The sequence below is a fragment of the Bombus bifarius genome, unplaced genomic scaffold, assembly GCF_011952205.1.
Source record: "Bombus bifarius isolate JDL3187 unplaced genomic scaffold, Bbif_JDL3187 scf7180000008166, whole genome shotgun sequence".
Taxonomy (NCBI): Eukaryota; Metazoa; Arthropoda; class Insecta; order Hymenoptera; family Apidae; genus Bombus; species Bombus bifarius.
The window spans coordinates 735,163-992,644 of record NW_022884488.1 but is presented as its reverse complement, the minus strand read 5'-3'; the positions used below and the strand labels follow the sequence as shown (position 1 = coordinate 992,644).

The 257,482-nt window shown below is 37.0% G+C and overlaps 2 protein-coding genes and 1 long non-coding RNA gene across 6 annotated transcripts; 2 read left to right on the top strand and 1 right to left on the bottom strand.

Moving 5' to 3' along the window:
• Positions 1-22,484: 22,484 nt before the first annotated feature.
• On the bottom strand, positions 22,485-138,925 carry LOC117209163 (protein Tob1-like). Of its 2 annotated transcripts, XM_033450853.1 has the most exons (5): positions 138,384-138,925; positions 110,873-110,921; positions 76,588-76,745; positions 29,479-30,420; positions 23,032-29,223 (listed from the first exon to the last, which is right to left on the bottom strand). In XM_033450853.1, exons 4-5 carry the CDS (start codon positions 30,207-30,209, stop codon positions 28,593-28,595), a joined length of 1,362 nt encoding a protein of 453 aa, XP_033306744.1. In that variant the 5' UTR covers positions 30,210-30,420; positions 76,588-76,745; positions 110,873-110,921; positions 138,384-138,925; the 3' UTR covers positions 23,032-28,592. The 2 variants fall into 2 exon arrangements, with proteins under 2 accessions (XP_033306743.1, XP_033306744.1); XM_033450852.1 differs by lacking the exons at positions 110,873-110,921; positions 138,384-138,925 and having other exon boundaries at positions 22,485-29,223; positions 76,588-77,327.
• On the top strand, positions 58,844-68,690 carry LOC117209164. Of its 2 annotated transcripts, none has more exons than XR_004487858.1 (2): positions 58,844-59,232; positions 68,222-68,690. XR_004487858.1 is itself a non-coding variant. In XM_033450854.1 (2 exons), exons 1-2 carry the CDS (start codon positions 59,756-59,758, stop codon positions 68,607-68,609), a joined length of 408 nt encoding a protein of 135 aa, XP_033306745.1. In that variant the 5' UTR covers positions 59,591-59,755; the 3' UTR covers positions 68,610-68,690. The 2 variants fall into 2 exon arrangements, 1 of the variants encoding a protein (XP_033306745.1); XM_033450854.1 differs by lacking the exon at positions 58,844-59,232 and adding an exon at positions 59,591-59,775.
• Positions 138,926-139,060: 135 nt separating the features above from the next.
• On the top strand, positions 139,061-256,487 carry LOC117209165. 2 transcript variants are annotated; one of them, XR_004487860.1, is made up of 3 exons: positions 139,061-140,056; positions 255,212-255,544; positions 256,076-256,487. It is a non-coding gene; the product is annotated as an uncharacterized LOC117209165 (long non-coding RNA). The 2 variants fall into 2 exon arrangements; XR_004487859.1 differs by lacking the exon at positions 139,061-140,056 and adding an exon at positions 167,637-168,255.
• The last annotated feature ends 995 nt before the right edge of the window (positions 256,488-257,482 follow it).

Sequence of the window (257,482 nt, the reverse complement as noted above, 5' to 3'; positions counted from 1 at the left end):
GATGGAAGATATTGAATCAAAATTGCATCTGTCTCGAGGTTGGAGGTGCCTTGTTGTTTGTCCTATTTTCACGTTCACGTTCACGAACTTGTCACGACACAATCATAACGTTATCGATGATCGTTGACAATGGTACCAGCCGTAGAACTATATTTTAGTTCCAATGTTTCGCGTCCAGCGGCACTTATGGTATCCTAGACGAGCGAATAGTCGCTAAATTACACACCATGTGGATCGAGTACCTTATGCGCGTTCCTTATGTGGCTTTGAACGCAGCCATCCACGTCGAAAGAAGTTATGCACGTGTGGACACTGAATGCACATGTGCAGCCAGTGCCTTTAAATTGTTGCAAGACTTTTTGTACAGACCACCTGCACGTACAATGTACATTTTGAAAGAGGATGCGTTGATTGAATGTCTTACATTTTCGAAACTGAGATTGCTATGAAATCAGACCGATATGGATAACAGACATTATTCAAAACGTTTTAGTTTTACAATAATGCTCTTCTTCCAAAATATCAGGCAATGGCAAAATAATATTTTTCTTTAAAATATCATAGATGTAAAATTACAAAGATATTTAATTATAGTTTTTAAATCTAGATCCACCATATTTAAAGGTACAATAGTGTTTAACTTTGGAAGAAACGCAGCAACTTTATTTAACCAATATTTTTTATACGTACTTATGTATACTTTTATGTCAACATCAAAGTTAATGTTAGGCGAAGTAAAAGAACAGAGATCTCTTAGTATCTCAGTATCTAAACAAAATTAATTTTAACTATTTGGATGCGTTCTTTTAATTAGTAAAGTAACTTGTACTAGATTGGAATATCGAACCCTAGGAGCGTAAAATTAATGCGTATTGCATATCAAATTAAGTGTGTTACGCCATATGACACTATTGATTACTCCAGAAGTCCACATGTCGAATACCATAACCTCACCATCTCTAGCCTATTCGAAGGTTTACATTGTTTAGGTATCTATATAAGAACTTGTTACTTTATTCATAGCGTGGAGTATTTTTGACATATTAAATCGTGTGCTAAATAAAAATTCGACGATTTTATTATTTATCTTGGTTGGGTTTTGTGATGAAATTTCCTGCGTTGCGGCTGAATGAGAAATTAGGTCGCTAAGTAGAAATGAATGACATCGAAGCAGACTAGAAGGTCACGTGGGCTGCTCCATTTCAGTCTTGCAACATAATCACGCACACGTTTCGAGCCTAAACATACACGAGTTGTTTAATAGTCTCACGATGGCGCAAGACACGTGTTAGATACGTAACGCAGATTAGACCAAAGATTTTTGTTAATTATTTTTGCCTTTACAATCGTTGTCTCTTAGAAATCTTTACAACTGAAGCATTTAAGCACAGTTTCATATTCGATCTTTTTGAAGCAATCCTACGTCTTCTTTTATCATTTTAAACTTTATTCTTTGTGATAGACCAGTTTAGAGTCGTTTGTTTAAATTATAAAATTGATTTCCTTATTAAGTGTTACATAAATACTGTAGAATCTAATACTTTTCCAATAAAATATCGAAATATTTCTTCGTTCTTTTTTTTTTGAAATAAACGGAATTTTGTCATTATAAACTTTGCGTTAGTCTTTAACAAACGTTAGAGTTCGAAGGAATTAAGATCGGATTTTGTACAGAAATATTATACGCGTGATTATCACTCTATAATTATAAACTTTTTGTTTGACGATAAATCGTGTCGCCAAGTGTCCTTTACTTTGACTGCGTTGTTCACGGTGACGCTATACACGGCTGACTTAGATTTTTTTAATCAAAGACACTGGTATCTGTAACGCTGTTAATTATTCAGTGCGCGAAAGTTAGGTCACCGGGTGTTTATCGATTAGATTTTTAACTAGCTCGCTCGTCGTATACACGTCAAGTTTCTAATCGCGCTCTAACGTATCTCGTCCATCGCGTTATAGGGATTATGGTTTCCTCTTTAGTCTCTTTAGGATCTATCTACTGAAGTAAATACATATTTTCCTGTAAATATTGGAATGACCGCTTCTCCGTTAAAAGTGGCTTTTATGTGAGTTTTAAAAACAGCTATATATGTGAAATATTGAAATTTTCTATATATTTTGCAAAGACGAAACTGTCTTTCTTATGCTTAAAGTAATTGGAGAGTGTTCGTAGAAAACAATGAAAATACAAAAATTGAAAGATTCTGATTTTTCATTGTAAAATGTTTTATCTATAAAATACTATTATTTCGTAATACGTTGTGGTGTTATAAAATATGTTGATATATTGCAATGTGTATGTGCGTGTATTGGTTGTATGTATGAACGTTTATACATATGTACGATATATTTAGTAGATATCAATAATCTCCTTTGTAACAGCTGCGAGTCTGAAATACAAATAAACATTCTATTCTCTATTTTAATCTATAATACCTCATAGTTAGTTTATTTAGTATAAAACAATAAATTATTTGCCAGAAGATTTCTTCCTTTCACAATAATAGTATCCTTGCATGTTAAATAACGATCGTAGGAATTAATCTTCCTTTGATTTCGACAGGAATATCTTAAACGTGAAAATTTAGTCGGCGCATTTAAATTTATCCATTTGCGTTCTGATCGTTTCAAATAACAGCTTGGTATCTTAAACGACGAGTAGAAATGCAGAAGACCGTGTACAGGAAAGGAAACGAAAATTGCTTCACGTCGACCCACGGTCCCATGTCGAAAATGTTAGAAAGGAAGGAATTTTTAACCTTGCTTAAAAAGTATTGCCACACCTAGCGTATTCTCCAAACTTGATTCCAACTAATTTTTACCTGTTTCGTTCTCTACAACTTGGTTCACATGGCCACGTACTTCAATACAATCGAAGATGCAGAAAACATGTACAACGTGAATTCATTGAATTCAAATCGCCATAATATCCCTTTTCACGATTGAATTCGACATTCCATACAATTGTAGAAAATATTGGACGCTGTTTTAACAATCAAGTACGACGTATCGTGCGATTTATAAATAAAACGAATTTCGTCTCGTTTAGATCCATAGATAAAATTGAACTTTGTTTTAGTTTACTTTACAGGAGGCATTTTTTCAATTCATTGTACAAATTATCATCAGTCATTATAATAAGCGAGTGTTTGATTCCAAGAGATATACTTGCGTCAAACATGTGTTTGACTACTATGCAAATTATACAAATTTCTTCATCGACATTTCGCACGTACACATATTTACCCGTATTTTTATAAGCAAAAATTATTATAAAAATTAACGCAGATATCTGACAGAATGAGAAAAAAAGTGGAACGCCAAAGTCTTGCCTATGAAGGACCTTGAAGAGAAGGTTGTAAAACCACTATCATCCTGTTCAGGCAACAAAACATTGTCGAGGTATTATATATATATATGTATAGTTAGTTATAGGAACTTGGAATTCAATGATCTACGTTCCATATGGATATTGAATTAGACTGACTCACGACTGGAACGCAGACGTCCCATAAGAGATTGAAGTTCCAACACACTGATTTGATCGTGATGATGTTGCAGACGAGGCATTGACACGCATTGGGTTGTTCGAACAATTTGACCCTGACCATATCACGATGGAAACGCCTCTATAAATCTGATCTATCAAAGTTGTTAGTGCGACTAAACTCCATGGTATTGTGTCTACCCTACTTTTGTATTCTCGTACGAATCAATTATAAATATACTTTCAGTGGTTTGGGTCAATTATGTGATTCGACCATTTAATAAGATGAAGATTTTATAAGAATTGGTTTTGTTTCTCGATTGTGGTTCGTTTAGTTGGCATCTAACTTATGTAACATGTGACACCATGTATATATACTACCAGTCATAAGTATTAGGACATCTACTGCTATTCACTATACATCAAATTTTCTAACTAATCTACTATCAATCAGTCATTTTAGTCGCAACATAACATGCCGTGTAATCTGAAATGTTATATCGTTTCCAGTTAAATGTAACCAGTATACTTTAGCACTTATGGCTGACAAATTATTCATCTTGCACTGCAACAAATTTTCCGCTGCTAGATGAGATCTACGAAAGATAATTTAACAAATATTATAATTGCAACGATTTTTGAAGCCAACGATACGAGCCGACCTCTAATTATTTAAAAATGAGAGAAGAACAAAGTTCTTTAAGAGCCATTCGTCATTCACCAATTCAAACACACCTGATACTAAAAAACTAAAATTAAAACTTCCATTTTGCCTTGCAATCCTTTCACCAGGAAACCTCTCAATTACAAAGAACAAAATTCAATACAATCCATACTAGATATCATTTCCTAATGAAAATTAAAGATTTGTAAAAAAAAAGAAAAACAGAAATTACCAAAAACCCAGTTACGTACTTTGAAACCGTAGTGTAACGACTTTCTACGATTCTTTCCACTAGTTTCATTCAAATTCCGTTCCTTTGTCCTCCAAAAGCCTCAAGACAGAGCAAAATGACGTGAACCAACCCCTACAACTACCATATCCTTGATTCCGAACCGTAGATCCGAAATAACGAGTAATTATCCAGTGACCATGATTCGACACCGGATGACAAACGGACGTTGAAATTGCGATCGAAGGCGTTCCTTGACGCCAGTTCGATCGAAATCGAGATCAACCGCGTTTGAAACGCGCGTTCCTCGATTCGGGAAACGTTGACCGCTCGTTCACCGCGATTACGTCACCGTCGATCGTATCCAGCCGAGGCTGAATGGAAACGGGGCGTCACTCGATCGATGATCCATCGATCAACGTCACGCTTTGACACGGATCTACCGTGACTGACCGACACGACACGAAGCGTTCGTTTGTTGGCTAGCCTTAACCGTTGCCTGTGGTACAATGCTCGGTACTTTACTCGGTAAGATGGTGTAGCTGCGCTGTTCGAGACCGCTCGATTAATTAGGCACCCTCGAGTGACACGCCGTTGCCTCGCCGTTTAATTAATCGATCACGAATGTCCTGGACCCTCGTGGATCGGCAACTGCGACCCTTAGAGAATTGGGGAACGATGGCGACTGCTGGGGGAAAAATTAGATTGAAGGTGTCTGGAGATTGGTTTGGTAGCTTGGAGAAGTTATTATGGCAATGGACGTAGAAATATTTGGAAATTGCTTGGGAAATGGTGGAACAGCATAACCGCAATACGATATATCGAACAGAAACATCTTTAATTAATAATTTTAGGTTTTAAACTTTCAGGATGATTAGACGGGCACATCTATCAGATGATCATATCTGAGAGTCCTTAGGTTTCGATCGTGTTCTGATTAGCGCGCTTCGTTTCAACGTTTCGTGAACGTTGCAGTTCATTTGTTCAAGACAGAGCCGAAGAGAATGATGATCGATAAGTGCCAAATTAATTGAAATTCTAACAAGACACCATACATTGTATACTTTGTCGTTGATGATCGTTTTATTGAAAAGCTGTCATCTGAAAAGGAACAGGATGAGATATAATTAATGAGAGATATGAATATGAGATATGAGATATGATAAGGAGAGATGAGAAATAAGTAATAACAAACTTATTCCATACGATATTTGCATTGTGATATCTTACCTCAATTTATTTCGTGTTACCGTTATCAATTCACAATCTGAGCAATATGTTTTTACATACTATATAGATATATATATTAAGGCTATCCTTTACAAAATAGCGTTTGAATTTTTGCATTCCACTTCAGTTTCAAGTTATCATCGTTCGAAGTCACGAAGCTCCAAGCTTCGACTTTCGGGACATTGTCAGTTCATCTACATTTTTTACGACTTTCCCATCGCATTTGCCAAAAGTGATTGCACTCTTATGATACCTTAGAATCTATTAAACCTATATTGTAGTATCGTGGACGAAAGGCCTAAGAGATATTGGGTGAACCATAAACAATATGTCGTCGGTCCTTCAATTGAATAGTTTCGTAGAAAAGGCCTACGTGACCCTGGCGAAGAGCAGATGCGGAACACGTGTGTGGTGGGCCTCAGAAAAGACAAAGGGATGCTAAGGGAGAAAGACGAATTAACAGTCAGTGTCAGTGGAGAAGCCAGAAAGTGCGAATCGAGAAGTCGGAAAGTGCGAGTTGCGTTGTCGAGATAGTGTTGGATTCGTGATGACGAGAGTTGCAAATTAATTATTGAGTTGTCTAAATTATAGTACGTTATTGTGATTAGTTCACGTTAAACAGCCATCGTTTCCTGTTTAATCAACATCTGTAAAATCCATTCATTGTAAATAAATTAATCATAATAGTTTACGATACTACATTATCATCGTTCGAAGTCACGAAGCTCCAAACTTCGCCTTTCGGGACACTACATCTACATTTTTTACGACTTTCCCATCACACACATTTGCCAATGATACCTTAGAATCTATTGAATCTATAGAATATAAGAATATAGGAATCTATAGATATAGAATTAGATCTGTGGGAGTATGACGCCATATAAAAATTTTAGTTGCCTGAAGGAGCACAAGAATTTGGTACTTTTCGATCGACCTTCTCCCATCAAGACGAGAAATGAACAATTTAATTGAAATTTCGCGACACCCAAAGTATCACAAGTATGTTATCTTCAATTACCACTGTTATTATGAATTCGCCACTACAACACTTTCTCACTATTGCAAAGTGGCTCGATCCGAACGAAATTCGATTATCCTCCGCATGCAAAGAAAGCTGCTCCAAATCAGCTTTTCTCCATGATAATTACAATGTGATTCGTCCTCGAAGCAAATCGAGTTAGCGTCTCTGCCGAGACATGCGAATCACCGCCACTCGTAGATTTTCTGACACTCGATAATGCGATCGGTAATTATAACACACCCGGTAAACCTGGTCACGGTCGACACAGCTTCTAATCGAATTATCTTCGTTCCAGCTTGGAAATCGATCGTAATATATATATATCGCTTCCTCAACTATTTTCTGTCGAGCTGACATTGAGCCGTGAGCAACGGATGGAAGAGCGTTCTCGATTTCCTTCGGACGTAGCTGTACACTACATTCCTATTCTATTGCGAGGCGTTTCCTTCCCCGAAGGAAATGAATAGGCGGATTTGTTATTCATGACGTGTCGTTGATCTTGTTGGCACGGTATTTAGAATTCCAGCTATTTCTTGAGATCAGTATTGGTAATAATAGGTTTATCATATTACTTAATTTTATGAGCAAACGAGGAAGTTTGGAACTGTCTTGTGAAGCTTCTTGTTCTGTATGTAATATGTATTAGGTCAATGCATATGAAATGTCGCTTTCTTCTAACAAAATTTTAATTGAACATAGATTTTACAAAGTGACATACGTGTAACTGAATCTTCACAGTTTCACATAATAAATAATTTTTATATCATCTTTCTAATTCATGTAGGTTCTCTAGAACATGATACGTTTAATCAAAGTAATTTCCACATTATTCGATCTAGTAAATTCTGCCAATGACAGAATAGTTTTATTATTTCAGGTGAATAAGAATTATCGGTTTTAAAATAAAACATTTTTGTTAGATTCTTTTAAAATAATCTACACGTTCTAAGAGTTAAACGTTTGTTGGAATGAAACTGTTACAGTCTCTTTTAAAAATATTTAACATACGTATTTAGAAAGTTTAGTTTCACGCACGTAGCTGCATGTTGTTTGTACCAAGCCTTTCAAATTTTGTCAAGATCGTGCACGATTCAATTGTCGCTTCTTCGATTGTCGATTTTTCTAACAAACGGGCAAGAAGATAAAAAGTGAGCCATTAAAACGGCTCACGTTGAGCCAGTTTCGTGTCTGTTGATCGACACTTCAACGACCTCGCTCTCAATGCATCACCGCGTGATGCACATGCACTTCAGTCTCCTGGCAATTGCATGATCATTTCCCATTGGTCGTTGCGGCGTACTCGATTTATGGTGCACTATTATTCCCGTTGATCGTTTCTATCGACGACCTGTTCTTTTATTTTTACACTACATTACTCTGACATTTCTCTCACAAAAATAACACTCTCGCTTTTTGCTACACACCGAAGATTATTCATAGACGTCATTCTCAAAATATTCGTCGAATTTTTCAAAACGACTCTTCTGTTTTATAGATTATAAATAGAACGAACTCGAAGTCTCAAGTTATTCAAAATTGTTCGATGTTCCTTTAGAAGTTCATACGTGGTGAATTTTTAAGGCAAGTATGGTAAATCGATATAGTTGATGCAAATATCGAGCACGTGTGGCCTACGTCTCGCGTTCGCTTTTCGAAATCGTTAATCCACCGGTCGAAAACGATCGAAGGGGCTGTAAAGCGAGACGCTGCACCTAATATCATTTTACGACATCTACGTGCCACTGATTTCTGTAACGTTTCGCAACATAGTGTTTATGAAGTAGGTAAATTTGTGATTGCAGCTAACGTCTACAGTTGGTGGCGAAAGTATTCCTATACTTACCGTAAAAAACTTTGACAAACTCTTTTGTACGTATCGTACGAAGTATTTTGATATTTCATTAGCATCATAATGAAACGCGACTGCCATGATTACATATATTAAACATGTATTGAACTCAAATCTAAAAATATATATAGAAGTTGCAACATGTTTGCTGCAAACTTGTATTCAGTCAAACGCTAATATACCTGCAGTGTGAATGCCACCTTAAAGGTAGCGCCGCTGAATACCGAGACTTATTGATATTGTGTGATAATTAGCTGTTTAGATATTCTTGTAATCTCTGCAAAAAATTATATCGATGGTCTACTGCATAAATACTGCATGTCTACTCTTAGCGTTCAAAAAAAGAACAGTTTTAAAAATTAGAAAGTAATTTAAAATGAAGTTTGACTTTAAGTCACAACTAAAGTGTGAGTGTCACCTTAAAGGTAGCGCCGCTGAATACCGAGACTTATTGATATTGTGTGATAATTAGCTGTTTGGATATTCTTGTAATTTCTGCAAAATATTATATCGATGGTCCACTGCATAAATACTGTATGTCTACTCTTAGCGTTCAAAAAAAGAATAGTTTTAAAAATTAGAAAGTAATTTAAAATGAAGCTTGACTTTAAATCACAATTAAAGTGTGAGTGTCACCTTAAAGGTAGCGCTGCTGAATACCGAGACTTATTGATATTGTGTGATAATTAGCTGTTTAGATATTCTTGTAATCTCTGCAAAAAATTATATCGATGGTCTACTGCATAAATACTGCATGTCTACTCTTAGCATTCAAAGAAAGAACAGTTTTAAAATTTAAAAGACAATTTAAAATGAAGCTTGACTTTAAGTCACAATTAAAGTGTGAGTGTCACCTTAAAGGTAGCGCCACTGAATACCGAGACTTATTGATATTGTGTGATAATTAGCTGTTTAGATATTCTTGTAATCTCTGCAAAAAATTGTATCGATGGTTCACTGCATAAATACTGTATGTCTACTCTTAGCGTTCAAAAAAAGAATAGTTTTAAAAATTACAAAGTATTTTAAAATGAAGCTTGACTTTAAGTCACAATTAAAGTGTGAGTGTCACCTTAAAGGTAGCGCCGCTGAATACCGAGATTTACTGATATTGTGTGATAATTAGCTGTTTGGATATTCTTGTAATCTCTGCAAAAAATTATATCGATAGTTCACTGCATAAATACTGCATGTCTACGCTTAGCGTTCAAAAAAAGAATAGTTTTAAAATTTAAAAGACAATTTAAAATGAAGCTTGACTTTAAGTTATAATTACATTTGAAATAAATCTTATAATGAAACTTTGTGTATTGTACTTATATTTGCTGTTGTATTTATCGATGCTGTTATAAAATTGATTGTGAACTGTGCATTGATCCCTTTAAGGATGGATTCAGATGGATCATAGTCCTTAAAAATATCTTACACCAGATACGACAAACATTTCTGACAAGTTTAGATTTATTTAATTAAATTTAGATTGAATGCGATTTTTATACGACATAAAGAAATAGTCAACAACTGTTTGTTACATACGAAAGCATAAATTTCACAAAGAGTGAATATACAGTATTTGTATAGTAAGCCATCGATATATTCGTTCCGAATATCCTGCGGCTTCTATGTACATTTTCAGAATCGTTTCAAATCTTATAAATACGATCATGATGATCGGATGTCATCACAACGTTAACGAAATTTTGAAATGTTTCGCCTGACACACGTAAGATATTCGTAAAAGGCATTGACAAGCGTACGAATACTTGCGAACTATCAACCACCCATCTGACCCAGAAAAATTATTTGAATTGAACTATGACAGAGATCCTTGAGAAGCTTTCTAAAGATCGAAGAAAGGAAAAAATGCGCTAAAGAAGACAATCTTAAAGATTATCCTCGGCGTACCAAACTTTGAGGGCATCCGCAAACCGGTCACAAGAATCCAATTGCGACGGAATCGGATTTACGTAACGCGGCGATCACGCGAAACCATATACGCGACCATCGACGAGTAGCAGCGTTCGCTCGTTCGAATCTGGTCGGTTCTCCAATTTCAAGGCCGTGCGTACGCGTTACATAAAAGAGTTTACGCGATGCAGAGGCCGCAGAATCTCGGAGGACGCGAATTGTTCGAGAATCGCGATACTCGATCCGACGAGGCGAGGCTGTCATTTGCGTTACGAACAGGCGGCAACTCGAGGACCATTTGGAAAGCTTACAAACTTACAGATTAACATTATCGCAGATCGATATTAGCTTAACTTAGTTTATGTTACGTGTTGATTAATATTAATATAATAATAGTGATATGTCATTTTTGTACTAATTCTATTTCACGATTTGCTTTATAATCGTTGAAGATACAGGATGCGAAACAGAAAAATCACTTAGGTGTATATATAGTTATTCAAGGCAATCATTGAAATATTTAAAATAAAGAAGCAATTACACACGGTGGCGGGTAAAAGAAAGTTTATAAAATAAGAAGTATAAAAGGGCATGATTTTACAAAATGCATTTATATCTAACGATTTTGAAAATATACCGCCTACTTGTGTGTTAACTGTGAACTTTCAATTCACACAGTTACATCGTATTTCATTTAATATGCGTTAATATACCGAGGTTGATCAAGGAATTATACAACAACTGGCTGTGCTTCATAAAATATGTTTCCTTAATTTATAATTTTCAAACTATCAGAGTGCGGCGAATTTATCTTTCTCCTTCTCAACTGACAATTTAATGTATATATTGAATATTTAATGTATATATTGTAGCTCGAATATTTGACTAGTCGTATTGCACGCTTTATCTGGTCGCGAAATTTTCAAATCGCTCTCGTAAATCGATGACTGTATCGCTGGTACACGACACTGCTTATTATCGCTATCGGTGCTGTTATGCACGTCGATATGTTGCTTAATTTACGGCAGACCGTATTCGTATCTTGTAGAACGCTGAATAATTTCTACGGTTTCTTTGTATTTTTACCTTTCGGTAGTGAGCTTTTATAGTTTTGCGACAAATACAGATTCGCGAAATCCGAAATATTTCAAGAGAATTGCAGGGAATGATGTCGATGTCATGCAGGATATAGTAAGAAATTTATCTGCTGTTATTATATAACAGCGCTTTATAAGACAGTTAATTATAAAGAAGGGTGGCATATAGAGACTAACGTACACGAAATCAAAACTTGGTAAGATTGTAAGACGAAAAAGTTGTCACGAACAGGCTGGAAAATTGAAACTTAATTAAAACTTCCAACGAAAATATTCGGACACTAGCATAACTTTGACTCCTATGTTATATATCTGAAATAAATATAGATAAAATAACAAAGATGTTTCGCAGTATATTGAAATATAGTATTAGGTCGTCCGAAAAGTTTCTTTCGTTTTATAAGGAAATAATGAATGCACAACATTTTCCGTTTTATATTATTTTATCGAATTACGTATGATCCATTTTGTTCTATCAAACTAAAGATCACAATCGACAGATTAGGTTTCATGTTGGTATAAAGATGCGTTGTTGTAAAAGACGGATCTGTAGAAGAAAGACACTTTTCGGACAACCTAATATGTAGATGTCAAGAAATATATAACTGTTGATTTAAAGCAAACCGTCGTTTAACATGAAAAGAAATATTGTTTTTTATATCGATGGATTTATACTGATCTTTATACATCAAAAAATTTAGAATAGTAACTTTTTTGCTAAAAGTTTAATATTTTGTCCGATGCCTCTTTTGTTCCGTAACACGTTTTACTGTTCGTCATCTTTTTACTGTCGTTTTTCTATTGTTATCTTTTACTAATTTTACGGTTCAATTCCTAAACAGTAGTCTACGTTTCTAGTTATGCAAACAACTCATTGTTTCAGTTCGATGAATTAAATTTATAACGTATCGGAGTATTCTCGCAAATTCCAAATTCATTTTTCTTCGGTTCTATCCTTTTATTGTCAGTCCGAATATTTGCAAAACACGAAGATTCACTATATTACGTTTCTTTTAATGTTTAAACATCGGTTCGTTTTCAGTCAAAAGTTTCTTACTTTCTGACATCTAAGTACTATACTTCAGTATACTAGAAAACATCTTTGCTATTTTATCTGTATTTACTTCAGATATAGAAGATAGAAGTCAAAGTTATGCTAGCTTGCGAATATTTTCGAGACCGACCGTATACGTATTTCCTAAATAAAGCTCGTAATATTAACATTTATTTTCGACCTCCATTCGAATACACCTCCGTGATGCCAAAGAGACGTTAAATACGCTTCAGCAAGCATAACGTCACTGAATTAACAAATAAAACGAAACGTCCATTTTCATAAAATACCAGACAATCTAAATAATTTTCCTCTTGTTACCCATTTAATAAATAATTCAACAGGAAGGCAAAGTAACGAAGATAAATCATTCTCTCGCATTGAAAAAGAGTAAAAACCAAAACAAAACGGAATCGCTGCCATTAATAAACCATAGCGAGGTATCGAAGTGAAAAGGAAAAAAGAAAGGCATATCGATCGACCAGCGAAATCGAACGCGTTTCATCTCGATACGGTGGAAAATAAATATTTTTTCCTGCCCGTTTCCACGCGTTTCGTATGAAATTCCACCTTTCACAGCCAGACAGCAACGAGTAAACAGCGAACGGAAAATATTTCGACGAACGTACATATATCACGGTCGAACAGTCGTGTTCTAACGAAATATCATTTTGCAAACGTATCACACGGCGATCTCCGCTGAATTAATGCGACAAGTATGCCAGCTCGCGACCGTACGATATCGCATCGCGAGAATTTCAAAACGAATGCAAATAAATTTCTCGATACGTTTTCCGCTGGCTCTGATCGAAACGCCAACGATTCGTTCGTCGGATAATCGTCGTGTTCGCAATTTTCTCCATCGTGAAAAGCAAAGTTTCTAGGACGACATCGAGAGACTGCGATGAATTTAAGGCTTGGAAAACGTAGGAGGCAGTTCGAGGAGGAGTTCCAAAATCATAGCAATCTTATCGAAGTGTAGAACAGATGGTAGATGCAACGTTGAGGTCCTAGTTTCCGTCTCATTTTTAAGGGCTGTTGCAGGTTTGGTTTCTTATTTAGATTTTGATCGAGGCCATTTTAAAATTAATGATTTTATCACTTAACTACTTCCCTCCTCGAATCGATAAATTTCAATATCGATATAAAAATGATAGCTGTGTCTTAATTAGTATGTGATTGTCTTAATCAAAGTTTTAAGGGAGGATTAAGACAGTAACCGTCTATCGATTAGAACGAGCCAAAGAATTTAACTTATATATGAACACTTGGAGAATTTGAAGTTTACAATTTAAATTTCGATTGTAAATTTGGAACTTTTATGAAAGTTTCAAGCTCCAAAGGTTTTGAATTTGAGCCCGAAATTAGCTTCAGTTTTGCATTTAAACACTATCTCGACTCTCTTGAAGTTACTCGAATCGAACATAAATGAATTATTTATTTTCGATCGTCCACTACAATCATCCCAAGCAATTGGATTATATTTAAATTAACCATTCTGACTCCAAATATCGTATTCGTCCGATTCTATCAGTGAATTAGCATTTTTCTACTAACTGAAAATAAAAAAAACATCGCTCATCTTTTTATTCAGCAGCTTTTTTATTGTTTTAATTATAAAGAAGTAACAAAGAATAATAATTTCATGATATTACCATACTTTCTCTCTCTTCGTCGTTCGCGCTCGCACACTCTCCCTTACACGCTCTCTCTACGAGCTCTCTCTCGCTCTCTCCCTTTCATTCTTCCACGCTTTCTCTCTCTCGCTGTCTCTATGTATTTATATCAATATTATTTTAATAGATATACTCATTCACGTATTGAATATCGTGGCAAATATATAGATAAAGGTTTCATCTAACGTTCACACGTCGTGGATTAGCGACCGTGCAACAGAGACGCGTCTCTGTCTCCTCCCTTTCATTTCCAATCGTCAAACCCGCAACTCCAAGGACTTCACTTTGCGCAAAATTTCTCTGACCTTCGATCCTTAACACGTTTGGCTATGCGCCAGGTCAACGTGTATTTTTAAGTTATACGAGCAAATGAGAATAAAAATGAATTATCTAGTGGAATAATCATGAACAAATGCATAAAAATCCACAGTCCACCAATGTAGTTCACGTGTTGTAATATTAAAACAAAGGAATTTTCAAACAGTGGAATTGATCAGTTGTTATAAATGTCTCGTATCTCGTAACATTACCGCGGGCCAGTAATGAACGTTTCGATAAACATTTTACACTTTTCTTTTGCTTAGCAGTCTCCTTTTAAACAATTCATTTTTCTCATCTCTCTTTCCAACCGAAAATAGATAAACAGAAAAAAACAACTATTGTTAAGGAAATACGGGGAAGGCAGACAACCGGAAGTCCGTTGATTCGCGGGTTTAAGATTGATGGTCGCGTGTCGAAGGAGGCGCTGCACGGAAGTGTCCGTCCCAGTCAAGAAATTTCCTCTTGACTCGTCGCGACACTTCGAACGGACCTAATGACTGGATATTCGTCGCGACTTAACCATACATCGATTCGCGGAGACGAGTCGCTGGGTCTCGAAGGAAACCGGAAATCGGACCGGAGAACAGGATCTGCTCGGTCGTTTCTTCAAGGTTCGATTCATTTTTTCCTATCATTTTTCTTTGTCTCTCCGACAAGCATTTTCTATTCAACTCTTGAATTTAATTTCGTTATTCGGTTATTAATTCAAGAATTCGTTTCATTCCTCCCTTGCCCATTCGATAGAAATACGAAAATAGTTTCTTAACCTTAAACGTTGCGAAAATTTCGTCAGTTTTGTTTGGTTATTTCTTTTTTTTGCTAGGGAACTCCTTTGTTCTCCTCCTTCTTTTTCAAGGAAGATGCTTTTGGACTGTTCATTTGCAACGATTCGGAACATGTTGATGGAGATGGACGAAACTCGCAACGAGATAACAAAAGAATTTTCCCAAACTTCCTCTAAACTTTCAAGGTCCGCAAGGCTTTCGTGTCGCTTGGATCGCTAAGTAGTTGGAGGATACTGATACTGTGTCGAGGTGTGTATAAAATTTCTATAAAAGTCGAGGAAAACTAGTCTAAATCGGCAAATCTATTCTGCGTTGTTGTATCAAAATCAATATCAACGAATAAAGTCCTTCCAACTGGTATTTAAAGCGTCCTCGTATATTTCACGATCCTCTCGTCGAATCGGATACTAAAATCGTATAGATCTTGCCATTGAAAATTCCTAGCTTCTTCTTTTCACCCATTCCCTGCTATTTACATTGATCGTAAAACGAAATTAAATTCGACGAGAATTAATTCATCAATTCGGTTCCATTCGATGAGAAGCAAACCTCACCGAAATTTGGTTATTTTCTCTTTTTTCTTTTAAAAAAATATAAGAAGAACTTTAAATTTCTGCTACCATATAGAATCGACACCTGCAATTTTCAAGCTCGGTTTTAGAGAAACAAACGCGTTCTGCAAGACGTACGATGATAAAACACGTGCCTCGGTTTCCCCAGAACAGAGGACGAGGCTACGTTTACGTAAATCCATCGAACGCATTATCTTCTCCAAAAGTGTCGATCAAAACTAGAAGACACTACCAACGAATTGGCTTCGGTCAATCGTTCGATGATCATTTGCGTACGTTCCCGTGGTTTTGCTTTGTTCTAGAAAGCTCGTAATGCTTCAACTAATTATCTCAAAATATACTTTACTAAAATCTTACATCTTTTCTCGTCTTTGTCTCTCAAGAATAGAAAACTGGCTTGGTTTTTTTTCTTCATAGAACGTAATGCTTTTATTCGAAAAACCATTGAGCTAAAGATCGATCTTAAAGCGTGTTACAGCAAAATACGATTATCTTTCGTTATCGTCATCGATTTTTCAAACGAATATTAGGAACAAACATCGACTTAATTCGCGAGAAAAAACGCACACTCGATTATCAAGCGATACGTCGACTCGAAGCACGTCGTTGTCATAGATCGTTTTGAACACGTGACTGACCGGAAGCACTGTCGAAATCCCCTGGCTCGTTCCGGTTTCCGACGACAATCGTGCGCGTTCGCTCGCTCAACTAATAGAAACTCGACAACATTGAACTATATCGAGAATTATCGCCTAGACTACAAAATTCCAACAACTAATTGGGCGCCTCCTATCGAAGAAACTAATGTGTACTAATACCAGGCGCCCTCCCCTTGACCTCACCGACGCCATCCTGGATCTTCTCCCTTTGATCGTTTTTTTTTTTTATATAATAAAGAGATCTGCCACGAAACTGCCCCCTCTCGGTCGGGTTAATTGTCTATTTATTCCTGGGCAGAGTACCAATTGTTTCTGTCGTCCATTCCAATCGATAATTAAAATATTGCCGACTGAACCTCTTTCTATTAAACTTTATAGAACAGTAACAAACTTTAACTTAATAATATTTTAATATTCTATCGGAGTCAATAACTGAAACGTCCTCGAGCGAATATTCTTGCATCGAATATCGTAAAATAGTGGAATATGGAATATTATGAAATCTTATTGAAAATCTAAAATAAATTTCAGCAACGTGTATCTATGGATCTAATATCAAATTTACAAGTTTCTGCACGAAGTTCACTCTTCCTAAAATTCTCATCAAAATCTGTAGTGTCGCTGTTTCACTGAGAAAAATAGATTCATAAATCAAGTCAGCAATGGTTTTTTATAACGGAACAATATCCAGCGATTCTAAAGGTTCAGAGATATTTTATTTTATTCCAAAACTAAGGTTCACCAGAGGATTGGACTCTGCCCAAAATTGGCGAGAGAGAGAGAGAGAGAGAGAGAGAGAGAGAGTCGCGGCACGAGCTGCAATTCAAATCGATTAATGGAGGTCCGAGCGACATGGGCGGGGATTCGATCCAGGAAGCGAGATTGATCGGCACCACCCTCGTCCGCCGTATTTGCACGAGAAACTATATGTAAGAAAGAACACTCTCTCGCGAAAAACGAAAAGTTTCCTCCATTACCGCATGCACGCTCGCATATACGCTCATGCAGGCAAACAATCAGGAAACGTTCTCTCTTATTCTTTCCGCCATTTCCTCTTCGCCTTATTAAACCCATTCGCTCGTTCTTGTACGCGTGAAACGAAATTTTCTTGAAACTTTTCTCGGCGGATCTCCGCAGCCAAGTACAAGGAAAGCCACTGAACGATGGAGACACGAAACAACATCGCGAAATTAACAGCGCACCTTCGATCGCTCGAATCGATAAATAATGACACACGTTGATCGATCTACATTGATCGAGGAGGGTGATCGTTTGCTTGCGAAAAGTCGCTATTTGTAATGTAATGTATAATTTTTAGCGACTTTTAAACGCGTGTGAAGCTCGATCGAAGCTTTCGTAAAAGAATCTGCGATCTAATTTCTCGTTTTTTTTTTTCTAGGATTCCATGAACATCGAGCTTGCCCGGAATCGACGGTGTATTTTTTTCTATAAAATTATAAAACATCTGGATCCGTTTTCATCATTTTTCCGCTCGTTTCTCCTCCTCGATCCTTTGTTGATTTTCTTTCGAAGCGTTCACCACCCTCGACCGGTGTTCGCGCTCCACGAATTCGTGTCTCGGCCGGAAGCGCATGTCGCTTCCGTTCGCCAAGCGGCTCTGGCGCACAATGTTCTTAATTAATAAAATGAACAGCACGCCGCTGCTTCTCTGGGCTTTACTAAATACGACTAAACTGGTTGTTGCGAGGTTTCCACTGCTGTCGCATAAGTCGCATAAGTTCTCTTTGGAAGCGATCGCGCTACGTCTTTCTCGTTTCTTTGTTATTTTCTTAAAAATGTTTCTTTCTTTCCTTTTGTTTTAAAGAAAAGAAACACGTGGCTGCGAGCCGGTGTTTCGATGGACGTGCGACAAAAGAGTGGCATTTATACGGAAACAAGGTCGACGAATGCGGCACAATATCTAAAAAATTGATAGCAGTAGAGTAGCAATAATATTAATAAGAATAATCATTTTTATATAAGAGTAATAAGAATAACGAGATAATAGTAGTAGTAATAGTAGTAATAAACAAAGCATTTGACAAGCTGCAGAATACAATACAAAGGTACAAATAATAGGGAACAAAAATCCATTATCATTATTCTCGGGACATTGGTCGTGTCACGAAATTAACATAAACAATATGTATTTTGTGAGATTGTGTGTATGTCTGTGTGTCTGTGTTCACGAACAGGCTGCATACAGGCGCATTGTATCAACGCACGCGTCTTTTACGCTTTTTCTCTTAATTTTTTAAACGAACAGCATCTTTTCTGGCGCCCCTCTCGATCAACGAAAGGACGATTTTTCCTACTTTTTTTTTTATCAACGATCGATTTAAATATCGTCAGTGTTTTATCAATGCGTCACGAGCTTTTTCGTATTCTTTCTCTCTTTTACACATACTCTCTCTCTCTCTCTCTCTCTCTCTCACGCTTTCACCGTGTTTCCTACATGACACTCTCCCATTTCGTTTACTTTCCAAACATTTCAAGCAATCACTCAGAATTGTTCTCCCCACAATTTTATTCCCTTTCCCTTTCCACCTGTTCTTCCATTCGTCCTTTCTCTCTTTCTCTTCGTACGCACAAACACTGTTCCGCTTTTTGTGTCGTATGCTTCGATATTTATATATATGTATATATATATATATAAAAATACAAAAAATAATTTACAAAATGATATTATAAGTATATTACACGCGAGTTTCATTTTTGTCTCACACTTGTCTATTTTTTGGTTTTCTCTTTCTACCTTCGTTCGCTCACGTCCCTAGATTTCAGCCGGTGTGTTACTTGTCGATAGTTCGTGTCTTCTATGCGTATGTGTACGCGTGTGTACGTGTATGTTCGTATGTGTAATGTGTACTTTCATCCCTCTCTTCTTTCCTCCTGTATTTTGTTCCGAAATTCACTAACTTTTTCTCTCTTCCTTCTGAAAGAACGGCTGGAAAACGCTCGAAAAATTTCAAGAAACGCTTCTGTCAATTCTTTCTCTCTCACTCTTCCATTTCATCCTTTTCAAACTGATGTTTAATTCAGAACAAGCAACACGCCGAAAACTCTGATTCTCTCTTCTCTCTCTCTCTCTCTCTCTCTCTCTCTCTTATATCTCGTTCCCATTTTTTTTTCTTAGATTTTTCGTTTTTTTATTTTGCTCTTTTGGTTTATCTCCTCGTTAAACAAAATATAATGTAGCAGTGTATGTATATGTATATAATATATATATGTATATATAATCGATATTTTCTCATATAAGTATGTATAATGCTCTATACATATATATTTATACTTTTATATATATGCACGTGTCCTCTATTTGTATACATATATATATCTACATATATATATGTATATATATATGTATTTTTATATTAATAACGCATTTGTGGGATTCGTAAAGAGATATAGAAAACAAATCTGTCACAACAGAATAAATTACCGTAGTTATATCAAACCACTGTATTATTAACAAAAATATATATATGTATATATATAGCAGTATGTAATATATTATTTGGAGGAGCGAAGCACGCTGGTATAATCAAATATATCATACAAAAAAAAGGACAAAAAGAAACAACAATAACAAACTATCAAAAAGAAAAAAAATAGATTAAAATAAACAGTAAGAGAACAAAAAGAAAAAAGAAGAAAGTGATTCGTGAAAAGAGTCACCTTAAAAACTAAGAATATTTGCGGACGTCGCTGATCGTTTCGCGAAATCGTTGAACGATATCATTGTTCTAACAAACGGCTTTTGTCAACGATCAGCATCGTGCGCGCGATCGATAGATCCACCATACATGGATCTTTAAATCGATGCAACGGTAAGAAAAAAAGTGTTCGTGTATATAAATATATATATATAAATACATATATACATATATTTGTATATATATGTATATATATACATATTTATAGCTTACATAATGCACACGTAGTAAAGGTAAAACGGTTTTCGTACAAAAATAAAGGAACAAAATCTAAAGCCAACAGAAAATACATCTCGATTACAATAATTCTATATATAATCAATATTAATAATAATAATAATAATAATAATAGTAATAAAAAAAGGATAAGAAGTAGTATAAAGGAAACAGCGGTAGCGGTTGAAAAAGGTACCTATATACAGATATACATATATAGGCGCACAGTGTCTCGCTGTTTGTCTCGCTTGCAGACATCCTCATGCTCACCCACTTGCACCATTTATTCTTTCTCTCTGTTTCTCTCTCTCATACACGCATACATTTTCATTCATATTCGTACGTACACGTATCATTAAATCGTCTCTCGTTCTTCCATTCGATACGAGTGATAACAAGTGTAACACGTCCATAAAAAAGTGGTAAAACGACGATACGGTGGAAAGAACATAGGCGCGCACATATGTAAACCGCCAGCGAACAGAACGAAAAGGAAAACGCGTCGCGTTACGCAAGGGGTTGAGAAACAAGGGATCTGCACCTGAACCGAGAACCGAGAAATTTTCTCGCGCGGTCCTCAGCCACCGGAAATTTCGTTTCACCGCGTTGATCTTTCGTTTCTTCGCATACTCTGGTTGTGCGGTGCTTCGAACGATCGTCGATGCACCGTTCGCGACTAAATTCATCGAAAATTCACGCGATTCGCATCCTTTTATTCGCACACGACGCATACACATGTGTATTCTATCTTTCTCTCATTTCACGCTCTCATCGGTCATTATTCTCACACTATTATCTCTTCTTTCTTCTTGTTTCTTTTTTTTTTTTTTCATTTTCTCCGGCCTCTCTGCCGCTTGTTTCATCCCTCTCTTGCTACGTACGAAACGATGAAGACTGGGGCCTGGGGTGGGGCTTCGGAGAAGGGGCATTTCGTAACAGTTACATTTAGGATGCACTTACACGAGTAACATAGTTGCTTGTTTTTTTGGTTTTTCTTTACCGTTTCGACACCGAGAGTGTGACTTGGGTGGGGTACAAAAAGGTTTCTTTCTTTCTCTCGTTCCTCGTAGATCTCTTCCTGCCCGGAGGGCGTAGCTTTAGAGTCAACATGGCGCGCCGCCCTCCGGTCCCGCAATCGAGGGCTGATCCGTCCATTTCCGGCTCTCCACGAACGTCCAAACGATATTTTCTTCTACATCGATTGAGTCTTGCTTCCTTGTTTAGCTCTCGTGTTTGATAGGTATAGGTATGTTTTCGTTACCGGGTCAGTTGCGACCCCGTGCAGAACCGGTAATCGACGGGCCAGTCCTCTTCGCCACGCTGTAATCGAGGTACAGCTCTACGCGGTATGTGTGTGTATATATAATATATATATAATATATATAATATATAATTATATGTATATAGTTTACATTCAGCAAGTAGTTAAAGTATTGAAAAATATATATGTAATTAATTACAAATCTAATGATCATCCTCTTGTTAATTCATTACTTGGTAGAATAATCGATAGGTTTTTTTTTTTTGGGTCTTTCTTTGTGTTACTCTGTGTGCATGTGTGTGTAAGAGTGGGTCTGTGTTTCTGTGTATATGCTCGTGGGTGTACATGTATGTGCGTGTGCGCGCGCGCGCGTGTGTGTGTGTGTTGCATGTTGTAGCTTCGAGTGTGTCCGATACACAAAACGCATATTTAATATTGTTTTCTTCCATTCAGCTTTTCGTTTTGCTCTACTCTCGCTGTTTTAGCATGAAACGGCTTTCTCTTTTCAACTGTGCCTGGAGATCGTACCACGTTTGCTCACTTCCGCACTGACACGCGTGTGCTAGGCGCCACTGCTGTTCACATCGTTCTCTCTCGCTGTGTGTGTTATTATTCTCCTTTTGTTACTTTTTCCTTTTTTCTCTTTTTTATATTTAGCTTTCGACAGAAAAGAAAAGCCAGAACGAATCGATGATATACCGTTTCGAGTTGCTTTGAATTTTTTTCTGTTCCACTTTTTTCTATTTTTCTCTTTTTTTTTTTTGAGTGATCCTTTTTTTTTTTTAAATTACGCGTGTCAGAGCCACGCACAATTTTCCTATTTTCTTTCTCTCCTTCTGTGTCTCCTCTAGCCAACCTTCCATCGCTTCTCCACTCTATAAATGTATGAATATATATTATATCTAATATTGCAGTGTTCGGTTATCGCTATGACATTAGTTACGTTACCACGATTACTTGTTTCTCCATTTACGGTTAAAAAGACAATATCAATCGCTATAGTTTATAGACACATGATACTTTAAAGAGACAGATTTACCGTTTGTTACGTCTCTCTCGCTCGCGCTCGCTCTCTCGCTCTCTCTCGTTACTTCATGTTATTAATTAATAGTTTACTTTTTTTTATTCTTTTTCGTTTACTTCTTGTGTGTCGTGTACCCGAGTTGCTTCGAACGGTTATTCAGCTGTGTCCTATGTGTGTACGTGTGTATGTTACGTGTCTGTGTGCGTGTGTGTATGTGTTTGTTTATGTATTTAACCTTAACCACTCGTCGTCATTATTTTTTTTCTTTTTTTTTTGTTAACGAATACATCCATTACAGATTATGGAAAACTATGCATAATTTTTTTTTTTGTTTCCTTGCTTACAAAGTGTTTCATTACAATCGTATTGTAATCGTATAATACTATATGTTTATCTTTTGTGTATCTCAATGTATGCTCTATATCAATATCCCATTCTTTTCTCTGCCCTTCTCTTCCTCCTCCCTCTCTACTCATTTTCTTTCAAATATCGCGCGTCACATTAACCGTTCCATCTCTCCATTCGTCCGCCGTTTCGATTCGATTCAGTATCTCTCTCTCTCTCTCTCTCTCTTTCTCACTCCCTTCCGATTCGTTCCTTTTTCCTTTTTTTTTTTTGGTTTTACTAGAAGAGTATACATCGTGTACGTGTGTTTGATTCTTCGCTGAGCTGAGCCTCTCGTCTCAAGCCGAGATCCGCATTTGATTCGCAACTTATTGCAACGCTTGCTTCAACGCCTTTCCTACCCTTTTAAATCCTTCTCGCCACTCCACTCTCCTTCTTTTGATCGTTGAAAAAGGATCGCGACGCCGCGAGACGCAAAGATCGACGACCTAAAAGCGCGACGAATTTGTCTCTCTGGGATCTCCTTTCTTCGGTCGAATCGAGGATATTCTCGCGGGTTTCATGGCGAACCCAATTCGTTCGATTACAAAGATTAGAAAAATAATCGGCGCGAGAAGCTCTCTGCGGTTATCTCTCCGCGTCTCGAGGCTAAATCGTCGATCAATCGATCTTCACGTTCCATCAAAGTTGTTTCTCTCCGCGGAAAACCAACGATCCACATAGTAATCGGACCTACAATTAGATCCGAATACGAAGATGACTTGCGTCTTCCGCAACGAACCAAACCTCGAAAATCGCGATTCCTCACTTCTCTTCCACCTCTTCACTCTTTCAATCGATTTCTCTCGCTCGTTCTCTCTTGCTCTCTCCAATCTCTCTCTCTTTAACAATAGCAGGTACTAGCATAGCTACCACAGTCGTACGTATCGTTAATAGTTACAATTAAGTTTAGATATTACTAAAGGGTACTGATCTCCCGCCTTATCCCCTCATGCCTCTATTCCCCGCGCTTTCTCGCCCCCTCTTTACCCTTGTTAGTTCCGCGGTTAAAAACTTGTTTTTAGCACCCCTCGCGTGGCCGGAAACCTGCCGACTCGCTCGCCGTTTCCATCTTTCGTTCGATATTTCTTCAAATCCCCAAATTTCCAATTGTTCCTAACGCGAAGCTTCAATTTAGCTTCGATCTTGTCATCGATCCTTTTTTCTACATCTTTCCTAGATCTTCTGAGCGACGTGTTACTGAGAAAGAACCACGACTCTTCGATGACACACGTTATCTATCGAAGAATTCTTTTTCTCTCGTGGGAAATCTTGCGTGATTCTCGACGTAACACGCGACTCGAGTGTTAAAGCATCGGATGAAGGTGAACGAAGACATCGATTCGTTTTCAGAGCCGGTCGATCACTACGATATTCGGTCCAAGACGGAACGACCGCGGTACAGGAAGCTGCTGCTTGGCGTCGGTCATACAAAACTGGCTATATAAAAATTCGTACGAAAGAACGACGAAAGTTACGCCTAAAAATTATGCTACTTATACACTTACACGATACAAAGTCACGCTAAGGTTTCGAAACTAGTCTAAGAGAGGACTCGGTTGGACCGAGCTGATCGACCAACGCAAACGTCATCTATCCTCCATCGTTTTATGCTGTTAAGAAAAAAAAAAAAGAGAAAAAAACAGCACACGAGCTAGTCGACAATCTCTGGCCGCGCGTATTCCGTACATTTGTCCCACGACGACAAGATTAAACACTTTGTAATACTTTTAGCACCTAGTGCCCGGCCCGCGGCTCGCGACACCTCCGCCATCGTTGCTGTCGTGCTTTTTCTACGCTGCTCGACGGACGAGAACGACCATGACCCGATCTGACAAGCGATCGAATAAGAAGAAATTATGATTCATCAGGTTAATCTCGAGCGCTGACTTTTGGGTCTGTAATTTGCGGTCTTGCGTTAAACTATTGGACATTTTTTGAAACTTCTTCGCTAGACTTGTTTTATACTGTACGATTTTAGATGTCTTATCGATCAAATGGTTTGACACTGTCCGTTTTTAAATATTTCAGATCATTTATACAAGTGGAATGATGATTTCAGAGTGCCATTAAATATGGTTTTTATTGAGTAATCAACTTATCTTCTACTGGACGTTTTTAGTTATCTCAGATGGTTTGTAAGAGTAGAAGGTCGATTAATCAACTTGTTTTATGCTGGACGCTTTCCGATATTTCAAATGGCTTGTAGAAATAGAGCAGCGATTTCGAGATATTATTTGCTTGTTTAATATGGAATAATGGATTTGCCTTATACTGTGCGTCTTTACATATCTCAGGTTGGTTTGTAGTAAGTACTTCTACTTATTCATTATGCTGTTCAGCGAGCTAAATGTATCATTAATTTTCTTTAAATCGAACAATCAATTTGCCTTCTACATTTAGATATCCAAAAACAGAATTGAAATAATTTCATACATGATCGATCTCTTAAAGATAAACGTACAAAACAGTCTAGCCATGCTTCCTCAATCGCTAGATTTTATCAACTTTTCTCGGTAAACTTATTCGTCAAACGGACAATATAGCGATTTAAAAAAGGTGCGAAATCTATGATACATCGATGAAAACAGTGACTATCCTAGAAAATTGAACTTGTCCCGTATAACGCTCATCGCAAAGAGCCCGCAAGCGTATGAACGCCGTGAGGTGTGTTCGGGGTCACGAGCACGGTCGTGGCACGGCCGTCGAGGACAGTAACAGTGGCCTTTAATAACGTAATCACCTAATTAATCTCGCGAACGCGAACCGGCTGGTTGCTCGCTGCTCCAACCCCTTCACCGTCGTGCCTTTGTTTCCCTTCCGATACGTCCTTTGTCCTCGATCTTCCAACATCGTCAAACCGGAGGCGACTAACCGGAAGTTCAAATAATCGTTTTGCCTCCGCCAGTAGGATCGATATAAGGTATATATATATATATCATATGAATCGAAGGAGAGCCAGAAGCTCGATAGCGGTGGAATTAAGAAAGTTTACGAAAGTTTACAGACGTTTGCTGATGTATCGCGAAGTTTGCTCGCGATCGGATGATGTTGTTCCGTTTCGAGAATCTCAGCGATGTCCGGTTGAACGTCATAGGTGCATAGAATGGGGAAGAGGACGTCACGTTGAAAGGAAATCGCGCCCGGAGAGATTAAACTCGGGACCGGAAGCGGTACGGTTTCATAAGCGGGGCAGCGACGCAACGCGGCCATATTCCCGTTCGTGCGAACACACCGCCACTCTCTATCTCTTTTTCCCTTTCTACCTCTTCCGCTCTCTTCTCTCTCCTTTGCTTTTTTCACTTTTTTTTCTTCTCCTACGCTCTACTGCATTTATTATAAAAATAAAATGTAAAATCGTACCGAGGACGAGTTCTCCGAACGGTATTGGAACCGCGAGCACCATCTGCGTCTCGATCGAGAAAGAATCCCACGGCAGCCGTCTTCGCGTTCTTCGTCGCATTTTAAACCGCTTCTAACAACTTTCCTCTTCGTCTTCCTTTTGTCCTCCTTCTTTTCCTCTATTTGCTCGTTCGCGTATATTTTCTATTCGATCGTTCTTCGTATCGAACAAGAGGAATAAACGGGAAATGCGTGTACGACTACGACGGGGGGTGTTCGTTCGTCGATGGTTCGACAGAGCGGATACAGGCCGTCCCTATACCGTTTCGCGACAACCCGCGAAGTGAGTGCATATTTTGAATATAATACATAGGCTCTACAGATATATTCAATATCAATTCTCCGACTATACCAGTGAAAAAATAAATTATTACACGTTGGTAATATCTGTGTGTACGTGTTGGTGAAGTCGTGCGCGATATTAAGTGTCCGCACACCCCGCCCTCCTGTGTCTTTTGCACGGACGCGTGATGCACGCGTGTGTGTATCCTGTGTCTCTGTGTAATATGTGTGTATGCGATCGTGAGTGTCGCCAGCGCGCCACCAGCCAGGCGGGGCGTTCCGTGTGGTTGAATGTAGACGTTATGTGTTGTGTAAGTGTGTAGATCGCCAGGTAAAATGTTTCGGGATTGAGTGTGCCCATTGCGTGTGAATCTGGCCCGTGTGAAATTTTACGCACGCTGTTGCACGTTTCTGTGTGTATGTGTATGTCTCTTGGCTCTTTCGCTGTCCCAGGTATGGGCGCTTGGCGCATCGTTCGACATTTTATATTTTTCTCTTTCTTCTTTTCTACCTCTCTGAAACCCCGAACAAAAATCACGAATTGGTCTCTCTGTGTGATCTATATAGAGTTACGTGTACATTCTGTTCTCGACAATTTTATTTTTCCAGCTTGTTTCAAAATGGCCCGCCCAGTAGATTAAACGAGACACACAGGGAGCAGCCATTCATCGAACGGACGCCCAGCGCCATCTCAATCGGTGTCCATGGTGTCCGTATTGTTGTTTTACAGTTACAGAATATTAGATACACGCGGTTTTCTATTACGTTAGTCGGTTGCAAAGTTCGCGTTCGCGAGTCCCATCGCTTTGAACAGTTCTTCTTCCTCTTTGTTCCTCCACCATTCCTCTCCTATGAACGTCTTGCACGCACGCATCAGCACACAGGCGCACCGAATTCGAATCCCTCTATACACGCTCTGTATAATCTCACTCTCATTCTCTCGCACGTTCTCTCTTTCCTTTCTCTCTCTCTCTCTCTCTCTCTCTCTCTCTCTCTCTCTATTTCGCACTCTCCCGCTTACGTTCTCTCGTTCTCATTATCCGTCTATCACGCGAATAGTCTCGTCGTCTTGACCCGCGCGCGCGTCGACCCGGTGCCTCTTCCTCAGTGCTGATTGCGTCCTTTCCGCCAAAGGTATCTCTTTTCTTCCGCTCCCTGTCTCCCTGCCTTAATCTACACGCTGATCATACATATACTATTGGCTGTCCATCGTACGAGAGAGTATCGCGTAAGAATCCTCTCTCGGCCATCCGGAATAGGATCGAATGAGAAAACAGGAGTCGATGAGTTTTGGATAGTTCCTCGATGAAAAATTCATCACCGTCAGAGTATCACGACGAAGATGTTTAAGAGGACCGATCTGTTAAGGATTTGGCTATGTAGAGGTAACATGGCAGCTTCCGGTTGGATGCTCCTTTTGCCAGAGAGAGACAGAGTGGGAACTATTTAGTGGGTGAGCAGGAATCTCGACGGCATCGTCCGCTGCGTGCGCGAGAAGCCCTCCAATCAGATGGTGCAAGCGAAATCGGGTTTGTGTATGTGTGTTAGGGTTACGGAACCTAGACTCTGGACGACGTCTCGACGCATGAGGGAGAGACTGGAACGTTGTCATGATGACCAGGAACGGTTACAATCGACCCGGTCTCTCAGACGATCCTCCGACTGTCCTCCTGCCTGTCCGGCGAAGCAACAGAGGAGCAGGCGCGAATCGAGTCGCGCCAGTCGCTCGGTCTTCACTCGCGCGGGGTATTAGTTAGCTACGAGGAGATGCTGGTATTGGCTGGCCGGATACGGCGCCACAGAGCCGAGGCCAAAGTTGTTCAGACCCTCGACAAGCGCTGTTTTATCCTGTTGCTGACCAGACCCATTCACGTTGCTATTCGTCGCGGCTGAGCCAACCGGGCCGAGATTGCCGGCGCTCTGCGAGTTCCCATTGCTGCCTGCAGCGTTGCTGGTTCCGTTCACGCTGCCACCGTAGAACTGGTGGCCAGCGATCGTCGTTGGATCAAGGTAAGATGACGGGAAGTTCACGCCTGTGTATAGATCAGCGGAGAGGTAACCACCGTGGCTGGACGAATCGAAGATGTTGCGGTGAGGAAATTGAGGATGATACGCGGCTGGACCGTGCTGGAAGAAATACGCGCTTGGGTCTGCGTGTTGTTGACCGGCACCAGTCACTAAGCTTCCTGGTGACAGGCTGCGACTCCGAGGAGAACTCTGCGACACTGGCAAGCCACCAGCACCAGCCTGCTGCTGCTGTTGCTGTTGTTGCTGCTGTTGTTGCTGCTGCTGTTGGTGCTGTTGGTGATGATGATGATGATGGATCTGTTGCTGCATGGCACGTTGCTTGATGTAATTCGAGAACTCGGTGGGGGACATCCTGAAATTATACGATTACACATAGTTCAGTTGTACGATCGGTAGATTGGTTACGCGAATTGTGGCTAGGGTTGCTGTCGGGATGCTGATCTTTGGATTGAACGATACACGGAGACACTGAGACTGTGACCGTGAATTCTCATCACATATGTTAAAATTGAAAGTTAAAAAGAGAGTCAAATAAAATGTCAAATTCACCTCAACATCCACAACATTCAACTCAATCCCCAAAAAGATACACCAGTAATCAACTAACCTGTTCGCCCGTTTGCTGCTGGTTTTCAGTTTGGTGCTACCAAACTTGGTCTGCGCGAATGTGGCGGTGGTGAATGTGAGCGGTGCGGTAGTTCGTGGGATGAAAGCCGGGACGGGACTAGGCGAGCCCTTGAACGAGCTGGTGATAGGCGTCGGCGAAGGTGCCGACGAGGAACCGGACCCATGACCACTTTGCTGATTATTTGACGATCCATTGCTCGCATTGCTTCCGAGCGAGCTTGGGAAGGGCGACGTGGACTTGGGGCTGAGACTGAGCCCACCCAAGGAAGTGCCTACGGCTTCGATAGGCCTGAAGCACTGAGCCTCGGGATTGAAGGTCTTGGTAACTTCTCGATCGGCCGAGCTCTCGTCGTGTGGATCTCCGGTTTCAGAGTAGAGGATCTTCACCGCGTTCATTTCGCCAATTCGATAGCTCACCTCTCCGGGATCGACCCAGATGGCCAACTCGGCTGGTAGGTTCTCCAAGATATCCTGAATAGGCACGCCGCTCTCCTTGGCTGCCCGTTCCAAAACCGGATCCACTGGGTCGCCAGTCTTCAGACATCTGAACGCTGATCCTTTGAACGGTTTCTCCGGGTACCAGTGACCCTTGAACTTGTCCTTCAGCGCCTTTTCCAGTTCCTCGCCGAAGATATTGACTCGCCGTCGCGGCAGCTTATTGTAGAGGTACGATATCACGAAGTTGAGCGCCACCTGCACCTCCATGTGCATCTTGCCCTTTGCTGGGAGAATCTTCGGGCTGTTGCTGGTACTCGCAGCCGCGGAATAGTACTCAGCACGTCCGCACGATCGGCCGTTTTGCCGCCGACGCCTCGCGACTCCTTGATGATGCGCCACTGGACGACAGCAACGTCGACAGTGGCGTTGAAGATTTAGATCTGGTGTTGGGTGATTGTTCGACGATTCTCTCGGATTCACGAGACTGTAAAGAGAAATGTTACCTTCTTTAAAAATTTTGTACGTATCGTAAGAAAAGAACTTTTATATTATTAACTTCGACTTTAAGTTTTTAAGTCTTTCAATCGATGGACACGTCGTTTTTCAACAGTGATAGTGATGTTCAAAAATATTTGATAATAATGGTTTGTAGAGAAGCTGAGACGCTAATTTGTAAAGACAGAAGTTAACACGTTCGCTACAGATAAAATATTTTTAGCAACGTATTTTAATAATTTTTAGAGTTACGAAGCAGTTGATGATACGAGATGATTTACAACAAAATTAATTAAAATCCTAATAATTTCTCCCAAGAAACAAAACATTTCGTTTCCTGTATAATAATTTAATACGTTTATCAATCTTATCAATCATATCCTAAATTCTTGAACTTGTTTCTAAACAAATATCCTAATAATTATACATCGTACTGCAATCTATCATTTGTGACAGTATCGTAAACAATTCCAAAAGCGTAACAGCCTGTAACCAGCTTCCAGGAAGAAAAAGTCACGTATAAAAATTCACGACTCACGCACAAAGGAGCTCTTTCTATCGAGCGTTCGAGTGATTTTCAATAAGTGCAAAATCAAATTAAAAGAGTGCCGGGACGAGTATCTTCGAAAGGTGGTCGCTTTTACCACGGCTGGGCCTGCGTTATCGGCTCCTTTTCACGATCGCGCATTGATACGGAACGCCGCTTCCGGTTACTCGGCCCGCTCTTTCATCCTCTCAACAGAACGTCGAACGAGAGCCAATCGTTCCCGTATTCGCATAATGCCCTTCCAGGCTCTCTGCGCCTCGCGACAAAGCCCTCTTTTATCTGAATTCTCACCCTTTCTCGCTTTATCTGCTCGGTAATTTGGAACTCGTTTACGTGCCAAGAGAATCTTAATGATTGGCTTGGATAGAGTAGAAACGTCTTTCCCGTGAGTGATTTTGAAGAATTTTAACTAGTTTGATCGAAGATGATGATAAGTTAGAAATTCGCAGATGGTGTTGCAAAGATTCAAGATATTTATGCATTTACGGGAAACTTGAAAGTGCGAAATTCACATAACGCGTATATCTAAAATGAGAAAATATGTAAAATATCTAATGCGGTAACACTAGTTCCAATACTTGCCAATTGAAACAAATCTTCACAAAATGAATTTCCAAGAGCTATCTGAGAGTAACGATACGAACACACGTACATTCCGTCAACTCAGCACCGATTCATTACCCTAAAACTTCGCTTTCGACTATCTTAGATTTCCCCTGCCAACATCTATCTACGACATTGAACGTATCCACCAAAAACCCATCCACTCGGCGAAGTTCCGTCTAGTCACAATCAGTTCCGTGTCTACATCCGACAAAAATGCTCGAGAACAGGGACACTCAGACAGCGTAACTTCCTCAAGATCCTCATTTCCGCTCGGGCTGTCAGGTTAAAAGTCGCCCGAGAAACTCGCCAAGACTCGAAGAAGAGCCAAACTGTCCCTTCGAGAGACCGATTTGAAACGCGTCCACTCTCTTGCAACTCTCGTGAACGCTCGACATCGTATCGAGAGGAATATTCAGCTTGGCCGCCCGATTACCGTGAAACGAACGCCGATAAAAAGGGTTGCCCTTACTGCCGTGGCCGAGTGGACATCTTCCACGGTAGCATCTCGTCGCAATTGCGGAAGTTGCTCTCTGAACCTGAACGGCATCGAGAGGGAAAGCCGTTCCTTTTGCTGCCTGCCCTCTTTGTCCTCCTTTTCCCTCACTTCTAGCCACTTCCTGCGTTTCTTTCCCCTCTTTCCACCCTTTGTATCCATTCCGCTCCCTTTGTTTCCCGTTATAAGTCAGTCTGTTCTTCCTTCACTCTACTCTTCACCGTTTCATCACGAGCATCGTCTAGGAGTCGCGCTCCTATTCGCTTCTTGAGAATCGCTGGACGACCATCGAGGATCTTCTACGGTATGTCTTTCGGGTCTGTCTCTAGAAACTCGATTCCGACACGCCGATGTTCCTCCTTCTTTCATGACATAAGGAAGAAAGGGAGAGAGCAAGCAGGAGTTTCTAAGGAATTCACTGGACCGGCTGCCATTTTGTTACGGTGGACGACGGAACGTTCGTAGCATTGATACTTTTACATTTTCCTTCTTTCTCTTTTTCTTTTTATCCTCTTACAGCTCTTTTCGGATTCAGAATCGTGAAACATAGGTATAGTTGGTACTTTGCTTAGAAACGGATCGTAGAATTACAGTTCTCTCTTTTTTTTTTAATTAATCGTGAAGCGGTATGTTACTCTCGTCAAAAACTGAAGCAACACATATTATTTTTATTCTGATCTTCGTACGTCTGTCAATCACCATCGAAACTTTTTCCAACGCACCGTACGCATTTCTAAACCTAAAAGCGTTTCTCAACGTTGGAAAATCGAAATTTATAAGCGTGAATTTTTATTCGCCTCGATGTATTCGCTTAGTATATTACAGTAATATTACCAGGCAGCGTTTATGTCTATAAAATGTAATTCAAGGATGAAAGGATAAACTGATTTTTTTTTACTTTGTTTTCCCCTCTCATAACAGCACCACAGAGGTACAGGGGTGAATTTTGTCCCTTCTAGCCGAAACGCAGCTGCAGACAACGCGGGACCATGGGTATTTTTTCAATTACGCGACTACAGACCGTCTTTGTGGTTAGTGCGCGGCTAGTTCGCACCCCCTGTTTGCGGTCTAAGCGTGAAAAAATACCCAGCCACCACGGGCGTTTTATCAGCGAATAAATAACCGGCGCTGTTTAAATTTTCCGCCGGAAGTCGCGAACACTCGCGTTGCGGCGAGGGGAATGAAAATGTTCAAGAGCAGACAAATTTCTTCATCTATCAAAGGCGAATTTCGCATTAACACGATATTCTATTTACAATCCCCTTTGTAGTCAACACAATTTGTTAAATTTTAGCTTTTAAAACTGTAAAAGGGAATTTCAATAATTTGATTTATATCTTTTTTCGTCGTTGTTTTCCATTTACAATGGATGGACGATGTTAAAATTTCCAGCCAAATTGTAGTCGTATTTCGGCATAAGTTATAAATATATTAATAAAATTTATTCTGCCAAGTTTTTGCAATATTATATTTTATATAATGTACTACATGCTATATATACTTGTACGGTAGATTTTTACTCGAGGAAATTTTTTGTTCTGACTGCATAATAAAATTACGGTTTGACACTACTTTTCCTTGGTAATTTCTATAATATATCGTAAACCAACATGTTTTCAAAATAATTCTATTCAAGTATGAATTTCTGCGATAAATTGATATATGTATTTAATATAATTGCTTATAAGGAATAAGAAACGTGTATGCAATTTTCAAGTCTATATTCTGCTCTATAGAGGATTAATAGCGCGTGGATCAGTATGCGGACGAATCAAAGTTGAATAGGATGTGAATGAATTGAACACATACACTTCATTCTCGTTTGGCATTGACGTTACAATTTAGGGTTTGTACAACCTTTACACACGACTACTTGCACAAATTAGCCGGCTTGATTTATGTAACTCGTTCACAATGCGCTGGACCATGTTTGTTTCCGTTCTCATGCACGTTACTTTTAATTTCCATCGATGCTTTCTTTCCATTCAACGTAACAAACAATCGTATAATTCTATCATAAATTTTTACTTTGGAACTGAAATATATAAAACATTGAAATACTGAAAAAAAAGAAGAAACAAAGGCTTCGAAATGTTTCATCAATTTTCATGTAAATGTACAATTTTTGTTTCGATACTAAAAAATTCAATATACAAAAATATTAAATACCATCCACTTCAAAACACTACATCAATTTTCCTACGCTACTATACAATATAATATCATTTTCTTTTAGTATGTATACAAACAATCAAATAATTTCATAATAAACTGACTTTTCTTCCAAAACTAAAACACCGAAAGTATACGGATATTTGAAAGACGACCGCTTTAAAGCACTACATCGATCTTTCTGATCTCCTAATTCGTTCAGCATTGACAACAAACCAAATACACAAACTTCTGTAATAATTCGTAACAGTATAATTTTTCTTCCAAAACTAAAACACCGAAAGTGCAAAAACATTCTAAAATCAGCCACTTGAAACAGCTACATCGCTCGCTACAACTCTGCGTTCTACAATTTCCAACTCTTTCACCATCAGCTAGCTCTCTTCCAGGCGAGCGCGCAACAAAATTACCAAAACCATCTCCGGCAAGTAGCCCCCATCTTTCTCGGGGCGAGTATCTTTCGAAACGCGACAGAGCTCATTCCTCAAGAGCCGTCGATACTTGCCAAGAAACGGAAGTGGAGTCTGAAACGCCTCTACCTATACACCATCTCTCCCCTCACGGAATTTCCCCTTTCGTTTCCAACCCCCACCGCGGCCGAGTCACCGTCCGAAGGGAAAATGTTTTCGTTTCAGCCAGCTCCTCTGGCAGCCAGTGGCTGGATATGTAGGTTAACCCCGCTGCACCCTTTCTGCCTCCAGTAGTACTACACGACGACAGGGTTGCCGGTGGTATTGATCCCGACCAGGGTTGCCGGAAGGTTCTCAAGTTAAAAATACACGGCCTTGCGAGTCGTGCGGCAACCAGGCGTTTTCGTGGGCTCCCTTTCGTCGTTGGATATTTTCCTCCTTCCCCAATGGAGGTACAAGGGGTGAGAGAGGGCGCGTTGAAGGTTTGGGACGATTAAGGGTAGCCGATAATTATCACGGAGGCAAGATCGCGGTGGACCAAGTTCAGCCGACCTCGAACGCTTTACGACGCGGTCTTAACAACTATCAAACAACTGCACCACAGAGTAACTACTAATTAAGAGGCAAGGCACTTGGGTCCACCTCGACTGACTGTAATTAAAAACGAATCGCGGAGACGAGCTACTGTGGACGTGTGAAATGTGACTTCTGAAAGCGACGTGGATAATTTTACAGCCACTTTTGGGAGGAATTTGTGGATAGAGAAGAGGCTCGAAGAGCGTCGATGGTCTTTATAAGGTTTAGGCGATGGTAAATGATTGTGGTTAGGTTTGGATTCGCAAACTATATTTATAACAGAAGGGATTTGTTGGTAGAGAACGGAGAAGGGAAAAATGTTATTATGTTTGAGTATGTTAGAGGGGCGTTGATGGTCTTTGTCAGAGGATTTAGGTTATAGTAAATGATTTAGGTTAGGTTTGGATTCGATCCTAGAGTTACAAATGTAGAGAATTTTCGAGACACTTTTAGAAGAGTTTTATATTTTGAGGAGAAAGAAGTCGGAAGAAAGAGATTGGCGATGTTCGCGTATGTTGGATGACGTTCATAGCTTTTGTTAGTGGGTTTACGTGGTAGTAACTGATTTGGAAGAGGTTAGGGTTTGGTCACGATACTACGAATACAAAAAATTTTCAAATCACTTCGTAATAGAAAGGCTGTACATTTAGAATACGAAGAAGGGAAAAGAGGTTATGCTGCTTGTGTATGTTTCACGGCGTTGATAGCCTCTGCTAGCGGATTTAGGTAGTAGCAAATTGTTTCTAAGAAAAGTTCGATGTACAGAAGGGTACGTAGAGTAAGCGGAACGAAATGGAACTGGGCTAGATCCAAAGTAGGTTCGAACTAGGCCTGATGCGAACACGAGAACTGCGGGAGTATGTTGAAAATAAGATGCAAGTAGGGTAGAAGTTGGCTGAAAGGCCCAAAGAGGACTCGAAGTGGGTCGCGTCGATTCGAATCGAAAGGAAGGCCGAAGTGGGCCAATGATGCCAATGATAATCAGGAAGCGTCTAAAAATTGAGAGCGAGATTTTAATTATTTCTTCCGCGCGACGAGGGTACTCGTTGAACTTTGGGACGAGTAGATCTTTTAATTCAAAGCGATCTACGAATTGCTTGAAAAGAAGAAATAGCAATCCTTAATTTCCAAGTTTGAATAGAATTATTCTTTTAAGCCTGATATTTCGAACATTTAATATCGAATAATACTAAATATTTTGTATAATATATAAGTGATTATAATTAAAATACCACAACGCGAACAAATTAGTTAATTGTCTTCCAACAAACTATCTAACAAAACAACATTAAAGTAAAAAGCATCCCTATATTTTTGGCAAAGTGAAAAGGAAAAAGTTCGTCATTTTGATGATTTTGCTCATTTTCCTCAAGTATCCTATCGTAATATTTAGACGCAAAGATGTAACTATTACATCCCCAAGAACTTACTCTCAAGAGCTCTTGACTTTGCAGAAACAATTCAAACAAAACAGGTGTCGATTATTACACGCAACCCTGTGGACGCGTTCCCCATCTGTCAACTAGCCGACTGCAGAAGCCACGTTGAAGGGTGACGTGATTCAAAGGACAGCCTTTTTTCCGGCCTTCATGAAACCTTGGGGGGTGAGAACTCCGGGGTTGGTTGCAGGTGCGCGTAAAGACCTACGAGTACGCCCTTTCCCGTCTGCTGAATGGAGGCCACGTGGCTCAAGGGGCACTGAATGTGGGCCAGAGAAGTGTTCTTCAGCGAATCAAGTCAATGGAGCACAGATCCATCCGATTTTATCATTTCTTTCCTTAGCTTGTTTCCCGTATTTTTTCTTTTTTTTTCCTTTTTTCGTTTCTCCGCTTCCTTACAACGTTATAGAGGGACGAATGCAAGAGACCAAGAAGTCTGACGATAATTATGTCACTTGATACGTCGCGCGTTGAGTGCTCGCTTCGATCGAGAGCTTGGTGGCGTCGTTTCGATGAACGACGCGTAATTGCGCATCCGTGCATGGGGGAACTGTGCTGAGCGCTCCACGTGGAGATTGCCAGCGATAGAATCGATTTTGGGAAGGCGAGGCTCCGTTTTTCGTTTTGCTTCGTTCGTTCATTTCTCCGCAGCATAACTGCTAGATATTTATAGAATGTTTTTTTCAATATATCGCTTTGAAATTGTGGTTATAATGAAATACGAGAGGTTGATTTTTGGCGATCTTTTATGCTGATGTCATTTAGTGGTTCAGAAAGAACAGTTTCGAAATACAAGGATCGTGTTAAGACCAAAAATACGAGTTCTGTAGAAATCTATTTTTGGCAATTTTCTGATTATTCTTTAATATCGAATATATATACGAGAAAATATTCAAGTTGCTATATTTGTTAAAAAACAGAACTTTACTTTCTTCATTAAAGATGTTATTCACGGAAGATACAAGTTTACAAGAAAAGTGGAAATGAAATTGTTGACATAATTTTTTTTCCATTTATTGCGAGTAATTTGATTTGTAACTTGGAGAAGGATTTAATGAATATCTTAACTGCAATTACCACGAGATACTAACGATGACAATTCTTTCGCGCATTTTTCCCACCAACGCAGAGGACACGAAAGGGAAGGTTACAAATTCCGAGGGAAAAGTATTCGTCGAATGAAGAGAGAAGTATGCAGCCGAGAAGCGGTGGAAAGTGGATTTAATTACAGCTCGACCTAAATAGGGTCAAGACACGGGTGCTCGACCCGACCTGGTCGCCCCTGCCTTCTGTAGCTCGAGTGGAAAGGTGTTTAAATTGCTTCCTCGTCAAACGAGGAAACTAACAATTCTCGTAAAAATACCACCGTAGTTAAAGGGACAACCCGTGAAAAAACTCGAATCAAATAATCAAATAATTTTTTTAACGAATAAGAAAATTGAATTTTGAAATTAGCTGATGCGAAAGTATATCAAAGATCCAGGGAAACATCAACATCCTACATTAAATTACTATCACGATTAAAAAATTATTGCAATTAGAAAATTATCGACGAAATGATATTTACCGGCATCATAAATTCTACAATAAAACTTCCTAGCTATTATAAATTCCCTTTATCAGTAAAACTACGCACCTCACAAAGTTACCAAGAATTTAGTATCACCAATGACTATGAATACTATCTACCAATCACCAATTCAGGAATCATCAAAATTCCTATCCAAATTCCCGCTAACATTCGCAATTCAATTGAACTACACATTTCGTAAAGATACCAAGGATTTAGAATCCCCGATGGAATGCTATATACTAATATCATAAGTCCTATAATAAAAATTCCCAAGAAAAATCCCAACAGCATGCACAATCCAATAAAACTACGAGTCTCATAATGTCAGCTAGAAGTTCGAATTCTTCGCTGAATTAATCCCGACTGTATTCGCCTCATCCTGTTCCTCGTATCTCTGCAACAACCCCAAAATACTCCGAAACTATCCCCCTAAAACGTGGTGTATTTCACCACGAGGCGAACAACATGACACAACAAGTTAAAATTAGGTGCTGGAAGGAGATCCGACTCCTGCCCGAGTTGCTGCACACCAGTTTACAAAGTTACAGTTTGGCCTGTCGTCTTGCTGCTCGTCTTTCGGAAAATTCAAGGCTGGCAACCTAATGACGGGATCTTCGAGGGTCGATTCATCGAGCCGAAGCTCGTTCGTGAAGGACAGTTGTTGAATAGAGAGACGACGTGGCATGTTCTCTCTCGACTGCCACTGGCAACTCTCCGATTACTCTATTCTGACAATGAATAGATGGCGGACGGGAGGAAACCGTGCGGAATCGACGTTACGTAACGACCGGTTATACAACGAATCGCTGCGCTCACGTGCGCGAACCAGCCGTCATGGCGATATTTTAAAGGTCGTCCTGACGTCGCATAAACAAATCGCATCAGGTACATGCCGGTAGGCAAATATCGATTCGCGGACTCCGCTGCCACGACGACCTTATGCCACCCTTTGACGCATCCAGACGCCTGGTCTGCGCCACCCGATTTTGCAGCGGATCGATCGATCGCCTCTCGTATCTCGCATGTTCTTGCACTTTGGAAATTCATGGAATAAGCGAACATTTTATCGCGTTTGTAGAAGAAATGTTTCATACAAATGTCCTAGTGATCGCGGTATTAGGCAAGAGAGCGATTCTGCGTGAAATAGTAAGTTGAAAATTGTTGTAGATATCACATTTCTATCTGGTAACAGGCACAGACATTTTCGATGGTGGTTTGTGTTATCATACGACACAACTAGTTCGTTTGATAGTCGCATAGGTTGATAGGCCGCTTACTTGACGCTTAACTTCCTGCTCAGTTCTAATTGTTGGGCACGTGGCTGAGATTAATTACCGTTCATTTCTTTTAATATGTTATCATTTACGTTAAAATTGTGTAACAAAATGGATTATGCTTAAACACGAACTGTTGACCTAAAAAAAGCTTAAGGTATATTTTCCAGTTTAAAATGATACTGTGTGATTGTTGTATTTTAATATAAACTGAAGAAAAGTATAGAATAAAATTGTTTCACATATAGACTGCAGATTGCTATAGGAATATTATTTAAAAAATAAAATAGCGATAGAATATTGATTTACCTACTAAGAATAAGTATTATAGAAAGCACTATACTTTGGATATTTATATATCTTTCCATATTGTACGCATTTTGTGGAATTTTATACATTCAAATTTTCTATAAATGGACAGCAATCCGCAGACTATTTATACGTCAGTTTGTTTTCGAGGAAATCGCGTTTAAAAGTTTGTATTTGGATAGGAATGAATAAATAAAATGATTGATAGGATTAATTTGTGCTACACGTAGAGAATTAATTGAATATGAAACGACAGATTCCTTTTAGTTTCCTTCTAGCTATTCCAGAATTGAAAAGACGTCACTTCGAGGAAAACAGTAACCGGACTAGAAGAAATGATGAATATAAAGTAGAAAATTAATCGAATGTGAAGCGTCAGATTACATTGTTTTTCCTATTTTCCATAAAAGACGTTACTGTGTAATAACAAACAATAATCATAATATCGTGTTTGATACGATGTCGATAGTTGGTAAGACGTTTTTAATTTTCTTGTTTTCTTATGTTAAGAGGATTTACCGATCGAGTTACCAGAGGTTTGTTCAAGGAAATGAAACCTTTCAGCAAAGCTTCGTGCAATTACGGAACCTTGACATCTATCGATAAAATCTTTTGGGATAGTAGTTACCTTTCGAAGAATACTCTAAAGCGTAGAATACTATTTTCAGAATGAAGTTTCTTGCGTTCGTCTCGCCGAGGGAAATCTTTTTTGCTGTGCAAGCGTGATTCCTTTAAAATCCTTCGACAAATTTGTACGTAGATGCGAACGTCAACTCTGTTAGTTATTCCTTCTTAATAGAAACCTGTTTCTTCGGTAACAATAATAATAGGAAGAGATAATAGTAGTAGTTTACTCTATGATTTTATGGCCACAAAGGAATCGTCAAACCAACTTTACGACCAACGGAATATTGTAGAATATGTAAAGCAATTTTTTGTACCTTCGTTTCTTTGCTACCTTAACGTGGATAATACATTTGTTATCTTTCATTTCGCAAATAATTCTGTTTCTGTTATGTTTGCTGTGAATCCAACGAAAATTGACATAATTCTGCTTCAAAAGCACGACAAAGTGAGATAATACTATAGTAAACGTAAATTCTCACACCCGTACTTACTTTGTGATTGTTTATTTCATTTCCAGTACGAATAGAATAAATTTTGAATAGAATAAATATAAATAGAATAAATAGAAGTGAATTTACTTTAGAAGCAAGGATAATATTCAAGATATTATATGTAAGATAAAATAATATTGAAGTAGTCACGAATTTTCATATTTGTTATTCTTTACGTTGCGAATAATTTCATTTCTCTTACACTTTACTATATAATACTATACTATATAATAAATAATAAATTATATATACAACACTATATAATAATACTATAATACCATATAATATAATACTATAGAATACAACGATCAAAGATATATTAAAAACGAAAATTCTTGTAAAAATGCAGCTATATCTGTACTTTCCATAATTTCCGTCTTATCCAACTAAGAGTACGCTTTGACGCATCACGATCAACATTCCTCGCGTCAACTCTGACATTAGATGAGAGACACGTGCGAAACGAGTCGCATGACGTCGTGGCGCGTCCCGACAATCTCGTTTTCAGTATTTCAGTCCACTTTTGGAAAACGAGTCGACGACTCCTTCGTCGGTTGCTGAATGCGCCACGTAATTAATAATTTCTGCGCGCGTGCCTCGACGACGCGACGCACGTGACAGCGTGTCGCGCGACCGAAAACTCGTCGACGTCCACATTTTTGCTCGTTAACGTTTACTTTATCAGCTTGTCTACGTTTATTATTACAATCACAAAGTCTTTCGATTCTGTCGCGTTAAATTGTTTTACCAATTTGGTAGTATATGTTCGAGTATGGTGAATAATATAAACTACCCAATTTGCAGAGTCGCTATACGAACCCTCTCGGAATTCATCGAAGCATTATTTACCACATTGTAGACGGATCGAGACTTGCTCAATCGTTACAATCGCGTCGCCCTTGAATTTTGATGAGTTCGAACGGAGGACGGTGAACCGAACGAAATGGAATCGATCATCGATGACGAAATCGTGGAATTATTCGCTATGGGTCTGGTTGTATTTAGTATTTATTATGGTGTAGGTGTATTTTAACTACTTTAGTACCGTTTTAATGTGAGGGATATTAAAGTGACTGGAAATTTTTCGTATACCTTAAATCGAGGACATATATAGCTTCTGGAAAAAATGTTACCTCTCAAACGAAATAATTGAACAAAATATGTATATCATATGTATATACGAAACGATCTTGTTATTGTAACATCTTAAATCAATGATATTTTTTATTATCTCTCCCTCTTCGTCTGGATGTTATGAATAAATTACTCTACAAAACGCACGCTATTAAACTGCATTTGCTGTAATTTGTAAAAGAATGCCTACTTTTACAATTAGAATCCATAAGCTACATCATGAACATTCGCATCATTGTAAAGTACAACATCAAGATTCTAAACTGTTGCTAACAGAAGAGAACTATAGCTCGATATACAATGAGAGAAAAAGGGAAAATTAGAGCTGAAGCTAAATACTTCCTATTCCTGTAACCAGAACCCATAATTTAAATTCTACTCATCATCGTCGCTCGGAGATATGACAATGCTAAATACAACATGTTTTCCATCAGCGAATAAATCACATAGATAGATAATGAAAGAGAAAGTTGCAGCCAAAGGCATACTTAATTCACAGAAAAGTTCCAACCTGCGTATCAAAAATCCATGAACAATATCTCAGTCATGAGAATCCGAACCACTGTAAAATACATACTAAACGCAAAATCTGGCCAACAGAGAAGAATATAGATATTCATATATATGTACAGAGAGAAAGCTGGAGCTTTGGAACGGCGTTTCATCTCGCGCCTCCAATTAATCGTCAGTCGAGCTTTTCAGTCGGATCGATCGCGCGTGACCGAATTATCGGTTCCAAAAGGGAGGGAAAGAGAGAGAATGAGAGACAGAGAGAGGGAGGGAGAAAGAGAGAGAAAGAGAGGCAGGCGTCACTGCGCGTCTTCGATCGGATCTGTTCGCGGAGGCGTCGCGCTCGAATCATCTCGCTGCCGTTGGCTCGCGATAAATTACCGAGACTCTCCGCTTTTCCCTCTCTTTCTCCGCGCTGCCGAGCGACCGACCGAGCGACAGATCAATACGACACAGCCTCCGCAGACACGGTCGCTGCTGCTCCAGATAACAAGAGGCGAAAGAGAGACAGAGTAAGAGAAATAAAGTCACTGAGAACGCAAGAGAGAGAGAGAGAGAGAGAGAAAGAGAAACAGAAGCTGCCCTATAAGCCTCTACTTAAATAGCGCCCTAAATCCGACAGCGAGGACGCCCTCTCGTGAGATACAGAGAGAGGCAGAGGGCGGAGAAAAGCCCTCGAAACGAAGGAACAGACCCGACCTGGGTCAATCCGTTCGACTTCGGCCTCTTCCGGAAATTACTGTGCCACCGATGCGATGGGGATTCCGTTTGCCGGATTGAATATCGACGAGCTGGAACGCGTTCCCTTTTTTCGCGAGAGCCTGGATTTTATACATAGTGTTTGCGCGGTGGAAAATGATCGCGTGGAGTTGGTGGAAAAATGGAGCTCGCTTTCTTTGGGATTGGTTGGAGTTTACAGACGATATTAGATTGCGACTGAATATAATTTCGGTCTATGGGCTTTCGAAATCTTCTCTTTTATCGTCATCTCATGCTTATCGTGCTATGTCGTTTTAATCTGAATTTAATCGAGAATTTTCTATCGCATTCTATATATGATGAACATTTTTTAATATCCAGATACATAAAGGCATCTCTGCTAGAATTCAGTGAGGTATAGATAGATCGTTTAGGATTATGTATTTCATAAGTTATAATTTAGTAATTTGGCGTTGGTCATGGATAATATTGGACATTTTCTCTTTCATGTATCATTTGAATTGTTTAATATTCGCATACATAAATCCCTGTTAGGATCCAGTGATCGTTCGAAATTAGGTATTTCGTATTACGTTGCTATTTAATAAGCTGTTGTCGGTTATTGATATAATAGTATGGGAAAGTTGATTTTCTGTTCGAGACAGAATATTGGATTAAGGTGTCTTTTTATTGGAAATACGTTATAATTTGTGCATTTATAATTCGTTTCTTCATTTGAATGATTAAGTAAGATGAATTTACTCATACAGCACACAGAGACTGGATAGCTATCTTCAACTGAGACTTTCTGGTTTAGATCAAGGAAGATCGATTTAACGTAGTGAAAAAGTTAAAAGAAACAGGGATAGCCTTTAAGTATACAATCTATCAACCCAGACCTTCCGATTTAAACAATAAACTAATCTAATCCCGGAAGATAAAAGTAAACGCATAAAAACTGTTTAAAATTGGGCAGGGAAGCAGAATTATAAATACATTTTAATAATAACTGTTTTATTAAATGGAGGCTGAAATTAAGATATCCAACGCTGTATTAGTAATCAACATCTTTTTTCATTAAAAGAATGTTAATGTTCTTAAGTAAATATAAAATAGTCATAATATTGTGACATATTCGATTAATAATGAACCTACGCTTTTTAAAAGCCAACACATATGGATTGAAACAGTCAATATTCAGTTCTAGTTTTAAGCTTAATTATAATTTCAACAATCAAGTCCTTTCATCATTGAAAGACATTAATCTTCGTAAAAAGATGTAAGAAATAGTCGATTATTACGATAACCGACAAAGAACCTATTTCTTTTACTCCGAATTCTACATATAACCTGAATTATTCAATTCCACAAAACAACCAACAAACTCAACCCAAAAAAAACTGGCAATCATAAAACATCATCCTTCACGTTTAACGACCAATCAGCGCTAAAACTGACTAAAATCTGCTGGAAAAAAAGCTTGTAGGAAAAACGAGTAAAAGGTCGAGTCCTTGAAAGATCATCGAGTCTCGTTGACGGACGCGGAAGTAAAAGCAACGACGACGCGATGGTCGCTCGATAATTTGGTCGTCTGCAGCGAACGTTTGAATCGGTGGCTGCAAACTTAATAGCTAAAAAGAGAGTATCGGTCCTTGGGCAATGCAGAGGGGAATAAAAGAGGAAAGACGAAGAAGAAAGGCAAGGCCATTATCCCTGGAAAATACGGCCGGTTGTCATCTTCAGGACTCGGCTCCAGACGATCCAAGATTCGCCTGTTATTTCGTACTGTCCGCGCTTGCACGATTTCACGGACGATCCTAGATTTTCTAAACGATCGAAAAGAAACGATGATCCAACGATCGTGAAAGAGTTGCTTTCCCTACCTATTGATCTTTCGACACGTGGTGCGTTAAACTTTTCGCCGGTCGTCTGTTTTCTCTGTTCATCGACGAAATTCGCACCGGTTTGCGCGCGTTTCTTGGTGCGGAACGATGAATCGAGGGTAATGAAAATGTTCTCGTCGGCGTGGATAAATATTGTGCCGATATTCGACAGATGAACGGGTCTATGGAGTTATTTATGGCAAGTTTGCGTTGCTGGAAAGGAATCGGCAATGAATTTATAAGAAGATGATCGATGAATTAAGAAATATTTAGAGGGCTGGTTTTCTTCTACATGATTGGTTTTGCAAAGTATTTAGAGAACTAGTTTTCCTTTTGATTTTAGTTTCGTGCTCTGATGGGGATTATAATTGGAAAATCTTTGTATCCCGAATTAGCTGATATCATTAAACTGTTGGCTTCTCAGTGGCTAAGAGAGCGTATCAATGTAACTCAATTAAAAAGAGCAACAACCTATTCGGTTCAAAGATATAAACCTTCTAGCAATAAACGCCAGATTCATAAATTTTCTGAAAAAAATCTAGCGGTACACCTATTATCTAATATCTAAGATACGATAACCAATACTTTGAAAGAAATGGTACCCTTTAGTCTTCGGTAGTTTTAGCGTTCGAAGCGCAGCTTACAAGATTCTTCGATCGGTGCCTGATATTCTCTTCTTTCCGTTCCACGAAAATCAATTGTTTCGGCTCAATGTTATCTGACAATTATCGAGCGAACGGCGCCGTTTCTCAACTACTTCCTGCAATAACCAGGAACGATAAGGTGAAGCAATTCTCCCCGGGATTTCCCAAGTGTCCTGTCTCTGCACTGTTCTCCCGATTGCGGTCGCTCTGTTCCTCGTTTCGCGGGGCACTTTCAAAGGATGATAATGCTCGCTGGCTTAATTGATAATATTTTAGGGCAGGCCTCGTCTGCTGCGATGGAAAGATCGCTTCTCGTTATGCGGATTCGCGAAATTACGGAGAATATCGGAAAAGAAGGCGTATTAACCGATTAAATGAGTTAGACGAATTAACTCGTCGCTATTGCACTTTCAATCTCTTGCACGTAATGATATCTTTATTTAAGGATCCTTCATTTTTTCATACATCGTTTTATCTTCATTCAAGATGAATCGCAGTAAAATTTCATTTATCTGAACTCATATCGAATTTAATTGGCAGGATGGGCATCGGCTAAGATTTTGTTCCAATAAATCGAATTCTATGGTAAATCATATTGACAGCTGTAAAAAACATTTATTACTTCTTTATCTGTTATTTCAATTTTGTTAACCTAATCGAGATGAATCTATCCTCGTTAAGTTTTAATTATGGAAGTTGGAGAGATGAGCCGGTTAACAAGTTAGAATTGTGAAATGAAGAGTAAATTTTCAGACATCGATCGTTATATGATTATTTATAATACTGTTCAAATAGATTTAAATTTTATTGTTAATTAAAATGAAATTTGTTAATATATGGTTGTTTAAAATTTTGTTTAATCAAGTTGAGAGATTTAGAAAAATCCTGCACTTGAAATAAAATTGTTACCAAATATGATTTATCAAATGAAAATTTAGTGAAAAATCGTTAAAATTTGAAAAAATGCTAACTGTTATAAGCTACAAATGTAGGAACTTTCTATGAGAAATTATAAACTGATTATTTTGTTTGCTTACTCTTATAATCGTTTCTCGTTTACGAGAATAGTCTCTTAAAGCGTGCAAAGTGAATAATACTTATTTACAAATAAAAACAAATAACACAACTACTATTAAAACTACAATGGGATACGATATAAAACGAGTTTTTGATAGTAGAAAAAGATTCAAAGAACATATATTCGAGAAAAGAACATATGTATACATATAAACAAAAATACATTATTGATATTAATGGGAATCCAGTTTATTTCTTTAAATTGTCACCTTAACGCAGCCTTTCTAACATTATCCTTTACACTTTATATCAATAGATACACTTTTATTGATCCGTGTTGATCATGGATGAGACAAAAACGTTTCATCTTTGTTAATTCGCAATTAGTCACCAACCGGTCTGAGAGAATGTCCGTTCACGGAATCTTGATTAAAGGCTTCCAGTCGCCGATTGACATCGCTTCGCGATCACTCAACTGAGATGTTGGATTTTTCTTTCGAGAAGCGTTCAAGGAAATATGGAAAAAAAGAGTTCTGCGAAATGTTTTCCATTTACGTTCCAGTAATTGAGAGAGGAATTTATTGGAATTTGTTTTGTGAAACCGATTAGAGAAAAAGAGGTCGGCTAGAAATAATTAATGAGTATCTTCTCGAGGCTGCAGTAAAAAGTTTTTAAACTGTTTGATCTATGTGGAAAGAGAGCAGAGAAGGAACAGAATGTTTCCATACCTGAAGGCATATAGGAAGAAAGAACATTCAGTCTAACGTTTTAATCTTCTTCCAGTTCAATTTCTTCATACTTCAAATGCTTCTGGAATACTTGGAAGATTAATTATTGGTAGACATGTACGTCAGAAAAACACTTGTTCATTATCGCATGACAGCAAGTTGCTATACAACGCATCGATAAAAAGATTACAATACAGAGTTACAACAAAGAAACGGTATTTGTGGTATAAATTCTTGCAGAATAAATATCCACTGTGCTAAAAAGTATGAAATATTTCCCGAAAGATCATTTTACTGATTCTACTTAACTTTATATAAAGGTAGAAAAATCTTTGTGAATATCTTACAAAAATGAAATATAAACAAGAGTAGAATATTCCTGAGAAATATTGTACAAAATGGAAAACAAGGGAATATTCTTCGTGAATATGTCGCAACTGATTTCGGTTTATATCTCAAACAATTGTATGCCGAATTCCGAAAGAAATCAGTAAACGAGTTGTAGCTCGACGAAATTCCCGTGAACGTGATTTTCCACGGTTCGCGAGGTGAAATCTTGTTCACGACCGTTTCTCGCGATCCTACGCCGGAACGATCGACGAAAGCGTCGAACCGCGTCGTCTTAGCGGTGGAACGGCGCGTCTCGCAGGATTTTCGAGACGAGCTCGAAAGCAAAGGTAGCTCCTTGCCAGGGAACAGAGAAATTCTTCGTTCATCCGTGCGGAAACCGCGCGTTCACGGAAATCCTATCGGTGTTTGCTCTTCCGTATCGTGGTTTCGGATACTGCCGTTGTTTCGACAATCATCTCGAACGCATGCGTATCTCCGCGGTAAACGAGTCACACCTTTCTCATCGAATTCTGTTGAAACATTTTCATTTCGTCTGATTGGAGGAAAATTAAGAAGAAGTTGATAAGTTATTTGAATTACTCGTGTTGGTTAAGACAGAAAGAGAGAGAGAGAGAGAGAGATTTTGGATGAACCGTTTTGGAACATCGTTTGAGAATTAGAAAATTCGCAGTAACATTAAAGTCATATGATTTTATTGAAGATTCAGTGATTATCGAGAGAATTATTCAAGAGACTTCCATTTTCAAACAACATTATATTTTTATATTTTTTCTATCTTCGGGAAACCTACACCCTCTGCACAGGTCTACTAAAAAAGAAAAAAAAAACAGGATTGCACTAATTTTCAGTGTCTAAAAAAGCTTTAAAATCCACCTTCAAATTACTTAAAACCTGCAACATAATTCACCTTCACCACTGGTAGACAGAACAGAGCCCTCGTCGCTTTAAACGAGCAGCGACGACCGACCGCCAAAAACAAACCAATCGAAAGAAGACAGCGAAAAAAGGAGGGGCAAAAAAAAAAAGAAAGAAAGAGAAGAGAAGAATAAAGAATAAAAGGAGAAGCGCCCAGTGTAATTTCAATTACCACGTTAAAGGGAGCCGCAGAGTTCCTCTCAAGTAGCTGACACGGACTGCATAAAAGAAAAGGCCGCCCCTAACGAGGCTTGGCCTGGACGATGAAAGCCGGTCAAAGGGTTGTTGGTGCGGGGCCGACAGTTTTCCGCGGGTTTTCCACGAAAACTGGCTGCTTTGATCGGTGTATCCAATCAAAGGAGGGAGTCCTTTTTGGATTGGCCGCGATTTCCATCGCGAAAAGCGGAAGGAAAAGGATGTGGGCGGGATGATCGATCGGAAGCCGCGCCCGCGGCACTCCAACGACCACCAGGGTCGATCGAGAAAACGAGAAAGGGCTTTTCTCTTCGCTGAAGGCTCACGGAACTTTCCCGGGACAAACTTCTGCTAGATAGACCGAGAATAGAGGCGAAAAAGTGATTTGCGGACGAAAAAAGCGACGATCCTGTTCCACGTGGGACGCTCGAGGGTTAGTCGCAAGTTTTAGAACGCCTTCGAGATAGATTCTTCGCGCACGCCACTCGGTATGCTCTCGAAACGGCTTTATTACGCTTCGGAAATCGATAACTGCCACGCTGCGTACCGAATGTACGACTCGAAATCGGCGACCTTTCGGACCTGTGCATCAGGGATTCTTAGTTAGGTTTCAAGGAATTTGCGAGAAAGGAAGCTCGATGGAATGGTGAAGAGTTAGACTATATTACGTGATAAGCAGCCCAGGATGTTTATGCAAATTTGTTGAATTAATGGAGAAATAAGGAAGAAAACTGTAACTTTGTTATTAAAGATAAGAAATATTCTCCTATACTTTTAGGTAATTCTAGAATTTAGATATAACAGTATTTACTATCGCTACTATAAATCCTCGATTTATTCTTTAGAAAACAAATTTTTTCTTCGCCACCCTCACCAGACAGGGTGTTACGAGTTATCGAAAAAATATAGGTTATCATTAAACGGAAACGAAAAGCTACGGAAAGGGCAGCCAGATTCGGATGTGGTGGATATCTCACCGATACCTAGATCCTGAGCTCGTAAATCGAGATTTGTGGCTAGCAGGACGCAATAACTCTGACACCAGGCTGCACTAACCCCGATTACTTTCGTAGAAATATTTCAGCCGAAAGTTCATTGACTGAGGCTCTAAAAAACTGTTCAGATCAGAGGAAAGAAATAACGAGGACCTTAACCTGTCACGAAATCGAAATTATTTTAATTAAGCAAACTAAGGAAATTAATTCGACTCACAGTATGCCTTCAACATTTTTATTGTTACTTATAATAACGATAATTCCTGATTTCTACAATCTCACAGATATACGAGATTTTCGATTTTCGTTTTAATTATTATATCCTTTACCTATTTGCTGCATCCATAATATAAAACAATATTAAAGAATATGAGTAATCATCAATCAGTAATCGAAAGGTTATACACATTGTCAGGTTGTTAGAAAAGGGAAATTACCAATTTAAAAATATGTAGAAAAATTAATTCCAAAAATGAATTATATATTTCCTAGGAGTGTCAGTTTTTTACTTAAGAAATTTAACGCGTTTAACGAGACGAATGTTACAAACCAAAAGCTATTTTAACATCGCTCACGAGGCTAAGAAATATATATAAACGATATTTTATTAAAGGTAGTCAGAGCTCGGAGGCTATTACCTAAAGCGTAAAAACAGAAAATCTGCCCATTACGAAAGTTCAAATGAATAATAACTATCTATTTTAAACTTTCTACTATATTTCAAGTCGATTTCCTAGAAAACATCACCGTTTCTAACTGTGTCATTCTTCTAGAGTCTGATTTTGCCAATTTCTGTTCAAAAATTTATTCTTAGCGTGGTAGAGAAGTAGTTAAAAAAATCGTTGCTAAATATTATCGCTACTTTCGCTCGCTAAACCATAGGAAATATGCGAGTCCCTCCGCGGCACGATACTCCAGAGAAATAAACCGTCGACTACGGAGTTTTAACTCTAGATAAAAATGGAATAAGAAACAAGTAATAGTCGGGGAATTAATCCCGGACTCTCCAGCCAGCCAGCACAGGGAATGGCACACGAGTCGAACGCGAACGAGAACGGGAGCGAAAAATAAAACGTTTCCAAGACACGGACCGATCGATAGCTTCTTCCCGTGCAACGAACGCAGCCCTGCATCGACGATAGTCGAAGCGAACACCGTAGCCAGCTTTTGACCTGTTCCATGTTCCTTCGCGATATACCGAACGTATTAAAATTTCCTATTGGCGAGGCGCGGCGCGGGTCTCGTTCCTTAAAAGCTTCCGCCATCCGTCTGCTATCCTCTCGTCGACGGATGGCACATACCGGCAGTTTCCTGTCATAAAAACTGTCTGATCGTACGACGAATTTTTGCAGGCTGCGTTGATGCGCCTCGAACAGACTGTTTCCTGTTTAAGTTCACCAGTTGCTGTACCATGCGACTGGATAATTTTTGACGGTTTGATTTCGAGGATTCTAATTTCGGGTAAATTGCTTCAGATTTTAACTCTTGGTTGTAACTTCAAATTTTATTATCGTTTAAAATATTTCATACGAAGTAATTTTGTAAGACGCGTGCTTCATTTATACAAACAGTGTAGCTTTAATAAAGATATTTGTTGTAAAGGTTGGTACATTAGTTTGCATTCGGATTTGGACTTTGGCCGTTCGACGTAGCTTTGAATTTGCTATTGTAAGAAAATTAGCGCATGGTAGTTTCGTAACACGCGTGCTTGATTTATACGAACGATATAATTTTAATAAAAATACCTGTTGCAAAAATTATTTCTTTCAAGACGCATTTTTAAAATCGTTTTTAGAATACTACGAATCGACATGTACATATAAGTTGTATTATATGTATATGTCACTATAAACAAACATTTCATGAACGACCCGCCTATTAATAAGCGCCTTTGATACGATAATAGAAATGAAAGGTGACTCGTCAATCTCAATTCACCCCCTCACGAATTCCCTCTTCGAGGCATCCGCGACCAAATCGAACGTTCGATTCTAAGAAGGAACGGCTCGAGTCGCGCAACCTTTTCCTAGCGTAACCACACAAGAGACGAGGCTCACCTAAAACGCGACGCGCTCACAAGACCTGTTTACGTAAGTGTGAATAAGACGTGCCGCATTCTAACGGTGATCTATTTACGTCCCTTGCTCTTCGAGATCCCAGCGCCCGCGGCTCGAACAGACCTAATTTTATATTCGGAGCAAAAACTCCGGCACCATTGCCAAGTGGAGCTCTAACAATCGCCACCACCGCGTTGCTCGCGGCCTCTTCTAATTCTTGTGTGTTAACGCCGGCTCCTCTAACCCGGATACCCGTCACTATATCGCGAATAATCGTACTAGGTTACGAGTAAAGCTTCTGTATCGTGTCGTTTAATGAAAATTTTTAGGATTACAGATGCGAACTTTTCTGACTTTTTGCAAGTGAAGTGTATTGTTAATGTGTTTGGTGATAGAAGATATTCTTTGGGCGACTGAGCTGTTTCAGTTTGAATTAGACTCGAAGTGTTGGCAAAATTATATTTGGTCGGAGTGTTCTGTTCATTCTAGAAAATAAAATGTATTCATATTTTATCGGAAACGTCATTTTTTAATTAGTAAGTTATGTTTGTCCTTGCCCAATGCATTGCGATTATGCTGATTATTTTCTTAATTTTAATTAAGAATATCTTTCTTTCCTTGGTTGCAAGCTTTTTATTCCAGTCTCCTATTTTAAATTAAAATTCACATTAATTTTATTAAGTTCATTTTACATCCAGTTACATTCATTCAGGTAAAATCGTATCAAATAGTTCTCCGTAATTTTACTACCCGTATAAATGGAAGAATGAAATTCTCTTAAATATCAGCATCAATTAAAATGTTTCGCAAGTATAATCCAAAAATAAGGTTAAAAATGTAACAGAGTAACAAGTAAGTGAACAAAATAAATAGGTATTTCAACTTTTCTATGTGTAATTTTCGAACGAAAGTTTGCACGCATATTCAAGTGGGATACTCGAGGCGATCCCGAGCGAACAATTTTAAATCGGAACATACGGAACTTTCGTGGAAAATGTCAGGACGGAAGTCGTGAAAATCGCGGGCCGACTGCGCGGAAACCGTGGAAATAACAGAATTGTCGTTTTTCTATGGCTTCTGATCGCGCTTTCGGCCTTAAGCTTCCTTTCCCTTTTGTAACAGGATCGGTGAAACAAAAGAACGAGGGTAAAGTTTGGCGGTAGAGACAGGATTAATGCCCACCGCGAGGGAAGCTTTCGAAAGCTCCGGATCCGGAATGGAAACGGCGACAACGAGCTACCGGGGATTTACTCTGTGAAAGCAGAGGGAAATGGTCGAACAACGAGCCCATCTGCTGATACAATTCCAATTGACCGTTGTTGTCTGCATAAAAACATATTTGAAACATATATGAATTTTCGCTCTTTAATATAATCTTCTAATAAATTTATATTACAAAGTATCTTTCGTGATTCAATGTTATTTCGATATCTAATTTAATCAGAAATATATCAGCGCAATTGAACATTTTTTGAAAAGGAAATTTATATTATAAATGTTCGTTCTTAAAACGAATTTAAATCATAAATTGCTTTTTGCGATCCAACGGTATTTTGATATTGGAGAAATTAATTTAATAGAAATATATTGGAAGAATTTACGTCCTACATCCTGTTACCTCGAATTTAATATATCTATCGTTAAATGAACAAGAACTCAGTAGATTTATCGGCGTTCATCGATAACGTTATCGTCATCGATAGCTCCTGCCACGGCACTTGGCAAGACACAGCGGCTGTTACGCATCCAAATGCAATTATTTATCGGCCCGTGAAAATAGAATGCTCGCGGTCGTGCTATATATAATAGGTGCACGTAGCTGACAAATACGAGCCAGTAACACGAATTCGATGTAGCAATTAATAATGACGAACGAGCATGCCGATCTCTTAGTCATCGTTCGAGTACCAGCTAATACCAACCAAGGGTCACCGTGTCGAAGCGACATAGAACTGCAATAACCGAGTAATTAACACCCGAGGAGCCAGACATCGCATAAACATTAATCACTTCGACGTGGTATTTAAAATCTCATGCGCTAATAAACTAGAGTAGAATCTTGTAACTTCTGTAACACGATAACCTAGCTTCTAAATAATGAAATCAAAATCAGGAACAAAATATTCTGTCCAATGGAAAATTGAATTAAATTATGGGAGTAAATGTTGGATACAATATTTCTTGGGAATCGATTAACTTCGAGGAAATGAATTTTCAAGACCTTTACGACCTTGCATCTTCGAAACGATTTATAACTTGACCGATAATGTAATTTTACCAAAATTCGTCTTAAGGTCAGTAAGGTCGGATGAAGTTAAAAGATATTTAGGAATTGATCACCTTTGAGAAAATAAAATTCATAAGAATATTTAAGATCTCCTATGTTTGGAATTATTTATAAATTGGTCTATTACGTAATTTTATCAAAAGATGTCTTAAAACCAATATAACCAATTTCCTATATTGTTACGGTCGATCTTATCGATCTATGCATTTAGATGTAGCCAGTTGTAAGTTTAAAGAAATCTTCTCTCGATTTCGCAATGTCCAAAGAAATGTAACGATGCTAATAAGATAGAAGTTGTGCACGTAGAAGTTTAAGCAAGAAGTTTCTTGCATGTCGCATCCTCGTGTCGTCGGTCAACACGGAAGTGAACCGAACCCTTGAATGTGCAAACATTGAGAAAAAGAGAGAAAGAGAGAGACGTGATGTACGCTATAAAACACAGAGAATTCTTGCTGGAGACGAGGTACGTGGTGCATCTCTATGTATACGTCGATTAGCCACGGCAATAAAGCATTTTCATGACGCGACACGCTGTAAAATTTATCAGGCGGGATCTTAGTCGTAATAACGTCTCTTTGGCACGCCAATTAACCAGTGCAATAAATTGCTTTTTCCCTGTTCCTGCTGGCGAATGCGCACTTTAAATTGCGAGGGAGCTTCGTGGATGACCTACATTTTTCGAATAAATTGGAAAATCCATGCTGCACCAAGAATTCAAACGTTTCATCCGACTTTTGATGGAATTTGAATTATTTAATTATGCTGCTTGTTAAACTGATATTCGACTAGATATCGTTATTGGATTAATAAGAGAGACGTTTGAAAAACATTTCTTCAAGCAGTTGGGAAGAATACGAAACTATTCATTGCAGAATAAAAAATTTGTTTTAGAATTTATAAAAGTCATAGAAATATCTAGTTGGCTAAATATTCTGTATACGATGACTAATATACAATTTCTCGCTAGTCATTCTATTTTATTTTCAAACCACCGCGTTGATAGTACAGTCTGGAATAATAAACATTTGCTAAAAATACGTTTCGAGTTATTGCCCCGTTTCTTCGTTAATGTCTATTTTCAGATGAAATATTTTGGACATTTTTAATGAGGATCGAATATATTGGTATAATATTGGGAAAATGTCATTTTCAAACGGCGCTATTTACATCTCAAAGATATCAACACTCCATGATGTCAGATATCGAGATTTCTAACTTCTGAATAATTCAATGAAATTAGAGAAACGAATTGAAAAAGAAAGAATGATCTCTTGTACTTCCATTCAGAATCGAATTTTCCATGACATGCATTCCGAGATATCAGAAACGCGCGATGTCACGACGAGAAGGATTTTATGCCGTGAGATTAATTAACAGACAGCAAGACCGAGATCTATTCCGGTCGAGGTCGACTATGTTTAGAGAATTCGAGAATGTTTACCTAATATAGAGCTAAGTAATCGTCGTGCTATCGATTGCACGAATTTTGGCCAGACTTTCTGTAAGCTCAGGCTCTTTATTCCCTCGTAATTGCGGCGCGATTTACTTGGCAATCGACTTGCTTGGCCACTGCTCAGGCTTTTAGGCGACCACAGTCGATGCAACGCACCCTCGAACGACTCCGCGAAAAATAAATCGATAACATCCTCCAATATCAATCACATTTAAAAAACTGAATTGTAAAACGAGTGAAAACTGTTATACCTCTCCTAAACTTTATAACAAGCAAAACTATAAGAAATTCCAATAGGAAGTTTCCGATAGCACTGTCCCTCGCATCAGCCATATTTACGCGCAAAAGAATTGCTGATTGATCTTAAAAAAGATTAAAAAGCTATCATAGCGTTATAATGTAAATCTTCATCTCCATTTGTCAATATTATAAAGAACTTTTAATATATAATTAAAATCGTTCTCAAGAATGCCCCGATTTCAAACATCCACTGCATCAGCACGTTTTTCCCAAAACCAAGAAATAAGGCAACATAGAACGTGAAAGAAATTGCGCGATAACGATCGTTTTCTCATAACGCAGCGTTCGAAAAGAAAAAAGAAAAAAAAAGGGGGCACTTATCGAGGTTGGATAATGTTTCCAAGTAACGCGGAATGTCACGTTGGAAAACGTCTTTCCTTGTTATCGTTGAGCGACGAATTTTTATCAAGCACGGCGCGATAACGTGCAACACTTTGCCAACGAAACTCGCTCGACACCGTAGTCTCTTCTGTAAAAACCGATCGCAAAATCGCTGCTCGCTTCGTTAATTAACGATCGTCAGATGCTGCGTGGCCGCGGTTTCAAGAGACTCGAGCACGCTCGTAAGCCGACCTTTGCAGCGTTCGCAAAAATCCTGGCAGGAATTACGCTCGAGCATATATCAGCGTGTCCAACGTGGAAAATAATTACGTGGCATGCAGCCACGTTGAACCGCGGTTGCTTCGTTCGAGGGTTACGCTTCGTGTTCGACGTTGAATGATCGATACGATCGGTTATCGCGACGTTACACACACGATGCTTGAGAATTTCTGACGAGAGAGATGAGAAACAGGATCATTTCACGAGCGTTCCAGGATCTTCGACTTGTGAAAGTGTTCACTGACAGCCTATGGTTCATATTTAAGTTTTTTACTAAGCTGCCTTAAAAAAAGACTAATAAAGAGTGCAAGTATTTCCATTTCATAGGTAACGAACATTGTTAATTAAAATTTATGACGAAGGAAAGTAACCAAGAAAATGTTTCGTCATCGATAACTGTTATTGATAATTAATGAAATGTTTCTTCATAGATAACAGCTATCGGTAGTAACATAAGATAATTTCTATCACCGATATTAATCACCAGTAACAAAAAAAATATACAGGGTGGTTGGTAACTGGTGGTACAAGCGGAAAGGGGGTGATTCTACGCGAAAAAAGAAGTCGAAAATATAGAATGAAAATTTTTTTTTCTTTTTTTAATTTCTCCATCGAAACAGTGATCTACAGTGAGATCCGTTATAACGAGACGTGATAAAGTGCACGCGTACCGAGCGAAAATTCAAAGCCGATTTTCTCGAAAACAAAGCCTCAAACGAAAAATTTTTATTCTATATTTTCGACTTCTTTTTTCGCGTAGAATCACCCCCTCTCCGCTTGTACCACCAGTTACGAACCACCCTGTATATATATTTCAGCGGTTATAATGATTGTTCGCAAACAGGATTATCGAAACTGAAATATGAATTCTCGTACAATGACAATGGGAAATTTGGATTACAAGGTAATTTTCTATTACTCGATAAGATAGTAGGAAAAAATACAACTTGTTAGATTCAAAGATATAAATAGACGATAAATCTATAAAATTCCATAAACAATCAAGGATATACTTAATATTACAACAATCGGTATTTTTGAAATACTCAATTCGACGGGAAAATTCGTATTTAATCCCACGATCAAACAAAAGAACATTTAACGTGAAACTGATTATCGAATTTTTAAATTCATCAGCATTGTTATTACGTTCTCTCGTTCTATGATCTTCAATTCTAATTGTGTTTACTACCATCATTATCTTAATAAGTATCAAATCGATACCTTTACATGTATCCACATACAATTACATAGATTTTACATACACGTGGCTTTGGAATGTCTGAAGAGAAAAACAAGAGGATTGTTTCATGAGAGATTCAAGACCTTCGACCAACGGAAGCGTGTTCGCTTATAGTCGAAGGTTCAACGATCGTCTATCGATCGAAGATCCTTGGCTTGGCGTGTTTGTTCTGCTTTGTTTGCCGGACGAGAACGCGGAATGCCTGAGACACGAGAGGTCTTCGCGTTGGCCCGTCGACGACATACGTTGGCCCGAGTTCGATAGAGTTCATCCAAGCTGACGTTTTATGTGCTCGACGTTGATATCGAGTCCCATGATCTAGGTCAGCGGGTCGGGAATCGATAGATGGGACAGAGATGAGAACGAGGCCTAAATTAGAGCTCGAGGGAGTCGATAGGGTGGACTATCGTTCCTTTGGACTTTTACAACTCCTTGTGAATTGGAAGCTACCTGTGTCTCTATATTTTTAGAGCTTTGTTTCTGTAGGCTTATCATTGTGCCATTGTATCGTCTACAGGATGGTTCATTCATGTTATAGTAATTATTGGTTCTTCTTTTGTTATATCGATAATGAGAATTTTTGTTTGTAATTTTTGCAATCCGCGAATTTTTACGTTCCAATTTCACTTTAATTTCAAGAAGAATTTCAAGTAAGAACTTCTAATTGTTCAAAATATAATACCAGTGCGATATTGAAATGAGAAATTATGACTATCGATAATTAATCTATCGTATTTTTGTCAAACTTGAACAATATATTAAGAATAGAAAAACAAGATTGCGCGTGGATCGAGAAAGGAACGCATCAAAAGTAATCTGTAATTTTTACTCTGATTTGGTTTTGGTATGGTATGTACTTTGTGTTACACAGAGTTAAGCGTAATTTGAGTTAAAGTATAATGAATCTTGACTTCAGACTTTTCATAGAATTGCTATTGAAACTGAACTTTATTCCACTAGGGACGGTATTTCCTACATAATTGATGCACCTACATACGCCTTTTCGTATGCAAATGCACTGATGCAATACGCACGTCATCCACGTGTAATTATTCGCAATAAATTATCAATTGCACAACGCGTGTCTGCAGAATACAATTTGGCACACGTATTTGTACTTTAGATGTTAGCGAAAAACAGTTGCTGCAGTTACTCAATGATCTCAGATGTTCTAAAGCGGAACTATCAGCGTGACCTAAGTGTAATAGTTTCGTGCAAGACAGTCGGGAAAAATTGTTTACACGCGTATTTCGTGAATTTTAGAGAAGATAAGGTTCGTGAGTAAGATTCGAAATTTACTATACGTTGCGTAGCAACGTGTAGTGACAGGAGATTAGCTTGAAAAATTGCACAGTGCTTACGAAACAACAGAAAGATTTGTAGTCGCTAAGGTTTTGAAATATTTCTGTTATATCAAACTTTTGACGTAGTTTTAACGAGATTTTGCGGAACAAAAAAGCTATTGAAGTTTTATGAAGATAAAAATTATTCGAAAGAAAGAGATTAGAAAAGGAAATAAATATAAAGGATAGAATTACTGAAAAGAGAAAGGAATAAAGAAATTTTTATTCAAATGATTGGAGCTTCGGGAATCAATTTTTTCCCTACATTTTCATATTTAAAAATTATATTCTCTCCAAATAGCAATCTACAGAATATAAATAAAAATTCAGGGGTTCCGTAGCGAGGTTCAAAGTTAATCTGTATGAAGCTCGATGGAAATCGTGCAGTTTTAAATATTACTGGCAGTCTGCGTGATAACGCCCAACGAGCAGAGAGGAGACAAGTTGCGACAGATGTCAATTTCCACGATGGCGTGAGTTTTGTCGATAACGACGCTAACAGGAACAACAATTATTCCGCTCCCTCGCTCCACATTTTTGTTCCCTTGTTTCAATTAATTCCTAGATGTGTATGAATTAAACACATCTGACGAACTTAATTCTCTTTAATAAAATATGAACGCGTCGCGTTTTAACAGAAACATATTAGACGTTACGTGACGTTGCTTTACTACTGTTTTAATAAAATTTTAACGTAGTTAATGTATATCTAAGTATCAATTAACAAAGTTAAAAATAATATTCAATTGTCGTATAATAAAATTAAATTTTATAAATTTCGTCAATCATTTTATCATGCATTATAAATCACTGACTATAATAATTCATACTAGAAAGCAGATGCTATCCTTATATGAGAATATCTTCGAAGTTACTTGTGGTAAAGTATACCTAACGAGCAAATTTAACATCTCTCATCCAACATCAGGTTTTATGACTTCGAGGTTTATACTATAGAAATTGCAATACTCTCCAGGATACTAAAACTTTTTCTCACGGTGATCCGTGATTGCTTCTAAAATTTTAATCCGCCTCCGTGGTGTTGAACGCGTCGCAACGCCGTAAAAGGAGAGACAAGCTGGCCAAAAAAAATTAATTATCTCGCTGTACAGTGCTTCGTTCGCACGCTGAAAATGGAGTAAATAAAATGTTACTCATAAACGAGTAACATTCTCCCTTCACTCACGGCACTAAGAAGAATGAAACAAAAATTAATATTTTAATTCCTCTGTATACATATAATCTATTCACGTTCGTAAACTCTGTTACGAACCATTACATAATCCCATAGTACAGTATCGTCCTAATATCACCATAAATTACTCTATATATCACAACGAAACGCTATTCGAAATTCATCTCCAAAGAGAAAAGAGAGAGAAGAACGATAATAAAGAGAAAAAAAACAGGCAAAGAGTACTCGAGGAAGAAGGGAGTCGTTCGATCATGGCATGTGAACTTTCGACGAAATCGCAAGAGAAGGAACACGGCATGCTCAACCGAGGGAGATAACCCCCGCGGGTTAAGGGTTGCGATTCACGATCGATGTTATCACGAAATTGGGATCGTGGATGCGCGATACCGTCTCCATGATAACGTTTCGCCGCCCCTCTTCCTCATTATGATATCAGTATGAGTTCGTCCTTCTCCGACACGGCGGATCTCGAGCTACGTAATATCGCGCGACCACGTTCATCGCGATGGAGCCGTTACATCGCGATAACCGATGCGTGCACGCGCGCAAAGTACTTCTGATAAGCGTACGCTCGACCGAATCGTTTCCATGAGCCCAACCAGATTGTGGATTACGTTCTCGCGTGGAAACACCACTGATATTTGGTAATTGAGTACTTTTTCATTTTCGGCTGGATTTCGAAAGATTATTTGATACGGATCGTGTTCCATGAGCATCGAGTCATTCTTGACTCGATTTTGTCTCGTGGCTGATACAAAGTATCCTTAATTTTGAAGGAAAATAAATTTTTGAAAATTTGTCTAACTTCGTAGAAGAGGGAAAATTCTCGTAAATTTTCTTCATTTTCTAGGCAACAGACTCGTTTGCATTTTATGAGAGGAAAAAGAGTAAAGAAAGCGAAGGTTCGTTTTCTTTCAAACATAAAAGTATTTTTTGTACTAAGGAAAATATTCCGATGGGATTCGATTTACGACTAGCTTGTAAAAAATTTGTAGATCTAGCAAAGTTGAATGATTTGAAGCTTGATGAAGATTGTTTCATATTGAAAGCTTCTTAATTGAACGAAAAAGACTCAAATATGAAAAACTTCAGAAAGACGTTCTTCGGTTAGCTAATATTAAATTTTGGAAGAGTCACAGAAAGACTTTTGGTTATTCGATATATTGGGAATTTAAAGGTTTGAACATTACTCAGAATTTCGGCCTCTCCGTTGCTACATCGCAACTAATTAATGGTCCTTTAAGTGGACCACAAATATAACACGTTGAATTTAAATTCAATGAATATATGAAACTGAATATTTACAATTATTTAATCGTAATGAGATTACACCGAATACGTTACGCGAACAGACAATGTAATTTGTCGGAGTAGACCTTAATTTTATTAATGTGAATCGTAACAAAAGCGTCAATTATGTAATAAACATCGAGTCGTTGTTAATTGTAGCATTGATTCGAATAAAGATAACAAGAAAATCGATACGTCAGTTATCGCACGAACGTAAACCAGAAAAGAAAGGAAAAATATTACGGACGTTATCAGCGTTAATAAATCGAGCAATTGTATTATATTCTCGTTTATCTACAAGCACGAGGTAGATGGAATAAAATATAGGTATTTTTATCCATTGTGTTCAGAAGAAAATAAAAGTTGATTATCGCTAATACACGATGCATTCCAATAAAATTAATCGACGATATTTCGTCGAATAGTACAGATAAGCAACGTAGTAAGAACAGAAATCTAATTTTACACGTTTCGAAAATATTATCAACAAGATATATATATATATATATATATACACATATGTATATGTGTATATACATATGTATATTATACTTGAAAAAATTATCAAACTGTTGTTAATTATTATCACATAAGATTGTCATAATCTTTTTGATAATTCTACAAGATTAATTTAACTTAAACGCAAAACTCGATAACTATGGACAGCTACTGCTCGTCGAAATTTTCTTTACTAGAAAATAAGAATTTTTATTCATCATCAAAGACTTCATTATAAAATATTCGAGTAGCAGACTTAAGAAACCTTTTCGTATAGACTCGATTAAGACGCGAGTTTTGCATAACCCGAAAGTACGAGATTCAAAGTACTAAGAATACGTTGAAACGAGAAAAACTCTAACTGATACGCATCAAATTTGTAAAACTCCAAAGTACTAGAGAAAACGACGTCAAAGAAGCTAAGAAATCACTGAATCTCCAAGCCACGACTCTCAAAGTGCATCGCATACATTCCACTTATCCTAGACGTAATCTCGGCACATTGTTCGCGTTTCATTACGGTTCCTTTACGACACTCGTTCCTTCGATCGCGACCATAAAACGACGCTTACGGAAAACAACGGATCTCGTCGCGTCGGTTTCCTGGAGTGGTGATACAGGTGCAAAAGTACGTTTCTTTCATGAAGTAGAAAATTAAATTGAAGCTGAAAATGCGGAATTGAAAATTATAAACTATTCAACTATTTAATAAGAACAAATTTTGTTTGTTTTACAATTGAGCTAACAGCTTTTAGATTTTCAGACTTTCGCTCAGACTCGATAGAAAGTCGATAAAATATCGTTTATAGCAAACAGTTATTTGGAGGGATTTCAACAAATGGATTTTTGAAGAGGTATGAAGGTACTCTGAATCATTACTGAATGAATCATAATAAAATTGTGAAAGACATATAGTCGGAAAAAGAAAAGGAATTCGAAAGCTGTAGATTTCCATACTTAGGTTTCTTCAAATTTCTCAAATATTCCTCTTAGTATAATATCATTAAATGACCATGGTCTTGATCCCATTAAATGGCTCACATTTAGAATTAGTTTTTACAGACATATATCAAAATTGTAAATTTTTCTTTCAGCAATAAAAAAGGTTGGTATAACCTTGACATGCTATCACACAAAATGGCAATTTTAGAAGTAATTTTTGTGGACACGTCGGTAGCAACGATTTCTCAAATGTGTCACTATTCTAGCAAACCGATGAAACAGACCTATTAACTTTTACGTCGTTTAACTTTAATGTCGCCTCCTATTATCTACGAGCGAATCAGACGGACGGTTCGCGGAGGATTACGTAGCGCTGCAATGATAATGCGAATCCACGAAATTCCATCAATAAATTTACCAACTGCGCAATTCGCCGTGTTTCCCGAGACCCGGTGATAATACTCTTCGCGTTTAATATCCGTCCGCTTCCCTTTTTACGACCGTTTTAATTTCATCCTCGGCAGTAACTCTCTTCTGCTCCGCGAAACGAACGACGCTCATTCAGTTCGCAAGTTGCTATCGTGACGCGTGTCCTCAGTAAAAAGATACGAACGATAAGATTCGGCTGTTCTTGATAAAGTTTTTTGGTAAACCAATTGGAGAAAAGGAAGGGAAGGGGGACTATGTATGACGAAAGCTGATCGAACTGACGAGATATTCGAACGAATTGCGAAATTTTATGAAATAGCCGATGAAAATTCGATAAAACTGTGTGTATTTTATTCTTGCGGAATTTTTAATCTGGAGATATTTGTTCAAAGTAGATGAGCAATTTTTGGAAGATTTTTGTGACTAATATTAGTGGAATTTGTAGATAGAATATAGAGATATGTGATACAGTGGATTTTTATATCACCAACTGCCAGATCTGACTACTATCTTGGCGAACTGACAAAACACTTTCCCAAAATGTCAACTGTGAGAGAGAGTACCTATACAATGTCTACTATATAAAAGACGACTACCTTTTTTCGTTGCTAAAAATACATTTGGCTAAAGAATGTTCCATATATTCTTTAACTTTATTTTACAATGTTATATTTCCTACTAATGTGTATTTTTTAAGATTTGCACAATAATATATTATATATGTGTTCCTTCATCTGAAAACGCGCAAATATCTTGAGCATTATGAGCGATACGGAAATATGTTCCAAACAAATGTCATACCAATATTTATTTTATATTGGAAAGCTGTATGAAGGCTACATTTTTAGATGAAAACTATATCTTTCACATAAACCACTATCGAGATATTAAATTTCAACTTTGATATGATCCGGCATTGGCGTCATCCAGTGTACATCACGAGAAAATTGCTTTGACAAACTTTGTGCATCATAATGGTTCTAAAAAGAGCTGATTGTGTGTATACACATTGTGTATATACTAAATACTATCCTTAAAACAGTTAGTCGCTTCTTTTCTACGTATTTACCATAAAATAATATGACTTTTTACCCTTCTTAGGAATTAATATTTCGATAGTTTATACGAAAGATACAAGTAAAGCGTTAAAGTAAAGCGTTTAAAATGTTGCAGTGTCGATTGCAAGAACACAGGAAAAGAAGATATAGTTTCTATCTAAAAATATAAACGTGACATTTATAGGGCTTTCCAAAGTCATTGTTTGATAAATTAAATATCGGTACGATATGTCCCCCTGGACATCCTACAATATTTGTTTCAAACATTTTTATTTTCGAGATATTTACATCACCAGATATTTCCCAGACAAATGGCACACGTCTTACGATATTTAATTTTGAAACCTAAAATCCCAATTTAAACAACATTTGAACGAGTATATGAAAAAAGGATGACTTGTACATTTATTAACAAAAATCTGGATCTTTAACACCAAAACAAATATCTACTCTAGAAATTATTATATGAAATTTTCAAATAATTTCCAACCAGTTCCAAAGGAAATTTTAACATTCTAGACAGTTTTTTTCGGCTTTCACTCTGTTAGGTAGACTCACAAAATATTATACTTCAAGGCAGCACACGAATTCCTAAAATAACACACGTGCTCCGCAAAAATTCATGCCAACGAAAATCTTAACGCGTTTATGTGGAACGTAAATCCGTAATTATCGAAACTTTTTTAACGATCTTCTTTGTAAGTTGTCCAAGCCCGTGACGAGGCTGTCAGGGCAGCGAAAGGCTTCGTTTTAAACTCGACGCGAAGCACCTGGCTGGTTATAGTCGATAATGCTTATGCACGACTTGCTTCAACCACTTTGAACTTGGAGGGTCGTGTAAATCGCATGGAAAACGGGCTAGTAGGTCACCCTACTTTCGTCCGTTACATTCCACGATACACGTTCAACATACCGTAGAAATTTCCTTTGTTTATCCACTTTTACTTTTACGTTTATAGCTGGCAATAGCTGGCAGTTCGATGGCGCCGCCATCGTTTCGTTCGCGTTTACACTCGATATCTGGCGACGTTGATGATTCAGGATTTAATGGTACTTGCATGACATGTGTATATGAAATTTTTATTTTTAAAACGAATACTGGGAACGGGATCTTTTTCTTTCGACATCCCTGTAAGCTTATTTTTCGGGTATCTTATCATGTATTTGCGTGGATAAACTTCGTGAAACATAAAGTTAATATGTAAGCCGAGAGAGAGAGAGGATGTTACCTGATAACGTATTATGTTGTAAATTCGAAGATCGATTACATCAGAAATTCTCACGTTCGTTAAAAACTCATTTAAATTTCATCTAAAATTCTAATTCCTCACTCGGCCAGCAAAAGATAATTAAACGTTCCGCTATAGTTAACAATACGAGCGGAAACTATGTTAATATCTACTGACGAATTAAAATCGTTTCCAATAAAAAGCTTCCATTTCGTGTGAATGTTACGTTTTATTGTTTGTATTCATAAAACAGTTAGTTTATAAGTGTTGGTTTCGAACTTCGAGATGAGTGATTGTAGAGTTCAAAAATATACTTATGAGAACTTTGACATTTGAAAAAATCGAAGCTCATAAAAGTAGTACTGGAACCTTGAAAGATTAGAAACTATACCACAGATATATCATACTATACGACATGCACTATGTTCGCTACAATTCAATACCGTAAACAGAAATCTATCTTAAGCCTCTGATTAAAGTATTTAAAAAAATATATCTGACGAATACTACTCGCGATAGTGTTTCATATGTGTAATTATCGAAGTACTTATAAACATCTAAAATCTTACTTCGTCTAGCTCTAAGATTATATAATTAAATTTCGAATTATTTAGTAGTACTTTCGTATAAGCGAACAAATTTGATATTATGAACATGAAATATAGAACCTGACAAAAAGAGGCTTCGTTGGAAAATAAGGGTATACGCAAATACTTTTTGTAGCCACTGTACTTGATCCCATTCTTAGTCAATAAACATTCGAACATGAACATTCTTACAATCTTATCGTTGTGGCATATGGTGAGACTTACCTGACCCACAAAGCTAAAAGCTCAGTACACCGATCAATCTCCATAAATGTTCCAATTCGAAATGCGACTAGCTTCCTAAATAGGCGGCTATAAACTTAATCGGACTGCATATTTACCAATATCGCTGGAAAGCGTTTCGTGTCGCATGAAATCGAAAATAAAGACGCTTGTCACGTAACCACAACGAAAATGTTCCACTGTATGTATGTATACACGACGTACATATATATATATATACATATATATATATATGCAAGACTGTTTTAAGCACGAAACGTCGCGAAGTCTCATAATTTTGATCGCACGAGCTACGGCGATAAAACAGGGCGAAATTGCCAAAGCAAACACACACAGTCGGTCGACATACGCGCGTACCACCTAGCTGAGGGTTAAAATTACGCTCTGACTACAGGTCAGGCTCGAGATTCGTTTGGCAACCCTGTCATTTTCCTCGAGAGCCCTTAACGAGTCCCGGCCCTACCTTCCTCTTCATCCCTGTCACCCTCGAAAAAAAGCAACCCCTCTTCTCGAGCCAAGGTGAAATAAAAGCTGTTACACTCGGTAACGAGCTCGGAACAAGCAATAACGTCGCATGGAAATTTATTACGGTAAACACGGGCGCATCCCGAGGCCTCGTTGCTCATCGCGATCGCGCAGTAAAACGCGTTCCAAATAATTGCCCTGCTTGCCCTTTCGTACTTCTTTGCTCCCGCTGGGAAAAGACAAGAAGTAAATTTCTCTTGAAAACTTTTTGAAACTCTTTCCATACGGATCTCCTCTTCAGAATTCATTTAGGTTTTTCTTTAAGTCTCATTACGTAGTCTTTTTATACTATTTGTACAATTAAGGAATTTATTAGATTTGGATTGAATGGAAAGCTTATATATTTTCGGAATATTAGATACAGTTGTATGACCACAGAATTGATGTATTGTAATCAATAACGTATAACCCCTGTTACTATCTGCCAATATTCTAGATTGCATAGAAAGAATTATAATAATAGCAATATAATCCTTTTCCCATTTCCAATATCCTAAATAATAAATCAACTAACGATCACAACTATTACAATATATTCTATATTAATCAACATTATGTTCCTTAAAATTTTACTTTTCTCAACTCAATACCGAAACGACAACTAACCATTATCAATTTTTTAAACAATATATAATACAATTTATCCTTGTTACAATTCTACGCATAGTAAAATCAATATAACAGCCAACGATAAATCAATAAATCCAACTAACAGTCCCCCATAGCTCGTCCTATTCACTGATTATCAACTGTCCCAAGTTTCAAGTAGAAAACTACCGCCACTGATCAGACCAAGCGTTACGCGGCACCGTGGTACTTCTGGTTCTACCGAAGCACTTCATAACGCATTAAGAGGCAGTTTTCTTCGTTTCATAATCGATTACGTAAAGCAACGACGAACAGTTATGGTTCCGTTTTTGCAGGGAATATTTCGTGTCCGTGGGAGGCTCGAGAAGAAATGGGTCGACGAAGTCCGTGGAAGCTGTCGAATCTCAGGTACGCTCGAAATCGATCGTTAAAAGCGAGCTCAGACGATTTTTGCCAACAATACGAGCGGCCTATAAAACCACAGCAGATACCTCTCTACCCCGCGTTTGGCTTCGTTATATTGGATTCTGCGAATCAATAAACCTCGCTTGCGTCACGACCATGCTGATCCTAATGCAACGAGCTTGCAACGCGTGTTTCAACGCTTCTGCACAGAACAGAGGAATCTTCGATTCGTTTGTTGATCGCACACGCTGTAACGAATGCTTTGCCTTCATTCGTTTTTCACATAGAATACTCGTGGTTTATTATTTCAGGTATTAATAATGGAAGTTGTAATTCTTCCATCATTGTGCTTCTTTCTATCAAATTTGAGTATTGCATTAAACAAAATATTTTTAAGTATATTCTGAAAAGTTTCTAAGAGTTTCTAACAGTAGGTAGAAATGCCACTCGTTAAAACGAATACAAATTAACGAGTACAAATTAAGATAATACATATCGTACTTGTTACTAAAACAAAATGTTTACTCATGTTGGGAACAAAGTAACTTTTATCGTATTATAGCTATGTTTAAAATGTATTAGTGTAGATAGCGTGACTAAGAAAGGTCAATGACGTGTTAAATAAAAATTTGCAATTTTCGACTGCTTTATGTTTTAAACTGTAAGGAATTTCTTAGGAAATGTCTTTTTTTGAGATTATTTATAATTATTCGGAAATTTTCTTATTTTACTTAACGATGAAGTTTTCTTATTAGAAGAATCGATGAGAAAGCAACGTGTAAACATAACTTTCTATTTTTAAATCACGTGTTGTTTCAGACGTTTCGTTGAATTTGTTCAGTCATTCCCGTCATAGGAATAATATTTGTTGATTTCGTGCGAAAACGTTGAAGTTTCCATGAAATAAGCAGGCGTTTGTAAAAAAATTTGAACTGTTATCCCATCGATGAAGAGTTAAACGGTGATTACCGTGGGAAAAATTAAATCTCTGCTCTTGTATGACATCAGGAAATTTCAACTGTGAACAAAGTTCACAACGAGCCACGGGCAATATTTAAGGACTGCAACCTTTCGTCGTGAGGAAGCAAAGCTGAGAAAAACGATATGTCAAACAGAGTTCACGGATGATCACTAAAAAGAGAACACTTGTTAAATGTCACTGCTTTCACCGTCAGCTTTATAATCATACTTGACGATCCGATGAATAATGACTTTCCCTCTTACCATTTTCCCTACATTACCTATAAAAAGACCATTACTCTTATTATATCACCTTAAGAATTAAAATCCTACAACTACATACAATCTCTATCATCGTGTGTCTTGGAAATTACGTACACGTGTATCTATACTTCTTTTCATCTATATTTTTACATTCTAGAAAAAGAATTTTCAGGTCTAATATCGAATAATCTCGGTGTTTCCACGCCAGAAATTTACCAGAAATCTCACAAACAACAAAGCGCTACCCATCTCAATCGAAATAAAGAGTAACATTGTACACTATAAATATTTTCCCGGGGTTAAAAATCTAAAGTTTCTAAATCTTTACGTGTATTTACTTCCACAAATTCCATTCTTCCTAAAATTCTCAGAAACTACTAACAATCACAGAATTTTTCAAACAGGCTCCAGAGATGTTTACGTAAGTACTTGCAATTTGTCATTCGTAATCCTTTCATGCAGCTAGTTTTGCCTAAAAGGAAGAGCAAAGTTACCCAAAACTGGCAGGATCTTCGAAACATATTTCCAGAGATGTTTACCTACGTCTAATTTCCTATTCAGAGTCCATTCACGTTTCGGTTTTTTTCATAAAAACGGAAACCAACGAGGCCTTCATGGACCAACCGAAAGGCGATTTATTAGCAGAACGGCGTTACGCGTTCGGAATGAAACAACGACCAACAATGGCGCGTCTCGCATTCGGCTTTCAGCGCTATTCTTGGCCAACCCGGGAGGCGATCCTGAAGTTGATGGATCGGTTGGTGACGCGCGAAAAGCGATCGTGCTTCCGCGAACTTCGTTCTCCTTCGACGTTCAAAGCAAGACGTATCGCGGCTGGAAGGGAGTGATTGCCAGAACTCTTCGTGAATTAACAAATCCAAGCTTGTAGATCAGATTAAAGGTTCGAAAAGCTCGAGATTTCTCTTTTTTCTTGCTGGAACATCGTGGAAAATCGTTTACTACTTCTTGTTTGATTTTATTAAACAGAGAATCGCAAGTTTCCAATTTTAACGCGCTGAAGAAAAGTATACCAATGAATCGAATAAATTGTAGAGAAATCTCTTTTCCTTTCTTTATTTTCATCTTAGAATTTGAGATTATTTTAGTCGTTTTCTTTGAAAATTGTTAATGAAAACGACATGACATATAAATGACTATAAATTATTCGTTTAGAATAAACTAGAGATTTAATATTACGTTATTATTCTAGTCACGATGTATTGCATACATAAATCATGTTAATTACAAACCATTAATTTTTGCCTTCCGAAATTTTTCTCATGAGATTTTCTTTCCGAGTTCCCCTTCGGCCTATGACGGATAAAAGAAATACATTGATATTGTATAATGTCGTTTTTCATATGTACAAATAGCATCGAAAAAAAAACAAAATAGGCAAGTTATAATATACAATAAGTAGGTACATTATATTATAAATGCCTACGAACACTTTATATTACATGACAGTATACTTTTCAAGTCGTATCGTTTGTTTAAATTTAGCAAAGCGAAATTAAAAAGAACAATTTGAAACAGCGCCTAATTTCTACATTATTCGCAAAATACAAATGATCTATTACATTCTATTATATCTATATACACCTAACTAACTTTACAGAAAAACACATTACAACAGAAAATAACTTTACTCGTTTCTTCTATCCATCACATTATTTTCTTAAGACTTTTTCATTACGTTCCTCGAAACAAAAAAAGGAAGAATGCAGGAATAATTATCAGACTTTCGCTTGTGGATTCAACATAGAAAATCAGTTTCCTCCTTACAGGGATCCGGGGTTTTTACATGGAGCAAAAAACGTGAGAAATTGCACCGGAGCGTGCAAATAGTAGTCGATTCTCAGCTTGGACTAAAAGCAGACGCTGATTTACAAGGCCAATAGCGTTTATCGCGTCTAGCAAAGTCTGTAAAACAAAGCGGAGGTCCGAGACCCTTTTAAGGGACGATAGACACGCTGTTTCTCACCCTATTTCGTTCAGAAGGGAATGCGAAAGAAGTGGAAGCGATGAAAATTCGACTTTTCTCTCATTCCCTGGTAAAACGTGTCTACACGCGTTGCTTGATGGCCTAGTAAAGGCCGAATGTGTCAAGAAAATTTATTTCGATCACGAGGGTGGATGAATTGTAGCGTCAGCGAGAACTCGTCTCGTTTTTCTCCCTTCTCTGCCTGTAGAATTTGTGTTCTACGTTTCCAGCTTTCTCCGCGTTCGTTTTTCCGCGAATTTCCCGATGAATATATATGTATATACGCTTGGCCTCTATAGTGCAAAAAGAGCTCGTCGAGATTGAATTCGCATTATAGTGGAGATCGGTCGAAAGCGTAAAATGCAATTTCCCTGAAAGTGCTTCATAAATGTTGCAATTTATTTCTGTTAATTGGTACGGGAATGAGAACGCGTGAATCAATGGAATAAAAGGGACTAAGGTTGAAATACTGAATCTTTAAATCTGAAACTTAACATTCCACAATTCAAGTCCTAATTCAATCGCTTCTACATTTTCTCAGAATCCTGTCATATTCAAATCTCAAAATCTTCAATATAATTATACATGTACACAATAATATATTATATACACCTATATAAACTTCTACTTCGAACACTTAATCCATCAGTCATTAAAAAAATTGTCAAAGTAATACTATTGTACATATCGCGATTAATCAGAACAAAACGCATTAATTTTCAATAATCGTTGTTTCGACACTGTGGTAATGAAGAGACGACGAATCGTCACGTAATAATTGGCAGATGACACTAATTCCGAGGACAAGCACGATTGATTTTATACTCAACTAAACTCATCTACGCTCCGTGTGCGCACCTGACCAATCTCCTTTTTTCATCATGGCGACGTTTAATCCCATCTTTTTCCGTCGTAAAGAAATATAGCTACCGGAATTTATTGCCAGTACGAATTCTCAGCCTTCAATATCGGCATATTAATTTTCGGCTGGCGCACGAGAGACGTTCGATGGCTTCGTTAATTATTAGCCGATTTTTCACCGTCTCGAGGCTAAGAGCTGCAGAAATTCATGCCGACATAACGATGTGAAGTACTGTAAGAGTTTTAGAAATATTGTGATGATCCACGCAAAATTCTCATTAGATAAATGGTTTACGCTAATTATACGTACTTAAGAATAATATGTCAAACGATCGATATTTCTTTCGACCTCGTTGTAGTCCTAGAACTTGTATGTTCTAATCTCGCTCTTCCTTCGATACATAGAAACACTTAACTTTTTAAAGAAAAACTTTATCGTAAAATTTAAAAGAGGAGATCGTGCGCGTTAACAACGATGCTTTCAGCAGCGATAAGATTGAAAGTGCAAAATTCAAGTATCATTGATGTTTTCAGAAACGAACTGCTTTTAACCTGCGAGAAAAATTATCTTTTTTACGAATTACTAAGAAAGGCACAATATACTAAAATTTTAAACCAGTTTTATCAAAGATCGATAGGTGTATTTACCGTTTAGTTGATGAATAATTTACTAGAGTACAATGTTACGTATATACAGTCAACAAGACACAAACTTGACTTTTAACCTTTAACGAAAAGTTTTTCTCGAAAGGGCGATAACAATATTCGGACGAGCTTTTGTTTTTTCGTGGATACAAACGAGAGAGAGAGAGAGAGGGGGGAGAGATAGGGACAGGGATGAGATGAGAGTTCCGGTGACCAGGTCTGACTAACATGTTTTTGCCCGGACCTCGAAAGCTTTATTTGCCGAGCGAGATTTTCCAATTAAACCGTGATTAATCCGCGCGACGAATGCTTAGGGCCGAATGTTTACGGCTCAGGGGAAATAAGTTGCTGGTATACAGAGCGTGGAAAATCGATACACACAGTGAGGGCAGGGTGTAACGGGTAGGGTTTGGGTGCAGAGGAATCGACGATAATCCGATTTCGATGGACGGCACGAGTTGGATAATTCGTTTGCCTCGTGCCACTCCAAATAGAGAAAGAGAGATAGAGAGGTAGAGAAAGAGAGATAGAGAGATAGAGAAAGAGAGGTAGAGAAATAGAAGGAGAGGAGAAAGATGAGTGTGTTCTATCTTCGTCCTTCATCCCGCTATTCTGTATTTCTACCTCTGTTATCGATGGAACTATTGAATTCCGTTTTCCTCGACTCGCGTGACTCGAATCGCGAAAAAATTCGAACTGCGTAGAGAGGAAAAGCGCTTCGCGATCGTTCGAAATGACTTTACATTCTACGAAATAGTTCGAGGATAAAATTCTTCGATCGAATGGTTTCGTCGTTGCGATTTTTATTAATTACTTCTTATTGGATCTTCCGATTATCTTAACTTGGGGATTTACTTAGTCGCGATAGTTGGGAAAATAGAGAAATTGTGTTTGTGGGAAAACTAATATACGGTCATAGGTACTGTATAAAAACATGATTCTAAAGGAGAAATATGTAATGAATGATGTTAAACGATGGATATAGTACTAGAATTACATTACATATATCTAAATGTAACATGTAAGACAGCGTTATTAAATTAAAAACAGTCATTTGTATGTGCTATATAACATCCTCAAACTGGTTGCCTCGTTTGCATAATGTATAAAACATTTCGCAGCGTATTTTACGAGCGAATAAAGGTGTTTAAGTTGGCGATTCTCTAATAATTAAACAGTGTCTCCAAGAACTAGAAATTATTTTGCAATGTTTTCCTTGCGTAAAGAAAGAAACGAAAGATCACCTATACCCAGACGATGTTGTCACTCTCACGAACTTGATATACTCAATGCTTCATTCATGGATCATTCAAAGTAATAATTTCATTATATGAGAATAATACTAATAATAATAATGAGAATTATATACATTCTAATTTACAAACTGTATTCAATGATTTAATCATTTTGAGTATCGACCTTACAAATACTATGAGTAGTAAAAATTTAGAAAACGATTATAATGTACTTATAAATAACTCGATTATTACTTTAATTACACCTTCTATTATAATAAATAACTAAAAAAGAGTCTAATAGAAACCATCACTTAAACGAAAACAAAAGCTTTCTGGTTATACGTTTTATTATAATCCAACAGGCAATTTCAATCAATTAATTCGTCAAACGCGAGTCGCTGACGCGATGCGCCATCTCGTATAGCCAGCGGCGACCTTGCTATTATTGTCACACTATTTTCATAAGCAGCTCGGGCAAATCTGACGTAAATAAATGCGTAAATACCTCTATACCGCATTTTAACCCATTAATTAATTAACGCGCCTAATCTGCTAATTTGTTTGATACACACACACACACACACGATTCCTAAGCGCGAATGGAAATCGTCATTTCCGCAGTAGGAAAAGCATGTTCCAGACAGCGTTACGACCTCAACGTAATTTGTCGTAATAGGCATGTTTGTTTGATGTAATACCAAGAGACTGAGTCACTACGATCGTTCCAGATCGCGAGCGACCTTGAAGAAAAGCGAAACGCCTCGCATCGACTGACGACGAATACAATTTCTAGATCGATGTGTCGAACCAATGTTATTATTTACCTTTTAAACGAAGCTGCATTGCAACGGACGATTCGGATTGTCGTCACAATATTCTCACACCATAACTCTACCTTTAGCGTAGAAGCACAACTTTGGTATCTACTCGAACGATAATTTCATTTGTTAATATACCAATAAACTAAATATCCTATTCTCCAATCGCATATAAATGACATTTTTAAAACGATTTTGCAGTCAGTTATAGAAGTCTATATACGTATACTTAATGAATTCTTTGTACATGTATTATTTACTGAAAGAAATTAGAAACGTATTTTGCATTAGGACCATTAAAACTCACAAGCAGTGCCTTATTAAAGTATTTGGTCACTTACAGAAATCTTTTACTAAACGTATTATGCGTCTTATATAAAACATTTTAAAATTTCAGTAGCATTATGTATAATGGAACACGTTTATTATATTAATAAAATTTGAAACAAATGGGAAATATACGTACGTATACATAGAAGAATATAATCATAGTATTTGAACGGTCAGTTATTTATTATACTAGTAAACTAAAAAATATTTACTGAGATCGCTCTTAGCACTAATTATATGCTGAAGACCGTTATGTTGCATAGTACGTTTTAAACTAAATATATATTTACAGCAAATATTTTGCAACTTTTATATACACTTCTAGATTCGTTTCAAATTTTACAAATAGAATTATGATAGTCATGTCTCATTATAGTGTTAATGAAACTTTAGAACGTTTCGTATGATGCATGTAATATATTCATCAAAATTTTCTATGTTAATATTTTTTGTGTTTCGAATATTGTCAAATGTCCTCCTTAAATGTCAAATTGATCGACTCTTTCTTACTTCTTTAATTTCATTACATAAATACACGATTAATATACAATTCTTGAGAAACAAATAGTTAATTTTCATACGTCGAGATAAATTTAAAAAGCAATGTTTGTATGTTCATCAATATGTCTTCTGAATGGCTCATGTAACATATAACAAAGTCCCTAAATCCGATTAATATAAAATATGGTACAAAAAGATTTTTAGAACTAACCTTCTAATTAAAAGAGTGTAGGCAGGCTTTTCTAAGACACTACACATCACTGTCACCTTTTTTTATTAATTTAAGAAATAAAGACTGAGACGTAGATCGTAAAACCGAAACGAAACATACATATATTTTAGTGTCATCTTAAACGGTGATTGGTCAAGGTAGTTAGTTCGATATATCGAGCTTCGTGGTGGTTGCGATAATCGAAGGATCAAAGGCGCGATTACTGCGCCACAGACGCGGCAGAAATGCTCTTGAACCGTTACGAAGTGGAATCGTGCTCCGATCGCGTGACACATTACGGAATTCGCACCGTGACGGGTTCCGCGCATAAATTATCTGACCGTGTGACGCGTGTGTACACAGAGCATGGAAAAAAGAAAAAAAGAAGCAGAGTGGCGAGCTCACGCGAGCTACGGTTCCGTTTCGCGATCATGATCAAGAAACGTCTAGAGTTGTCTCGAATGAAGAAGAGTTCGATACTCACGTGTCTTTGTTGGGTCAGCAAACACTATTCTCGTCCCTCGAATGAAGCACGAAAGTACGAAATGACGTCAGTGGAAGATCACTAGTTCCGTAATACCCTCGGAATATCCTCCTCGTTGCGTATCCACAGTCCTCTTCTCACCGTGCTCCTGAGTTCTCCTGCAAGGTACGATCACGAAATATTCCTTGCTGTCACACTGCTTTACAGATCGTGTAGCTCCAAAAGGTAGAACAAGCTGTCACTCGCGCAATCGATTCTCACTTTTGGTGAAACGATGTAACGTTGGGAAATAAGGTTATGGTACACGACCGTTTCGTATCGCTACACGGGTTACGTATAAAAGTAAAAAAAAGAAAGACGCGGAGATTATGGGAAGAAAGGAAAACGATCGGAGCAGTAACGATGTTACCGTACTGCTTCCCCTTTCTTCACTATCTTTTCTATCGATATTCGGTCGTGTTACTCGCTGCAACGACGTTCGCGGTGTGTGTCGTGTCAGTTCTCGAACGCAGCACTGAGGAAAGAACTCGTCCTTTGCGCGCGCGCGTTACTGTACACGCGTATATCTATATACATATATGTATATAGAGACAGATATAGATATTGTAGACAACACGCGTGCCCCTGTAATGTCCTTCGTTCCGTTTTCCTTTTCCTTCTTTTCTTCGATCAGAGCAGTTATCGTTCCGCGAATCCACACGAACAGTCACTCGCGAGTGCCGCTGCGAGACTGGAACGCGGGGAAACATGTGCGGCCTCTTACATACCGCTGTGGACGAAGGGGGAGTCGGGGAGGGGAGTAGGGGGAGCCACCAACGAACGAGACGAGCGGTGGGGGACGATCCCACTCCTCGAACAACGAGTGGGGTAACTGGCAAGGACGCGAGACCTCGACATGTCGCGGTCGCTCGACGTACTACTTTTTTCCTAACACTCCTGCTTGCTTTCCTCCCGATCACATTGATAAGGGAAGTTATCGGGTGCCGCTCTCTTCTCTCGAGACCTAAAATTGAATAACCGAAAAAAAGAAAGAAGGTTGTTCCATTTGGGTCGCGTTTCTGATCTGTGCAAACGTATACGAAAATCATTGCAAACGCTAAAGATAGTAAAAGAAGTAAGGTGAGAGCTTGTTCCTTTTGGAGCTGGTTAACTATATTTAGAGCCTCGTTTTCTATCCGTTGTTGAAATGTATCGAGCAAAATAGAGTAATACCTATGTATAATGTTTACTATTAGATGAAAGTGAGCTTTTTTGTTATCTACTCGTAAATATAAATCATTAGCAATTTTTAATTATCGCTACTGCCTTTCGTACTTAAACCTTTTTGTAATCTCGTCGTTATCCATGGATCTATTACACGAGCTCTAAACGAGCCTAGTTTACTTATCTGTCATTAACGATGCACGGGATCACGAAAGATTTAAGAGGTTAATGTCATTTAACCAATTTATTTTTATTAAACTGTTCGTGAAGATAAGGGACCTAAATCTTTCAAATTTCCTCATGTATATGACATATTAAATATATCGCTCGGCCAAAGAGAGATGTTCACGAAGGAACACCTCGATGTCGGAGTATCATTTAATCATGTCTAGATAGGAAGACCTTGATTCACTTACGCGTAAGCACGAACCGACAAACCGAACGTGCAGGAAGCCCGCTATCTAAAGACAATCGCGACAAATCGCAAGGTAGATTTGTATCGCAACTTCCGCGATGAGGTAAGACCGGCGAGACGTAATCGCGATTATAAAGTCGTGTCGGCCGTCGGCCATGGCTCGGGGAGGAATCCATTTTTCTCTCCGCGTAACGCAGAAGAGAAGCAGGATGATTGCGATGCAAGTTATTGTAAATCGCTCATAAGGATTGGACAATCGCTTCTCGATTCGACACGTTCGCTTGCATGGTCATTGTTGCGAGTATTTGAACATTTATTCATTTTAGTTTCACACTTTATTACAATTATCTGATGGAATCTTCGATAGCAAGTAAATGATATTTTGAATGAATTATCTTAAATCAGTATCCGTTGTTTGCGACAACTGCGTCGTCTTTTACGTATAAATGTTATTGAATTGATTAACGGTTCAAGTATATTTAAGACAAGTGGAGTCTAGATTATTTAGTTACAATATTCTGAAGATTACAATCGGTAGATCGTAATGGTATTGAGGCGATAGATATTCGATATGTGGGTCAGAGAACAATATTTTAAATCAAAGCAACAGGTTACATAATGAATAAATTCAAGAGAGTAGTGGTAGAATAGGTTACATAAGTTTGCAATAAAAATATCAAAGTTGCGTGTTAAGATAGCGAAAAAGAAAAGTGGTTTTGTGAGTTTCCAGAAACATTCATAAAACCGGTAGTTGGTAATATGTAACAGTAAAAGTAGCTATTCTCTTTCAGAAACAGGACACGCAATTTGGTTACTCCATTGAATGAATCATACTTGACTCACAAAAATGGTGACTCCCCTACAACTGAGGATATTTGACTCATTCTTCAGAATCTTCTAGAAACTCTACTCTCCATTTAAATACTATATCGCATCACTTATACCTCAAAATGTTTCACACTTCAAATTGTGACAAATTATTGCAACAAAACGATACACAAAGACTCAACAGTGAAGTTCTACGTAATCTCGAAATCTGATAATTCACCAGCGCCAAATTTGAACATTCTGCACGACAAGAAGATGTTTGCTACTCGCAGCGTGTATTTATATCAAAAGCCCAGCGTAACATTTTTAAAGAATGCCCCCTTTGTATTTGCCATTCGTGGTATAGAATAAAATGTGTCACGCATACACGAACAGGGATGATAGAAAGAGCACGCACGAGCGCACCCTTCGTACAAGGCTCGGGCACGTGGAAAGTTCAACAGGAAGGAAACATCAGAAACGCACACCACACATACACCCTTCATCTCTCCATTTCACTTTTCCTTTCACGCGTGCCTTTTAAAGGTCCCATGGAAAGCAGCACGCGCTCAGTAAATAAAGGCCAGGGCACATTGCACTGTTCGTCGACTCGTTTCTGAAGCGTTTAAGGACTCTCTACGGCTATCTGCGGCGTTATCTGCGGTTTCTACTGCTTTCTCGCCCACCCATCAGCTAGCCACCCCTTATGTCTTCCTCTTTCTTCTACCAGGCTACCCCTCAACCACCCTTTCCCAGTTCCGTGCTCCATTGAATTCGATTTAGTTTCTTCTCCGGCACTATCGATCGGTGCCGCATATTTGTTCTTTTTTCTTATCGTTCATCCCGTTTCTCTTATCAATTTTTCTTTAGAAACCCCTTCTTCCACCCGGCGTACCGCTGACTGCGAAAGGCACCCCCGCTCGATCCAGTTACACCCTCGTTTGCACATCCGTACGGTCCTAGCCCCTGTTGACTTTCCTTTTAGCCGTATTTACGGATCCCTTACTTGTTTCTCCCGCTGCTCGATATAATTTTATTTGCAACCACTCTCACCGTGTTTGCGATCCCTGCCTTGCCAAGTATCTGGTGCGAATCACCGGTATCCTCCAAATCACTCTCCTTCCACGTTTCTTCCTTCGCTACAAGATTCGTTTTATTTGCTAGCGTTTGAAAGATCGAAAAGGTGAGAACCGTATTGGGGAGACTGCTTTTTCAGTTTCAATGTCAGAGCTAGTGTAGTAAAACACGGTTTATAATTTTGGGAATGGAGGATTCCATTTGTAGCTTTTCCGACAAATAATTCGTACATAGAGGGTAAGATATTATATATGTTACATATGTAGTATTGTTAGTTATTGGGATAAGTTATACGGACGCACTTCTCAATCGAAAGCATCGCCAATATAATAATATTATTGTGGACCCGTCATTGGTATAGAGTTTGGCGATGGTTTATCAAAAGCGGTGCTCGCATAATCCATCAATTTTAGTTTAGAAAGAAAATAGTAGAGGGAAGATTTACACAAGCGATTAAAGTATCCAATTGTTAACATATCAGACATGAATTTTAGTCTATCATCATTTTCCACTTGAAACAGTGATTTCAGAACGATTGACTTTTTCCAGTCCACTTGAAAAAATATTTCCTCTTCATACATTTATCCCTAATTACTTACTTTAACCTTTGATTGAATGAATCTCTTAAACATTAATCACAAAGATCCATTGTACAGAAATGGCCAAAAAGAAGAGAGAAGAACAGAATTAGATAAGATATTATATTAAATAGATATTCTGTCTTGTATCAGTTGCATATCTATTCACAGAAACTTGAATATTTCTGCCCTGTAATCACTAACCCCTGTATTAGGACATAATTCTCACCGATTTTCTCTTGTGAGATAAACCAGTCGTTCAACCACCATCAAAATTGATCCACCATTCCCCAAGCGGACGTAGTTAAATATACGACAGCCAGGCTGTCTTTTATAGCTTCATATTTTAACCTTTCCCGGGGCATACTCCCCCTTCCCTGTGTGCCTTCCTTCCGGTTTCTACGGCAGTTCCACGCTCGGGACGCTCTCGCTCGGTTTTCCTTTCCTTTGTTGCATCAGTAAACAGGTTAGCCAATTTTTCTGACGCAGGAAGCAGGAACGTGAGAGAAGCACTGGTATAAGAATGTATAGCAGGAGGAGAGAAGGCGAGCAGTTGCTTTAGATGTGCAACGTTTTACGTACTACATGCTCTAGCGTGCACCGGCGTACAATACACATGTACGTGTCGCGCATATTGTTCGAGCAGGTTTTTCGACCGAGATTAAGAGCGAGCATGTAGCTCGCGACTCTGTCCGGCCTAAGTATGCCAAGGATTACCGGTATGAACTTTTACGTTACAGCCCGCGAACGCAATAATCCGATAATACGTGCCGCGAACAGGAAACCAACCGTACCGTCTTACGCTGATACTACCCATGGTGACAGATTAACAGGGAGCAGTCCGAAAGTCACCTCAGGACTTGGCTTCTTGGTAACGAGAAATGTATAGTGTTTCAAAAATTAGAGGCTCATTTTTTCTCAAGGAATTCCACTTTGGAACAATTTTTGGGATTATCGGGTGATTTGTCGAATTTTTGACCAACCTACTGATATTGTGGATGTAATGAAAGATATTGGATTATTTGAAATAATTTGGTATTATTCGTTAGTATACTACGGATAATTTAAGCAAATAAGGAAAAGATTCGTATATTTACTTTCTTATTATAAACTGCAACGATAGAAGCATTTTCAGCAAGGAGATATTCATACAATTTTATAAATATTCGTACGAATTTTAATTTACGTCGGTGTAGAATATACACGTTTAGCAGGATGTTTGGAGGAAAATAACTTTAACAGTTTTGAATAAAATCCCTTCGGTTTGCCAATCAGTTGTAGTAAAATGATCGAATAACGAGATTAGTTGATTACGATTGTAAATGAATTAATTGCAAATAACATACGTAATTGCATTAACATTTCCTACAGATGTAACTGCGGACCACCGGTTTGAGTAACGTATAGCATCGCGATACGATCTGAGCAAACATTAGCTGGTTGCGAGACGAGCAACGGAAAAGTTCGTTTCCTTGATGCAACCGCGTTGTGCGTGAAAGAAACGGAAATAATTCGTTCTCCGATTGCCACGATTATTTTCACCTTGAACACGTCCAGCAATTAATCTGCAAGCGTTACAAGCACTTAACTTACGATCACGTAGAAATCGATCCACTGATGAATAAATACGAACGAGATAACTATTAAGCATCATAATCAAAGTTCTCATTAAAGTATCAAGCTATAATTTATCATAATTTCTTGAGGTTTCATATAATTGTAGACCCTATCGTAGATGGGAGAATTAATAATAGGAGAATAAAAAAATTAATCCTTCGAATTATTTTCCATAGCCGCGATCTTAAAAAATGGATTAAGGTGGAATGTTAATTAAGAAATGTAATTTAATGACATAAGTTGATCGTAAAAGACGAGTCAACTACTCTCGTCACTCGTCGTAAAAAGGAGAGAAAATAATTAACGAATTAATTGACAATGTTGCTACTCGATAAAGAAGAAGGACAGAAAGAGAAACACAAAAAAGATAGAAAAAGAAGAAAAGGCAGGAAGAACAGTTGTACGCTTCCGCGTAACTAATGTTAGAGGAAATTAAGTGTTCGTAGACGTATGTAATCGTTCGCGTAAAAATTTATGCAACTTCAGTACGCCGGTAAATCGTGACTTGATTAATAGCCACCGATAACCGGGCCGATAATCGTGTTTGTCTTTTATACGAAGGCGCCAGGCTGCTAGCCAGTTTCTATTTTCCAGAGGTAAGCTTTTCGTGGTCACGGCCAACCAGCTGAAAACACTCGTATTAGTATTCGCTCGCCTGTTCGCTCGTTCGTCGTTATTTTGCGTAACAAGCTAACGTTCTTCCAGCACCGTTTTACGGCTGACCTCGTGGCACGTGTATGAACAGAATTGAACTATGTAGTGAGCTATTGCGATCGAGCCGTAAAACTTCCTACCAAGCGATACGAATTCTATTTTCCATCTTAATTTCCGTTTTCTACATACGGTTATCTGGCTTAATCGAGATTAATAGACTTATCGAAGCAGTTCATTTATTACATATTATAATTTCATTTTGTGAAATACGGTTACAGGAGAAGTCATACAGAATTTTATGATAATCCGCGGTGATGATTTGTGACCAGTTTTCTTAGCAAAGTTTTATTTGTGAGGTTTTCGAGATTCGTGAATGAAATATTTCTTGAAGAGAGATATTTATGTTCTTTCAAAGAAATCAAAAATATTGGAAAACGTTTTACAGAAGTCTCTTCATTCATTTACAATATCGTACTGGCTAAACTAATAAAAATGCGGAAATCTGGATATTATAAATAATATACATACAACAATATAATAATATATAATGTATAATATTAAAATGTATATAATTAGACAATAAAATAGATGCAAGTAATTCTGACAAACGAACTGAAATTATTTCTTCTTCGTACATTTCAGATGTATTTTTAATTTAAAACGCAGTGTATTCGTCGAATATTTAAGTCATAATATTTTGTTCCAAAATACAATAATATCAGTCTGCATAAAAACAATACACATTTTAGCAAATTGGTAAAACAAAATGCTCCTATTTATATGCTGTAACACTCCTATTTATACAGTGTACATGCTAATTTTTGTTTTATTATTCTAACATACGCAAATTTAATATTATAAATATACTTGCTTATATTATCTAATCTAATCTTTGAATAAATTTTTCCGATCTTCTCAATATTTTCAAAAAAACAGAAACGTCTTTTCTTAGTTCACATTCATTTCAAATCGATGTTACAACAATCGATATCGAGGTTCGCCGTTCGAGCTGCGATCGTTTTCGCAAAGGATAAACAATTCCTGAATATCGCGATTCGTTCCGGTGAGTCGAGGAAAAATCCACGTTCAATTCACTCTCTTTCGTTGCCGAGGAATTTGATGAAACGTACGTGTCCTTCTCAGATCTTGGCGTGCTTGCGATAAAAATACGGTTTTGTGAAAATTCGTGGCAAGAAACGACGGGAAAGACATTCCGATCGAGCGAAGTCAAATATTTGCGCGAGATGTGCGCGAGCTCAGGCGAATGCGATAACGTGAGTTCGCGCGTGCGAACATCGTATTTCCACGTGTATGCATATTCATAGTTTGCCAGGAAACGAGAATAGTGACGACCGAACCTTATTTTATAAGCAATTATTTATTTCTTTTTTTCTATTTAAAGACGTCAGTATTATACGGAAGAAATCTCAATTTACTGCATCCAACTCACATAATAATAAGCACAAATAAATTTCAATAGACTTTCCCTGTTCACAATTCTCTTTCAAGTATAATATTAACAGGATATTCCAATGTTTGTGATAATAGAAAATGTATTTAAATAGGATTTACACCAGCAAATCAATAATTTTATACCTTATATACATATATATGTATGTGCATACATAATATCACGAAAATGTTCGAAAGTTTATGCAAATTTTCTATGAATACATCGTGTGTATTATAAATATTTTGAAATTTTATTAGCTAGTTCCGAAAGCTCAATATTGTGAGTATATTTACAGATATCATAAATATTATCCAACATCTTTTTAAAAATTTCTTCTTGACGTTTCGATCAAGTTTTTGAATCTTTCTTTGATTTCATGATAAGATTAGGTCTTTTAGTGAGTGTCATTATTAAGCCTCCATGGAACAATATCTATAATACCTTGTTTGTTTCTATGTTCACGTATGATCAATATTGTTTGCCATCGCGTGAAAAAATCGATAGTGTTATTATAAAAGTAAACACCTCCACGAGGGAACGTTTCCACATGGTATTGCGGGTAAATTCTATCGAAACACAAGTGTACAACACAAACTCTAACACTGTTGATCGATACGCGTATCTTATCTGAAGAACTCGTTTCACTGTATCGATTCGAACGATCTAATTCGATTGACGTCTCTTCTATAGAATTTCCTATACATCGTTGAACAATGGCGTAATTGAAAACTGTATCTCGAATATCGTATAACTGTATCTCAGACTGACATTTTTAAATCACTTCTTTATTATTGAATATTTAGTGCTTAGATAAAAATGAAATGGTGTAGGTACGCACATCCATAACATAGTGGAAATTAAAGCCACAAGGAAATTACTCACATGAACGATTTTATTGTATTATATATGTAAATTGAAATTTTTCAAATGATAAACTGCGATTTTTTGAAATTGAAAAGGCATTTAAATTTTCCAAATGTGAAACTGAGATTCCAAGTTTAAATGAAATAGAACTAACTTTTCCAAACATAGATATGTGACTCCAAATTTCCATTCGATGGTATAAGATACGACGCTCGCGTAGCATTCCAGCAGCATGAATTTGTCGAAATGGAAACTCGAAACGACAGGAGTGCAAAAATTCTCGCGAATGCAGAATTCAGTCATTCGTCAGCCGTTCGGGCTTTTTCGCGGCGATAAGCGAAGACCGCTGGCAATAGCGCAAAGCTTTTATCAGCGACCTACACAGACCAGTCACGACCGTGAAATTGCACATCACGAACAAAGCCATAACGTGCGCGCGCTCGCGTCAAAAAGTCCACCAGTTCCGGTTTTTCCCCGTTGAAAAACAATTTCCATTTTTCCCAGTTCCTTCATGGCCCCTGATTTTATCTTATCGATTGGGAAATACTGCACTATATATGTTGTAATTGCAACTAATTACGAATTCAACGAGCAAACGCCGACAAATACCCGTGAGCTATGTGCTGCTTATTTATCGCATTGCTATATAATTAATTATGATTTAAACGCTGCGTAACAAACACATGAATTGGTCATGACACGGAACATTGGGGATCAAATATGGATGTCGGTTCATATCACGAAAATGACGTTCTAACGTTGCGCGCTATAATATTGGGACCAGATTTTGATTCGAACTTTCTATATGTTTTTTATCATTATGGTTGTGTTACCTAAGCTAAGTTAGATTTTCTGCAATATCTTTTTTAAGGAATGAATGACTATTGTTTAAAATAATCACTCGAGTAAAATATCTGTTGGTTTCCTTGATCTGTCTAATATGCTACTCTTACGATTGCAAATCATGGTATGCACGTTGGTGGATTATGCAATGTTCTAGAAAAGCGTGTATCTGCAATAATACGGTAATAAGCACTGCTTCTAATTATTAATGTGTGACTAATGTTTACTTTGTGATAAAATACATACGAAATTTTCTATCACAAATTCATAAGTCATTCTTAATACCTATGGTCAGTGATGTAATGGATGTTGATAGAAAAGGTTATGATCTTTGCTATTTACGCTGTTGATTTCATACCGAAATCGTAAGATGACAAGGTCGATTTTGGGAAATTTCATTGACAGTATCGAGCTAAATAAAAGCGTGACGTACTATGAGATACTATTGCCATACCAACAGCAACGTTATTTCTCGGTCATTCGACGAGGAATGAATCGTGACCTCATCCTCTCAAGACGAAGTAATTAGTCAATACTCTATTATTCAATTCGCTCGGGTTAATCCAAATGCGGGTTAATCGAGATGTTTACACAATGGGATTAATTAATCCTCGATGGAATTATAATTAACACGCACTACAAACACTGAGGTACTCTCGTTTAATGTCAAATTCACAGTTTAGCTTAGATGGAAAATTGACCCGACAAAATATCTACCAGAAGCTGAAAAAATACCAAGTAACGAAACGGAAGAAAAAGCCAAAGTTCATATACTGTCTTAAAAATCCATCAAAATTGCCTATTTGAACATTTTCTATATATAAAAGTTCGCATAATTCAGTATCATCTAATCTTAACTACAATCCTGAAAACAACCCACAACTTAGAAATGTCGATTCTTTCGAAATATTTCATGTACGCGAAGAGCTATATTTGAAAATCCAGTCTTAAGTACAATACTCAAAAACAAACCAAAACTAGAAACATCGATTCTTTGAAAAAAAAGAATTCATTGAAATCTCACGCGAGGAAATTTATTCAGAAATTTTCCACTGACACCGAGTCCTACGACCTTATATGATCCGACTTCAAGCGATGAAGCAGCAATTTTTCATTCGAAAGCCACCACGCGTCGCATCAAAACTAATATGACGCGGCCGACGACACGTGACCAGTCAGATTAATGATCGTACGACAGCCGGTTAACTCCGTTGCGTAATTCGGTGCGGAGCACGAGCCTACCATGCCGTGCACAGCCATTCACGAAGAAGTGGTTCTGGTTTAAGGTGGATCCGCAGCGAACCGAAGCGGTGGCAGTAGCGCGCGTATGTACGCCGGTGAACCGGTTCACTCGATTTCATTCATTTGCCGGATAATCGTTGTGTTCCTGTTTGCGGCTCAGGGACATACCGACGCACGAGTGCACGCACTCAAGGTCTCGGGTTTCGTACTCGAGAGTCGAGCTTTCGCCTACCTCGTCTCGTACTGCAGCCGCTGTTTCTACTGCTGCAGCTGGTGGCTAGTCTTTGCCATTTCTCCGTTTCTACTCGCTGTTGCTGACATGGAAAGTGATACGAGGCGTGTGAAAGTCAGACATGACGCTATGCTGTTCCGTTAGAACGCACAGATTCGAAGGAACTGAAGAAGATGTCTTTCTTCTTTTTAATACTTTCGTGATTCCATTCAACTTTATAGAAGGCATTTAAAAGTCTAGCGAGTCGATTTTGGATAAATTTTTCAATTTTAGTATGTGGGTCCTTTTGCACGATTGGCACATTGGTAGAATATTAATAATAGTATTTTATGCAATTTTCTTATTAAAATTAGAAAATTAGAACAAGTTTAGATATTATTAACTTGAGATGCATAAATAGGTTATGAATGTTTATAGTCTAATTTTAGACTGAGAATGATTAAGCAAATATATTTCTTTCTAGATACTGAAAAGAAACTGAAGTTAAATGGAATATTTCCTGAACGTAATGTATGTTTCACGCTTGATTTTATATATTTTTGCGTCTATATCTACTCTTGAACATTTTTGTATATTTACTTCGCGTGGCAACATATTTATACGTCTCAAATAAATAACAAGTTTGTTCGTATAATAATAATTGATAAACTGACTATGATAAACAGCTTCGAAACCAAGTAACAGTCCATAAGTCAGTTAATTTTCCTATTCGATTTAAAATTGTAGTATTATTTACACAGTAGAAATATATACTCTACAACTCATAATTTCTTGATTTATTAATATCAGTGCTTAACGATTTATTTAAATAAGTTGATCATTTTAGCTTTTGTGTGATTCATGTGGATTTTGATAAAATATTTGTTATGAATTAAAGATCTATTGCACATATTAGATTATTGCACATTTATGTTACCGAATATTTTTTCCGATTTTCTTGAATTTTTGAATACAATACTGAAATAGTATATATATTATAGAACATATCATAATAAGCTGTAATAATAAACTACTGAGAATGTACGTATAGGAAGCGAAAAGCCTGCTCAGTTTTCTATTTTGGAAAGTATATACGCGTTAAACTGTTTATTATTGTTTTAATGTCGTACCGACTATCTTAGTTATTAGCGATAATTACCACTTGTTACAAACTACCGTAGCACAACAGTTCAATTTAAATTTATGTAACTTCGTAATTTATGTACTTGCAATTCATTATTCGATATTCAAATATCAAATATCGATATTTAAATTATTATTTATAATGTTAATGCTTTGCACATAACATAATAAAATTAAAGAAAAATAAAACACTAATTAAAGAATAATAATTGCTTATACTCTCGTAGCCAATGAAGTTCAAAAGGAAATCAGAATTATAACAGAAATCGAAAATAACTCTATTTAGCCGATTCTACTATCATCCTCTTCAAACTGATAACTTCCTGATTCAAACGAATCTTTCCCAACATCTTTATCTACGTGTACCAATTTTTGGACGATTGTCAACATCATTTAGAAATACTCCTATTACAAATGGAAAGCTGCCTGTTATGAATGAACGTCATTTTACTTCGTATCTTGGTTCCTGATCAATTACTTTAAACGAGGCCTCGCCTGCCTTCGTCGAACTTTCCACAATCTCGATCGAATGATATGTTAAAATATTCTTTATTTTCAACGTAGTCAGTTAAAAGATTTGCCAATGGTAAGAATCCATCACACACATCTACAAAACGCAAATTCGGATCTCGATTTCCGGGTCACGAAGCTTCATAAACAAGCGATCACACGCGGCAATGTTGAAATCAGCAATCTCATTGAATACACGTCACGATCTTGAATTACGTGTCACTTTCATTAAAAGGACTACGATGTCAGGCGCAGTGTCATTTATAAGTATTTAAACAGCTGATAATTCGATAAGAAACATAATTCGATCAGAAGATCGATAACTTTTGTTATATATTCAAAATTAAGATTAAACAACGTTTCTCTACCATTAGTTTTTTACCTCTTGCCATATGTGAGATCGAAAACTCTGTTAAATTTCACTGAAATACGAAATATATTTACATAACTCCAATTCCATGTTATCTATAATGAATGACATTTCGTAAAATCTATATAAACACTTACAGTACGACTGAAAATACAGTTCTCGATCGTTCTAAAATGTCAACATTGAACGGACACACTTAAAGTCACTTAACTCAGAAATGCACTTAGCGCAGGATCAATGTTCATCCACTTATTACTTTTTTATTTATACTAATTAGTATTAATTACTGTTTTTGTCAATATCTATTAATTTTATGCTGTTCGTTTGAGATAGGATCAGAGGTTAAAATTAAATGAAAATGTTTCATTCTTGAAATGTATTTTATATCTATATCTAAAATGACTTGGAAATATCGAAGTACTTATGGGCGATAGCGTTATCCTGGGACAATAAATCGAACCTTTGAGAAAAGTCCGGTGGAACGCAACTGCACGATAGATCAACAACGTGACGCTGCCACTGCAAATTTATCGGTGTCATAATCGATATTTTTACCGTTACATAAAACGCTTCCGAGGTTGTTTTCTTCGTGACACGGCTGTCATGCGTTACATAAATCTATCGTGGAAGGCTGTTCTCGTGCGTGGACTTCCTATTTCTCCGCTTTCTACGGCTCGCGGGCTAAAACCACGCGAAAGAACGCCCTCGGGAATGCGCGTCGTCGCGACGCTCTAACGCCATACAAAAAGCAGTTCGGAGCTAAGCCAAAAGAATGAGTATGTACCTATCGAATAATGGAATGCTGGAGGATGATGTGGCTAGAAAATGTTATTTTAACCGATGAAATTAAATATAATTTAATTGTTATAATTATATTAAAATATTATTATAAATGTATAAATAATTTCAATTTTGATATTGCTCGGATATTACTCATCGGTTAATATTAGAACTACCAATCAAACTGGTCAATTCGTAATTATTCACAGAAATTTTAGGTGTAGAATTTATTTTAATGCATATGTGGCGATTTAAATTGATTTTTGTAAAGTATAATATATAGACAAGCTATTGTATTATATGTATATTATTCATGTACCTCTTATTTCAATCTCTCTTCTGTTAATTTAATTATAGCCTTCGATGATTGTAATGCTAAATTAAATTTCATCCTATCGTGGATTTAATTATTATGATTTAGTACATTCGAGAGATCTTATTGCAGGATAATGTCATTCCCAGGAAATGATACATTTTAGATACTCTGATAATTCTGATTGTAGACGGCTCATGTTTTATTTCGCTTGTAAGTCAATGTTAATTTTCTCTATTATACTTCCTTACCATTTCATTTCTTCCATTTAATTTTATTACCGTGATAGTTCTTTATGTATTGATTTCTCAATAGAACACCGCGCTACATAAAATCTATCCTGCTTTCTCTTCTCTAAATAAAAAAATCACGAATTAGTCATCGCATATGATTTCTGTGCGTAAAATTTGCAAGGAATTCTTATATCATAATCTATATTTTTTCCACCTCTTTACGTAAACGTCTTCTAAATTGTTTTCATAAAACACGAGAGCATTATGCATAATCGATGGTCGAAAAGTCGCGCTGACGTTACATGCCGCTTCAGATATTCTTTTTCTTTAACAGTTCGTTTCGTAACAAATCGTACAAGCGTGAAATGGTATTTCGTATTGTAAACATGGCATACGTCAGAGAAACGATTATTTGCTACAAGGAAACATGTCGCGACCGCTTAACATGACGAATAACGTTCTTGCACGTTAAATGCATGAGACTTCCCCTTCGTTCGTTTTCTAGCATGGTCATGAATCGCTAATCTCTTCGATATTTCGTCCTCAAACGTAGAACTCAAAAGTCCACGATGCGACTATTGTGATGCAAATGTGTTGAAAGCAGTTTGAGAAAAGTGTCATTCAAATTGAAATCTGACTTGCGAAATATTATCTTCAGATGAAAGATAAGAAATATATTTAGAAATTTCGCATTATAATCTGAATTATAATATTTTCCTTGAAAAAAGGAGACCCATAAAAACGTATCCACACAAACGATGAATAATCAATTTCTATGAATAAAAGGACCTTCGAGGCAGTGTCCGAGTTTTTAGAAACGACAGTTTCAGATTTACCTAGCCGTTTCCAAGATTTAAAATTTCCAAGCGAATCGAGTGGGTACACGAGTGAGCGTTCGTTTGCTCGACTATGATCATCATGAGACCTTCATTGCGGAACATTCATTCTTCTTTACCAATTAATCTTCTGTATTTCACTTTTAATATATGGTATTCTGTATGATATGTAATATACAGGGTGGTTGGTAACTGGTGGTACAAGCGAAAAGGGGGGTGATTCTACGCGAAAAAAGAAGTCGAAAATATAGAATAAATTTTTTTTTTAAATTTTTTCTTTTTTTAATTTTTCCATCGAGACAACGATCTACAGTGAGATCCTTTATAACGAGACATGATAAAGTGCACGCGTACCGAGCGAAAATTCAAAGTTGATTTTCTCGAAAACAAAGCCTCAAACGAAAAACTTTTATTCTATATTTTCGACTTCTTTTTTCGCATAGAATCACCCCCTTTCCTTGTACCACCAGTTACCAACCACTCTGTATATATAACTTTATTCCGTTCATTTAATGGTAATTTTAACGTGATCATTTACGTGACGTGGAACGTATTCAGGAAAGTCCTCTATCAGATAATATACTACTCGCGAAAGTCGAAACGTACTAGACCCGTTTAAATTGCAAATTTCGAATTTCCTAGAATAGGACGCGATAAGTTTATCGACGATTGCGCATGGAAAGAAACAGAAGCCAATTGGTTATTCTTCTCTTTCGTTTTTGTTGCCTCTTTCCCTCCCTTGTACGTGTCTTGTCACCACTGCCTTTACATTGCTAATTACATCACGGGAAACGGTATTTCTTTCTCATTAATATCTCCTCTACCTTCAGAGTTCCCCGGCTTTCAATGCACAGAACGACGGACGTTCTCCGGCTCGTCTCATTTCCGTATTCGTTCGTTCGTTCGACGCTCGATTCTTCGAGGTAAAATGTTTGTCGATTTCTAAAAGCTAATTGACTCCGTTCTAAAGAAAGATTAATGCGTGACAGGAGTGCGTTTTTAAACAGTTACTTCTAATCATATTGTTGAAAAGGTTTTGTCTCACGTTGACTGTTATTTTGGTTACTAGACATTTTAATTATCTATATAAACAATTGTCGATATATTTATACTACTTATAGGATGTATGAATTTATTCGCTGAATATTTCGTAAAATTTTGCTAGTTTTATAGAATCGAAAGATATTTTGTTTTTGTTTATCTGAAACACGATACATGAATTTTGATTAGAAGAAATCTGATCGATATGCAGATTCAGAATTAGCAGTTTCTAGTAATCAGCAGCTTCTTATTTTTATGATGTTTGTTCGGAAGAATTTCGAAATAGAAATTCTAATTTAATACGTAGTACCATTAATAGATTATGGATGCTTGTGTGAATTTATATTTTTATAAACGTAACCAAAGATAAAGAACCTAAAAAGCGATTTGTATACATTTTGTACATGTTTGCATCTTTAAATATTCTTTCCTACAAACACATAAACAACCACAATATAGTCGTTAGTCATTAGGCACTAAGATCAATTAGCTTTCACTCAACCAACAAATGCAACCTTGTAAACTCTAGCAACATCCTTCTTCTCCTAACATCAGTGAATTATTTCGTAATATTACGAGTATTACTGGCGGGAATATCAGACGATAATTCGAAGAAACATGCCATACCTCGCCATCAGTCCATTGAACAACATGGATGTGTTTAAAAAAGTATCGGATAGCATTCCAGGCGGGTGGACAGAAGCACATCGACAGGTATTTCTACATCGCGCGAGCAACAGTGTTGCAAAACCAGAATTCTTTCAATGTCCTCCGCTCGTTAGAGAATCGCAATTTACATAACACATGCATACCTCATGCTGTTCGACATACAGTACTGTGCAAAAGTTTTTGGCCACCGACTAAATGGAGGTATTCTCTTTTTATAAAGAAATATAAAGGTAACTGATATTACACTAAGCTTGTTGTTAGTATATTATTTCATTTCTGTCTAAGATAAGTTATGTCATATGTTGTCATTATATTTGGAGAACTTAAAACACTATTGATTATTTATCGAAATATTTCTGAAAAAGTTTGTTAGACCCTGGAGAAGTCATGAAGAAGTAACACCATAAAAAAGATATCTAAAGATTCGTTTCTGCGTAACAAACTTTTTAAAAAGATAATCGTTGCCATTATGAGATTACTAAGGTAGATGAATTTTTGCATAGCCCAAGGAAAGTCCAAGAGTTTTGCGCAGTACTGTAGCTGCATGAGCACCGCCTATGAAAGAAGACTTTTTTATTTCACGCGATCTTGAACTTCTTGAAATGTCACCAACGTGGCGCACGAAATGCGCTCACGCTGATATCGAGGCTTTCGTAACTGGCTTACAATTATCGCGGAAAATGTGCATATCATTCCCTCGGTTATTTTCACGGCCATATTTACCACCGCCGATCGGCAGTATTTACCAAGTATTCGTGTCACCGTCGACCTTGTGTGATTTCCTCTTTACCAAAGGGAACGATGAAATTAACTCTTTTCCGTGTACAAAGCTGATGGGACGAACTTTGAACGTTACCAGAAATGAAGGATTTTAATTGAAACAAAATGTACATTTATCTTAATTGTACCGTCCATGTCATCTATTATTTGAATGTTGTAGACTCAGCTACCTTTACAGATTTTTAGGAAGAGAATAAATGTAAATAATTATACAGTTTAACCTATAGATACACATGATGCTCGTAAACAAGAAAAAATCGGGTTTTCTCGATTAATTCCATTGTGTCAGTCTTCGGGGCATCCTCCATTTTACACGAGGCAAATTGCACAACTTCTTCGTCATCTCAGTCGTGTTTCATACAAGTACAATCGTACGTCACTGCTACGAAGAACTTAGAAATCACTACTCTTTTGTATTCCTTTACCGACGTGACATTAAACTCAAGAAATTATTAAATTTCCAAACGTTTGTCTATTCAGCAATAATTCGAAGATTATCCTTTAATTATTCAATCTTTGCTTTAGTTAAAATACCACGAATCAATTCGATAAATCGTATATATGACGGATCATCGTGTAAAATGCAGTCATATCAGCTGTATGACCCGCAATATCGTGTGTCTTGTCTGTTGTTTCCATCCCTAGGAATTACATAACGCGGCGATTGCGTGGCCGGGCCAAGTACAGCACAATGCTACGATGCGACGTTAAATGTAATGCCTACGTTGCAGCGTAGACGCGCGCTGCCTTGATAACAGGCCACGCATGTGCGTGACAACCGTACACTCTGCCACTGAGACGTATTTCAAGTGAGATTCAGTCTTGTCATTCATTAACCATAAGATCAGACTCGAAATTTCCTCTCAAAGTCTATTTCTAATCTTAGAAGATTCCACTGCTCGCTCAGCAATTTGCAATGGAAAAGGTCTTGACCTTTTATCGACGGACTTTTGCCGAAGGTTAAAGAAAGCTGTTTATCGGCTAGATTAGTCAGCGTGGAAATTTGTAGTCGTAAATATTCGCAGACATTTGTACGTGATTATAATTACTTTACGTTCATCTATTATTTTTTTTAAGAAAAATGAACATAAAAGTAATTTTTGTATTTTATTTGGTATATATATATTATTGTCATATATTTGAATTTCGCCAAAGCATTTAAACATGTTCAAGAAGTTTAAATTCGTTTAATTTTGGTAACTCATCGTAAAATCTTTATGTTTGTTAAACCAACGTTTTATTTCCCCTTTTTCGTATACTTTGCACTAATTGATATATTTATTGATTTTTAATTATACGAGTAATTTTTCTCTTTGTTTTATTGTTTGGAGCACAACGAGCGATGTCACTCGTTTTGCAGTTGTTTACAAAGGGACATCGGCAGATGTTGATATGTTAAGTCACGATTTCGCCTTCCTTTTTGTAATTGTGTTATATAATTTTACTCTTCGTTTTCCGGTTGCGTGACGGTTAGGTAACAATCGGCTAATACTCCGAAACGATACGAACAACATTCGACAGAAGCGAACGACAATTAATTGCGTTTCCTTGTGTCACGCAAATTGCAATGTTCGTTTCGAATCTGCTCATTAAATCTCAGGAAATTTATACGCATACGTAACAGAGTTACGACTTTACAAAAAAGCTGATAGGAATATTTTGTAACTCTTGTATATATTTTCTTTTATCTGACCGGCATTGTAGTCGATCGATAAAGTGTTACACTTCGTATCACAGAAATGTTGAAAGCAAACCATGAATGGAACACGTTTTTGGTCCACTTATAAATATCTATCGCGATATGAAGACGTTCTTTTTAATGATTTTTCGTTTTTTAAGGAAAGATTGACAAACATACCATATAATTAATATATAATATACCAATGAATTTCTAACGATAATCTATTTTATGTACTTTATTTATTTTTTAACATATTCTTTAAAGAAATGAGTATCTTAAGAAAGTCTTGTACAGTTTACTTTTAAAAAGAAAATAAATTACTCGTTGCTGGGAGGAAGGACATCCTGTTTGTCTTTTAACAAGGGTATCATTACGTAAAATTGAAACAATAAAAACATTCGACATATTTACAGATGGTCAGGGTTTCAAAATGAATAAGCTTGTATTTCTTATGCAATACGGAAGATAAAGATTCTCAAAATCAGTCCATTAAATGTATTAAACAAGAACGACCACTTTATTTCGTCGAGTTATCTCTAACAAATTAAAAGAATACATGAAATCTGAAAGCAAACTTTGTATCTATCTGTCAACGTATAACTAAATCTTGTTTCACTATTATATGCTGTGAGATTTTATAATATTCAAAGGTCAATCTGTGTCAGTACGATTCAGATAAAAGGTCAATCTCCGTTCCTGGTTTCGTGCGTTTAAGTCATGCTCGGAAGTTCAGAGGTATTCAAAATAAATCAGTCAGCGTGCAACGGAGCAGTAAACTATGCAGCAACAGTTATCGTAAACTTAAAACAATATTATACATACAGTGTCGACTACATAAATAGGGAAATACCAAACTCAATTTAATTCAGTTTACAATTCAATTAAAAATCTGCAACTCATTCTATATTCATAATACCTGAAAGTATAAAAATTATATTTTTAAACCTTGCACCATAGAAAAAAATATTATTTTCTTTTCCTGGATATTTTACAATTTGTCCATACAAGAACATTTAATAAATTCTCTATAAAAAAAATAGAAATAAGACTTTTCATAATATAATTAGTTGAATTTACACGTGTAAGCATTTGTCTGTTAAAACATTGGCCATTGTATAACACAAGATTAATTATCTGTTTCTATAAACGAAGGAAGTATTTTAGTGGTTTAACTTTTTACAATATCTGCTTTTTACATGTAAATAGCTTTCTCACTAAAGAATGCCCATATAGTAGAAAAAATATGTAAAGGAAATTTAGAGCAAAATATAGTTCCATAATGCTTTTTGCAAAGAATAATTTCTTCTCTTTCTTTTTGTTTTCCTTTTTTTTCTTCTCAATATAAGATAACTTTCACTTAGCGCGTCTTCTCACGATATGAATAAATTAAACGAGGTGATCTGTCTTCGGCAACGAGACGAAGACTATAAATTACAGAAAAGATTTCGTTAATCATGACCTATCGAGTCATCCAATCATCGAGATTGCTTAACGAAATGATGGAAGCCTAATAAGACCGGCGGTCTGGTTATGACCGAACCTCGAACATCGAGGAGAGACACGCAAATGCGTCGTGGATAAAAAGTTTCCGTTGTTCGACGAGAGAAAAAAAAAAGCGTGGACTCTAATTGAATTCGTAATCATCGTTTGCGTTTGCGTCAGTTCCGTTAACGTGACCGTGGAATTGTACGTTTGCTCGCTGTTTTGACGTGATTCCTTTCGTCACGTGCTAGCACCTGACCTCTTCGGAACCCAGGATGCTGGGTTAATGTGTTGCAAATTGAGTATAATATCCCAATTCTTCTATCACGTGAATAGCTAACGTTCCGAGAAAATCATATATTATTATTAGCCTACGGACTTTTATACATTTATAGGAGATTTGAAAATGCAAAATTGCACAGAATGTGCATGATATGAAAAAATATGTAAAATATTCAAATTATAGTGTTTTCTATAATAACTACGAGGAAAAACAATGTTCCGCCGAGGTGCTATTTTCTTAATTATATTGCCAAAAATATGAATTTGCACAAAAATCGCGTTCCAATTATTACTACTATAAAAAATAAAATCGGCATTAACTATAGTATTATTATTTCCGATGCACACAAAACTTTTTATCGAGCAAGTGATTCATTTAAGGAATGTTTTGTTGTTTTTTTTTATAAAAAAAAGCGAAATCAAGTAAAATATATCTTTGCAAACTTTTTCATCCTTAATAATATTTCGAATATTTCGATTCGATGAAATTTTCATCTTTACTTTCTTTTACAACGCTAGTTTAAAGTTTGTCGAAGGTGTGAAACGAGTGTAACAAACAGTTACACATTCGATCGAGCGGTGAACTATAGGAATGCGACTATCGATTGGCACGTAGGTTATCAGAAAGCAACCCACGCTCGAAGAAGCGTACGATCGCAGCGAAACCTATTACACTGCTATTACGTAATATCAGTTGAGATTTTGAATAATTCAGCGATACCTATGTTAGAGTCGTTCTGTTTCGTTTGATGTTCGTTATTGAAACGCATTTTGACGAGAATTTATGGTTTATACCATTAAGACGTAATAAATAACGGACGACAGAAACTTTGGTCGTGCAATCTTTCAACTTTCAATATTCGACGTTGCAGTTAATAAATATTCAAGCGATTAAGGCTTTAGACGATCTATCTAGCCAATATATTATAAATAATCTTTAGACACAATTAAGGCTTGGTTGGAAACATTCAATTATAATTCGTTATAAATCGTCGGATTTTTTAATGACTGATTATACGGACATTTTACTTAAATACGATAATTAATACACAAAAACAGAAATACGTTCTTTACAAGAAAATGAAAAAGAAATGTGTTGGGTATATTATAAAAATATTATGGAGAATCTCATTTCTTTCGTTACTATAAAATTCCTTTTAGCTTCTTTTAGAAAAAAGAAGAAAAATATACGGTCTTAACCAATACAGAAATATTACTACAAATATAAAAGCATTGAGGCACTTGTGTCCAAAGGTGTTTGGTTTAAAAGATGTCCTAACTTCAACTTTGTAAAGCTTAACGTATGAAAGATAAAGAAAGGCACAAAGAAAAAATACATGCCACTGTATAACACCCTGTACATTCCTATTATTATCTCTTCCTCCTTTTGCTACCGACACGAATAACTTTGCAACAAAGTAAACATCGTGCTGCATAAGGGACGATTATATATTTTTAGCCTTTGTAACATATTCATTCACTGATAAACGTCGTGGAAGGCGAGATTCATGGAAACAAAGGATGAGATAATCGAGATCTATCATGGTTGACACCTCAACGATGGTCATAAATATTTCGATCCTCGATTAACGATCAATCACCCAGGCTTAACGCGTTTCTTAGAACAACGAGTTTAATTGTTCCGGGGAAAAATGGACTTTATTCGATGGTAGAGGAACAAAGTGACTGACGATTCGAGACGAGCAAAGGTTCGATCGCGATTATCGTTGTTAACGGATCGGAGGAACGCGATGTTGGAACAATGGAGGCATCGTTCGGCTTGTTTCTCTGATTAACAAGGGGAAACTGTAAAATTCGACACGGTTCTGTTCAAACGAAGCCGTTCGTCTAGTTTCTAATCGATTTCTGTTCCCTGTGTTTTCCTCTTCAGCGACCACCGATTGTCGGTATAATCCTGGCAATAATCGATCGACGATTGATCGACCTTCGAGCGATGAAACATCGAGCGCGACATACTCGCGTCAATCCGAGCTCTTATTATTAGTGGGTCAGTCGGCACCAGTGAAACTGTTTTGGTCGATCAAATACGGATGACCGTTTCGTTTGCTTTGATTTTCCTACGAGCCGCTTCCAGTTTTCTAGTTCTAGACGTTTCGGCTTCTCATCAACCTGAACCGTTTCTTCGTATCTGAATACGAGCAAGTAAAACGATAGGGTTGTGATATTAATTTCTATTCGAAGAAATGACACTTTTATGGAAGTTTTCTAAAGAAGAGATTCGCAAAATTCTAGATTATAAATATCGATATATTGAACAGAATCAACCGCCAGTTTAATATTTGTAATATTAAATTACTAATAATTAATATAATTTGAATAATCAATCTTTCAAATTAGAACTGATCTTTAAAAAATCAAAATTCGTAAGACTAACAATTAGCATATCGGAAAATGAATAAACAGGTATTTTCATTAAAATAGAAATAATATTTCAATAAATAATTTATCATTTTTCTGCGTTCTGTCGGAAAATACTCGGCAATATCGAGATATATTTTTAGTCAATCTCGGTCCACATTCGATAAAGAGAATGACGAACGAGAAAGGGAATATAGGAAAAGAGAGCGGTAGATTCGATCGGTAAAATTAACTGGATATGATTTTTCGAGCCGTCAACGAGCATGGAATTGATTAGTGAATTCTTATTGAAAAGCAGTAATCGGGCTCGCTTCGTTATTATCGCGAAAAAACGATTTATTTCGCGCGCCAAATAGATTAAACTCCCGTGACTTCTCGTACCTCATAGTCATAGCCTCGTACGTTTTTCCTTGCCTATGTTTGCAAGGTTTCATCTTCCAATTGTGTGAACATTTATATTCGAATGGAAATTTTTCTTCTTGTATTCAATGTCATATCTACTGAATATTATACTCAAACTGAGAAATCGTCATTACGTAAAATAGTTTGATGGCAAGTGACAATCGTAAACGAAAAATGAAAGACAAGTTATACAATAAATTTCCAGCCTGTTGCAGTAATCTTTCTCTAAGACGAGATGTCTTGTGGTTTTCTATAGTTTCTGGAAAATATGGAGTGTCTTAGACGTTATCTAACCTGAATTATGAGATAATTTAAAATTTACGATAAACGTATTAAACATTGGTAAGATGATATACAATATTTGTCAGAAGCTTTCGGTAGAAGTGTAATTTTACTATGTCGTTGAGATAAAAATCACAAATAACGTGCAAAATAATTGAGATACTTTAACAGAATTTCTTATATTCTTTTATGTTTATAATCTTATATCTTTCTAGTATTTTATTAAATATTTCTAGTTTTATAGCGCCCAATTTATATCCCATTTATCTAATTTTTATTATCGCTTTACGAACGACACATGGCAAATAACTGAAACGGTCTTCATAATCTATTAATCCTTGACGATCTGTTAACAATAAAATAGAAACGATTATGAACGCTGGTCTTGATCGACGAGGTCAAATATCACCAGAGGATCGATCGTCGAGACGTAACTGAACACGGTGCTTTGACCCGTAACAGTGTCTATAATCAGTCTGCCTCCTAATTTCCGATTATGGAAGGGTTCAGGAACTCGTGTTTCAGTAACCTTGAAACCGAGCGTGTCCGTGGTGGGCCGACGATTATTTAACGCGACGGCATAATTATCGTCGACGTAACGACAGCGTAATTTACAAGGTTATGTTATAACCTGTCCCCTCTGCCGTTCTATCCGCGTCCTTGAATTTCTTTTTCCGGGCATCTAATAAATCGATTGCACGACTGACACTTCGATGTTTTCATTTGATTAATCCGACAATAATCATCTCCCACGATAAACTCGTCCATGAGAGTTTTCCTCGCTATCCTGAAAGATCGATGCTTTGATCGTTGGCAAGCTTCCGTTAGCTTCATTGTTGGATAAAAATAGCGATCCTGAATTGAGATCCAACAGTAGTCGAGTAAAATATGAATTGTAATAAGTTAGAAAATGACTAAATCGTAGTAATTTGTCAGTCAGATTTAAGCTTCAATGGAATGGAACATAGATTTGATAATAGAAATTCGATTTCTAATTCCATTATTGTTTATTACATATATTCTTCATCTAGGATAGACAATGTTTGTCACAGAAGTAGCTATTATGGTAGAAAATTGTCGATAAAGTTTGATTTACGTAACTCCGAAGTAACAAATATTTTTTATGAAAAGTGGTAAAGAGGAAGAAACGATAAATTTAACAACAAAAAGATACGAAACAAAGAAAAATGCCAAATTTTATATGTGCACTCTTAAGAATATTTGACCGAAAAATTAATTAGACACAGGTACTACTTTAATTCTACAGAATTGCAAAGACAAACGAAATCAATTCCGTAAATTTGTCCCTCTGTAAAACCTTCGTCGAAATACAAATTTTCAAGACCTAATTTCGTTCGTGTATACTCAATGCGTTAAAATTAGCAAATACATAAAGATTAACATGAACACAGTAACCAATTATCGTCAACAGTCCAAAGTTATCGTATCTCGTTCCTCATCCGTGAAAACCAATTCGCAACAGCACCGTCTTTTTTCTTCTCAAAAGTTCAGACAAAATTGCTTTTTCTTTTTTTAAGCGGCGTATTCTCTTTTTCCTCCGAAGTCTAGTTCGTTTAAAGCAAATTCATGCTAAAGATAAGAAGCATATTGTCCGCGTCTCGAGCGAAATATAACAGGCTGGCTCGTAAAAACTCGAGCGAACAACGCAACGATTTAGCGTCACTGGAAACGCTCAAGACCGCGAATAAACGTGCTGCGTTCAAAATATAGTAGTTTTTGGGAAAAAAAACAACATTCGACCGTTAAACGACTGCTAAGTCGTTTAAATACATATTTATGTATACACATACGTTAGATTGTATGTTATATATACACGTAGGTCACACATGTATATTGTGTATTTATATTGTATACACTATCGTATATACATCGTAAAGGCTGGGTGTCAAACAAGAGCAGAGAAAAAAGAAGGCGAACGAGAGCTCGAGAATGGCCACTGCCAAAAAGTCGATGTGGCAATCGCCGTGTTCTTTCGTAGCCGCTGCCAGCCCAGACCGCCCTGCCATCGTTTTAATTTAAGACACCCCTTCAAATGTCACGAATACACATTCCGTTCTGTACCGTCTCGACGTCGAACTGAAAACACGCGGCGTTTTCCTCTTTTTTCGACGTATCTCGGTCGATGAGTCACTTTCGGAACTTTTGGAAACAATATTATGCAAGCTACCTTGAAACAGTACGATAAATAATATTTTGGTAACGAACTGTGTTAATATGTAAGAACATGAACGTTATTGTGATTGGTTTTAATCATTAGTGATATTATGAGAAAATGTGAAATCAGACATTTCGTTGTTTTTCGTTTCTCTAGAGACGTGCATGTTATTTATAAGAGAAATAAAGCCGAAGAAGTTATAGTTTGGTAACATTTGATGGTTTCTTTCACATTCGGTATGACGTTGCTTAGACTGGTTCTAGAAAGATGCAGAGAACGATCCCGATGTTTTACAGTTTTGTTATTCTCTTTCGATGTCATACTCGAACGTGCCTCCAAAAATAAGATCTAAACACTGCCACATACTCGAGGATCAACAAGCATCTTTCTGTCCAGACAAAGCATTCGCAAGCAAAAATGCTGAAACAAAGGCTGGAAAGTTTGGCATTCCTTTCTTTAAACTTTGTCAACTTCTGTCATCTTCTGTCGGCCCCACGCAATTTTTTCGAATGCTTAAAATTAGTTTATAATTTTTTATTACACTCGACAAGATGAAAGAACATTTTTACTAGAGGAATCGCCTTTTTTTTTACCAAAGAAATACTAGAATAGAATATTAATTTTTGGAATTTATATATCAATATGCGCAAACTTATTTTTCTTCACCTACCAATTAATCCAATAATTCCAAAAATTAAACTTCAAAAAAATGTTAGCACTTTATTATTATTTTCACGCATAACAAGGAAAGCAAAGAAAGGAAGAAAGAAAAGTATCGCATTATATGTAGTTATAATATAGTTCATAGAAGTGTATAATGTTTCTTTTACTCAAAAATCTTTAATTTAAAAAACTTGCCTGCAAAAGCGTGACAGAGTTGTCGATTGATGGTATCATGGTATTTTCGGATAGCAAAGGGTTCAATCGATTCTGAAATAATCCAATAGGTCGCTAAAGAATCTAGTATGAACAGAACTAGGCGAGGGAACGCGGTTGCTCACTGTAAAGATAAACAGAGTATCAGTTTCTTGTTTACAGGGCGGACCAATAATTTTCTAAAAATAAAAGACCGTTCCACGACCAAGGCTGCGCTAACCGATTGATATATATACATACGTTCTCGCCGTTCTAATCAAGCTTCTACGAGCTTAACGAACGGAACGGAACAACGGATGTCTCTCCTCTATAATGCCAAGCCATTCAAGAAATCGACCTTGCGATCTATGCGCGAATTCCGCGCCAACCCAGTTTAATCGTATTTGCGAGTCCCCTGTTGTGATTTCAAATGGAATGGAACGATGACATCCTAATGGTCGAATTAGCCGTGTATATAATAATGAATACTGATGATTGAAACATTTTAATCTAATGAAAAACTTTCCTTTCGTGTCTTTCTTAAATTTCTACATGTAAGTCGAAATTGCCTAAGAATTGATAATCCAGCAACAGAGAAATCGATGTTTAAGAAACATGTAACAGTTGATAGCTATGATGATCATCAAAACTCTACTTTATTATAAATGTATACTTTATACTAAATTTTTTACAATGATTAAAATGAGATAAATTTCGTGGATTGAGAAATGTCCAACAATGTGAATTGTTTAAATAACAGTGACTATTTTGTAAAAATTGAAATTTATAGTCCACTGTATGTCTCAATGTATAGCAGCTTTTAGGGCAAAAAATATAAAACTCGTTCAACATTCGCATTCAACGTGTCAAAAAAATTTCACCGAGAGTCATTATTCGAAGACTGGTGAATTGTACAATGGTTGCTATGTGTTTTTTGATAGGAAACGGTAAATGGAATATATTGAATTGGAAAAATTTCAGTCGGTAACTTACTTCTTTATTATACTTGTCTCGCGTCTAGACAGATTCGATGGCGGATTTCATAAAATTTCTATATACCTCGTAAATATGGTTCATATCTATGTATGGTGCACAAACGAGGCGATATGGTCGATGTTAGTGTTGAAAGAGAAGTTCGAAGTAGCATGACACGTATACGGCGTAAAAGAGTCGGATCGATCGAGGTTGTCTGCGGCAAGAAATATCTTGTCCTTTGAAGCGGAGTTCCTGTATCTTTTTGCACTTAGGATACAAGTTTGTTTTATGTAACAGTAAAGGATTTTCTATCATTTGTTTATAATGGCAACAAAAAGGCAACGTGACAGGTATGATAGAAGAGATATTCTACAAGCTACATCTTGGAAGTTTTAAATGCTGAACGACAATATCGCGAATAATATTCCGATAATAGATGATAAATATCCCGTAAAGATCAGAAAAATCTACGATAAAGGTGACACTTTCACTTCATCCATTTATGACAACAAAGAGCAACATTTAGAAAGTCGAAAGCACAAATTTATAATAACATTATAATTTATTCACAAATACGTTTTACTTGTGTCAGAATTCATCCATCAAACATATGAAAATTCCCAACATTTCTCCTTTTCTCAAACGAAATCGAGAAACAGTACTTGTGAAACGATCAGCGATCGGCCTGCTCAACAAAGAAATACATTTTCAGAAATATCTACAGCCTGATTATAACAAATCTTCCTTGCGTAATCAGAATTCGCCAAAATTCATCGAACTTACAATAATGCCCAATATTTCTCCTCTTCTCAAACGAAATCGAGAAGCAGTAGTCGCGAGGCGACCAGAAATTGTCCTATTTAAAAAAAGGATGCGAATGTGCATAAACATATCCACAGTCTAATTATAACAAATCTTCCTTCCTTCGATCAAGATTCATCGAAATTCATCGAGTTTACAAAAATTCCCAACGTTTCTCCTTTCCTCAAACAAAATGAAGAAGCGATAGTCGCGAGACGATTAACAATCGCCCTATTCCAGGCGTCGAGCCAATTAATCGTCATTCTGCCACGGTATGCATCGAAGTCAACGAGTTGGATAGAGCGATAGAAAGAAAGAGGAGAATAGTCGGTTTCCGCGCGGACTCGTAATAATGACGAAACGAGCCGGCTGCGCAGCCACGTCGACCCACATTTATAAATAGAGAAGGCCTCGTCTCCGTCGGGGTGACGGCGCGGTGTGTGTCACCCCAGGAATACCACGCTCGACCGAGTGACCGACCGCGTCGCTGTGAATGGGCCGTCGTCTCTGCGAAACGGGAAACGACCGGTTCCTCGCGTGAAAAACCGCTCGTAAACCGTTTTCACGCGCGTACTCCTAGCAACTTGCGAACTCTCCCAAGGGTAAGTTTTACGACGTGGATAAAGACGATTAACGTCGATCATTTAGTAGCAAATGGCAACACAAGCAGAAGCAGCATGAATGCGTCTTACCGTAGCCTGTTGTTTACCGCTGGTCGTGGTCATGAATAGAGACGATGGTCATTTGAGTGGATAGCTGAGGTATAGTTTCAGAATGAGATCTGTATGGTTCTTTCGATGGAAGTTCTTAGTTAACACGTTGAATGTCACGGTGACCCACGTTACCAGATATTTTGAAGTGATTAAAAGAAGATAAATTTCGTGGACTAAAAAATTGTCCATAATGTTAATAACTCAGATAGCAATGTTAAGAAAAGGGGCGAAGATATTTATTAAAATTGCATCTTCATACGATATTTTGGAAAAATTAAACTTTATGTAGTATATTCCAACTTATTACAGCTCCTAGGGTAAAATATTTTTTTTTTTTTGATGTGTTAAGATTATTTGAAGACAATTGGGAGCGGTGATGGTCATTGATGAATAGAAGGCAAATATTTATGCGAATTCATATTTAAAATGTGTAACCTAGGTAAATAATCGTTTTATCTACTAAATATTATGACGAGGTCGATCTTATTCTCGTCGATTGCAAACTTTCTAATATTTCTTTTACAATCTTGTAAAATCGAAAAATATTTAAAATGTAAATGTAAATGTAAATGTAGATATCGACTATTACTAATTTTGTCGTGTTAAATGTCGTTCCAAAGAATTCACATAAAATTTCAGAAATTCAAAAGAAAGTCATTAAAACGTCATTCTCGGATATCAAAATGTTATTACAACCGTTGACGTAATTTGCTCTCCACGCGGAAAACGAGCTCCCGTTCAGCGGACAAGATACTTAACGCACCGTCTCGTTCACCGGACAACAAAGCTATTTATGCCACTTGCTCTGCGAATAGTCCGATTGGCCTGGCTCCAGATGGTATTTTTCACTTCCATCTAGAGGCCGCAAGAGCAAAAATTCATGAGCGTGGTGAAACATATGAAAAGTTGTATTGGTACAGGAAAATCACCGTGGTGAGTCAAACGGTGCTAATATTAGTATGATTAGTTACGTAGAGTGTCGTTCATAGGAACAGCCGTACTATATCGAGAAACAACTATTACAACTACATTAGAGCTTTAAACATAATTAAAAATGTATGTACATAAGAGTTACTAAACGTTTAGTGCAAGTATACACACACTGACGAAAGCATTCTTACACTTGCATGACACCTCTTATGAATGTACAGTGGCTTACGGAAATATTCCAATACTCGTAGAAACTGCTTACTGATACTGCATGTTGTACGAAACATTTTGAAATCTTCTTAACACAGCAACCGAGACACGGCTACGGTTTATATTGGTAATATTACATTGATAAAAATTTGAAACGAATCTGAAGATGTATATAGATGTTATTAGGTATTTATTGGAAACATATACTTTGCAAAAATCCTTGAAGTATCTGAACGATTATCTATGTTTTATTAATTATGAATTATTTACTATATTAATAAGCCAGAATATTTAGCGAGACTATCTTTAGCACAAATTGTATGTTTAAGATCAGCATTCATGCTGTACGCTAATTTTACAAGTGTATATTTCCAATGAACGCTTTGCGACTCCTACACGTATTTCCGGATTGATATAAAATTTTATTAATATAATAACGATAGTCCTGTCTTGTACAATGGAAACGAAGTTTCAAAAAATGTCGTGTATCACACATAATATATATTAGTAAAAATCGCCTATGGTAACTGTTCAAATACTTTCGCGAGTCACTGCATTATACATATGTATTGTATGAATTCTAATTCCAAGGCCTCGATGCCGGGACGAAACATCTTCGACGTGCAGGTTATGCAACAAATCGATCGTTACTGTTGCTGTAAGTATGCAATAAATTTCCTCCAAATATACAATCAACAAAGTCCATTAAAAATTATTCGTTACAGCTCGATAGAAGGTTAAAAATAAATAAAATCCACAATCGACTGAGATCGATATTTGAACGACAGCTACGCGTGTAAAGATCCGTGGCACGATCGAAGCGTGTGCATGCCGCTTTTGTTGCACGCCTAATGCCGCGCGGTGTCTAATAATGTAGCAAGGCCGTTCTTCTCGCTGTACCATGAATGCCGGCTCGTTACGACACGTTCCGTTGCTCGAAACTCGAGGAACGTCGACAGACGGCCTAACGCGTCCTCATGACGCGCCGATAAATCAGCTTCACAAGCTTTGTCAGGACGCGCGACCAAGCTGGCTCTCATTGTCTTTTATTACAAGCAGACCGAGGGAATATGAAAATTCTGAGGAACACGCGACACGGCCGAAATCGCTGTGAAACACGGCCACCGCGGAAACACGCGGAAGATGAACGTTGTTTGGCGCGCGGACACGTAATGTGCTGTGAGCTTACATTATGTGGCGCGTCGAGGTGCTTGAGGTTTGCGTATTTTGGGTTTGTCATGCTTGTGGTAGTCTTCAGGAATGAGTTGCTGTTGACATGCATTTTTATTTAAATTTGAAATCGAATTGGAATTTTCCTTGGTCTCGTTCCAAGAGTTTTGGATCTATTTTGGCACAGGCAATTTTTGGCACTTAATTTGGACATTAAAATTTTTAATGATATTAAAAGGAGTTATTAATAAACGTCTCAAGATTTGCATTGCTTGGATTTCTTGCTCTCGTAGAAGTTTTTTTTAAGGATGTTTCGTTTGATTTAATTGAATAATTGATTCAATTAACATCAAGGATGATCGATCAAAATTTTTATTTGGATTTGAAAACTTGAACTTGAAAATTTGAGAACTTCGATTTGTATGTGAATTTGAATCTTCTTTAAAATTTGAGTCAAAAAGTTTGAATTTCATTCTAATTTGAATATCAACCTTTATTTCGTATGATGGAAGTTCAGTGACGCTGCCTTGTATAAATTATTCTGAAACTAAATTTGATGATATAGATTCATTTCGTATGAATTAATATTTTGGAACGATTTGGGAATACGATACATTAACTGCATTAAACGTTTGGGAATCACATTTCGACGCCCTTCCAATTAATCATTCATCGCCATCCATTCTATGGGACAATTCTGTATGTTCAATTGTTTAATATTTAACAAACGCTAAAATTCTCATGATTCATAGAACAATTCAACGATGATTCCTACAATGTATTTGCTTATTTTTCCACACAAAATTCAAGAAACTGATGATGATTAATGGACCTGGCGTTCATTCAACGTAGTAAAGTAGTCGACTTTCATTGTTATTGTTTGTTACACTAATACGTCTTAGCGTTAATATGTACAAAGAAACAGCGTTGAAAGCCCAGACTTTACGTAAACATCGGTTAAGTATAATACTGAATGCCATTGTCGTTCGTAAGCTGGCATATTTCAAAACCGTGCAATTAACTTGACAGTGGTCCAGAAATATCACTAAACACTACCAATCCGATCACGTGAAAAATAAAACGTTGTTGCCAACAGTTTCCATACGAAACTTTCTTCATTGATTAATCGTCGACCTCCATTCGGCTGAATACCAAAAATCATCGAACTCAGAACGACATTTGCATTCCATCATTCTACGAAATGTACATAAATTCACGTTAACCTATCACCTTCGAGCAAGAATGACTCGAAATGTTACTTATGAAAGCTTAGCTATTTTATCGATTACCATGTGATTCATTGCTTTGAATTGCACTTACAGTTTTTTCACACCATTCAGAAACATGTTCTCACGTAACGTGAACATTGAGTCATATTTCTTGAATTCAAGTTGCTTTCGCATCGGAACAATTTGAATTCAAATAACTTCAACTCGTATGCACACGAAGTTCAAATAACATATTCGAATTCAAGTTACTTTTGTCATTTAATTAATTCTTAAAGGTTGCCATAGGTGAAATTTCACTTTCTACTTTGTATCTAATATTGTATAATAGCAAAACATTTAATTATATTTATTTTATTTCATTCGTCACTAAAGTAAAATAACGTAGAACTTCACACATGATAATAGTATCAATGATTTCCTTTGATGATAACTATTAAGGATTATAGTGAGTTAGCGTATAATTTTATAAAATTTCTTGACATCTTGTGTATTTTTGTCGGTAGTACCATTTACTTGATTTTACTTTTTACTCGTTCTACTTGGTTTCATTCGCTATATCCTTCAATTTTAGACTTGATGCTATGAAAAGTTTGAAAATCCTCGATGTAGGAAATTTTCATCGTCGATAGAAACTATGGAACTGAACTTCTTTGCGGTAGTCCTCGATGGGTGGCCGTCTGACGATTTATTGGTTGGTTGGTTCGTTTGATAAATTAACTTTGATGAATTACTTTCTCAGCCTTCGAATATTTACCGAACGCATTACCGATGGGATGAACGGAGGAAGGGCGTGCGTCACAGCCGGAATATTAAACTAAAGCGGCCGGAAGTGAGTCAACGTTATACGATATTACTCTACGCGATTATGATGTAACACGGGCCGAAATCGAAAATAGTTTCAGCTTTTTCTCTTCTCATAGAATTGACCCGAATGTTTCTCTTCTATGTCAGGTTCCACGATTCTTTTCCGCTTCGTTACGTTAGCGAAATGTTCCCGTGCATCGTTGGATAATTCAGCGATTTTTCAGTGTTTTGCGATTGCTTAAACGGTACGACAAATAAAGTGAAAGCAGTGTTACCTTGCGTGGTTTTGCCGTGCTCGGTCACCGCCTCGAATCGTTGTACGATCTGCAAACAGAAGAAACGGAATTTGTTAGGTCGATCGTTTTGTTCGCCGGGCAAGAACAGGTTAAGCCGTTTTCACGCAACTTTCGCGAAAATGCAAATGATGGCGATTTTTTAAAAATATATACGATCCAAGTTGATTTACCGAAATGAGTAAAAATAAGAAACACTTCTGTATAAAAAAAAAAAAAAAAAATAATGATCACAGACAGTCGATGGATAGTTCAGATAAATTGGACATTTTTTAGAACCAGGTGAGAGAAGCTTTATAAAAGTGTCGAAGAAAATTAACATTGAAATTCTTGTTCGATCGTGCTGTTCAACGATCAGGCGATTTTATTAGCATATTTAAAATAAATTTTATTGTTCCATCTTATAACGTACTGTGAGTTTCTTAAGTCTTTCTCACGAGGAAAATCACACAAGTGTTGGAGATATTACTTAATAAGATTACTCCTCTCTCAGTTCAGTACAAGAGAGACTTAGTGAAGTTGTTCAATGTAGGATTATAAATCTCACGTCTTAAATTTCATCATACGTAATACCATTATTAATATTTATCGCCTATAAAATGTTGAAAGTATGTATTTTGTATGCCTCATGTTATTACATCGCCCAAGAATTAAGATTGACAAATCAACCAAAAATTCTTAAGAATGTTCAACATTAAAAATTTTAAAACGAAATACCGTTGACCGGTTTAATGGATAGTAAAAGGAAAAGAATTCAGAATGAGCTTACAGAATAACTTACTGAATAATTATTTTTTATCGTCACATCTTTTCTGACACGTTTTCTGCTTCTTCGAGTCAATACATTTTAATAATTACGTTGCATACAAAAGCATTAAAAACATATAATTTCTAAAACCATTTCGCTGAAGCGTCTCTCGTACTACATTGTAAAAGAATTAATGTTCATAGGCTATTACTTATTTCAGTAAAAGTATCTAAACGCAAATTGAATGTTGTGACCATAATTGAAACCGATTGAAACTCTATGAAAAGAAACGTTTCGATCGTATCGGCGATTTAATATCGCTACGTTCGAAGAATACTTTCACTGGATGCCACAATAGATAGAAAAATGACAATAGCGATCGTAGAAGCGCGAAATCTCGACACGGTTACAGGCGATCGACGACTCTTGTTTTACATTAAAAGAACCGCTAACCGATTTGTAACGATGGATCGGCAAATACACTACTAATTAACGTACGCTGTCATGTAAAACGACAATAACCTTTTACAATGGTTTCTTCACTTTCACAATTCGTGTGATAACAAGCATGAACGACAAGCAAATAGTATTCTACCATGATTCATTTGGAAAGTAGAAACTGCATTAAACTATGTCGACCATAGTTGAACTTAGCAAACAAAAGTCAATGGTAAATATAATCTTAGAATTCTATTCTCTCGTTTCGCTTTATCCTTAATTTATCTTATTAATTTAATAAACATCAATTTTGTTTTAATGTTACTGTTACAGGACATACGAAAAAAGGTATAAGAATTACCGACAGTTTGAACTTTAAATCTTTTTGAGTAATATATTTAACAATATTAAGTATTATGTAAATAGGAAATAAGAATATTATAAATGTATGAAATCGTAGAAATTAAAAAGAAATTAATTACACAGGGAATAATAATTTAACAATAATTAACTGTACCCGATCATCGTATAGTCCATTGCTTCTGAACGTTATGTGACATTTGATTGAATTAACTGAAAGAAAAACGACGGATGTACATAGTGATGCTGACCGTGAACTAACGAAGCCGGGCGTTACGCGTTATTACTCAAGTTCACGGGTCAAAGTTCGAACGACTATGCGTGAGTTTCGTGTATGTCGGTCATGAATGTTTATACCTATGTCGCTTGGCCACGGAACAATTGACCCCAATATATAGGTCGCTTTCCACCAATCAGCGTATATTTCCCTCATATTACTTCCACAAATGTTGCTACATCTATAAATACGACCTATTAAGTAAACTATTTATATTGAAATTTACAGTTGATCATTCTTTTAAAGATGAATTAATTTTAATAATACCATTGTAATTAATTCACGTTTATTGTGCTTGAAATTTTTCTTAACTGTTACATATTATAAAATTCTAGATGCAAATAAAATACAAGAAAGAAAGAAATTGCTTTCGTTTAGATTGTTTTAGAGAATTGTCTTCATTATTGTGAGCTAACTCCTACGATTCTTCGATTCTCTTTAAAGAAATTGCTTTCAAACAACCGTGTTTCATTCGATTAATCCATCTACTTATTATTGCAAAGTTGTAGACATAAACTGAATACGAAAGAAATGAATAATTTCAGAATGCTCCCTAGAAGCCTGTCTCCTGTAATTAAGCATTGTAATTAATCGCCCAATCTTCGAACGTTCAAGCTCTTTCGAAAAACCATCTCAACTTGATTAACCCTCGTATCGTTCAACAAATGAAAAAGCCTCTTAAACGTAAAAGCCTAACCTATATAAATGTGAAAACTGCATTACCTCTTCCTCGAACATTCAAACCACTTCCAAAAATATATCAAACCCAGCTTAATACCTCTGCAACGCATCTCCGCTGAACAACCGTACATACATTCACCATGCTACCAAGAATATTCATCAGGAAGAACGTTGGAAGGCGAGCCACTTCCATTCGTTGTCGCGAAACCTCGCTAGACAAATGATTCAGCCAGACCGACCTGGTTCAATTTTTAAACCAGCTGAAAAAGCGATGGAGGGGGTGTAAGCGCGAAAAAATCGAGTGCAACGAATGCGTGCATCGACGTCGGGATGCGATCGCACGCGGCCGAGCATCAGAAATAGCCGGCGCGGTAATAAAAGTTCTCGGAAGACGTGCGAACTCGTCGGCTGTCACCAATTATGGAGTTGTATGAGACTCGATGCCGCGCACCGAAATATTGGAAGTAATTGCTGGGATCGTATTACGTGGAATGTAACATGCATGTGGATGTAAATCGTGGAACGAATCATGGTGGAGGATCGGCTGTTGAAAAGTATGTTTGGAGAGTTGACAAGCTTAGAATACTAGGGTGCTTTGGGGCGAAACTGAATTTGGAAGAATCCTCAGAACTTTATCATTCTGGATTTTCACCAAAACTACTCTGGAAGCAATTGTCTACTTTTGAGAAACGTGTAATGGAAATTTTAGAAAATAGAATTATAGGATATAGATGTAAGAATATGTATTAAAATTGAAATATGTATATGTGTTTTTGTATTAAAATTGCTTAAAATCTATCTGAATGATTTTTGAAAATTCCCAAAATTTGTATTTCTTTTTCCGTTTCCGTTGAAATGTTTAATAAACAGCCGGCTGTATAACTTCGTTCGTTTATTTGAAAATACTTATTGTGTAAATGTGGAAATATTATTATTTACTGGAAAATAAGTGAAATTAATTAACACACCATTGTATTTCACAGTAAGCAGTTTCACAATAAGCGTTCACGTTAAGTCATTGTGTTTCTGACTTATATAAAGAGACCTTTTATAATGTACCTATTATTCTTTTACATTGTTTCATCTTGACAAAACAATACGCGAACTACTTTATATACATTTCTCAATAATATCGCGTTTAGGCAACTTTCACAAATTATTTCACTCAGTGGGTTAACTAGAAATGAATTCTATTCCTTCTAACATCTTACGCTTTCCATCACTGCTGGGAACGTCGTAAGTAGTTTATAAATTTTACGTTCAATAAACCCAAACACGTATCAGAAATTTCATTTTCCAACGCGTACCCTGTAGGAAGCGGAGCTTTATTAAACATCGATCGCGACGTCATTACGGTAAACGCGCGTTTTCGAGGTTTATTGGAAAATCGGTGCAAAGTCTTCGCCGAAACGATCGTTTATGCCATGGAAGGCGGTCGTAACCGTTCGACGAAATCATTCGACGCACCATGACGTTCCAGAGGTCGGGATTTGAATAAGAAAAGACAGGGAAAGTCGGCTCGCGGCACGATGACACCGAGCGTTCTCCATTGTTTCCATTGTCACTCAGACTCGACACAATCGTCGCTGGACGACAACAAAACGATCGAACAATGGGCAACGAGTCCAGCCACGACTTCCAAGTGAAATTCCATCGTGGCTCTCGTACTCGTTTCGAGGAAAGAGCTGATCGGCACGATAACGAGGGATTCTCGTGAACCTGGCTGCTTTTGCATCATCGAACCAGCTTGACAATCCTCGTTTCGCAATTCAAGCTGCTTCGTAGATGAATCCATCATTCCTACGATTTCTCTTTTGATATGTTAATCCTTTTCCGGTGGAAAGTGTCTTCCTGGTCTTTCTTAGTTTGAAGAATTCGATTTTTTAATTGGCTGTTTCTGCTTCTATTAACTACTATAATCAATCGTCGGCGAATCACTTGATATTTTAGGTGGAGTTTTGTCATTCTCAGAGAAACTTGCTTTGGATCAAGTACCTTCGTTGTTCGAAGAATTTGTTTCTTTCGTTGATCGTCTACGGACTTATCAACTGTATGCTGCAGTATAATGGATTATTAGCGATTTAGTTGAAATCTCTGAACTTTATATCTCTCGAGAAAGGTTGGTTTCAATTAGATTCTTTTGTTGTTCGAAAGATTGTTTTTAATCATAATAATAGGTTATCGACGATTGTTTGTATAGTTTATGGAAAATATTGGCGAAAAATAGAAATTTATGTAAGAAAGAAACGCATGGAAATATTCAAGGAGCAGCGACAAAAATACAGGTCACGCAACGGAGGCTTCTTCGAAACTCCATTAGTCCACCTATGCGTCATCGTTCACGAGAATAAAACTGTTTACTCCAAACTAACCGCGAACCAAAATCGCCGAAATTTCTTTCTTTACGATCTTCGACACTCAATCACACGAACTACCCATACCATAGCCAAACTTGGAATGCCGCGGTATTTCCCTAAAGGAAGGGAAATTCCCAACTACTATTCCATAAAATCGCGAAAGCTGCAGCGATAGCGTAATTTTCCTAGTCCATTGAATCGTTCGAACAGCCACCACTTAAGACGCTTTGGCATTCCTTATGGACTCTCGCTAGGATCTCGAAAGTTCCAAGACAATCGGCTCGTTCGAAATACCTCGTTGTCCTCGAGAATGCCTAATTTCGAATAATAGCGTGAAGCGATTCGAAAGTTTCGAAGGGATCCGGTCGAACGACAACGAGGGAGAGAAGTCGACGTGATTTCGTCGCGATTCTTCGAAAAGGGGTGCGAAAGGGAGCGGCGGGAATCTCGGAGGGTGAGAAGAAACCGAGAGGTTGTGGTATTGATCGGTCGCCGGAAAACATTCCCTCTCGACGACCGACTTTTTTCCACGAGACGGAACAAGGAAAACAAGAAAACGGTCGGATAACGTGGCTCGATTTTTGCATGCACGCTTCACAAAAAATCCACCGAAAAAAAGAGGGTTGCTAACCTGTTAAGGGGTGCCGTGTTATCCGCTTTACGAAAGATACTGCTATAATAGAGATAACGATTTAACAGTTATAGGCGTTCCACATACGTTTATATTCTCATCGTAGCAACTACGCATTTAGAGAGTCTTTTTTTTTACTGTCCAAGCTTACATCGATCGTCTGTGTCTACTTCAAATTTTTTTCCTGTAATATTTGAAGCCAGACACGTGACGTACGAATAGGAAGTTGGAGATATACGAGCAGAAGCATTGGAAACGAATTTTAATCTTCTGATAAGAATTTTAATTTTTGTAATCTATCTTTAATCGCTTTTATAAATTCTATCATAATCCAATTATTATACACACACACACGCACACACATACACACACATATATACATTAAATAAAATTATCTAATCATTTAATTAATACGAGTCCGATTGTTCAATTTTAATCAAGATTCAGTCTGACAGTTTAATCTTTGTCATTTTTAATAACAGTCTTATCCAAGGCGTAAATTTAAATGTAAAGTTACGAGTCAATCATAAAGTTTCTTTCGAATAATATTCTTGAAAATTGCTACGCAGAAGGTTTTTCAAAGTTACGGCTGTATTTTGCATACAATGTACGCAAACTTGCATGATGTGTAACGAAGGGATGCTGTACACACCCTTGACTCGATTAAATGACCCCTAACTCGTGGAATCTGTTTAAAGCTCCGCGTTACTGTGGATTTACGATACGTCAATCTCTATTAAAAGGCGTGCACAGGGAAGAGTTAAAGTTTCCCTCTCCATGAATAATTGTATCAAGCATCGAGCTACTGGGGTATAAAAGTCTTTAATCTCGACAATGGAGATGAGACTGTGTTTGTACATCGAGTGAAACCAATTTGTGTCTCGGACGTTGACGCAAACAAATATTAGAATATCAGGAAATTTGAAAAAAGGGACGCTCTCAATTATTATGTCTTAATTTATCTTTTATTTTGTTCGTCTCTCAGCTCACTTAACTTCTTATCTGTTCTGTTCATCTGTCTTTTGAAACCACACAAACTTTGTTAATTGACAACAATCTAATGAAACTTTTAGTTCATCTTAATTCAATGTTTATCTTGTGTATGCTTCTTACCAAACTATAAAAATTGTATTATCCACAACCCTTTCTGATTGACAAGGATCATCATGAAATTGTCAGTTCGCACCTTAATTTAATCGATTTCTTTTATTTCGTTTATCTTTCCTCTCGAGTTATAATAATTCTATATTGACAATAATACGAGTTTCAGTTAGTTAAATTGGTTTTGATACATTGTATACTTTAATATATTCTTGATCAAACCTCTACCACTTTTAATCAGATTACGAAACAAACATTTGCTTTTCTTCCTAAACTTGCTAACCACATTTTCCATTTAAATGTCAAATTACAAAAGTTCTATTAACAGCCACTCCAGACCAACTAGTACAGAACTCTCGATCCATCCCCTACGTCCACCATTTCCCAAATTTCAAATCTAAACAAAGTCAATCGCTCAATCCTCAAACACCCCACACCAACACACCAATACACGCTTAATAAACCCTCGCAAACCATCAGCGAACCCCATACCAAGGTACGATCCTTTTTCCACACAAGCTACAAAGGATGCTCGTATTTAGCCTATCGGGGCAAGGGGGTTGAATTCTCTCAAGGACACGTCAGTGACGTCGTGGAAAAGGGGGAGGGGTGCTATTTTAACAGGCGACCCTGGACGATCGATCGACTCGAATTAACGACGGCGTGTCGACCGATGTGACGGAACACAGAGAAGTATTTCGTGCTGCTTCCCATCCTTGGTGATTTGGCACCGCGCGGCCACGCGAGGTCGTCGAACTCGGGGCGTGACTGACTCCGCAAGAGGGTAACTTCAACCACCATGGCGAACTTCTACTTCGCACGGCCGATTGATCGACCACCCGATGGGAGTGTGGGCCCCGTATCTCGAGGATTTATCTAGCGCGGACCCCCACTGAAATTTCCAACTTGAACTTCCCTGTTTTGCATCCAGAACGCGTGATTCCCACGATAACGTCGATCATTTTTTGTTAAGGTTTGAATTAGGCTGGTGGATAGAAAAATGGGCCTTAATGAGCGGTTTTAACGTCTTAAGCATCGCACAATGGAAGCGGTAAGTCATGCAAATGCAAGGAATGGAGATTTTGAATGGGAAGAAAAAACACATTTATATTCGTTCCGATACTTATGGCATTTGTTCCTTGAATGTTGTGGACTTGTAGCGTTAATGTAGTTTATGTAGTTTATGTACTTTATCATCTTAACTTCTTTATTTCTTCGTATTTCTCGAAAATTAACGTTTTCACATATGTGAATTTCAATACAAACTATATTTCGGTATTGGAATTAAATTTCGAGATAAATTGGGTTATATTATGATAAGATAATTAAAAAATCTCAATCTTTTTTTCGTATTTATATGTATGGAATATATAAATACACCAAAAGCGAAGAAGAGTAAAAAATAAAAATATGGGACATACAGATGTATCATACAAGTTGTTCGTGGATGATATTTCATGGCATTTCCACTTTCTTTTGTTTCGTATAGACGTAATACGCGATCCCATAAAATCAAGCAAGTCTTCTATAATCTAAGGTTACGGGTACTTTAAAATAGAACTACACGCTCGAAGTCTTTTTCCAGAAACCAGTGTCACAAGTCATTCGAGAATCTTCGCGACATAACAACACTGTGTCATTCTATTTCATACAACAGAGATCGTGAAAATGAGATCCATTTTTATCGATGTTTTCTTCATAACATTCATAAAATTATATTTTATGTCATCAAACAACATATTATTGAAATTTAAATACTGAGGCTATTTTTACGACAGAAACTTCCAAAATTCTTCTCCCAACGATAAAGGAAAATAATGGAAAAAAGAATTAAAATTCGCAAAGAGAATCAAGAAGAGATAAAGTAAATATAACATAATAGAAGATAAAAAGATAAAGTAAATATAACATAATGGAAGATAAAACGATAAAGTAAATATAAGATCGAAATCAAATAATTAAATTACCTTCGCTAATCATATCACGTACAGTCCTGTTCATAAATCGTACGCCTGCTTGTATTGAGCAAAATGATTGTTAGAGTGAACGCATGATCTTTTGGATTATTTACCGAATACTTGGTCGAATTAAAATATGCAAGTTTTTATACCATCAAATAACCTGTATTGTGAAATAAAGTCAGCACTTACGTCAAATGTGCAGGTGATTATGAAAGTGGCCTAAATCAATAATGAAAAAGAAAATGAATTTATCGCTCATTTTGCTTCGCGTCTATTTGCATTGTAATAATCTGACATCATCTTTGCAAAGCTCTTTTGTAAAAATTCAACTGATGGAGCGAATTGGTTGTTGCATCGTTCAACAGAATTCAGTTCATACATCAAACGCAATACTTTTAAATATCTCGAGACGAAAAATCTGTGACTTAGGCCACTTTCATAATCACCGGCACAAATCTCAAAATAATGGACGAAGCAACGTGAAAAGAATTTTTTATACAAATGTTTAATTCTAACAAATTTTGCACAAACTAGGCAAATGACTTATCGACGGAAGTGTATATTTTTCACTTTATTCTATGTCTTCCGTATCATTCGTCAAATTATCTGTAATCGATAAAAAAATAATTTTATTGTTCAACACTAACCTCTCTCGAAACAAAAGCTCTCGAAACTTCTCCCCTGAACAATGGAAAAAAGAAAGGAAGAATGAAAAAAGCTGAGAAGAAAAAGAAACGGCAGAAAGAAATGAAGATACTCTGAATTTCTCTCGTATCCCGAGTTTCGCTCCATTACACGCGGCTAAGGATGCATCAAAGAGAGCCGCGACGCCCTAAAAGCTGGCGGATCTCGATTTCTGACCACTCTCGAATTCTCCGGAAGCCTTTGGGGCCGCGCGGCCGGCGAGAACGCTTTCAACCCTCTCGCGCGAGCACGCGGAGCCACGCCAGCCCGGAAGGCGGTTTGTAACGTGGGCGGAAAAGCTCAGATCAATATCAAGCGCGAATTGGAACGTTACGTGGTGAAAATCGACCCGTGACCTAGTGTGGACCCGCCCGTAGGTGCCGCGCTGCCGGTGGCGCCATCCGAAACATCATTTCTTCACACAAAGCCTTACACATGTAAACACACGTACATATAAAAGCGAAATATTCGACGACCTACGTCTAGGACGTCTACGTGGAGTAATTCAACGGGTTCCCTCAACGTCTTAATTTCGTCGCAGAGTTTGTTGAAGTCTCCCATCACCAACGCTGCAATTTGGTTAATTCTCATCCAGAGTTCCTGGCACGCTTTTAATTCCCATGAAAGGGAATTCTCGTTAGCACATTCGTTACAGCTAAAATACAATTACCTATTCTTCGAACTGTAGTTTTCTTTCTTTTCTTTTCTTTTTTTTTTTTTTTATCGGAGATGCATTTATTTTAAGTGGCAGAAGAATGAAAATCTTTTACTGTTCTTTGGCGGAGAAAGAGAGAGTAATTTATTTTAGCGAAGAAGAGGGAATAGTTTATTTTATTTACGATAAATGGATGAAGTTGGCAATTAAAATGTGCTTGTAAGTTCTTTTTGCAGGAATTGTACATAAATGGAAAAAGTACGATGAAGTTGTTTGAAGATTGAAATTGAGAATAGAACTGCGTGGGTTGGCTTTAGATAGTTTGTTAGTAGAATGAGTAAGTGTCTGGTCAGACGAAGGACGATGAGCGGGATCTGTGTGAATCGAGGAAGCGCGTAACGGAAACGATTGATGTGGGCGTTAATTGCGTGGATAGCAATTATAATGAATTGGAAATAAAGGGGTTGCAGGTTTTATTGAGGAATAATATAAAGATATATGAAATTATCCTTAATCTAGAAACTATATTAAGTCTGTGAAATATAAGCGACACAGCTTTTGTTTTCTTATCCAATAGATAAGATAACAAAGATTATTGCTAGTTATGCAATACTCTCATTGTTTTCATGTTTCTTTCATGGAATTGTTTGCTAATAATTTTTGCTTTCTGAGTCTTCCTGCACAATTATTTACGGTCTAGTAATATTAGCCAATAGAATAGGTGATCAATTTTATTGCACGAATAATATTATTACAATATTATAATGTTAAGAGTATGGTGTATAGAGAAATAAGTAAATTTAACTAATTCCAAACATGGTAAATATCAAAAGTCCACAGTTTTCATGTAACAGGAATGCATTTCTTGTATTTATTGACAATATTTATTTCTAAAATCTATATTTACCATTTTATTTTCTCAATTCGTTTAAAACCCACACCTAATCAGAAGACTATAAGATATAGGGATAGAACTGTCACAATTAATCAGTCATATTTTCTCCGCGTCCTAATCAATTTTATCGTGGTTCTACCGCCCCAAATACCAACTTCCTTTCCAGAACAAAAAGGTTCATCAGGAAAGGTCGTAACAATATAGTTTCATGCGCCAGTGTGTATCGCGTAATGGGTGGCAACTTACGCTCCAGCTCCTTATTTGCACGAGGAAAGTTCCGCGTGCGCATCAAGGCAACATATGCGATGCGGAGGAAGACGTGGAGGATTACTATTAGAATAGACCTAACATTAATTCCGCGTGCGGTAGATTAGGATACTCTCTAGGTTTCCCCTTCTGTCCCTATTTTCCCTCGATTTCTCCGTTAAACACGTAGATTATTTACCTTTTCGGAGCCTTTTCTTCTCTTCTGCGTGCTTGTATCCGACGTAAAATAATTTCATTCATTTTATTTTCTCGAGCAATTATTATTCTCTTCTACAGAACAATTATCATTCTTTTCTATTATTATTATTCTCTTCTAAACTCTACTATACTGGTTCTTTGGATCTTTCTCGACCCGTTCTTCTTCATTTATTCCTCCAAAGTCTTTTAAATTTTATGCAGCATAAAATTACGTATTGTTTTCCAATTTTTGGTATGGTTGAGATTATTTGCGAAATATCAAAATAAAAATTCCTTCTGTTTGTTTAAATATGAGCCTTGAAACAAAAATATGGAAAGATTCAGAAAAGGTTGATATTAGAAGCGCCAGAGTAGTACAATGACCAATGACTAAAATTGGTCAATTAGTAATTTTCCATGGAAATTTTTATAAATTTGCCACATTTTTGGATACTTGAGTAACTCTTTTTGTAAAATATATAGACGGAAGGTTCTTTTTCTTCTTATACCGCACGTTTTCTTTATGCAACTTTTATTTTCATTTGCTGAACGCAAGTTTTATACTTCAGTTATTAGCAGTTCTAACGTTGGATATTTTTGCAAGTAACAGCATTTTTGCTAGAATCTCTTTCTAATCCTCGTAGGGCTTCGATTAATTCTATTTGGTCCGTGAAGTTGTATAGTTTTTTGCGTTGCACGAAGTTTGAATAACAATATGTGCGTTATATTAATACGTGTGGAATATTGTAACAACGATATTTGTATATTTCGTATATAACGAAGATGCTAGGTTTCCGCTTGGATCGATCGATACTGTCGTGCAACTACGATATTTAAATTTTTCATACGTATTGCTTTTGACCCCTCTGGAAATTGTAATTTGAAAGGTAGAAATGAGACACAAAGCAATATCAACGTGAATTAATGATATACGAAGACACCGTATAAGCTCATTAGCATACAGAATGTGACAGATGGGAATATCAATTGTACTTTCATTAGAACATTAATGATGCATGACCGTATCGCTTAAAGACGTATCATATTCCAATTAGGTATTCATCATGCATAAAATATTGATAGCAGTTTATCTGGAAATTATTCTCTTTGGAAAACTCTAATACCTTCGATTAAAATTTGAGCTAAGTAATAATCAATTCGAGATAGACAAAAATAAATGAAAATAGTTAATATTTGTAACCATGAGTAATAATGGAATCATTAACAATCTCCATTTGCAGAAAAATGTTTGTGGTTTACGCAATAAGAAGCTTGCAGAGCAAAGAATACACTCAAAGTGGATTATACCGGTTGCGGCCGGACAACGCGTATCAAGTTCGCTCGTTTGAAATGAAACTCGCATGGGCACACTTTCATTCGAGCGTACTCAAGGAAGACTAAACACAGCAAAAACACGTCAACTTTTTAACCAATTGTTTATACAATAGATAACAGATGTACGAAGTGCTATGGCAAAAACTAGGAACAAAACAAGGGGCCAGACTTAACGAAGATTACGGCAATGCGTGGAACTTTTTTTCATTTCATTCTTATTCTTTACGTAGTATAATAATTCTTACAGTGATAAAACCTGTGTGCTGAATCTTAATAATTTTTCGAAATTTACGTAGGAAACAGGTGTGAAATAGTGTAGAAAAAACTGGAAGAAAACAAGGCGCTCTGCGTGAATAAAGATAATTATCACTCACATAAGCGAGAGCATTGAAACAGCTACTTGTTCGTAAAAAAAGCTGTGAAATACCAGCAAAGAAAAAAAATGGAAGAAGCCAAAAAGATTTGTATGAAGATTGAAAAAAGAAAAGAATCATAAAAATAAAAAATATGCATAAAAATAAAAAATACGAGAAACGATACTCTAATTGTAAGTTTTTTGAGCAGCGTATATTCATGAAACTCTTGAAATATATTCGCAAGTCGCTATATATTCTTCAACTTCGCTTTTTGTTTTTTTGAAGTCAACGCCTCGTTCCAATTTTCACCAATCCCTTGACCGACTTTCACTCGAATGCTCGAAAAGGACGCTTTCTGCCTACAAACCACACTGCCTTATCGTCGACTACCATCGATTTCCTCATCGAGACGAAATGAAAGATGAAAATCATCGTTGCCTGGAAATCGAATGAATTTCTCAGCCACGTCTTCCGGATTCCATTGTGCTATTGAAACATTGTCATTGACGTAACTATGGCTGGGTCAAGGTTCGCAGGTTCCATTATCGATCTTACTGTATTTCTAATGAACGCTGTTCTGTCACCGTGTTCTGTCTCGCGCAGTGGCGACAAGTGTGTAATTACTAAAAATAAATGGTTTTCGACAAAACGGTGCTCCTTCGAAGCGAACTAGTTGAAATCGTTTAATTATAATTCCACTAATGAGGTAATTAAGGAAGCTCGTTTTTCATTTAATAAAACATGAAATCCAAAAATCCAATAATAACGTGACGACTCGCGAGTCAATCAATTTTTAATGAAACAATATTACATAGGAATTATTGCATAGAGCAATCGAGTTAGCTCTTTCAGATGAAAGTCTGTTACGATTATACCGAAGAATTGATCGAATGAAGCCAATTTATTTCGTGCGTTATATTTCCTCGGCAACTCTCTATATATGCTTAAGGTTATGATCGTAATACGACGAATGCCAACGATTGTATTTGAAATATTGCACGCTGAGATAAATGATTTAATTTTGCAAATTAACCATCCAGTCACGAACGATGTTGAAATCGCCTTCTATTAGACATACTCTGCTAATTTCATCAGGCCACGCCATTTGTATGTTGCAAGTTAATACAAAAAGGAATATTTCCCTCTTCTTCCTTTATTTTCATTCTTTTTCCTTGCTGCATTGAAAATCTCCTAATGATAAACCTATACAAGATATGTATTTTGTTCGCGAGCTCGTACAGAAAAATATGAAAATCGCTCGCGACTCGAGACTTAGGTAAGGCAAATCCATCCAAAACCAATTTTTACAAAACTCACGATTCCTCGCCTACCGCAAACCTTAAATTATCGAACAGCGAATGTTGGCAGACGCGGCCCTTAAAAAACCTATAAAACAGAGCGAAACGTTTGGAGTGACTCTCGATTTCTCGGTAGAACCGGTCGAGTTTCGAGAAAACGTTCTCGATGCGGCTGGAAAGGGGGCGTAACCTCTTCGAAGATTTACTTCCGACGGCAGGGTATACGCATTACCTGGATGCAATTTATTGCCAGCAAGCACACATATACGTGCAACTCCATTGAATAATAGCGCATTACCCGCGTGTTGCGGTCGTGTACACTCGCGCGCACACGGAGGCCATACTAATTCCTTGTATAAATAAAGGACTTATCTGCGACCTGCACTCGTTCTCTAGACGTTATGATATACTAACCTCATTAGCATGAGGCGCAGCGAAGAAGTATGGCTTCAATAACGGCGACGCTGCGTGAAGATCGATGATGCGGTTGAAAGCAACTCTTTGTGTATTAGATTCGTTTGAACGATCGATTGTCAGTGTTTCTGATATAAGAGACGAGTAATTTAGCTGCTTAATTGTTTGTTGACGATTAAAGCGAGTTTGATCGTAGATTTGATACTGATCTTAATGGATCTTATGGTTATTTGAAAAATATTGAAGATTAATACAATTTAGAGTAGACTGTTGTATTATTAACATCAGATTAACGTTTTTTATCTTTTGTTTTATTAATTTGTTGAGAGTTAGGTGACTATAGGTAGCTGTAAGTTTTGGGAATGGTATTCGTTGAACGTAGTTCTAGTTAATTCTTTAATGTAATTGTTGCACTTTTGTTTGAATCTAAAAATGTTGTAGAAAATAAAATATGACAGAAATACGATTTTTCTTCAAAATATTATTTCTCTCGCAAGATATTTATCTTTTAAATTAATCCGCCTTCTCGATTATCATCGTTATCTACTTTTTCTATAAGTTGCTTTATTATAAGCTGCTAAATTAAGTCTAATTTATTCTTCGATAATAACGATGATAGATAAACGATAATAGATACACTGATTCACAAATAAAAATGAGTATCAACAATCGTAATGAGTATCAACGAAAGCTTTCTTTCTCCATTTAGTAAAGGTGTTCAATTAACGTATCTTCCACCCGCTGTAATATAATGTTTGTAGATGAAACGTGTACAAGGCAAACAAGTACGTACGTGTATTAAAAATATAGCACATTATTCATTATAGATGAATGAATGAAGCTCATTAAATATTTCTACAAAGACATATGAAATTAAATTTTACACTGAGAGTAGAGATTCTAAAATCTATAGTGATCCAGCTATTTTATATACTTCTTAGTAAATAATATAAATTCTTAAAAATGTATAACGTACATTATGACCACAATTCTTCATAAACGCACAATTCATCCTTCCAATAGAAGTCATCTTGTCGATCATCGTGTCAGTTGTCTTATCCGGTTTCCAAGTTACTTGCAATATTCCCAATCCAATCCAGTCAAATACGAGTCCCGTTAAAGTGTCGAATCGACATGAAAATTCACGATCCTATGACACGTGTGTAATTAATAATCGTGTGTCATTCCAGCCTCAAATTACACCAGCTGCATCTGTCACCGTGTGTTATCGGTACCGTTACCTTTTTCCTGCTATCGCTCATTAATACCGCTATTACCGAGTTGTATCGACCTATTATCGTATATCTACTGTTCGTTCCGTTATCCCTGTGAACGCCAATTCTTTTCTTTGCTCGACTTTCGAGTTGGAAATTATCACGTACAAATAAGAGAATACAATAGTTTAGAGGTGTGATACGTTAACGGTGTAATATTACCGATATGTAAACCATTTAAAATGTAATTCGAGATTCGCGAAAAGTTCCAACGAATAACGAAGAACTATTGGGTTGGCAACTAAGTGATTGCGGATTTTGCCATTAGGTGGTAACAACAAAATCCGCAACCACTTAGTTGCCAACCCAATAGTTACCAAAACCATCATACAGCTAAAACAGCTTAGAAGTATAGCGTTTACTCTACAGTTGTGTAATTATATAAATTATCCTTTGACTTACAATTATAATTGTGTAACGAAGTGTTTCCAAATTGTCATTTACTTTGTGATTCCATAAATAAAAATGCGATTTTCGTACCCCTTTGAATCGGATGGACACAACGATAAATCATAACACATAGAATGTGTGATCCAACAGTTCAAGTTTTATTGCAAACGTTTAATCGTTAAAGAACGTGAAAGTGCACATTATGCTAATAAAGAACAGGCTTCGGAAATTTCCAAAAAATCGAATAGCGGAAAGGGAAACATGGAGCATATGGTGCACGCGACCGATGCAAAATATGTATAGGCTATAAATTCGCGCGGATATCAGTGTGATCGTGGCCAAAAATTATGGCTTGCCGGAAAACGCGATGGATGATGCCGAAACGAAAACGAAGTGCACCGGCGTGCATCGACCAATCGCTGCGGTCTTGTGTAAGTCGTGCGACCACTGATTGGAACGGGCGTGGGTGTATCGAATCGATTAGACCGGCGATCGATTATCGCGCGAACCACTCCGCGCTCGTCCCGGAAACTCTCCACTATTGCTCCACTTTCCACGTTGTCCGTGATTCCTTCCTCTCTTCTCTTCTCCCCATTTTCCCTACATTAGGTATTCCTTTTATTAGTCGGTGGTTTACTTTTGGCAATCTCTGTACCGATTATTAACTCGTAAGGGCGAAGTCTATCAGACTTCAATAACTTTTACTTTCATGGTAATTTAATAAATATCGATCGTAAAGTGTTGTGTGTATCAATATCTAATAATCTATAGATGTACGTATAATTTAATAGTGTTTAAATAATGCAATACGCTTAACATAGAATGAAATAATATAATACGTATAACATAGAATACTTCTTTATTTTTTAATCACATATTTGTGGATTTCTGAACATATTACCAATATGACGAAATGATCAGCCATACCAGTTACAGATCGACTCTAATGGGTTCGCAATCAATGAGATAAAACCTAAGTAAGATTGATACAGAACACGCAACGAAGATTTGTAGAAGTTATTTGCTACCATTATAGAAAAATAATCAATCGAGAGTTAGACATTGGCGTGCTCAATTCTTTGATTTAAAGCTGAGACCTCGTCGAAAAGATTTTAAATAAAGTAGAGAAAAAGTTCGGAAAATTCTAAACGTGTTATGTGGGATCAAAGAACGCGAAATATTATAATATAAAAATTCATCGGCTATACAACGTACATATATACAAGGTAAGATATTAATCGTTTATAATTTACGAGATCCTTCAAACGAAATAAGAATCCTGAAAGTTTCTACAGCTTCTAAATATCTTCTCGGATTAATTGCTTTTCTGTAAATATTCTAATACTTGTGAGTGTATTCATGTACTTTTGTATCTTTAAATTGCTTTTAGTGGAACAAGAGATTCAGCCAGATACCAGATAAAGTTCTTTGTTTGTGCATGGAAAGTTTACCGCCACAGAGTCTAGACAGGAAATTTTCGAGCCTTGAACAGGTGAACAATTAGCGTTCTTCGTTTTTTATAAACCTATAATACGCGCTATGTGTACATAATATTCTCTGTTATCGACTGTTAATTGGTCTTTAACCAGTTGCTTGGAAGTATTCTTTCCAATTATTCCCCGACGCGTTTGAGCAACTCATTAACATGTCTTCAGTCAACTTCAGGAATTACCTGTTTTAATACACTAACCGAGTAATTCGTTGTTACATGAGGCAGTTATGCGATCGGCGAGAATATAGCAAACAATGAACAGACGTCATATTCCAATTAAAAGAAACTTGCGTCAAGGGTATAATGAAATGACAAAATGAATTACCTTAGTAAATAATTATCAATTTTTTATCATGAAATCGAGTGTGCCAGAATAGCAGGGCGTTCGAATAACACGTGCAGCCCAGAAAAATCCAACAGCCGAAAATCAAACACGCCAAATCAAACGTGAAATAAATTCAACATTGATATCTCTGTGATAAATCACTCAACTCCAATCCGTGATTATACGTGGTAATTATCAATGCTAGCAGATATTCTCGGTAAATTTAATTACAATATTTGTACGAGTTGAAATTAACCTCGTTGAAAAGCCTCGAACAATAAAAACGATCCTAACAGCGACAATGAAAGAAATGTAATTGAAGATTTATTCGGAATAATGCAGCAGACTGATTTCTCTGATGGATACGCTCTTTGCTATTTACATACTCGTATTTTTCTTTCCTGCTTTTTCATCGAAAATATGAGATTGCACGAGTGATGGCCGGACGAATAACGGTACCGAACTCTCCGGCACGTTTGCATTATGTAACCATGTTTTAAAAGCCAGTCGAGGAGGTAATTAACCACTGTTTGCCGTGCAATTATAGGAAACGAGGTGTTTTCGATCCATTGCCGCGTACTTGAACGCGCGGAGAGCTATCGTTGTCGGACGAACGGGGAAGCATTACGAATTCATGGTGAAAAATACAGCGCACCGCGCTCTGTAATTGAGCAAACCGGAGATCAACTTTTCGAAAGATGTCAGAGACGTATTAATGGTAGCGTTATTTATTTAACGAACACAGTCCAGACAAATTGAAATGGATTATTTATTATCTTGCGAAATTATACACCAGAGGATGAAATTTTCACTTTTAAGAGTAGTTATCGCTTTTTTGTCGGTGGATTGATTTTGCTTGTTGCATAGCTGCGGTAGAATCGCGAAACTTTCAATTTATATATAGAAATTGATGCAATTGTGTTGCATAATTTGTTTGATAAAATGGTGAATATATTAGGATGGTTCATAAGCTCGTGCATTTGCTTGATATATTTCCTTCTACTATATTTTAGAGCGAATAAAGTTATTTTTTTTATATGTTAATGCTATGTCGGTCTTGGTTTCTTGGTGTCCTATATCTCGTTCGATTAATTCATTGCATTTCATCATTATTTGCTCAGAAAGGAATATGGAAAAATTAGAAAAACGTATACTTCTGTTTCACTACTGGAGGTAGAACTTCAAAGCAGTAGCGACGAAGAAAATAGTATATTTTTCCACGTATAAATCAAATAACTTTAGTCGTTCGACAAAATAATACAAAGGAATATATGTAAAAATCGTACGAGCTTATGCATCACCTTGGTACTAACCAATTTGGGAAATTATTTGCAACATCATTTTTCTCCACTCGTCAAAATAAACTTTATGAATCGAGTGAAGTGGGTGTCAAACGTGTTTGAAGACAGGTATGCGTAAATTAGGACGTTGACTGGGAAAAGAACGAGGCATTAGTTGCTACCCTGATTCACAAACGAGCGAGACGTGGGGTAAAGTGTAGTGCAGGTCACTTATGATAATACCTATTCCGGTAATGCACACCAATGTGGGCAACCTTGAAAAGATAAATTTCGCGATAAGCCCGATAATTAACGCCGCTAATGGCTATTATTATCTCAGTTCTAAGGGAAAAACGTTCGCGGAACGCGTGCAAATTTTAGGTGGAACGTGTTAATCGCAGCACCTTCGTTGCACGACTTTTACGACTGTTTCCTCAACGATAATAATATCCGAAATAACAGGATTGCGAAATTGGATCTGCCCGCGACCGTGAGAAGAGAAACGCGTGATCTGCAAAGATGTGTCTTTTCGCTTTCTCTTTTTCGTGTTATGTTCTTTATAAATATAAATACAGATGATTATTTGAATTTTGGAAATAAAATATACTAACAAAAATAGATTCTATAGTACATGTCGGCATTTATTGTTAGAGTAGTTTAGTAACGAGAAGCATGCGACTGACTTCTTCTGTGTATGAACGATGTTATTTTCTAACAATAAGTGAAATCTAATTCGTATTTAAAATATTTAGTTATTTATTTAGAATTTAGGAGACAGATTTAGTATTTAGATATTTGAAGAGCTATTTAAATTTATTTAGAAATTATTAAGGGAGACTTTATGCAATGTCAGATTGGATTTTGCAATATTTTTTTAGAGTATAAATGTTTGTTCTTATAATAATAATAATATCGCTTAAGAATATTGGAAAAGTTTCTGCTTTGTGGTATGAGATTTTTTGAAACACGCAACTGTGATTCAGTTATGCTATTGATTATAGTGTGGTTAAAAGAAGCTTTTATTTTCCTCCCTATGTTATTTTTCATTGCAACCAATTACAATTACAATTTCATCAGCACATAATCGAAATATTGTTCAACGATTTACTTGTATCTGATAACTTCTTTCGCTGTATATTTCGATAACTGATAAGGAAACGATACTGATTGATTTCCTGCTTACATCATTTTTATGTCATCTACTTTTACACATGGATTTTATCAATCTTTATAATACCTTGAAAAGAACCTCACAATCTGTCATATAGTATTTTCTAAACTGTTCTGTCCTACAACGTTAAAACTAATAAATGCTTCAATATGCACAACTTCTCAATTATCAAACCTATAAATTTTAATAAATTAATTGTCGATTCTACCAAATATTAGTATTATTCCAAATACAAATTTAATAAAAAATTCATACTTAAATGAATTAGGAATACGAACGAATACAACGTTGATTTTAGCAAACTTTTAAATATTCCCGTGCTGTACTGCAAACACAAATTGAAAATGTACAAATGAAAAAATCTTGTTAAATTAAAAATGTGAAAGATGGAGTTTAGATATATCAAAATCCCCTTAATATCACAGATCGTATATTGCAGATAGATTTATCAAAGTATGACCTCGAATCAAAGCTCGAACCGTTAATTACCTGGCAATGACGCATTTCGAGAGATAACAAGTATTATAAAATGTCAGGTAATTGCTAACACAAAGCAGTTTTTATGCAGCAACTTTCTTGTTGATTATCACACGGTTCATAATTATCACGACAGAAGAGCAACGCGTTAGATGACGCAGATGGTATTCGATTTACTGACGACCAAGTTTACGAGCAACGCAGTAATGACGCTGTGATAATGTATCAGTAATATCTGTAATATTACGTAACCTGCGCATGGTTGAAGACGCAACAAGCGCTAAAGGTGTTTTGTTGCTTTTCGACGCGTGTCATCCTTGCTCGAAGGAGAAACAGTTGCTGTACAAATGACGACTACTGTTAGCTTATCAAGAACCTCAGTAAAGAAATCATAGATCTAAAGTCTGAAGTTCTTTCCTTCTTTCGATCATTTACTATCCAATTGTATCTTCTTTATATCATTAAACAATTTTTTCAATTCGATAGGAAAATATTATGTGAAAGAATTGATGTTCATATACCTGAGATTTACGTTCCTATCTTATTGTTAAATTTCTTAATACATTAAGAATTTTGTCACTTTTCTTAGTGTATTCATTTGATAATATCTTTTACGTTAGTAAGTGTAGGTTAATAATTGTATACTATTCTTTTAATAGGTACATTAATATTTGTAATCCTTTTATTTTAATTTTGTGCTATTTTAAATGTTTGCTTGCTTGTTGAAACAAAAGTGACATTGAATCATAAAAATTCGAGTATCTTCGTCAGGATACATGTACGTGAATTAAATATAGAAGTAGCAAGTTTTATGCTAAATTTGTTTTTTGCGTTACGTTTATGGTTTTTGCATAATTTATGAATTTCCGTAATTTATTTCTACTTCCGGATAATATTTTGATATATATGTATATTTTCGTATATGGTCCAGTTAAAATTTCATGCACAACTTGTGTAATAAATCATCTCGAATGCAATGAAATCGGGAGAATGACATAGAATTTTGTTGCGTCTTTAAGTAAAGATGAGGAAAGTAACTGAAAGTGAGTTGTAACATTAAGGAAACACGAAACGCTTTGTCAGTAATTATGCTGATAATGAAAGAACCGATTTCAAAGTCATTTTGATATCACTTGTCACCTATCTACGCAATTAGCTTTGAAATTAAACACGTTTGGCCTTGCTACGCTTAAATGTCATTTCGTCGTCGATTTCTTCACAATCGCCAATTATCTAAAAATAACATGCCGAAGGCACTGATTTTCAGAAAAAGCCACAGCTAAATGCGCTCTGGAACATTTAAGAGAAGAAAACTAGGTTTCTCATTTATCACAAAATCCTCTTATCAAACAATTCGTCTGCGATTACACACAGAATCTAAAGCCTCTAAAACTCTAAAACGCTAACCCGTGTAACATGACTGGTGGATTCGTTTCAGAATCACGAGACATCGTCGCGAAAATCAAAAACGACATTTCTGTAAGCGATGCGTCGCGATGTAATTCACGGAACGTAATTGGTCGAGGCGGGTTCAAACGTTCGCGCAGCGACATTCCGTGGCTTTTGGTATGCAAAAATCAGGCAGCGAGAACCGTACAAAAGCTCGAGCTCGTGGCGATAGACAGAGAGAGAGAGAGAGAGAGAGAGAGAAAGAGAGAAAAATAAAAAAAATATAGAAGAGCAAAGAGGCTCGGCGGCGAATTGAAATCACGATGCGGCAACAACGAGCTTTCGGGCAGCGCGGCGTTTCCGCGCAAAAATCCAATGGTTGAATCGCGTAATTATCCCGAAGACGATTAACGACGACGTCGCGACGCCTCTCTTTTGTTCGAAACCCACCAACCGCCGCCAACTTTCTTCTGTTTTATTCGGTGCAGGTAATTAATTGCCAGTGGTTATTAATTAATTTCGCGGCATTGTGCGTCCGCTATGATTTACGAGATGTTTGAAACCTCTAATTGATTTTGATGGAAGTTTATTTTTTCAATTTTGGATTTTTTTCGTTGTGGAGTATTAAGAGGTAAAAATTCTTATTCAATACATTTTATACATATTTATATGAATCTTATGATATTAATATGACGATATTTATGATTATATGGGAATTTTAGATACTAAATCGCTCGCTTTGTCAGTGATATTGGATGTTAATTGACATTTATCGATAATTAATTCGACGGAGAAAGATAATTAGGTATATTAATAATTGACGAATTTTTATTGCTATATGTCCAAGTAATAGGTATCTATAAATTTATAAAAAGGTACTCAAGCACATATTTTTTGATAAATTTAATCTCTTCTGAGGATCCATAATTTTTAACTTAATTAATCTGTCTCTTACAAAATTACCATCATCGTTATCGTTATCTTGACCATTACATGTTACATAAATTATACGCACACCACATTTAAACGTATATATATATCTACTTCAATTTAATCAAATTTCATACTATCTTTTACAACTCGCATCATGATCAGAGTACTTGAAACGACCGAGCTCCTAAAACAAGGCAAGCATTTAAATGCTGCACGTGGACGTGTCAAAAATAGCGTGCCGTATTCCTGCCTTGATAACGCAATAACTCAGCGAGTAATAAACAGAAAATTACGGAAATTAAGTGGTTGCCACGGTTACTAATGCCTCGAGAAGAATTCTGCATTTTCAAGGAACAACCTTCCGCCATTTCTTCGTCCCTACGGACCAAACATCTACAGAAAAGGACAGAAAGAAATATCCAGCATTTATAATTGAAAAAATTACTGATATTACTAGAAATTCTACACCACGTACACGTTACTATTAAGGTGAAGAAAACGTTTGTTCATTACATTTTTCTTGAACATTCAAGACATTTTAACGCATTTCCCCACTTTCTACATAATTCAACTAAGATTATTTTAATTGTTAGAGCGTAAACCAGAAAACGGCGATGTATTGAATTATTTGTTAATAAGATTCCATTGATAATATTTCTTAAGAATCAGTGAGAAATAACAAATCGTCCTTTATACACTCTTGGTTTTACGTCGATCAATTATTACTTTCTTAAATCCGCATAAAATTTCTTGAACAGAGAAAGAATTACAGATTCGCTTTACTTACGCATCGTCCCTGAAGACCTCGATTCCGCCACTTGTAAAACCCAAAACAACTCACTCAAACGATATATTCACGATATATCCACTATCCTAAAAAAAACCAGCATCAGGACTACAAAAGATTCAGCCAAAGACATTCAACTTTTCGCAAACTATCAATGTCTTATTCGAAAAGAACGCTGCTGACATTTGTGGACCTTCATCTCAATACTCGTAAGAACAACCCTAACCCAAGCGTCAAGTATCAACAATTCTCATCGCTCATTGTTTCAGTTTCGAATTACGCGCTTCGTTAAGCGCGTAGCTCCGGAAACTAGCAACGGAGATAATACGCGATATGCACCGTAAAAGCATCTAGCCACAAATCCCAAAAGATGAATAATTAACACGAACGGTAGATTCAACTCTTGGACCTCTACATAGTCCTTTCACAAAAAAATCCTACGGATAAACTTCCTGGTCCTTTCACAAACGCAATCAAAGAAAACGGGTGAATACACGCGAGGCGTTTTGCAAACTTAATTGGCGGTCCTCGGCCGCAGATCCATGTCGGTAGATTGCATTCTGCTGCCGAAAGATGCAAACGTAGATCGACTTTCCTTTTCGTTTCGCAACGGGGGCTGGCTGTGCTGGCTTGGCTCGATTCGGCTATCGATTTGACCGATCGCGATATCGATTCGCAAGGATTCCGCAGACCCTACCGTTGTGAAATCGACCGCGCAGCTGCCGATATATTTAAGCGAGACTGTCTATTGGTAAACGAACCGGAATCTGGGACAGTTACAACACCTGTCGCAGCGTAGTTCACGCTGAATCGTTGTCGTTTAGCTCCTATGCCAAATTTCGCGTCGTAAACACGACCACGAAACGTTCTTAAATGAGAAGCAGGATTCTGCTTGAGTTCTGAGACACGGTCGCGTACTAATAAATGGTCGTCGAGGGATGAGATCAACGATAACACAATTAGCGTTGAAAGCCAACGAGTTTGGCTTGAATCCGGTGATGGATGATTACGATACTTAGCCGCGCGCATTGTGCTAGGTTCATCTGAGGCTCCGCTCCGTTGCCGATTGTTTCGCAAGTCGGCGGAGAAGGGTTCTACTAAGTGGGTATTTTGAAACCATTTGTTTCTGGGGTATAGGAGTTGTGATAAAGCGAATTTGTGAATAAAAAGGTTATAGTAGAAGGGATAAATAGAATTTTCTTTTTGTTTAACGTAATATAATTTAGAGAGGATTTTTAAATAGATTCAGATCCCTATGGATTTGTGAAATCCATCCACGGGCGTTCTAAAATTCATAATCAGAAGATTGTGTCAAATTGACAAACGGCCTTATCTCATCTCAGCAAACATGTCATGTAGCGTAATAGTATCAAAGTGCACGTGTGATCGAAGATATTATATTTCCTAATACACAAACTCTTAAACTATCCCTTCTGTGTTTCACGGATCGGAGATATATGTACGAAAAAGAGGAAAACACGAGCTCATGCATATATAACTGTCGTGCAACGTGATACATACGTACGTACCCCTTTTATCAATAACGTTACGTGGCATACATTGATTTAAGGCTGTACGGTTATGCTGGCACCGAGAAACGGTTTACTCGCGAACAATGTAAACTGCAGACGATACAAATTACAGCTGTCAACGAAGCCACTCGTGGAGCACAAATGACGAACCGATCTTCACGCCTACTCGACTGTAAGTCAATATTTACGAACCGTTTAATGTGAAAGGGCGAGGCGTGTACGAGGATGGGAAATCCCCCTTGCTTTTATTGCCCTCTAACGCTGAATGGTTTCGTAGATAAATAATCGTTCTCGACAGATCCCCCTAATATTTTATATGATTTTCATTAAGTACTTACTTCAATCTGCAGACAGTGGAATTTTTCTACATATTTACTACTACTGACTCATATGGAGCGTTGATTCAATTATTTCATTATTATAACGACACAACTACTGCATTTTGGTTTTTGTGTATGATCATGAAATAACATAGGGAAGTAAGCAAAGCACTGAACAGTGTGTTGCAAAAGACATTGTTATCTAAGATAAAAACATTTCTGATGGAACGAGAATACAAAGAATTCGAGTAGAATTTGAATAGCAGCGAATATGTTCGACGAAAAAGTATAGACAATTTGGAATTGTATTTTATGAGATGAAACATCAACTTCCCTTACTTCAATTCCTACTAAATGACAATGATACACTAATTTCCATTTTCACAATATGAAAACGGAATGATTTTATTGTGAATTAAATTTTTAAAATATTCCAATTGTCACATGTGTATGAAAAAGTATTCAAACATCATGTGAGCCATATGTGTTATCATATGCATAGTTCAACCTTCAACGACGCAATATATCTGTATTACTATATACAAATCGCTTTACTGAAACTATGCGAGTTATCAATTTGTATTTTGCAGTTTGATAGTATTTAGAACATGCTTTCTCCGACTTCTAATTAGATAAATTTCTCGTGATCGTCTAACGACGATGAATGAAAAAAATGGGAACCAAATAATTTATGGCTTATATGGAATAAATCGGTCAAAATACGAATAAAAAACTATTATAAATTGCATCCGAACTAGACAAAACAACATTCCATCGAAAGAAGAAATACAAGATCTTCGTTCTGATCCATGACAATGCATCCGAAACAAAAGAACAACGGAACCATGAGATCCACTATGTGTAATCAAACTCGATTCGTAGTTTATCCACTCTAATTACATTTTCACTAGGTTTTCCTCGAACAATCCCTGGTTCTGGAGCTCGAAGCGGCCTCGAACGAGCCTTTCCGATTTCACTCCGTGTTCACCCCCAATGCTTACGCAACGATCTCTTTCAACGTGTACTCGCGGGAGAAGCGTGCAACTCACGTCTTTAAAGAGGCACACTCACTCGCCACGGTTGGTTATCCTCGAACGTCCAAGCTTTACAAAAAAACAGCAGGACACCACCATAAAATTGGCTCACCAATTGGAAACCGACATTGAAGGAACAACAAACACTTTCGAACTTCCACGACGCGATACATTATACATGATCGTACACAAATCGAAAATATTTGGGCCTGACCGTCTGAAACTTTAATTTGTAACTCGATCCCTTTGATTTCTCAGCAGAGAAATCTCAAGTTGCAAGGAACTCGCCTATGCCTACCTGTCTGTGTCGTGCTAGATTCTTCCCCTGCTCCGATCGCCTAAATCAGTCAAGCACACAAACACACGTACGCACACACAGCGTGATACGTATGTATGCACGGGTATGTAGCGTGACGAGCGTACGTCGTACACGTGCGCGCGTTCGGATACACACCTGCACGTGTTACTCCTCGATGATGAAGGCCGAGGTACGGACGACTAACTGGAAGGACCGTTTGCACCTGGCCACACCGTGTATCTCTCCAGTGCGTCCCGTATCCTTTTTCACTTAAGAGCCGCGATCGCGCGTGTCCGATTAAACGCGACAAGCGATTGCCTTGGTCTTCGCACTGCTCGAACACCCGCGTCGGATTTTTCCTCCTTATATCCTTCCTTTAGGATCTTCTGTTGGTCGGTGGTCCGTGTGCGCGCAAAGGTGCGTATGCCGGTGGATGATGTGTGCACGGACTTCGTATACGTTCGCGTGTTCGTGTATGTTGCTGGGTCACCTGTGTGTATCTCTCCCTCTCTTTCTCTGCCTCTACGTATATATACACATATACGTAAGTTTTGTGTGTGTATATATATATGTATATAGGGTGCGCGCGTGTGTAGACGACGACGTGCCGCCGCGACTACAGGTCTGTCAGATCGGACGCGCGTCGACGCTGATTACGGCGAGAACGTGATACAACAAGCGAGGAACGGTAACACACAGCTCGGTGTACCAGAGGAGACTGCCGGGTCCCCCACGGTTTCGCCAAGTGCTGGCCGCTATAGTGGAAAGATATATAGCGTACTCGTAGCGTGTGTATACGCTCCGCGCTGCTGGATTCTCAACGCGGATAAGGTGGAGGGGTTGATCGTGACGGTCGGGGAGTACAACGGTTTGGTGGAAGGAGAGAGATCCATTCGAGGGGGAGGGAGAACGCGAACGAGTTAGAGCAGTGTGGAGCGAAGCACGGAGGGGTTTGGGGGGAAAGCGCACGCTCTAGGCGCTATGACGTAACTCGAGTCATCCTGGATGTACGTGCTACGGATGGAGGGGAGACGGCGGGGAAACAACGGTGGCGCTGAGAAGAAGTGGGGAGCGCACCATGGAGGGGTGAGAGTGCAAGGGCGCGGTAGTGGGAGCAGTAAACGGAAGGAGGGGAGGATGGCGGTCATTAGTGCTACTGGGACACGGAAGCGAATCCTCGCTACCCTCCCCGCCTCTCCGTGCGGCCCGTTTCGCGACCCGGCACCAGTAACCACCCACTCTTTTCTATTTTCCTCTCGGTCGCTCTGTCGGTTCTCTCACGCTCCCTGTATGTATTTTCCACGCTCGTTCTTCTCTTTCTTCCCTCTCGTGTCTCTCTCCGCTTCGTCTTCCTCCGCGCTCCGTTCCGCTCTTCCTCGCCTCTCCCTCTTTGCCGTGCGACGCCTCGCGCGTCCGTGTATTATCTATATAACGCGAGCGGCCCGGGGGTGCGCCTGCACTCTGCAGCTGCATACAACCCCCTTTTGCAGATCTCTGTGCCAACTACGAGAGAGTACATCTACGAGCACGAACACGATTAGGCCGCGCTCGCGACCTCGTCCTTGCCTGCCAGCCAAGATCGGGGCCGTTACGTTGCCTCGTGTCCGTCTGCTCGTTTCTCCTAGTTCGCTTGCTCGCTCGCTCGCTCGTTCGCCGCGCGCGGTTTCTTTGAAACGGTACGCTTCCGCGGCATGGAATGCGTTGACCCTTTCGTGGTCCACGGCTTTGTGGCCGGGCTCGCTTCGTCGACGATTCCGGCGGGTTACGCTCCACGACCAACCGCTTAACGGACGTGCGGCCTGTTGTAAGCCGATGATGCATAATGTATCGTGAGTCAATGAATTGGGCAAATTATTTCGTATATGAGATTTTTGGAAATTCTGTTTTGTGGGTCGAAATCGTTTTTATATTTTAATAGATTCAATCAATTAGAAGAAGTCATTTAACGCTTTCATACATAGTTTCGAATTTTCTTTCAATTAAATAAGTCGACGGGATCCAAGAATCCCATTAATGGATGTTGTAGTGATTTTTAGATTACATCGACTTACTTAATTGTATCATGGATCATTTAGAAGCCATAATACCAAAGCTCCATCTATTAAATCGAAATAGAAAAATTAGCGGCGGCCGATTGATACTGTGGCCGATAATCGTTCGGTAGCGAGATTTCCATAAGCAGATGCAAAGCAGTCGCGGATACTTCCGTGGGAGGCAAAGATCGATAGGAAGCCGGTCGTCGTGGGATTTAAAGGCCCGTAATTGATTTCCTGCCGGTGGTCGCTGGAATTCCAGGCTGCACGCGCCCTTTACCCTTTCAACGGTGCTCAGGGTTCAGCCTACGCGTGCCTGGGCGTGGCGAGGAATCCTTGCGGCTGAAATCCCGCGGAAGATGCCTGTCGAAGGTCAAACGACGTCCGTCCGCTCGTCTATTCTCACTGTGAAAGATAATCGCATTTCAAAGTGCGCCAATGGCAGCCGAATGAACACCCAGCAATATTGATCAGCTGAACTGGTGTACTGAACTTTGACATTTGATAGAGCCCGGCGAAAGCGGTTGCATGTACTCCGCTAGAGCGTTGGCAGTTTCGTTTTGTACGGAGATTTAGATCGTAGTGATGGAGACGCAAGGGTTGTTCTTTAACCATGCGAAGGTCGAGGTTGATCCCACTGATACATACGAAATATTGTAATAAATATTTTTGAATGACCTCGTAAAGCTTGCTGATGAAGAGCAGCTGGTGTATGATACATCTTTATGTGCTTATTTCTCAAGGCTAGGCATAATACAAGTACTATACTTCTGAGTTATGAATATAGCGGATCTTCTGTTAATTTTGTTATTAAATCGAAGTTCGTATTAAAAGTATCGACAATAATTTTCTTTGTTTCGGTAGAGTTTTGTGACAAAATATTCTAAGGCAACCGCAGTCTGAGTTAACTCCTTTGTTTACGTTCTTCGTGTCTATGGTAGATTTACTGATTCCAAAGTCTCGGATTGTAGCGTATAGTTCCACCGTTTAGAAGCCATACTAATTAAGATTATACATACAATGAATAGTAGAGGAACGTGATGACATTACGTTACAAGTACTTTTTAATATTTTATATGCATGTTTCTAATGTATTTTCCAAATGTGTCAATATGTACTCTACTTTTGATATTTTACAGATTTTTGCATTCGTGTACATCCTTGTACAATTTTATATATTTACACTTGTCATATATAAACATCCACAATATAACCGTATCCCACCAAACTGTCGCCAGCTTAAACTGCAAACTCTAAGCTCTGCCAATAACTTCGAACATTGTTCGATGGTAAACAGTGTTCTCAGTGAGATACTGTACCACGGAAGACGGCCAAGTTCCGGAATCATAAAACGTAATTGGTAATAAAGGCGGAAGCAGTTAACAACGATGGATTCTCGGTTGATCGAAGACAGAGATTTTGGCTGTTTTTGGTGATAAAGTTTCCGGATGGAATAACCGTTAAGCCGAGTCGAACTAGGGAGAAACGTGGATGGTTTTGGGTCAAGGCTGCGATACTGTCACCCTCGAACGCCTTTGTCCACCCTTCTCAAGGTGATTCCCGTCGTTCGCTGAATCAGGTTGATTCTGAGTTTCCGTCTATTGGCAGACGACGTCCAACCGTCGCCGTCTGTAATTCTATAATTAGGCTCGCGCGTTAATTAGAGAACATCGAACGAAAGTGGGCTGTCCACTTGTGCTTTAGCTCCAAGTTTACCTGCCTTTGCTGATAGGCGAAGTTTCGTTGCTCAACGGGAGAACGTTGCTTTCTACTCGTTTGATCGATCGACCAACGTAGAGTGGACTTGGTTTCTGATTTAGCGGCTTTGTCGGTAAACCAAGATGTGATGAAGATTGAGAAGGGCATTGCTTGATACTCCGTTGAATTAGCCGATGCTATCACTTTACGAAAAATTCGTCTGCTTGTGTACTTATTTTCTTCTAGATAAATTCGAGTGAAATTATTATCGATATGTTTCTTGGAAGTTCCAGATGTCAGGTTTTGAATCTATAAAAATTTATTTGTCTTTTATTTATTGGTCTTTAATATACTGCCATGAACGTTCGACATATAAACAATATTCATCAATATATATAAGTAAATGTACGACATAATTAACGCATAGAATGAAACCAAGTAATGCAAAGTAACACTACATGCAGTATGCGGCGGAATAACATGTACAAGTGGCACATGGAGTGATTCTTTCTTCTACACGAACGTGAAGCGATTATTTACGAAAAAAATGAGAAAAATATATGGGATAGAATCTTTTTATTTCCGATTTAGTTTTTGAGAAAATCGAGTTTGAAAATTTATCAAATACGCTCGAACGTGGCTAATTCTGGATTGAACAGAAGTAAATAATCGAAAATGTAGGATAAAGTTTATTCATAAGACGCTTTGTCTACGAGAAGAATAAATCTGAAATTTTTCCGATACACGTGTATTAGACAAATTTTTGACCAAATATGTTCACACTCTATTTTCTTAAAAATGAAACTTCAAACGGAAAAATTTCTTCTCACATTTTCTGTTTATTTTTACATCTAGGATAACCTCTTATCGATTGTTTACTCATATCCAGTCGGTAATTAGCCAAGTTTAAGCATACTTGACAAGTTTTTAAATTTGATTTTCTTGAAAACGAAGAATTATGCGAAGAAATTTTATTCTACAACTTCTTACTTTTTCCATAAAGGATCGCCTTATACTCTCTCGTTCATGTTATTCGGACACATCCTGTATAATTACCGAGCTGTAATAGAGTACGATGAACATATGACATACATATAGGAAGGAATTACTAGGAATTATACATAGTAGGAATCTATAGTACGAATTAAACATTATAATCATAACATCTGATATTAAAATATTAAAATTGAAAAATCCTTAGAAAATATAATTGATCAGTGTTTGTACCCAAATGAAAATCAAGATTAATTTTGTCAGAAACATTTGCATACTTTTAGTAGATATTTTTAAAACCAATGTAATTATTATTCTCTATATACTACTTTTTAAATCTACCAATTATCTTCTATTTTCAATATTTGTAACAAACACACTTTTCTGTTTTAGGTGAGAATTTACGAATTTACAAAAACATTCAACTCTTCTGGTAAAGTATACAATTTGAGATTTTCTAAGCTGTAAGTCAAACATTCGTACTTTCCTAGTCAGGAAGAAATAATTCTTAATACAATATTTCTAGGGCATCGTATTAACTTTCATTTATATATTCATAGTAATTAGAATTTCCTTCATAGGAAAATGTTATTGTTCTACCTAACACAGACTAAGATACGCTTTATATTCTTCCTTATTATGTAACATTTGAAATGGAACAAAGCTTAAATCGATTGCCAAAATCATTTTAAACTGATTCTCATTGGGAAGCATTGATGCATTGAATTTCCAAAATTTATCGAGATTTTCGAAGAGGAGTTCTGAAAATATCGTACGGTTTACGATAGTTCGCGTAGTATTTGTTACAAGCAACGCATGTCGCAGCGGCGTACGACACTTGCGTGACATCGGTGTGCATGTTCACGAATACGCGAAGAGAGCGTCGCCGATGGAACGTGCAATTTAATTGAAACACGCTCTGTTCATATGCATACGATTAACGTTGGTCGGCGTGCGTGCCTCTCGCGAGCTATTCGCGTGAATAACGGAACGACTAGAAACGGTGCGGTTAACGTGCGTGAAAATTCACGGTGTTCCTTGTACGCTGTTGATTGTTGATTGTATGCTAAACAGCCCGTTGCTTGTGATTTGCTAGACTGTTGGTTACCGCGATGGAAAAAGCTTGTCGGTTTAGAATATCATATGTGTTACGTTCTAACGCGAGTGTGAAGTAATTTAAGCGGGAATTTCTTGAACCATTCTTTTGTTGAACTTTTGTCTCGTGTGATAAATAGCAGTTGCATTCACGATCAAGTTCAATTTTTAGCATAATTTCAGAGTGAAATTGAAGTATGGATTGTTTGGTAGAATATAGCGTAGTATGTATACATAGAACTAACATTCCACTGAATAATGTATGATACTGTTTATTTTGCTGACCTTTCAATATCAGGTATCTTCACCTTTAACTTTTAACTTTTCACATCTAAACTATGCATTTTTTAAAGTAGTTTTAAGGTATTCAATTGCCCGTTATTAGAATATAAATGATAATGGATCTATGTTATTACGAATGAATGCATGAAAGTTTAATAATTTTCACCTATTTCTCATTGATACACGAAATACTGGTTTGTATAATAACGTAATACTGTTTCTATCGACTACTTCCGGATACTACTATCCAATCCTATCTTGTTGCATTTACTATGCAACTAGGAGCAGTATTTATCTAAATTCCATATTTAATTATTTGGCAGATATGCAGAATAATTCTCCCTCAAATATACAGCAGAATTTAATGATCCTTAATAATGAAACGCAACGCTATAAACTATCCGAATAAATTGACAGTAATACAATGAAAGATTATTAAATATGAGTAATACGTTTCATATTTTAAATTGTCCTATTTATTATTTTAATCTAGACAATTATAGTATTTAGTCACTGAAAAGCTGATTCAAAGAAATGTATATATTAGAAGAGACGCAGGATAAGTGGTTAAAGACGATCATATCCAGCCACTTTTGTACACTATGTGATACGTGATGACCTTCAATTATTCTGCAATTAATGGACTGATCGAAATTCCTTTTACATTTGGAGGAGCTTTTTTTTATCAATATTCTCTCTTTTTTTCTTTCATCTTCTCCAATTCTTTCATCTTGCAATAAATCCATTATATACACGACTGCTTTATTGAAACAAAATTAAAATGAAGTATGCAAATCTATATGTTCTATGTGATTAAAATTATTATAAAGAACGCTACTATAAAGAACGCTATAAGCTTAGAAAATTGAAATTAAAATTATTACAAAAGAGAATACCATTAGATTATGATGCTTCGTTTATTAATTTACTAAATATTTAAATCCCCAAATGGGGGCTGATAATGAAAAATGAGTCAAATTCTGATGAACTAACATGTACTCAACATTTTTTCAAACAGGAAAATTACTTCAAAGGAGAAACAAATAATTTGCACTATCGATGTTTCGCGAACTAGTAAGATGTCCGTTGAATATTAATCGCCTGCGAATAAACTTCTTATCACGGTCGTCGTGTATTCAATACCTGACCGCGTGTAAATCGTTCGCTCAGACGGGTCCAGGTTAATCTCGAAATTTCCTCTCAGCGAACTTGATCGATCAACGGTACGGAACACGTGTACTGGGAATTTCGGCCATGCAATTATTCTGGGGAAAAGTGCGACCTTGCGAGCAGCACCGTTCGCGATAATGCATAGTCGCTTTTCGGTTGACCCATATCCAGTTTCCATAGGTTTCGTTGAAAAGGGAGTTTCTATTACGTTAAATTTACTCAGCGGATCACGAGGAAAAAGAAAAAATCGGCCTTGTACTGTTGGCGAAGGAGCGTGGCATTTTCAACGAAGTGTCGTAGTATCAGGTTACTGGTAATTTAGAGAAGTTTCAAACTGGAAACTTTGCAGTGTATTGAGCAATAAATTTTAATAAATTTGAAGGAAATTTAGTTTAGTAAAACTTATTGTTAGTGAGCTTCGCTGCATTACTTCTTATTCTTCCCTCATCTTTCTTTACTGTTAATTCTGTTGCGTTTCTCGAATTGTTGTGTTTCAATCTTAATCTCGTGTTAACAAATGAAATGACATTTTTATATCGATAAGAATTTCATTTTCAAACTTAAGTGCATTTAATATATCTGTTGTACTTGTGCATTTAGTATGTTAATGACAATTTTATTTCTAAACAAGAAATTTTTTACTAATAGGAAAATACAGTTGAGCCGAGAAAACGAAGAACGCAACAAGGTTAAATTAACATAATGATAAAAAATTCTTCTATTGAAAATAGAAATAAATATTAAGAAAGTGAATATTTATATATTTGGGTATAAGATTGTTTGTATTGTTCATAAATAAGAATGTTTACATTTATAGTAATGTGTTTCGTTGACATAAAGAATAGATGAGAGTTAAGTAAAGTTCATGATATTGAAACAAAATATTAACTGTAGTTGGAGATACGAGCTTTACATAAGAGAGACATACAATGGGTTTTGTTCCATTAAGATAGCATATAGTCGCATAAATTCTGAGAATTAGAGTGAGAAATTGGGTTTCATTCTCGTTACGTACCAATGCTACCTCGAATGATCGTAATCCCTTTTGAAAGCTTGTGTGCATGTACATCGAAGTATCAAAGTTAGTTATATAGGTTCGTAGAACTAGGAAGGTGTAATGAGAAACTGTAGATTATAATAAAACCATCTTCTGTTGAATTAATATTTGTTTTTATTATATTGACATGTAGTTAATTGCTCCGGCATTATCTGAATTTGTTGCAATTAAACATCCCCGTAGCAAGCAAGGAAATTTGAAAATTCTTGTGGTTGCGGTAAGTCAAAGAGACATCGACGCATTGTCTGTCCTTTCTTGAAATATCTTTACACATTAAAATAACACATTAATACTAAACAGTATATTTTTTAATATCTCTTAACTTAAAAGAAGTAATATATTCTTTCAAAGTCCTCAATAATATATTTCAAAAAAATTAGACACAAGAAAATGTAAAATCCCATGCACGTGTGACATGCTCCACATAAATTCCGAAGCTATTTCTCCTGTCCAAACAGTCTCCATCGTTCCGATCATCCCATTGCTCTCCGCCTTTTCAACCCTCCAAACCAAACACTATTTCCATATTATGCCACCTCCTTTCCTCTGGTTCACAGTCGTTCACTTCTCCCCTTCGACGTTTCACGCTTGTTTCATTACCCAGTTGAAGCCAACTCATCTAAACTGAAAACCCAGAGCCCGAGATCAAATAATCGAAAGCTCCTTATCTCCTTTACCAAACGGTTCACCGTGACCAGGCGAAATTGGCGTGCACACAACCACGCGTTCAGCATCCTGGCACACGATCCCAGCAGACAGATATAAGCTGCCTCTCGAACCGCATGCTTCCGGAGCCAGCACCCATCCCTTACTGCTCGATTTCCTGACCCCTTGTTTCCCTCTGCAGTTTAGGATCCATCGGGACTCCTCTACGGGGCCACGATAAGCGTCCAGAGTTTCGAAACTCATCCCGATCACGACGAAGAGTGCACATTCGAAAGCAATCGTATTGGCGTTCGTCGATGTGCCTCCTCCTCCCTCCGGACGATTATGCGGGTCCGGCCACTAGATGGAAAATAAACGTACTCGACAAGTTCCTGCTAACTTTCAACTCTCCTCGCTGTTTCTTTCCGATTCTGCATTGTATTATTTTTTTCTTGAACATTCTTCCCTTTGAGTTGCATCGTAGTTTGAAGGAAATAGATTTAGCAGTTTGTCATTCGGATCCGTTATATTTTGAATTTTGTAAATTACGTTAATTCGTAGTTGATATTGTCGGTTTATAGATGATCGTTACACTGTGGATTATTATAATTTTATAGTGGCGGATAGAAAATAATTAAAAATCGACACGCGTTTTATCATTTTCATAACAATTGTGTATTCTGTTCGATATATTACATTTATTCGTTGCTTTTGCTTAAAATAAATCCACTTTGTAAAATTATCGTGTCTTCTCGTACTTCTCATTTTACGAACTTTCTTTTGTCTGCCACTGTTCGTGAAATGTGTAAGATACAGAAACGTTCTTGAGTTTGATCATCGTTGTAGTAGACACGTATTCGTACACATATTCGATGAACGAAACACGACAAAAAGTTTGAAGACTGCAGCGCATATATTCACAAAAATCTATTTCAGATTTGATTACATTGACGTATTGAGCTCGTTAGAACGTCAATTTATTGGAATACATAATCGATGTAACCTTAGAAGTTAGAGTTACCAAGGTTCAACAGTATTGTCTATAAGAAATTGAAAATGTGATTGATCGGTTAATTCGTCTTCGTCTATTAAAATTTGATAAATTCGCTTTGGCTAACAATCGATAATAATTTCCTATTCGTTTGCGATTTACGTTCCCTTTTTGTATACGCATGATAATCGAGGTCAAAGCGTGTGTCAGGTCCACGTTTTGAGGTATCCAGGAACAGTGCAGAGTATCCAGCTGGGATTTCCAGGACGTCGACGAGCTGAAATGCAGATCCGTCCGTTGTTGCAAAATAATTCGCTTTTCCGTGTCGGTGAAATTGAAGCTTGTTTGGAGCCAACCGAGTTTACGTTGTTAAGGTGTCATATCTTTGATGAATAGTTTGTCACGTTTATCACTAGTGAATAAAATCTGATATTTGATAAAAGAGATATGGGAATACTGTTTTTAAATAGTCGAGAGATTTTATATTGTACAAATATTTTCGAATGTGTGTTAGACTGGATTATAATTGTATTGTTTGCGGTGGTTTGAAGTATTTATAAGGTGCAAAGTTATTCTCTCTTTCTTTATTTTAAAATGTAGGTTAAAACAATTTTTATATCTGTTAATTCTGTGGAATCAACGTTCCTGTGACAATTTATTTTTCATTTACTTACGAATGAATAGAGCTTAAAATCGGACAATCATAACTTCGATGAATTGTCACGTTTGTCACGAATAGATAGAATCTAGTTGGTGATGAAATTATTTTAAAAACCAGTCTATGTTATACGACAAAGTATCTCTTTTATCTTCAAAAGTGGATTAATCTTGTGTGACATGTTCTAATTTTTTAAATTACGACCTAGTTCTCTTTCGGAAAGAAACTTCACAGCTTGTTTCCATAGAAATTAAAAAAAAAAGAGAGAGAAAAAGAGCGAGAAAACAGAAAGATTAAAAATTACAAAATAAGAGAAGTCAATAAGATCTTTCAATTTAAATTCCACGCAAGATGTCCTTCTTTCATATCGGTGAATTACGATCACCAAGAACAAAAAAGCTTTTTCAGATTATAAATCGCCAGAAAGAGTCTATTGGGCAAACACCATATCATCGAGCATAGCGAGTGGCACATGATCGTATGTTGGTCGTTGTACACGCGTACATACTAACGAGATATTTCATAACGGGAGATTAGCGGGTTCCATAGTCCCCGTGGCGGCAATTAATCCCGAGGCTACGAGCGGGTGCAGCCGCGAGCACGAACAATTTACTGTGCCCCCGAAATTAATTTCACTCGTTCGACATCGACGCTTCGTAGAAATCGCTTTGTGGCCTTTTTCCCTTCTCCGAATTGGAGATTGAAAACCACATTTTTTGCTTTTGCCATTTGAATTCGGATCCACCTTCCGTTCAATGGTACACGATATCGGCGACGCGTGCTTCTTTTAGTAGACAGGAAATAAACGTGAACGTATAAATTTCGTTCGTCTGAAATTCTGGTCAAACAGTTTTTCGTACGCGTGAATGAAACTCGAAATGAAGATTCAATTTCACTAAAGCGATTTCCATTCTCTTTGGTTTTGGCTCCTGTTCGACACTGATGGTTTTTGTCGAACGTCGGTTCTAAAATTTGTGTCAGTTCTAATATAATAGCAAAGTATTACGTCGTTCTGGTAATTTATTTCGTGGCTCATATGTATTTGTCACGTATATTATTTAACATCATATTATATATCATCATAAAATTTAGAATGAAAATATAATGTTAAATAGCTGTCTAACAAATACATAGGAACCATGTAAAAGCCAAATAATATCAACTTTATCAATTGTAATTATTCGTTTTATGAAAGATTAAATAAAAATCATATCTATATTAGTATAATTAAAATTAAGAACTTTACTAGAAGTGGATCAGTTTGACTTCTGAGTGGTTCGTAGTGAAACTTCGTAGTAAAATTGAAAAATATTAGTATGGTAATATCGTTAAAAGATAACAGAGAAAATACGATAAAAGTCACAAGGATAAAAATGTTTTAACGACAAAAATTCATGAAAATAAAAAATCAGGCTCAGTCAAAACGATATTTCATTTTCACATGCTTTTTCGCTCAATTTTAAATTAATCTCACATCAAACAGGATTAATTCGCAACAACATTTTATTCAGACTCCTGCTGGAATTCTATCGTCTATTCTTATACACCTCAGCTAGAATCGACTCGTTATTTTAATCCGTAAATGACGTCAAAACCGTCGACCATTGTTCGATACTCATTCGGAGCGAACGGCAATTTTATTCAAATTGGTGCAAATCGTTCCCGTGGAAACATGACACACGTCAGATCATAAAATGTCGCTGTGTTCGCGACCCCTTCGACTTCAACCCTTTTCCCTCCTGTCACATTTAATTATCCCGGCCATTTACGTAACCCAATTCCCCAGTAAATTATTGCAGGGCCACCTGTTAAATCACGCATACGGGAATGCTTAATTGTGCCTTCACCGCGGTGAATAAATCAGGCGATTAAAAGAACGAGAAAACGAGCTGGAGAACAGGGAATCATGAGTAACTCATCCTCTGCGAAGTCCTGGAATTTATTTGGATCGCAAAATACGTTCTACATTTTGTTATTAGATTATAGCATCAGAGAAAAAGTTTCGTGAAAATTCTTTAATTTCTTCAATCTCTAGATCTTCTTCGAAATGATTTTTATTGCAAAGTGAGGTATCGAATATATGTAGACGTATAGACTACGTCATGTCATTTCCTATAAGTTGCAATTACGGTTTTAATAGTGGTTTTACTTTTTCTTTATTTAATATACTGATATATTAGACTAAAACTTGATCAAAACTATTATTATACAGAATAATATAATTTTCTATTGCCTGTAACTTGGTTATATAAACTGAATGTAATATAGGAACAAATGCAGTAATATACAGTAATGTAATAGATTAGATAAATATCATTGGATCGAGGCTATTATCATACAAAATAATATAACTTTCTGCCACTTGATTAAACAGAATACATACGAACTGAATTGTAGAAGGTACGTGAAACAAATATGATCCTTAACGAGATACCTTCATTTATGGAGCTTCTTTTCAAAACGTATACGCGTCTAACAACAGTATTCTTTGCTGAGTACGCTGATCAGAGAGCAGCCTCTGTTCTTTAGGGTAGCAGAGATTGTTTCGTACGGAATGTTCTCTTTGTTCAGGAAAAGTGGAGCGTCGTGTTCTATGGATCAGCGAAGATTCGTGATTTTGCTACGGGCATGTTCAACTTTGTGGTTTCTCCAGCGTCATCATTTCTGAAATTCGGGATATCTCGTTCCATGAGTCTTTCAGTTCTTCAACGTACACCTTCCATAAATCATTCTTGTTGTGGAATTCGTTGAGAAAAATAGAACGCTTTGTTCGTTTTTTAGTATTTTTCAAATTCTTTAACACTGAAACTACCTAAATCTGGGAAATCCTTAGGAATTTATTAAAACCTTCGATATTATTGTTTGGTTTATAACCTTGAGCTAAGAAGCATTCGTAAATTCTAATAAATAATAGAATTTTTCCTTTTTCCTTCTTTCTGCTCTACACCTGTTTCTTAATTATTGACTTATTTATGTATTCATGCATATGTATATATTTATTATATTTTTGCAAATATTTTGGCATTCGTGTTGCTACTTTTTACATTAAATTTGTTTTCCTCTGATTCCGCTCTTTATAAATGATTGTTCAAGTCATGAAGTTACACGATGGTCTCATGTAACCCAGTTTGGTTCTCTTTTCAATTTTGTTTAAATTACATCTAATTCGTGAAATAATTTTTTTCAATCTCTTGACATGAAATTTTCAGCTCGTCGATAGTTTATTGTTAATATACTATTATTTATTATTGGAGATTTATATCTGCAGTCACGTAGGTTTCATTTATACGTGGTATACAGATTACACGAATTTATATTTAAACATGAGCAGAGACAGATTACCCTATATTTCAAACAAGCTATAATTGGCAACCGGGAAACCAAAATTCGTCGAGCCTCCTTCGGCCAGATTTAATCCAGGAATTGCCGTTTCCGTAGCCACATCAAACGGACTCGTTCCCGCGTAGCAAACCCATTTAATTAATGAATTAATTATCGCGAACCGGTGTAATAACGACCATTAGTCCGTGACTCAAAGCTTCTCAATTATTTACGTCATTTTCATAGAACGATTGTTAAGACGTCGAGCATACACTTAATATTTCATTACAAAAAATCCCCAGCTGAAGTTCAACGTGACTGAGACGTGATATTCCTATTATGAATATGAAATATGTATATTTTATGAATATCGTTAAAATTCTTCATTATTAATTTAAGGAAAAGAACTAAGTTTTAATTTTAAATCTGAATCGATACCACAGATAAAAATTCACCTAATCCGCCATCTGCATACTGGGTCGTTTTCAAACAGTAATTTTAAGTAATTTCTTATTCTTCCCAAATTTTTGGTTGAATTTTGCTTCGCTTAAAAAGACCGAGGTAGCATGTTACAATAAAAACTAACGGATGATATTCTAGAAACTTGGGAGAGTATTCGAGAATTTTGGGGGATTTTAAACCCCAGAAGTCTAAGAAAGAATTGCATAGACTTAAACGACCAAGTATGCGGGAAACGCCATTAAAAATAAGTTTACGGTTAGAAGGTGAAATTAAAAATTATAGTATATGGTTTATACTATATTATTCTATTGGTTAAATTGTCTACTTATCGTTCTTCTATTAATAAATGCGTGTTTTAATTGGCATATAATTGGCACGATCGCTGCTATTTCAAATATTAATATACGCAACGAATGATAAAATTGCAATACATTGAAAGTATTAAAATTTGTACATTATTGCAGAATATTATTATAGAAATATTCCAGTTTCTCATAATTCGATTCTCGCTACTCTTTCTCAAAAATTTAATCAGAATTTCATTATCTATTGCATGACTAATTTCAAATAATATCCACCGTTGCTGTATTGTATCTGCATGCAATACTTTAACATCGAAATCAGGTTACAAAGCTTCATTAGCCTGTAGATGCGATTAATCGTTTCCACGCTTCTGCATTCCTTTATCTCCGGAATAAATAATTTCTCGCACGGCAGATGAACCGTGCGATCGGAAAGTAATAAAAGGGAACTTCCCAGATGCTAATTACTTGGAAATCGTTAGGCGACGAAGGGACCAACGGCGTTGCATCGCTTAAAGTCCCTCGGAACTTTATTATATTAGGATGAATCGGCGAACCGTGAGATAGTTAAGTAAAGTAGAGTTTAATGTGCTGAAAGGTTTAAACGGCGGCGAAGTGTGGACGGTGAGCTAGTGCTTCTTTCGACCCGAATAACGATTCCATAGTCCACGTTCTCTATTATTAAATCGTTGGATAAAGGAATCCTGTTCTCTGCAATCGGCCAAGCACGCCGATGTTCCAACAAAGAGGATACAAAATTCAATAATAAAACGAATTCTGTGAAATTTTCTTAATCATTTGTGATAAAAGAAGCGAACACACGCACGCATTTTCACATATTTATTTCTTAGTAACTATTGCTTCTTTAGAATTCTGAGAATGTTTTAACAATTTTCATTTCTAAAGGATTAACCTTGCACGTTAGATAGAATATTACGGCAAGCACATAAACGATACATCGAGTAAAATACTTACTGTTCCACTGATATTTGCGATAATTGCACGTAAGTGGCTATAGTGAATGAAATAAATAGATATAAGCTAAATTAAATTGTAACAGAATCGTACATTAAAATAAAATTTCAAGTCGTGGATGGCAGGGTCAAAATAATCCTCCTTGTTCACTTATTTCGCTCTTTTGCTGGTAACAATCGCAGTAACTCCGCGAGTAAAAACAGAATAAATTCCAGAAACTTCGTGTATCGAATAATTTCCCAATTCACAATCCTATCTTACGGGCCCCTGTTCCACGAGATTCCTCAATTATTCATGACAAAAGAACCCAACAACAGTCAGCCTGCAACCTAAATAATGCATTAACAAAGAGGCCGAAGAAAAGATGGAGCAACAATCAATTTTCAATGAAAATCACAGCGCTCCTTATCCGTCTGAAACAAGTGTAAGCCCGGTCCTGGCGACAGGTCGCTTTGTTTATCGCAAGAGCCGACGCACCAGACCATTTCAGCTTATCCACCCCCTCGTTGTCCCAACCCCCCGACCGTTCCGGACGCAGCGTTCGCGAACAAACGATACTCTTTCTGCCTGGCGGGACACGGCACATTCGTGAGTATGAAAAAGAATTGCCACCCCCCGCCCTCACCGTGCTACCCTCGCCCAACGGTAACAAGAGCTTAATCTCTGCAGCTTTTCTCCCTTCCCGAAAGCTACGATGGAGACTCGGCGCTTGTACGCGCACACTGTAGCGGACGATTCACGCAACCGACGTCGGATTATACCCCTTTTTCAGTCGAAGATAGGGAGGGAGAGGGAGGTGGAAACGGGAACAGAGAGCGGGCTGAATGGTTTAGCGAAGTTTAACGCTTCGCGGTATCACTATTTTCTTCGATTTTTCATCGTCTTTCTCCAACTCTTTCACGGTAAATCGGTAAAATGGTATTTTTTGAACTTTTCGCTTAGGTCTTGTTTGTTTTTCGTTATCATAGCTCAAACTTAAGCGAGTGGCTCGCAATTTCAATGGGAGAGTAGTTTTCAAGTTATTTCGATAGCCTCGAGGGTTTTCGAAGATCTTTGAAGATATTTGACTTTCTCTTTTGGTATTGCAGCGTGGAACTTTGAGTTTCGGACTCAATGTATTCAAAACAACCGTACATGCAATTTTTATAATGAATGCTGCAGTACAGTTTCACTATCGATGCCTTTAGTGCCGATTGTAATCAACCTTAACGAGAACTATAGAATTTTCAAAACCTAGAAGCAAAAATTTCTATTATACCAGTAATAAAAGATGGGACCAACGAGTTATCAATTTAAATCGTTTCTTAGGAGTTTTATTGAGAATAACAAATATTTCTGACGAATCCAAACGAGAACTATATTCTAAATAATATTCCCAAAACCCGGAAACAAATATTAAATTTTGTATAATTCTAGAAAATTACACAATTTTAGAAAATTATACGATTTTTACAGTGAATAATTCCAATTTCACGCGTAATTATCAGAGTTTCCATACAGTGGCCCCATAAAGCTCCGAAAATCGAAATCATATTTTCTTCCTTCCCCATCAACTCGCCATCTCTTTTACGCGAGATCGCATCCCTCTGGAATCCCTGCCTAAGACCTTCATTCGTCAAAAGAAAAAGCTTCAGAAAGAGGCCCGTCGAAGGTTGCCGATGTGATCGTGAAAAGAACACGCGGACGTGAATCGACGAGCAGGATCTTCTCCTTTCGGATATTATTAATCCATGCCAGCAGCGGGTTCAACCCTTTCGCAGAAAGGATTATCCCGGTAATGCAGCTTCTTCCGTTAGTCCGTCACGGTTCTTCTCCGCCGTTTCTTTCCAGTTGGATCTCGCTCGGAGGGATGATGAAAACGCCCCGTTGAGTTGCCGCTGCGCGCACCCCCTAACAACGACGACGAGGGAGGGCTGAGAAGGGGATATAGGGGTGGCGTTCGCGTGATACGTAGAAAGCACGCTCGCCTACTACCACGAATTAGGTCACGAGCCAGCTGCGGGGCACGCGGAGAAAAATACCAACGGGCTACGAGAATGACGAGGGATGGCGGGGGTGGCGTACATCGATCGCGATTGTCCCACGAGCTCGACTTTTGCCAGGTCGCCGGCGAGGGTGGTAGTAAACAAGCGTGGAGACGACCTGCCTTTGTTAAAGAGAAGGACTCGTTACTTCTCGTTCTCCATTGCCTCTGTTTTTATTCTTTTCCCGTTTTGTTTCTTTTCGCCTTTATTATTTTGATGTTGTTCCGATTCGTTTTGTTACAGTCGTTCGTGCTTTCGAATAGGTGTAAGGATATTTTCTTTGAGTTAGGAAAACGATTGCGGCAGAAGTTTGTAAGGAGGGTTGTTTGTGGTTCGATTGCTGTGTAGGGTAGTTTTCCAGAATTGTTATACGGGGAATGGAAAATTATACGTTTCGGATTTATACGTTTTAGATTTATACGTTTGAGGTTTTGCTATTGAGAGTTAGGAAGTTGTGTTAGGTAAGCAAGTTATTATTATTATTTATAACATATAATGCAAAGGAATATGTACATAATTATTATTTGAAATATTAGTATTTAATAGTGTACTGTAACATATTCTATATTGTACTTCGTGGTATTGTGTTTTTAATATCGCAGGCGGTATTGCTACTCGTATTTCTGGCACTCGATACTATGTTAAATTAATTAATGCTGTATTTTCAATGACCGAAATGTTGTTACTATACATACTATAGTATTCTGTATACCGTTTACTACTGCGCTGGTATTGTATTTTTAACGCTGAAAACACTATTCTAAATTCCAGTATTTGCGTTTTACCGCTTTGTTTGATGAAGTTATTAGATTTTTGGTAAAAAGAACAGGCGTGACGTTAGTGCAACGTTTTCCGTGATACATTTTCGGTTTTATCAGTTTTTAACGGAGTCGACGCAGTTTGCCTGCGAGGTGATAAATATAAAAGTAGGATAAACTCGGGCTTTGTTTCGCCTCGTTTTATCATTTTTTAATCGTGTCGCGATATCTTTCACGAGTGCGCCGATGAAGCCAAATAGCTATTTGCTTTTCATTATATTCTTATGGCAATTTTGTACATCGTAAATATGCCAATAAAAGTGGGTGGTCCTTTTTGTGACGCGCATTTTATTTACCTGCCGTTCATAGTCTTTTTATATTTACTGATAAGAGTGGCCATTCGCCAGCCATTCGCTAAAATGGAACATAAGCGCCCACCTATACAAGCAATCACAGATGACATTCATATATTTTTTTATGCTTTTTAGGATCGTTTGCTTCCCCCGTGTTATGATTCAAGTGACCTTTTCGTTTCGAGTGTCGAATTTGTACTAATCCCCCAGGTATAGTACGCTGTTCGAGTTAAATTAGTTGAGCACTCCGTTGAAGATGCACTCTCGAGATTACAAAGCGTGCTATAATTAACGTTAAATGTTTCAGCTGCCGCTAAATTTGTTTAAATGTCAATCGTTCCTGACATTACTCCTTCTAAAACCAACGATATAAACAAATGGATGTTCCCTGATTCATTGTGAGTTTTCATTTCAATTTCACGTTAAAGTCGTCTCCAAGTCATTCAAAGTCTTTTTACTTGCCGAAATGAGAACGAGTTTGAATCCTAAACGTAGGTGATTAATATAAAATAAATACAAGTTACATTTTAAAATGTTGAACAGATCTCTGCCCAAATTCTATTTCTTTAATTGTGTTTATAAGAGTATGAATTCGCATAAACATATTTATTCTTCCTCTATTACAATATTCTATTTGACACATTTTTCATCGCTTTATCCCAACACATTCTATTTTAAACCATTCAACCAATGATTGAAATCCAAAGTAAAATTCGCATCCAGCTCAAAGCTTCTTCCACCAAATCGATTCCAGCCTCGATTATTCGAAAATCATCCGAAACTTCGATGTTTTTCGAGCCGGATTCAGGTCAAGAGAAGCATTTCCCCGAAGCATGTTCGCGTGACGATAAAGCAAACGAAAAATTCGCTCGGCCAATCGAGTTCAGAATGAAAGGCGATGCAACGGATTCAGAGAAACTTCTGCAAGATTGCGTGACTTCCTTGCAACGCGTATGTGTGTCGATTCAGAGTGAGGTGGTCTGGTCATGATTTCGCGGTGGTAACGTTCATAAAAGATCTCGACGAATCGGCCGGAATCCGAGCTTTCGAATCTTCGTCTTTTACTAAGTCATAAAATCGACATTGCGCCGGAACGAGCTGGAATATCGATTCTCTATCCTGAATGGATCATTTCTCCCGAGGGAAGATGGTGCAATTTGCGTCACGAGACCCGGGGCACGTTTATTTTGCGTGTTCCCGCTAGAGCAGCTTTATGGTCGCGTATCACTTAGTTTAGAGACGAGCTGACGGAAGAGAATCGTCTCGATAGTCTTGGCATAGGCGTAAGCGGGTTGAGAAGCCACGTCGGCTCTGAACGGGGGATGAACTAATAAAAGTCGACAAGAAGAATTTCACCTGGAATGAGAACGTTATGTTAAACGTTTTCATTTATCTCTGGCTGGCTACCGAGTAAGGCAGAAGGTGGAAGAATTTTTCTTCCTATTTTTTTGCAGGTTACTTTATGGAGGAGCAGTTGGTGCTGGTTGTATCCTTCGCTATGGCGCTCGAAGTAATTACTTCGAGTACTCTGTAACGAATAACAGTGATAACTATTTGAAATTTATTTGTTTCGAATAACGAACAATAGCATAGGGCAAAGGAATGAAATTGGCCATATGCCAGTAATACGTGGGTCTGTTCCAAATTAGTCATAATCTGCTATCATTGCTTTAAAAATTTGGAGTTATAAACTTTTTTGGCTCACCAAGAGACGAACGATGAAATAATGAAGAAGTTGTACGAATGTGATATTATTAGAAGGTAATTTATCTGTTATTTTATTAAGACACAAAAAGTCTACTAAAATAGCAAACATTTTACAAAATTCCGTCAAAAAAATTGTAAACGCGACCAAAATTGTTGTAATTTAAACATCATAGAAATATCATAGTGATCTTTAAGAAGAGCTTAAATTATTATTCTTAAACGGTAATTAAAAGCAAGCAGATCTGGGAGAGAGAACATAAAGCAGTTGGTAATCAAACATATTTTCTCTGCATATCTTTCTAATGCAATGGTAAAGATGAACAAAGGTATTTCACGATTATTAAGCTTTACAATTACTCAATGTTCATAGAAACTATATCTTTTTAGTTTATTCTTAAATCTACCCTTTTATATTGTACGTGACTGTGAACACAATAAAATCTTCGCAAGATTATCTATTTATGTGATCTTTAAATACTGTCAGCTACGCATCAATCTCCTTTGCAATCAAATTCATAACAGTTCCATTAGCATTTTCATATAGAATGATAGACGACTGTCAACGCTGGAGACCTCAATGAGTATTGAAAGAAATCACGCGATACGCGACAGAAACGAACGCAAGCAGCATACGAACAAGAACGTGGAGGTAAACCGTGAACTAAGTCCGAACGTTACGTGTGCAACGAAACGTAAGTAGACTACAATAGATTGCCAGATTGGTCTAGAAACTCCGTAATGCTGAAAACGCAGGCACCGTGAGCGTGTGTGAAAGAAGCTGGCGGAAGACGTGAACGAGGGCGAAAGGAAAGGTGGCTGAAAAGCGAATGAAAAGTATAAAATGCGACAAAGGCGGCAATGTCGGAGCAGCTCATCAGCGTTCGCCCAGAGAACGAAATTTTTTTGTCTTTGTCGAGATGCTGCTTATTTAAAGTCAGCCCTCCTTTACAATTGCAGCGTAAAAAAAAGAACTGAAATTTTGCTCGTTCCCAGGCGTATCTTTAACGTATAAGCATTGTAATACGTGTTTTTGTTTTAACGACTCTTAGTTCTTGTAGTAGGTGCTTTGCCTTTTCTTTCGTTCCCATATTGAAATATCGTGCTCGAGAGATTTCGAGGTCAGAAGTTGATGTTTCAGTGAAAAATGTTCTAACCTTGCTATGGCTATTTTTTAAATGAATCACGAGATGTTAAATTATAATTGAATATCGTATCTTAGTTATAATGCATATAGTTTTAACTTAAATTCGACTTTATAGAAACATTTGAAATTGCCATTATCGAAACAATTGTTTCGTCGTACGTACTTTTGCTGGTTAAAATGTGGATTAATGGAAGCATTTAGCGACGTAATCTTGAAAATGAGACATACGAGTTTAATGTAAATTAGTACGTACGTATCTACGAATCTGCATCTACAGATCAGACGAAAGGTAATTAGAGCATATTTCTTGCCCTTGCATCGTCTCACTAGCTAACTTTCTAACGATATACAGTATCAAACACCTAATCACTCATGTCCTCAAATTTTGTAATCATTCATCCATTCACCCTTAACGATCCTACCAAACTAAACAATCTATACCTTCTAATTCATTCAATGTTTCCAATGTGCACCTACTATGAAACTCGCATATCAATAGCTACATTCAAATCTGTCGATCATTCATTCATTCATCTATTCGTGTTTATCAGACAAGACTCAAAAATCCAACTTACTCGACACTCCAATAACTACAACACTTACATGTCAATAGCTGAATGCACGTCTGTAATCAAATATGTTTATACACCAGAGAATTCTTATATTCTAACAACATAGCAAATCATCTTATAACATTTACATATAAATAACAATATCCAACGTGCTTTACTCGCCAGCTTACGAATTGAAAGAGGGGATAACCAGGCAAAAGGCCAATATCGTCGTTCTTATTACCTTAAAGAAACTCGTAGGCTGCTCTTCGAGAGGAGGAGCGACACGCTGCCGTAGTTTCGCATTTACGATTATTATAATGGCGACCGGTGGGCTCCATTACCAGGATAGCCAGGCGCGTTCCTGGTTTCCACCATTAGGCCCCTTCTTCTTCTTCCTCTGCGTTTTCTCGCCCAGTCCGCGTCCGCTTTCTTTTCTCTAGAAACGATCTCTATAATAAACCGGCCACGCTAAAACGCCGCTATAAGCGGCCCTCCTAATATCGCGGTGACTTTGCCAGATGGTATTAATAACGTGCCTTTAGTATTCATGGCTTTAGCTCCCCCTTTTCAGCCGCTGGATAATCGTTGAACCCCTCCAGAATGCTCTTTTCCAGGCGGACTTTGTCTTCGGTCCCCCCATCAAGACGTTTTCTTTCCACAAGACAATGATCTGGATTTGTTCCTCGTGGATGATTCGCGGACCCCTGGTTTTGATTTTAGTGGTTCGTTGTAAGGGTTGTACGATAAGGATTTTTGGGGTGGATGGCGATTAAGACTTTATTACAGAGATAATTTTTGAAGAAAGCTGCGTGGATTAGGGTGAACGATACACGAGCGTTTTTCGATTGTTAGACGTAATTAGGGTCGTTGAACAATGGATCTTTGACTATATCTGTTTGTATAAATTGTGATTTAGAACGTATTTGAAGAATTTTTAATTTGAGTAGAAAGTTTCTATTTCTTTAGGAACATTCCACTGAAACGTGGTAGAAGTGGAACGCTTGATTAATATAATTTTTCAGGTTTGGGTAACTCTAATACTAAGAACATGTTTTGTACAAAAGTAATCGATGAAATGATATTAAACGATGAATTATCCATAAAATTCCTACAAAATTTAACAATTTGAAGTGTCTATGAAGATTATAGGGGATATTAAGCTTCAATAGCAGTATTGATATGAAATTGTTAAATGTTATTGGTCACTGTAATAAATTGTCCAATATATGTGTATATTAAATATTCTAATATTGTGCCTTATAACGAGATGAAATATTTTGCTAATTGTTATTTTATATCGTACGTATTGGGATTGCACGTGACAACTGTAACGACGTTAGGTGTGAAACAATAATGCCAACCATACTATCAAATTTGCAAAATATTAAACGATGTAATATTACTGGCTTAATTACGTTGCATCCAATAATATTTAATCTTGATCAATAATATTGCATAATATTGTGCAATTATACGTATTGCTCGGCAATGAATATTTTTTCGTCGTTTCATTTAAAATGAAAATTGATAATAATGCAATATGCATTAAATAAATTATGCATTAATAAAATTAACAGACATGACGTTTTTCTAATTTCTTTGAATTTTGTTATTGATAAACTTGAAATGAAATTTAAATAGAAATTTATCTTATCTAGCAAATACGTAATAAATACTTTATTTTGGATATTTTACTTATTCTTGCATATTTATATTGTTATATGTATGTGTGTGTGTATTTATTTATATTGTATGGATTTTTGCAACTTCCAATTATTCATAAATGCATAGAAATTCGCAGTTTAGTTATTAGGAACTTTCCCATGATTCCCAGTTTCATTTATGAAAAGAATCTTCCATTTGTTATAATATAACATTTTAAATACACCGCCAATCTCCACTGGAACACAATCAGAATCATCCAACATGTACTTTTTTAATAAATTTATTTTTCCATTACTTTTCCATCAAACGCAGGCGAATTTCCAGCGAAGCCACCCCCTTCTGCCCGTATCGCGTCGCGTAAAACAGAACGAAACCAAATAAAAGAAATGGCAACAAACCAAACACGGACAAAAAAAAAAAAAAATAAAGCAAGGGAGAAAAAGGAAATTCGTACAATTTTTCACAAGAGAGATCGAACGAATACACCAAGGGAAGCGGGGGCGATACCGGTCGGTTGTCGATTGGATTCAACAATCGAGGCGATCGCATCGCTGCCCGAAAGTAAATAAACGCGCGATAAAACGAGCGCGTGTATCGCCAGCGAATAATGTTATCGGTGATCGTGCAGCGGCCGCGTTTGAACGAGTCGCCTGTAGATTAATTGGCAAACTTCCGGTATGGCGCTTCCAACCCGCGGCACCAAGTGCGACCGGTTTAGTTATGCGCATAACGGATGCACACGGGCGCAGTTTCTGCGTGCAAATGAAGCGGCGACTATTCGACCACCCACGCTCGTTCGTTCGAATAAAATATGGAAAATTCCGCCCTCGTTATCCTACACCACTATTCCAGATTTCTTTCTTCCTACTGAGTTTCATTTTATCGATTATTCATCCGTTGTTGCTTGTCAGCAGGATTAATGGTTTTAATTTATTCGAGTTTTTCGCACAGTTCGAGGATGAGAGAGGAGAAGAAATCCTGAGGTGGCGAGCATTGTAGTTTGAAGTTTTTGCGGACAGAAGCTTCTGTTAGAGTTAAGGAAATTTTGTTAGTTCCTAGATATTGCTGGCGATCTATACGCATAATTTTCTTTGTTTCTAAAATAAAGGAGTCGCTATACATATAATCGAATATAACGTTTTATTTTAATTTGGATACTAGGAATCAAGGTGGAGTAATTTTACTATTTAATATCAGTGCAGTGATACAATAAAACAGTTGCTGGTAAGCGTTATGAGTAATAAGATGAATATGAAATTTTTAATAACAGTTAATAACAGCAAATAATACTGAAATATTTCTTTGGGGTAGTTTCGAAGGAGTTTGGTAATCGACATTATACTTGAAAGATTTGTTTGTATTAATTATATGAAAAACGATGATCGTTCATAATGTGACACAGAAGTCAAGCTATATATAAATCCTTGTGAAACTCGTTCGCATTTCGTAAACATTCCGCCTAAAAATACGAAAGGTCTCGTCCTTGCCGGCTCTTTAAAATGTGCAAGTGAAAGTGTCTAACCTTGGTCAAGGAGACGATCCGTTTGAATTGACCGTCGAGCAATCTTCCTGCCTGCAAGCCTTTCCTCTCCGCGGGGTGAAAGTTAAAATTCCAAAGGGCTGGAAATTACCGTCTCAACGGGGATGAATATTTCACGTCGCGTTAGATTACATTCGGCTCGAGGGGTTAAATCCCGAGTCGAAGGGCATGGCGGTTCGTATTTTCCCGCTGCGGTACGATGGTTGACGACGACCTTGCCACCCTTCCGAAATACGTTTAAAAATCGGCTGCTCGACAGTTCCAGAAGAGAAGAGCCAGCTTTACGCTGTGCTCGAATCGATAAATGGGGTTGCATCCTCACCCCTTGTCCTTCCACCCTTTCGTTCCCCTCGTTTCTACCACCTCCGGACACCCTTAAGAGCCAGAACGTGAGATGACGGTTAAAGGTCAAGGCCGGGCTATTTCCTGCACGACCGAACCTCGAATCTGTCGGGCTACGAAGGTCCGCCGAGAAAACGGGGGATGAAACTGCGTGGGCACGCGGGACACGCTACTGAAAACGATGTGATGAACGAAGTCGTTCGATATCGATCGGTTTGGAAAACCCCTTTGAGGCATTTTTTCTTTCTGATGCGTTTGGGGAATAAAGGAAAATACGTGATATTTTTTGTTGTTTGTTATTTTTGCTGATACGATTGGGAGTTGGTATGGTTTCTAGTCTGGTAGGTTTAGTGAAGTTAATGGGTGTTCGGGGAATGATATCGAAATTGACGGATGTTGGATTGGTTTATATTTAGTTGTTGATAGTGTATTTTTTAACGGTATTGTTAAAAATTATTATTTATAGTGGATATCGTAATGGGGTGGATTCGAAATTTGGTTGTCCTATGAAACTGGTGCATGTTGAATTTCATTTGATCCTGTAATTTCTATATACATTTCCAGATTGATTTTGAATTTAACTAATATGACAATCGTGCCTCATTATAGTACTGATGAAATTTCAAAATGTTTCATATGGATAATACACACAACATATAAATATTTTCCATACTAATCGTGCGAATACTTTTCTAAACCAGTGTACGTGAAACTTTGAAAATAGTCTAAAATGATATTTAGACTTCAGGCATTTGAGAAAGTCACTAACAAGAATAAAAAGTGGTAGCTGCGAGTTTAAGCGAGAAAATAAACAACCGCAAGTGTTTCGAAATCCAAGGCGTGCGAGTTCAAAGAACCGCGAAAGAAATCACGGACCGGAAGCGGCTTCCGTGGAAGTTCGCAGACGTCAGGAGAGGGCAACGTGAGTTAGAGCCGGCAAATGCAAAGTTATGGCTTGCAGAACACTTTAAACAGTCGTAAAATATGAGACTGCGACGAGCGTCGCTCAACCCATGCAGCGAATCCTCAACGCCACCCTTCAGCCCCCTGTTCTACATCCAACAGGGGCATTTCTGCAGCGAGAAAAGTAGAGGAAGACGCCAAGGAGACACAGGGGAAGAAAATACCGCGGTTGTTGAGCATCCCGCGGGCTCGTTTGTATCGCGAGAGCAAAATGTCGCGAGCAACTTCGTTTGAACACCTTGTTTGCGAAAGACACGTCGCGCAGGGTTGCAGTTTGCGATTGATCGTGTCAAAATTACTTCTTTCGATTATATCTAGCGATGAATGTTTTAATTTTTCTCTTTTTTATTCTTAGGTCTTTCTCATTTGTCGTTCTTGTCTCGAATGTTAATGACAGTATATTAAACGAATGGTTAGTATAAAATGGTATAAATGGTAGAGTTGGTTCGAATCGATGAAGATAATATAAGAAAGTTGTACCGTAACTCTATTAACAATAAGTTTCTTGTCTCTCGACCATGTTTGTTCTTGTTACAATTACAATACAGTTCTCTTTGTAAGGTTCTTGTTATGAAAATAAGTTATTTAACTTATTAAGAAAGTAGTTCTAGTAAAGGGTGAGACTGATGGTAGGATTTCTTTCTAACTGAACAAAAAGTATTTTTAAATATAAACTATACATGTTTTTTCTTCATTTTTTTTATTATTAATATTTTTATTCGGAGATACGGCATATTGGAAATGTAATTTAGGAATAATGAATGTAGAATGCACATGAACAGAAATAGAGTTACGTGATCGCTGGTCTCCTCGTTGGAAAGTCGTGTTTTCGTAAAGCAGACAACGAAGTCCGCTTTCTTTCGTAGCAGAAAGCACACGGCAGGATTCGTTCAATTTATCCTCATTCATAATTCAACGATCCGAGACGCGATCCTTGCGAGGCGTTTACTTAACGAAAGGAAGGAGCTACGCGATACCCGGTATTTTGTGATTCCAGCCTTTTTATTTGAGATTCATTTACGATGATTGGGGAATGAAATTCCAGGAAAGTTGGAATCAATTTCATCGATATGATATTATATTTCAAAATTTTTCGTTTGATTTTTTAAAGGTTCCTCGGGAACTTTAAAGTTTATTTATCTTTCGAAGGCACTTCGTTAGAAGTTTCAGTATTAAAAAATTTATCGCGATAATCTGAAGACAATCGTAGAATTTATTAATGAAATATGTAATTTTTTTTACTTTCATACATTTTGAAACGAACATATTTTAAACTATATACGGATAAAATAAATAATATGTACCTCGTCAAATTATTTGGGATTGTGATTTATTCGGGAATTACACCTCAGTGCAGTTTACAAAGCGCGTTATCCCCGTGATAGATAAAATAGATGATGCAATAAATACTAACTACGTAATTTTCCGCATCAATTAATTTAAGCATAATACAGAAATTTGACACGGCTGTGTCAACCAACGAACCAAAACTTCAATCAAATTTCCAATTACCACACACAACTATTTACCACTTAATCACCCCCATTAAATCCTGCAACAACAATAGAATTTACAACCACCTACTGAAACAACCGCAGACTCTATCTTCGCAAAACCACATCAATCAAAATGCACAACCCATTAACACCCAGCCAAAAATAGTTCGATGCTCACCTCTATATCCAATCTCGTTACCGCCGTACCTCCAACGTAACTCATTATCATCTCCCAATTTTCTACTCTTTGTTGTACACTTTCTTTCAGTAACGAAACACTGTGCAAGTTGCCTGAACATTCTTTAACCTTACATCGCCAGTGTCCCGTTTCAGAAACCTTCGGTCGTAAATAAAAATTTCACGGCGGAGACAGGATGGGAAGCCTGTGTGCAACACAGTATCCACCCTGTGACTCCTTTTTCTACCTTTCCGCATCAAACGCCCTTTTTTAACGTGGATTTAACGAGGCGGCCAGTTCCGGTTATCTTTGCCCGGAGCCCCCGGGAAGCCTTTAAAACCGGCAAGATGGCTGACGATACGTAGCGAGTGCACGCCCACGTGATCCTGCAGCCACCACTACCGCTTTTTCATCCCCTTTCCGGCGGCTAGCTGCGTCAGCCTCGTTGCACGGATCGACAACGAGGGGCAAGAAGTGGCCAGCTTTGCATAAGAGGGAAAACACTGGCGCCACTTTCTCGCCTTCCCTCGGTCTCACCCCTCTTCTCCAACACCCGATGCACCGCCGACGTGACTTCGTTTAATGGCAAAACGATGTACCTTTGGATTGATTTCGAGACAAGATTGCGATTTTTCGAACGGGGATACTCGTTCTTGCGGATGATGCTTGGTAATGAGGTAGATTCGGTAAATTCTGAGGTGAGCTTGGAATGGGGTGATCGTAGGGGTAGGTGGGTTGTAGCGGTCAGTTAGGGGTGTTCTGTTGTGGCGAAGGGGTTGGAGCTGTGGTTCAGCGTATGGGAGAGCGTTGTGTTTATGGCATTGATACATTGCTCTGTTTTAATGACTCGTTTCTTGATGGATGGAGGCTTCGAGGGTGAATTTGTTTGGATGATTTCTTGTGGAAATAAGTGGTACGAGTGGTGAATATTTAATAGATCACGGAAAGTTTGAAGTTACGTATAATTCAGAAATTAATAATGGTATCAATTATCGTTCAATGTCATCTTGTTGCAGCATGGAAAATCGATCAATTATTAATTAATCAATTCAGGTTTCTTTTTCGGACGAGTAACAATTGTCTTAAACAGAACATTTAAATATTTGGCAAAAATTTAGAATAAATAATTCTCTTTCAAATATAATGCAGAACTTTGCGAATAATCTAAGAATCAAACGTCCCTAAGTCATCTTCTCGAAATAGTCGATCTTTTAACAAAATGCCTCGTAATAATCTTTCGGGAAATAGACTTCGAATAATATCAGGACTCTGCAATCCGTTTGAATTCATCCGATACAATTCAATTCGTCCTCTGTTCAAAAATCGTTCGGTCGAGAAGCGACCTACTTTCGGCAGACAATGAAATGATCCTGAAACAACCCTCTTCGGGAGAACGAATCACATCTGCGACCACAAAGACCCCAAACGAGAGTATCCCAAGCTGTAAGATCCTGTCGTGAATCAATAATTCTGCTAGTAAACGGTAACGAGCCATTAAGAGGTTGGTTCGCGAAAGGCACCGACGTTAATGACCCGTAAATAAATCCGTCGAGCCACTGTCACGGCCACAAGGGCGGCAATGATGGGGATCCAAATGAAATTAAGGCTTGGCCAAAGGGTTGGTGAGTTCTGAGTCGATTTTAATCATTTCATTGTCACGATGCGAATATACATTTTCGTTTCGAAGGATATTCTTCTTTATTTTATATTCGAAGGGAGGAGGATTCTCTATCATTATTTTTATTATTAAGAAAAAGAAAAAAATATATGAGAGAAATAAATATCAAATTTAGAATAAAGTGAGGGTATACAGATTTGCTAACTTGTTGAAGTGTATAGTGTGCAGTATTGTTTATCAATCTTTAAAAATCTTACTAATAGAAAATAGTAGTTTAACGAAAATGAAGGGTTGTTCAAATAATAAACCAACCGGATATAACAAATATTACTTCGACATGAATTCTGAAAAATTCTGGAAACCTCTTTTATCGCTCTAATTGAGAATAAAAGTCCCTCTCAGTGTAAAAATTAGACAATCCTTGTTGTTTCTTGAATGCAGATTAACTATTTTTTGTATACTCAAAGAAAATATCAAATTTAATTTCTTTACGACGCACACGCACACGCAAAACTTCAAAAGATTTATAAATTCATCCCTAAAAACTCAGGACCTCGGAAATTCGATTCTCCTTGGCTCTTCATCAACAGGAAAGAATTTAATTCAATTTGAAAAAAAAATTACAGAATATCTAAGCGATGAATCTCTCATTGATAATCATGAAATAAAGATAATCTTCATCGATAAAGAGAAATTAATAATTCTGTTTAAGCAAACACACACAGAATGTCAAAACGAAAGGGCTTGAAAGGGTTGATCGCGTGCGTTCTGGAACCGTGTCAGTGGTTTCATTGTCGCGGCGTGGCGCTATCTCTCATAACCGGCTTGTTCTTACGGGTTTTCTCGGGGAGCTGGTCTATTGTCGACGACGATGCCGCGTCGACGTAGCTGCGCCGTTATTGACGAGGCGCTGTGACCTGTATTCGGTAACTGCGCGTCCCGACGCTCCTCGTCCCGACACTCGTCTCTCTCCGACACTCGTTCGACAAAGACGACCAGCTGCGACCGGTTACGAGCGTCGGAATTACGACGGACGATTCGATCGAGCGGCCTTGAACGGACCGCGACTCACCAACCCATGTACACCACTTCTTCAGCGGCTCTGAGATTGATTCTTCTAATACGCATACTACCAATACAAAATACTACACTGACTGATAATAATATTGGAACATCTTTATGAATATATTGTTATAGTTAGAGATACCTTTTACGAGTAAATTATGTGCGTTGTACGAAACGTTTTGACATTTCATTGGCATGTTATAAGACACGATTATCATAGTTACATCGATAAAGTTTAAAACAATCTGAAAATGTATATAGAATTTTCGAAACATTTAGTACAAGCATAACTATATTTCATACAGGTTACAAAAATATTGAAATTGTGAATTATATTAATAAATCTCGATATTCGGAGAGACCGTAATATATTTGATATATTATATCATATTTAATACATGTTATGTAATATTTAACACTTATTTCATGCTTAAAGTGACTATTCGCGCTGTATCCCAATTCTTTTTTCTTATATACACATTTGCGATAAATATCTAGCAAATTTAGAAATTCAATTTGAGTCCAGTGACTAATAAAATCGTAAGTTGGAAGTAAAATTTCTTTCACCCTAAAACGCACAAGTTTGTATCTCTGGAGCAAACGTCACGATTATACACCTCTGAAAAAGCACATGGGACGATTAACGGCAGAATGTAAAGAACCGCGTAAGCAGTTAAAAATCGCTAACCCTTGTGTTTTAGCGTGCAAACAACCCTTCGTCCAGGGGTTGTACTTCCAAGCACTCAACGTGTATCTGTAGCACACAGTCCTTTGCGAAACTCTGGTAAACGTTGTCCAACGTCCTCGAAATCCTTTGTTAAAGAAAAGGCAAACACCTTTCCCTTAGAAAATACGAACTTCGTTTCTTAAAGAGGGTTTCTTCGAGAATTATTCAGCGGAAAATGTAGGCCGAAGTGAAGCATAGTTCCTGTAATACGAATTTCTTAGCAGGTAATCAAAGTTGATGCATTTTTAAACGAGCCATCGTGGCTATATAGTATTTCATCGAATACAAAATTCACGCAGGGCTGTCGATCTCTGGGAATGATTAACTCTTAAACTAGCGATGAGTGTTTAGACCGATCCCTGTCCCTATTATCTGAAACTCCTTATCCTTAGGAATGTGCAAATTATTTAAGAAATTTGATCTATTTTCGCCTGTAATGAAATTTCATTGTTTCATTTTGAGGCTGAGCAATAATAGATCTCTTACTTTGTTAATTTAGATCTTCAAAGAAGGATTTAATCAAAGGAGGAGAACGAAAAGATGATAGCAATGATATAACAGAATTAATTTGTTGATTCGTGGGCATTTCCAGAACAATTTCACTTTTTTTGTATATTTGCTACGATTAAAATCTTCATATTTCTTCATTGAATGTTCTGAAAGAATTCTTTTATACGCCAAAAAATATTAAAATACATATTTAATGCTAACATATCAATTCTATTTATAAAGATGCTTAGAAAAACTGTTTCTTTTATACTGAAGATCTGACCATAGCCATATTTATTATTCATGTATAAAAATCTACTATTGTTGTCGTTCTAATACCATCCACTGTAACTGTAGAAAATAGAATATCCCTTGATACAAACTTCGACACTTAGAGACCATCCCTTGGTATTATTTTACATGTTAAGTAATACAATAAGATTCGCACCCCTGAAGATTGCTCATAAAGGCAACTCTCTATAGACAATCCTCGCATCAAATTCACCCTTTAACAACGAAATCATCCTAAAAGCGTCCTTACCCAAACCCAACATGAAACTTCACTCCTTGAAAGTATCAACAAGGAAAACCAGCCTTCTACCCTTCTTTGTCTAGCAGTTATCTTTAAATTTTTCGACCCACGCCTCAAGGTACAGAAGGTTCGTTCACCCTGCCGTTAATAAAACGTGTTTTATCGCAAAACCGGTTATCTGCTGGTCTTACAGGACGAATTCCCTGCGACGTGCTTTCATGGGGAGGAGGGTGGCACTGTCCCAGTTGGAAACGGAGTTACGATATATCCCGGTCACAATGCCGGTCTCCTGGAAAGTGGGGTTATTTGTCGAGGCACGAAAGCCTGCGGAAATAGTTTCCGCGTGGTTCAGACGTATTGATCTTCGCGTTTTCCGTAGCTTTTCTTTTCTCTCTTTCCCACGTTCGCTTCCGCGCGTCACATTCTTCGCGGCCGTCGCGTTTCCTGCCATTTTACTTTCCGATAGATCGTCTTGTACGAGAAGTTGGAAAGGAAGAAGTAGGAGAAGAAGAAGAAGAAGAAGAAGGGAAAGAAAAAGGACGGGAATCGAATTTCGTTGCGAGGAAGTTGGTGAGAAGGATGGAGAAAAATAGAGGGACAGGTCGTTTAAGCTATGTAAATGGAAAAATGGCGGGGCAAATCGCTTAAGCTATGCAAATGGAAAAATAGAAGAGCGAGTCGGTCGTTTTGTTAAAAGGCGGCGGGTTCTTTACGCGAGGAACCGGGGGAGAAAAGCCGGAAAGTCGCAACCGTGCGTTTGTTCCTATGTCTTTTTTTTCTCCTTAATTCTTTATCTCTGTTTAATTCTGAGTTTTGTGGTCATCATCCGTTTCTAGGATCGATTTTTTCCTCAGTAAGAGACTATCTGATCGAATTTCATCTTGTATGATGCATACAAAGTAGGAATATTTACACAAATTTCAATTAGACTTAGGTTGATGTTTAGGGTTGGTTACAATATCGAGTTATCCCTGTTTAATTCTGTTTGAGTCCAAGTTTGGTGGCTACCATCTATTCGTGCAATCAATTTTTGGAGTTTTTCTCACTTGCGAAATGGTTTTCTCTAATGAATTTGTTATTCGTGATATATATACATATAATGAACAGAAGCATTTAATTTTTTATATAAATGGGTATAAATTGATGTTTAAAATGCATTAGTACGCTAATTCGTTCTTCTTTAGTTTTATTTCATTCCTAGTACTATGATCACCTACTATTATCTGTTTGGTCAAAATCGCATATATTTTTGTTAAATTTGCTCCTGCAAGTTGAATAGAAATTTTCTTACAACCTAAATTGCTGTTTAAAACTGATTAGAAGGTCGGTTTATTAAGTTCGAGGCCTGGAACACGTAGAATTAATTCTGAACTGACGTATACTAAGTATAAGACGGATTTATTGCATAGTTGAAACTTAGTAACGTGTATTTAATATAAATTGGAGGTAGGTTTGAGGTCTGTATATCCAAGATATCTAATGCGAGTCTAATTTCAGTTTAACCTAGATCCACCGGAACGATGTTCGAACTTTTGCAAGTATCATCGAACGAGTTGATGGTGTTTCTAAAGTTATCGCGAAAGGGTAGCGTCATCAGAATGGATGAAACATCGATATCGCGCTTCAAAGTCGGAAAGAGGAATTATAGAACGACGTGTTTCCGTAACAAATTTCCTAATGTTTTCTTACCTAAAATTTCTCACAGCGATGGAAAGCGTTTCAACTGTCGGAAGAAAGCTCATGCTCTCGTTAGGATAAATATTTGCACTTTCCAAGTTTGTACTTTCGATTGCATACTATTTCGTTGGAGAGAATGTTCACTCTTTACGAACGAAATAAGTTTCAGCATTGAATTAAACAATTTTTATACATATGGTTATATCGATTGTTGTTTTGGAATTTTTTTATATTTTCGATCTATCAATATATATTATATGCTCATCCATATATCGCATCCAAATTTGGATACAATTAAACTTTAATACAAGATATCTTTATATAGCAATTCTCCCTCTCCAAAATACAAGTATCAAATTTTTCCAATAATTTAATCTTCAAACGCATAATATGCATTGTCATTTGATAATATTTTTAGATATATTTCTTAATGCAGATATGCTATCAACTTTGAAACCAAATTCGTCATCACCAATGAAACAAAGCTTAGGTTCAATTTAATTTTTATTTGGCTTTCTAAAAAAAACCAAAGTTTTTATCGCTCTGTTAATAAAATTACAAGAAACTGGACTGTGCTCAAACTTCGTTGTGACGAAGTTTGCATGCTTCTGTCGAAAGAAACGGAAAGTGTAGCCACAGCGCGGGAATGCCATTTTTGCTCGTTATTTAAGTCCAAACTCACCGCTTTTCCACCCCTTTTCGCCGACTATATTTATCTTTTCTCTGTTGAAATATCCAACTTGTTACGCTCTATTTAAGCGGAGATCCGCGTCGAGACGGGCAGAGCGGCGTGTAGCCGATTCGCTTGTGATAACCGTACGTGACTCGTGTGGCGTTTTTGCTAAACCACGCAAAGTCAGCTAGAAAGATCAGACAGGTAGTAAAACCACGTTAAAGAATCACCGTGTACATTTTGTTGGAGGAAAGAGCAGTCGTAAAAGGATTTTCCGCAGGTTACTATTGAACCAAAAATAATGGAGGAATCGTTTATATGCGTAGATTATGAAACATACAGATTTCGTTACAATTTTTACTTTGTAAAATTTGTAAAATTAATGTCGTCTGAAAAGACAGATTTATGTCTTAAAATATACGCGTAGATTGGTAGTTGTTTAACATCTTTACAAATTATTAACTATTATATTAACTATTATAATTATTAATTAAATAATAAACATATTTGGTTTCGACAAAATTGGCCTGAAACTTTCATTACTGAAAAAATATGACAAACACAAGTTTCCTTCTAAAAACATCTTGGTCTTACAAGGATTAATCCAATTCCAAAAGTAATGAAATTTCTATTACTCGACAAACCTCCTATTCATAGACCTCGTGCTGGGAAAATATGAAAATCGGAACAGGAGTCAATCCAATGAACAAGGATATATCGTGCTTTTGCCCGAGGCATAGCACGTGGCTTGGATGAAACCGTGTGCTGGCAATATCGAACTGCAAGACCCAGGAGTTGTGGAAACCACGTTGGACTATTCCAAGACCATCTAACTCACAACTTCAAGATCCAGGAGTTGCAGAATCCATTCTGGATCACCTTAAACCTTGGGACTCCAAACACTAAATCCTACGAATCGTGGGGAGTCGATCGAATTCATGGATCGTCAAATTCTAAAGTATTCAGTTAAATCCATAATATCATTAATTTAAAAATTTAAGAACCTCCACGAAGAATTCCTACACGAATTCAAGGAACGAATTCAGGAAAGTGTATAGACGCGACAAGAATAAGTGGACAAATAGTGGAAATAGGTATCAATGAAATTAATAATAACTGTTACTTAAGTTTTATTAATTATATATCCTTATGATACACGTGTAGTTTACTTACAACTAATAAATAATTGAAATTAATATTTTAATATTTAACACTTTTATATAAATGGATCCTGTTCAACGAAACTCCATTCGTAACTAATATTTTCATTGCCTGTCTGCTTATTTTTTCCCAACTGTCTTTTTTTACGAAGGTGTATATAATCATGAATCTAGAACGTTAAATGCAAGGTTTTGGCTGTGGCATTAGAAACATGGTGGCGGTTTGGGGTCTGATCTTTAGAGATCTCTTGTGGTCTGATCTTTAGAGTGATTGAATCGAAGGTCCTTGAGCATTTGAAAGATTAATGGAAGTCTTACGAAATTTGGTATCCTATACCCTGAAGTAATCCTCTATGGGTTTTGTAGTTCCAGTCAGGTTCACCGTATTGGATTTGGACATTCTGTGGCTTTCGACTAATTTTACACGCGGCTCGTGAATTTGTACTTGTCACACGGTTCGAGGATTTTGGAATTTGATACAATACAAGATTATTCGGCGTGATTTCGATATACTTAAAATATTTCGATAAACGAAAAGATTGCATAACAATTAAATGTTAGATTCATGTGATTCTTATCCTAAATACAAAGAATTTCAGAAATTCTCAAAATTTATATTGCTAACGAATGGCAACTGCAATGTGATTGTGTTATTCTTGATCTTCGTTTTATTTCGAACCGTACAGCCTGTTCGACTTTGATCGTATCGCGAATTCAGGGAACGAATTCAGAAAAGTATATAGACAAGAATAAATGGACAAATAATGGAAATAGGTGTCAATGAAATTAATACTTTTATGTAAACGGATCCTGTTCAACGAAATTCCATTCGTACCTAATATTTTCACTGCCTGTCTGCTTATTTTTTCCCGACTGTACATACTTTGTAAAAGAAACTTTTTTAGAACGCGAACATACAACTAAACTATTGATACTTTCATGAAAACTATAAAAGCGTAAAAATATAGAGAATTCACATGATATGGAAAAATATACATAAAATATCCAAAATAAAGTGCTCGTTAGAATATTCAGTAGGCGAAATAAAATATAAATTTCACTTTTTTAGCTGCATCCATAAAAATATAAAACTGCATAAAAATATGCAATCTACGTACATAACGCCATATAACCACCATCTTCGACGACAATAAAGAAACTGGTGATGTAATTGACTAGTCGATAATCGAGGTGATCGTTACATGGCCGCTTATTACAGTAATCGCGAGGATACCGCAACAACGTGCCGTTAGAGCAGATCCGGTATCGGGACGGCTGACGAGTGGAGTTTGCCGCTTAAATGGAAGTTGGCTTAAGTTCTTAGCCGATCCTTGCCACTGGATATCGGCAAGTTCGCCTCGAGGTTTCACTCGAGGCACGCCTGGCAAACGACTCCCGCGCGGATTAACGCGCGGGGACCTCTTAATCCGCCATCGAGATACTGGCAGCCTCTTCTCCTGCCGACTCCTCGCTCCTTTCGTCGCTGTTTGTCTGCTTGTAATTAAAACAACCCTTAAATAATCGACCGGCCGCGAACCGAGGTTATACGCTGCGCTCCCTCGCCCTTCGTCGGTTTAGTAAACTCGACAGAACCGCGTTGAAAGTTTTGGAAACGATAAGGATGCTGGTTCGTCGACTTTCTTTTATCGACTTCAAAATTCTCTTTGGGATTGTTGTTGTCTTGTTGTGCCGATCGTTTGATGGCTTGATGATAGTTTTTTGGTCTTATGAATGTGGTAATTTGATGGAAGTGAGCTATATATGTAGCTGAGTATACTTTCGTATAGAATATGTTTTTAGCGTTGTAAATAGTGAGGATGTTTATAGGAATTTGGCGATGGCTTGTGGTAATGTGGAAGATGAGGAATTTGTATAATTGAGGTCGGAAATTTGTAAACATGATAATTTTACAATTACATCCGGATCGAATTAATGATAAATTAAAATGAAGCTTATCCTTTTCGACTAACTGATTGCTTTATTGCATCAAAGGATACTTTGATATAATTTGATTCGATTAATTTAATTTAATATTTAATAGTTCAATTCCAGTAGATCCAAACTTGTCAATTGATACCTAAATTCACGTGTAACCTGTTGACTTTCGTCCCGAAAATTGATAGAAAATAAATCTCATTCCTATCTCAATTGCAGTTTCTTCTAATTAAATCCTAACGAATTTCCAATTCAAAGAAAGAAGTTCCAAAAATCATCTGTAAAAACTATCTCTAACAGGTTCGTTTGCTCAAGGCAAACGAAAGTAGCCAGCAGCTCTGACCAGAAAATTCCATTTGGGATTGCTGAGTCAGTATGTTATCAGCTAAAAGAGCATAGAACAAAAACTGCTCTATTCTAGTGCACAATTTTACCTTATCATTTTTCAATATAGATTCACAGATTTTTGCATTTCGAAGTTTTATTTCAGATGAAGATAATATTCTTATTCGTGGTCACTCGTTCACAATTTCGAGTAGCTACCATTGTTTCCTACATTCTCGTTAAAAAGAAACTCAATTTTTTACTAAATTTTTCCTCGTTCCTTTAACACAATTACCAAGCTGCGGATTTTTATGTAAATTCATATTTTTGAAAATATTATTTAAAAAATAGGATCTTGGTAGAATATTCTCTACTAGATACCAATGCATCATAGAAAATACTATACTTTGATCACTTTATACATTTTATAGGCCATGTACACGCAAATTCTGCAATTTTACGCTTTCAAATTTTCAATACGCGTATAAAAATATGCAACCTAATAATAATAATAATTTGTGACTAAATTTTGATTATTTCATGTACAAAATTCTTCCAGCTTCGTTCGGTACAATTATTTCAAAAAATTCAACGTCATCCAACTATAATCCTACTTTCCAGAAAAATTAAGTATTCTATCACAGAGATAGGTTTTTCATCGATCCGTACGAGAATTTACACTACTTCGACGCCACGACTAGGAAAAACGCGAGAATTGCTCGGACGAAGATCTAGTTGGACGCGAATTTCCAGCAATACAAGATCGAAGAGCTGTCGAACACGTGGCTGCAAACGAAGCGAGGCGCACAAGCGAATTCCGTGTCGCGTCGTCGCGTCGTCGGAAAGTTTATTCTCTTTGCCGAAGCGGACTTATTGCGAGCGAACTTGTCACCAGCTACAGCTGCAATTCCTTTTCTCTTTCTCACTCGATCAGCCTTCTCTTTTTCCCGTGCCGTGTGAACGGTATTTGTTATAGTGTCGCGGCGGTCGCGAAAGTATTCCTACCTGATCACGTCCGGTAGAGTCTTCGACGAGTTTCCGGGAGAAGTTTAATTAAAATCAAAGTCACGTGAAACGACGTTCCGGAAAGAGGAAATACGATTTGACTGTCGACGAACAAAGAGATTTATCATGTCTGTTTCGTTGGGAGAAAGGAGAAAGAAGGTTACTACGTGATGTGTCGAGGATGTGACAACTCGAGGAAGGATTATTAAATTTGTTTGTCTTGCTTTCAGAAGTAAAGTCACGTTAAAGATAATGATATAATTTCGGTTTGCTGGAGATTTTTTTAACATTTGAAAAGTAGTTCTTTAGTTCTGGTCGTTCTAGTATTGCTTTTTAGTTCTTCTTGGTTTTGGTATTTCTATCTTGTCGTTTGTTATTACTTTTATTCCCGTCGTCGTTTCTATTTCTGCAGTGTCAACGAATCCTCGTACTTTGCTACTTTCAAGAATACTTGTTGAATATAACGAATGATTAATCTATGTCGTTTCGATATTTTATTTCGCTTAATTTTCTTCGATTTCAATATTTCATCCATACTATACGTTAATTTAATAAAAATACATCAACGTAGATACATTATTAATCGGAAAAATATAAGAGTATATTAAAATTCGAAATAGCTTTTCAAAGTTCATTGACTGTGAACTAGATAGAATTAAATATCAGATGCTATTTGGAGCGTAAAGTACGTTATGAATCAAACCTCGACATCTTTACATTTCCTTCGGGACCAACAACGAAAAAGAAAAATCGCAACTTCCATTTCAAGTTAAATACAAGAAGACATCTCGAACTGAACTTGTCCAATCGCCGCGGAACAATCGGACCTCTGCGATGAAAAGGGGCGTTCGCCAGAGGGGTAATTAATTTTTAGCCACGTTCAAAGGCAATCTCGCTCACGCGAAACAGCTTATGGCGGCGAGGAGCCGTTTTCCGGCCGGGGCTCCGAGAAATTCATCATCGCCAATGCGGAATAGATTAATGTCGCCTCTCGCGGCTATAGCGAGGAAGGGAGTAGCTTTCATCCTCGTCAATGCTGGAAACTTCCAGGCTCTGCCACTCAGCAAGTTAGGACCAGGCCGCTAAATTACTTCGAATCGAGTTGCTCTCAAAGGGGCCCCCGCCTCTTCCTCTTCGTCGTCCTTCTCCTTCGTCATACCTGACCTAACTGTCCTCCAGCCTGCGTCGTAATTCCACAGCCAGGGTTACCAACCGATCGAAATTGCGAGTCGCGATGCTTCTCGATTGAGTTAAACTGCGTAGCTTAAGAGGAGAAAAAAAGCGGAGACAGGGATTAGAGAGATTGTTGATGAAGGAAATTGGAAGCTAAATTAGTTGCGAAGATTCAAAGTACGATCGAATACGACTGGTATCGAGGTTCAGAATTTCGAGAAGATATAGACTTAGAGAGGCGAATCTTGATGCTGGAAAGTTGCCTTTAAGGTCTTTGAGATCTTATCCTGGGATTTTCCAGCTTTTCTTTTCCTACAACCTATATATGTCGGTTATAATATTCGAGATTCTTTTTGTCAGCGTTGTCCGAACTTTCTGGAAGATTCTGACGAGAGTTCAAACTCCGATCGAAATTCTTACAATGTTAGTCGAACGTTCAGATTCAAATGTGATTTCTCGACTTTGCACACCTACGCAAATAACAAAGAAGAAACAAGATACTCAAAGAAACAGATAACAGCAATTAATCCACCGATCAATTGTTAAAGAATTATTAAAGCATTTTTAAGAAGCATAAATTTACATCCTACACTGCAAAATATCAATCCACATTTCTCACCTGATCGTTTTAATAAAATTCTTCCATCAACAATTTCGAAAGAATCTCATCCCTGGTCCTCTTTTTCCGTGTAGAAGCGGGTAGGAACGTAAAAAGAGGAACGAAAAGGGGATTCCTACAAGTTCTAAAAAGATCGCGCGATAACACTTGGCGAGGAAAGGAAACTCGTTGTCGTGAGAGCGATCGGAGCCCTCGTTCCCTATTCCAGTAGCACGATCGCTTCGCCAGTTATTTGAGACGTTGGTTTCGGCGTGTACCCGGCATGGAAACCACGTTGCAGGCATTACTTTCGTCCGGGACGTTGGTCGACCCTATTCTCGAAGCAGGCTCGCATGCTCGCGCCGCATTGTTCGCGACTTTCTCGCCGATCCACCCGCGTTTTCCGAGTTCTTGCCGTGGCCGATATCGCGGTAAAAATTACGAGGCGTACGCGACGCGTTCGCTGTCTTTCTTCGCGCGAAAAACGAGCCCGTTTTTCCAAATTACCGCGCGATTTTTGTATCATCGAAACAGATTTTTTTTTTTTGTACACGCTACTGATATGTATTTAGAGATATTTATTTATGGTTTTTTTACTTTATTTTTATTCTGATAAAGTATACTTTCAATGATAAGATATTAATAAAAATTGGCAGGATATATTTTTATCAACATACATTATTTTATTGACAACATTCTTTATTTTAAGAAAGTTACCTTTGTACGTTAAATATTATTTGACTCGGTACGTTATTTTATTCCCAACGTGGAGTAACGTATATCAGAAAGTGTTGAAAATTTCAGGCTTGCAATTGAAATTGCTTAAGTTGTAATTTATCGACGAGGCTAGGCTCCTTTGAGGTCGGATGATTCAGGGTGGAATAAATTCGCGGAGATTTGTAGAGGTAGAAGAATTGAATGGCTAGAAGTTTAATTAATTAGGAGGTCGGTGTTACTTTAGAAGGCTATTGGCGAGGAAATGGGGAAATCTGAAGATGATTTATTTCTTGAGAAGAATAATGTGTTTGAAATTACGATGCTCCCTTTTCTTCTCAAGAAATTCGGTCACACGTCCAACATTTATTTAATAAATGTTATATCTTCGTTTTCATTTATCCAATATCAAATATTCTAATTCTCTTCTTTTTATATCACATCAGTTAATAGAAAAAGAATTGATAAAGTGTAAATTCTCCAGAGAAATTAATAATTCACTGATAAAACGGACAAGCCTGGAAAAATTCAAGTCTTTCTCCGGCTTGATCCTCACTGGTGTATTGCTGGCGAGTGGTTAGAGGCGTGCATAAACAGAGGGGCTGCATCGATCTGGCCCCGTCGGCCATATCCGGAACGGGGGCATAATTCAACAACGGCCACAAGGGAATCCCCGTGGCGAAACTTCGAAAATCCGTGCAACCAGTTCGCATGCGAATTGGCCGGCAAACGTCGGCGTTAATCACCGTTCAGCTAGCCACGGATTAACGATATCCACCACTAACCCACATTCTTTATTTCCTCGCCTGTGTGACCGAAATATCTTTGCGGCAGAGTTTGTACGCGCCCCTAAATTCGTGGCTGCGAGCTTAAGGAATTCCTCGCGGGTCGATGGCTTTCGAGATCCTGAGGATCATCTTTGAAATTCTTTAGCGTAAGTGTCTCTACGTTTAACACTTTGACAGCGCAACAAAATGTCGAATAATTCGGAATAAACGGCTGAAGATTATTAAAAAGAGTTTTTACTAATTGATTATAAAATGGTATACTCTACAGTGAAGTATCTTAACCTAAAAATACCAGTTGAGGGTTAAAGGATTTTGAAAGAAAATGAATTTTGCTTTCTAATCGCTGTATGAATATAATGCTATATTACTTCAAACTCATCCATTACTTTCGGAAGATTTCTTAATCTTCTTACGAGGATGTATAATTAGTACATATTTAATCTTCTAAAATTGAAATAATTAGCTTAGAGATTAAACCGTCGTCTGCAACCTTTCTAATGACGCTATCTGAACACTGGGTCGTTTATGACCATGCAGTTTTCCTTAGGTTTCTGTATTCCAAAAAATCTTGAAAAAATTATGAATACTCTTCCAAGTTTCTAGAATATCATGCTATGGTATTTAGTGCTACGTGTTAACGTAATTCTCTCAAGCGAAGCGAAATTGAAACAAAAATATAAGAAAAATTAAAAATCATTTAAAATTATTGGTCGATGACGACCCAGTATTCAGATGGAGCGTTAATTTCAACTCATTATCGAGAATTTATATTATTCCAATATTAATTTTTATCGACAAAATAAAATAAGATATCGACATATTACAATGTAGGATAATTATCTTCCGTTTCAATTTAAAAGTAACATATATATACGTTTCTCTCATATCACTTGAAATATTAGTATTTTGAACATTTTTTCGAAATCACTAATAACAAAAGTTTCACAAACTATAAGATTTATAAGCCGGTCAGTTCGCGCACAAATAAACGAAAACTAAGCTCGTATAATCTCCGACGAACGAAGAGAATTATTGAGGAAAAAAGAGACAAGGAATTAGCTTAATTAAAGAGAAAGCGATCGACGAAGATCACCTAACTCGACGTCGTTCCGTTCGCCATGTTGTTGCCTACCCCTTTTTTAATTATCACCCTTTTCTGCTGTGATTCTTCCGCTAGCTTTTCCAAGCCATCGTGGCAGGCTACAAACACCAAATCTCCATTCTCAGTTTTCTCGACCTTATTCGCAGAGGATGATCCTCGCGAATAATAAATTGAATCTCGGTCTCATCCCTGGTTAGAGGGAGGAGAAGGGCACTTTCGGATGAATCTCTAACGAGCAGGCACTTCTGGAAACGAGGGAACGGGAGACGAACGGCTGAAAAGGTAGACGATTCACCGAGGAAGAAAAAGAACCGATGAAAAAATAGACAAATATCGATCGCTTTGTTACGGAATTTTTGAGCAAATAACACGGATAAATGTGGTACACCTGGAAGAGGGAATTTTAGAATTCAGTAGAATTGAATTAATATTCGATTGGCAATTAAGCACGAAGAAAAATGATCTGTGTAGAACGTAGGTGGTAGATTAACCAGAAGAAAAGGGAAAATTATTGGCTTCGAAAAGAGTTTTAACCGAAGTAATTTGGAAATTTGAAAAGAGGAGAATTTATTCCAAGTTTACACTTGTAACTCTATTTAAATTTATACGATTCTTCTCAAATTTATTTAATTCGTTCGAATTTATATGATTCTACGAGATGTTTCATTATACCCGTACAGAGAACTATTTGTTATTAATTTATTTGAGCGTATTTTATATCGAAATGAGATTCATTCACACATATAAATGAAATTTTCATAACGAAAATTGTTAACGTCGATTAATCTGTATGCTGTTATGAAAAATCTAATGTGTAGGATTAATAGAAAAAGGAAACAATAAACAAAGAATGGAATATTATTGTAGAAATTGTAGTCTCTTAAAACAAGGTATCTTAAAATATATAAAACTTTTCAAAGATGAAAAAGAAAGAAAAGAAAAGGTACCGAGGGACAGAAGGAGATTTCGTTATATAGTGCTACGAAGAAAGGTATAAAAGCTAGAAGGTGGAAAAGGCAATAACTATAGGGGGAACGAGATACGACAGGTTTCGATTTAAACTCGACCAGCCTTCGTTCGATTAAATTGTGAGTTCCATTCAGGCCGTTCTCGCGATGTATTTCTACGGTGGTCGATAGCGTGGCGTCGATTCGGGTTTCTGCCGATTAAGCGGAAGCTGCGGACCGCTCGATTTCGAGACTACGTTTCCGCCGCGTCGAACTTCTTGTGCGACACCGTACTAACCGATAACCGTGCTCAGGGCAAATTAAATTTACGTCCACGTACCTATATCGGGGACACCCTTTGTCCGCGAAATTTGAATATAAAACCGTGCACGTAATTCGAACCCAGCGTTGCAGGATCTACAAAGATGGAGTTTGATGTCTTGGCACAATTGTATTTGCCATTTGCGAATTGGAAACGAAGGAATACTTTTGAAAGGAAATTTCATTGCGATCTCAATATTGGAACGATCGCGTTACATGGTGAAATTTCTTTCAATAATCATATTTGATTCTGATTTGAAGATGTGGTTTTTAGGTAGCTTAACCCTTCGATTACCGGAGCTCAGATTATAATGCGATATGAGAAATTTGCTAATATTTATTTCTATTTATATGAAATAACATGGTTTCGAAATAGGTACATGTGAAATATTTTCCTTTAGGATTTTGATAAAGGAATGTTACATTTTACCAAAAAAGCGGAAAACGTTTGAAAAATAAACGAGAATCAAACATGGAATGCTCAATTTGTTCGTATTGTAAGTAAAATAAATAGAAGGTGGGAGCTGTTGGTGCTTGTGAAAATTGGAGGTCTGAGTTTGGAATTGTTTTTAGTATCATAGATCTACATTTTTTCAGAACGATATCGTACCATAAAAAATATATTAATCTGTCCACGAGGTTAAATCTATATAATTATATAGCAGTAATTATTATTTTCAATTATTTATTCACTCTTACAGTTGAGAACATTTCTACGATTGTCAGATCCAACTAGTAATTTATTTACTAACTCACGTATCTCTTTATGAACCTAAATTCCCGATTATCCTCTGTTTTTTGCGGCAACAAAGCATCAATTAAAATTCGAATTGTATGAGGAAAGCGTTCTATAGCGACGGGGAAGTATAATACATTTCTCCTTCGACGTCCGAATTAATGGCCGCCGACGGTGAGATTAGCAAACCGGATCGGAATAAAAACGCGCGGCGAACGGCGTCGAACTGCTCCCGACATTATTACGACGCCGCGCCGGTATAAATGAAATTTTCCAGCGAAGTAATTTCACAGAACGACGAATTCTTTTGATTAATGGCAAACCGTTGCTCTGCCGCGACTCTCGCGATCTCGCGAAGACCTCACCACGTTCAGAAAGGACACGTACTTACTTTGTAGTTACGGACGCGGAAAAACTCATTGAGGAAATTTAATAGGTTTTCCGCGAGCAGGCCAAAGAACCGTTTTACGCGTTCTGCTGCTGGAACGTTTTGTTAACTGTACGATCGCGTGAAACGAAAGAAAATGAGTAATGATTTTCGTTCTCTTTATTTTTCCAGAATTCTTCGGTTCTTGCGTTTCAGTTCTTTCAATCATTTTCTTGACAAGATGATTTAAGCGAGCTGGGAAATTAAATGGGAATAGGCGAGATATACCAATTTTCAGATTAGTATAGTTTTTTGAAGGATATAAATGTACATTATCGACCGAACATTTTTGATCACTTTTTCCATTGCCTCAATGCTGAATCTCCTGCTAAGTTTTGTTTTATTAATCTTGAATTAATTGTAGTAGCTAACGAAAATATTCGAACGCTTTTATATTATGTGTATTTATACGAATCTTTACGAAATTTCATTAACACTGTACTATCGTAGTTACAATAGTAAAATTTGACACCAATTCGAAAATGTACGCAGAAGTTACAAGACGTTTATCGCAAACATACGCTTAGTGAAAGATTAGCGTACAGCGTGAATAGCAGTCATAAATATGGAATTAGTGCCAGAGATACAGAGACTACATATTTTCCTTACTAATATAATGAATTATCAGTTGTCCAAATACTTGTTGATTTTTATAAAGTTTATATTTCCAATAAATATGCTGTAACTTCTGTATACATCTTCAGATCCGTTTCAAGTTTTACTATTATAATCACGATATATTTCTTTCGTCACTGCTAATGAGATTTTAAAACGATTCCATAGTATTTGTATTGTAATAAATTTTAATAAATTTTAATAAACGTTATGTATCTAATATATATACAGGGTGGTTGGTAACTGGTGGTACAAGCGGAAGGGAGTGGTTCTACGCGAAGAAAGAAGTTGAAAATATAGAATAAAAAATTTTTTTTTTAATTTTTCCATCGAGACAACGATCTACAGTGAGATCCGTTATAACGTGCCGTACGCGTACCGAACGAAAATTCAAGGTCGATTTTCTCGAAAACAAAGCCTCAAACAAAAAATTTTTATTCTATATTTTCGACTTCTTTTTTCGTGTAGAATCACCCCCTTTTCGCTTGTACCGCCAGTTACCAACCACCCTATATAACATATGTTCATAACAAGGTTCTAAGGATGTTCGAATACTTTCCTGACTCATTGTGAGTAATAAACGTATTTCTCTTTGATAAAATTGACTCAAAATCTTACTAGATTATGTACGACGTACAAAAGCACGAAAATAAATATATTTCTATTATTAAGAATTTTTGAAAACAAATTTAACGAATCGATTATTTGTCTCATCAAATCGATATGGACTTCGTAGAAGACATTGAGGGACAGACGTTCTCGCACGATCTCACTGGATATGAATACGTACCGAACAGCAAATAGATAGGGATCCTTCTCGGAGGAATTTAATATTTCATGGCGGAAGATTTGAGCTAATTCGACAGAGAAAAGGACGTCGGGAATACAAATTATTCTTGCAGTCTCATTCGAGTTCCGTGAGACTGTTCGCGATAAGATGTTCTATAGGCTCGCGTCGAATTTTTCTTTCGAAGAGAAAAAAGAAGAAGCGCGGCGAGAAAGTTTCTCGTTGCCCTTGGCTGTGTCTTTCAGAAAATTAGAATCGTTCTCATCCGACCCGTGGAAGGTTACCCCGCGTTACGTGTCTCTACCTCTCCGCGGCAATGAATAAATTTGCCTGAAAAAGTAACGAGCACAGTGAACCTGCGACACGATGCACCCTCCACTTTTCACCGAGAACACTCATCCCTGCGATTCGAGGCTGGAAATTGCAAGCAATTGCGGAACTCGTTGACGCACGACTCCGCTGATGGAATCTTCTCAAGGCGTGGGATATTGACAGGAGTTTGGTTAGAATCGGTAGTTGAAATTTAAATAGATAGATAGCAGTGCAATTACCGTGGAATTAGATGATGTTAGAAATGTCACAGAGTTTTCTTCTAGTTTCCTGTGATTCTTGTTTAAATCTTTCGCAATAGAATGCTTTTTGGATAGCGGGGAAACTTTTCTTATTAAGTTATTAATGATAAAACACTTTTCCAAACGTTTTCGTAAGTAAGACATTTCTCGTTTTATTTAATTATATTAGCTTTGTTTAATTCTTTCGAAATTAATAATTATATTAATAATTGATAATAGAAAAGGGCATTCTTTTATACTTTTGTAAAAAATGTCATAAGAATTCGAATGTGTTCGTTGCCTAATTATTAACTATTTGGCTTGTCATATCAACCAGAAAGCAACAATTAAAAAGAATATTGATCTTGTCTCGAATTGATACAAGTCTTGCTATTTTGATTCACCAAATCCTAAAATAGGATTTTATAACTTGTGACGAAGATTAAGATATGACGAATAGAAACTGAACATTCATCGACTATGAGGTATCAGGAGTACCATCAATAATATCTTTCACCAAGCCATCTAATACTAAATTTCAATTTCGTTTATGAATATACCCAGAAGATTTATTGGAAACGCTACGAATTAGCTAAAATCAACACGTACTAGTCGATAACTCACCCAGCCACTGATTGCATGATTAACATATAGTACAAATATTCCCATATCGAATATATGTATAATTTTCAGTGTAAATCACGGCAAGTGCCTTCATACTACCAGCAATCCCAAATGATATATTCACCCTCTGCTGCAGGTAAATCACCGATCCATCCATCATATAACAAATTATTTACATACTATTATCATATATGAAAATTTCCAACTAACCATTTACTCCTTTTCAATTCTACTTATCGTCGATCCCATCCCGAATGAGAGTCGACCCGTTAACCTATCAAGAGATGAAAGGTTGCATTCACGTGACATTTAATCTGCAACATCTTTCAAACAATTGGAATTTCAATCATTACTAAATTTTATTTCCCGCCACTAGATCACGAATCACGTGGCATTTTTCGAAGTTAAAACACACGTATTTTTTAATCTAACAAGTCCTTCTCGTTTTCGATAATGCGATATTACAATCCTTCTGATTGACCATAAATTGGAATTAAGTTAGAAAATCAATAAAAATCTACTTATCATACGTTTCTTACGTGGTCTTTGTCTGTAAGCAATTTTATTTATATGTTTCAAAAATGTTTACGCAATTTTTAAGGATAATTACAACTGCTTGAATCAGACAACTGGCTCTCCTGGTAGCCGCGAGCAACAAGAAGAGGCCAAGGTGTGACAGAGCGTGAACCAGTTGCCTTGGCGATTCTTTCGTGCTCAAAGAGAGCCAATTACTTGCCGAACGATCCCGGAATCACACGGACAGACCAATGGATGGCGCTTCTGTTAGCCAGGGTCGGGTACTGCAATGCAGCTTTCACCCCCTCTTTCCTTCTCTTTCTCGCAACCAGCCAGCTGCTTCTCTCGTCACCCTTCGCGACACCCTCCTTTCCCGTTTCTCCTCTCTCTTTCTCTTTTTTTCTCTTTCTCTTTTTCTCTTTCGTACACACGTCTCTCACCTCCTCGAGCTCGCACTTCCATTTTACGTGATTCGCCCTCTATGCCACGTCTATTTTCCCTTCGCTTTCGCGCACCGTTTTCCTCTTCAAATGTCACCTCGCGAACGATTAACTTTTGCACTGCACCCACTCACCCCGTTCTCGCGTCTAGCCTACCCCCTTTTTCACGGCCGTTTGATTGGAGCCAGCTCTTGACCACCAAAGGGTGGTCCATTAACCACTCACCCCGCTAGCCTTCCGTGTTACCTGTCGTTTTTCCCGATTTTTCCAGAGCTGACTTTTCTTTCGAACGTTCGTTGCCGGCTGTATCATGGTACGTGGAACGAAATATATAGAGAAAATTTTGTTAGGGTATTCGTGACTTCTAACAATGCGCAGAAAATGTTTTGCATGTAAAATGTATTAGACATATCAGTGGTGTTTTTCTATGTTGTTAAAAATTTGAATTTCGTCGATAGATTTTGTTGTTAGAAGAGGAAGCCAGAGTTTAATATGTAGCTTGAAGTCGAAACTATTTATGTTTATAACATGAATTTTTAATGGCGACGAGAAACCAAAATGCTTTTCAAGGACGCAACTGTTGTTTCGGATTATTCTTATCGACAATAGTATGCTTGTTTTTCATTATCATAAATACCGATGAAACGCAATATCGACATCAGGAATCTCCTCTAAACCATCAAGTCTAAATCGAAGCTCTGGCAGAGAGCAAACAATGCTATCCAATAGGTTCCAGCCTCATACATCGAAGTTCAATTTAACTTTGAAACTCGGAGCTTCCAAGTTTCTTCGATCATTTATCGAGAATTTACAATACCGCGACATCCGATAATAGGAACCTATGTATTTCGGAAATCTGTTCAACTTTAATTCCACTAAACTCAATTATCTTCCATACACCGAATAAAAAATTCTGTTGCTTGAAGATAAAATGTTTAGTTATGGTTTCAATTATTTTGAACAAAATTTATTATAACATTATTATATTACATATTATATTATATATTATTACATTAGATGTACATATTTAAATTACCGAAAAAATTCTACTAAAATTAATAAATATATCCACATATCATTTGTTTGATTTTAACATATTGTGCTATCGATAAATTTCTAGAAAAAATTTAATCACATGATCTATTAATTTCGTATGAGAATGATGAATATTTCTCTTATTCGTTAACTTGCCACTAGTTTATATAATAACTAGACTGCGGATCTTTGTACAATTCTGAGAAAGTTAAAAATACAAAAATACACAGAATGCATGTGATATGCAAAGACGTGGAAACATATAAAGTACAGCGGGTATTATAATATTTAATAAATAAATCACATTTTTATCTAGGTCCTTTGCCTGTATCCATGAAAGTATAAATTTACATAAAACTCCGTGAAGTATAATAATGGCATTTATTCACTTTTACTAAAAATTACGCAGCATGTTTGAATACTTATAAACGTAGTTTGCGTATTCGACAGTATAAAGTCGGAGACGTATAAGGATTACGCAAGCGAGTTCATCGCGCAAATCGTCTTCCTCTGACATCCACTTTATTCATCCTCAAGCAGGGTTCACGTTTCGAGATGGTCTCTCACAGGGAAACGAAGCGCCGCCAATGAATGGCCAGTGACGAACGACCTCGTAAAGAAGATGGATCGAGACTGACAGGAATAGATACGCGGCCAATTATCTTCAGGCCGCTTCAGGTGCGCATCTCGCGAAAACAATGAATCAAACGACCTACTGTCGCCTAGTTATTTGTGTTTTACGAGGGTGTCGTTCATTCTCTCTTTATCAAATTCCACTTTCTTTAGAGCACGTAACAATTTCTGAAATTGGAAGTGTTACAATATATTTAACAATATGTTGGTAGTTTTAAAACATGTATTTATAAATATACTGTGAATATTATAATTTTTACCTGCAGAATGTTCTACATACGAATCGTTGCATTATATATAATCAGCCATAAAAGTATCTAGCCGAATTAAGTATTTAGTATACTTTATCGAAATAAGGCAGTGGAAAGAAAGTCTGAAGGATATGAATGTTTGACAAATATTCATCATCGCAGTACTGTTCCGATAAGTTAAAAATAAATTACAGTGCAAAATGATATTTTAGAAACTACTGCTGAGTAGATAAAATAAAATCTTCATCGTAGAAATAAGATTTTAGAGAGAATCCGAAATAGAAACCGGAATTGTGAAAGAAACTATTTCAGAAGGAATATTTAAGTATAAATTCTCCTATTCTTTGGGTCAGACAATACATGTTTCTTTTACGTCTATGTTTCAGCTAAGATTATAACAATTTTTAGACGATATTATTTAGTTAACTAATCAACGCTCAAATACCAAACAGGAACGAATACCGAAAGTTTCTAGCAACTATTACTATTACCGCTAATAACTAATTACTATTACTGAATTAATTGTCAAAAATCAAAAAATTATCAAAATTCGATTAGAATGAAAGAGTCATCTTCAAAGAGAAATTTATCGGTCTGTCTGGACTTTGAATTCTCAATTTCTCCATATCCATGATTCAAAAGTAAAAGATAAAATGAAGAGGAAGAAAATAGGAGGAGGAGGGCTGTTCAATATTTTAAAAGACGACGCAGAGGGATGGCAGAGCGTGTTTATTGAAATCGCAGGATCAGCCGAACGCAGGGTATGAATTTTAAGCGGACGCGGGCGTTTTCTGCGTGTCACCTCGATCAGCCGCAGCATCGTTCAATTACGCACGTCCATCGGAGGGGACATTCGATCCGCATGGTCGACCGGTTTCCAATGTTGAAACTCCTATCCTGCCAGTCGCGATTTCGCGCAGCGATATATTTTTCAATACACGGTTAAGCGTGGCCGGGAACGTTCGAGAATCGTAGCAGCGAGTTTCAATATCTATCGCATGAACGTCTTTTATCCGAACCTGTTACGCCATTCATAAAAATTATTCCCTTTGGTTTGACGTTATTTGATTTATGCGTGATGCCTTCAAACGATACGATGTTTGAGATTAGATAACAGAGGCATACTTTATCATATAGATATTGATGTTTATTTTAACGGTGTTTTCTATGATATAGTAGAATTTGTAGAAAAATTCGTGATATAGCGAGTAAACTAAAAAGAGGAAGATAAGTAAGAAATTGATGTTGGGAAAGAGAGTGAAATTTCTTGAAAGTTTTAAATTAAAGAAATCGTAACAACGCCAAGTCATTGTTTACACAATTAATTTCACATTAATTTTCTTAATTAGTTATCATTTTCATAAATTTCTTATTAATTCCTCATTAACCTCTTACGTACGGTTGAATTTTGTGCGGGGTTGTTTCTCTGTAAGACAGAGTTTGATGCGAATTACGCGTAAACGATACAGCACTGCAATGTGTGACGGATAGCGCTGTTCTTTACGCAAGCACATTGGATTGAAGTTTTTTGATAATTAAATTATAATTTTTCTTAATGATATGATGCATATACTTTAACTTTAATAATGTACTCTAATAATTAATAATATAATTGAGTGTGATATATTTTAAAGCACGACGCATAGACCCACGTCACAAATTTCATACTCATAGCGCGATAGTGTTTTTCAAATAGCTCTTCGTTTTCTATTTTGAACAGACATTTTGAGGTTGAAGATTCTAAAAAATTAGAAGGATACGGATCGGCATGTTAAAAAGAGCATCTAATAAAGGTATATTTATTTTAACGGAAAGCAACAATTGATATTTGACACTGGCGTATCAAAAACAAAGGCCATATATTCTGCCTGTGTATTGTTAACACTGTTATAGAACGTTATGTTGCGAGGACAAGAAAAGTGTGAAGTAAGACAAATGAAAAATATCATGTAGTTTAAACGGTGAGCGAATGAGTAGCGGAGTGAGCCACTATAGTGGCGCGTCGTAATGTAAGGTGACATCCGCGAAAGCCACTATAGCGGTGCACCGTACCTAAGAGGTTAATCAATCTCAAATTAACGCTTAGAATTATTTTACCAGTTTTATATACCATTAGCAGATTGTGAATTTTTATTAATCTATAGAGATTTGAAAGTGCAAAATTCCATGAAATGCACTTAATATGAATAAATATATAAAATATCCAAAACATAGTGCCCCTTATGTACAATAGTCAGTGAGTAGACTTCTTAATTATGGAAAATATAATTGGAAAATATAAATGGAAAATTTATTCTAAGATATTATAACACTATTATAAAGACGATTTTGTGTTATTCAATTCTTCTTGCATAAAAATTCTGCAATTCACTAACGCTTACTATGAGAGAATCTCGCAGTAGATCCCTCTAAATCTTCAAGGGTAGCTCACCCTCGAATCAGCAACAATGACAGGAGAATAAAATCGGCGCGACAGGGGTCTGTTACCGAAGAAATGGAACGATCGTCAAGGGTGTGCCTTAATATGAAGAGATCCATTTTAAATTCATCCACGTCACGATGATTACACCGATTCAACGGTCTTCCCTTCGCCAATCGCATTTAGGCCATCGAGCAGGGTGGATGCAGACTCCCTTTTGTCGTTCTATCTTATTAGTATAACAAGTCACCGATCAATCGCTGTCTTGTGCTTGAAATTTCGCTGATTCGCCGTGGATCGTTTTAGAAATTTCTTAAATATGTCATTCCCCTTCTACTTATCCTTTGAATACTAGTATGTGTCATGTATTTTTATCGGGATTTCTGTAACATGGTTCTATGATGGACTGATTGATTATACGTTTGGTCTTTATGAGATATGATTGTTATGAGAGCAAGAGATGATGTTTCGAAACGGAGAAACTGAACAAAGAATGAAGCTGCTTATTCCTTTGTTTCTCTTCTTTTAAATAACTCATAGATATATGTAGAATTGTTTGTTATTTCATTTTCTAGTATTCTATTAGTTTTTTTTTTTATATTTCATAGCACAATATTATCAGAAACACGAGTATTTACACACACAACATACAGTTAAAGGATTAAGTGACCAAACAAATGTTTAAGCTGTTTAAAACTCTAATTTCTCTCAGTGATTAAGAAACTAATGAATTCTTCCAACGTCTACTGGTTCTTCCATTCTTTGTTGTTACACCATCACAAACGTTCTCGTGTTTCTCGAAAGAAACCATCTTGCATGTTCTCAGATTTCCGCGAGGTCCTCGATCCGATGTCCGGCAATGGCCATTATCATTCAAGTGGTTGTTTCTCGCGCGAAGATTAGCGAGAATTAATTTGGGAAAACAGCAAAGCACGGTGACGCACACGTTAGACGACGAAGAAAGGAATTTTCTCATTTCCGTTCCGCATCACCAGTAACTCGACGAGTGTACGAGCTACGATGCGACAGCCTTCGCGCGTAAATTTTTTGGTTTAACTGGCAGCGATTTTACGCGATCGAACTTGAAGAAACCGTGTTTCAACGATGCGCCGGGGTCGACGACCGCCATGACGAAATTTTCACGCGAGAAATCCACGAAAAACGCTACTTTCACTCGGTTTATCTTGATGAATTTTTGTCGAATTTTTCTTTAAAAACGTTTATCGAAACAGAATATCATCAGAACAAAACTTCCACGTGTAAGTAACAAACAAAAAGCGAGAATAACAAAGAGCTATATAGTCGTCTTTGTATCCTGAAGAGTGTTAATATCTTTAGCGCTGTTGCATGTGTGTGACTGCACGTATCTGTATGCTTGTATCTATGCAACTATCATTATATTCCAACAATTTTCATAAACTTATGGTTTAAGATTATTTTAAGAAAGATCAGTGAAATTTTTATATCAGGTCATTATTGAAACAGTAGGAATTATTTTCATTGGAAAATAAAATTATTCACACGTTTTGAATTTATAAAGGAATATAAGTGTTAGAAAAATTTTTAATGCGTTTGGCGTTTTTTGAACTATTTCGATAGACTTTTTGTTAATGCAAGCAGCAGTAACTTCGAAGATTACATGGAAATGAGAACCAGAAGAACAGGCGTAATCGTTTTCGAAATGAAGAACAAATCTCAGCGCGAACGAAATCCATTTTAATGAGAATGGCAGGTCCCTTGAATATTAACCTTTTAACTGGGACGTTCCTTAATCAGAAACTCCTTTGGATATAGAGTTGGAAATTGACGAAGGCAAATTAATTGTAGCTATTCTAATTTTAGTCCTTAGTAACATAAATGTGAGACGACATATTCTTAATTCAAATGAAATAATTAAGAGAAATCTTTGGATAAATAAATTATTATTTCATATTGTTATCTTATTTTATCTAGTTATTACCACTGATTCTAAATTTTAATCTACATACATGGTACGTTCAGATCAGAAGAAACTTACTACCATTGTTCCATAATAAAAAAATAATTCAATTTTAATTTAAACCATTCTTCCTGTTCACTAAAAATATTCTTGTTTCTCTTCTTCGTTTATTTTATATTTTGTTACCTAGAGTGTACATTATTTCATTTTATACGTTGTACTTCTAAAGGAATTAAACTCAGCTTATAAATCCAACAATTGCAACTCTATCGTTCGAATTGAAAAATTTCTTGAAACAATCCCAAAATCTCACTGGAACATTTTTAAACAATCCCATTGCATATTTGCTGTGTTTTTCCGCATGGTACGTTGTAATAAACAAAACAAAAGATTGAATTGAGAGCGTCAGTCAACAAGCGAGCTCGACACGATATAACGAATGGAACCGCTGCCAAGAGCAAACGATCGAAAGTCCATATTTGTTTAAACAAATTCGACACGAGAGAAACGTATTTTCTCGAAACGTTTCCGGGCTTGACGTTCCATTTCTGCATGTTCGAAGCCACCAGTCGTTAATTATCTGTCCCGTTGCTGTGTCTCTCGCATCTTTTGATAGACGTAACCTGATTTCCATCGAAAAATCTAGCCTCGTGTCACGTTAGATGAAACCTAGTCAATAATTATATCCGTCGTGTGACAGAAAAGGGTCGTTCCTTTTCGAAGAACTTGCTACGACCAACTTAATTACGTAGCAGAACATGATCGGCTCTCGATCAGCAGAGCTTTTTAGGATTTTGGAAATTACAGAAGCGATCTTTCGATGTGACATATATAATTAATTCCGTTTAAGCATATAGTTTCGTACTTTCTTTCAGCGTTAATCATATAATATTGATAATACTGATATAGTATTTGTCATATTTAATTTGAAGGTTGTAAAATTCAAGACTAAGAAGTTTCTGATTAAGGGGCCGTCCTGAATTAGAATGTATTAAAACAGCGTTTCCTTTGTGATTTTTTTTAGAAGAGAAAGAAAGAAATGAAGTTATTGAATTTTGAGGTATGATTTTATATATATTTAAAGAATAGAAAAAAATTTTTTTTAAAGAAAAAAAATTATAACAGATTTCTAAGCCTATTTCATGGGCGTCTTGTCGCCGCAGGGCGGGAAAGATCCACCTCGTACTTCTTGACAGAAACAAAACACCAAAAGAGGATTAAATTATTATATATTTTTCTTCTGGATGAACTAAACAACGGCAGAAAAAAGTTCATTTAAATAATTGTTATAACACCTTAAAGTCTATTTTTTTTTTTAAAACACTTTTTTTTGTACCCGCCAAAATTTTTCATTTCATATTTTTTTCTACCGTTGTTTAGTTCACCCAGAAGAAAAATATATAATAATTTAATCCTTTTTTGGTTTTTGTTCCCGTCAAGAAGTACGAAGTCGATCTTTCCCGCCCTGCGGCGACAAGACGCCCATGAAATAGGCTTAGAAATCTGTTACAATTTTTTTTCTTTAAAAAAAATTTTTTTCTATTCTTTAAATATATATAAAACCATACCTCAAAATTCAATAACTTCATTTCTTTCTTTCCCTTCTAAAAAAAATTACAAAAATGCGCTGTTTTAGAATATTCTAATTCAGGAGCCGCCCTTAAAATTTTTAGCTATTAAGGAATTAGGGTAGGAACGAAGATTAGGGATTAATTTCTATTGATCTTTTAATTAATAATATACCATAGACGATGTAAATAATCTTGTAACATCTAAGTAAGCTGTAAGTCAATGTTGTTACTGATTCTTCTGTGAGATAATAAATAGAAGCGTAGAAAATATCGATCAAAAGTTGCTTGGTCGAGACGCGAAAGAAGCGCTGAAAGTGCAAAACTCGCATTTTATCCTCCGTTTCGTAAAAGTTTGGCGTAGCAAGCATACATCAGAATAAAGAAGCAAGTGGTGGTCTGTAGCTAGCGAATAATTGTGTTCGAGATGCACCTCGCGAACAGTAGATAAAAAATCCTAAAAATCCTGAAGTTTTATTAGCCAAGTTCAAGACATCTTTCTTCAAAAGTATCGTTTTTCCCCGATATCCTACCCAAGAGAAATGAATTTGATCTTCAAGTTTTCTTCCGTCTTAAACTTTCAAGCCCTTGCAATTTGAATTAATTAATAGAATTAGCATTTTACATAAAACTATATAATTTTATACAGGATTAAAATCTTACATTACAATTTTCTTATACGTGTGTCGTACAAATTAGTGTCGCATAATTCTGTAAATTTTTATAGAATCTTTTTAAAAATTGTATATCGTATATGCATATTTATTATATTTACACAAATTTATTATACATCTAAAAATGTATATATGTAAACTAGTTTACATTTTGTGAAAATTCATTTCCCACAGCACTATAACCTTAAAAGCTTTTAACCCTTGACTGATATTCTTGGGTCATGGGTAACCACAATTTGGGTTAGAGTTAGGTTGGATTACTTAATTTTAATCTTCATCGAATTTCATTTAAAGTATACGAGGACTATTAATAAAATTTATCGTACAAAATATAGAATACCAGATAAGATCGGATATTCTGAAATTAAAGAACCTGTAGCTCAAATTATTGTGGTTATCTGTAACATGTATAATTCAGCTGAGAGCATGCCATTCAATTAACTTTCAATTCTTCTAAAATACCAATTATTCTACCACTTTTTCCTTCTCTCTATGTTACTTCAAACTTAAGAAATGTTGCTATCCTCCTTAAAAGGATATGATAATATCTTTGGATAAAGATATTTGTTCTTCAAGCCTTCAAAACTCCTATCGAAATCACCCACTACAATTATACATTACAAACCAAAATCTCTACTAAAATTGCAATTATTCTTTCGCTTATCTTTCTTCCCACGCTATTTCACTCTCAACAAACCTTCTCATTCTTGGTCCAGACATACAACAACGTCTTCGAATTAAGATATTCGTTCTCCAAATGTTTTCAAAGGCACCACCTTAAAGTCCTATGAAACTCATCTACTGCATTTATACATTGCAAGCTCCGACCAAAATCTCCACTAAAATTTCAATTATTCTATCAGTTTTCTTTCTTTCTATATTATTTCAATCTTAACAAACAATGTGCTTCCTCTGGACGTGCAACAGTACTTTCATATTAAGATAGTTCTTCGTTACACTTTCCAACTGTGCCATTTAAACTCCTATCAAAATCGTAAAATCGAGAGAAAACTCTTGCTCGAAAAACAAAGGTTCGTCCTTCGATATCCATCATCTTGCGAGAAATCCAGGAAAAACACATCCCAGCATCAATAAGATCTCTCAATAAAGGATCTGGAATCTGCTGGTCGTCTGTTTTTTCTCGTTCGAAACTCGACGGTCTGGGGATGGGTAAAGCGAGGAGTCGAAGAAAACATTTCAACTCGGATTACCAGCTCGGTTATTCGTGTCCCTTTCTCCCCGTATCTTCTTCTTCTTCCTTTTTTCTCGTCGGACCAGTGGAACGGATCCGATCGGATAGTTTTTGGCAGAGGCGCGCCCCTACCCTCTGCTAGGATTACGCGAGAGAACCGATCGTTGATTAAAATCTCGAAAGAAGCGGAATTACAGCTTTTCGCAGGGGACGCCGTTTAATCTCCTCTTCGCGGCGTTGCTTTTCGTTGTTCGGTCGGTTTCCACGAATCCCCGTTGCACCAACTGATCTCGAACGTTTCCGTTTCGTCACCCTGACCAGCTGCAGACCAACAGTTTGCCTCTTCAGCTAGCAATTCTCCAAGAAAACGACCCAACTCGGCGAACGGCTTTTGAAACTACACAACTTTTACATCCTGCCTTTCTCTTTCTTCATTTTCTCTTCCATTTATAGTTTGACGCTTTAGGTGGTAGAACTGTTGGTTTAGTGATGGATAAGACACGTGCTTTTTAGGGGTTCTAAACCTTCGGATCTTTCACTCAGTTGTAGATCTAACTCTTATGATATTTTGTGACAGATTTCGAGGCGGTGGACAATAGTCTCAAGTATGAGATTTTAGAATTGATTACAGTTGATGATCATATTTGGTGCATTATGCAAATGTGCGAACATAATGTGTCTATGGATTCTTGATTATTACAGACACTACAATTACAAGCTTTGAACGATATTAAAAAATCAACTATTTAATTTATATTAAATTTATACTTTATTTAATAATATTATTATTTAATAATAATTGATTTGAATATTTGGCCTTAATATAAGAAATATTTTATTTGTGATAGTAAACATACATTGAAATAATAAGAACGGAAACTTTACATGGAAAGTAAATTTAGTGTTCATAAGATAATGAAAAGATTGTCATAGAAAAGGATAAAGATTATTAATGAGAAATTATTAAAAAACGAATTATCTTTTTGGCGAACAGAACTACGTTGACGCGAATTTTGCGTTTCGTAGAGTTTAAAGTTGCACGTTTTCTGGTCCAGACATTTACTAACGAAGATAAATTATTCGTCGGCAAGCGGAGAGAAAGTGCGGGAATCGAGCAAATATAAGGAGGATTTGTAAACGAACGTCGTAAGGATTTTAGAGTTGCCGAAAACGCGAGACATACAAACGGAATCCTTCATTTTGTTGACCGGGAGTTGGCAGACGGATCTTTGGATAAAGGAGAGGAACGTCGAACAGAAATAATTAGGCAAACACCTATGTCGCACCGCTTTAATCAAACTTGATTTCAAATTTAACTTTACCAAACTTAACTTTTCATTTTTTGCCTCTAAAGAAATACTAGGTTGCCCGAAAAGTATCTTTCTTTTACAGACCCGTCTTTTACAACAACTCATCTTTATACAAACATAAACCTAATCTGTCAAACGTTGTGATCTTTAGTTTGAAAGAACAAAATGGGTCATACGTAATTCGATAAAATAATATAAAACGGAAAATGTTGTACATCCATTATTTCCTTATAAAACGAAAGAAACTTTTCGGACGACCTGATATATTTATTTCTGGTCTCTTCAATTATAGATCACAATAATAATACAATATCCAATGTTAATATGTTCTACCAGCAATTATAATTTTCTGCATTTTCTAGCGCAATTAATTATTGAAGCAATCAAGAACACGTGTTGAGAGAAGTAAAATTTCATAAGCCAAATATCATAAATTTGTTTTCAACTGCCTTCTAAGAATAGCCGATATTCCACTATAATAAATTACTGCCATACGTATCTATTAACAATATTCTACCTATTCTATTAAATATTGATACATCATTAAATATACTGGTTATTATTAATTATTATTAATACATTACATATATACTAACTGGAATTATTATTAACGTACTAATATTCCAAGAATATCCAACAATTCTCAGAAAATGAAACTATATCTCACAATTTCTGTTACGTTTACTCATAACTCTGTACAAACAGTATCCACGTGAAATGATCCCGTCATAAAAATTTCCGTGCTTCACAGTCTATCTACAATAACGAATGTGAAGAACAGAACATCAAGAACAGCCAAAAATCTCCATGTTTTTAGCTAGTATCCATGATACCTGCATAGACTCCAGGCAGAGGAGGGTTCATGGAATAAAAACTCGTCGAACGAGTGAATAATTCGATCGGGAAAGCAGCACAAGAGCATCGTGTTCCGAGCTAACGAGATTTGTCCTGACGCGATTCCCAGGCGTGCCAGCGTAAAAGTGCAGCCGAATGCGTAATTCGAGGAATTGAATTCCGAATTAACAGTTGGCAAGGGCCAGGCAAATCCGTAGAAAATGAAATTCCATCCGGATCAACGAGAGTCGAGGCTCGAGCGTACGCAACGACTTTGACGAGAAAGAGGTTACTCAATCCTCGTCGTATCGATGGTGTATCGATACTTTCCTAGAAGCATCGACGCCTTCAGGAAACTAGAACGAACAAAAATTAGACGTCGAACTTCGAGCAGGAGGATTGAGATAAGTTTTCTACCTTCTTCCATGTTATCGCCGGAAGTGAAGTGACCCACGTTTCAAAGAAAATACAGGTTCCATATGTTATATAGAATTACTTTGTTTGAATAGTCGTAATTTGTTGATTTTGAAATTAGTGGACTTACGTTAGTTGTTGGCTGAAGCTAAATTTCATTGCGAATAGACGTATTGCATACATTATTTAAAAACTATCAATTTTTTAAATTTTAATATGGAACAGTGAAATTATTCTGAGAATAAGAAAATGTTTCATTCACTCATTGATAATTACGTCCCACGATCAGTAGGACATATCTTCAAGATATTAGTGGTCATATATTCAACATATTCAAGAAGATATTTTCAACAAAACAGTTTTGAATTAGTACTAATCCAAAGTAAAATATTCTACTTTCTTCCTTAATCTTTCCTACTATACCTGCTTCAGTGAACTGTGTTCGGTCCTTCCGTTGGCACCGGCAAACCAATTTATGGATCCGTATGTTCCAACTTATTTGATATAAATGATCGATATAATATCGATATAATTTCCGACCGTAGTCCAGTTCTCGTATAACTCAAAATCACTTTACGCCACCAGCAGATGAAACAAAATTTTAAAAAACCAACCAGAAAATTCGCACAATAAATCAACAAATTTCTTTCGTGCAATCGAAATCAACAAACGATCGCGGAAACAAAGATCATTCGATCGATTCGGTTGGACGAAATCAAGCAACCCTTGTCCAATCGAGAGATTCGACGGATACAGGAGTCATGTTGGAACGATACGAGCCGGCTACAAATTTCCACGGGTCGACCAATTTAAATATGCATGAGGGACACACGGAGGCAAAAAAAAAAAAAAGAGAAAGCAGAGGGGAAACGAGATCGACAGGCAAGACGAGGGTGACTGGGTTGTTTCGCGGCCGACCTCGTTAACCCCTATAGAAGAGTGTCTCGTCGGAAGTGACGAAGGCAGACGAGTTGCAGGTGGCAACAGAGCTGCTCTCACGGATTATCGCGAAGGGTAATCAGCTTTTGCCAGCGAGACCAGGCACGTTGCCGGCCACGGGGATTTATTATTTAGCTTCACGTTCAAATGAGTAAATTAAACGTCCTAGAGGGCGGGACCACGTCGAAGAAACGCTTCGGATGAGATTTTTTTTTATCTTGGTTAATGCCGATGGAAAGAATTTTTTAAGTCGTCTGGATAGTTCGTTGCTTGAACGTTGATGACTAGAATGCGGAGTTTTATACATTTGTAAGAAATTTGAAAGTGCAAAATTGCACAGAATGCATATAATATGAAGAAATGTGTAAAATATTCAAAGTATAGTGCTTCCTAGATACATAGTAGGTAAAACAACCTTTTATCGAGGTTCTACTTTTCTTTTTCACGTTCTCGAAAGTATGATAATTTGATATGATAATTTGCAGAAAAATCCGCAGTCTATTAATAACGTTGTTGATGTATAATATAAGAAATTGAATTGGTCAGTATAATTTGATCAACTGACTTTTATGAGTGTTTTATTTTTTTACTAATTTAAAATAACTAATGTGGTTAGAAAAACGTAAATTCATTTCTCTGTCATCATTTGACAAATTATTTGATTAATTATTTTTGAGTAGCGTTCATTTAAAGGATGATTATACATATAACTTTTATGTATTATAACCAGAAACATTGAAGTATACGAATGGTGCAATAAATTATTTACTAAGTTGCTTACATTTACAATTTTTAAATTATTATAAAAACATTTAGTAGCCATAAAAAGAAGTATTATCTCGTTGAAATATCGATAAACAATCATAAATATCCTTAGGAAAACGACAATATATTCGAACGTAAAGCTTTCCTTGAACCGAAATCCACTTCTATCTTCATACATAAATCCATAGCACCCGTAAATGCATTTGCATTCTCGTATCGTATGGCACATAAACCTCGAGCAGGATAGATACTAATTTTTATGACGTGTCAGTGGAATTTAACGATCGTCGTAAACAAAAATCATAAAATTCCGCCGAGGAAATGTAGAGACCTGCCGAGCATCAAGTATTTTTAACGACTCGACGATCATTTCTTATAACTATCTAAAATGTCTTCAACCGAATAATTATATAAATATATATAATAAAACAGGTAAGAGAGAATAATTAAGCCTTTTATATAAGCATGATCTTCCCGAATAGGATAAAATATCTTGACGTTAAGAATTTATAAAACATTAAACAGGAAAAGTGATTTAATATATTCATCTTATAATCTTAAGAATTCGCCATTAACGTACATTAATATTCTGTAAATTTTTATCTAAATCACCTCTTCATCTTCTTGCTACAGAACATACTAATTATATGGTGGATGATAAAGTTTTATTTCAATAAAGATAGCTTTCCTATAGAATGTACGGTGTCTTTCGTAAGTGAGTGCAAGTATTCGACATTATTAAATCATATAATTATAAATTTAATCAAATTAAAAAATACCAAATTATTGGCTCTTTTAGAATGGAAGCTGCTAACACGGCTGCGTGTTGTCGTTGGTTGCTCACGAATCGCCTGTACAGGGCGATACATCCGTGAATTTCATTCGCGTAGCCTTTATCAGCGGGGCTTTATCGTGACAGGGACGGCAAATCGTCGATCGAATATGCAGTGGGAACACCGAGGAAATTGACATCGATGTCGTCTGACCTCGTTTAGCTTGGAATCTGTCGGACGACGTCGATAAATTGCTACATGATCGCCGCGATAAATAATCGAATCGGGCGTTGGCTTGTCATTTCCGTGAGTCTGACGCGCCCGCATAATAACTTTCCGTTCTGATTAGTTTGACAATCAAATCAGACAGGAATGCCCGTCTTTGTGAGCTTGAATAAATCAGATTTATTTCGTGATGATCACTTCCGTCTTTTACCCCCTCGTAAAGATTCTTCTTCTCGTTATTCTATCGCTTCTTTCATATCAGGTTCGATTGAAAATCTTATCAATTTTATTTTGAAAATTTGACTATTATTCCGGCATTTGTTACTGCAAATGTAGAAAGATCATCGATGTAGTTAAAACTAAATTGCATTTGGATTATCATTGTATTATCGTCGTTGGTCTTTGAAGGCGGAATAGTCAAGTTTTACTGTCAATTGCAATTCAATTCATTTTAGTTATTTTGGTATTTGTTACTGAAGATACAGGAAAATTATTTTTACTACTTTATTTTACTCTTTTACTTTTTAATTTTACAATCATATCGTCATCCCTTATTGGCCTTAGGATGTGCAGTCGCCAGTTTCTATTATGCAATTTAATTCTGGATGATTCGAATTAACGTCAAATATAAAATGAAAGAAATCACCATAGTTGAGTCTGACCAACGTGTTTCAATTACTGTGTTAAATTTGAAACGGAATCTCACATTTGAAAACAACGCGTCACCGAGCCTCTATTCGCAACAACAAAAATCGTGATAAAGTAACTCGTGACTAACACGAGATCGGTGCCCGCGAGCAATCGCGTGACCAAGAGACAGGTTAATTTAATTCTCCTACTCGCGACGCAGATTCAGCTCGTTTCTCAGAGCCACTAATCGGAAATTACTTGTAGCAGCTGCACCGTTGTTCTTTCCAGCAGAGAAAAACGAGCTTACGACTCGATACACGTGAAAATGTTCACGCGTGGGAGTTCGAACGTCATCGTGTCGTTTGAAAAATACGCGATTCCCTCTGTCGTCGTCGCGCTATTGTCGTCCAAGTCAGCACTAAGTTACGGAGGTCGTTGACGTTGAAGAGAAACGTCATCAAGGATGAGATTATTGAATATTCAACGACGTAGCTTTAAATGTTGTTCTGAAATTATAAATTCTTGATGGAGTTTCTTAAAAAGGAAATGAAAATTTCCTTGGAAATAAAATGAGAGTTTGTGTTTTTCTTATACGAATTGAATCCCAGATTGAATTTGCAAGTGAAATGAAAATTTGTCATTTATTATATGAAATAATAATCGATTATATTTTTATTACATTCTAGATAACATTATTTCAAGAACATATTGTTAACTTCTTATTTCTGTCCTTTGTTTAAATTCATCAACGATATATTCCACATTACTCGCCGTATTAGCCTATAGTCATTTCAGCCAGTTGCAAAATTGATCTGACGTTCATTATCTATACGATCTATTTAACTTTAAATTTAACAATTTATTAGGTTGCCCAAAAATTTCTTTCATTTTATAAGGAAATAATAGCTGTTCCAATAGAACAAAACGCATAATTCAATAAAATAATATGAAACAAGAAATATTGTGCATCTATTATTTCCTTATAAAACGAAAGAAACTTTTGATATAACCTAATATAATTCGCACATAATATATTTTTATATAATATTATTATAATATATTTCGGAATAAGTTATGTGATAAATTCAGAGTTCAAAAAGTGAAATCATTTTCAAAATTCAATGAATCAACGAACTACCGTCCTCAGTCTATGCAAGATACACCTTCAGAAAAGTCTAGACCTCAAGATCTGGAAAAATCGGGAATCTTGTTTTAAATAAAATATATTTCCCTGAGACTGTATTAAAGTTCGATAAATCCACTATCTATAATTCTTCAAAACTTCTTAAATTCAACAATATAAAGTTCATGTCGAGAACCATCAAATCCTCAAGATATCCTCACTTACCACGCAAGTCGCTCCGAAAGGCGATAAAAGAACGCTTTAAACTCCGACCCTAATACCCATAACTACATTCACGGAAGTAGCGCGAACCTGTTTCCATTAGCATCAGATTAGCGTTAGACCTTTCGTTCTCGATGGGCAAAGGGCTGCCGCTAAAATATCACCACGATACGGAACGTCCTGCAGGATCTCTCGACCGCGGTCATAACTTTCAATTATCCTGGAACCGGGCCGAGCCTCCCGTCGTCTCGATAACATCGTTTCTTGTCTGAATCTCCTTTCAGCCGGACAGCCGTTTCAGTCAGCTGCTCCAACGTGACTGGCCCCGTCCATCTTCAGATTTTTCATCCACCCAACAGCCGCTTGTATCTTCTTCTTTTAGCCTGCCCTTTCCTCCTCGAATTTATATGGCGAACGTGACACGAGGAAAACACGCTTGCTCGCGGCGAACAAAGACGAGTTTCATTCATATTACACGTCGCGGATTGCGAAACTACGCGGAAGAAGAGAAATTTCTGACGTGTCACGCGACCAATTACTCCTTCTACGATTAGTTGTGTCACTGATAAGCCGTGCGCTTCTTACTCTTTGGAGTTGGTTCAGGTTTGGAAGCATTGTTTAGATCTTGGAACTTCGATTTTCCGATTACATCGTGCTTGCTCTCGGTTATCTTGATTGTTGGGGAGTAATTATGGGGAGGAGACGGTTGAAGTTACTGGAAAAAGTTTGGAAAAACTTTTGAATTCTTGGTTGTGCTATGATTACATTGAGTTTTGTTGTGTGTGTCTTGAAGGAAGTATAACGACTTTGTATTATACGTATTTATCGTTTACTGTCTCGAAATTCAAAACCTTCTAGAAACTTCTCCACTTTTCTTTCTGAAACAGTACAAATGTCTGAAACTTTAATATAAATGGTCACACGTCTATCGTAAATCTCTATCAATATTCCTATCAAAGTGCACTCCAACCATTATATTCAATCACTGATTTATTACTATTTAATAATTTAAGAATCTATGCCTTTAATTATCCCTTTAATCACATTCATAGGAATCATTTTGACAAAAGATCATTTTTCCAAGATAAATTCCTCTCGAAGGAGAATAGAAAATAAACCATGAAAGCTTTTTACTCTTTCAGTCCTTTCTCTCGAAAGAAGGATATTATTTAAAAAAAAAAGAGTCTAGATTCCTATAGAAAAGATAAAGAAAGTTTCCAGCGAAGGGTTGGTAGATTTCGTAAGAAGATCAAGGATCGAGGTGAAGACGCCCGCGCGTGAAGACGCGTGGGGTTCGCGCTTTATATATCCTGGCCAATCGGTGGAAAGGCACAGGTGTGCAAGCACCCGCCCGAATAATAAATCCTAATCGGATCATGGAAGCGTGGCGGTGTATCTTTGACTGCGAGTGGCAACTACGTCGCCGGCTGCAGCTGCAACTGACGCCTCTGTTGTCGCCTCGAATTATCCACGAAATCGATGACTGTTCATGAACACGGATTCCGTCGAAGATCACGCGAATCCACGCGAATCACGCGATTATCGATAAGGAAATTCAGACTACCATGTCAGAAGAAATCTAACAAGCAGTGCATAGAAAGTAGCATTATAGCCTGACGAAAGTCTGACTGACAAAATTCTTACTTAAAGGTAGTTACTGAAAGTTCTTTCCCACTTGAAACTTCAAAATCTAAAAATCATTCGCCTTGTCACAACTATAAGAATTACAAAAATTTATCGACAAAAATCCATTCGTCTGTATTTCTTCTCCATCGTGAGACGTTCTTCTTTAGCTAGAAATTTACTAAGATCTAAAAATCACACTCCACATTCTACTATCGTTACAGCAACATCAATCAAGAAAATTCAGCCACAAAAACCCTCTGCACCAATTACTACTCTTAAGACTAACCCAGACGAAAAACGAGCCTCAGACATCAGCAAGCCATCTACAATCCAAACACCCCAATTAGTTCCCCTTCGTGTACAATCAAACGACCCCATCTAATTAGAAACCTCTATCAGATAAACCACGAAGCTCCCCTAAAAACCATAAGGATCTCGTTTCTGGTTTCGTAGCGTGTCTTAAATCTTCGCATATCTCCACTGTCGTATTTCGCGGTGGTGGTATGACACAAAGGAGTCACAGATCATGGAACCTCTCGACCGCGAGACGATCAAATTGACTGTTGGAAGCCGAGGAAACTGTGCCCTTCGCCTTTACACGGCTTCCCTTTAAGGCGAATGTAGGAGGAGCAGGCCAAGTCCGCAAGGTTCACGGAGTTATCCGGAGAATTCGGAACCGCGAAAGCCGAGATTGCTACCAGGATACTCCATCAGCGTTGAAGAGACTCTTGGTGCAAATTGATGTTTGCCGTGTCCGATCGAATATTGGCAAAATTATTCGACTACCACGGCGCTGATTCCTTTGGTGCTCGCATCGAGTCGAGAGGACCTCTTGCCGGAAGCGAACAGCTTTTCTTTTTTCTTTGCTTCTTCGATTTCAGAGCCTGGAACTCTGCGACGTGTGAATTTCCCGCCTGTTGACGCGAGTTTAATTAGTCTGGACGATATTGTGTCGAGCCACTCGTCGAGTAATCGGAAAGCGTTCGATACCGTGGGGTGCTGACGACTTTCAGAGTTGCAACTTTCGTTTTGTTTCATTTTTCATGTATTGGGTTCTGTGCGAGCGTGATTGGTTCGAGTAAAATATTCTTTTGATAATCGGAGGTATGGTAGCAATGTTGTAATGATAGTTAATCATTTTTTTATTTATTCTCTATTTATTCTTAACCCCCTCTCAGTTTAATTTTGTCTTTATTCATTGAAATTTTCTATTATTTTGATGACAAATCCCTTATATTGATATTTTTCCGTCGTAATTTCCTTATATTAAAATTTCTTTATGTTTGCAAATTTTCTTATTCTCCTGATGAAGTACGTATCAAAAATTGTATTAAAAATAATTCCAGTATCACGAGATTCGAATAAATCCGGAAGTAGGTTACCTATAATAATCCACGAAAAATATAAAGAAAAATATAAAAATAAAATAAAAATAGAAAAAATAACAATAACCTCACAAAGCTAAAAAGATTTTTTTATACTTCCAATTATTATATTTTACCCTGACTTGTCGCAATAAACTCATGTTAATCTCGCGATAAAGATCACATCTGACCCATCGGAGCTGAATGTAACAGTTCACGTGGCACTGTGCGGTGCATTAATTACATATAAATAAAATAAATCCTGTAATTATGACACGCGTTACTCGTTTGCGCTTACTGTCGGTGGAAGATCGTCGAAGCACGGCAATTTGTCTGAGCCCGATAACATAGCGGATCCTGGAAGCCAGATACATCGCTATGAGACTAAACTCACGCTAATTAACCCTTTGGGTTCTTTGTGAATGAAGATCGTCGAACATAAGTGTCGAGATGCAGAGATTACGTGTGTATTTGTAGCACGTGCTGTGTTTCAAGATCAACTTGGTTCTAGCATCAGTTAACTAAATTATGTCTTATCTGTCGACCATCGAGTCGGTCAATTGACAAGTGTAACGATCGCTGTTCTTCCTGTTTCTATTGCTCAAGTGTAAAGGTACTGTAATTTTCTTTCTTAAAAATTGTTTATTTGCAAGTAATCATTCACTATCACGCGTAAAGTAGATTATAGATGTTACAGGGCGGAAGTTGTTTTCATGGTGGTTGAATTAGTGCACGTAAATAGAAGCGAGCAGTGCATTCTGCGGTAGTGATCAGGTACGCGATTAGTCTGAGGGCGTCGAATTCTAAATATTTGTGTTTCTTTAAATGAAGCCTTTTAAGCGAGCGATAAAATTTTATCATCTTCCATGCAGAAGATACATTTTTTGATAACAATTTCCATGTTCCAGTTGGTTAAAAACATGTGCATTTTACAACATTTTTAAGCATTTCGAAATACTACTAGACAGTTACTACGTTTAGAAATCCTGTATGAGAATCTTTTATTGTTCTTGATGTAACTAAACAAATTTTGAGTCACAAATTGTCAAACTTGCAATTCGAGATTGACCATGACCTTCGAAATCGACGACTAAAAAAAGATTCGTCTACAAAAAAGACGACGTAACTGGAGTTGAAGGTGGATAATTCGAGCTGGTATCAGATGATATAGAAGACAACCACAAACTATGGAAATTTAACCACAGAAGAGACCGGATACTAATCTGTGCAATAGTTTGACTCTACTTGCTCCTAAGATCAATTTCTTTCTTTTCTTTCTAAGCGAAGGCTCTCAACGAGGATCGCATTGTGTATCTCATTCTGAAAACAGACCGGTGGCAAATTGTACGATCGAGAATTAATACATTCTTTCAGAGAAGCAGGATGTTCTTCTTTTATGCTTTGTATTATATTTTCTATTTTTAAACTTCTCAAAATTAAACAATTATTTAGATCCATAAATAACTTCGTAGATATAATCAATTGAAATAATCATCTGAATGGATAACTCGAAGATATTCCAAGAGTTGGTCGTTGCATTATTATTTGATAAAAATCAAAGGAGTCTGATAAAAGAAACTACGAAAGGGTACAAATAACGCTATTTTCGTATAATTCTATTTCATTAATAATTCATTATGCTTGGCAAAATCTTTATAATCTGAAATGCTTCTTTAAATGTATAATTGTTCATACATAAGCGAACATCGATAAAAGTATTTCAGGTGGACGTCTACCTTTGTACGAGTGGAAGATACCGGAAGCAGTTCTAGGGTTGTTATCCAACCGTCGACGTATTTTTCCCCCGTTTGCGAGCAACCAATCGCGGAAAGAGGCGTGTTCCGACAAAAGAGCCGCGATCTTTTTCCCATTGTACGAGGCTCCATCTTTACGCCTTTTCCTCTTTCTTAGTTTCCTTTCGTGACGATTTAATGAGCTTGAGACACGAAGACGCCGCAGGCATCTCGCGATTTGTAAGGATTCACTGGGAAACGATGCCGAACAAGTCCTGTTACGAGACGCATTTTCGTTTCTTCTTGCAACATGTACTTAAATATTTTTTTAGTGACACGTCAGATCGATCCAAACGTCGGCAACACGCTGAAAGGTTTCAGTATCTCGTGATCGTATCAGGTGAATCTACAAATTCGTACTTCTGTCTCTAACGAAGAAGCAAAAATACAATCTAGGACATATAATCATTTTGTACGATCGCTTAGCATTTTAGTATGGGGAAGTGATTATTTTACAAACACTGTTTCTTTTTTTTCAATTTATCTTAGAACTGGTCGTTATCTATGTCATCCTTTTTCAATGAACGAACTTATGGAAGTAAATCGTCTGTTTCTTGAAAACACTGAATATTGAACACGTATAGTTAGGAAACGAAGAAATTAATAACAGGTAGAAATGATAAGTTTGGTTCCTGAGAGATTCATACGCAAAACGATACTAAAAGAACTGACCAAGAGTTCTACGATCACATAGAATCACTTTAGGGTGGTAAACAAAATTCTTTTCACCAGATCAGAATCGAATAATCTGAAATTAGTGACGAGCAGACAACCGCGTCTATAATCTGGCGTTTCGCCACTTTCGTTTCCGGGGCCACCCTTTGTCTTCGCCATTTCTCTGCGTTGGCTGAACGAAACACCAGCGCGGAACACGCGCCTGCCCACTTGCATCGCGCTTTCATCCTCGCCGAGGATTTATTTGTTTGAAAGAATCGATCCTTTTCACGCAGCTCGCTCGCCTGAGAACCTCCTCTCGTCGAGCAGCTTTCACGTTGATTCTTCCTCATCCCCGTTGCTATGGCTCTTCGTTTCGCGTGTTTCAAGCACCACTAATTCAACCGCGGCAAACGTATCACAAACGAACTCCTTCCACGAGCGGAAAAAATTGCGTAAGGACGCGACGCTCGAACATCATCGCGTTGACTGACGGTAACAAATTGCTTGACTCTCTCGATCCATCTGTCTGATCAGTTCCGTTGAAGTTCTGCAAGATCTTTAGCTTTCATTCATTGGGGGAATGTTATTTTAATAACAATGATACTTGTCCTCTTTTTCACATTTTCGATTGCTCAGACAGCCGGTGGAGTACATTTAGTTTCGAAAGAAGAGATGGTAGCTTTTGAAAGGGTGTTTGTCGTAATAACTAGATTCGCTATGAATTTAAGTAGCGTTGCGAGATACATAGCATACTGAAAATAGAAACTTTTATTAAGCGACATTAACACTCTGTGTTATAGATCTTCACTGTCAATCGCATTTATTTTTGACTTTTGTCTATTATTTTATAATTATGATGCTCTTTTTGAGAAAATCGCATTGAATTCATTATCGTTATCCAGTCTTTATTATATTATCTTCATTTATTTCGTACGTTAGTGTATTATATGAATTTTTTTTATTTATTTCCTGATTGTCCCGCGTAGTTACAGAAATCGAGATTATAATCATCTTCTGACCATTAACTTTCACTGGATCATTAAGCTCAGAAATTGCCGGTCTTTTCAGCGCATTTGTAAATCGTTTCGTTTCGATAGGACGCTATCAAAGGCCAGGAATCATTTGTCTCACGCGTAAGTAGCGATTAAATTAAAAAAAGAAAAAAACTGAAGTCACGTAAACGTGACTGCGGCTGACAATAGATGGCTGAGCGAAATCACGTTTACGTGACAGCGGTCGTCAAGGCGTTAAAATTGCATTAAGTATCCTATTCAATTGGATGAACTCAAGTGGCAGTAAACTCGGGTTCGTGTAGTCTCAGTTAAAAACTTCTCCTGTCGTTTCCTTCAACGATTTAGAACCCTACATAAAAATAAGATTCATCAATTTGAAGCGATGACTGAATAAATATAACTGTGAAAATTACGTAGATAATATTGTTGAAAGGTTATACTTCCTTATTAAACCATGACGCTGGATATTTATGTCAATAATTAATTGTGATCACGAGGTTGAAATATCTTGCAAGACATTTTACACAGGTTATATAATTTTCAATATCTCTGCGAGAAATAAATTGCAGTAAATAACACCAATGATACACAATATCGTGTTCAATGCCGATGTTTACTGGAAACGAAGAGTTTCGCTTTCCAGGCAAACATAGAGTACAAATACCGTGAAAAATATTTTCTTCCTGAAGAAAATACCTAGCGGTTTCCAATGTTGGAAACTTCTTTCAGGATAGTATTCCAGATAAACATTTCCCAATCTGCATAATAAAGCCTTTGTCTTATTTTGGAGAAATTCAAGAAGCGTAACGCGCCTCACATTTCTTTCCACTTTTTCGCAGGCAGTGATTTAAAAAAATATCGGTATATTTGTAAAAGCTTCTCGTAATTATGTATATTGTGTGAATTATGTGTATTCTATGAAATATTTCGAAATTTACACTTTAATGAGATCAGACTATTATTTATCATTTTATTGGTAAAGATTGAAAGAAAGCTGAAAAAATACGTGGAAGCAACAAGGTATTTAATGCAAGTAGATATTTCACAAAAATTACAAGAATATTCAATGGAGCTGTATTTAATGTTTAAAATGGTTGTTCATGCTCTACTACTTTCTTTCTAATTACATATTTTTAGTGTAAACATCTTGGAAGCTTGCATACATCTGCAAACTGGTTTCTTATTTTACAAATATATTCACGACAACCGTGTCTCATTACAGCGATAATGAAATTTCGAAATGTTTTATTTAAATACGTTCGTGAGCCACTGTTCATTTAAAATTCGAAGATCTTCTTCTCCCTTGATAACATAGCAAACAAGAAACGAATTCGAAGCCAGATCAAGATATATTGCGGTCTAATTACGGGTTTTCGCGTATCTTATAATTAAAATCCTCATACCGTGACTCGCCAAACGCCAGGGTGTCACTGTTCCGTCGACAAATAATTACGTTACGGGCGCCTTCTCCTGCTCGACACCATGATTTTAATCATGATCATCTCCATGATGTCGTACGGTATCTCAATTACGATAAACCAATTTCCATCACTGGTATATCATTAATTGCAAATAAAAAGATATTAAATTCACGTATCAACTTCGATCGTTCCAATTATTCAAATGGTTCGCATTAAATTCTCAAATATGTTATTAAACATCCAAATTCCATGTAAGTGTATACAGAGAATGCTTAGAATGAAACCGATGTGTCAGAGATGATATCCAAAGAGGTTAAAATTCATCGTAAAATACACCTTTTGTTGGAAAAAGATCGCCCGTAGATAAAGAATTATCGTAGCAAAGGAAAAATCGAAAATTTCATCGTGCCCGTTGTTTCCGCGACTCAATTAGACAAACGATCGCTCCGCAGCCTTTTTTCATCCTCTTTCGGGCGCTCGGTTCTTTTAATTTTCGGTGTGGTCCCTCTGGTCAGTCGCGGAACTCGCCTCTATTCGCGGCCCCATTGTGCTCCAGGGAACAATTAATGTTCCACGCTTGCGGGAATCGTTAACGCGATTCACAAAGAGCGCGTTCGCATGCGACTGCGTGCGGACACGATCAATTCTCTCTCCGCGAAAGGGACAATGCCCCGAAAACATAATTAATCGGCCAACAATTTTGGTCCTGTCCTTGGGAACGTTGCTTCCTTCCCTTTGGTTCGCGTCGTTGCTTGAAAAGAAATCCATTTGATTTATTTCACGCGATGAAGAAAGAATCAATTTATTAGTTTAATATGATATTTGTTATTAGGTATTCATAAGCGTTTTTCGATAAATGTCTATAAAATATAAATTTATACAGTACCCTGACTAAGTATTTGGACATTTCAAAAGTGTTGCGAATATGTAAAGTATACTTCAATGCTTCTTTCGCTTCTTATTTTGTCTCTGGCAGCCACGAACAATTAATAAATATAGACAAAGACGATAACTGATATCGATTGGTATAAATAAAAATGCTTTGATCTACGAACCTAAGTTAAGTGACTTTAGGTGTATCTGATCAAGATTGTTGAGATGTTACGATGATTGGAATGATAATTTCCAGCTACGTTTTAGAAGTTTATATATAGATTTTACGAAGTGTCACCTATTTATTAGAGATAAATATAGAACTTGATTGATCGACGTATGTTTTATGTTTCAATTTCAATTTAGCAGAACATTTGATTTCACTTAGGGCAGGAAGTAGAAGATTGACAATAGAGAAATATTTTGCTACATATCATAATGTTGAAAATATAGTAAAAATATAAATGTTTCGATTGAATTGCACCAAACGTGCACTTATGCACGGTAGCGTATGTACGAAACTTTCTATTTTTATTATTTAAATATTCTGAAGCCTGCCTTTTTGTATTTTTATAATAATTATTTTTATAAATAATATTTCTGTTTTTCCAATTAACCGACCACAAAGACAGGCAAACTCAATATAAATGAAATTAATTCTCCACAATACTGTAACAAATACTACGTATCCATGTTTCATGAAGTTTACTCTGTTACTGTGTTCTATCATTGTACCATTACCCTGCAAACAAATCATTCCATCTGTAACAATTTCTCGTTCTGCCATAGAAATGAACCACTGAAACCAATTAAAATTTCTTTTCCTATAAACAAAGGAATATCTGATCGTAAGAAGTCAAGAGCGACACGAGTATTTTGTCAAGCAGCTGGTTACCAGTTTCCCTATTCCCACTGACGACGTGTTGTACGCGAGGAACGCTCGTCAGGAAAATACGAACGATCGCGTGATTCCATCCCGTTTGCATTAATGATGCGAACGATACGGTCGAAGAAACGAGCGTGTGGTTTCCTCGTATATTTCCCCGCAAGCTCTGCCATGGCGAATTGAAACCGCGAAACATTACCATCCTCTATGACGTTTCCCGAAACTCTTCAAATGAAATAAAGAAACATACTTAAAAATGATTTTGGAAATCTATAGACCGTTTCAGTCTGACGCTACGTTAACAAGTGTAAATCGTTCAATAATATGTGCTGACACACGCACAGGATCCTTAGTTTCTATGTATAGCCACGCTTTGGTACATTGTTGATAGACATAACTGGCAGATGACAGATATTGATAGACATTAAACTGACAGGAGAAAGAGACGTTTAAAGATGTGGCAGAAAACTTCTATAATTTTCATGTAACATACAAAATGAATCTGCAACGACATTTTCTTTCCTGTACGAAGGGATAGACGTCGACCTGTCAGGAAAAATTAAGAAAACATTCGAGGAGTAACGAAAGAGAGGAAATGCAAATGAACGGGCCTAAGCGACAGTGCACGTTGGTGTCGAGTGACGCAACCCGACGCCATGGCCGACAGTTGGTTGACCGACGGGTGAAAGGTGCTCGTTTCTGTCCTATTCATGAGAAACGATCGCCGTTAGATTGTTATTAAAACAATCGTCGTTATTTATCAAGAGTGGGATCCTTGGATCGCAAGGCGAACTCTCAGGGGGAATGGGTTTCTAGCATTATGAAATCTTCTTATGAAAGTTACAGATGGTTCGAACGATTACTATGAGAAGGAAAAATTAATATAATTAAGTTTGAAGGATGAGACACGAGACATTTCATGAGCTGTTTTAAGAGGTTTCAGAATTCACGTAGTATGAAGGAAAATAAAATTCATTTTAAATGTTATTTACCGATATGAAAATTAACAGTGACAAGTACTCGTGAAAGTGCTTCAACTTTTAGACAATTTTTATGAATATATTATACTTATTAGCTATATACAACTTTTTATAATTTCACCAGCATTGTACCGAAACACGGTTATTTCATTATATCGGTACAGCTTGAAGCAAGTTTAAAAATGCATATTGAAATGAGAAGATATTTATTACAAACATACATGCTGTATGCTCGCATAATCATTTTTTATGAAGTATATTTTTGCAGTAAATATCTTGTAATCTTTCTACATTGCTTTCAAATTTCACTAATATAACCATGACAGCCACATCTCATTATACTTGCAATGAAATTTCCAAGTATTTTACATAATTTATCATAAAAAATTTCCGCTGTAAATATTCAAATATTCTCTCATGAGTTTCAATATGTATATTTATTTTCTGCCAGTTGTTCGAAAGAAAGAGTTTGTGAATTATATAAAATTCTCAGATTCGAAGAAAACATTTCTAATCGAAATAGAAAACAAAACCACAAACGTACCACAAACGAGACAATTATTTGCTTACGATCATAAGAAGTAATAGCGATTCGTTTGGAATTCGCGTTTCAATGATCTGTAATTGTTTAAAGCGCAGGCTTTCCTTCGTGCGGCAATCCGCACGTTTCGAAACGAAAGGGACGACAATTGCATTCCGCGGCGTCCATCCAATTGATGGGACGATTCGTTCCTCGTTTGTCGTTTGCCGACTCGCGAAAAAATGCTGGCAAACGAACTCTCGTTCTCGTACCGTTGCGTCCGTTGTTCACGTCCGACTGCTCGTTGTTGTCTATTCGCGAAACAGGTTGCATGAGACAATGATTCCTGACAGAAGTACGGAGAAATTTATACGAATTCAATATTTCTTTCATCTTCCTTTGTGAATTTAAAAATTTGAATGGTGTTCTAATTGAAACATTTTTGCACGTGGAAATTACACAGTACCTCTTAAATCTTATTTCTTTTAATTCGATTGAATCGAATTCCTTATTAGATTCAAATTCAGAGAATTCAGTCTAATTGATATCGAATAAACAGATTTAATTATGGTATAATCACATTTTACATATGTCTAGTCGTGGTACCTCATTGTTTTTAGTTCAATTATATTTCATATTCATAAATACAAATCTGTATCAATGATCTACGATAATTCCAACTATTTTAATTTTGACAATATTCGAACCTAATGTATAATTTCATTTAATTCATTAAAGATTAATGCTATGGTTATGGCATTTATAATAATAACATTTTATTCGCAACTTTTTTCAGTCAATTTACATTGTCAAGCTCTATTTTTTAACATTGTGATAATGAGAAGGATTTCCAAGGATTTGTTCAATTTTTATCATAACTTTTCTTCTTTCACATAGATCCTATAATCTTACAAATTACAAAGAAACTGAAATACCTATTTATAGTACTATGATAAACTATGTTCCCCTCATCATGAAAATTGTCCATCACTGAATCGTATAATACGCTTCTTTAAACTATCTATTATTTTAATACATTTATTAAATTATTAATTATTAGTGTAATATTATTCCAGTCTAACAATATACAGGATGGTTGGTAACTGGTGGTACAAGCGGAAAGGGGGTGATTCTAGGCGAAAAAAGAAGTCGAAAATATAGAATAACAATTTTTCGTTCGAGGCTTTGTTTCCGAGAAAATCGACTTTGAATTTTCGCTCGGTACGCGTGCACTTTATCGCGTCTCGTTATAACGGATCTCACTGTAGATCGTTGTCTCGATGGAAAAATTAAAAAAAAAAATTTCTATTCTATATTTTCGACTTCTTTTTTCGCGTAGAATCACCCCCTTTCCGCTTGTACCACCAGTTACCAATCACCCTGTATATTAATTCATTCACGCTTTAACATTATTCGATAACATCATGCTTTGTGCTCTATTTCAATGATTAGTCCTTAATGCATTAAACGTCTTTGTTTACTATCATTCTGATACAATAATTTATTTACATTTTCACATTATTCAGTAATGTCATGCTTTGCTTCAATGCTTCGTTCTTAACGTATTAAACATCTTACAAAATCTAAAGAAAATACTAGAAACGCGAGACGTAATAGCACCCTGGTGCATCCAATTTCTTCCTCGCAATAGACCTCCGTACAGAACCTTCAATTGTCGATTTCTGAAAAGAGCCATCAACGTGAAACGGCCTCATAAATAACTGAAATTACCAACCACCTCGACAATTAACATCACCGACGTTCATTCGGCCAGCGTGTAATCCTCTTAATCGGGCAGCTTAGAACGCGAAACGTTTAGCTATAGTTCGCGGCTGCCGTCGTGGAGCGATTAAGCGGACCGGCGTGTCTGGTCGCGAATCGATTCCCACGCCGTTCTTTCCGTGCCGCGATTAGGTTTCCCGAGGAGCAAGATCGAATTTAGCGGTAAGGCTCGGCTGTTAAGAAATAAATTGCGAAACTGCAATGGGAAACATTGCAGTAACATCTGGAAATGGATAGAGGAAACGGGCGACTTTGTTTCAACTCGCAGTTTGTCAATTATTAATTACGAAATATCCCCTTCAGTTCTTCCCTGGATCAGCGCTGAGGAATTTCACTGTACCGCGATCTTTGTTTGAATTTTATAAACTTCAGTGTTGCAATTGACAGAGGAAAGAAAGAAAATGTGCTAAATAATTAGAATTAGAAAATATTAAAAATATTTGAAATAGCTAAGGAACTGGTCGAAGCCACATTAAATATAGAAATCTCATTAATCTACTTCGTCAGCTGGCTAATTATTATTCAGCTTCTGAAAAGTTAAACATTTGAAGTGTATCCTAATGCTAAAATTAAATGGCGTAACTGAATAACGAGTAAATTAGTTTTAGGTAGGGCACTTTAAAATATTGAGAAAAGGGTAAATTAGATAGTTCTTATGATAGTAACTACATTAAAGAAGATGAAAATTCTGGCAAATATTGTTCGCTAACTCCATAAAAAATGTATCTACATATCCTATTATATACCAGCCTAACTTGCTTGATAACTATATACATATGCCAGAAACAAAAAGGAAATTGAATATGTAAGAAAATAAGTAATAATTTAATTAAGTCCATGCAGGAACATAGAAATAAATAAATTCCTCATAGTAACAAAAAACGATAAACACTATAATGATACGTAAATCAGAGGAATAAAAATACAATTCCCACTAACGAAAAGCATCTCTAAAGTAATTCTCTCCGCCTGGCAACCCACTCACAAAATCCTCGAAATGACAATAAAACGTGACGCAATTTTCAAAAAGATCAACCCCAAGAAAGGTTCAACCCTTCGCTATACAACCTTCTAACAATATTTCCTGGGCAGATGCCGTCGAAACGATGATATACATTCGGAGCTGTAAGTGAAACAGACGAGCATCGCACGCTGGAACCTCAACGCAGCCAATGTTTTCGAACATCATAGCCCGAAGGTAATTCGGAAAAGGATGCCTTTGCTCGGTTTCATCGGATGAAACGCGATAGAAGGGAAAAATAGGAAGTGGTACGAGCGCAGGAAATTCGAGAAATCCCGCGCAATATCGAGCTCGGTGTATGCCGGCCCGGGCAATTTTTCCACGGGACGTATTCGAAATCTCGAAATCCTATCAAACTGGATCATCTCCCTACGCGGAACGTTCGAATTGCAGCCGACCGTATCAACCAACGATAAGCCAGCGTTTCCCTGATTACCATAATTCCAGAAATAGCGGCGTCGTTTCACCGAGCGCGTAATATCGTTCCACGCTAACATCGCGTTATGCCTTCGCAACGGAATACGTGTGTACACACTTTGCTCCGCGAGTCTGCGACCAAGTTTTAGAAATGAATATCTGAAAAACCGTGGAAACGTGGAAGGTGGGTTAGATACTCGGTGAAAGAGCCGGTTACGATTTGTTTGCGTATAGATTCGATTCTACGATGGGTTCAGGGGTCAACTGCGAGTAAAAGGATTTTCCAAAAATAGAATTTTCATATTTCGCGGTTGAATATACTTACGGGATGCGTATTATTGCGTATTATATAAGATGGAAATCGCAGGTTAGATGATGTTCTTGAAGTTTTTAATGTCAAAGTTTCCATGTTTGGCCGCTATAGTCGACTGTATTCCTAGGCTTTTGCATGATAAAATTCTTTCCAAATCGAAGTTCTAATACTTAATATCCTATTATACATATCTGTCGACAGTTATCTATCATTGGTATTAAGATTATCTATTAAATCTTTCGTTTATGCTGCTTTAGAGCTTCGTGCAAGATCACGTTTGTGAAATTTGGCCGCTGTTTATCTCGTTTGGGTAGATTGTTGCAATAATAATCCATGTTAGAATGAAAAATCTTCAAATATTCAACTTTGCATCAATGATAGGAACTTTAACGCGTGTAAAGTACCTAATTTCATAGGTTGCTATTTTACCAAATCTATTATTTACTATCTAAGTGATAGATTGTTTCTGAAAAAGAGAAATTTGATCTTTCTACAAAGCTATTTTATTTCGTATTGCTCTTCTGCTGACTTCGAAGAAACTCGTGCAGTCTATCGATAAATGTATCCAGGACGAAGCTTTATCAGAAATCTCGTAGGCCATTTTCCATACGCGGAAAAGGAATCTTCGCATCCGCGTCGCGAGATGGAATCCATTCATCGATACCAGAATAGCACTGACGAGAATGGATATTTCATCGTATCTCCCAGCATCTCTTATCTCGAGGAAAAAGAGAAGAAGAGACGAGATGGCGTTTTTTTGGATCAGGCTGCGTAGAAGAAGAAGAATTTCTTCACTAGAGTCGCGTACGACTTTACGTCACACTGGTAGCGTCGTAACCGAGCATAAATCAACCGCCACCACCCACGCCATTATCTCTTTTCCTTTCTCTGTTCGCTTGTGGCCATGAAAAACGCGCCAGTTTTGCACGAAAATTGGACATTTCGGTCTCAAAATTGAAAGAAAGTGTAATAAATGAACCGAGGATTTTTTTGCATTTATGGCAGATTTGACAGTGAAAAAATTTACAGAATACATACATATAATGCTAAGAAGCAGACAAAATATTGAAAATGGAATACTCATTATAATATTTAAAAAGCGGGAAAAATATCTTTCTTATTAGTAAACCGATTTTTGTTTTCATCGTTACAGTATAACGATAGCTGTAATGTATTTACAGTTATCAATAGGACGTAATTTATGAATTTGCTATTTTACGTATATATCTAACTATATACGCTTAAACGTTAATGTAAATATAAATATATATGAAAAATTCAATTTGAATATGATGAATAAATTATGGTATCCTAAATTACAAATAATCCTCGACTTATTGATTAACACCATCATTATCTTGAACAGCAACGAGTCCAACGTTTGATCTTCGCGTTACCATAAAAAGTAGTAGGAAATATAAAACGAAAATACGTAAAATTCAGTAGAAAGCAGGATATCTCGTTTGCGTGAAGAAGGTTCACGAGCGCTGCAAGAGGGTTAAAAGTATCAGGATGGCAGATGGCGGATATCCCAGATGCCAAAGTTGCTGACCCGGAAGTTGGAACCGGGCCAACGATGGAAGTCCATCCGTGGTTGCGAGCGGCGTATGGAATCGCAGTTATTTACCAGGCAAGAGGAAAGAATCGCGTACGAAGGCCGCATTAACGTCGAGAGTTCTAACCGTATTCTCGTGTAATATCGACCAACTCACCGGGCACTGTCTACAGCCGGCAACCTTCACTTTTTTTATTCTCGATTTCCGCCGGCGAAATTTTATTCGTGTTACTGGAAATAGCCTGGATTAACGAACTGTGAAAACACACCGTTTTCTAACGTGTTCTAACGAGACGACAGCCATTATGCCGCTGTTGCAGCATACTCCGTGCATCTTCGCAGAACGTTTTAATGTTCTACAAGAATTTCTAATATTCTTAAGAAGAAGAACGATGATGGAGGCAAATGAAAGGTGAATTTCGTGAGTTTAAGATGTAGATTGGTCCGAGATCCGAATTCCGTGGATAGAAAACTTTGGTATTTTTATTGTTTCATTTTTGGATGCTGGAAAATTAAGTTAAAAGAAAATATATTTCTATTATTGATTCACAGAATTTGTAAGTATTGTAGGTGTGGAAAAGATATTGTAAAACGTGGAAATCTCGCTCGAGGATCCGTGTCGGTCATCGGTGTTCACGGCTGACCGAACGCCGATAATCGAAACATTCTCCGACATCGAACCGTTGATGATCGGTTTCAGTCAGTCGCCGAGCAAATGTCGAGAGGTCCAGATTCGAGACTTCGCCATATTAAATAGTTAAATAAATGAACGTGACTCGTTTTATTTTTAAATCATTAAGTCCTCTCTCTACGATATTTTTAGTTGTTTTTGAGTAAAATATTTGTGTCACGTGAAATTAATAATGGTGTTTGCAAATGTTATATAAATACTTCAATCACAAATTCAATTAATTTGCAAAGATTTATTATTATATCACCTCTTAAAGTATCTAAAATATCTAAGAAATAAATCTAGCACATTCGAAAGAAATGCACGAGCATATAGAGCTATAAATTATATTTCTATTAAATGAGAAACTAATTTAGTATGATCAGAAGAAGCATACATATGTGCATAATATATTATACTTGTAAAACAAAATTACCAGCATACCCAACTGATTATCAAAAGCGAATGGAGCGGACGACCATGTAAAAAGGTTTCTTTCCACAAAAATAAATAATGGAAGAAACCAAGTAAAACAGAGACAAGATTAGAGAAGTACAATAGAATGTTTAACAATCCCTTCCTTTGATCCCTCGCTTCTCCGCCACCACGTGTAACTGGGTTAACGAGACAAGTCATTCACGATTCGGCCAGCAAATTGGATGGCACCGCTTTTGATGTCGCGGCAACTCCATTGTGGTCATTTGCCAGCCCGACAACGGGAGATCCATGCGTCATAAAGTTATCAAACAAACGTGGGAGTCAATGTATTCGGCTATGGAGTTATGTTCGTCTCTATCTTCCTCCTCTCTATATGCGGAAACTTTCAGCATGTCCAGCTACCGGGAACAAAATCGGGAAAGCCAGCCGATGTTCGTTTGCCGCAGTTATGATGCATTGCGTCTTTGCAATCTCTTGTTTGATGTCTATCGTTCTTTTTAACTCGCATCTTTATACTTTCACTTTTCTTTGCTACGAAGCTTCCGCCGAGTCTCTTCGAGGCGTTTCACGGGAAAAATATTCTTAAAATACTATACCTTGTTGACCGGTTAATCGATATATTATCATGAATGGACTCTCTACCCACAGAGGATTTTTCTACTCTTCTATATAGAGTTGTGAGCTGATTTAACTAATTTAGACTCATTAATTAATGTCATTTTAATGGGTAATAAAAAGGGAAACGAAAATTTCCGAAGAAATTGAAAATTCTATCGATACAAGATGTTACGAAGCAATACTAATCTAGCCCATGAAATTTGAGAAGCGAGTAGAATTTTACAAAATAAATGGAGCGATTTTCACCAGATATTTCCACCGGAGTATCAAAAAATCCTTAAATGTAAAATGTCAATTATTTTCCTGCTCGAAAGAATTCAGTAACACGTGTCGTTCGGAATTTGGCGAAATTCGACGGTCAAAGCGAGGCCGTCCGATTAAATAAATTACGGTGTCACGGCGTTCGTGGGAGAGACAGTCGGCTGCATAATCTGTCATTGTGTCAGACGCAGGGCATTTCCACGGTCGTCGAGTTGCATGCGTAGGTGTGCACGCGGCTGACGACAGGCTCGCTCGCGGCGGATAATGAGTGTCCGCGCGGGAACACGCGGGTCCGGCACCGCCATAACCCAATTTCATCGTGGCTCGACCCCCTCGATGTCGATTAAATAGATCCAGCAAAGGGAGCGTGGTTTGATCGACCGCTTTTGCCTTTCATTGGTGCCAGGATAGGCGTCGAAACATGGAAGAGTAAGCAAAATGGAGATCATGGGGGTTGCATTGTGCCGTTGGCTATTGTTATAGAGTTGTCTGACTCCGTGTGATAACGAGGCAGTTGTTTGATTTTGCTCAATTCGGGAAATTTGTTAGGAAAATTATCAACAAACTGCGGATTTTTATGCGTTTCTAAAAAGATTCGAACGCGTAGCAACGCATATATAAAAAATATATATATGTATGTATATGTCACGCACATATGTAAGCTATAGAATATAAAAAATTAAGTCATGGTTACAGTGGATACGTATTCAGTCGAACTGGCATGACATACTAATGAATGAAACATCTGAAGACTGTAATACTTAACTCATACAAATTTACATGCGTGTTCGATTAACTTTGGCATACTGCGTTCATCAGAACACGAATTCGTTTGAATGCGCATTCATCGTAACCGTAATCTAAGATATTCAAAGTATAGTACTTATTATAATACTTAATAAATGAAAGAATTTTCTACTTGGATTTTTCTACTTCCCTTCCAATATGCTGACAGCCTGTCTCATTAAGTAGGAAACACTCGGTTCCAATAAATTTTGTTACGCATAAGGTATAATTAAAAACGGATAATTACCAACGAAACACAGTCATCAAATACAATTCGACGTCAAACGGACGCCAATGATTAATAACCTTGTTCTTCTTTCTGGATAATCGTGCGTGAGGAAAGCGCGCGAATGCGATGCGTATTTAATACGCTTGTACGAGAGAGAAGTATCAACGATGGCGCGTTGTATCGCCGATACGGTGTGCCATTTAACCGGTTGTTTATAGTAGCTGTCGTCACATTTCGATGCAGTTACATCGCGAAAGTTACTGTGCACGCGCCGCATCCCATCGTTCGACGTAATTAGCAATGGTTCGTCATTAATCCTAGTCGTGCCATATTCGGCTCGCTGACGCAAATGCACGGCCGTTGCGCGAAAACATTCAGCTCGGAATGAACGCGTGTCGGAACAATTGCGAGTAATACGCGGACAACGGCTGAACGGACAAAATTAGTTGGACGCCGTGAATTTGTGAATTTCGTCCGTCTTAATTGGACGAAACTGGGTTATGCTTTTTTTTGCAGTTGTAGATGATATTTTTAAATACGTTAGGTTCGTGCATGTTAAATTGCTGCTGAATAAATTACAGGAAAAAGCACTTGATTTTTTCTGGGAATTGGGAACTTTCGTTCATGAAGTTCGAGCGTGGAACTTTTTTCTAAGATTTCGCAATGTTCTTTCAATTCGAAACGTCGAATTATTTCCTGTTTCTTTATTTTCGTCTGAGTTATCTTCTTCTAATTACCATCTAACCATCTTAAACTGCAATATCCAAAACCAACATCGAAATAATCACATTCGAAACTACTCTATCGACACCCAATTCACTTGCGAACGTGTATGATCGAATTGTTGGATTCTTGCCAAAATCTGCTTCAATTCCTGAGACCTATAAAATTCTACCTGAAATTATAGCCTGTTAACTGTGCTGCATTGCTAATAATCTCTCCTTTTGAAGTATTAAATTGAAGAAGCATTAAACATATATATATATATATGCATATATATATGTAACTGAAAGGAAGCTCAAACCAATCTTTGAATATCGTTTTGTACATTCACGAGTTAGACACTTGCCAGAAAAGAAAGAAAAACTCGAAAGAAATCAAGGGGAAGGGGGTGGTAAGTGGTTGTCGAGCAGCAATGAAATATCACCGATATACTTTGGCCAATAATCGTGGGGACAGAAACGATCTATAGCCGTTTCGACGTTGATTTATCGCTGCGTAACCAATATATATATATACCTACATTTATACCGACTGTATTTCTTTCAACGTCACGTTTCGATGGTACCCCAATGGTTTTTCCTGGGGTATATCGACTCCCCATGGAACTCGATGGCTCGGCCTCTCGTTCTGATTAGCTCGATCGCGTGCAACAAGCTTAGACAAACACCACGAGGAATGTTTTAGCGGATGGACGCGATAACATTTACGTAACCCCATTTCGTTATGATGATTTATCCCCGAGAGGCGAACTTGTCGATGTTCGTTGTTGATTTACAGCGCAACGATCGAGGAACGTGATTATGTCTGATATAGAAAATTGCTGATCTTCTGATTTAACTGTGGTTTCAACTATTTTTATTTACTCCTGTTCGATATTTCCCCGCTTAAATGTCTCTGGTTTACCCTTATGCGTTTTACGAAACACTTTTTTTTATCAATACAGCGGTTTTTTTTCAAATTCGTTAGATTCAACCGAGTGTCAGATGATTCTAGGTTTTGAAGTGGATAGAGGAAATTCTTGGACCAACCTTATCGAACAGGTTATTACTTCTATTTAAAATCGTTTTAAATATTCTAAGTAGTCAGTTTTAGTTTGTTTCTGGCTCGCGACCTGTCTGACTTCGTGAATTGCAATTAAGGAGATCTGGTCCACGAAGCATCATCGAGTCTTACATTTTTAACGAACACACTTATTTCTTGCAGTTCCATAAAATGTTCTTCTTTGATTATTCAGTTATTATTAAATTACAGTCAGTTCTATCTAAAATCAGGATACCATCCTAGAGTATTCTATCATAGGAAAGTAACAGCGACATGAAATTTTTCCTTGTTCTTCTCATTTTTACTCTATTTATAGAAATGACGACATTTTCTCCGATGTTCTTCCTACTTTTACTAAAGAATCGCGTTTCTATTTTATAACTCACAAATCTAGAAAATCAATCGAGGTAGATGAAGGTCAGAGCATGGAATAATCCTTGAAATCGATTTTCGTCGATTTTTTTGTCGATCGTACGTACATCTGAGAAGTTACAGTCAGAAATCGCGATGACTAGCGCGGAACAAGTGGAACGATCGTCATTAGTAGTCACGTTATTATCGTGCTGGCACACCGACGTGCCTCTCTAATCAACCCTGTAGCAAGTTAGTTACTGCGTTACTTCGTCGAACTCTGTAATCAACGTCACCATCCGTAGCTATCATTAGGCAAGCACCGTCTAAAACTATTAATTGCAGGATTCCTCGAAAACCAGCTTCAAGTTACCGCAGTTACGGCTCGATAACAATTTCTTGGCAATTCTCTCAAGTTCTTCGATCATCAACGAATCATATATCTTTCATCTAGTTACTTTCCATTAGATTGGTTAGGAAATTTTCTTGCCTTTTGTCCTTTGATAAGGACAATATTGAATCGATGTATTTTAATTAATTAGTTTTTTTACATATTATTCATTGTTACTATAAATATATCAAAATATATAAAAATAAAATTATGAAAATTATCTTATTAGATAGTCTCGATTAATAATGCGGTAGAAAATGTGTAGTAATGGATTGAATATTATAGGATGTTACAGGATATTATAGGATGATTCATTTATTCTTTCTTAGTGGAAATTTCGAAAGTAAAGTTGCAAGCAAAAATTGATTGTTTAACATAGACAAATTAATTTAAGGAATTTGTGCCATGGCGAAGTATCACATGAATATTCGTGCATAAGTTTTCATTTTTCCCCGTTTAAGTATAATTATAGAATTCTTCAGAGTCGAAAGTTCACAGACGTTCGATTTCTTTAACGTCCAGATAAATGTAGTGTATGGTCGTCCAAGAATTCCACTTTATCACATTGACACGTTGCACGGTGGTTATCGCTAGTTTACACGTGAGAATCGCGTAGCAGCAGACACCGTTAGATCCCGGGAAAGGATAAACCCTAGATGCTTTATTAAAACCAAGACCTGTCAAAGCTGATTGTAAAAATGTCTATAAAATACTTCCAATACGTCGTTAAAAGGTGACGTTAATCGCTGTAACATTCTTTATAAGGCAAACTTATCATATTGTAATTTAGAATGCAGTCACGTCTGACTTTCTAACACTGGATTTATGAATTAATTAAAACTTCACACTCACGATGAAAAAACCAAGATCCCGTATCGATCAATGAATTATCCTAAAAACGCAGAATTGGTACGTAAGAGGATACTCAAATGACAAAACGTGTAAAAAAGGTACAATTCTTTAACAACGTTTCTTATTTCTGTTTCACACGAATGCTTCATCCCCTTTCCCGTTCACCGTAAAGCGAAACATCGTTTCACGGCATACTTTTCACGGTAAATCCAGATAAACTCGTTTAACTGCATTTCACAGGCAGGCGAGGGAACTTTCGGTAACTGCTTTACGTACTTTCGAAAAGAAGCGTTGCCAGTTGAATCACGTTGGGGAATCGGGATCTCGTTTAATGCCCGACGAACAAAATAGAACGTCGTCGAAGTAGTTTCGGGTGTTGTCGCCGGATGGTGCAATGGTGCATGTAATTTCCCATAGAGATTAACATGCAAAACTACGAGCCGAGCAACTAGCCGTCGCCTAGATAAGCAGATACATACATTAAAATGCTAATTATTTCGGGCTCGTGTCGGAAGCCCGACGATAAAAGTAACAAATGCCACCCCTGCTACCGACCACCCGACCCTCATTAGAACGCGGATGATGTTCTGTTTTGCTTACGTGGGCCTCTTCTACCATGTTACTCTTCCCTTCCCCTTCAACGATCGCTGTGTGTATTTTTAAAGTCTAGCAAACAGGAAATCGATCGTCGTCTCCATAATTTATTCGTTCAATTTTCGATTACTCGCAGAAGTTTAAGAAGCAACGATTATTTTTGGTTTGATCGATCGTATTTTTCTACTGATAGTGGATAATTTGTATCGTGAAGAAAACACATTCCACAAATCATTTATATAAATTTGGAGTAATTTGTGTAGTCCTTTCACTGTTCTTCTTGCTAATTTAATATTTGTTTGTTCATCTGTGGAGAAATCAAATTTTACATTTAGCTTATCAATTTTTTACATGTACCAATATATGGATTTCTTAACTGACGAACTTTTTCGTTGGAAATATAATAAAATAATAGTAAACAGTGCACATAAAGGCAAATTAGTATACAAAATAGTATAAATATCGTCTATCTTTGTTTAATTAATTTGGAAAAGACTCATTATTTGTTGAAGAGAAGTTTGTTTTCAGAGATTCTCTAGTACAAGAGAATTAATCATGTCGTAAATTTTGATATTAATTTTAGGTCAATTTCTTCGAAACTTCTCACAATCTTGATTCAATCGTGTATAATTACATATTTAGTCGTTTAATAAATGGTCATTTAATCGTGCAGAATTATACATTTCAAAAGTATGTTTATTATAATGAATAATTCATACCGATCGCTGGCTGAAAATGTTTAGTATTTTATCGGAGCGTTTGTACGGGGCAAATATAAATTTACGCGTGTCTAAAATATGCACGAATACGTGCCAGAAACAGCTTCCCAAATTATTATTACTGTTGGCACGTTGCATAACAATCATCGCAATCTTCGTGAATTCTCCCTGCAATTACGTTTCATACAATTCACCGCCTCCGTCCTTCGGCGTCGCGTTTATTTATCCTTTTTGTTGCTTGTGCCTAATTATTTCTACGGAAGGATTTATAGTCGGAATGCTCGTGGAACCGAATGATTCTGAGCTCATCGACCGGACGAGTTTGAGAAACCGAGTCGAGTGTAAGCTGAACTTTCAGTGGTAAGATGTTGTCTATCAATATGAATTAGATATGAAGTATCAATATGAAGTAAAAGCTTCTCTGAAAATTTCTCCAAATAATAAAGAACAGAATCAGTATAAAAATTAAGGCTATTAAAATTTTTCTATCGTACAGACATATCTGTTGGTGGACATACGTTGATAAATTTTCTATTTCTTAGTGGGTATTTGTCAATGAATTTAAATAAGTGTTTAAAATAATAATTGCTGTCTAAAATAAAAAATTAGTCTTATACATAACAATTAGGTGAGTTTTAAAAGGAGAATCTTCTTTGTGTTCAAAATATATATGTTTAAATGAAACATCAATTCATATATGAGCATAAAATGGAAGAATTAACATTAAAACTTCTAGGTGTTCTTTCAAACCATATGCATATTCTAAAATTTCGTCCACAATCTGAAAGAAACACATAGAATTTCCAAGTTATAAAGTGTGCGATAGCCAATAGTATACACAAAATTTGGCCACGATTGAATCCGTCTCGACTCGTTTGGATTAGTTAGTCTCTTGACTTCGTTGCAAGGTTGGATAAACGGCTCTTTGTAGATTCTTACATAAATCTCTCGTCACACGGACGCGTAATTACGCGCTGATAACAAGCGTTAACGAGCCGCGGAATTTTCACGACGACCGTTTCAATTCAGGTCCACGTGCTAATCGCAAGCGTTAATAAGGTCTGCGCGCATCTCCCGTTAGATTATCTTCCTCTCTTCTGCTGCCAAAAGTCTCTGCTATGTCCATCGACCAAATGACGCCTTTAATTACTCTTGATTAATATCGGGAATCAATTGAAACTTTTCAGCTTTGGTCGACGAAAAAGGTTTCTCGGTCAACAATTTCTTTTCCTCGTCTACCACTTTTAATTTCCATTATGAAGAGCTAGCATCATCATCTTTGCCATTATAAATAATTTAGAATAATAGAGAAACGATTTTCTTGAAAGTCATAATGTATCTACGAATGAACCGATCAATCTCCCTTCTTAATGTCTACATTAAATAGATTCTACTTAATATTCATGAGTTGCATAAAACTGCAATCATAGAAACCATAGAAATATGAGAAACCGTTCTTCAAAATTCCTTTTCCTTCTGCTCCATGTGTTATATCCAGTATAAGGAATCAGCATCATCATCTTCATCGTTATCATGAATAATTCAAAAAATATAGAAATCCTAACCCCAGTCTGTTTAAGAAGAAATATGTAATAAATACTACATTTATGAATGTACCGATCAATCTCTTTTCTTAATATTTCCTCACAAGGAGTGCCGGAAAAATCATAAAGCTGTGACCACACCGTCCTCGCAATTTTATTTCTCCTGCATTACTTTTTATTCCCATCATGGAGATCTAGCATCATCATCTTCGTCATCGTCGAGCAAGCAAGTCGACCGTGGTTTGTTCACGACGAACGGTACCGCGAATGAACGCGGGCCAGGTGGACTACGAGTCCTTTCAGAACGTTCACTCTCGATTACTGAATGGAACGACGGGGAACCCGGTGTGTACGTAGATTAACGAACCGTGGTCGACCGCCTTCCGCCTGGTGAGGCCGGTTAAGAACCTGTTTGCGTGCGCCCGGGCCGATAGCTTCTTTCAGTGGGGGCCAACGACGAGCAACATCGTGAAAGATGGGACGGCGCATTAATTCAAGCCAAACATAATTACCCGTGTAAACGGCTGCAGAACCGTAACGCACCATAAATACGCCTACTGCCTGTAAATATGTTGGTTACCAACTCTGTATCCATCTCTGTGATGTCTCTCTCTATCCTCATCCTCATCTTCTTTTTCTTCTTCTCCCTATTCCTCTTCCTCTTCTTCTTCTTTCTTCAGTTATGATTCACGTTTTCATCTGTTTCCTTTCTGCGGGAAGTAATCCTATCTTCGATGAGTATACCTCGCCTAGGAAACGTCAAAGAGATTAAAGCGATGGATCGGACTGTTCGTTAAGATGGCTTGCACGTGTTGTGACGGAATTTGTACCACGTTTGTGCAAAATAGGTATTTATTAGGAGAGGCGCTTTTTGATGTGATAGAAGCATTTGTGTTTTGAGCGACTGAAGGCTCCGCAATATGGTTGCTGGTCTTTTTAAGGAGAAAGTATGATAACATGAAAATCTGTAGCAACACCTTGTGAAATTTGACGAGTTACGGTATTATTCTTGCACCATATGTCTAATAAGACAAAGAAACTTGAAAGTCGTTTAATTTACAAGTAGTTGATTGTTATATTTGACATTTTTAAGTTACATGCGACGACAGTCATAAATTACGACTAACTGTTACTTTATAATATAGCAACGATATTAACAACAATAAATAATTGCAAACAAGTAGTGTGACTAAAATTAATAATTTAAATCTAGAGAAATAGAACAGGGAAATATTCAATTTGAAGAAAATTTAAATAATTCATTTTTATAAGTTGACCAACACGTTAAATTAAGTTCTATAGGCATTCGTTTTGTAAAGCAACAAACTCTGTACGTTTACAACAGAAAAGGAAAATAAAATAATACAGACATGATGTGACTGTCGAAGTCAGATTCTCCTCATTACATTGTGGCGTAATTGTTCTGGCGTTTTAAACGTCTATCGAGAGCAACAATAGCGGAAACGCAACAACGGCGAGGCCGGTAGGCAATTATCGCATCGGGTGCAAACTCGTTAGTGGGCTTTGAAGCTGGCCGTTATGTTTTCGCGGAAGTAGAGACATATTTGCGGCGATAACAAATTCCATAGTTGAGAAGAACTCGTTTGCGGTCACGACGAAGCTTCTATTTTGAAATTTCGTAACAGCAAGTTTCCGTGTATGAAAAAATGTGTTCTCTATAATTCAAAATACATGGTTATTTTGCATTCAGTACAAAATACGTTTACTGCGTATATTGGCATATTCAGAGAAAAATACAGAGAAGATTACGTTCATTAGTCAATCCTTTTTTCAGTACAGTTTACATTAAGCAATTTTGAATTTGTTAGCTACAATGAAGCTGTTACGTTGCTATGGCTGTTCATTTGGTAAAAGTTATACCTCAAAGAATAATTTTACCAATTCAAATGCAAATATTTATACACGAATTGTAGCTACAGAAATAAAAAATCCGCGCATATGAAACTTCAATTTGCTGAATCAAACTCTATATTATCTACGGTCCTGCAATTCAAATCAAAAAATATGATACATCTGATAAATTAATAAATCATTTGAAAGATAATATATCAAAGAAAACTAAATACATGAAATATCATTCATCGCAATTATTAAATCCTCACATACACAAAATCAATCATAGCACTGCACATCAAAAAATCTGAGCCTAAACTCGGTTGCTGGCAAACCTCTGGCAGTCGTTTGGCAAAAGCAAACCGCGTCGAAAAAATTCAAAAAAGATGGGAGTCAAAGCTGCAACTGTGCACCAAAAGAGAATCGAAAACGAGGATGTAGCAGTGTGGTGAGTTTGAAAATGGAAAAATGAGTGAAAAGGGGGAAAAAGAAGGAAGAAGAAGTGGCAGTTCTGTTGCTCTCGCAAATATTTGCACGACGGCGACACCGACTAAAAAATTGAGCCAAGGCTCGTGCGCTAATTCGCGAATAAGCGCCACAAATGTCACGAAAAACAACCTTTTTTTTTTGTACGTGGAGAAATCCTCATGGACACTCTGCTGTTCTAATAATCGCGTAACAGCAGAGTAGTGTCGGACTCCTACCGACTAAAACTCCACGATGACCATCCTAGGCGTATGACAGGAGTGCTCCAGGAACCTCTTATGAATTAACTTCTGTTGCACTCCTCTTGTTTGAGCCAGTCCTAATAATTCCTGCCTATTGAATTGGCGTTAGGGGGAGGGGCATTGCCCCTAGCGCTGTCGCTCCTTCTAGTCGTGGTCCGTTGGGATGGCGATGGCTTCTTCTGTTCCTTTCTGCTCGCTCCTTCACGAGCATAAAAAAATTTTTTTTTTTTTTACGTGGAGGAAATCTTCATAGACACCTTACCACCCGTAGGGGCGGGCAGCAGGTAGTGCCGGATTCTTACCGGCTAAAACCTCCACGGACGGGACGGTAGACCAGTGCGAAGTTGATATATCATCGAAGCTCCTGTGTGCTTAATGCCAAGCACCTTAACCAAGCACTCCTAGAAAGTACACCAACACACGCAAGGGAGGGCTGGCCGCTTGCCTATTGTATGTTACTTCTAAGAGAAATTTTGGTTTTTCCTTCCTTTGTGTGAACATCGTATGCCGAGGATTCGAACTCACGACGCGTTGTCTTCAGCTGTGGACCTTAACGAGCGTAGCTGGCTGCCCCGCACGAAAAACAACCTGTCAACATGATCCTACTGATCACGCGTTACGTACGTTCTTTGTATGGCACGAATTGCGCGCGACCAAAATTATCGCGAGCAAGTAAGTACTTACACCTTATTTATACTTACACACTTAGCACGATGCGTTAACACACTTCAATTTCCCTCACTCGTCCTTCAAAGAAATTGACGAGCTATTAGCTACGACTACGCGAAAATGTGCCACTTGCGCGAAGTGTAGCAGAATATGAATTTCGTTCAGGGATTCCTAAATGCTTTACTTTAAATTTAAGTCTTGGAATTCTTATATTAGATTGGTGCATATGAAATTCTGTTTCTATGGAATTTGATGATTGATATCTAATTTTTATAGTCGACGATGATTATTATGTCACTTAACGGCGGATAGTAATAAAGTAATAAATATTGCGTTTAAGAGTAACATTGTTTATGATATCCTTCGTAGAGTCGAAATAAGGGCTGTTACTGGCGAAACACGTAGTGCACAGTTCACCCCTCATAAAGGCTAACGTGTCAATGAAACAATGATTTGTGAGGGAATATAGTACAATATTAGGTTCAAATATCAAACTATGACGTACGACTTCTAAAACTTTGTATGTTTCGCAGCTACAAATATTAATAAATATCCTTTCGAACACTTTTTTGAAATTATAGTGATATATCTGCTGCAAGATATCTACATCTAAAATTCGACGTCTAATCGAATATTCCACGTACCATTTCGCAAACACAAATTCCAATTAGTGGCAGAAACGAACCTCCAATTTTGTTCCAACTTTCTAGCCACCTGAAGCGTGAAAACAGTCATAAAACGTAACCACACCTATCGCCACTTTCCCGAATCGATTCTCTGCGAAATTCAAACGCCGAACACATTCGCATGGAATAATCGAACGTTTATTCGATTTCCATTTTCCAACACCGGCGAAGGCAAGAACAAACAGATGTTTGAGTAGGCAAGGTTCAAAGTTTCCCAGGTAACCGCGAGCATCTCTTGCGTACCGACATGAACACTTAATCCCGCTCAACCTCGTTTCATAAAATTTTCAGAAACGAGAATCTCTCCCTCGATTGCACGCGGTCGAGTCACGCGTTTACGTTGACCGAGCTTGGAAATTGAATTGAAATCTCAAGCTTCGCTCGAACCTTCTGGTTCAAGTGTAGCTGCATGGCTGGTATTTTGTTTTACCCCCGCTGGTAATATCCCTCGACCATTCTCCGACCGTTTGATATCGCATTTCCAACAACCTGAAAGCTCTTGTCCTCTTCTTTCTGTCTACCTTGTTCTTCCGTTTCTGTCGCTTCCTCTTTGTCCTCCTCACCTTTCTTTCGCGTGGGTTTTCTACAGGGTGCCATAAAAGAAGCGTTACGTTTCTGTTTCATCATTTTTTTTTTTTCTGTTGATATTATAGCAACTTCGTGATGACAGTCATATATAGTGTTGACGTCGCAACAGCGTGTTGCAGCAACAAAATGTTATTATCAAAATCGATCGTTGAAACTATTCCTTCGTCTGATTTAACGGATCCGGTTTTTTGTCTTTGAGGTTGTATAAAAACAGAACGTTTCTGTAAGCAAGTCAACCACGGTTGACCAGTTGAATGATAATATTCGCCACGAAAGTTGAACAAATACAATGCAAATTATTTACAGTAGCAGACTAAAGAAAGTTTAAATATAAGTGACACAGGAAATACGATAATCGTACGAAACAGAATTTTATTCGAAATGAGAAGAGAATAGATATCGCATAGCACATACTCCACAATAGATGACTACAAGCAATATGGTGAAAAATATGTAATATAAAAATTGCCAATATATCTATATACACAAATAAATTAAATTAAAACTTTCTTTTGCTCGCTGCTGTATATTATATGAGTGGTTCAAAATCACAGTGATGTAACTTCCATTATTGATTGCTCGAGAAAAGTAAGCTTTTATGAAACGTTCAATATTGGCAATGTATATGTATATCATCTCTTCTAGTACAATAAAAATAGTATATATGCAGATAATTCATTTTCATCATACCGATACTTTAGCCTTGTCTCGAACACGTATGCTGTATGGTTTTGTTTTTATTGTAATAAAATTGTAGATACATCGCTGTTATTCTGAGCGATACACATGTTAACAAACCTATACGTAGATCTATGCTGCTTCGTTAAAAATTGATTTATAAACAAAATAGTAATACTTCCTTTATGACACCCTGTATTACACTCGCCAGATTGGTTTCTGGACGACTCTCTGCCTCGGTGAACAAGCTAAAAGCGCAGAGAAGAGAGTATATACAAGACGAAAGTATTAAAGAGAGAAAAGGATAAAAGGTGGTGGATTGTGGTAGACAAGGGGTGAGAAGTAAGGGAACGCGCTTGTTTCTTTACCTTTCGCGCGAATTCAATTTCCAAGACGTCTTTGGTTAATTGCAATTGCACCTGCGGGCCTGGCGACGAGTCTCGAAACGGTTCTCCAACTTATTCCGGAAAACTCCGCTTGGTTTTACGCGCCTTCGGGGCTCCCTTCGTGCTCGTCGCCGCTTTGATTTACGTAGCGGGAAATCGCGGGTTAATTTCGTCCCGTGTTTTGCGAACGGGACCTCTCGTTCCGTTACCGAGATTTATTGGCTCGTCGTGTACGTGTTCCGACTTCCGTTTCCCTTACAGGGTTGGAGGGGGGGCGTGTTGGTCGTCTGGTTTACTGGCTAAAGAAACTTTAACTTTGAGAATCACTTCTCATTAGTTTTATGTGGGAGTTTGTAGTTTTTAAGAGGCAATATGTTAATCAGGAGCAATCTGACTAATTTCGAGCTTACGACTGAAATATTAAATGGACAAAGTGTTGCTACTTTGATATAGAATGCATTTAATAAGGTTTAACTCTATCTGTTTTACTCAGCGAATATATCAGTCTCATTATGATTTGTTGTGGTATTTGTGAAACTTTTCAAACGACATGGACAAGAATTTAAATACTCCAGGAGTTTAAATTACTCTTGTAAAAACTGTGTAAAGAAATTCATCGTTGAAAAAGAGAAACAATTTTTGGAGAAAAGAGTCGTCAAATTATAAATGGCAAAAGAATCCAATTCCATAAGGATTTAATAAACTTTCGCTACAAATCTTTCGTACGATCTGATATTTTCGAACTACCTACCTATGAAGGAAGTAAACTTTTATAAGTATGAAATATTAAGCGAAATTTCACGAGAGGCATTGAAGCTCGAGTATCGTCCTCGGGACAATGCGAAGCGTTTCGCGGAATTATTTCGCAACTTCGGTATCTTTCAGCACGCGTAACGCAAATGCCGTAATTAGACCAGCTAGCCTCAATTTTTATTATCGGCTGACTGTTGTCTGGAGCCCGGGACGCGCATGACTATGCTACAAATCGGCACGCCAGTGTGTCAAGGTGAGCACACACGTTCTGTCATCGTATACACACATATGCCCGCAACTATTATCGAACATAATATTTGCGCGATCGATAAAACGCGTCGATCAATGACCCTACCAATATTCCAGTATCGTTCAGTACCAATTTTTCATATAACAACACACTGCATCTATTTATCGATATATAAAATAACAAAATTTATTTAATCCCTTAGAAACTCCTTTTCAAGAAATTTAAAAGTTATTTTTACATGATATATAACATATAAAAGTGGAACACATAAGAAAGTCTGTTAGAAGAGGATAAAAGGGAGTAAAATTCAGGAAAGAAAAGCAAGCTAGAAACGTATTTACTTCTTTCTCCCTATTCTTTCTCAAGTGCAAGTGGTACTTGTCGTAAATAAAAGGAATCTTCGTGGTCTCTTTGAGCGCACTGGATTTTCCGATTTTATCGTAGGAAGCAGCTTATTTTCTAAATGGCATCTGATTCAAAGGAAGTGCTGAATATATAATAAGATCGGAGGAAATATTTCGTAATGTTTATACATTATGTATCAAGAACTGAATACCAACTATATAATGGATTGCAGTATCGTCTTCACCGTCTCATTAAAGCCACTGTTGCTCCTCGATGCACAAACTCCGACCTACGCGATAATGATCCTCGAGAATCCTGTGAATCTTGTAATCCATCGTACAGATGTTTAAGTACCCTTGTTATTATTCAACTTTCTATTCCTGTCATTGCCAAAATTGTTACAATAGACGCATTGGTAAATAGAAAGTATTATATATAAATCTTAGACTATGTGTGAACATGATGTTTTCAACGTTCCTACGATGTTAGGTGCCTTTTATGAGCCATAAAGTCGCGACATTAAAGTATGCAATGTGCTTTACAAAAGGAAATTAATGAAACTTTCGCTACAAATATAAATTATGTACGTAATTAAAGTAGAATTTCATTTGAGTGAAATCATTGAAATATGGGACTGTTTATCGTAAATCTTTATAATTTTCTCTTCTCGAGTCACAGAATTTTGACAGGTATTATACAACACTCACAAATCAATTTGATTAACAGACATTTACATTTGTATTTGAGGCAAAAGAAATAACTAATTAATGAATAGAAATAGAATGTTTAAATTTTGTGGATAACTTTAATTACTTCTTTTATAACTGGCAGTTTTGATAAAACTTAACGAGTCAATGTATCAACAAATATTGATAGCAGTCACGTTCTTAATAGAAGAAGAAATAAATAATAAAAGAAAAATATTGTAAATAAGATTTAAACAATGATCTCATGATCTAGATATTTTTTCTTTTAGTTTCTTAAATTATTTTAATTAGCTGCAACAAAAATACCATAACTGTCGTAATAATGATCTGTTCCTTTTTTATGAGAAGCTTATAGTATCGGAACAAGGCGAAGAGAAGTAGAACAAGGAGTTCTGTTATTTTTCCTTATTGGTGCCTTGTCTTTTTTAAATGAGTTCTGTCAACGCGGTGTCAAGGTTCCGCGTTCCATTTTACAGACAGGACGCAAGCAATGGGAACGTGACGTTCTGTTACGACTACGATCAATTTGCACGACCTCGCCTCATACGTGATTCACCTGTTATCGAGTAGCTAGGATTCTTTCTCGATCGATAACTCACAGATAGTTCAAACAAATATGATCTCTCTCTTGTAATATATGTGTACACATGTACCTTTTATGGAAGTATCTTCGAACTTATGTCTTCTTTCTTGACATTTTCTGCGATGATTATTTCTATGATTTCTATTTCAAGTTATCCATAAATTGAATCATTCATTGGATAATCTACAACGATGATTACAGGTACTTGAAAAAAGCAATTTTCAATATATTTTCTTATCTTCTTTTCAAATATTTTCTGCACCATTATTTCTATAATTTCTATTTCAAATTTAAAGATTCACACTGCCCAAAAGCTAAAGAGTTAGATGATTTAAAGTACACATGATGCAGGAAATTAACTTTCGATTTATGAGAATTTGCTCTACTTTTTTTATTTATATATTTATAACAAATAAATAATTAAATTACCAGTTAGCTGATTCGAAACGCGAATACTCGAAGGGAATAATATTCAATCAACGAGAAATTATATACGAGTTAAATTGAAATGAACAATGATGCTGCCTGTTATCTTGTGAAGCACGGATTCATTTGTTTGTGGCGTCTATTCTAGTACGAAATTTATTCGGTAATTTGTATGGTGTAATATATATTAGCTGTTGTATTCAAGTATTTGCCAGCGTATCCGTGCCTAAGCAATTATTCAACGTGGAACAACGTTGCAATCGTTCATGCGGATTCCTTTTCATTCGCGATACAGTGCACTTTGCGTGCCGACAATTCCTTGCATTCTACGGAACGGATCGATCGACACGAATGCATGTAAAGGTTTTGTTGTTCGACATTTTCTTCTTCCGAACAATCGTCGTTGTCGTAAATGTAAAGGTGATGCAAGCAAAAGGAATAAGGAGAATTCTTTTTTTTTTGCAAGAAAGCTATTATTAAGCTATATTGTCTGAACGTGAAATAAACTTAAGTAACGTTGTTGAGTTTTTTGTAGACTTTGTATTTCATCGTATGATCCTACTATCAATGTAAAACTTACTGTGAATTGTTGTATTTCTCGTTGATAGTTTTCATAGATTGATGAAATGAAAGGAGTCAAATGATACTTTGCACGCACTGTGGCTAGCGAAAGTATTCGTACCCCTTGTCGACACCCCTCATGGACATATTACGTGTGTTATACGAAACACTTGGAAATTTCATTAGTATCAATTATATATAGTGGCGACACGCTACTATCATGGTTATGTTGGGAAAATTGTTAACGATTCTGAAAATGTATACACAAGTTGCAAAATATTTAATTCATAATTTCGCGTCTCATTATAATGATAGTGAAATATCAAAATGTTTTATAGAATACTCACAATATGCACTTAAAAATTGTCTATGGTAGGTGAACGAACACATTTGCGAGCCATCGTGTCTTAATAGTATATATGTAAGAACTCTATACATATATAGGAATTCTTAGGAGTCGAGGCAAACACTATATAAAAAAAGAAGACGATCACAGAATCTATGGTGCTTGAAGATTGAAAAACTAATAAGTTGGAAAAAGGAACTCGTGAAATTATTTGATGGATTCTTCTATTAGTATGAAAATGTTAGATATATCTCTGTAAACCTTCGCTAAATCGCGTGAAATCACCTTCCATTGTCCCGTCGAGCGCCTAACACTCTATCAAGACAAGACAAATTGTAAAAATGTAAGAAACAAGAAAGGAATAGGATCCGTCTAAAGGGGAATACCGCAAAACGGTTGCATAATATCCACTCAGGGTCGAGTATTTTATTTATGTGCGGTACCGACGTAATATCAGAGAAACATCACGATAGCTCGTTAAATTATTTAACATTACTTATCCGATGCAACTGTCTCGTCTATTTTCGTTTTTTTTTTTTCTTTCACCATTTTACAGCGTGACACAAGGCTCAGGAGGAATCGTCTCGACGTTGCAGTCATGGGGGATTTCGATTAAGTAATTAATTTTTCTTCGGGCCTGGCAACGATTTTATAGTCGCTATTTTTATCAGGTAAGGTTACGCAATTTCCGGACTTTATTTTCGTTAGATGCTTCTGCTTTCTACTCGACGTTTGCTTATAGCAATGATGATAATCGGTCGTTCATAGAAATGCAGATATTACAAGTGGATGCAATGGTTACAACATACTTTTGCAGAATTCAACTGCATTATAAAGTCCGTTTTTATAATTTTGAAATTTTACACTTGCAAAGAGAATAATTAGATAATCTTAGGTTTTAAGTTGGTTATATTTAATTATATTTCATAATAATAATAATAATAAGTAGTATAAAATTTACTTCTAAAATTTCATTTATTTCATTATTAACACCAAAACTACCAAACATACCAAAATAACCGATGTCAGATGTTCTTCTCTTAGAATTACTAAAAACACAGATATTTTGGTAAAACTTTGCTAAAACTAATATCGATTTTCGATAGAAACATAATCATAACGATTTATGTATAGAATATTTAAATACATATTACAGATAGACTAGTTCTGGTGTTAAATTTGTTACTATATCGTAAGAAAATATATTGAAATTGACAACTTGTAATTTGTGACTTGTAAACTTTCGCTAACAGTATTAGTGAGTTCAGGTATTATCTATTTGTAATATGTCTATTTAAAAATTAGTTCGTAATGTCTATTTAAAAATCTGTATGTCTCTCGACTATTTTCGTGACACTTTTAATTACCGTAACGTTTCGCGTGACTATACGACGAAACTCACGATGAAAAATAAAATATAGAAACTAGCCGAATTACTGATAACCGCGGTAAGCCACGTAACGAAACCTTGCAACAACCTCGCCTTGTGAGTTCGCTTCCGTGTTCGTCGCTTTCAATTTCCGGCGGCGAGGTTACGTTAATTGTCTCTGGAGAAAACTGGTCCACCGGGATTAAACGAAGCTCGTTTTCGTTGTGCGAAAAAATGGCTGATTGAATCCACCGTTCCAGTTACAGTTTTTTACTTTTCCTCACAGATTGACTCTAGCCACGATGAACTTTTTCTTTTTGTCGCCATGGTTTTGCTGCTCTTGTGTTAATTAAAAGTTTTCAAGGTGATGAGGCAGTGCATGCTTTAGAATTCTGTAAAAATTACTTTGTGCTCGTTTTTCGTTTAAACGGTGACTTTGTTTGAAAAAGGTTTCAAACTCTTTCCAAAAGGAGCATACATATAGCACGTTTGACAAAACTACTCGTAGCAGTTCAAGAATAGTTGTCAAAGTGTTTGATTTAAAAACTGCTTGCGTATAGAAAGAGAAAAATGTAATTATTCTTACAGGGAAAATTTCAGATGAAATTTTAGCCTTTTTCTGTGATCTTCATACAGGATGACGTGAGAAAGCTTCTGGCCAGGTAGATCTTTCATTTTATAAAGTGGAAAGTGGAAAAGAATTTTAAATAATATTATACAATTATACATGTAACGGCATTTGTGTATTATACTATTCGCTTTTATTTATCGTATCTTTAAACCCTATATTACATAAAATTCCTCTACATGTCGCTTCACGAATATAAAGTTAACAATTTATTCTGACCGAAAAATCTTTACACTCCACTGTACACGTACGTCTCATCGGGAATGAGAAAGTAAATTATCTCCAACAATAGTATAATAGTTATGAATTCTTCAAATATTTGAAAGTTGAGTCTTAAATCCTAAATACCCTTTTTTTTATTTATCCAAGCTGCCAAAAAATGCGGTCATTTTCCTTTTAATTGATTCTCAAAACGATCGATAAAATCTCAGCGAAAAAGGAACCTCTGTCATTCCAGCCAGAAATGGTCGTATCGTCGTTTTCCCATGCGATCGACAACGTTACATTTGCCGCGAAGGAATTACAGAGTCGACTTTCGCCGCGACTACAAACGGATTCTTTGGGACGCGAGAGCGTTTTGTAACGGTGCACGCCGCGGAATGGATAAAACCCGCGTGTCGACTCGCGACGAGGTGTTGTCATCGTCGACGCAGAGAGAAGCCCGACGAGAGAGCCAACGACGACGGCCGTTGACAACTGCAATGATTGTTGTTCACAGCAGCGGCGATAATGCGGCGGGTGTGGTAACGTTGGCGAGAGCGAGTTGATTTCGCGAAAGCCGTTGAACTATTGGACCGACTCACTTGTCGCAATATCTCGTCGCTTCGTGAAATCTCATCCATCTTTCGCATCTACTTTCCAACCATCGTTCTCGATGACACTCTTTAGTACTTTGGCCAAAGTAGAAATCTTCTAACTTGACTTGTTCGTTCATCATTTTCTTTGGTTCTTTTTTAGCATTTTCGAAATTTTTAATTCTTTATGCCTACAGTATTCAAATATTAATCCTGCTACAGCCTTTCGGTTTATTTAAGACCGAAGAATATTTTTCGAACATTAACAAATATTTACGCAGTTCAAACGAAACACGATAAAATTGTTATTGGTATACTTGACTCTCCTGATATCGATTTTATGTCAAACATCTTCTCGAAACATTACAAATATCTTTTGTTTGTTAAAATGAGAGCAAAATTGAAATATGAAAATCCAAGGATTAGAATGATTAAAGGAATGTGTAGTATTAACGAGATGAAAATTGTTAAAGTAACTTATGTATATTTTGGTATCAATTAAGTTCAGCAATTTTTCGTATTCAGTCAATTTTCTATTAAATCTCGAACAAATAATTCAATATCTTAAATTCCTTAAAATCTTGTTCACAGCATCTTATAATAATTTTTCTTTTCCAAAGGCTACTGTAGAACATCCATTTTCTATTACTCTCGCATCTCTCGTCCTCGTTACTCTGCATTTTAAATCGCTTTTTATTTAAACAAAACAACTAGGAGCAGCTGGCTTCTTTCATAAAAGGAGTACTTTGAATAAAGATCATGTTCATCGCTTTGCTACACGGGTGGTCCAAGGAATCCGGAAGCGAACCGACCATTTATCTTGCAAATTCTTTAGGGTAGGAAGGCGAGGGGTTGACGAACGAAGAACGTCATGTAACAAGCAATGCGTGGTAAATGGATTTGCTGAGGAAGCACTACGTGACATTGATAATTCGCCATGAAGAACGAAGCAGGAAACGCAACTGAGCAACGGGATTAAATGGCCGACCGAGTTCATCCGGATCGTTCGCGGAACGCTTCTATCGGTAGGTCGTGACGTTCGACGAACAAACAGGAAACGACGACGGCAAATCACTGTTATCAGTCATTAACAACGCCGTCAATAGAGCTATTTGTAACTGACTAGTCTCCATTGACTCGTATCTCGATCTTTTTTCAACGACGAACGTACACGTTTGTAGATCGAAGAACTTGCGTTGTATTCGCATCATTTCTTAAATTGAATTATTATGATCCGTAATATCGACAAAACAAGATAGGAGGAAGTGGAATTCTTAATTTGTCGACTTTTTCTTTGAAATAGTAATATATTCTGTGGTTGATGTTAATTCTGATCGTAATTAAGTCGACACTTTTAAGATTGGCTAGGTTCGTCCAGATTCCTTGATGCTTTTAGAATATATCCACCATATAGGAATTTGTAATTTGCTTCAGCTATGCGAATGTATTTTCATGAAATAGAAAGTTTAAAGTTCGCAGAGTGGCACAAGAATACAAAGTTCAAGGCTTTCATTTTGTTTGAAATTCCAGGAAATTACAACGGAATGGAATAAATTAGAGAAAAGTAAATGTATTTAATCATGCCTAATATTAACAATCGCGTTATAAACGCTCAAGCTGATCAAATATAAATGCTTAAACTGTCATAGAATCCTTTTGTACTCCGTTTTAAACGCCAAATGAACGTGAAAATGAAACCGTGTGGAAAACTCACGACGTTAAAAATCATACCGCATACACGTCACGGTTCAACCTATATATCCCTTTACAGCATAGACCATGAAGCAACGATAAAGTGATTAACCGGCATCACCAAGTGTCTCATTACAAACAGCCCTATGTCACTAAAAATTTCGTCACTGGAAAGCGATTCTCTTGGCGAATTCAGTGTTGCAACGCGATAAAGTTATTACGAGCCGGGCACGATCGAGATTTACAATTCGGCGTTTTTCAGAGCACGCTGGAGGTGAAATTGCAGTCTGCATAATAGCCATGGTGCTGGTCGAGCTCGGTACGGCGACAATTCGTAAAATAATTTGACCTTTTCACCAGATTCGCCTCGATCAGTGTCAACGAAAGCAGAGTCCCACGACATCACCGTCGGAATGCGATGTCGACATTTTCATTAGCGGATGATTTTACCTTAATTCGACCCTTCAATCTGTCGATTCGTAAATCCACGATTTTTTCGTCGTTGCGGGAGAACTGTCATCTTCCAATATTTATTTCTTCAAAATAATACGATTATACCGTGAATATTTTTACAAGTGCATATTTTTATCAATTAGATTAGTGGAATTTTTAGAAATAATTATTTCAATACTTAAGTATTGCTTTTTTTATATATTCCTGATTACTCTTAATACTTTTCAGAAATTATCATCTATTGCGTAATATGGAAATATTTTACCTTATCTTTCTCTATCTACTTTCTAAACCGATATAGAAATGCTTTTTTTCGAATGTTTGTTATATTTTTCATTCCGTAACGTTGCTTCAGGCTTCAATGATAAAGTCTAAAGAATTAGAGAAAATAATTCGTTGGTAAAAAATTAAAAGATTCTTTAATCTATGACGTTCTTCATTTTACAAGCATAAATCTCTTAATTTATATTATAAATCAAGATCCCCTATTTTGAAAATCCTCCACGACTTTCTTATGCAAATATTTTTTCTTTTTTCTAAACAAATGTTTCTGTTCTAAAATTCAACCCTAAATGAATTTCTACTCAATTAGAATAAAATAAACTTCGCACCTAAAGGTAAATAGATGTGTATTCGCAAACTTGATGGAGTATTAATAACGTTCTCCGAGTTATACGTTAATACCTGCATTGTTTGCCAACGTTGGTCGCTATCAATAATGTCGTGCTAAGTCCACAGATACGTGAATATCGTTTAATGTCGTTGTTGCAGTAAATAGCGTCACGCTGATACTGATGTTCCATCGCTTATTAGCCCTACGGACCGTTTGCTAATGTTTTTGGGTATTGATCTTGTTTGCGCGAATCGCAGGTGGCGATACGCTATTTGATCGGAAAAGTGTACGCAAACAGGGGATCGAGTATTGCTTGGTCGCGGAATTATCAGTCGATCTCGATGGAATCGGAATGGCGAGCTTGTAAAATGGATCGATGAGACAAGTTCTTGTTATTTCGTATTAGATTGCGTAATAAATTCATTTATGCGAGATCGATGTAATCAGCAATATTATTTATCGTTTTGTTGTATTATCTTTCGCATGTGAATTAAAAAGTTCAATCGATTAAGTGTTTACTTGATCGTTTCAACGTCCTTCTATGAAATATTTATGTATTTTTATATTCTTTAAATTATTTAATGACTCGTAAAAAAGACATAAAATAAATGTTACATTTAAGGCAAATTAATGGAAGCTAAAGTATCGAGTTTATAAAAACCTAAAATTCATAGAATATAAAATTCTACCTTGAAAGTCACACCAACTCTCTCAATTCCTTCGTAAGAAAATTGCAAATAGAACATTTTTCCTCTAATCGGAAACACTTCTCGCTCTGCAAGCAATTTCTTCACCAATAAGAAAGAAATTTTTGTTAAATTCATATTACAACATTAATAAGATAGACATTTCAGTCTATAGACAACCATATCGAAATAAAATTACCTCGTCGTTGAACGAAGTCTGAATTTTCCGCGAACGGTTACGCAACCCAGTCAAAATCGTTGCGGAGGCCGAAACGACGCTTGAACTTTTCACAATCTGGCTGCTTGCTATTCACTCGGTGAAATACACGCAAACACCGTGCCCGCATCGTCGCATTATAATTCGCGCACGAACGACCGATGGATCCGCGCCCGTCCATCCCACTCATTAATATTCCGCATCACGAGCATACACACGTATTCGCGAGAGCAGATGCGCTTCACGCCAATTACGCCGCGCGTTATTGCCATCGTGTTTCGTTCTCGTTTCACGCGAACCCGTTTAAGATGCGAACTTGCTGAACTCTTCGTCATTAAAATTGGCAATATCGATAAAACGAGGAGTTACGTTATGCTCGATCGAGTGTATATATAATTTGCAAATTGTGGGTATACAATATATTCCGTTTAAGAAATGGTTTTTTTAGAATTTCTTGTTGAATTTAATTTCCTGTCTTTTCTTATTCGACTTAATGAAATGAGACGAATTTCATTTTCACAGCGTAGTGATTTAACAATTAATAACAGCAGTGAACTAGTAAGTGAACGTCTTTAAAAAATGAACAATTTCTTCTAGTTGAAACAGAAAATTTAAAATTCTGAGAAAATAAAGTCTTCTGCTGAAACAAAGTGCCCTTGCATAATAATTTGCCTCTATTTTCTTACCTTTCAAATCCTCTTTTCGTTTCGTAAGTGTCTTTTTCTTTGCAACGATCTGTGTCCTTATTTTCCTGTTACCATCTTATTCATTATCTTACTAATTACCGTATTCATTCATCTTACGACCTTCTTTTTATTTTGTAAGACTAGCGTTCAGCTTTCCAACCATTTTTCCGTTTTGTAGAATTATAATGTCCTTTCGTATCGGCTATATTTCAAACTTACGTTTATCCTCTGTTGTATCTCTAAATCCTTCGTTTATCTCTAACCATTAACAGCAAGTAGCAGAGCAATAAAAATACTTTGGGGAAGAACTAGAAACAGCCAGAGTTTCGTTGCACGCGCGTATCAAATGAACGAAATCATGAAACGACACGATGCACAAACGTTCTTTTTGCAATCGTAAAATCCATAAAATACCACATGATCCTACTCGTTGTACCATGGAATCATTGTTTCGCGATTCGTCTGAATCCTCGAGGATGAAATAACCAATTACGGTCAGGCTTCGAGCAACGATCCGACGCGAGCACGCTTCGCTCGCCACTTTATCACACGGCTTCTTCGCGAGTTAATAATCCACCGCGTGGAGCGAATAAAACGCTCCCGTGGCAGCCCTTTAATCTTTACCTTGCCGCGTTCGACCCTTCGGACGCAATAATTCCGACGCGTCACGTCGACCGGGAATATCGCTTCGACAACCGCGAAACACCGCCCCCGTAAACTCTGCAAATTGTATTTTAATAGACACTGTTGCTCGGTAGGCTCATTGGATACGGAAGACTGATTTATAAGCCAGGAATATTGCGTCGCCGAACGATTTCCCCGAGAATCATTCGCCCGCAGTAATTTCGATGGCGAGGGAGAATTACTAGGTTCGTCTTTTATTGACTGTTGAATTTGTTTTTATAATGTTTCTTTTATAGTGATTACAGTGATATCTGGTTTAGTGGTTTAAAGGTGATATTTTGAAAGTTGGGATAGCCAGTTACAGGATTGACTGTCTTGTAATAAGTAACGTATTAGGTTGTCCGAGAAGTTTCTTTCGTTTCATAAGGTGATAATAGATGAACAACAATTTCTGTTTTATATTATTTTATTGATTTAGGTGTGATCCATTTCGTTCTATTTCTATTATTATGTTCGTGCATAATTCAATAATTTAATATTAAACAAAAAACATTGTGCGTCTATCATTTCTTTATAAAATGAAAGAAACATTTCGGACAACCTAATATTTGAGAAGCATTAATAGCTAGAATTATATTAATCTTGGGTTACATTAGGTTTATTTACGCTGTGTTTTTTTTATTTATTCCAAGGTGCAATTAATTTTTTTACCGATTTATAGCCTGATTATCGGAATTTAATCGTCATTCTAACAGATTGGACAAGAAATTTCATTGGTTGCATAATTACAAGTTTCACTGTAACAAGTTACATTCTTTCATTGTACACTATCCATTCGCACGAACATATGTCTAGACGTTATTGCTTATAATATTCAATAAAACAAATGTCACATCATCGATTGAGAAAGACGATCGGGGATCGGTTCCGTATAGTACAGATTAAATAACAAAGGAAGAAACTATAAAAAATGATCACATTTTGATCCAAAAATTTCTGTTTCTGTCTTTAATATTAATATTTGTTATACAGTCCACAATAAACAATTTTCCTTATATGGAAACAACAAACTTATTACATTATCTAAAAAATTCGTTTTAAAAATTAATTTAAAAACTCTTTAATGTAATTCGTTTCAAAAATTAATACCTTACTATTTGATTATTTACGTTCGCTTTATCCACTACACTGTCTATCTTCTCGGAGTTTAATTCATCATCTCATCAAATACTTTCTTTGAAACTATTTTTCTTCCTTGTCGCTTTTTATATACAACATTCTCACTCTATCCTTGACTGTTTCATAAAGAATACAGAAATCTCGCTGAAAGTCGAACTCACACCTACCAATATTACATCACGTTGCCAATATTTTCTTAGTTTACGATAGCTCTTCACGTTTGTACGTTAGCCCAGTTGGCATTGGTCGAGGCGAAAGCAGGCCCATCGATCGAAGGTCTATCCGCTCGATTCACGAGTCGGTCATGGTTCGCGTTATCCGATGCCAAGTCGCTGGCCGATCGTCGCAAAGCGAAGCCTCGTTCCGGAATATCAGGCTTCCGAGCGACTCGTTGCCAGTCACAGCGCGACAATTCCTCTTAAGTCGATCGTCATCGAGCTTTTGGCAAGGCCGTTCGACGACGTGCCCTTGCCTTTTCGTCTCTCGTCCCCAAAAATAGCCGCAGAGACACGACAAACGCTATGCTCGCGCTATTTATCATCGAGTATAAATTTGGAAACGTCCGGGCCCTCCGCAACGTCGTAGGCTCGTTAGGGAAACGCGTCATTCTATTGCTTCATTGGTTATTGATGCTGTCTTTTGGGAGAACGTTTCGAGTATTCTTCGGTTAATAAGGAAACGATTATGAAAGGTTTCAGGTTACAAGAATTAGTTTCGCGGAGTTCGTGGAGAATGGTATGCGGTGAATTGAGTGGATATTTGACACTTGAGTTTACATTTAAAAGTATTAAACCTTGTTTAAGAAATGTGCATTTTGCATAGAAGGAATTTGGGGTTTAAATTTTTGGAAACTGGCTTAAGGTCTGTTCTAGTGCTGAGTATTGTTTAATATAAATTTTCTAGATAAGAGATTTGTATCACTGTGGGTTAAATGGGAAGGTATTATAATATCCTGTTGAATAAATATTTTGTATAAGTATAGAGAGTCAAAGGTTTTGAGAAATTGTGTTAAGAACGTTTCATTGCTGAGTATTGTTTGGTGCAAATTCTTTAAGTAAGGAATGTAAATCACTTTGTTTCGAATGAGTGTTTGAAAATTGGATTAAGAATATTCTATGTGTACATATTTCTTGATGACAATTTCCTAATAAAGAATTTCGATTACTTTGGTTTGACAATGTATGAGAGAAATGGCTACTTGGAAATACATCAATAAATTTTCTTGTATCATAAGATTCACATAGAATGTTAAATTCCCAAGAAATCTGCCCAAAAACCTGACATCTCCATTTAGAAATGAATGTTTAGAAATTATCGAATTAAAAGATTGATATTATTATTAGCTTTTGCAGAGGGGAGTTGGCAAAAGATTCAAATGTTATCTACGTTCTTTACACTTTTTACTTGAAAACGTTTGATACAAACGGTAATCGGTATATAATTTACGATCGTACGTTAATATCTTCGAACATCAAGGAGATACGAAGATGTCTTCCATTCAGTTTGGGAACAACTGAAAGGATCGTTACGGTGGAATGCGACGTTGAACGTGTTTTGACGACGCATGGGATGTTGATGGGATTCGGAATGATTAATTGCCGTATTAATGGATGCGTTGAGAATTAATGAAGCTTTCGGAATCAATTTCCGCGCTCGTGGCAACGCGCTGAATGCTGCCACATGGGATACGTTCAGTTTTGAGCTAAGTAATACTCGTGCAACAACGTTTTATCCAAATTACTGCATTCAATCGTAGAACGTTCCGACCACATTCGCGAACACTTTTATTTCATACGGACGCACGAAAATGAAATAATAATCGTCCAAAGTAAAAATCGTTCTTCAGACTCTTTAAAAATAAAATTCAAAGATAAAAAGATTCGATAAAGTTTGAAAATTTGTACGACGTTAGCTAGATTTACAGAAATATCGTTTTATACCGGTGAACATAATAGTTTAGGCAGATGAATGTTCAACGGTGTGGCACTGAATACGATGCAAGAGATCAATAAACACTTAGGACTTCTGCCAAGTTTGTCACTTGTCAGTTTGGTACACGAAATCATCACCAGAATCAGAGATGAGATTCAGTCACTGTGTACCTAATTTCAACCAAACTGAGACTCTGTACTAAATACACTACCTTTGAAAATAATTGATAATCGCTAACAATATTAATAGACTAACAGGATACAATTTATTGGTTATAAACTCTACTTTTATCATTTTATAATCCTCTTATCAAAGATAATCACATGCCTTGTATGATAACTTGCAGAATTTACTATAAAATTTAATTTCATTCCTTGCTAAACGTATTACTATTATAAAATAGAATTTATGCATAATAGCTTGTAACTTGTGGCTCATAAAATTGTACTAATGACATTACTTCAGTTACGCAAGAGGGTCACAAAGGATCGCGAGTTCACCAAATTATTGTACAAAGACCTCACGAACTACTCGTACTTTCTGCTCTACACACCAATACGCCTGCAGCGTGCAAGAAATTATTTCCCGTTGGTCTGATTCTCGCAGAGGCGTGGTAATATCGCGGATCCGGCTGGTCCTTGCGATGAAACGCACGGAGACTCGCGCGACAAGAACCGTCCAGACGCCATTAAGCGCGCACAATCGTCGAATCCCTGGTCGTTATAGTAATTATTAGCGAGCGCGTGCATTCTCGCGACCACATTAGAGTGTGCAAAATCGCCGTTCCACGGCCGCAATGTGGCCGCCCATTCTCGCGCATGCATCTCCGTTACCATTTAATTGAATTAATCTTCCGAGACTGAGTACGGGAAACCGCTTCTGCATCGTCTTCTCTCGCACCGATTCTCTGCTAACGGTGCTCCATCACGTCGAAATTTTGCAATTTTCACGTGTTTCGATGTTGAAATTGTATAGTCTGTTTGGAGGAGAAATTAAAGCTTTGTTTTTTTGTTGATAGAATTTTGAAAGAAATTCCCAAGTCCCTTTGAACTTTGTTATAAATTCTAAAATAATTAATTGGAATACATTGTACCAATATATAGCAACTACAAAAGGTACTTGCATATTATGATATTTATTATAGCATTCACGTATTGATTAATCAGATTCAAGTATAGCAAGTTTCGTGTTACGTAGTAGTACTTTCGTATAAATCATTCAACTTCATTTCGCTTGTATCAAACTGTTTCACTTAATATTGGTATTTAATTTCCTCACCAGTTTCCATAAGATTCCACGAGTTTTATAAATGGTTCTATAAATTACTGTCAGATTTTAGTAGCACTTTTCTATCGAATACACTCAAAATATTTTCAAAAAGACGAATTAAGATATTACGGGGTTAACATGAAGTTGTTCAATTTATTACGTTTCCACAACTTCGTCTAACAATTTCTATTACATTTTCATCTATATTTTCTCGCACGGATCTACAATACTGATCGATGAACCCTTTCCTGATAGTAATCTGTCGCGTTCCATACGAAATCATCGTGTGTCTTAATATCTACGAAATCATATCCACTTTATTTTATTTCGCAGTATGATAAAAACTAATCAAAGTTGATGTCCTTCGATGCAATCGCGCGATAACCAACATAATCTATAAATACCTGCAAGTCCTATATTCCAAATCAGATCGACCTATTTTCCATTTGAGCGCGACAATGCACGTCGATAAGAGCTTATGATTGTAATCTGTGCCGCCATCAAGGACCGATTTCTACGTAAACAAATCAAGCTCTCGTACACTGTTTAATACGACGTAATCGTCCCGATCGGATCATCGGCGTAATGAAAGTCTTTTTTCATTACGTGGAAGCGACGTCCTTTTATCTGGCTCCATCGTATCAGGATGAAGTGGCGGCCATCAAATCAAATTGCATTATCGATCGCGAAGGGGCTGGAATCGGTCAGTTTTATTAGGCGACATCGTAAAGCTCCGAGATACGGGAGACGTGAAACCATGCCAACCGGATGAGGACTAAGTTAATCGTCGAACCATTATAACCTGACACGCGAATAAGCATTTGCCAACAATATTAATGAACATGGTTCGCTCTGTTCTACCTCGATACGATCATTTGTCTTCCCTGTACCGTTGTTTAATTTAAAAAATGAACTATATCGTTTATCTCTTTCGTATGAAACGGTATCAGTGACTAAACGATACATTATCAAAACTATTAAATCACAATTCAAACACATCGTATCAATATATAATATATTCGCTAAAGATTAATTTTAAAGACCAAAGAGTGTATGTTTATTAATTTAATGTATTCATCTCACAATCAGATCTCTTTAAATTCTATTATAAATTATTAATAAAATAATTGATTCGAAGATATTGTATCGATATATTTTCTGAAAGCGGAAAAGCTGCTCTTAAAATATTTTACCCTTCTGTTACTTGAAAGTAAATTCTCGAATCTTGATGAACCGTATTCTTTAGCTGAAACAAATTTCTGTAATCAAAGCAGGATACACTTTGCTAAAATTTTTCATAAATTACGCATATCTATTAATAGGAATTATTTGAAATAAAACTCTCAAATTTCCGTAAAGGCTATTATTTTGAGTCAAACAGGTTCTAGAGCCAAAATAAATAAAACAAATAAACTACAGAATTTTATTACCCTTTTATGTAAGACTCTTAAATTTAACTTACCTGAAACTTTACCTCTAACTCAACTACTAACTTTACCTCAAACTTAATAAAGCCAAATTAAAATACTCGCTTAAAACGCGTCATGAGCTACAGAAATCTATTTTGTACCACTTGTAGTTAAATTCTCGAATCTCCAAACAAGTTTCTAAAACCGATAATCCCCATTTCTAATTTCTACGGACCAAGAAAGGAGAAAGAAAGGGAGAGAGGGGAAAAATCTTGTGAAAAAGCGTAAGACCAAAGGAAAGCTATCGTTGACCAATTACCAGAGGGACGGTGTATCGGTGTAATTCTCGGTGGTTAGTGTATTTACCCTCAGCTTAAACTGCGATTTACAACATTTGGGTCCGGTCTCGAGGGCGAATCGATACAGCGACTTCGGTAATTGTGCCGATCGATTTCCCAGTGTTCACCGTTGGCTAAGCGCGCCTCTCCGTGTGCCGTAAGGAGCTTAACCGTCGAGCTAGTGTAACATTATCAAATTAATCCTTTCGGTAAGCGAGCGCCGCCGCAGAATTTCCGATTCTCGCTCGAAGCATCGTCGAACACAAACGGTTCGGGCCAACCGTGGAGAATAATTCTGGCCCCCGGCCAGTCCTGCATTGCCAAGGATCGCATTTTATATGCTCACTTTGCGCGTTTCTCGACGTAGCCTGTTATGAAGAGGCCGGAAATCGGTGCTTTGGCAAGTTTTGTTTGTTCGGTAAATTGGAGTAACGCCGGTTATGGGAAGAGTGTTTAGGATGCCCCCGTAATTTTTAGTTTCGTCATATGGACCAAGATTTTATCGTTTCTAAAGACTTGATTACCTTTAAGGATAATTAGAATCATCACACAGAGCATCGATTATTGGAATATCAATTAGTAGGACATTTTAAGGGGCAGAAAATGAAAAAAGTCGTAAAATATCATTCAAATGTGTTTGTTTCAATTTGATAGTAATACTTATTAGGAAGTTAACTTAGAATAGTTTGTATCATGATTAATTTGAATAATCGAACTTCGATACTACCAGCCATTTATATTATTACTCGTTAGATTAACAAAAATGAAAAATGGGGAACGCTAATAAGTTTTACTGTAAGTAAAATCTCTACCGTAGTTCTACAATAAAATAACTATAGAAACTAAGAGCAGTGAAAGAGATTCAATTTGTATTAAATACGTTCCAATATTTAAATTCATACACAGCAAGTGTCTTAATACTTATGGTATTATACTTATCTATGAAACTATTACCTACAAAGTCGCTCAGTAACTATGGATCAAAATTAAAAAAAATCCTTCGTATTTGTCACAACCTTTCAACATCATTGAACCCATCACACCTATGTTTTCTTGCCGGATTATCATTTTTTACTATCGGGGACATGCAAGCAAACAGGGCTCGACCGATAACACGACGTTTGTCCAAAGACAATAACAACGTTACGATTGACTATATTCACTCACGACGAAGAAACTCGTCCCCATTATTCTGTTCTAGATAAAAACCGACAACAGCCGGAACAATAAGCGTTGTTTCCGGTGGAAAGTCGTGGGGGTCACTCGTGACCAAGTGGCAGAACATTATCGGCGATCTTCGTGTCACGACGGCCCCGGTTACTTATGAATCCTATGTTCGCGTGTAGCCTGAAGAATAGAACGAGGGGGAAAGCGAGCCGCCTTCTTCGACGAAGATGCGTTCGAACGATAGAAAATCGCCCGAGGCCTTCCAACAGTGCACAACGATGCTTCGTCGCCAGGGAATTGCATTACGAATGAACGACCTTTTGAATGTAATTGCTGGAAGAGCTTCGTCTTGTCAATGGCAGACGGGGTGATGTATGATCGTTTCTCAATGGCTCATTGTTGTAGTAAGATGGAATCGTATGGGCGTCATTTTGAAAGTCCTTAAATATTTATGTACGTACGTCGTGATAGATTTAGACATATAGTTTGTATAGAATAACCTGTAGTCTCCGTATACTAAAATATACAGAATTGGATTATTAGTATATTATACCGAAAAGTATAGAATTAATATATTAGTGTAGCCTACATTCTCTATAGATACATTAAAAAACGAAGAATCGGATTATTAGAAAATTATTCATCGATAGATGCTAATAAAAAATTAAAATGTTATTTGTTAAAAATTAATAGATGTTTTGATTTAACTAGCGATCGTTGGATGTAAATTAGTTTAGTTAGCTAGTTCGAGCAATAAAGTTGAAAAATTGTGCGAAGAAATTTGTAATATATAGTTTTATATCAAGTTTCATTTAACTGGTAAATCATAACCAAATAACAGACTTGTAAATTAAATTCAGTTCGATCAGAATTAATTCATTGGTCTTGTAATTTCCAGAGATGCTCAGAAATCGTTAGAAGATACTAATTCGTTCTGGCATCGATTAATTCAGGCGAACGATTAATCCTGGGGACCAACGTCGTCATGTCATAAACTATAGACGAGCGGAAATCGGCGTGGAAAGCGCACCCAGGAAACGATCCTGGTTGCGGCGCACGATCACGGTCGTCCAGCAGCGCAATTACTTAATGGACTATGAAAATCGATCCGCATCGGGGCTGCTTCGAAACACGCACTCACGGCTAATAAAACCAACGGTTACTTGGCTTTCGACGTCTAGGGATGCGGATTGATTGCATTACGCGCAGTGTGATGATATCTGCCGTTATGAAGTACCAAGAAGTATAGAAACCCGCACCATGCGCTATAAGTAGACAGTGTAAAAAATAGAATAGAAAGTAAAAAGATGCACAAGAAATACAAGAGTCCAAGCAATGTTGAAAAGGGAAAAGAAATGTGCAGCGGAAAAGAGAAATAGATAAATAAAAAAGAAAGTAAAAGAACAAGAAGAAGTAAAAAAATTAATAGAGAAACATAGTATCATAGGAGTTAGAACTGATATGAAAAAAAGGAAAGCGAACAAGGATTCAAGCAATCAAGAAAGAATATCAAAGAGATCTGTGTGTTTCGAATAATAATAAAAAAACGAAAAGCAGCAAACAAAATTAGAAAAGAACGGACAAAACAGAAATAGAAGATAGAATACTGAAAAAGGAAAAAGGGAGAATCTGTTGAAAATAGGAAGAAATCAAAGGGGATCAGAAAAATAGGTTACACGAAGGGGGGGCGGAACGAGGGAACGAGGAAAATTCTGAATGTTCGGACACGTGCAAACGCGAATAGACGTAGCGGGCATCGATCCATAATTCATGGTACGATTGTGTGGCGAATAATCAGCGAGCCGGGGCGGGGTCACGCGATGCATAAAATCCACGTGAAAAAGATGCGCATGCATCTCTATGATTACGTGAATTGTGAGCGTGGCTTGTGTACAACGTTGAGAGAAATGGAGGTAAACAATATCGTAACGGATATCGAGGGTCTCACGACGGAATTTCGCAGGAAATTGCCGAGAAGCCGGAAGAAATTGCGGTGAAATCACGAGCTCGGTCAAGAATCGGGAGACCGGTTTACCAACGTCGATTGCTCAAGATAGCCAAAAGGCAATCAGAGTTGCTTTACACGTTACCGATAGGGGATGTGTTAGTGGAAATATGCCGAATTTGTGCACGTGCTTTCCTCTTCGTCCGTTTTCAAAGCGATGTCAAAACTTCGCTTCGGGGCAATACTGCACGAGGTTTAGGAAATGATAGCACGAGGCATGTTAAATGGTACTTTAGAGATTCACGGTTGGACATTTGGAGGAATGGATTTTGCACGTTCGGACGACGTTAAATGACTGAT

Coding starts and splice junctions, on each gene's coding strand:
- LOC117209164 (XM_033450854.1), top strand. CDS start 59,756: ATGTCAATTTCCACGATGGC. Junction 59,776..68,221: donor ATGTCAATTTCCACGATGGC/GTGAGTTTTGTC, acceptor CCGTTTTTGCAG/GGAATATTTCGTGTCCGTGG.
- LOC117209163 (XM_033450853.1), bottom strand. CDS start 30,209: ATGCACATGGAGGTGCAGGTGGCGCTCAACTTCGTGATATCGTACCTC. Junction 29,224..29,478: donor AGCAGCAAACGGGCGAACAG/GTTAGTTGATTA, acceptor GTATAATTTCAG/GATGTCCCCCACCGAGTTCT.